Source organism: Chiloscyllium punctatum, chromosome 36, assembly GCF_047496795.1.
Source record: "Chiloscyllium punctatum isolate Juve2018m chromosome 36, sChiPun1.3, whole genome shotgun sequence".
Taxonomy (NCBI): domain Eukaryota; kingdom Metazoa; phylum Chordata; class Chondrichthyes; order Orectolobiformes; family Hemiscylliidae; genus Chiloscyllium; species Chiloscyllium punctatum.
Genome location: NC_092774.1, coordinates 30669013 through 30952922, shown reverse-complemented (window position 1 = coordinate 30952922; position 283910 = coordinate 30669013). Strand labels below are relative to the sequence as shown.

Genomic DNA, 283910 nt, shown 5'->3' with positions numbered 1-283910 from the left:
CTGTTATAAGCTGCACAGCTTTTTATTTGACTGTGATTCATCGGGTTATCTGAGCAAACTGTCCTGATTCCGCTGTTTGCACGATCATCTCCTACGCCCTTTCATAACTCATACCTTGAAATGTCTTCATGCTTTTTTTTTGGTGAGGTAGTTGGCAACTTTGCATCCTGGATGTATTCAGTGTTGGGTCCTTGGAAGTATGGTTGATCAGCAAGAGCACAAATGATGTTTGCAAATAATGCCTCATTGTGTCGCTTGGTGAACATGGAAAATCAAAGTTCATGAATGGCTCCGGCAGCGCCTTTTCAACGAAATTGTAGTGTCTGCCCTTATTACGAAATTTAACTGCTGACTGACCATTGGAAGTTGCTATGTTGCCCAACATTCACTCAAAATTGACGGATGATGAAGTTTATTGACATTATGTTGAATGTCTAGGAGGGTGTCATCGAACAGTATATCAATAGGTCAACTCAGGAAGAGGCCATTCTGGAACCTAGTTTTGGGAAATGAGCCCGGCCATGTGGTTGAAGTTTCAGCAGGGATTTATTTTGGGAATAGAGATCACAATTCCATAAGTTTTAGAATACTCTGGACAAAGTTAGAATGGTCCTAAAGGAAGATTGCTAAATTGGGCAAGGCCAATCTTACCAAAATTTACCGGGAGCTGGGAATTGTGGAGTGGTAGCAAATGCTTGAAGATAAATCCACAATTGGTTTGTGGGAGGCTTTTAAATAGAAGTTGATTCGAGTGCAGGAGAGACATGTTCCTGTGAAAATAAGGTATAGAAATGACAAGATTCGGGAACCTTGGACGACAGGTGAAATTGTGAGACTAGCTAAGAGGAAAAAGGAAGCATATATAAGGTCTCAGCGACTTGGGAAGCTTGGGAAGAATATTGGGAGTGTAAGACCAATCTGAAACAAAGAATTGAGAGGGCAAAAAGTGGTCATGAGATGCCTTTTACAAACAGGGTTAAAGAAAATCCCAAAGCCTTTTGTTCGTAAAAAATGACAAAAGGGAAACTGGAGAAAGGGTTGACACATTCAAGGACAAAGGAGGAAAGCTATGCGTGATGCCAGAAAAAAATGGGAGAGATTCTTACTTAGGCATTGGTGTTCACTGAGGTGAATGAAATGATGGATGTTGAGGTTAGGGATCGATGTGTGATTGCTCCAGGTCAAGTCAGCAGAAGGAGAGAGGAAGTGTTGGATATTCTAAAAGGCATTAAGATGGAGAAGTCCATAGGTCAGGTCAGGATTTATCACAAGTTACTGAGTGCAGTGAGAGAGGAAATAGCTGGGGCCTTAACAGATATATTTGCAGCATCCCTGAACACGGGTGAAGTCCTGTGGGACTGGAGAAGTACGAACGTTGCAACCTTGTTCAAGAAGGTTCAGCAGGGATTATCCAGGTAATTTTGGACTGGTGAGCTTGACGTCAGTAGTAAGGAAGCTGCTGCAGAAGATACTAAGGTAAAGGATCGATTCCTATTTGGAAGAAAATGAGCTTATCAGTGTACGCATCTAGGTTAAATTAGATTCTCTACAGTGTGGAAATAGGCCCTTTGGCCCAGCTCGTCCACGCCAACCCTACGAAGTGTTGCCCACTATTTCTTTCTGACTAATGCACCGAACACTGTGGGCAATTTAGAATGGCCAATTCACCTGACCTGTGGGAGGAAACCGGAGCACCCGGCCGAAACCCACGCAGGCACAGGGAGAATGTCCAAACTCCACACAGACAGTCGTCAGAGGCTAGAGCCCGACCTGGGACCCCGGATATATATATATATATATATCAATGTGACAATCCTTTCAATGCGGCTCAGTTCCATGAGAAACTCCACTTTTAATTGTGAACATGAGGAAAGAAGCAATCCTTTTCCAGGGTGCAAACTGCAAACGTGCCAAACTGAGGGAATACACAAGGAAAATACCTAAAAGAGAGATAGAAAGTATTTGAGCACCTTTGCAGAATCTGCTCCCTCTCTGGATTCACTCCAGTTGCTACAAGTAAACCTCGCTGTGGGTCAGGCAGCCCTGCATCGGGAAGCACTGGGATGGTCAACTCCGACCAGTTTACATAGAGAACACATCTCCACATTAAACAGCCTCGAGGCAAACTTCCCTTCCTTCCACTTAAAGTTCAAGACCCCTCAAAGCGAAATTCCCCAGGTAAGTTTGGAAGAATTCTTCTCGATGTTCACTTATTATTTCTATGAGCACTTTGTTTACGTTTGTACATTGCGAGTTTTGAACATTTTTGATTCTGAGTGAAATCATAGATGGAAAAACAGAATGTGGGTATTTAGACAGTTTATTTTTCAACATCGGCGATATGTCTGCACAACAGCATATGACACGACATCAGTGAACCTCTTCTGACGTCATTCCCAAACGTGCCTTCCACACGCCCGATGAAAAGCTGAATACTTCTCTGGAAAAGCTGCCGTGCAATGCAGGAGAATGGCACAACGGGTGTGTGTTGGGACCATAACCCAGCTGAGAAACCATTCTCTCTCGCCAGCACAGCATCTTTCTATCGCTCCGAAAACAGACCTTTGGAGCAAGTTCACAATCAAAGCTGTTCATAATCCCCGTATTAATGTAACTGACATCTCTCATTCCAAGGTTTTCAGCGAGAGAGAGAGAGAGAGAGAGACAGCAGAAGAGCGAATGGACTCTGCCCTCCCCCCACAACAACGTGCAAGTAGAAACAAAATGGTTTAATTATCCGACAGTGGAGATCGCCCAGTTCCTGGGAATGAGAATGACAGTGCACCGGGGACAGAATCACAAGCAAATGTTCTGGAAACTCTTTGTTGATTGCAATTCTTGAAGCAATGTGGAATGTGTTTCACACTGAGCAGGTTTCAGCTGGCTCAGAGTCTCCAAAGTGCATTGCTCTGTTTGCCGCCAATAGGAAAGATATAGGAGTGAATAACGATCTGTGTGGGAGGGTGAACAACTGTTAATGGAGACTGTTAGTGGCTAACAATAAGTAGTGTGTCATAGCAGACGAGGTGATAACAAGGGCTCGTATGTGTGTGGTAGGGGTCAAGGACATGGGGGAGTTCAGGCCCTAAAGTTATGGAACTCGATATTTAAGACCGGAGGGCTGTAGGGGCTCCAAATGGGAAATGAGCTGTTGGTCTTCCATCTGGAGCTGGAAAACTGCTGCAAACCTGAGACAGAGATGTTGGTCAGGGAACATGGTGATGTGTTAAAGTGGCAGGCATCCGAAAGGACTGGGCCTTTTTTGCGGACAGAGCCGAAATGTTGTGCAAAGATTCACCCAGTTTATGCTTCATGCTACATTGGGGAAACGACACTGTGCGAGCAGCGAATGCAGTCGACTAGGTTGTGGCAAAAGTGCAGGTAAAGTGCTGCTTCACCTGGCACGTATGTTTGAGCCCTTGGTTTTTCAAGAGGGGGCAGGTAAATGGGCAAGTGTTACACATTTGGCAGTTACAGGGGAAAGTGCCTTGGGACAATGGGAGATGGATGCCTTGCGACTGTTGGGACTATGGGAGATGATGAAAGTGAAGAAAGAGTGGACCCAAGGTGTAACACCTGCCCATTTACCTCTTCCGACATATAAATCCCTGAAGTTTGGAGAACGTTCTGTTCAATGATTCAGTACCATGTGACCCATGAACTCATTTGTATTCATGTTCCGGGGCCAGCATCATTATTGAGTAACAACAGCTGCAGGCCATCGCCGAGGGCTTGCCTTATGACTTCATGGTGCGGCCGGAAGCGCCAGGAACAGTTTAGGAAAGAGACCGCCCCGGTGATTCAGGCAGCCCTGCATCAGGAAGCATTGGCCAACCACTTTCAGTTAACGTGGGGAACACATCTCCACATTCAACAGCCTCTTTCTAATTTAAGATCAAGATCCTCCAAACCGAAATGATCCAGCTAAGTTTGGAAGCATTTCTTCCAGGTTTTCGCAAATTATTTCAATGAGGACGTTGTTAAAGTTTGAACGTTGAAAGTTTTGAAATTTTGTGATTCTGAGTGAAATTGCAGTTCCTGCACATCAGGCATTCAAACCTCTTCTCGGCTCCGGGCCAATCAGAAAGCTCGGGAACAGGTAAAACACTGAAAGGGTCGAAGGCGCTGTCCCCAGTGTCGGAGAGCTAGTTCCTAGTGACATGGATGTGCCTGCAGAGGGTGGGATCAGACTGTCCCTATGTCTCCACAATGTATGTCCCAGGCTTTATTATGGAAAAATAAAACTGATGGCGGGGCAAACTGAATTATGCATTAATTCAGTACCAGTTTCCTCGAAGAGATTGTGGAGGCCACCCAAATGCCTGTTGTTGTGGCGCATTTTGTCAGCACGCTTGGCTATTAACTGCAAGGTTGGTGTTTTGAAACCACCCAAGGTGATTTCACTCCTACCGCTTTCTTAGCTGCAAAGTAGCGTGTATTTAATTGGGTCAGGAAAATGTTTCCCAAACGGAAATCGTCTCCACTGAGGAAACACAAAGGGGTTTTTGAACTGATTCAATGTCCAACGTCAAGGACTGCGGATACTGAGAATCCGAGACAGAAAGAGAACCTGCTGGAGAAACTCAGCAGGTTTGGTAGGACCTGTGGGAGAAGGCAAAGTTCAGAAGAAGTTGTGAAATGTTGTCTCTTCTTCTCTTTCCACAGATGCTGCCTGACCTGCTGAGTTGCTCCTGCAATTTCAGTTTTTGTTTTAACTGAAAGTCCATATCTTCTTTCGGAATGAAACACCTAGACTCGCCATGTGCAAATATTTAACCCCATCGAAACCTGTGAAGTGTTTGGATTCAAACAAACTCAGCAGTGATTTATTCTTTCTAAGCTCCACAAGCAGAGAGACCTGGGAAACGAAGCTTTCAGTGTGGTTCTGTCTTGGTGGGCCGAATGGTGAAAGCGATGGACATGAAATCCATTGCGGTTTCCCCACGCAGGTGTGAACCCTGCCGACTACAGTTGAGAAGTGTCGTCAAAAAGAAAGAGAGACTGTTCCCCGGTTTCTTATATAAGATTCAAATCAGTGGAGTTGCGAAATATTTCATTCACATTGGTAACGATGAGAATCTGCAACCCCCTGTCTGTCAGGATGGAACAAGCAGACACCCGCAGAGCTTCTTTTGAGTCTATGAGCAAAGTGTTTGGATAAAAGACGAGAACAGTGAGGGGCTTGAAATCGTGATCGAAATGAAGCAGGCACCTGAGGACAAGGGCGTTTCCTTTGCCAGTGAAAGATACTGCTTCACAAAGTTGGGCCTGTGGAGGGGAATCAGTGACGGTGATTATCTTTGGTTGTTCACCTTGTGAATGTTCGCATTGCTGCGCATGTCCGTGTTAACGTCAGAGCTTGGTGGCGTTCGGTACTCTCAGGACCATGGGGGCAATGGATGACGCATCTGACTCCACCGACTTGTTTCAAATGCAGCTCACAGGTTCTTCACACATCCCAATTAATCTTTCTCATTGTCCTGAAACCGGCGTATGGGTACAATTCCTAATCCGCAGAATTAGAATCTTTTCACTGTCTCGTGTCAGTAAATGTCCCTGAGAACATCAGAGTCAAGTCACAGCGCTGTCGGAGGAGGGCAAGCTGAAAGACCCCACACACTGCTCACGGGCACGTTTCACTTTCCCAACACACCGCCCCAACCACTGCGGCTTTTGGGAGTGGAAAGGGAACAAACACCAAAACCCAGTCTCAGCTTTGTAAGTCTTCAGGAAATAAGAAAACTGTTCATCCCCTCGGGTCTTCCATCCTGGGCTGACAGCGTTGATTTTAAATGGCTGTCCAGTCAGTGCCGATTCGTTTTGGCTGAAAAAAATCTTCCTTATCTCTTCCAAGCATTTCTTGCCACAGAGACCTCTGTGACAGAGTTCATGTATATATTTCCTTGTATGGTATTTTGTAAATAACATTCGTTTGCTTGTTGTTTGTATCGGGTATTTCAGGTTCATTAGCCGCTGTTTAAGTGTGTTGGTAAATTTGTGGGCTATCATGCTGCTGAGGGGGTTGAGTTGTCTGGACATCATTTCACAGATGTCTTTCATTTAAAGTAATGTGGCTAGGGTTTCTGCAGACGTTGTGTCTGCTTGTGTCAGTTTGTTGATGTGAAATTGGCACACTTGGTTTATTGGGTAGGCAAAAGTGAGGAGTGCAGATGCTGGAAACCAGAGTTTAGATCAGTGGTGCTAGAAGAGCACACCAGGTCAGACAGCTTCCGAGGAGCAGGAAAATCGCCGTTTCGGGCTAAAGCAATTCATCAAGAATAGAGGCAGAACCCCTCCAGGGTGGAGAGATAAATTGGGCGTGGGGTGTGCTGGGCCGTAGGTAGCAAAAAGTACAATAGGCGAATGGGGGTGGGGATGAAGGTGACAGATCAGAGAGGAGGGTGGAGCGGAGAGGTGGGAAGGGAAATTGGCAGGTAGGCGAGGTCATGAGGACAGCGCTGAGCTGGAAGGTTGGAACTGAGGTGAGGTGGGGGGAGGGGAAATGAGGAAACTGATGAAGTACACATTGATGGCCTGGGGTTGAATTTACCCCAAGCGGAAGATGAGGCGTTCATCCTTCAGGCATCGGGTAGGGAGGGAGCGGCGATGGAGGAGGCCCAGGACCTGCATGTCCTCGGCAGAGTGGGAGGGGGTCTGAAATGTTGGACCGTAGGGCGATGGGATTGATTGGTGCTGGTGTCCTGGAGATGTTCCCTCAAGCGCTGTGACTTGACTCTGCGAGGAGTCTCCAGTCTCCCCAATGTCGAGGAGTCCGCATCGGGAGCAATGGATACAAGAAATGACATTTTTGGATACACAGGTGAACGCCTTCGACCGACCATGGCCCGGATTCGATTTCCGGGCAGGGAAGAAATTTTCAGTAGAGCTATCAAGCTGCGTCTGCCTCGCCCTGGTGATGTAGTGGATAGGATTCAGCGCTCTCACTACTGCGGCCCGGGTTCGATTCCCGGTCAGAGAAGCTATTTTCAGGGGGTTTATCGGCGACCCGTTCTTCTTAAATGCTCTGTCCAGTTTTTTTATTGATCTTCGTCGTTCCTGGGTGCTGCAGTGTGTTGTGGCTCGTTGAAATACAAACCTGATTCAGATTTGCTTTTATGTGTAGGGATGATTGCTTCTGTGGTTAAGTTCTTGGTTCGCGTGCGTTGTTTTCCTGAAGACGCTGTTTTCATTTAACATTGACTGTTCGCTCTACTGTGACATCTAGAAATGGCACTTTGTTGTTGTTCTGCTCTTTTGTGAATTTTATGCCAGTGAGGAGATTGTTGATGGTGTTGTAGGTTTCCTTTAATGTGTTTTATTTTCTGATGACAAAAGTGTCATCGCTGTAGCGGACACAAAGTTTGAGTTGGATTTTCGAAAGGGCTGTTTGTTCGAGTCTCTGCATTATTGCTTCTGCTAGGAATCCTGATACTGGTGGTTTCATGGGTGTTTCGTTGATTTGTTTGTAGGGTTTGTTACTGAATATGAAGTGGGTGGTAAGGCACAGTTCCACGAGGTTGACAGTGTTATCTTTGCTGATGAAGTTGGTGCTGTGTTTGTGTCTTTGGTTGTTCCAGTAGTGTCTTCAGTTTTCTTTGGCCATGTTGATGTTAATAGATTGAACAGGGCTGTTATGTAAAAGGACAGCAGTATTCCATCCTCTTCTATCTTAGTGTCTTTGGTGTTCAGGAATTGTTGGATGGAGGAAATGGAGAGGTGTGAATCTTCGACTTGATGTTCTAGTCTTCAGTGGAGGCCTTTGACGAGTCTGTATATTGGTGTACCACGTGGTGAGACTATGGGCCTGAGGGGGGCTCCTGGTTTGAATTGGAGGAGAACATCAACAAAGTGCCATTTCTAGATGTCACAGTAGAGCGAACAGTCAATGGGGAACTTCAAACTAGCGTCGACAGAAAAACAACACACACAAACCAAATACTTGACCACAGAAGCAATCATCCGAACATCCACAAACGAAGCTACAACAGGACATTATTTCAACGAGCCGCTACACAATGCAGCACAGAGAAACTACGAAGAGCACAAGAGAAATACGTATGTAGTGCATTTAAGGAGAACGGGTACCCAATAAATCCAGTCCGCTAATTTCTCATTGATGCTTTCAAGCTGACTCTCAAAAATTCAGTTTTTCCCTCCATTCTTTCCTGTTTGTTTTTTGTGGGTTTTGAAAGCTTTCCCAATCCTCTGACTGAGTGTTGGAGTTGGAAAATTATGTTCTGGCTGTACAGGACATTGGGAAGACCACTTTTGGAATACTGTATGTAATTCTGGTCTCCCTCCTATCAGAAGGATATTGTGAAATTTGAAAGTGTTCTGAAGCACCAATGGGTCCACAGAGGGGAAGAGGCCCTTCTGCTGCCCTGAGTGTGGGAAAGCCTTCAGTGATTCCTCTGCCCTGCTGATGCACCAGTTGGTCCACACCGTGGAAGGCTGTTCTCTGGCCCCAAGTGCGAGATGGCCTTCAGCAGTTCTTCCCACCTGCTGTGACACCAATGGGTCCACACTGAGGAGAGGCCGTTCTTCTGCCCCGAGTGCAAAGAGGGCTTTCTTCCGACCTGCTGGCCCACTCGTGGGTCCACATCGGGGAAATGTCATTCAGTTGCCCTAAGTGCAGGAAGGCCTTCAGCAGTTCCTCAGAGCTGCTGAGACACTAGTCCATCCACACTGGGGAGAAGCCGTTCTCCTGCCCCGAGTGTGGGAAGGGTTTTACCCACTCCTCCACACTGCTGAAGCACCAGCTGATCTACCGAGGGTGGTGGAGGCGGGAGGTGGTGGCGGAGGGGGGAGGCCGTTCTGCTGCCCTGAGTGCGCCCTGAATTCCTCCGCTCTGCTGAAGCACCAGTGTGTCCACTTTGGGGTGAGGCCCTTCAGCTCGCCCGAGTGTGAGAAGAGGTTCATATTTTCCTGCAACTTGCGGAAGCACCAGCGGGGGCACCAACGCTCCCAGCAATCAGAACCCACTGGCGACGCTGCCTTGGGTCACACCCCAGGACTGAACATCCTGCCAGTCCTGACAGTGGGTGCAGTGGGAGAGTCGGTGGGCTGTTTTTGTTTTCTGCTGCACTGCAATTGCCGGCCCTACACCCCACAATCACAACCCCATTGTGGCTCAGGGATTGCATTGCTGCCTCATGGCACCAAGAACCCAGGAATAATTCCACCCATCGGGGTCTGTGTGCAATTTATGGAGGGTAGGAAAATGGATCTGACTGGATTACTATTCAAAAGATCAGTGCAGATGTGTTGGGCTGAAGGACCTGTTTCCACATTGTAGGAGTTCAACCATCCTAAGAGCTTTGCTTTCCGTGGACACTGCTGCTCATTGAGCCCGGGACTGCACATTGCCAAAAGAAATGATCCAGAGAAACCTAAGACCGAAAGACCATCGGAGCAGAAATTAGGCCATTCGGCCTGGCGAGTCTACTCTGTCATTCGTTAGTGACAAAAGTAGTGCAGATGAGATTAGCTTCAGTGTGAAACAGGCCATTTGTCCCAACAAGTCCACACCGACCCTCGGAAGAGTAACCCATCCAAACACATTTCCCTCTGACTAATGTACCTACCTCGACGGGCAAGTAAGCATGGCAAATCCACAAGACCTGCACATCTTTGGTTTATGGAAGAAAACAGGATCAACCAGAGAAAACCCACGCAGACGCTAGTAGAAAGGGCAAACTCCTCACAGACTGCAATCAAACCTGGGCCCCCGGCACTATGACGCTGCAGTGGTAACCATTGAGCCAATACATACTGCATACCGAAGCAGGCATGCAGGAGGTTGGGAGAATACAGCAAACCAGGCAGCACCAGAATGTGGAGTAGTCAGGGTTTTGGATATTAACCCTCTTCAGGACTGAAACGTTGACTTCTCTGTGAGAAACGATTTACGGGAATGTTACTGGGGTTTGGAGGATTTGAGCTACAGGGAGAGGCTGAATAGGCTGGGACTGGTTTTCACTGGATCATCAGAAGCAGAGGAGTGACTTAATAGAGGTTACAAAGTCATGAGGGGCATGGACAGGGTAATAGAAAAGGTCTTTTCCCTGGGCTGGGGGAGTCCAGAACTAGAGGGCAGAGGTTTAGGGTAAGAGACAAATATATCAAATGGACAACTTCTTCATGCAGAGGGTGGTACATATATGAAATGAGCTGCCAGAGTCTATGGGTCAGGTGCTGTCAAATGGGACTAGATTAATTTGGGATATCAGGTCAGCATGGACAAGTTGGACTGAAGGGTCTGTTTCCATGCTGTACGTGTCTCTGACGACTGGTCCTAATGTTACTTTAAAATAGAGTCCAAGTAACTTTGAATAGTTCAATCTTGTTGAGCTCACCTCCTGAAAAGTTTCAGATGAATCCCTCTGAGAGATACTGTTTAAACATGCTGAGTTGGACAAAGTATCCCATCAAGTTCAACACAAACCCAGAGTTGAAAAAGTCAGAAGTCAGAACACCAAGGGGACCAAAACTGAGAGAGATCGAGGGTTGCGGGTTACTAGCTCCTAGAAAATGGATTAGTGGGTAGACAGGGTGGTGAAGAAGGCTTTTGGCATGCTTGCTTTCATTGGTCAAAGCATTGAGCACAGGATTTGTGACGTCTTGTTGCAGCTGTCACACATGCCACACAGCAACGATAGGCATGGCCCTGCCCCTCTCTGACTGGCTGTCCCTTTGAATATCTGGGGGAAGATTAGACCCATCTACCTGTGTTTGGCTCATATGTACTTATCCAAATAATTTTAAACATTGTAACATGACCTGCATCCACCACTTTCTCTGACAGTTCATTCCACACATGAACCACCTTCAATGTAATAAACGTTGCCCCCCTCCGTCCTTTTTAAATCTTCTCCCTCTCATCTTAAAAATATACTCCCAAACTTTGAACTCCCCTACACTTCAGGAAAAGACACTGGTTATTCACCTTATCTTTGTCCCTCATGACTTCATAAACCTCCATAACCTCCACCCTCAACCTCCTACACTCCAGTGAAAAAATGTCCCAGCCTTTGCCGTCTATAAATCATTCTGGCAAGATCATAGTTAAAAAAGGTGAGCTTTAAGAATTGACTGAAAGGGCAGTGAAGATTCAACCAGCTGACAGTGGATCTGAAATCACATGTAGATCAGATCAGATCAGGTTCGGACAGCAGGAAACCAGATATGTTTTTAAAACAAACCACAACAGTTTCATCATTAGACTCTTAATTCCAGATTTATATTGAATTCAGATTCCACCATCTGCCGTGGTAGGTTTTGAACCCAGGTCCGCAGAACATTACCTGGGTGAATAGTCTGGTGACAATAAATTCGGCCATCACCTCCCCTGGACACATCGGCGTATTGTGTTTAGAGGTAACAAAGGAGCAAGAGGTTTCAGCAGCTGCTAAGGTGTTTGATATTGCACAAGGGAACATCACCACTCTCAGGAATGGCACATAGTGAAGCCAGGACCCCGTTTCAGAGGTAAGGGCTAAGGAACCATAAGAAATAGGAAGAGGAAAATGCCATTCAACCCCTTGAGCATGCTCCTCCATTCAATAGGGTTGTGGCTGATCTGATATTCTCCACTTGCTCTTTCCTGCCCTTTTGCTGTAACTGTTCATACACCGGCTGACCACGAATCTATTGATCCTAGTTTTAAATGTGGCACGAAGGATGTCAACAAAGTTACTTGGATGGGGGAGGGGGGAGCTCAGGTCGAACTTGGGGACTAAAACAATGGCTTCATACTTCACAATATTTAACTAAGGGAATGTTTATAGTTTATAGCTAAAACTTCCTGAAGAAGGGCTCATGCCCGAAACGTCGATTCTTCTGCTCCTTGGATGCTGCCTGACCTGCTGCGCTTTTCCAGCAACACATGTTCAGCGCTGATCTCCAGAATCTTCAGTCCTCACTTTCTCCGAGATAATCCCATGGAGTCTCACAGAGTGACACAGATGTATAGCACGGAAACAGACCCTTCAGTCCAGCTCGTCCATGCAGCCCAGATATCCTAACCTAATCTAGTCCCATTTGCCAGCACTTGGCCCAAATCCCCATAAATATTTCCTATTCATATACACATCCAGATGCATTTTAAATGCTGTAAATATACAGGCTCCATCACTTCCTCCAGCAGCTCATGCCGTACATGCATCACCCTCTGCGTGAAAAGGTTGCCTCTTAAGTACATTCTATAGCTTTCCCCTCCCCTCCCTAAAACTATGCCCTCTAGTTCTGGACTCCCCAATCCCAGGGAAAAGAGCTTCTCTATTTACGCTATCCATATCCCTCATAATTTTATAAACCTCTATAAGGTCTCCCCTTAGCGTCCGACGCTCCAGATAAAACAGTCTTATTCAGCGTCGCCCTATAGCTCAACCCTCCAACCCTGGCAACACCCTTGCAAATCTTTTCTGCACCTTTTCTGGTTTCACAACATCTTTCCGATAGGAAGCAGACCAAAATTGCATGAAATATTTCAAACGTAGCCTGACCAATGTTCTGTACAGTGGCAACATGAGCTCCCAACATCTATCCTCGATGCTCTGACCAACAAAGGAAAGCACACCAAACGCCTTCTTTATTATCCAATCTGCCTGCGTCTCTACTTATAAGGAACTATCAACCTGAACTCCAAGGTCTCTTTGCTCAGCAACACGTCCAAGGAGCTTCCCATTAAGTGTAAAAGTCCTGCTCTGATTTGTTTTTCCAAACTGCAGCACCTCATATTTATCTATATTAACTTCCATCTGCCACTTCTCAGCCCATTGGTCCATCTGATCAAGGTCCCATTGTAATCTGAGGTAACCTTCTTTGCTGTCCACAACACGTCCAATTTTGGTGTCATCTACAAACTGACTAACTATACCTCCTCCGTTTACATGCAAATCATTTATATAAATGACAAAAACTAACGGACCCAGCATCGATCCTTGTGGCACACCATTGGTCACAGGACTTCAGTCTGAAAAGCAACCCTCCATCACCACCCTCTGTCTTCTGCCTTCTAGCCAGTTCTGAATCCAAATGGCGAGTTGTCCCTGCATGCCATGAGATTAAACCTTGCTCACCAGTCTCCCATGTGGAACCTTGATGAATGCCTTCCTGAAGTCCATATAACTCACGTCCATCGCTCTGCCCTCACCAATCCACTTTGTACTTCTTCAAAAAACTCAATCATGTTCGTGAGACATCATTTCCCAAGCATAAAGCCATTCTGACTATCCTGAATCAATTCTTGCCTTTCCAAATACATGTAAATCCTATCTCTCAGGATTCTCTCCAAAAACTTGCCCGTCATGGATGTCTGTCTCACTGGTCTATAGTTCTATGGCTTTTCCTTACCACATTTCTTAAATAGGGGCACCACATTAGTCACCCTCTAGCCTTCCGGCACCTCACCTGTGACTATTGATGACACAAATATCTCAGTGAGAGGCCCAGCAATCACTTCCCCAGTTTCCCACAGAGTTCTAGGGTACTCCTGATCAGGTCCTTGGGATTTATCCACTTCTATGCATTTCAAGATATCCAGCAATTTCTCATCTGTAATATGGACATTTTTTCAACATGTCACCAATTACATTCTCACATTCTATATCTTCCATGCCTTTCTCCACAGTAAACACTGATGCACAATACCCGTTGAATATCCAGCACCCCCTTGCCCCGCCCCACCCGATCTACTGCAGCTCCACACAAAGGCCGCCTTGCTGAACTTTGAGGGGCACTATTCTCTATCTTGTTATACTTTTGTCGTTAACGTGTTTATAAAAACCCTTTGGGTTATCCTTAACTCTGTTTGCCAAACCTATCTCATGTCCCATTTTAGCCCTCATGATTTCTCTCTTAAGTATGCTGTACTGTCTTTATTCTCTAAGGATTCACTCGATCTCTCTGTCGATACCTGACGTATGAATCCTTCGTTATCTTTACCAAAATCTCAATTTCTCTGGTCATCCAGCATGCCCTACACCTACCAGCCTTTCCTTTCACCCGAACAGGAATATACTGTGTGTGGACTCTTGTTATCTCATATTTAAAGGCTTCCCATTTTCCAGCAGACCTTTAACCTGCGAACATCTGCCCCAATCAGCTTTTGAAAGATCTTGCCTAATACCTGAGTCTTCCTCCAATTTATAACTTCAACTTTTAGATCTGATATATTATTTTCAATCACTATTCTATTGATAATAGAATTATGGTTGCTGGCCCTTAGGTTTTGCACCCTCGCCAGTATGTACATCTTCATTATGAATAAGAAAATTTCCATGTGCACACTTAAAAATTTCTCTATTTGGCGGATAAGTAAATGGGCAGAAGTTATAACTTGCGTCAAGTCTTCCTTCATTCCCATCAACACGAACCCCATTCCCACCCCAATAGTTCAACGGCACTTTACCTTGCAACTGCCGAATGTGTGACACTAGCCATATACCTGCTTCGTCCTCACTATCCAAGGGCCAAACTTACCTTCCAGGTGAAGCGGCACTTTACCTGCTCTTCCCACAACCCAATCTACAGCATTTGCTGCTCACAATGTGGCCTCATCTACAATGGGGAATACGAAACATAAACTGGGTAACTGCTGCACAGAACATCTACGTTCTGCCCGCAAAAAGACCCTGAGCTTCCAGTTGCCTGCCAATTCCACACCCCACCCTGTTCCCTGGCCAACATTAATGTCTAAGGTTTGCTGTAGTGTTCCAGTGAATCTCAGCACCAGCAGAACGAAGAATACCCAATATTTCACTTGGGGTCCATACATCCCTGCGATCCCAGTTTCGAATTCAATAATTCTAGGGTCTGACATCCATCGTATCCTGGTCCCTTCCACACGCACCAAGATTTGTTATCGCGCATTCTGTCATTGCACACTATGTGTTCTTAACCACGAACAGTCTCCATTCACCCTCCCACACGGACTGTTCAACTCCCTTTCCTGTCCAACAATTCTTCCTTCGCTTTGGGGTCTTTCCTGATCTGTCATTTACTGCATCTGCTTTCCTCCCACTATATCTGCTGCATTTCAACCAACGTTTTCCCAATCACCATCAGTTCTGTGGAAGGGTCACCGACAACTCCTGTTTTTTTTTTGTTTCTGATATTCAGCATCCACAGTTCTTTCACCTTTTCATTGAGGTAGAGTTGGAAATTGTTTCGCGAGACAGAATGAGAGGGGGGAGAGACAGAACAGACATGAACTATTGATCTCCGTTGTTCCTCATAATGTAAAATCATTGCAGTGCGATCACTTCCCTTAAGTATGAATAGAGGGGGCAAGGCATTCGAGAGCTGGTGGTGCAAAGGTAGCGTGTCAGACTGCCGATCACAAAGTGGCGTGTTTGAAGCCGATCAGGCTCACTGACATAACGGTTGGGGTAAATACGCGTCTCCCCCAGTTCATCACGGGGTTTAAACGCAGCCGTTTCTCTCTGGGCAGCCGCTTCGTTCAGTTGATGACAGTGCAGTGTGAATAACGTAATACCAATATTTTTACAACTTAATCCAGAGACTCAATTCTTTATGTTTCAATCTGTCAGGAGAGTGACAGTGAGTACAGATAGAAATGTTTCCCACCAACAGCAAATCCTTTCCTCTCACTGGACACTGTTAAAATTATCTTTATTCAACAGAAGAAACGGGAACTACAGTCTGACGGTCCCTCTCCACATTAACGGTGAGCCTGAATTTTATAAAAGGTGTCAGGAAAATCCAATGGCGGACACTGATTTGGTTCAATCGATTTTTTTGCCAAGTGTAATTCACCGAGAGGATGCTGCTGTGTGAAACAGCGTGGGGAATGAATGCAGGGCCTCCTGCGCATGGAGCACACCGCAACTGATGTGTTTCACCTTCACCAGTTTATTCCTATCTCGGAGAAGAGAAGTTTGATGATTCGGATCAGAGCAGCCCGACAGAGAACAGAAGAAGAGCACTAAGACCTTCACAAGCTTGTCACCACAGCTGGGTCATTGTGGCCCGTGTATCAGTATGGGATAGTAATCTGCATCTACTGTCTGGAAGCACAGCAAATTGGAGTGCTGGTGGGACTATCACACAGGAGAAAACGGCTTCGACCTATCAACTGGAGTGGCTCCCAATGCGCAACTCCGCTCACCTCAACTGAATAACTGTAAACAAACTACTCCGTGATTCAAAGGGATACTCGGTTTTGCATTGTGGCATGTACCTTCGAGAATGATGTCAAAACACCTTCATTGCTGTGATGGAGTATCCTGTTGGGCAGAATATACCCGTTGTCAAATTTCCTACGTTCTGTTGGTCCAACTCCGATTTCACTCAGAATCACAAAATGTGTGACAGCGCAGACTGAGGCCATGCAGCCCACCTTAGCTCTTCTGGCTCAACACAATATGTAAATAAGTGTCTCATTCTGTCGCCTTCTCCCTGTAAATCTGCACATTGTTACATTGAACATGCCCACCGAATTCCCTTTTGTGTCCATTGAATCTACCTCTTTGTCACTGTCAGACAGCCACTTACTCGCCCCACTCCCTGTGCGAAAACGGTCTTCCTAATGTCACTTTTACTTATTTTCCTGATGACTTTAAACCTCTACCAAATCATTCTTGATCCTTTCAGGCCTGGGAGCATTTTCACTGCATTATTTCCTCTGTCTAAAACCCTCATGACGTGGAAAACTTCAATCAGACCAGCTTTCAGCCCTCTGTTCACCAAAGAGAGCTGCCCCAAGCTTTCCAATCTCCCTTCATTGCTGACATTCCTCAGGACGGTACCATTCACGTTAACCTGTTCAGCGCCGTCTGCAATCACTTCACTTCCCCGCTTTCTGAAGTATCACTCTCAGAATTGACGTGGAGGATTCATTCAGACTCGGATTGCGTGGGTGAAAAATCTGCAATACTTGTTCTCACTTTGTACAAGTGATTCCCTTCGCCGTGTTCACTGCAATGGCAGCTCTGCACCGTCCCTAATTCAGGCAGTCCGATCTTATTTAACGAAGCGGCTTTATTGAGAAAAGTCGTTGGGCATTTTTGCTCAGGTCAATTTAAGGAATAATGGTTCGCCTGGAATTGGAACCCGGGAACTCTAACACGGCTGCATATGCACGAAGACCCAAAGCTAGAATCATACCCCACACTAACGAGCCACCAGCCATGGGTGCAGCCACCTCTTGAAGCAGCTGAGACTTGCTCAGTACGAAATTCATTGTACATTGCTCCCAGAAACACAAGCAGCGAAGAGTTTCAAGAACATCTGCTTCGCAATCTGTCTCCCTGCTCCCAGGACGCTGGTGTTTGTCCCGTACCCAGGGACCGGGCTCTCTCCACAGGTGGATAATTGAACCATTTCGTTTCTACTTACAAACTGCGTTGGTGGAAGGCAGAGCCCATTCACTCTTCTGCTCTCTCTCACTATTACGTGAGGCAGGTTAAGTCAGTTACGATCATGCGTAGGAAATGGGCAACTTTGAACTTGATCCAAAGGTCTTGTTAACGGAGAGACAGAAAGATGCTGTGCTGTCGGGACAGAGAGAAATGGACAGGAGACTCTTCCCTCAGGTAAATTGATATGAGTGCATTTTTGTGCAGCCTGCTTGGTGTTCAGAATTTGTCTTGACGCAGCAATCCTGCAGAAAGTCTTTTATTACACGGATGTTGGTTTCTTTACTGCAGGAAAGGGACTAAAACAGCAAATCACGAGTTTCAACTTCACCGGTTCATTGCCATCTGAGAGAAGAGGTTTCACACGAAATCAGGACACACCGGCAGAGAACAGGACAAGACAACTCAGAGCTCCACAAGGGTGCCAGCGCAACTGTGTAAATTTGACTTGTGTATCGATTTGATATATTGAGCTCAGATACCCGAAGTTTTAGGAAGCAAATGACATGGCAAGGAAAAGAACAATGCGCTCTTATAGAAATTTAGACACTCAGGTAGTCGTTTGAAAAGCAAGATGCTGAACAAAAGAAAGTCGCTCAACGAGACTCGAAACAATAGCAGAGAATGGCTTCGAGCTCCGGGTATGGGCCCAGCACGCTCCCGCTGCGCCACTCTGCTCCCATGCACAGGGTGTTGCTCAACAGGTCCCTTCAGGCTTTCGTCTGGCACGTGGCATGCACGTTCGAGACTGATGTCAAAGATCTCCACTGCTGTCGTCTTATATGGTGTTGCGCAGACGTATGGAGGCTGTGTAAATATAAACTTTTTCTAACTTCCCGCAGTCTCTTGTGATTTCACTCTGAATAGACGCCATGCGGCCCACCTTCGCTCTGCTGGGTCGACACAGTAAGTAAACGTGGGTCTCTATTCGTATCATTCTCTTGCCTTCTCCATGTAATTCTGCACGTTGTTACTTTAAACATGATCACCGAATTCCCGTTTGCGTCTAATGAATCTGCCTCTTTGTCAGTGTCAATTAGGGATTTACTCACTCCAACCACTCCCTGGACAAAAGCGTTCTTCCTCATGTCACATTTGGTTCTTTTCCTGATGACTTTAAAATTCTGCCGATTCTTTCAGGCGTGGGAGCATTTTGACGACATTACTTTCTCTGTCTAGGCTTCGCATGACTTGGAAAGCTTCATTCGGGCCAGATTTCCAACTTCTGTTCTCCGAAGGGAGCAGTCCCAAATTTCAAATCGACCCTCATCGCTGACATCCCTCAAACACCGCACCACTCACGTCAACCTATTCAACGCTATCTCCAATCATTTCACTTCCCTGCTTTCTGTCCCATTGGTACTCCAGGGAGCCCAACCTCGTTTAACGAAGGTGCTTTTTGAGAAACTTAAACGGGCACTTTAGCACAAGTCATGAAACGCGGGCTGGTCCAGGATTTGAGCCTCGAATCTCTCGTACGTCTGCGTCGAATGAAACCCAAAACGAGAATCATAGCCCGAAACCAACAAGCCTCACAGCAGTTACCTCTGCGGCCCCACTCTACCTCTTGAACCAGCTGAGTCTTGTTCAGAGTGAAATATCGTTGACATTGAACAGGCTGGGGCTGTTTTCTCTGGAGCGTCGGAGGCTGAGGGGTGACTTTATGGAGGTTTGCAAAATTAGCATTGATAGGATACGGGCTGAAAATGTGTTGCTAGAAAAGATTTACAAGGATGTTGCCAGGGTTGGAAGATTTGAGCTATCGGGAGAATCTGAATAAATTGGGGCTGTTATCCCGAGAACATCGGAGGCTATGGGGTGACCTGATTGTGGTTTATAAAATCATGAGGGGCATTGATAGGATAAACAGACAAGATCTTTTTCCTGAATTCAGGGAGTCTAGAACTAGATGGCATACATTAACGGTGAGAGGGGAAAGAAATAAAAGAGACTTAAGGGACAACGTTTTAATGCGGAGCATCGTGCAGGTGTGGAATTAACTGCTTGAGGAAGTCGTGGAGCCTTGTATAATTACGGCACTTAAAAGGCATCTGGATGGGTACATGGAAAGGAAGGGCTTCGGGGATATGGGCCAGGTGCTAGCAAATGGGACTAGACTGTTTAGGATAACTGGTCAACATGGATGAATTGGACTGAAGGGTCTCTTTCCATGTTGTCATTCGTGTGACTCTGTGGAATCCTCTACCCAAGGGAGCAGATGAGGCAGCTTCATTAATTATATTCAAGACACAGTTGGATGGGATATTGCATGGAGGGGAATTAAGAGTAAATGGAATAATGCAGGTAGTTGGAGCTGAGATGATGGATAGTTCAGCCATCATCTGAATGAATAGTGGAGCAGGCTCGACAGGCCAAATAGCCGACTCCTGCTTCTATTACGATGAAACGATAACTCTGCATTTCCCATGGCTAAACTATCTAACCTGCACATCCCTGGACATGATGGGCAATTCCAAACCAAGGCAGGTGAGCAATGTAGTAATGTGGAAAGTGCATGTCAGAGAACAAAAGAAAGGGACAAGGGGAATAAATGTACCACCAATCAAAGCTGGATTGTAATGATCACAAAAATTGAAACTAAAGACTGTGTCTGAATGTGTGCTGCACTGTAAGAAAAGTGAACGAATTGACCAAAGAAAATAAGTGTGATCTCAGACTCCTGACAGAGACGTGGTTTTAGGATGACAAGGATTGGATCCTGAATATTGAGGGTACGTGACATTCAAATCAAATGGGAAGTTCGGTAATGGTGGAAGGTTGGTGGAAGGTTGAAAATCAAAGCACTGATAACATGGTAGTTTGGTGTCAACTTGGATTTCAGGTCCTGATTTCTCTGTCCTCTGTTGGTCTCCCCGTTCCCACAGAGCTAGGTGTTGTCTGTTCTCAGTTCTGCTGGATTTCTATTGAAGCTTTGACACCCCCCGCCCACCACAACGCCAGCCCAACCGCACCACCCCTCGCCCCGGCCTTTTACACCTTACCGAACTGCCTTCAGCTGTCCAACACCCAATTCTAAATACTTGGAACTCTTGCACAATTAAATAATGAGAAGTTCAAATCCATTATGTCCAGATCACACTGCAAACACCACTCTCCAGCACCACTTCCATCTATCCTCATGCCAAATGTGTGAGGCTGAAGTAGCTGCTTGAAAGCTTGGTAAATGCTTTACCTCTCAGATGAGCGACCAGCTGCATGTCCACACTTTCATTGGGATCACCTCTTCAAATCTCAGGAATAATTTCTGACCCTGCCCCACCTCAGTTCATCTGCTTCTGAAAATTACACTATGCCTTTGTCACCTCTTGAGTTTGATTCTTCTGTCACACACCTGAAGGCCTGAAACATTCTACTCCCCATAAATCTGAGGTCACCCAAATCGCTAAACAAGAAACAAATAACTGTGGATGCTGGAAATCTGAAACAGAAACAAAAACAAAAATTGCTGGAGAACCTCAGTAGGTCTGGTAGCATCAATGGACAGACAGTACAGTCAACATTTCAGGTCCAGTGACCTCCTTTCGTTCCAGATCACGGCTGCTTCTCGCCTTCCTCACACCAAGTTCATTTCATCTATGATTGCTATGCTTGCTGACGCACTCAGGTTCCTGGTGATGCAGCAGATCCATTATAAAATGTTAATCTTTGCTCCTAGTCTTGTCCCTCGCTATCTCTATCATCTTCTCCAGATCTAAACCTCTGAACTCAAGGAGCTCAGGAAATGCCCAACATTCTCATTCAAACTGACATCGAACCCCAGTGTTTCCTGATGAAGGGCTTTTGCCCGAAACATCGATTCTCCTGCTCCTCGGATGCTGCCTGACCTGCTTGGCTTTTCCAGCACTACACTCGAGAATCCAACTCCAATAGTCTGAACTCAGAATAGCACAATTAGGTATAGCAAATAGATGCTAAAGACGTTCAGGTCCCATGTATGAGTAAGATTGAGGAGTGCAGCTTAACAGTCGCAGTAAACTACAAACACCAAAATTATCATGTGAATGAGACAGAGGTCAGAAAGACTCACCACATGACTCCAGTCAAACATTCAAACATTACTCGAGGAAAAGCTTGTAAATGCCCCCCGCCCATTAGGGCTGCACGGTGGCTTGGGCGGTGGTTCCCGCCTCGGGCAACTGTCTGTGTGGAGTTTGCACATTCTCCCCGTGTCTGCATGGGTTTTCTCCGGGTGCTCCGGTTTCCTCCCACAATCCAAAACTGTGCAGGTTAGGTGAATTGGCCATGCTAAATTGCCCACAGTGTTAGGTGGATTAGCCAGGGGTAAATGTAGGGGAATTGTTCTGTGTGGGTTGCTCTTCCGAGGGGTGGTGTTGGGCCGAATAGCCTGTTTCCACACTGTAGGTAATCTAATCTAATCTGTGAGACGAGTTTCTCGGAACCATCACTGTCAGTGTTGGATCGAAATTGACATCATTCTCCCTTCCGGCTTCCGGACCATCAGTGCGCATGTTCCCAACTCCAGCCCATGTGCCTGTAAGCGCGCACTGCGCGTGCTCGTGGGACTCCTGCATAAAGAATGGGGTGCGATCATATTCGCATGCCATATTGGGTAAAATATATGCCAAGGAAGACCGTGATTTTACATTAGAGAGAGATTATAGATTGGTCGCTGAACAAAGTTAAAAATTAATAAACATGGAAATTTTCTGAAAGGTAGCTAGATTCAAGGAGGGTTTAATAGACTGGAATCTAATCAAGAGATAGGGTTTGTTAAATGACAGAATAACACAATCAGAAGTGATCTACAGACGAAAATTTGATCGAGGGAATCAGGATGATTACATCCAGTATAACAGAAAACTGAGTGTGTAATACAGGCTATAATCTAATTGAGGGGTTCGGGATAGTTTGTATATAGAATAACATACTCGGGAATGAATTACAGACTGGAACCTAATCAAGAGCATCGTTGTGATTTATATAGAGAACAACGTACGCAGTAGTAAATTACATCCTGGAATCTAATCAAAGCACCTTGATGCCACACTGGGTCGAATGCAGCCTTGAGGTCAAGGGCTGTCAATCTCACCTCACCTCTAGGATTAAGCTTTTTTGTCCATGTTTTAACTAAAGGCTAGAATGAGGTCAGTACCTGAGGGAGCCTGGTGGTACCCAAACTGGTCACTCAGCAGCTCATAGCTGAGAGGATGTTATTCGATATGTTACATAGCTTTATCGATAATCGAGAGTATACTGATAGGACGATTAATCCTGAGTTGGATGTGTACTGCTACTTGTGCACAGGCAATCTGGCAAATTTCCAGATTGTTGGGTAGATGCCAATGTTGTAACTGCACTGACGAGCTGAGAAAACTGAATGCAGTTTGTATTATACTCGGAGCAAGTGAATGATCTCTCCCTTGTGTGAACTCATTGATGTCTCTGCAGAAGTGAATTCTTTTTCACACTCTCACCAGAATGAATGTGTTGATGTATCAGCAGGTTGTGGGACTATCTGAATCCCTTTGCAAACTCTGAGCAAGTAAATAATTTATCTCCAGTGTCAACTCGCTGATGTCGCAACAAGTTTGATGTCCGGCAAATTCCTTCCCACATACAGGGCACAGAAACAGCCTGTCCCCAGTGTGAACTCGTTGGTGTGCAGTGAGGTTGACTGACTGTGTGAAATACTTTCCACAGTAGGTTCAGCTAAACGGTATCTCCTCAGTGTGATAAGCAAATTTTTCTGGAAGCTGGAAGACACCGTGAATCCCTTTCCACATGTAGAGCAGGCAAAAGCTTATTTCCAGTGTGACTGTATCAATCAATTTCCAGCTAGACAGGGTAACTCCAAACTCTTCCCATAGTCTCTACATTTACATGGTTGCATCATGGTGTTGGAGTCTTCGTGTTCGTCCAGGACAAGTAATCAATGCAATGTTATGAAGTCGAAAGCATGTATTGTCAGTTTAAGATAGAGAGTGCATGAATATAAACCCGTCATTTTGAAAGTTAGTGGGAGAGCAACTGCTGATCTAATACCTTGCTCTCAGAGAAATTGAAACACTCTCCATCAAAGGTACCTGTTCACGTGAAACATAAAGTAAAAAGAAGAGCACCCAGGAAGATCAGCAGCTAGAAAGGTGAAAACATCAATGAAGAGGAGACTGTGTGGCCTTGAGATTAAGTTAATGTAACGTTTAATAAATATGTTATTAGAATAGCATATTAAGTCGTGTCGAGTTGGGGTCAGATAGTAAGTAGTTAAAGAAAGGGGTGTTGGATTTGTGAATAGGTTTTGATTAGCGTTCACTATTAGAGTTAGAAAAATATTTTCTTTAAATAGTGGAATTTAGGAATTCTGTCACTCACATTTTAACAGATTATGAGGCAAGATGAGTTTTTCTGGGCGGTCAGTTTAATTAACAGGGTTTGATATCCATGACGTAACAAAAAGTATTATTCTTACGCACACACAGATTTATGGATTATGATTCTTCTTTTCATATGTAAATCTTCACCCCAAAATCCTGTGAGGAAGTTTTACAGAAGTTATTCCTGTCAGTTCATGATGGAAATTCTGAATACATACTTCTGGTTTCCCTGAAACATTGTGTCCTCTTGTTGACCAAAGCTGGAAATTCCGATCTCAGGAGACAGTGTAACTGGTGTAGTTCTGCTTACCCTGTTTAATGTTCTGTGAGAGGGGTTCAAATCTTACCAGGCCAGATAGGGGTGTTCCGTTAAGTCATTAAAAATCTGGACTGTTAATTATTGTAAGATACCATTGGGGTCACCTTTCTCCGGTTAGACTTACATGTGACTCCATTGTGGTTGACTCCTCACCGTCCTCCAGTCAACGAGGGATGGACAATAAACACACGCCGGCTCAGAGATGAACACATATCTCTTTTATGCTTCATCTCTTGTGTGACTGACCGCATGTCCTGCCCAATAGAAAGTGGGGCAGCTCGTGACGACATTCTGGAATTGGCGGGACACCGAGCCAATCAGAGTGAACAAAAGGCAGCGATGAGTTGTTTATGGAGCGTGCGCAGTGCGGGTGTCTGAGCTGGTGGAGTTGAAAAGTGAGAGACAGAGCTGAAGGGAGGGACTGGATGTGTTTAGGAACAACCTGCTGGGAAGTGTTTGTATTCGAGTTAGTACTGAACTCTGGGAAATTCTTTTACACCGGGTTAGAGTGGAAGAATTTCCCCACAGCAATCTCAAACCAAGAGGAACGTTTGTCTCTCCTGCACTGAGAACGAGAGGCTTCGGAGCGGCTGGTTCTTGAAGGTCAGTGAGCTGCAATTCTCTCTCTCTGTCTCTCCCTCTCTCGAAAGAAACAAATATATGTATCTACAGGAGGACAGTATGTGTCTGAGAGCGGAGTTTATAGGTGATGCTTCTTCATACACTCTGATCTTGATCTTTTTGAAGTGAGGATCTGTCAGTTATTCCTGTGATGGAGATGGAGGAAACTGTCTGTCAGTATCCCACTGCTCTCACTATCTCTACTCTCATTGAGGGCTGAGTCTTGTGTAGGGCCAGAACACGCCCTTCACCTGAAGGGCATTTGTCAGCTAGTTGAGTTTTTCATGACAGTCCAGTAATGTTTCACGGTGAGTATTTGAGTTACTTTCACATAAATTGCTGGATTCAAAGAACTCCATGAGTTTGATTCCAGACTCGGGTGACTGCGTGGAGTTTGCACTTTCTTCATATGTCTGTGTGGTTTCCTCTCGGTGCTCCTGTTTCCTCCCATAATTCAACGATATATGGGTTAGGTGGGTTTGCCGTGCGAAATTGCCCATAATGTGCAGGGATGTGCAGGCTGGGTGGGTAAGCCATGGGGAATGCAGGAATATGGGGTGGGTCTGTGTGGGATGTTCTTCAGAGGATGGGTGTGTATTGAAACGGCCTGCTTCTACACTATAAGGTTTTTATGATTCTTAACTCCTTTTCGTATCTTAAACAGCACGATTTTTCAATCTCTATTTTTCCTGATTTGTTTGTTTTGCAGAGAATCACAGTCACATTTATCAGCGAGAATTCCAAGCAAATATCTTATCTGGATCCTAGAGTGAGTCATCTCATCAGGATTTGAAATCCATTGGATTGTCAATGTTTGTCTGTGGGAAAAGTTTGCAAACATCAGTGTACCCAGTGACAAATGGACAAGTCCTGCACCAGTTCCACAGATTGAATAGCATCCCACCGTTCACAGCAGGGAGAGATTCTATCGCCACAGTGGCTCAATCCCAGCCTCAGCCGACTCTATCTGTGGAGTTTGCACATTCTCCCTGGGTCTGCGTCAGCTCCATCTGGGTACTCCGGTTTCTTCTCCCAATTCAAAGATGGGCAGGTTAGGTGAATGGACCATGTAAAATTGCACATTGTTTTCAGAGATGTGTAGGTTAGGTGTATTGTCAAGGGTAAATGTTCAGTAATGGGGTAGGAGAATAGGTCTGGATATCTTTATCCCCAGAGGGTTGGTGTGGACTTGTGGACAGTAAGGATTCTTTCAGTCTATGAACCCTGTCCTGTGTCTGAGTGAGGAATCAGCTGATCATCCAATATGGAGAGACATGATCTACACCACAGACATCATGGAAATGTACAAACTATGGGAAGGGATACAAATGTCTATACATGCTGGAAATTCATTGATGCAGTCACACTGGAGATAAGTCATTCATCTACTGTTTGTGGGAAGGGATTCAAACAATCACCCGTCCTTGAGAAACAAGAATGCACTCAGTGGGGAGAGGTTATTCATCTGCCCTGAGTGTAACAAGGCATTCTCTGTTATCAGCCTCTAGGCACACCAACTGGTTCACACTGAGAGACCTTTCAAATGCTCACATTGAGAGAAAAGCTTTAAACACAGACATGAAATGCTGATACATGAGTCCGTTCACACTGGGGAGAGGGCATTCCCCTCTCTGTATGTGGGAAACGATTTGTCCATTCAAAAAAACCTTCTGAAACCCCAACGAATACACGCTGGTAAGAAGCTGTTACCTGCTGCTTTTCTGGGAAAGGATTTACTCAGTCATCCCACCTTCTGAGTTCACACCAGACTCAGGCAGCTGTGTGCTGCTGCTGCTGTTCTCAGTAAAATTCTGATGGATCTCCACTCCCTCTCCCCCGCCGCAGGAGGACCAGGAAACAGATGCAGTGGAATAGGGAAATGTGGCGCTTGTGATGTCACATGGTTAGGCCAGCAGAAGCCGGCATTGTGTTACTGTCCTTCTCAGAAAGAGAGAGAAACTCTGACTTTGAAAGAATGAATTATAAAAGTGATGAATCAAAGTTTGTCCCATTGCAGGCAGAACTGGGCACACACCAACACTCACAGGCACAAAATCAGATTCACAGACAGCTATAAAGAAACTTTCAGACACACGCTTCCGGGACAATGTGTGCCACTGCAGAGTTTGTCATTCATACACAGACAGACACACTCAAACTTCCCTCCGACATAATCTGTGTCCCATTGCTTGCAGAGATAGTCATATCAACACAGAAAAACAGACATTAACACAGAGATGGAAGTGCAATACGGTCAGACTGAGACACAGAATCACTGACTTGTACAAACATGTCCAGAGATATACTCAGACATTGTTGTGTTCAGCTGTGTGAAAATCCTTATTTCCTTGTGAAATAAATTTGAGTCCTTTGGGTGCAGAAGCCTGTGTTTTGTTGTCTAAATGAAAGTGTGTTGTGGCTGCTGGTGGTTTGAAACTGCAGCTTTGTCTCTGTGTGGATTTTAAGTCTGTAATCTGTGTGTGAGATGAGGAGGTGGGAGAAGGAGCAGAGGGGCAGACGGACAGATAGTTTGGACTAAACTATTGAGCTGCTGCTTTCTCTCACACCACCCCCGCTTCCTCTCAACTCACAACTTGTAATGCTCCATCCCTGGGGGAGGTATACTCTCGGTAGAAGAGCTGGGTTTCGGCACAGAAGGGTCTTTAAGTCATAGACCTGAAGGTATTTAAAGCAAGTCCAGTCAGCCATACTTCCGTTTGCCATGTGGATGGAGCAGGAGGTGAGTATCAAAGGATTTGTGTGTGTGTGGGTGTGTGTGTGAGTGTGTGTGTGTGTGTGTATGAGTGTGGGTACTGTTAGAGTCTCAGTGTCAGTTTTGATCGATTAACCACCGTCCATCACCCCCACACCGTTCCTGAACCAGCCAGACTGACGTAGATTCTAGGAGCAGGGCCTGTCTCTCATGGATGAGAGGGAGTGTATGAAACCACAGAGAAAGCTGGGACCCACTGGAATTGTATCCCTTCCTCAGTCTCTCTATGTTCTTCCTTAACTTGTGTTTTTCTGACTTTTCTCCCTTTTCTCGCTCACTCTGTGTCTCTCGTTCTTCTTGTCTTCCACTCCCATCCGTCTGTCCTATGGGTTCAGGACCATAATTGTTTGAAGTTTGCGTCACCTACTGACCCTGATCACTCCCTGTACGAAAACGTTCTTCCTAATGTCACTTTTACTTCTTTTCCTCGTGATTTTAAAACTCTGCTGAATCGTTGTCGATCCTTTCAGGCGTGGGAGCATTTGCACTACATTATTCCTGTGTCTAGACCCTCATGACTTGAAAAACGTCAATCAGGCCAGCTTTCAACCTACTGTTCTCCAAGGAGAACTGTCCCAACTTTCCAATCTACCTGCATTGCTGACAATCCTCAGACACGGCACCATTAACGTCAACCTGCTCAGCGCTGTCTGCAATCACTTCACTTCCCCGCTTCCTGAAATTTCTCGCTCACAATTGAGCAATAATGCAGCTGGAGGATTCATTCAGAGTCGGACTGCGCGGGCGAACGAGGTGCAATGCTTGTTTTCACTTTGAGCAAGTGTTTCTTTTTACCATGTTCGCTGTTATGGGAGCTCGGCCCCTCAGGCAGTCCGATCTCGTTGAATAAATGTGCTTTTTGAGAAAATTGCGCCGGCGTTTCTGCACAAGGCAACTTAAGAAATGAGAGCTCGTCCGGGATAGGAACCCGGGATCTCTCGCAAGTCTACCCAACTGAAAGCCCGAAGCGAGAATCATACCGCTAGACCAACGAGCCACAGGCCCCACCCGGGGTGCGCTGCCCTGACCCCGGACGCTCCAAGCGCCCTCCCCTGAAGCAGCTGAGACTTGCTCAATGTGAAATACGTTTGAGTTGCTCCAAGAATCGCAAGCAGCAAAGAGATTCCACAACATTTGCTTCTCATTCCGTCTCCCTGCGCCCAGGACGCTGCTATTTGTCCCGTTCCCAGTAACTGGACTCTCTCCACTGGCGGATAATTAACCCATTTTGTTTCTACTTGCAAACTGTTCTGGGGGAGGGCAGAGCCCCTTCGCTCTTCTGCTCTCTCGCAATCACTTGGGATGGGAGACGTCAGTTACACTAATGCGTCGGAAATTGGCAAGTTTTAACTACATTACAAAGGTCTGTAATCAAAGAGACAGAAAGATGCTGTGCTGGCGGGACAGAGAGAAATGGACACCGGAAACTGTTCCCTCAGGTAAATTCATATGAGTGTATTTGTGTGCAGCTTGCTTGGTGTTCAGAATTCCTCTTCACACAGCAATCCTGCAGAAAGACTTTTCTAACACGGGCGTCTGTTTCTTTGCTGCGAACGGGCAGCAGTGAACATCTGAGCCCCAACTGTCCCAGATGAAGTTGAAAATGAGCCATTGTTTCTCTCTCAGCCGCTCTGTCCCAGAGACAGGGAGAGGGACGGCATCAACGCGTGACGTCATTCCGCCGCAGGCTGAAGCCGTTCAGTCCATCATTTCCATGTGACTCTCTGTCACTTGTATCTCTCCGAGATGATTCCCAATCGGTGATATGTGTCCTCATCATGGGAACTGTGTCTGTGTGGTGATGCTGCTTTCGAAATGCTGATCGTCCTGTCATTCACGTCCGAACCGGAGTGGGGAATTATTGCAGGGAATGAATACGTCCGCAAATAATGTGACTTTGTGGTTCAGTGGTTAACACTGCTGTCTCATAACGGGACCTGAATTCGATCCTACCCGTGAGTGGTTTGTTTGTGTGGAGTTTGTTCAATCTCCCCGTGTCTGCGTGGGTTTCCTGCGGTGCTCCGGTTTCCTTCCGCAGTCAAAAGCTGTGCAGGTTAGGTGGACTGACCATTTTAAACTGCCCCATAGTGCCCAGAGGTCGGTAGGTGAGGCGCATCAGTCAGAAGTAAAAGTCTGGTCTGGGTGGGTGACTCTTCGGAGGGTTGATAAGGACTTGTTGAGCAGGAGGGCCTGTTTCCACACGGTAGGGATTCGAATTCGAATTGTTTCAACTTCACCAGCTCATTCCCATTTCAGAGAAGAGGTGTTAGGATTCAGTTCAGAGCAGACCGGCGGGTAACAACTCAAATCTCCACAAGCACTTTTCCTCAATTGTGTAAATTGGGCCCGTGTTTAGTGACATATTCAGCTCAGATGCTCTAAGATTTGGGAAGCAGAGGCAAAGGCAAGACACAGAACAGAGTCCCGTTACAAAGGGAAGCAATAGCAGACGACAGTTTCGATCGAGGGAAATGAACCCAGCACCCTCCCGCTGCGCCACTCTACTTTCCCACACGGAGTGTTTTCCATAGATCCCTTCAGCCTTTCGTCTGGCGTGTGGCAGGCACGTTCGAGCCTGATGTCCACGATCTCCACTGCTGTCGTGTAATATGCTGTTGCGCAGACGTATGGAGGCTGTGTAAATATAAACTGTCTTCTAACTTCCCACATTCTAGTGGTCGAACTGTGATTTAACGCTGAATCATAACACGCGTAGACGGAGGCCATGCGGCCCATCTTCGCTCTGCTGGTTCTACACCGTAAGTAAACGCGTGTCTCAATTCGTATCATTCTCTTCCCTTTTCCGTGTAAATCTGCGCATCTGAACATGACCACAAGTATTGCCCTCCTCAACAGAGAACAGGAGAAGACTACACAGACCTCCACGAGTGTGTCACCTCAACTGTGCACATTGGGCCAGTATATCAATGTGAAATATTTATGTTGAGTTTTTTGGGAAGCAGATGAGAAGGGGAGGTGCAGAACAGAGCGCCCTTCGACGGGTAAGCTGCTAAAGACGACATTACATAAATAGGAGAGACTAGGACATGGCGGATTTCAGGCCCTAAAGTCATGGAACTCGATATTGAAGACAGGGGGGCTGTAGGTCTTCAAGTGGAAAATGAGGCGTTGTTCTTCCATCTGGAGCTGAGCTTTGCATGTCTGAGACAGAGATGTTGGCCAGGGAACAGGGTGGCGTGTTAAAGTGGCGGGCAACCAGAAGCTCAGAGCCTTTTTTGCGGGCAGAATTGAGATGTTCTGCGAAACAGTCACCCGGTTATGCTACTTTGGGGAAACCACACTGTGAGCAGCGAATGCAGTAGACTAGGTTGTGGCAAATGTGCAGGTAAAGTGCTGCTTCACCTGGCGGGTATGTTCGGGCCCTTGGATATTCAGGAGGGAGCAGGTAAATGGGCAGGTGTTACACATTCGGCAGTTACAGGGGAAAGTATTTTGGGTCACTGGGAGGTGGGTGTGGGGTGTTGAGAGTGAAGGAAAAGTGGACCCGAGGTGTAAGCCCTGCACACTTACCTCCTCTCATATATAAATCCATGAAGTTGAATGAACATTCCATAGAATGGTTCAGTACCACGTGACTCATGAACTAATTCGTATTAATGTTCCGGGGCCAGCATCATTATTGTGTCACAGCAGCTGCAGGCCATCACCGGGGGCTTGCCCTATGACGTCACGGTACGTCTGGAAGCCCCAGGGATAGTTTATCAAAGAAACCTCCCGGTGGGTCAGGGCAACCCCGCATTGGGAAGCACTGGGATGGTGAACCACTATCAGTTTACATGGGGAACACATCTCCACGTTGTACAGCCTCGAGGCAAACTTCCCGCTCTTCCACTTAAATTCAAGAGCCCTCAGACCGAACTTCCCCAGCTACGTTTGGAAGAACGTTTTCCAGGTGTTCGCAAAGTATATCTATGAGCACTTTGTTAACGTTTGAATTTTGCGTGTGTTGAAATTTTGCGTTTTTGAGCGAAATCACAGTTCGATAAAACAGAATGTGGGAATTTAGACAGAGTTTATATTTGCGCGTCGGCGATATGTCTGCGGGTGCGTGATGGGAGCGTCACCCAGAAGGAAAACCATCTCTCCTGTTCACTCAATGTCCTCTTTAGCAGCTTTCCCGTATAACGGCGCACTGTTCTGCACCTCGCCTTCTCATCTGCTTCCCAAAACATTTTGACATAAATATTTCACATTGATATACTGGCCCAATGTGCACATTTGAGGTGACACACTCGTGGAGGTCTGCGTGGTCTTCTCCTGTTCTCTGTTGAGGAGGGCAATGCTTGTCACTGGACACTCAAGTGTCAGAGAAAAGTTTCGAAATAAAAAGGTTTAATTTTCTGCCAATAGAGAGGGCCCGGTTCCTGAAGACAGGACAAACTGAAGCAGGGAGACAGAATAAGAAGCAGATGTTCTGGAAATAGTTTGCTGGACCCCATTAAAAGCGTTCAGTTTAGAAGCCAAGGAAGAGCAGCGAAGAGATCGCCCCTGGGTGGGCTCGAACCACAAACTTTTTGGTTACGGGCCAAACGCGCTGACCAATTGCACCACAGAGACAGGCAACAGCGGGGTGGGGGCATCATCGCAGTGGGGAGGCTATTAGTGAATTCATAATTCAGCCTGCCCCGCCTAGAATTACAATTGTCGTCTATCAGTCTTAATTTTCAAAAATAAAGCCGGGGACAATCATTGTGGAGACACCAGGGACAGTCTGATCTCACTCTCTGCAGACATATCCATGTCACGAGGAACTAGCTTTCTTCCTCCGATGCTGTCGCCCTTCGAGCCTTTCAGTGTTTTGCCTGTTCCCGAGTTCTCTCATTGGCTCGCAGGGGAGAAGGGGTTTGAATTCCTGATGTGCAGGAACGACAATTCTTTCAATGTCTCTGACCAGTTCATGTCTCGAGAACAACAGAGTTAATCTCCCGGCCTCTTCAACAAGAGGACGGTGTCTGGACTGTCTCTGCTCAGTCGGACCGGTCATCTTTCATTCTCCTCTAAATCCGCTTCCCAAAGTGTTTCTAAAGGTTCACAAATCTGGAGACTGGGATTTCTGTTTTGCTTCATGAACAATTTTCCATTTCCTAACTGACAATATTTTGCCAAAATCTCTTCCAAATTGTACGCCTTGCTTAATTTCCACGGATGAGGAATTTCAATTTTGTGGAGACAGTCCCACGGTTGGGAATGTTCCTTTGGAACAAAGAATGTTAACTGGAGATTTCCTGGGCTGTTGGTAATGATGGGAGAAGAAGCGGTGGGAATGGGCAGATTAATGATCAGAAGAACCAATTGCCACTGACCAGAGCCAGTTACCAGAGGACAGGGATTGAAGTTCTTGAATGAAAAGCAGCACTTGTGCCTAATAAACACAGAGAATACGACAGAAAGCCAATAGGTCGAGCAGCATCTGTGGAACGGAAAACAGAGCTGACGTTGTGAGTCTGGTACGTTGTTTGTTCAGAACCCGAGTTTCCTGCATGGCAATCAATTCCCAGACATGAGAAAACGGGACTTTATTGAGACGGGTTTTGTGAAGTTTGAGCGATAATGCAACCAATAGGAAGTCATTTAAAATCGCCAGCGAAGAAAGCATAGCCAGCAGGTTAGCACCCTGGGCGGGGAGCCCCAAAGGATCTCTACGCCAACACCTTAAGTATTCGGCCACAACTACACGCTCAAAGTTGTGCTGTAAACTTTCTCATGGAATGGTTCTCACAGGAAAGGTGAGTATTGGGCTTTTCCTGTCCGCGCCATAGCCCCAACGTTTCCTGTTCCCCTGGATTTGATCAGGACAGAGGAGGCTGATGGGAGATCGAATTGAACTGTACACATTGATGAGAGATAGAGCGGGATCCATTCCCATGCGTAGAGAGATTAATAATCAGGGCCGAAAATAAGGAGCCACTTCAAGAAATGTGGGGTTCATTCAGCAAAGCTAATGGGAAAGTGCTCACAGAAAATTTTCATGAAAGTCTCTGGAGCGATTTGATGAGAAGCGTTGGTGATGTTAATACAATCGATAGGATGAACGTAGATTTGTAAATGTATTTGGTAACAGTCCTCGTTATAGCATCGCCCTCTTGTTTAATTGATTCGACCCTCCTCATCTCTATGTACAGGAATTGCTCCCCAGCCTATGTCGCAACTCTGTAACAAAATGCGTCAAAATTACTTAGTTAATCTTGAGTACCAGATCAAGTCACAATGCAGTGGTTCCATGAGCATTGAAAGTAACATAAAACGTACCATGGCAACGATTGCTCTGAGATAATTTGGGTGAGGAAGTTTCTTAATTTTTTTCCTCGAAATGAATCACATCTTACACATTTCAGTGTACTTTAATATGGGCTGGTATTTATTCCCATAGCACTTGACCGTTCTAATTCTGTGACTGAGCCATTTATTGGCTTCGATGCATGAGTAGAATCTGTCAATTTTCAAGTGCCACCGTTAAGCCACAACTACAAACTTGTCTCCCGTTCACTCTCAGCTTTCCCTCATAACCGAGCAACGGGGACAGGAAGAAAACGAACGGGACTAAAGCTCAGTTTGAATATGATTAGATTGCCAGTTGAAGAAAGAGCGAATGTTCCGCACAAAAAACAAAGTTTCACGTGAACATTGCACAATATGGATGTCAAACTCACGACCTCAGAATAAAAATCTTTTGTTCTACTACTGAGGTATTCGAACATATAGTCAGGGTGTGACCAGTTCTTTCATCAGGGCAAAATAACTTTTTAAAATTTACGAAAATAAATACATTTATCAGCAGAAGTCCACAGCTCCAATGCTTTCTGCTCAAAACTCAGGAAAATCATTAAGATTCCACTTCCTTTTTGCTTCTTTCTAAACGCTAACATCCAGTTTCTTCAGTTTCTCTTCTTGAATGTAAAGTTGTTTGCTTTTTTTTGCCTTTTTTTGAAAGCAAATTCGCTTCAATATCAACAAAACTGACAGGCAAACCTGACACACAAACAGCCACTCGCTGCCACATATCCCCAATTCTCACTTTCAGATTTGCAAAGGTCAATTAAATAAAGGAAGTAAGCAGTTGAGCACGTTTACAAAGTAGATGACTGACTTTTATGGGTGACTCGCTTGGGCCTTTGCCAATGCTGCTCGCAGGTTTCGTGATCAGGCTATAATCTCCCTCAGTTTTGCTGAGCCTGTGCTCGGTTCATTGGGAGATTAGGCCCGGGTTGCGGTCGACCCCGACTTAAGTTGCATTGTTGCTTTTCACTGGCAGCAGAAGATTGGAGATTATAGGACCAGAACATTACTGCTTTTCTGTTTTTTCTTGTGTCATTCCATCTGGGACTGAGGAAAGCGAATCATTATCGGGAAACCAAGAACATTACGTTTCTAAAGATTCAAATGCAGGAATTCAATCAGTTATCTGTTCTGTGACTGTGTTTGTCCGAATATTGGTATAAGATGCCTGGGTGTGCCTGTTTTCGATATTTCAAGAACAAATAACTGGAGAATATTTTCTTGCAGATTGTGTCCCCAATAACAGGCCGGAAATGTGCAACAAGGAAACGGTTAAGATTATAGGAACATAGGAATATGAGTAGGCCATTTAGCCCCTTAAGTGTGTTCCAACTTTCAAAGAAATCATGGCTGATCAGAGGCCTAACTCCATTTATCTGTCTTTGGCCCATGTCCCTTAATACCTTTCCTGAACAAAAAAAATGTTTCGGATTTAAAGCTGACAAATGATCCTGTACCCACTGCCGTTTATGTGGGATATTTCCAAACATCTGACAAACTCAATGTGTAGAAGTGCTTCTGAACATTTACCCTGAAAAGTCTGGACCTAATTCTATAATTTTGCTCCATTTCGACTTCCAACTATTTTAGTGACCAGCCGGACTTCCTGACTAAATGCACCAAAGAGTCTGAGATGTAAAAAAAACAGTAAGATCACGAAACCCGAGTGTTAGCGAATTCCAGCTTCAAAATACAATTACTGAAATAGCAATTGTCGTTTATCAGTGTGACTTTACCAAAATAAAGGCTGGGACATTCATTGTAAACAGTCTGACCACAGACACTGCAGACACACTCATGTCACAGAAACCACCCCTGTGTGGGGATACAAACAGAGTGGTATGGCAGCCTGTCTGCAAATTCGTTCGTTTCACTTGCATTGTCACTTTTGTCTCGCTTTAGAAACACGAAGTGACTGAGCGGAATATAGTCTTTCTCAGCCGTAATCATATGGTGCTTTAAAAGAACTATCACTGCTTTAAGTATTGATCGAGTAATTCGGGAACGTGGTTTAGAAGCCGATGGCTCTCACCGTGTTCAAACTTTACCAAATGTCTGCAGATATCATTAGCCAACATCGGGAAAAAGTGCTTTTAAACATACCTGAGGAATCTCGGGGTTTGATAGGCCTTGAACTTAAGTGGAAGGAATGGAAGTCCCGATCAGGGGCTGCCTGACCCTCTTTAAAAAACTGTCACCAGAAATTCCAGCCGCAACACGACGTCAGAGGACATGCCCAGTGATGGCCTGCAGCTATTGTGACGCAATAATGATGCTGGCCCCTGGAACATAAATGTGTATTCGGCATGGGTCACGTGGTACTGAATCCAAAAAAATAGTTTTCAGAACATCTGCTTCTCATTCTGTCTCCCAGGACCCGGGCGGGTCTCCACTGGCGGATAATTACGCCATTCTGTTTTTAAATTTGGCTCGAACACCCGAGTGGCCATGGACAAGCATTACCCTCCTCAACAAAGGGGACAGAGATCAGAAGAACACCACCCTGAACTCCACAACTGTGTAACATCAACTTTCTGCATTGGGCCAGTATATCATTGTGATGATATTTAGTTCACATCTTCAAATATTTGTTGGGGTAGCGGGTGAGGAGGGAAAGCTGCAAAAAATGCCACGCGGCAGCCTTTCCAGTCAAGTTTTCAGCTTTTCATCTGGTATGTGACATACACGTTCGAGATTGAAATCAAAAGAGCTTCACTACTCTCGTGAAATATGCTGTTGCGAAGATGTATCGCTGTTGTGCAAATATTAACGTTGTCTAAATTCCAACATTCTGCTTTTCGAACTGTGATTTCGCTCAGAATTACACACTTTCAAAAATCACCAAGTTCAAACGGAAACACAGTGCCCACAGAAAGAATTAGCCATCCCAATGCTTCCCGATGCAGGGCTGCCTGACCCTCAGGGATGTTTCTTTGATAAACTGTGTCCAAGCATTCCGGCCGCACGTCATCGGACATGCACGATGATGGCATGCAGGTATTGTGACGCAATAATGATGCAGGCCCCTGGAACATGAATATGAATTAGCCGTGGGTCACGTGGTAGTGAATCATTCAAACGAATGTTATTCCATGTCCAGGGATTTATTTGAGGGATGAGGTAAATGGGCAAGAGTTACACCTGGGGTTCACTCTTCCTTCACTCCCATCACCCGCCCATAGACCCATGTCACTTTGTCCTGCAACAGCCGAAATTGGAACACCTGCCCGTTTCCCCCACCCTCCTCAGTATTCAAGGGCCCGAACATACCTTCGACGTGAAGCAACAGTTTACCTGCACATTCTACAGCCAAGACTACAGCATTCGCTGCTCACAATGAGGTCTCGTCAACATTGGAGAAACTAAGCAGGTGACTGCTTCGCAGAACATCTAGGTTCTGCCCGCAAAAAGGCCCTGAGCTTCCAGTTGCCTGCCACTTCAGCAGACCACCCTGTTCCCTGTCCAGCATCTCTGTCTCAGGCTTGTTGCAGTGTTCCAGCAGAACAATTTTACACTTGGGGACACTACAGTCGTCCTCAATATTGAATTCAATAATTTTAGAGCCTGCACTTCCCCACATCTTAGCCCCCTACCACGCACATTAGGCCTTGTTGTCACGTAGTCTGCCAGTACACACGATCTATTCTTAGCACTTAACAGCTACCTTTAACAGCTATTCACCCTCCCAGACAGATCGCTCTCAACTCCTTTGTCTGTCCAACCATTCTTGTCTCACTTTGGGCTGTATCCCTATCTACCATTTACTCCGTCGCCTTCCTCCCACCCTCCCATCTGCATAGTAACCGACAATTTCCGAATCATCACCAGCTCTGTGGAAGGGTCACCGGATTCTTCTTCACAGAAGCTGCCAGACCTGCTGAGCTTTTCCAGCAACTGCTGTTTTTGTTTCTGATATACAGCATCCGCAGTTTTTATTCAGAAAGAGTTGCAAATTAGTTCGAGAGACAGAGTGAGAGAGTGAGTGAGACAGAACAGCCATGAACCGTTGGCCTCCGTTCTCAATCATAACGTAAAATCATTGCAGTACGATCACTTCCCTCAACCCTGCGTAGTCTGGGCTTGTGACGCAACGGGAGCGCGTCTACCTGCTGCCTACACGGTTGCGCGTTCAAATCACATCAGGCTCAGTGAGGCACAATTTCTGCTGCTTCAAATCAAGAAGTTAGATTTCACGCTGCTGGTGTCGAGGCTGTGTAAACATAACCTTTGACTAAATTGCCACCTTCTGTTGGTCCAACTGTCAGTTCACTCAGAATCACAGAATGTGTCACAGCCCACCTTTGCTCTGCTGCTTCTCCAAAATGAGCAATGTACCTTTATTCGTATCGTAATCTTGCCTTCTCCCTGTATATCTCTGCATTGTTACTTTGACCATGACCACCCCGAAATCCCTTTTGTGTCCATTGAATCTGCCTCTCTGTCACTATCAGGCAGCCTTTCCTGATTCCAACCACTCCCTTTGCGAAAACGTTCCACTTAATATCCGTTCTCCCCGTGTCTGCGTGGGTTTCCTCCCGGTGCTTCGGTTTCCTCCCACAGTCCAAACATGTGCAGGTCAGGTGAATTGGCCATGCTAAATTTCCTGTAGTGTTAGGTAAGGGGTAAATGTAGGGGTATGGGTGGGTTGCGCTTTGGCGGGTCAGTCTGGACTTGTTGGGCCGAAGGGCCTGTTTCCACGCTGTAATGTAATCCAATCTAATCTTAATATCACTTCTCCTACTCTTCCCAATGACTTTTAGTCTCTGCCTATTCACTTTCGATCCTTTCAGGCGTGAGAGCATTTTCACCAAAGCGGGAATCATACGCCTAGACCACCATACCATACACGGTGGGCCCTCTCACCTCCTGAAGCAGCTGGGACTTGCTCACTGTTGAATACATTCTACATTCCTCCAAGAATTGCATGCAGCGAGAGTTTCTACAACATCTGCTTCTCATTCTGTCTCCCAAGACCCGGGCTATCTCCATTGGTGGATAATTACACCATTCTGTTTCTGAATTGTTCTCTCACACCCGAGCGGACAGGTACAAGCATTATCCTCCACAACAAAGGGAACAGAGAATAGGAGAGCACCACATGAGTGTCACCTCAACTTCCTATGTTGGGCCAGTATATCAGTGTGAGATATTTAGTTCGCATCTTCAAAGGCAAGACACAGAACATAGCACCAGTGTAGGGGAACGCTGCTGAAGGAAACATCGAGAGGAGAGTCGAGGATGGCTTCGACCCATCGACTTCAAGATTAGATGTGAATTTCAGTGTTTGTTAATATTCCCAGATGCACTCCGATGTCCAGCGATACACGAATTCAAACAGCAAAGGTGGTAACTGTGCAGGTTCTCTCTCCCTCTCTCTGTCTCCTGCACTGTCCTCGCCATTTACTTCCTTCATCTGCTCTTCTCCCTTTTAAAACAGCTGTTGTTTTGTCTTTTTTTCCAAAGTTCCAAAACAATTCAACAGCATATAAAACAGGAATTGCTGCTTCTGGAATTCGAGGAAATCACCTCCAACACCTAAAATACCTCAAAAAAAGGAGCAGCTCTTACAGCCAGAAGGTTTTCCCATCCAATATCGTGGATTACCCAGAATCCGGATTCCCCATGGGAGGATGATTAGCAAGGTTAGATCTCATGGAATACAGGGAGAACTAGCCATTTGGATACAGAACTGGCTCAAAGGTAGAAGACAGAGGGTGGTGGTGGAGGGTTGTTTTTCAGACTGGAGGCCTGTGACCAGTGGATTGCCACAAGGATCAGTGCTGGGCCCTCTACTTTTTATCATTTACATAAATGATTTGGATGCGAGCATAAGAGTTGCAGTTAGTAAGGTTGCAGATGACACCAAAATTAGAGGTGCAGTGGACAGCGAATTGGGTTACCTCAGATTACAACAGGATCTGGACCAGATGGGCCAATGGGCTGAGAAGTGGCAGATGGAGTTTAATTCAGATAAATGCGCGGTGCTGCATTTTGGGAAAGCAAATCTTAGCAGGATTTATACACTTAATGGTAAGGTCCTAGGGAGTGTTGCTGAACAAAGAGACCTTGGAGTGCAGGTTCATAGCTCCTTGAAAGTGGAGTCACAGGTAGAAAGGATAGTGAAGAAGGCGTTTGGTATGCTTTCCTTTATTGGTCAGAGTACTGAGTACAGGAGTTGGGAGGTTATGTTGCGGTTGTACAGGACATTGGTTAGGCCACTGTTGGAATATTGCGTGCAATTCTGGTCTCCTTCCTATCGGAAAGATGTTGTGCAACTTGAAAGGGTTCAGAAAAGATTTGCAAGGATGTTGCCAGGGTTGGAGGATCTAAGCTATAGGGAGAAGCTGAACAGGCTGGGGCTGTTTTCCCTGGAGCGTCGGAGGCTGAGGGGTGACCTTATAGAGGTTTACAAAATTATCAGGGGCATAGATAGGATAAATAGACAAAGTCTTTTCCCTGGGGTCGGGGAGTCCAGAACTCGAGGGCATAGGTTTAGAGTGAGAGGGGAAGGACATAAAAGAGACCTAAGGGGCAACTTTTTCACGCAGGGGGTGGTGCGTGGATGGAATGAGCTGCCAGAGGATGTGGTGAAGGCTGGTACAATTGCAATATTTAAGAGGCATTTGGATGGGTATGTAAATAGGAAGGGTTTGGAGGGATTTGGGCCGGGTGCTGGCAGGTGGGACTAGATTGAGTTGGGATATCTGGTCGGCATGGACGGGTTGGACGGAGGGGTCTGTTTCCATGCTGTACATCGCTATGACTCTATGATTTCTGGGTTATGGGCCCAGCACGCTCCCTCTATGCCACTCTGCTATGCTGCATGGCAGTTTTCCCAGAGAAGTATTCAGCTTTTCATCTGGACTGTGGCATGCACGTTCGAGATTGATGTCAAAAGATCTTCACTGCTGTCGTGTAATATGCTGTTGCCCAGGCGTATCGACATTTTGCAAATTTAACTTTGTCTAAATTCCCACATTCTACTTTTCGAACTGTGATTTCGCTCAGAATCACACAATTTCAAAAATCACCATGTTCAAACGTAAACACAGTGCTCACAGAAAGAATTAGCCAACATCCGGAAGAAATTCTTCCAAACTTACCAGGGGAATTTCGGTTTGATGAGTTTCGAAATTTAAGTGGAAGGACAGGAAGTTTGTCTCGAGGTTGTTTAATGTGGAGATGTGTTCCCCCATGTAAACTGATAGTGGTTGACCATCCCATGTTTCCCGATGCAGGGCTGCCTGACCCACAGGGAGGTTTCTTTGATAAACTCTCCCGAAGACTTCCAGCCGCTTCATGACGTCATGGCACACGAGAGTGGGAAGGCAGAATTGCGGGAGATGGATCGGACCCGGTTGAAACGAAGTGCAGACTGGGTGACTGCTTCATAGAGCATCCATATTCTGTTCGCCAGAAAGATGTATTGTTATTCCCAATCGGTGATAACAAGTCGACAACAATTACATCAGGCAGCATTTGCTTTGCAATATCGTGCTCATAGACCTCACTTCCAGTTGAGCAAAGATCACTCAACTCCGGATCTCTTCATGGTCCTGGCACAAACATGGGGCAAACAGCTGAATTCCAGAGCTCTGAGCGATTATCCTCTACATTTACTTTCTATTTGACAAACTACTTTCTCAAGGAATCATAAACCTCGAGTCAATGGGCATCAGAAAATATTTTTATCTCTGCGATTGTGGGTATTTACAAATATCAAGCCTTCTGACCTGAGTAAATCATAACAAGGTGACTTTATTGAAGCTTGTACCACATATGTGTGGAAGAATTCCGTAACTCTCGCTTGGAGACGCTCTGCCATTTTGAGTGCAGACTGCATATTAGTGCACATTCTGTCTCAATAGTTACATGCAATATTGGTGTAAAATAAAGTTTTTGTTTAAAGTTTGTGAGAAGATTTGTAGCTCGGGTGCTCGTTGTTGGGGTTCTGTTCGCCGAGCTGGGAATGTCTGTTGCAGACGTTTCGTCCCCTGTCCAGGTGAGATCCTCAGTGCTTGGGAGCCTCCTGTGAAGCGCTTCAGTGATCTTTCCTCCGGCATTTGTAGTGGTTTGTATCTGCCACTTCCGGTTGTCAGTTCCAGCTGTCAGGTGCAGTGGTCGGTATATTGAGTGCCATGCCTCTAGGAATTCCCTGGCTGTTCTCTGTTTGGCTTGTCTGAAAATAGTAGTGTTGTCCCAGTCGAACTCATGTTGCTTGTCATCTCTGTATGTGGTTACTAGGGATAGCTGGTCACGTTGTTTCGTGGCTAGTTGGTGTTCATGGATACGGATCGCTAGCTGTCTTCCTGTTTGTCCTATGTTGTGATTTGTGCAGTCCTTTCATGGGAGTTTGTATATTTCTGAACTAACAGCCAGACTACTACGACCACCAGGACTCATAACAGCACACAAACCAACAGCCACTCTCAGACAACATCTCACCAGGACAAAAGACCCGATACCCAGCATGGGCAAAACCAACGTAGTGTACAAAATCCCATGCAAGGACTGCACAAAACACTACTTGGAACAACCAGGAAGACAGCTAACGATCCGCATCCATGAACACCAACTAGCCACGAAACGACACGACCAGCTATCCTTAGTAGCCACACACGCAGATGACAAGCAACATGAGTTCGACTGGGACAACACTACTATTATAGGACAAGCCAAAACAGAGAACAGCCAGGGAATTCCTAGATGCATGGCACTCATCCACAGATTCAATCAATAAGCACATCGACCTGGACCCAATGTACCGGCCACTGCAGCGGACAGATGGAACTGACAACCAGAAGCGGCAGAGACAAACCACTATAAATGCCGGAGGAAACAACACAGAAGCGCTTCACAGGAGGCTCCCAAGCACTGAGGATGTCACATAGACAGGGGACGAAACGTCTGCAAGTTCCCAGTTTGGCGAACAGACCACAACAAAGTTTTTGTTTGCAGGAACTGAGTGACATAAGCAGGTTGCTGTCAAATTTCGACAGGAATTACACTTCTGTTCAAGATTTACGGAAAGCTTTGTAGCTCGGTTGCCGATTGTCGTAGCTCGCCGAGCTGGGAAGTTGATTTGCAGGCGTTACATCCTCTGTCTACGTGAGATCTTCAGTACGTTGGAGCCACCTGTGAAGCGCTGCTGTACTGTGTCTTCTGGAATTTATTTGGTTCTGTTTCTGCTGCTTTTGTTTGACGGTTCTGGTTGTTCGTTGCAGTGATTGGCATATGTCAATGTGTTTATTGGTGGAGTCCGTGGGTGAGTGCCGTGTTTGTTGATTTCTCTGGCTGTCCTCTGTTTAGTTGTGCTATGACCATTGTCCTGTCCCCGTCGATTTTATCGTCCTTGTCATCTGCGTTTGTGTGGGTACCAGAGACAGTGTTTAATGGGTAGATGGTGTTCATGGTTACAGATTGCTCGTTGTCTGCCTGTTTGTCCTGTACTGTATAGTTTTCGTGTAGCCTTTGCATGGAATCTTGTAAACTATGTTGGTTTTCCGCATGATGTGGTTGGGTCTTTTGTTCTGGTGAGTTGTTGTCTGAGCGTGGCTGTTAATTTATGGGCTGTCATGAATCCGAGTGGTCGGAGATGTCTGGCTATTAGTTCTGTGAGGTTTATTATATAAGGTAAAGTGGTGAGTGTGTTGGGTCGTGGCAGATCCTCGTCCCGTTGTTTGTCTGCTCGGCACTTGTGGATGAACTTGCGTTGATATCCGTTCTTGGTGAAGCCTCTGTAAACGTGTTCTTCTTCCCTTTACAGGTCGGCAGTGCTGCAGTGTGTTGTCGCCCTTTTGAACAGCGTCCTAATGCAGCTTCTCTTGTCTGTGTTTTGGTATTGTAGTTCAGGGTCTGGTCTTGGGATGTGGCTTTTCTATAGACTTTTGTAGCACATCCCCCGTTCTGTGTCCTTTCTTCCATAAACCGTCAGCTTCCAATTTCTTGTCACTTCAACCTCCCACTGTGTGCCCATGACACTATTTCAGTCTCTGATCTGCTGCAGTACTCCCACAAGGCACAGCGCAACCTGGAAGAGCGAAACCTCATTTTCTACGGAGAGACCGTGCTGACTTCAGGACCCAACACCGAGTTCAATCATTTTAGAACCTGTCCACCTTCTTCCACGGTCTTTACCCGCCCACACATCCCATCAGTTCCGAAGACGGATCGTTGGGCTCAAAACATTATCTCTCCTTTCTCTCCACAGATGGACTAGACCATTTGAAAATGAACAAAATGAGCAGGGAGACAGAATGAGAAGCACTGTTCTGGAAACTCTTTTGCTGCTTGCAATTCTGAGAACAATGGCGAATGTATTTCACACTGAGCAAGTCTCAGCTGGTTCAGGAGGTGCTGGAGCCAGCGGCCTGTGGCTCGTTGGTCGAGGGGGATGATTCTTGCATTGGGTCTTCTACCGCGCAGTCTTGCGAGAGATCCCGGCTTTCTTAACTTGACTTGTGCAAAAATGCCCGATTAAACGTCTCAAAAAGCACCTTCGTTAAACGAGGCTGGGCTACGAATGGGACAGGAAACGGGGAAGTGAAATGATCGGAGATAACGTTGAACAGGTTGACGTGAGTGGTCCCGTGTTTGAGGACGGTCAGCAATGAAGGTAGTTTGGAAAATTGGGACAGCTCTCCTCGGAGAACAGAAGTTTGAAATCCGGCGTGGCAAGTTTTCCAAGTCCTGAGGGGACTAGAAATTGGAAATAATGTCGTGAAATTGTTCCCACGGCTGAAAGGATCAGGAACGATTCGGCAGCGTTTTAAAGTCACGAGGAAAAAGAAGTAAAAGTGACATTCGGAAGAACGTTTTCTTACAGGGAATGGTTAGGGTCAGTAAATCCCTGTCTGACTGTGACAAAAGGGCAGATTCAATGGACACACAATTAAATTCGATGGTCTTGTTCGACCAACAGAATGTTCATATCAACACAGCCTCCACACCTCTGGACAGCAGTATATTACATAAGCGCCGTGGAGATCTTTGATATGAGTCTGGAACGTGCATGCCAGACGCCTGTCGAAAAGCTGAAGGGTTCTGAGGAAAACACTGGGCACACCAAACGCAGAGTGGCGCAGCGAAAGCGTGTGGGCCCCACAACCCAGAGGCCCCTAGATTGATGCCATCGTTTGTTGCCATGGCTCAAACTCTCGTTGAGTAGCTTTCCTTTGCAGTGAGGCCCTGTTCAATATCTTGCCTTTGCATCTGCTCCCCAAAACTTCGAGTGTCTGAGTGACATGTATCATACTGATACACTCGCCAAATTCACGCAAGTGAAGTGACTCGCTTCTGGACGTCTGAGTGGTCTTCTCCTGCTCTCCGTCGAGTTCCTCTCAATTGAATCGGAAAACCACTTTTCTGAGATGTCAATGAGCTGATAAAGTTGAAACGCATTCCTTACGTTTTTGTCCATTCCCTGCAATAATTCACCACGCCGGTTCGGACGTGAGTGATAAGACGGTCGGCATGTCAGAAACCGCATTATGACTCAGACACATTCCCCCACGATTAGGACAGATCACCGATTGTGAATAACTTCAGAGAGAGGCAACTGACAGAGAATCGCCGTGGGTTGATGGGCTGAACGGCTTCTGTCTGCGCGAGAATGAGGCTACGTGTTTATGCCGTCCCACTGCCTGTCTCTGGGACAGACAGGCTGAGGGAGCAAAAATGGTTCAATTCTAACCGTCCCTTCCGTGTTGGACCGCCTGCTAGTCCCTCAGCTCAGGGCCGTGGGGATGACTCTCAGTGAGTGAAGGTTTCACACGGATTCTCTTCATCTGGGACACTTGGGGCTCAGATGTTAACTGCTGCGCGGTCGCAGCAAAGAAAGCGATGCCCACTTTGCAATAGACTTTCCGTAAGATTGCTGCGTGAAGACGATTTCTGAACACCATGCAGGCTGCACAACAATGTGAATTTACCTGTGCGAAGAGTCCTCGGTGTTCATTTCTCTCTGTCCTGCCAGCACAGCATCTTTCTGTCTCTCCGATAACAGACCTTTGGAGAAAGTTCACAATCAAAGTTGTTCATGTTCCCAGCATTAATGTAACTGACACCTCTCACCCCAAGAGTTTCAGAGAGAGAGAGAAAGAGGGAGAGAGAGCAGAAGAGCGAATGGACTCTTACCCTCCCCCAACCCTACATTCCCCCACCCCCCTCCCCCCAGAACAACGTGCAAGTAGAAATAAACTGGCTTAATTATCCGCCAGTGGAGATAGTCCAGTTCCTGGGGATGAGACAAACATCAGCCCCCCCGGGGACAGAATGACAAGCAGATGTTCTGGAAAGGCTTTGCTGCTTGCAATTCTTGCAGCAATGTGGAATGTACTTCACACTGAGCAAGTTTCAGCTGGCTCAGAGTCTCCAATGTTCATTGCTGTGTTTGCCGCCAGCTCAGAGAAAGAACAATATGAAGGACGTAGGAGTGAATAACGATCCTCGTGAGAGGGCGAATAACTGTTAATGGAGACTGTTAGTGGTTAACAATACGTCGTGTGTCATAGCAGACGAGGTGATAAACAGGAGTCTTTTGTGTGGTAGGGGTCAAGGACATGGGGGAGTTCAGGCCCTATAGTTATAGAACTCGATATTGAAGACCGGAGGGCTAGAAGGGCTCCAAGTGGAAAATGAGATGTTGTTCTTTCATCTGGAGCTAGAACACTGCTGCAAGCCTGAGACAGGGATGTTGGCCAGGGAACAGGGTGATGTGTTAAAGTGGCAGGCAACCGCAAAGTCAGGGCCTTGAGTTTCTGCGGGCAGAAGCGGGATGTTCTGCGAAGCAGTCACCCAGTTTATGCTTCATGCTACGTTGGGGAAACGACACTGTGAGCAGCGAATGCAGTGGAATGAAATAGCAGCAGGGAGACTGGATGAGAAGCAGCTGTTCAGGAAAGTCTTTGCCGCTTGCAATTCTGAGAGCAATCTCAAATGTATTTCATACTGAGCATGTTTCAGATCGCTCAAGAGGTGTGGGGCATTTCCAGCGCGCGCGCTTTCTGGCTCGTTGGTCTAGGCGTATGATTCTCGCTTAGGATCTGTTCCTGCGCTGGTTTGCGAGAGGTCCCGGGTTCAAATCCCGGACGAGCCCGTGTTTTTTAACTTGACTTGTGCAAAACTGCCTGATTAACTTTCTCCAAAAGCACCTTCGTGAGACGAGCGTGGGCTGCCTGGAGTACGAATGAGGCAGAAAACAGAGAAATGAAATGGTTGGAGATCGTGTTCAACAAGCTACTTGGATGCTGCCTGAACTGCTGTGCTCTTCCAGCACCACTAATCCAGAATCTGGTTTCCAGCATCTGCAGTCATTGTTTTTACCATAGTGCTCAACAGGTTGACGTGAGTGGTGCGGTGTTTGAGGAATGTCAGCAATCAAGGTAGATTGGAAAATTGGGACAGCTCTCCTCGGAGAACCGAACTTTTCCAAGTCATGAGGGACCTAGAAACAGGAAATAATGTTGTGAAAATGCTCCCACGCCTGAAAGGATCCATAACGATTCGGCAGAATTTTAAGTCACGAGGAAAAGAAGTAAAAGTGACATTAGGAAGAACGTTTTCGTACAGGGAGTGGTGAGGGTCAGTAAGTCCCTGTCTGACATTGACAAAGAGGAAGATTCAATGGACCCAAAAGGGAATTCGGTGGTCACGTTCAGATGTGCAGATTTCCGCTGAGAAGGCGAGAGAATGAAACGACTAGAGTCACACGTTTACTTAAGTGTAGAACCAGCAGAGCGAAGGTGGGCCGCAGAGCCTCCGTCTGCGCTGTGACACATGTTGTGATTCAGTGTGAAATCACAGTTCGACCGACAGAATGTGGGAATTTAGAAAAAAGTTTATATTTACACAGCCTCCATACGTCTGCGAAACAGCATATCACACGACAGCAGTGGAGGTCTTTGACATCAGGCTCGAAGGTGCCTGCCGCGTGCCAGACAAAAGCCTGAAGTGTTCTGTGCAACCAGCTACCCCAGCGGCAGCAGAGTGGCGCCGCGGGAGCGTGCTGGAGCCTCCTGTGAAGCGCTTCAGTGATCTTTCCTCCGGCATTTGTAGTGGTTTGTATCTGCCACTTCCGGTTGTCAGTTCCAGCTGTCAGGTGCAGTGGTCGGTATATTGAGTGCCATGCCTCTAGGAATTCCCTGGCTGTTCTCTGTTTGGCTTGTCTGAAAATAGTAGTGTTGTCCCAGTCGAACTCATGTTGCTTGTCATCTCTGTATGTGGTTACTAGGGATAGCTGGTCACGTTGTTTCGTGGCTAGTTGGTGTTCATGGATACGGATCGCTAGCTGTCTTCCTGTTTGTCCTATGTTGTGATTTGTGCAGTCCTTTCATGGGAGTTTGTATATTTCTGAACTAACAGCCAGACTACTACGACCACCAGGACTCATAACAGCACACAAACCAACAGCCACTCTCAGACAACATCTCACCAGGACAAAAGACCCGATACCCAGCATGGGCAAAACCAATGTAGTGGACAAAATCCCATGCAAGGACTGCACAAAACACTACTTGGAACAACCAGGAAGACAGCTAACGATCCGCATCCATGAACACCAACTAGCCACGAAACGACACGACCAGCTATCCTTAGTAGCCACACACGCAGATGACAAGCAACATGAGTTCGACTGGGACAACACTACTATTATAGGACAAGCCAAAACAGAGAACAGCCAGGGAATTCCTAGATGCATGGCACTCATCCACAGATTCAATCAATAAGCACATCGACCTGGACCCAATGTACCGGCCACTGCAGCGGACAGATGGAACTGACAACCAGAAGCGGCAGAGACAAACCACTATAAATGCCGGAGGAAACAACACAGAAGCGCTTCACAGGAGGCTCCCAAGCACTGAGGATGTCACATAGACAGGGGACGAAACGTCTGCAAGTTCCCAGTTTGGCGAACAGACCACAACAAAGTTTTTGTTTGCAGGAACTGAGTGACATAAGCAGGTTGCTGTCAAATTTCGACAGGAATTACACTTCTGTTCAAGATTTACGGAAAGCTTTGTAGCTCGGTTGCCGATTGTCGTAGCTCGCCGAGCTGGGAAGTTGATTTGCAGGCGTTACATCCTCTGTCTACGTGAGATCTTCAGTACGTTGGAGCCACCTGTGAAGCGCTGCTGTACTGTGTCTTCTGGAATTTATTTGGTTCTGTTTCTGCTGCTTTTGTTTGACGGTTCTGGTTGTTCGTTGCAGTGATTGGCATATGTCAATGTGTTTATTGGTGGAGTCCGTGGGTGAGTGCCGTGTTTGTTGATTTCTCTGGCTGTCCTCTGTTTAGTTGTGCTATGACCATTGTCCTGTCCCCGTCGATTTTATCGTCCTTGTCATCTGCGTTTGTGTGGGTACCAGAGACAGTGTTTAATGGGTAGATGGTGTTCATGGTTACAGATTGCTCGTTGTCTGCCTGTTTGTCCTGTACTGTATAGTTTTCGTGTAGCCTTTGCATGGAATCTTGTAAACTATGTTGGTTTTCCGCATGATGTGGTTGGGTCTTTTGTTCTGGTGAGTTGTTGTCTGAGCGTGGCTGTTAATTTATGGGCTGTCATGAATCCGAGTGGTCGGAGATGTCTGGCTATTAGTTCTGTGAGGTTTATTATATAAGGTAAAGTGGTGAGTGTGTTGGGTCGTGGCAGATCCTCGTCCCGTTGTTTGTCTGCTCGGCACTTGTGGATGAACTTGCGTTGATATCCGTTCTTGGTGAAGCCTCTGTAAACGTGTTCTTCTTCCCTTTACAGGTCGGCAGTGCTGCAGTGTGTTGTCGCCCTTTTGAACAGCGTCCTAATGCAGCTTCTCTTGTCTGTGTTTTGGTATTGTAGTTCAGGGTCTGGTCTTGGGATGTGGCTTTTCTATAGACTTTTGTAGCACATCCCCCGTTCTGTGTCCTTTCTTCCATAAACCGTCAGCTTCCAATTTCTTGTCACTTCAACCTCCCACTGTGTGCCCATGACACTATTTCAGTCTCTGATCTGCTGCAGTACTCCCACAAGGCACAGCGCAACCTGGAAGAGCGAAACCTCATTTTCTACGGAGAGACCGTGCTGCCTTCAGGACCCAACACCGAGTTCAATCATTTTAGAACCTGTCCACCTTCTTCCACGGTCTTTACCCGCCCACACATCCCATCAGTTCCGAAGACGGATCGTTGGGCTCAAAACATTATCTCTCCTTTCTCTCCACAGATGGACTAGACCATTTGAAAATGAACAAAATGAGCAGGGAGACAGAATGAGAAGCACTGTTCTGGAAACTCTTTTGCTGCTTGCAATTCTGAGAACAATGGCGAATGTATTTCACACTGAGCAAGTCTCAGCTGGTTCAGGAGGTGCTGGAGCCAGCGGCCTGTGGCTCGTTGGTCGAGGGGGATGATTCTTGCATTGGGTCTTCTACCGCGCAGTCTTGCGAGAGATCCCGGCTTTCTTAACTTGACTTGTGCAAAAATGCCCGATTAAACGTCTCAAAAAGCACCTTCGTTAAACGAGGCTGGGCTACGAATGGGACAGGAAACGGGGAAGTGAAATGATCGGAGATAACGTTGAACAGGTTGACGTGAGTGGTCCCGTGTTTGAGGACGGTCAGCAATGAAGGTAGTTTGGAAAATTGGGACAGCTCTCCTCGGAGAACAGAAGTTTGAAATCCGGCGTGGCAAGTTTTCCAAGTCCTGAGGGGACTAGAAATTGGAAATAATGTCGTGAAATTGTTCCCACGGCTGAAAGGATCAGGAACGATTCGGCAGCGTTTTAAAGTCACGAGGAAAAAGAAGTAAAAGTGACATTCGGAAGAACGTTTTCTTACAGGGAATGGTTAGGGTCAGTAAATCCCTGTCTGACTGTGACAAAAGGGCAGATTCAATGGACACACAATTAAATTCGATGGTCTTGTTCGACCAACAGAATGTTCATATCAACACAGCCTCCACACCTCTGGACAGCAGTATATTACATAAGCGCCGTGGAGATCTTTGATATGAGTCTGGAACGTGCATGCCAGACGCCTGTCGAAAAGCTGAAGGGTTCTGAGGAAAACACTGGGCACACCAAACGCAGAGTGGCGCAGCGAAAGCGTGTGGGCCCCACAACCCAGAGGCCCCTAGATTGATGCCATCGTTTGTTGCCATGGCTCAAACTCTCGTTGAGTAGCTTTCCTTTGCAGTGAGGCCCTGTTCAATATCTTGCCTTTGCATCTGCTCCCCAAAACTTCGAGTGTCTGAGTGACATGTATCATACTGATACACTCGCCAAATTCACGCAAGTGAAGTGACTCGCTTCTGGACGTCTGAGTGGTCTTCTCCTGCTCTCCGTCGAGTTCCTCTCAATTGAATCGGAAAACCACTTTTCTGAGATGTCAATGAGCTGATAAAGTTGAAACGCATTCCTTACGTTTTTGTCCATTCCCTGCAATAATTCACCACGCCGGTTCGGACGTGAGTGATAAGACAGTCGGCATGTCAGAAACCGCATTATGACTCAGACACATTCCCCCACGATTAGGACAGATCACCGATTGTGAATAACTTCAGAGAGAGGCAACTGACAGAGAATCGCCGTGGGTTGATGGGCTGAACGGCTTCTGTCTGCGCGAGAATGAGGCTACGTGTTTATGCCGTCCCACTGCCTGTCTCTGGGACAGACAGGCTGAGGGAGCAAAAATGGTTCAATTCTAACCGTCCCTTCCGTGTTGGACCGCCTGCTAGTCCCTCAGCTCAGGGCCGTGGGGATGACTCTCAGTGAGTGAAGGTTTCACACGGATTCTCTTCATCTGGGACACTTGGGGCTCAGATGTTAACTGCTGCGCGGTCGCAGCAAAGAAAGCGATGCCCACTTTGCAATAGACTTTCCGTAAGATTGCTGCGTGAAGACGATTTCTGAACACCATGCAGGCTGCACAACAATGTGAATTTACCTGTGCGAAGAGTCCTCGGTGTTCATTTCTCTCTGTCCTGCCAGCACAGCATCTTTCTGTCTCTCCGATAACAGACCTTTGGAGAAAGTTCACAATCAAAGTTGTTCATGTTCCCAGCATTAATGTAACTGACACCTCTCACCCCAAGAGTTTCAGAGAGAGAGAGAAAGAGGGAGAGAGAGCAGAAGAGCGAATGGACTCTTACCCTCCCCCAACCCTACATTCCCCCACCCCCCTCCCCCCAGAACAACGTGCAAGTAGAAATAAACTGGCTTAATTATCCGCCAGTGGAGATAGTCCAGTTCCTGGGGATGAGACAAACATCAGCCCCCCCGGGGACAGAATGACAAGCAGATGTTCTGGAAAGGCTTTGCTGCTTGCAATTCTTGCAGCAATGTGGAATGTACTTCACACTGAGCAAGTTTCAGCTGGCTCAGAGTCTCCAATGTTCATTGCTGTGTTTGCCGCCAGCTCAGAGAAAGAACAATATGAAGGACGTAGGAGTGAATAACGATCCTCGTGAGAGGGCGAATAACTGTTAATGGAGACTGTTAGTGGTTAACAATACGTCGTGTGTCATAGCAGACGAGGTGATAAACAGGAGTCTTTTGTGTGGTAGGGGTCAAGGACATGGGGGAGTTCAGGCCCTATAGTTATAGAACTCGATATTGAAGACCGGAGGGCTAGAAGGGCTCCAAGTGGAAAATGAGATGTTGTTCTTTCATCTGGAGCTAGAACACTGCTGCAAGCCTGAGACAGGGATGTTGGCCAGGGAACAGGGTGATGTGTTAAAGTGGCAGACAACCGCAAGGTCAGGGCCTTGAGTTTCTGCGGGCAGAAGCGGGATGTTCTGCGAAGCAGTCACCCAGTTTATGCTTCATGCTACGTTGGGGAAACGACACTGTGAGCAGCGAATGCAGTGGAATGAAATAGCAGCAGGGAGACTGGATGAGAAGCAGCTGTTCAGGAAAGTCTTTGCCGCTTGCAATTCTGAGAGCAATCTCAAATGTATTTCATACTGAGCATGTTTCAGATCGCTCAAGAGATGTGTGGCATTTCCAGCGCGCGCGCTTTCTGGCTCGTTGGTCTAGGCGTATGATTCTCGCTTAGGATCTGTTCCTGCGCTGGTTTGCGAGAGGTCCCGGGTTCAAATCCCGGACGAGCCCTGGTTTTTTAACTTGACTTGTGCAAAACTGCCTGATTAACTTTCTCCAAAAGCACCTTCGTGAGACGAGCGTGGGCTGCCTGGAGTACGAATGAGGCAGAAAACAGAGAAATGAAATGGTTGGAGATCGTGTTCAACAAGCTACTTGGATGCTGCCTGAACTGCTGTGCTCTTCCAGCACCACTAATCCAGAATCTGGTTTCCAGCATCTGCAGTCATTGTTTTTACCATAGTGCTCAACAGGTTGACGTGAGTGGTGCGGTGTTTGAGGAATGTCAGCAATCAAGGTAGATTGGAAAATTGGGACAGCTCTCCTCGGAGAACCGAACTTTTCCAAGTCATGAGGGACCTAGAAACAGGAAATAATATTGTGAAAATGCTCCCACGCCTGAAAGGATCCATAACGATTCGGCAGAATTTTAAGTCACGAGGAAAAGAAGTAAAAGTGACATTAGGAAGAACGTTTTCGTACAGGGAGTGGTGAGGGTCAATAAGTACCTGTCTGACATTGACAAAGAGGAAGATTCAATGGACCCAAAAGGGAATTCGGTGGTCACGTTCAGATGTGCAGATTTCCGCTGAGAAGGCGAGAGAATGAAACGACTAGAGTCACACGTTTGTTTAAGTGTAGAACCAGCAGAGCGAAGGTGGGCCGCATAGCCTCCGTCTGCGCTGTGACACATGTTGTGATTCAGTGTGAAATCACAGTTCGACCGACAGAATGTGGGAATTTAGAAAAAAGTTTATATTGACACAGCCTCCATACGTCTGCGAAACAGCATATCACACGACACCAGTGGAGGTCTTTGACATCAGGCTCGAAGGTGCCTGCCGCGTGCCAGACAAAAACCTGAAGTGTTAGATTAGATTACTTACAGTGTGGAAACAGGCCCTCCGACCCAACAAGCCCACACCGCCCCGCCGAAGCGCAACCCACCCATACCCGTCCATCTACATCTACCCCTTACCTAACACTACGGGCAATTTAGCATGGCCAATTCACCTGACCTGCACATCTTTGGACTGTGGGAGGAAACCGGAGCACTCGGAGGAATCCCACGCAAACACGGGGAGAACGTGCAAACTTCACACAGACAGTCGCCTGAGGCGGGAATTGAACCCGGGTCTCCGGCGCTGCGAGGCAGCAGTGCTAACCACTGTGCAACCAATTCCCCGAACGGCAGCAGAGTGGCGCAGCGGGAGCGTGCTGGGCCCATAACCCAGAAGTCGATGGATCGAAACCATCCTCTGCTATCGTTCACTGTCACCTTGATCTGCTTTCTTCAGCAAGCTGCCTTTGCATCTACTTGCCGATATGTTCATATCGATCCACTCCATTCAAACGGCATGGGTTTTAGAGGTCTCAGTGGTATTCTGTTCTTGGTCGGTTTCCTCTGAACTGAATCGCAAAACCGGTTCTCTACGATGCTAATGAGCTGTTAAAGTTGAAACTCAGACATCGTCCCCCACTTTTTGGACGGATACCACCGATTGTGAATAACCTCAGAGAGAGAGAGAGAGACAAGTGACAGACAGTCGCCGTGGAATCCATGGGCTGAATGGCTTCTGTCTGCGCGAGAATGATGCTACGTGTTGCTGAGGGAGCAAAAATGGTTCATTTTTAACCGTCCCTTCCGTGTTGGACTGCCTGCAGTCCCTCAGCTCAGGGCGGTGGGGATGACTCTCAGTGAGTGAAGGTTTCACACGGATTCTCTTCATCTGGGACACTTGGGGCTCAGATGTTAACTGCTGCGCGGTCGCAGCAAAGAAAGCGATGCCCGCTTTGCAATAGACTTTCTGTAAGATTGCTGCGTGAAGACGATTTCTGAACACCAAGCAGGCTGCACAACAATGTGAATTTACCTGGGCGAAGAGTCCTCGGTGTTCATTTCTCTCTGTCCTGCCAGCACAGCATCTTTCTGTCTCTCCGATAACAGACCTTTGGAGAAAGTTCACAATCAAAGTTGTTCATGTTCCCCGCATTAATGTAACTGACACCTCTCACCCCAAGAGTTTCAGAGAGAGAGAGAGAGAGAAAGAGGGAGAGAAAGCAGAAGAGCGAATGGACTCTTACCCTCCCCCAACCCTACATTCCCCCACCCCCCTCCCCCCAGAACAACGTGCAAGTAGAAATAAAATGGTTTAATTATCCGCCAGTGGAGATAGTCCAGTTCCTGGGGATGAGACAAACATCAGCCCCCCCGGGGACAGAATGACAAGCAGATGTTCTGGAAAGGCTTTGCTGCTTGCAATTCTTGCAGCAATGTGGAATGTACTTCACACTGAGCAAGTTTCAGCTGGCTCAGAGTCTCCAATGTTCATTGCTGTGTTTGCCGCCAGCTCAGAGAGAGAACAATAGGCAGGACGTAGGAGTGAATAACGATCCGCGTGAGAATGCGAATAACTGTTAATGGAGACTGTTAGTGGCTAACAATACGTCGTGTGTCATAGCAGACGAGGTGATAAACAGGAGTCTTTTGTGTGGTAGGGGTCAAGGACATGGGGGAGTTCAGGCCCTATAGTTATAGAACTCGATATTGAAGACCGGAGGGCTGTAAGGTCTCCAAGTGGAAAATGAGATGTTGTTCTTTCATCTGGAGCTCGAACACTGCTGCAAGCCTGAGACAGGGATGTTGGCCAGGGAACAGGGTGATGTGTTAAAGTGGCAGGCAACCGCAAGGTCAGGGCCTTGAGTTTCTGCGGGCAGAAGCGGGATGTTCTGCGAAGCAGTCACCCAGTTTATGCTTCATGCTACGTTGGGCAAACGACACTGTGAGCAGCGAATGCGGTGGAATGAAATAGCAGCAGGGAGACTGGATGAGAAGCAACTGTTCGGGAAAGTCTTTGCCGCTTGCAATTCTGAGAGCAATCTCAAATGTACTTCATACTGAGCATGTCTCAGGTCGCTCAAGAGGTCTGGGGCATTACTTACGCGCGTGCTTTCTGGCTCGTTGGTCTAGGCGTATGATTCTCGCTTAGGGTCTGTTACTGCGCTGATTTGCGAGAGGTCCCGGGTTCAAATCCCGGACGAGCCCGTGTTTTTTTTTTTAAACTTGACTTGTGCAAAACTGCCTGATTAACTTTCTCAAAAAGCACCTTCGTGAAACCAGCGTGGGCTGCCTGGAGTACGAATGAGGCAGAAAACAGAGAAATGAAATGGTTGGAGATCGTGTTCAACAAGCTACTTGGATGCTGCCTGAACTGCTGTGCTCTTCCAGCACCACTAATCCAGAATCTGGTTTCCAGCATCTGCAGTCATTGTTTTTACCATAGTGCTCAACAGGTTGACGTGAGTGGTGCGGTGTTTGAGGAATGTCAGCAATCAAGGTAGATTGGAAAATTGGGACAGCTCTCCTCGGAGAACCGAACTTTTCCAAGTCATGAGGGACCTAGAAACAGGAAATAATGTTGTGAAAATGCTCCCACGCCTGAAAGGATCCATAACGATTCGGCAGAATTTTAAGTCACGAGGAAAAGAAGTAAAAGTGACATTAGGAAGAACGTTTTCGTACAGGGAGTGGTGAGGGTCAGTAAGTCCCTGTCTGACATTGACAAAGAGGAAGATTCAATGGACCCAAAAGGGAATTCGGTGGTCACGTTCAGATGTGCAGATTTCCGCTGAGAAGGCGAGAGAATGAAACGACTAGAGTCACACGTTTACTTAAGTGTAGAACCAGCAGAGCGAAGGTGGGCCGCAGAACCTCCGTCTGCGCTGTGACACATGTTGTGATTCAGTGTGAAATCACAGTTCGACCGACAGAATGTGGGAATTTAGAAAAAAGTTTATATTTACACAGCCTCCATACGTCTGCGAAACAGCATATCACACGACAGTAGTGGAGGTCTTTGACATCAGGCTCGAAGGTGCCTGCCGCGTGCCAGACAAAAGCCTGAAGTGTTCTGTGCAACCAGCTACCCCAGCGGCAGCAGAGTGGCGCCGCGGGAGCGTGCTGGGCCCATAACCCAGAAGTCGATGGATCGAAACCATCCTCTGCTATCGTTCACTGTCACCTTGATCTGCTTTCTTCAGCAAGCTGCCTTTGCATCTACTTGCCGATATGTTCATATCGATCCACTCCATTCAAATGGCATGGGTTTGAGAGGTCTCAGTGGTATTCTGTTCTTGGTCGGTTTCCTCTGAACTGAATCGCAAAACCGGTTCTCTACGATGCTAATGAGCTGTTAAAGTTGAAACTCAGACATCGTCCCCCACTTTTTGGACGGATACCACCGATTGTGAATAACCTCAGAGAGAGAGAGAGAGACAAGTGACAGACAGTCGCCGTGGAATCCAGGGGCTGAATGGCTTCTGTCTGCGCGAGAATGATGCTACGTGTTGCTGAGGGAGCAAAAATGGTTCTTTTTAACCGTCCCTTCCGTGTTGGACTGCCTGCAGTCCCTCAGCTCAGGGCGGTGGGGATGACTCTCAGTGAGTGAAGGTTTCACACGGATTCTCTTCATCTGGGACACTTGGGGCTCAGATGTTAACTGCTGCGCGGTCGCAGCAAAGAAAGCGATGCCCGCTTTGCAATAGACTTTCTGTAAGATTGCTGCGTGAAGACGATTTCTGAACACCAAGCAGGCTGCACAACAATGTGAATTTACCTGGGCGAAGAGTCCTCGGTGTTCATTTCTCTCTGTCCTGCCAGCACAGCATCTTTCTGTCTCTCCGATAACAGACCTTTGGAGAAAGTTCACAATCAAAGTTGTTCATGTTCCCCGCATTAATGTAACTGACACCTCTCACCCCAAGAGTTTCAGAGAGAGAGAGAGAGAGAGAAAGAGGGAGAGAAAGCAGAAGAGCGAATGGACTCTTACCCTCCCCCAACCCTACATTCCCCCACCCCCCTCCCCCCAGAACAACGTGCAAGTAGAAATAAAATGGTTTAATTATCCGCCAGTGGAGATAGTCCAGTTCCTGGGGATGAGACAAACATCAGCCCCCCCGGGGACAGAATGACAAGCAGATGTTCTGGAAAGGCTTTGCTGCTTGCAATTCTTGCAGCAATGTGGAATGTACTTCACACTGAGCAAGTTTCAGCTGGCTCAGAGTCTCCAATGTTCATTGCTGTGTTTGCCGCCAGCTCAGAGAGAGAACAATAGGCAGGACGTAGGAGTGAATAACGATCCGCGTGAGAATGCGAATAACTGTTAATGGAGACTGTTAGTGGCTAACAATACGTCGTGTGTCATAGCAGACGAGGTGATAAACAGGAGTCTTTTGTGTGGTAGGGGTCAAGGACATGGGGGAGTTCAGGCCCTATAGTTATAGAACTCGATATTGAAGACCGGAGGGCTGTAAGGTCTCCAAGTGGAAAATGAGATGTTGTTCTTTCATCTGGAGCTCGAACACTGCTGCAAGCCTGAGACAGGGATGTTGGCCAGGGAACAGGGTGATGTGTTAAAGTGGCAGGCAACCGCAAGGTCAGGGCCTTGAGTTTCTGCGGGCAGAAGCGGGATGTTCTGCGAAGCAGTCACCCAGTTTATGCTTCATGCTACGTTGGGCAAACGACACTGTGAGCAGCGAATGCGGTGGAATGAAATAGCAGCAGGGAGACTGGATGAGAAGCAACTGTTCGGGAAAGTCTTTGCCGCTTGCAATTCTGAGAGCAATCTCAAATGTACTTCATACTGAGCATGTCTCAGGTCGCTCAAGAGGTCTGGGGCATTACTTACGCGCGTGCTTTCTGGCTCGTTGGTCTAGGCGTATGATTCTCGCTTAGGGTCTGTTCCTGCGCTGATTTGCGAGAGGTCCCGGGTTCAAATCCCGGACGAGCCCGTGTTTTTTTTTTAAACTTGACTTGTGCAAAACTGCCTGATTAACTTTCTCAAAAAGCACCTTCGTGAAACCAGCGTGGGCTGCCTGGAGTACGAATGAGGCAGAAAACAGAGAAATGAAATGGTTGGAGATCGTGTTCAACAAGCTACTTGGATGCTGCCTGAACTGCTGTGCTCTTCCAGCACCACTAATCCAGAATCTGGTTTCCAGCATCTGCAGTCATTGTTTTTACCATAGTGCTCAACCGGTTGACGTGAGTGGTGCGGTGTTTGAGGAATGTCAGCAATCAAGGTAGATTGGAAAATTGGGACAGCTCTCCTCGGAGAACCGAACTTTTCCAAGTCATGAGGGACCTAGAAACAGGAAATAATGTTGTGAAAATGCTCCCACGCCTGAAAGGATCCATAACGATTCGGCAGAATTTTAAGTCACGAGGAAAAGAAGTAAAAGTGACATTAGGAAGAACGTTTTCGTACAGGGAGTGGTGAGGGTCAGTAAGTCCCTGTCTGACATTGACAAAGAGGAAGATTCAATGGACCCAAAAGGGAATTCGGTGGTCACGTTCAGATGTGCAGATTTCCGCTGAGAAGGCGAGAGAATGAAACGACTAGAGTCACACGTTTACTTAAGTGTAGAACCAGCAGAGCGAAGGTGGGCCGCAGAGCCTCCGTCTGCGCTGTGACACATGTTGTGATTCAGTGTGAAATCACAGTTCGACCGACAGAATGTGGGAATTTAGAAAAAAGTTTATATTTACACAGCCTCCATACGTCTGCGAAACAGCATATCACACGACAGCAGTGGAGGTCTTTGACATCAGGCTCGAAGGTGCCTGCCGCGTGCCAGACAAAAGCCTGAAGTGTTCTGTGCAACCAGCTACCCCAGCGGCAGCAGAGTGGCGCCGCGGGAGCGTGCTGGGCCCATAACCCAGAAGTCGATGGATCGAAACCATCCTCTGCTATTGTTCACTGTCACCTTGATCTGCTTTCTTCAGCAAGCTGCCTTTGCATCTACTTGCCGATATGTTCATATCGATCCACTCCATTCAAACGGCATGGGTTTTAGAGGTCTCAGTGGTATTCTGTTCTTGGTCGGTTTCCTCTGAACTGAATCGCAAAACCGGTTCTCTACGATGCTAATGAGCTGTTAAAGTTGAAACTCAGACATCGTCCCCCACTTTTTGGACGGATACCACCGATTGTGAATAACCTCAGAGAGAGAGAGAGAGACAAGTGACAGACAGTCGCCGTGGAATCCAGGGGCTGAATGGCTTCTGTCTGCGCGAGAATGATGCTACGTGTTGCTGAGGGAGCAAAAATGGTTCATTTTTAACCGTCCCTTCCGTGTTGGACTGCCTGCAGTCCCTCAGCTCAGGGCGGTGGGGATGACTCTCAGTGAGTGAAGGTTTCACACGGATTCTCTTCATCTGGGACACTTGGGGCTCAGATGTTAACTGCTGCGCGGTCGCAGCAAAGAAAGCGATGCCCGCTTTGCAATAGACTTTCTGTAAGATTGCTGCGTGAAGACGATTTCTGAACACCAAGCAGGCTGCACAACAATGTGAATTTACCTGGGCGAAGAGTCCTCGGTGTTCATTTCTCTCTGTCCTGCCAGCACAGCATCTTTCTGTCTCTCCGATAACAGACCTTTGGAGAAAGTTCACAATCAAAGTTGTTCATGTTCCCCGCATTAATGTAACTGACACCTCTCACCCCAAGAGTTTCAGAGAGAGAGAGAGAGAGAAAGAGGGAGAGAAAGCAGAAGAGCGAATGGACTCTTACCCTCCCCCAACCCTACATTCCCCCACCCCCCTCCCCCCAGAACAACGTGCAAGTAGAAATAAAATGGTTTAATTATCCGCCAGTGGAGATAGTCCAGTTCCTGGGGATGAGACAAACATCAGCCCCCCCGGGGACAGAATGACAAGCAGATGTTCTGGAAAGGCTTTGCTGCTTGCAATTCTTGCAGCAATGTGGAATGTACTTCACACTGAGCAAGTTTCAGCTGGCTCAGAGTCTCCAATGTTCATTGCTGTGTTTGCCGCCAGCTCAGAGAGAGAACAATAGGCAGGACGTAGGAGTGAATAACGATCCGCGTGAGAATGCGAATAACTGTTAATGGAGACTGTTAGTGGCTAACAATACGTCGTGTGTCATAGCAGACGAGGTGATAAACAGGAGTCTTTTGTGTGGTAGGGGTCAAGGACATGGGGGAGTTCAGGCCCTATAGTTATAGAACTCGATATTGAAGACCGGAGGGCTGTAAGGTCTCCAAGTGGAAAATGAGATGTTGTTCTTTCATCTGGAGCTCGAACACTGCTGCAAGCCTGAGACAGGGATGTTGGCCAGGGAACAGGATGATGTGTTAAAGTGGCAGACAACCGCAAGGTCAGGGCCTTGAGTTTCTGCGGGCAGAAGCGGGATGTTCTGCGAAGCAGTCACCCAGTTTATGCTTCATGCTACGTTGGGCAAACGACACTGTGAGCAGCGAATGCGGTGGAATGAAATAGCAGCAGGGAGACTGGATGAGAAGCAGCTGTTCGGGAAAGTCTTTGCCGCTTGCAATTCTGAGAGCAATCTCAAATGTATTTCATACTGAGCATGTCTCAGGTCGCTCAAGAGGTCTGGGGCATTTCCTGCGCGCGTGCTTTCTGGCTCGTTGGTCTAGGCGTATGATTCTCGCTTAGGGTCTGTTACTGCGCTGATTTGCGAGAGGTCCCTGGTTCAAATCCTGGACGAGCCCGTGTTTTTTTTTAACTTGACTTGTGCAAAACTGCCTGATTAACTTTCTCAAAAAGCACCTTCGTGAAACCAGCGTGGGCTGCCTGGAGTACGAATGAGGCAGAAAACAGAGAAATGAAATGGTTGGAGATCGTGTTCAACAAGCTACTTGGATGCTGCCTGAACTGCTGTGCTCTTCCAGCACCACTAATCCAGAATCTGGTTTCCAGCATCTGCAGTCATTGTTTTTACCATAGTGCTCAACCGGTTGACGTGAGTGGTGCGGTGTTTGAGGAATGTCAGCAATCAAGGTAGATTGGAAAATTGGGACAGCTCTCCTCGGAGAACCGAACTTTTCCAAGTCATGAGGGACCTAGAAACAGGAAATAATGTTGTGAAAATGCTCCCACGCCTGAAAGGATCCATAACGATTCGGCAGAATTTTAAGTCACGAGGAAAAGAAGTAAAAGTGACATTAGGAAGAACGTTTTCGTACAGGGAGTGGTGAGGGTCAGTAAGTCCCTGTCTGACATTGACAAAGAGGAAGATTCAATGGACCCAAAAGGGAATTCGGTGGTCACGTTCAGATGTGCAGATTTCCGCTGAGAAGGCGAGAGAATGAAACGACTAGAGTCACACGTTTACTTAAGTGTAGAACCAGCAGAGCGAAGGTGGGCCGCAGAGCCTCCGTCTGCGCTGTGACACATGTTGTGATTCAGTGTGAAATCACAGTTCGACCGACAGAATGTGGGAATTTAGAAAAAAGTTTATATTTACACAGCCTCCATACGTCTGCGAAACAGCATATCACACGACAGCAGTGGAGGTCTTTGACATCAGGCTCGAAGGTGCCTGCCGCGTGCCAGACAAAAGCCTGAAGTGTTCTGTGCAACCAGCTACCCAAGCGGCAGCAGAGTGGCGCAGCGGGAGCGTGCTGGGCCCATAACCCAGAGGTCGATGGATCGAAACCATCCTCTGCTATCGTTCACTGTCACCTTGATCTGCTTTCTTTAGCAAGCTGCCTTTGCATCTACTTGCCGATATGTTCATATCGATCCACTCCATTCAAACGGCATGGGTTTTAGAGGTCTCAGTGGTATTCTGTTCTTGGTCGGTTTCCTCTGAACTGAATCGCAAAACCGGTTCTCTACGATGCTAATGAGCTGTTAAAGTTGAAACTCAGACATCGTCCCCCACTTTTTGGACGGATACCACCGATTGTGAATAACCTCAGAGAGAGAGAGAGAGACAAGTGACAGACAGTCGCCGTGGAATCCATGGGCTGAATGGCTTCTGTCTGCGCGAGAATGATGCTACGTGTTGCTGAGGGAGCAAAAATGGTTCATTTTTAACCGTCCCTTCCGTGTTGGACTGCCTGCAGTCCCTCAGCTCAGGGCGGTGGGGATGACTCTCAGTGAGTGAAGGTTTCACACGGATTCTCTTCATCTGGGACACTTGGGGCTCAGATGTTAACTGCTGCGCGGTCGCAGCAAAGAAAGCGATGCCCGCTTTGCAATAGACTTTCTGTAAGATTGCTGCGTGAAGACGATTTCTGAACACCAAGCAGGCTGCACAACAATGTGAATTTACCTGGGCGAAGAGTCCTCGGTGTTCATTTCTCTCTGTCCTGCCAGCACAGCATCTTTCTGTCTCTCCGATAACAGACCTTTGGAGAAAGTTCACAATCAAAGTTGTTCATGTTCCCCGCATTAATGTAACTGACACCTCTCACCCCAAGAGTTTCAGAGAGAGAGATAGAGAAAGAGGGAGAGAAAGCAGAAGAGCGAATGGACTCTTACCCTCCCCCAACCCTACATTCCCCCACCCCCCTCCCCCCAGAACAACGTGCAAGTAGAAATAAAATGGTTTAATTATCCGCCAGTGGAGATAGTCCAGTTCCTGGGGATGAGACAAACATCAGCCCCCCCGGGGACAGAATGACAAGCAGATGTTCTGGAAAGGCTTTGCTGCTTGCAATTCTTGCAGCAATGTGGAATGTACTTCACACTGAGCAAGTTTCAGCTGGCTCAGAGTCTCCAATGTTCATTGCTGTGTTTGCCGCCAGCTCAGAGAGAGAACAATAGGCAGGACGTAGGAGTGAATAACGATCCGCGTGAGAATGCGAATAACTGTTAATGGAGACTGTTAGTGGCTAACAATACGTCGTGTGTCATAGCAGACGAGGTGATAAACAGGAGTCTTTTGTGTGGTAGGGGTCAAGGACATGGGGGAGTTCAGGCCCTATAGTTATAGAACTCGATATTGAGGACCGGAGGGCTGTAAGGTCTCCAAGTGGAAAATGAGATGTTGTTCTTTCATCTGGAGCTCGAACACTGCTGCAAGCCTGAGACAGGGATGTTGGCCAGGGAACAGGGTGATGTGTTAAAGTGGCAGGCAACCGCAAGGTCAGGTCCTTGAGTTTCTGCGGGCAGAAACGGGATGTTCTGCGAAGCAGTCACCCAGTTTATGCTTCATGCTACATTGGGCAAACGACACTGTGAGCAGCGAATGCGGTGGAATGAAATAGCAGCAGGGAGACTGGATGAGAAGCAACTGTTCGGGAAAGTCTTTGCCGCTTGCAATTCTGAGAGCAATCTCAAATGTACTTCATACTGAGCATGTCTCAGGTCGCTCAAGAGGTCTGGGGCATTTCCTGCGCGCGTGCTTTCTGGCTCGTTGGTCTAGGCGTATGATTCTCGCTTAGGGTCTGTTACTGCGCTGATTTGCGAGAGGTCCCTGGTTCAAATCCCGGACGAGCCCGTGTTTTTTTTTAACTTGACTTTTGCAAAACTGCCTGATTAACTTTCTCAAAAAGCACCTTCGTGAAACCAGCGTGGGCTGCCTGGAGTACGAATGAGGCAGAAAACAGAGAAATGAAATGGTTGGAGATCGTGTTCAACAAGCTACTTGGATGCTGCCTGAACTGCTGTGCTCTTCCAGCACCACTAATCCAGAATCTGGTTTCCAGCATCTGCAGTCATTGTTTTTACCATAGTGCTCAACCGGTTGACGTGAGTGGTGCGGTGTTTGAGGAATGTCAGCAATCAAGGTAGATTGGAAAATTGGGACAGCTCTCCTCGGAGAACCGAACTTTTCCAAGTCATGAGGGACCTAGAAACAGGAAATAATGTTGTGAAAATGCTCCCACGCCTGAAAGGATCCATAACGATTCGGCAGAATTTTAAGTCACGAGGAAAAGAAGTAAAAGTGACATTAGGAAGAACGTTTTCGTACAGGGAGTGGTGAGGGTCAGTAAGTCCCTGTCTGACATTGACAAAGAGGAAGATTCAATGGACCCAAAAGGGAATTCGGTGGTCACGTTCAGATGTGCAGATTTCCGCTGAGAAGGCGAGAGAATGAAACGACTAGAGTCACACGTTTACTTAAGTGTAGAACCAGCAGAGCGAAGGTGGGCCGCAGAGCCTCCGTCTGCGCTGTGACACATGTTGTGATTCAGTGTGAAATCACAGTTCGACCGACAGAATGTGGGAATTTAGAAAAAAGTTTATATTTACACAGCCTCCATACGTCTGCGAAACAGCATATCACACGACAGCAGTGGAGGTCTTTGACACCAGGCTCGAAGGTGCCTTCAGCGTGCCAGACAAAAGCCTGAAGTGTTCTGTGCAACCAGCTCACCAAGCGGCAGCAGAGTGGCGCAGCGGGAGCGTGCTGGGCCCATAACCCAGAGGTCGATGGATCGAAACCATCCTCTGCTATCGTTCACTGTCACCTTGATCTGCTTTCTTCAGCAAGCTGCCTTTGCATCTACTTGCCGATATGTTCATATCGATCCACTCCATTCAAACGGCATGGGTTTTAGAGGTCTCAGTGGTATTCTGTTCTTGGTCGGTTTCCTCTGAACTGAATCGCAAAACCGGTTCTCTACGATGCTAATGAGCTGTTAAAGTTGAAACTCAGACATCGTCCCCCACTTTTTGGACGGATACCACCGATTGTGAATAACCTCAGAGAGAGAGAGAGAGACAAGTGACAGACAGTCGCCGTGGAATCCAGGGGCTGAATGGCTTCTGTCTGCGCGAGAATGATGCTACGTGTTGCTGAGGGAGCAAAAATGGTTCATTTTTAACCGTCCCTTCCGTGTTGGACTGCCTGCAGTCCCTCAGCTCAGGGCGGTGGGGATGACTCTCAGTGAGTGAAGGTTTCACTCGGATTCTCTTCATCTGGGACACTTGGGGCTCAGATGTTAACTGCTGCGCGGTCGCAGCAAAGAAAGCGATGCCCGCTTTGCAATAGACTTTCTGTAAGATTGCTGCGTGAAGACGATTTCTGAACACCAAGCAGGCTGCACAACAATGTGAATTTACCTGGGCGAAGAGTCCTCGGTGTTCATTTCTCTCTGTCCTGCCAGCACAGCATCTTTCTGTCTCTCCGATAACAGACCTTTGGAGAAAGTTCACAATCAAAGTTGTTCATGTTCCCCGCATTAATGTAACTGACACCTCTCACCCCAAGAGTTTCAGAGAGAGAGAGAGAGAGAAAGAGGGAGAGAAAGCAGAAGAGCGAATGGACTCTTACCCTCCCCCAACCCTACATTCCCCCACCCCCCTCCCCCCAGAACAACGTGCAAGTAGAAATAAAATGGTTTAATTATCCGCCAGTGGAGATAGTCCAGTTCCTGGGGATGAGACAAACATCAGCCCCCCCGGGGACAGAATGACAAGCAGATGTTCTGGAAAGGCTTTGCTGCTTGCAATTCTTGCAGCAATGTGGAATGTACTTCACACTGAGCAAGTTTCAGCTGGCTCAGAGTCTCCAATGTTCATTGCTGTGTTTGCCGCCAGCTCAGAGAGAGAACAATAGGCAGGACGTAGGAGTGAATAACGATCCGCGTGAGAATGCGAATAACTGTTAATGGAGACTGTTAGTGGCTAACAATACGTCGTGTGTCATAGCAGACGAGGTGATAAACAGGAGTCTTTTGTGTGGTAGGGGTCAAGGACATGGGGGAGTTCAGGCCCTATAGTTATAGAACTCGATATTGAAGACCGGAGGGCTGTAAGGTCTCCAAGTGGAAAATGAGATGTTGTTCTTTCATCTGGAGCTCGAACACTGCTGCAAGCCTGAGACAGGGATGTTGGCCAGGGAACAGGGTGATGTGTTAAAGTGGCAGGCAACCGCAAGGTCAGGGCCTTGAGTTTCTGCGGGCAGAAGCGGGATGTTCTGCGAAGCAGTCACCCAGTTTATGCTTCATGCTACGTTGGGCAAACGACACTGTGAGCAGCGAATGCGGTGGAATGAAATAGCAGCAGGGAGACTGGATGAGAAGCAGCTGTTCGGGAAAGTCTTTGCCGCTTGCAATTCTGAGAGCAATCTCAAATGTATTTCATACTGAGCATGTCTCAGGTCGCTCAAGAGGTCTGGGGCATTTCTTGCGCGCGTGCTTTCTGGCTCGTTGGTCTAGGCGTATGATTCTCGCTTAGGGTCTGTTACTGCGCTGATTTGCGAGAGGTCCCTGGTTCAAATCCCGGACGAGCCCGTGTTTTTTTTTAACTTGACTTGTGCAAAACTGCCTGATTAACTTTCTCAAAAAGCACCTTCGTGAAACCAGCGTGGGCTGCCTGGAGTACGAATGAGGCAGAAAACAGAGAAATGAAATGGTTGGAGATCGTGTTCAACAAGCTACTTGGATGCTGCCTGAACTGCTGTGCTCTTCCAGCACCACTAATCCAGAATCTGGTTTCCAGCATCTGCAGTCATTGTTTTTACCATAGTGCTCAACCGGTTGACGTGAGTGGTGCGGTGTTTGAGGAATGTCAGCAATCAAGGTAGATTGGAAAATTGGGACAGCTCTCCTCGGAGAACCGAACTTTTCCAAGTCATGAGGGACCTAGAAACAGGAAATAATGTTGTGAAAATGCTCCCACGCCTGAAAGGATCCATAACGATTCGGCAGAATTTTAAGTCACGAGGAAAAGAAGTAAAAGTGACATTAGGAAGAACGTTTTCGTACAGGGAGTGGTGAGGGTCAGTAAGTCCCTGTCTGACATTGACAAAGAGGAAGATTCAATGGACCCAAAAGGGAATTCGGTGGTCACGTTCAGATGTGCAGATTTCCGCTGAGAAGGCGAGAGAATGAAACGACTAGAGTCACACGTTTACTTAAGTGTAGAACCAGCAGAGCGAAGGTGGGCCGCAGAGCCTCCGTCTGCGCTGTGACACATGTTGTGATTCAGTGTGAAATCACAGTTCGACCGACAGAATGTGGGAATTTAGAAAAAAGTTTATATTTACACAGCCTCCATACGTCTGCGAAACAGCATATCACACGACAGCAGTGGAGGTCTTTGACATCAGGCTCGAAGGTGCCTTCAGCGTGCCAGACAAAAGCCTGAAGTGTTCTGTGCAACCAGCTCACCAAGCGGCAGCAGAGTGGCGCAGCGGGAGCGTGCTGGGCCCATAACCCAGAGGTCGATAGATCGAAACCATCCTCTGCTATCGTTCACTGTCACCTTGATCTGCTTTCTTCAGCAAGCTGCCTTTGCATCTACTTGCCGATATGTTCATATCGATCCACTCCATTCAAACGGCATGGGTTTTAGAGGTCTCAGTGGTATTCTGTTCTTGGTCGGTTTCCTCTGAACTGAATCGCAAAACCGGTTCTCTACGATGCTAATGAGCTGTTAAAGTTGAAACTCAGACATCGTCCCCCACTTTTTGGACGGATACCACCGATTGTGAATAACCTCAGAGAGAGAGAGAGAGACAGGTGACAGACAGTCGCCGTGGAATCCAGGGGCTGAATGGCTTCTGTCTGCGCGAGAATGATGCTACGTGTTGCTGAGGGAGCAAAAATGGTTCATTTTTAACCGTCCCTTCCGTGTTGGACTGCCTGCAGTCCCTCAGCTCAGGGCGGTGGGGATGACTCTCAGTGAGTGAAGGTTTCACTCGGATTCTCTTCATCTGGGACACTTGGGGCTCAGATGTTAACTGCTGCGCGGTCGCAGCAAAGAAAGCGATGCCCGCTTTGCAATAGACTTTCTGTAAGATTGCTGCGTGAAGACGATTTCTGAACACCAAGCAGGCTGCACAACAATGTGAATTTACCTGGGCGAAGAGTCCTCGGTGTTCATTTCTCTCTGTCCTGCCAGCACAGCATCTTTCTGTCTCTCCGATAACAGACCTTTGGAGAAAGTTCACAATCAAAGTTGTTCATGTTCCCCGCATTAATGTAACTGACACCTCTCACCCCAAGAGTTTCAGAGAGAGAGAGAGAGAGAAAGAGGGAGAGAAAGCAGAAGAGCGAATGGACTCTTACCCTCCCCCAACCCTACATTCCCCCACCCCCCTCCCCCCAGAACAACGTGCAAGTAGAAATAAAATGGTTTAATTATCCGCCAGTGGAGATAGTCCAGTTCCTGGGGATGAGACAAACATCAGCCCCCCCGGGGACAGAATGACAAGCAGATGTTCTGGAAAGGCTTTGCTGCTTGCAATTCTTGCAGCAATGTGGAATGTACTTCACACTGAGCAAGTTTCAGCTGGCTCAGAGTCTCCAATGTTCATTGCTGTGTTTGCCGCCAGCTCAGAGAGAGAACAATAGGCAGGACGTAGGAGTGAATAACGATCCGCGTGAGAATGCGAATAACTGTTAATGGAGACTGTTAGTGGCTAACAATACGTCGTGTGTCATAGCAGACGAGGTGATAAACAGGAGTCTTTTGTGTGGTAGGGGTCAAGGACATGGGGGAGTTCAGGCCCTATAGTTATAGAACTCGATATTGAAGACCGGAGGGCTGTAAGGTCTCCAAGTGGAAAATGAGATGTTGTTCTTTCATCTGGAGCTCGAACACTGCTGCAAGCCTGAGACAGGGATGTTGGCCAGGGAACAGGGTGATGTGTTAAAGTGGCAGGCAACCGCAAGGTCAGGGCCTTGAGTTTCTGCGGGCAGAAGCGGGATGTTCTGCGAAGCAGTCACCCAGTTTATGCTTCATGCTACGTTGGGCAAACGACACTGTGAGCAGCGAATGCGGTGGAATGAAATAGCAGCAGGGAGACTGGATGAGAAGCAGCTGTTCGGGAAAGTCTTTGCCGCTTGCAATTCTGAGAGCAATCTCAAATGTATTTCATACTGAGCATGTCTCAGGTCGCTCAAGAGGTCTGGGGCATTTCTTGCGCGCGTGCTTTCTGGCTCGTTGGTCTAGGCGTATGATTCTCGCTTAGGGTCTGTTACTGCGCTGATTTGCGAGAGGTCCCTGGTTCAAATCCCGGACGAGCCCGTGTTTTTTTTTAACTTGACTTGTGCAAAACTGCCTGATTAACTTTCTCAAAAAGCACCTTCGTGAAACCAGCGTGGGCTGCCTGGAGTACGAATGAGGCAGAAAACAGAGAAATGAAATGGTTGGAGATCGTGTTCAACAAGCTACTTGGATGCTGCCTGAACTGCTGTGCTCTTCCAGCACCACTAATCCAGAATCTGGTTTCCAGCATCTGCAGTCATTGTTTTTACCATAGTGCTCAACCGGTTGACGTGAGTGGTGCGGTGTTTGAGGAATGTCAGCAATCAAGGTAGATTGGAAAATTGGGACAGCTCTCCTCGGAGAACCGAACTTTTCCAAGTCATGAGGGACCTAGAAACAGGAAATAATGTTGTGAAAATGCTCCCACGCCTGAAAGGATCCATAACGATTCGGCAGAATTTTAAGTCACGAGGAAAAGAAGTAAAAGTGACATTAGGAAGAACGTTTTCGTACAGGGAGTGGTGAGGGTCAGTAAGTCCCTGTCTGACATTGACAAAGAGGAAGATTCAATGGACCCAAAAGGGAATTCGGTGGTCACGTTCAGATGTGCAGATTTCCGCTGAGAAGGCGAGAGAATGAAACGACTAGAGTCACACGTTTACTTAAGTGTAGAACCAGCAGAGCGAAGGTGGGCCGCAGAGCCTCCGTCTGCGCTGTGACACATGTTGTGATTCAGTGTGAAATCACAGTTCGACCGACAGAATGTGGGAATTTAGAAAAAAGTTTATATTTACACAGCCTCCATACGTCTGCGAAACAGCATATCACACGACAGCAGTGGAGGTCTTTGACATCAGGCTCGAAGGTGCCTTCAGCGTGCCAGACAAAAGCCTGAAGTGTTCTGTGCAACCAGCTCACCAAGCGGCAGCAGAGTGGCGCAGCGGGAGCGTGCTGGGCCCATAACCCAGAGGTCGATAGATCGAAACCATCCTCTGCTATCGTTCACTGTCACCTTGATCTGCTTTCTTCAGCAAGCTGCCTTTGCATCTACTTGCCGATATGTTCATATCGATCCACTCCATTCAAACGGCATGGGTTTTAGAGGTCTCAGTGGTATTCTGTTCTTGGTCGGTTTCCTCTGAACTGAATCGCAAAACCGGTTCTCTACGATGCTAATGAGCTGTTAAAGTTGAAACTCAGACATCGTCCCCCACTTTTTGGACGGATACCACCGATTGTGAATAACCTCAGAGAGAGAGAGAGAGACAAGTGACAGACAGTCGCCGTGGAATCCAGGGGCTGAATGGCTTCTGTCTGCGCGAGAATGATGCTACGTGTTGCTGAGGGAGCAAAAATGGTTCATTTTTAACCGTCCCTTCCGTGTTGGACTGCCTGCAGTCCCTCAGCTCAGGGCGGTGGGGATGACTCTCAGTGAGTGAAGGTTTCACTCGGATTCTCTTCATCTGGGACACTTGGGGCTCAGATGTTAACTGCTGCGCGGTCGCAGCAAAGAAAGCGATGCCCGCTTTGCAATAGACTTTCTGTAAGATTGCTGCGTGAAGACGATTTCTGAACACCAAGCAGGCTGCACAACAATGTGAATTTACCTGGGCGAAGAGTCCTCGGTGTTCATTTCTCTCTGTCCTGCCAGCACAGCATCTTTCTGTCTCTCCGATAACAGACCTTTGGAGAAAGTTCACAATCAAAGTTGTTCATGTTCCCCGCATTAATGTAACTGACACCTCTCACCCCAAGAGTTTCAGAGAGAGAGAGAGAGAGAAAGAGGGAGAGAAAGCAGAAGAGCGAATGGACTCTTACCCTCCCCCAACCCTACATTCCCCCACCCCCCTCCCCCCAGAACAACGTGCAAGTAGAAATAAAATGGTTTAATTATCCGCCAGTGGAGATAGTCCAGTTCCTGGGGATGAGACAAACATCAGCCCCCCCGGGGACAGAATGACAAGCAGATGTTCTGGAAAGGCTTTGCTGCTTGCAATTCTTGCAGCAATGTGGAATGTACTTCACACTGAGCAAGTTTCAGCTGGCTCAGAGTCTCCAATGTTCATTGCTGTGTTTGCCGCCAGCTCAGAGAGAGAACAATAGGCAGGACGTAGGAGTGAATAACGATCCGCGTGAGAATGCGAATAACTGTTAATGGAGACTGTTAGTGGCTAACAATACGTCGTGTGTCATAGCAGACGAGGTGATAAACAGGAGTCTTTTGTGTGGTAGGGGTCAAGGACATGGGGGAGTGGTAGGGGTCAAGGACATGGGGGAGTTCAGGCCCTATAGTTATAGAACTCGATATTGAAGACCGGAGGGCTGTAAGGTCTCCAAGTGGAAAATGAGATGTTGTTCTTTCATCTGGAGCTCGAACACTGCTGCAAGCCTGAGACAGGGATGTTGGCCAGGGAACAGGGTGATGTGTTAAAGTGGCAGGCAACCGCAAGGTCAGGGCCTTGAGTTTCTGCGGGCAGAAGCGGGATGTTCTGCGAAGCAGTCACCCAGTTTATGCTTCATGCTACGTTGGGCAAACGACACTGTGAGCAGCGAATGCGGTGGAATGAAATAGCAGCAGGGAGACTGGATGAGAAGCAGCTGTTCGGGAAAGTCTTTGCCGCTTGCAATTCTGAGAGCAATCTCAAATGTATTTCATACTGAGCATGTCTCAGGTCGCTCAAGAGGTCTGGGGCATTTCCTGCGCGCGTGCTTTCTGGCTCGTTGGTCTAGGCGTATGATTCTCGCTTAGGGTCTGTTACTGCGCTGATTTGCGAGAGGTCCCTGGTTCAAATCCCGGACGAGCCCGTGTTTTTTTTTTAACTTGACTTGTGCAAAACTGCCTGATTAACTTTCTCAAAAAGCACCTTCGTGAAACCAGCGTGGGCTGCCTGGAGTACGAATGAGGCAGAAAACAGAGAAATGAAATGGTTGGAGATCGTGTTCAACAAGCTACTTGGATGCTGCCTGAACTGCTGTGCTCTTCCAGCACCACTAATCCAGAATCTGGTTTCCAGCATCTGCAGTCATTGTTTTTACCATAGTGCTCAACAGGTTGATGTGAGTGGTGCGGTGTTTGAGGAATGTCAGCAATCAAGGTAGATTGGAAAATTGGGACAGCTCTCCTCGGAGAACCGAACTTTTCCAAGTCATGAGGGACCTAGAAACAGGAAATAATGTTGTGAAAATGCTCCCACGCCTGAAAGGATCCATAACGATTCGGCAGAATTTTAAGTCACGAGGAAAAGAAGTAAAAGTGACATTAGGAAGAACGTTTTCGTACAGGGAGTGGTGAGGGTCAGTAAGTCCCTGTCTGACATTGACAAAGAGGAAGATTCAATGGACCCAAAAGGGAATTCGGTGGTCACGTTCAGATGTGCAGATTTCCGCTGAGAAGGCGAGAGAATGAAACGACTAGAGTCACACGTTTACTTAAGTGTAGAACCAGCAGAGCGAAGGTGGGCCGCAGAGCCTCCGTCTGCGCTGTGACACATGTTGTGATTCAGTGTGAAATCACAGTTCGACCGACAGAATGTGGGAATTTAGAAAAAAGTTTATATTTACACAGCCTCCATACGTCTGCGAAACAGCATATCACACGACAGCAGTGGAGGTCTTTGACACCAGGCTCGAAGGTGCCTTCAGCGTGCCAGACAAAAGCCTGAAGTGTTCTGTGCAACCAGCTCACCAAGCGGCAGCAGAGTGGCGCAGCGGGAGCGTGCTGGGCCCATAACCCAGAGGTCGATGGATCGAAACCATCCTCTGCTATCGTTCACTGTCACCTTGATCTGCTTTCTTCAGCAAGCTGCCTTTGCATCTACTTGCCGATATGTTCATATCGATCCACTCCATTCAAACGGCATGGGTTTTAGAGGTCTCAGTGGTATTCTGTTCTTGGTCGGTTTCCTCTGAACTGAATCGCAAAACCGGTTCTCTACGATGCTAATGAGCTGTTAAAGTTGAAACTCAGACATCGTCCCCCACTTTTTGGACGGATACCACCGATTGTGAATAACCTCAGAGAGAGAGAGAGAGAGACAAGTGACAGACAGTCGCCGTGGAATCCAGGGGCTGAATGGCTTCTGTCTGCGCGAGAATGATGCTACGTGTTGCTGAGGGAGCAAAAATGGTTCATTTTTAACCGTCCCTTCCGTGTTGGACTGCCTGCAGTCCCTCAGCTCAGGGCGGTGGGGATGACTCTCAGTGAGTGAAGGTTTCACTCGGATTCTCTTCATCTGGGACACTTGGGGCTCAGATGTTAACTGCTGCGCGGTCGCAGCAAAGAAAGCGATGCCCGCTTTGCAATACACTTTCTGTAAGATTGCTGCGTGAAGACGATTTCTGAACACCAAGCAGGCTGCACAACAATGTGAATTTACCTGGGCGAAGAGTCCTCGGTGTTCATTTCTCTCTGTCCTGCCAGCACAGCATCTTTCTGTCTCTCCGATAACAGACCTTTGGAGAAAGTTCACAATCAAAGTTGTTCATGTTCCCCGCATTAATGTAACTGACACCTCTCACCCCAAGAGTTTCAGAGAGAGAGAGAGAGAGAAAGAGGGAGAGAAAGCAGAAGAGCGAATGGACTCTTACCCTCCCCCAACCCTACATTCCCCCACCCCCTCCCCCCAGAACAACGTGCAAGTAGAAATAAAATGGTTTAATTATCCGCCAGTGGAGATAGTCCAGTTCCTGGGGATGAGACAAACATCAGCCCCCCCGGGGACAGAATGACAAGCAGATGTTCTGGAAAGGCTTTGCTGCTTGCAATTCTTGCAGCAATGTGGAATGTACTTCACACTGAGCAAGTTTCAGCTGGCTCAGAGTCTCCAATGTTCATTGCTGTGTTTGCCGCCAGCTCAGAGAGAGAACAATAGGCAGGACGTAGGAGTGAATAACGATCCGCGTGAGAATGCGAATAACTGTTAATGGAGACTGTTAGTGGCTAACAATACGTCGTGTGTCATAGCAGACGAGGTGATAAACAGGAGTCTTTTGTGTGGTAGGGGTCAAGGACATGGGGGAGTTCAGGCCCTATAGTTATAGAACTCGATATTGAAGACCGGAGGGCTGTAAGGTCTCCAAGTGGAAAATGAGATGTTGTTCTTTCATCTGGAGCTCGAACACTGCTGCAAGCCTGAGACAGGGATGTTGGCCAGGGAACAGGGTGATGTGTTAAAGTGGCAGGCAACCGCAAGGTCAGGGCCTTTTTAGTGAAACTGACACCTCTCCCCCAAGGGATTCAGAGAGAGGGAAACAGCTGAACCGCAAAAGTGCTAGATCACTTTTCCACAAAAGCATCTTTGTTAAACGAGATCGGATTGCCAGAAGTAGGGGATGGGGCTGAGCTACCATTGCAGTGAACACTGCGAAGGGAAACATTTGTTCAAAGTTAGAACATGTTTTGCAGATTGTTCGCCCACACAATCCGAGTCTGAATGAATTCTCCAGCTGCGTTATTGCTAAAATCTGAGAGTGAAATTTCAGGAAGCGGGGAATTGAAGTGATTGGAGACAGCGCTGAACAGGTTGTCGTGAATTGTGCCGTGCATGAGGAATGTCAATAATGAATGCAGATTGGAAAGTTGGGACAGTTCTCCTTGGAGAACAGAAGTTTGAAATCTGGCCCAGTTGACGTTTTCCAAGGCATGAGGGATCTAGACAGAGAAAATATTACCATGAAAATGGTACCACGCCTGAAAGGATCGCTCCCAATTAGGCAGAGTCTTGAGCAAAGGAAGTAAAAATGACATTATGAAGAACGTTTTCGTGCAGAGAGTGGTTAGGGTCAGATTTACACAGTTGCGCTGGCACCCTTGGAGAGCTCTGAGTTGTCTTGTCCTCTTCTGTTGCTGTGTTCTGATCTCAAGTGTGAAACCTCTTCCCTCAGATGGTAATGAACTGGTGAAGTCGAAACACATGACTTGCTGTTTTTGTCCATTTCCTGCGGTAAAGAAACAGACGCCCTTGTAACAAAATACTTTCTGCAGGATTGCTGTGTCAAGGCAAATTCTGAACACCAAACAGGCTGCACAAGAAGGCACTCATATCAATTTACCTGAGGGAAGTCTCCGGTGCCCATTTCTGCCTGTCCCGATACCACATCACCTTGTCATTTCTCCGAGAACAGACCTTTGGAACAAGTTTAAAGTTGCCATTTGATGGATTCGTGTCAATGACGTCTCCTCCCCCAAGTGATAGGGAGAGAGAGCAGAAGAGCGAATGGGCTCTGCCTCCCACAAGCACAGCTTGTAAGTAGAAACAAAATGGTTCAATTATCCGCTAGTGGAGAGAGCCCGGTCCCTGGGGACGGGACAAACAGCAGTGTCCTGGGAGCAGGGAGACAGACTGAGAAGCAGATGTTCTTGATACTCGTTGCTGCTTGAAATTCTGGGAGTAATGTACAATATATTTCGTACTGAGCAAGTCTCAGCTGCTTCTGGAGCTGACTGCGCCCATGGCATGTGGCTCGTTGGTCTCAGGGTATGAACAGGTTGACGTGAATGGTGCCGTGCCTGAGAATTGTCAGTTCTGAAGGTAGATTGGAAAGTTGGGACAGATCTCCTTGGACCTATGGTTGTTGTGGAGGAGGATGATAAGACACAGAATATCGAATAAAATATTATAGTGTTAGCAACTTAAATGATATATTGAAGAAACCTAGATTGCTGTTGAGTCTTTCATCTTTTAAAACGGGTTGTAGATTTCGGTTCATTAATCTGTAAATCCCAGAACTTTTTCAAAATCACATTCTCCAGGTAATTTAAGGTTCTATAAACGGAGGTGACACCTCAGATCAGACAATGCATGAAAGCTGTGAGGGTAGGGTCTATCTGTATCCTAATCTTGAGTGAGACTGGTTCTATTTCCAAATATATAATCCTGCAAACGCAGATTCACTCCAAAGACTTCTATATGTGAGTGCATACATAAGAGAGAGCGTGTGTGTGCGTGTGCATGCTGGGTACAGTGTGTGTGTGTGTGTGTGTGTGTGTGTGTGTGTGTGTGTGTGTGTGTGTGTGTGTGTGTGTGTGTGTGTGTGTGAGATGGAGTATAATCATGTGAGATGGTGGATGCTTAGGTTTCAGTGTGGGAATGTATTACTGTGTGTCTGAGAGAGAGCATGTCTATCAGAGAGGGTCTGCACGAGCGTGTGAGTATGTAAGAGAGTGTGCTTGTGCGTGAGAGAGTGTATTGTGTTGCTGGGTCTCCTGTCGTGTGACGTGAACCCAGGGTCTCGGCTGAGGCCATCCTCATGTGTTCTAAACTTGGCTATCAGCCTCTGCTCGGCCACTAGATCAAAGAGGGCTGAGGCACGAGAAAGGACGGACGGGGGCACTGGTGGTGGTAGAGAAGGGAGAGAAATGGAGAGGGGACAGAGGTTGGGGAGTAGAGAATGACGGGTTCAGAAGGTTGGGGACGGAATCGGGGTGCACTGTGAAGAGGGGAGAAAGGGCGGGGGCAGTGGGTGGGGAGAAAACGGACAAGGGGCAGAATGGGAAGCGAGAGATAGCACAAATCCCACCTTCCCCAGGACTGGTGTCAGTGTCCCACAAACTGGAACCCACTCTTTCCACAGCAGATTTGGGGCAACCATTTCTCAATATAAGCATGGCTAAGGCATATCATCCCTGCAGGCCATTCACACCGACCTTCCCAACAGCATCCCACTTAGACTCACTCGATTAATCTACAGCCCTGCAGTTCCCCATGGCTATTTCCTGATGAAGGGTTTTGCCCGAAACGTCGACTCTCCTGCTCCTCGGATGCTGCCTGACCTGATGGGCTTTTCCAGCACCACACTCTCGACCCTGATCTCCAGCATCTGCAGTCCTCACTTTCGCCCTGTAAGGAGTGAATTTTCTATTCCTAGTCTTTTAAATCTTTTAAAATCGTTTCCCCTCACCCTAAACCTATACCCTGTAGTTTTGGAATACCTCTACCCCGGGGAAAAGACAGAAACGTTGAGCAGCCAGACAAAATGCAAAAGGAATAATATGTCAAGGCACAGGGAAAAAAAAACATTTCGTCAAAAAATTGCTTTGGTATTTTTCTCTCGTATTCGCATTTAGACACTTAAAATTTGTCATGATCTGGAGGTGCCTGTGTTGGACTGGGGTGTACGAAGTTAAAAACACACAACACCAGGTTACAGTCCAATAGGCTTGTTTGGAAGCACCAGCTTTCGGAGAGATGTTCCTTCATCAGGTGGTTGTGGAGTAAAAGATCATAAATTCTGTGCCTTACGATCTTATACACCACAACCACCTGATGAAGGAGCAGCGCTCTGAAAGCTAGTGCTTCCAAATAAGTCTGTTCGACTATAACCAGGTATTTTGTGATTTTTAACTTTAAAAGTTGTAACAAATTCCGGCACACTGAGCATGCTCCGCGGTGTCAGGAATCAATGTGCATGACCGCCAGTGTCAGCAAAGCATTGCGCATATTCCTTGGTGCCCGCAGAAACTGCGCGTCAGCTTCTTCCCATGGACCAATGAAGAACCTTGGAGGACCGGAAGGAGACTGGTCCTCCTGCCAATCAGAGCCGGCCATTGTCGAAATGTAGAGGTTGGACCGTGAGCTCTGAAGCTGCTGCCGCTCCTTTTTCTGTGAACTTCAGCCCAGACAGTCTGTTTCTCACCACTTTTACCATTTTTTGTTTCATTCTGGGGTTTAATTGTTAATTTGCAGCAACCGAAAAGAAAGAGTGAATCGAGGGAGGGGACAGACTCTGGAAAAGTTGATCCAGGTCTGTGTCTCACTTTGCAAACACATGGCAAATGCAGTGACACAATCTATAGCCTTTGATGTGTTTTAAAAAACGCAGAGAGGAGGCGAATTGTTTAGATGGTGATATGTTGAGATGTGGTGAAAGTGAGATGATGGAGATCAGAGTTCCAAAGTGTGGCGCTGGAAAAGCACAGCAGGTGAGGCAGCAACTGAGGAGGAGGAGAGTCAATGTTTTGGGCACGAGCCCTTCATCAGGAATGATATGTGGATGGACAAAGGGGTCTCAGCGTCCTTCTACACCAGTCACTGTCAGTTGTCAGACAGGAGCAGCAAGCAATCAGCAAGGCAAGTGGTATATTAGCAAGAGAAGTTGAGTTCAGAAGTGGGGATGTCTTCCTGCAGTTAGGTCAGTCATTGAATGTATTCAAGGCTGAGTCCATTTGACTTTGAAGAACAAAGAAGTGGATGGGTATTGGGGAAAGGTAAGAAAATGGTTTTAAGACCAGTATAGAACACTTACAGTCATACAGCACAGAAACAGACCATTAAGTCCAACTAGTCCATGCTGACTGTGTTCTGAAACTAAACTAGTCCCACCTGCCAGTGTTTGGCCCAGACTCTCTGAACCTTTCCTATTACAATTGCAACATTTAAGAGACATTTGGATGGGTATATGAATAGGAAGGGTTTGGAGGGATATGGGCCGGGTGCTGGCAGGTGGGACTAGATTGGGTTGGGATATCTGGTCAGCATGGACGGGTTGGACCGAAAGGGTCTGTTTCCATGCTGTACATCTCTATGACTCTATGTACTTATCCAAATGTCTTTTAAACACTGTAACTGTACCTGCATCCACCATCTCCTCTGGACATTGATACCACATGAGAACCATTCTCTGTCTTAAAATAAAAAGGTGCCCCTCATATCTTTTTCAAATATTTCTCCTCTCATCTTCAAAGTTTGCTCCCTAACCTTGAAACACCCATCCCGGGGAAAGAATACCTGCTGTTCACCTCATCGATACCCCTGAAGATTTTATAATCCGCTCTAAGGTCATCTCTCAACCTCCGATGCTACAGTGAAAAAAATCCCACCCTGTCCACCTAGATGCCGATATATTTATATCCAGTTATGAACTGTTCAATGCTAGTGCCGACTGGAAAGACCAAATGACCTATTCCTGCTCCCAATTTTCACACTATGTGTCCAGGACAACAAGAGACCATATGACATAGGTGCAGAAATTAGGCCATTCAGCCCATCAGATCTACTCCACCATTCAATCACAATTGATACGTTTCTCAACCCCATTTTGAAATTTTGATTTTGGAAAGGCAGATCAGGGCAGGATCTGCAAAGTTAATGGGGAGTGTTGTTGACCAAAGATACCTTGGAGTGCTGGTTCATAGTTTCTTGAAGGTGGAGTCGCAGGTAGACAGGATTGCGAAGGAGGTGTTTGATGTGCTTGCCTTTATAGGTCAGGGCATTTCAGTACAGATGTTGGGAGGTCATGTTGCCCCTGTACTGGACATTGATGAGGCTACTTTTGGAATACTGTGTTCAGTTCTGGTTACCCTGCTACAGGAAATGTGTTGTGAACCTTTGAAAGGGTTTGGCAAAGATTTACAAGGCTATCGCCAGAGTTGGAGGGTTTGAGCTATAGGGAGAGGCTTAATAGGCCGGGACTGTTTTCCCTGGAGCATTGGAGGCTGAGGGGTGACTTTATAGAAGTTCAAAAGGAGCATGGATAGGGTGAATAGCCAAGATCTTTTCCACATAGTAGGGAAGTCCAAAACTAGAGGGCAAAGATTTGAGGTGAAAGGGGAAAGATTTAAAAGGAACCTTATGGACAACTTTCTCACACAGAGAGTGATGCAAGCATGGAATGAGCTGCCAGAGGAAATGGTGGAGGCTGGTATAATTACAGCATTTTAAATGGCATCTGGTAACAGGGTGAATTTGAGAGCGATATAGGCTAAGTGCTGACAAATGGGACTATGTTACTTTGGGATATCTGGTCAGCACAGACAATTTGGACTGAAGGAAAGCAGAAGTAATGTTGTGAAGTTTGGAATTTCAGAGCAGCTTTCAAAGATGTTTTGTCCTTACTGGGAGCAGAAGCTACAATGAAATCTTTCATTTGAGAGACAGCAACTGAGTAAGTGAGGACATTCAGGATTTTGATGGAATGTGGGAATTTGTTGCAATGTGGGGTTGAAGTGTTTAAAGTAAAGTGTCCTGAGCGGGAAGCCGAGTGAAGGGTTAGGTGGGTTTGTGTTTTAAACTGCTCATTTCTTTCAGCCCCCAACAATGTACTTCCAATGCTGTGCATCAGAAGGAGCGGTGAATCAGTAACTGGTATCATCAGAAATTTTACGGTTTTCAGTACTGCAGGTATTGCATTGTTGTATCAGCATTGTAAAGGTCACTGGCAGCAGCGGGAGGTGTGGGATGTATTCACTGGAAGAGATGAAGCAGTTAGATAACACACATATGAGAGGGCAGAGTGGGACTTGTCTTTCAATTTGCAGAAGTTGGGAGGTTGTGGGAGCTGTGGTTCTGGGCAAACACAACTGCAGTAAATCATAGACGTCCTACAGTGTGGAAGGAGGCCATTCAACCCATCAAGTCCACACTGACCCATCGAACAGCATGCCACCCAGACCCACCTTATCTCGTCGTTTCTGCTGGTGGGTTAGACTAGGTAACAAGATTAGGGGTAGGTTTAAGGTGTAGGAGGAGGGACTACATTTCCTGCAGAGTGGTGAATCTATGGAATTCTTTGCCCAAGGAAGCAATAGAAGCAGGCATATTCAAGACACAGTTCGATGGGATTTTGGATGGTAGGTGAATTTAGGGTAGTCAGGATAATGCAGGTAAGAGGAGCTGAGATGATGGATAGATCAGCCATGACCTTAAAGAATGGCGGAGTAGGCTCGATGGGCCAAATGGCCTCTTTCTGCACTGCAGGGATTTTATGATTGCTTCATATGGTGTATATCTGATATTCACTGTTGTACACGCTGCATGGCTATGATTTTTTACCTTCTAATATAGTAATGGAATTACATCCTGTATTTCTTGTATTCATTTTTATTTAACAGGTCAGCAGGAAGTCTTTCAGCAACTTTACTGGCTTTCTTTCCTGAAGCAGCCTTGACATTTCATTTTCATATCCTTGATTCAGCTCCATTTCCAGCACCTTTGTAGGAAGATTGTTCCAGGTCATTGTCACCTAAATGAAGTTTTCCTCTTTATATACCTAATGCTACCTTGCTGAATGAGGGTTTTCAGGTTTCTGTGTCATGGATAATATATGATTAGCAGGTATCTGGCAATCTAAGGAATTGTCACCGATGTTATGTTCATTTGACTGTACTGACCGTGACTTATTTCGTGATTTCTTTTGCAGGAAGACATGGGGAAAGAAATCTAAAACCAAACGATACATCAGCTTCGGACAGAGCCACTTGATTCATTGGGACTTGAATATCAGCAGCCATTCCAGTCGAGAAGAAATGTTTGCTTTTGTCTGCTTGGACACTGGTGTGGCAGGAAGAATACTGATACACCCGAATGAGGGAGATTCAGTGCAGTGACTGTGAAAAGAACAGTACTTCACACCACTTACTCAGCTTGGAGGATCAAAGAGACCATTCACTTGCTCTCTGTGCGGGAAGGGCTTCACCCGCTCCTCCCACCTGTGAGACATCAGTGAGTTCACCGACCATCGCAGGGGGATTGAAGGAGCTTCGGCCGAGTGCCATTATTGACTGCATTAATAACCCAGTTCTGGGGACTCCCGGCTTTGAATCTCACCAAAGCAGATGGCGGATTTGGAGTTCAGTCAGAAATCTGGAGCTCAGAATCTCATTATGATACCATTTTCGGGGAACAAACTCCCCAATCTGATTCACTCATGATTTAGGGGAGGAAACTGCCGTTGTGGGAAAGGATTCTCTCAGTCGTCCCAGCTGCATCCTTTCCCTGGTCTGACCGATATGTCACTCCAGACCCACAGCAGTGTGGTTGACTCTTGACAGCCCCTCTGCAAGTGCGCGGGGAGAATCTTACTTACATACAGACTATGGGTTGCAATTGCTGAGTGAAGCAATACTTCCTCCAGGCTAAGGCTGCACCAAGGATCGAATTACAAAGGGACAACTCAGCTGACCAATAGTGAAAAAAGTGGGATGCAGGGAAGTGTGTGTGTGTGTGTGTGTGTGTGTGTTTTAAAAAAAAGCTACTTTTTGTGCACCTTTTTGCTGGGTGGATCTGAAGCTGCAACAAAGTTGGGTCCCAACAAAAGTTACCTGAACTTATCGTCAGACTCAGTCATTGAAGTCTATGAGATCCAACAGCTTTTTCTTTTAAAACTGCTCATTTCTTTAAATCTCCGGCGCGAGGTTTCCAATGTCTTCTCTCAGAAGGAGCAGTCAATGTGTAGCTCGTAGTATTAGAATCGTACATTTTTCAGGACTGATGGTTCATTGTTTCCTCAGCGTTGTAAAGTTTATTGGCAGCAGTGGGAGGGGTGGGTTATTTTCACTGGAAACAAAGTTAAAAATCCAGTTATAGTCCAACAGGTTTATTTGGAAGCACTAGCTTTCGGAGTGTTGCTCCTTCATCAGGTAGCTGTACAGCAGGATCATAAGACACAGAATTTGCAGCAAAATGAAATATTGAACAAATCTCGACTGCTGTTAAGTGTTTCATCTTTAGAATGGGTTGCAGGTTTCAGTTCATTAGTATGTAAATCCCAAAACTTCTTTTAAGTCACAGTCTCGAGATAACTTAAGGTTTTACAATGAGGTACCATCTCAGCCCAGACAATGCATGAAAGATGTGAGGTTAGAGTCTGTCTTGAGTCAGACTGGTTCTGTTCCCAAAGTAGGAATTTATAAAATATTACATGGATTGACTGTCTGCAGATTGTGCACTTTTCGAGAAAATAGAATGTATCTACAAATATAATTCTGCAAATGCAAATTAACCCCATGGTCTTATCTATGTGTGCATGCATGAGAGTGTGTGTGTGCATACACATGAGTCTGGCTGAGAGAGTGCGTGTTTGCGTGTGTGCATGCTTGGTAAAGTGAGAGTGTGCAGGAGTATAAGTCTTTGAGAGTATGGGTGAGTACGTGCATGCATCTGAGAGAGCGCGTATATCTGAGAGAGTGCCTGCGTGAGTATGTGAGAATGTATGGCTGTCTGTGAGAGACAGAGAGACAGAATGTGTACAGTGTAGTGGGGTCACCTGTAATGTAACATGAACCCAAGGTCCTGGTGGAGGCCATCCTCATGGGTTCCAAACTGGGCTATCAGTCTCTGCTCGGCCACTAGAAATGATTAAGCAGTTACACAATAGACACGGGAGGGGGCAGGGTGAGACTTGTCTTTCGATTTGCAAAAGGTGGAAGGCTCTGGATGATGTGATCTCGGGCAAACACAACTTGGAGGACCTTCGGCTCAGAGAGGTGGAGCTGGAAGCCAGGTTGCTGACACGCTGGGAGGGCAAGGCGGAAAGTTAATCAGATGCTTTTTATTCCGGGAGATGGTCTTTCCATCCGGACAGAGCCTTCTGATGGGATCAGTGGACAGGGTCAGGAAGGTGTGAGCCCGGGTCAGGCAGGTAAAGGGGATCTGAGAGAAGGCTGAAGGGGAGAGGAGCTAACTGTGGGGTGGTTGGAGTAAGAACAACGTTAGGGAGGGGGAGATAAGGGACAGAATAGTGACGGCGATTGCCTCCGTTCTCTGCAGTTGGCAGCAGAAGCACAGATGGCATCAGAATCTGATGCCAGGATTCAAGAACCGCTCTGCTCTGGGCTGGAGAAGTGGGAAAGGGAAGTGCAATGGGTGTGGTCCAACAATGTCAGCAGGACACAGCCTCTGCTGAGGGTGCATGAGAAGTTAAAAGCTGCAAAGACAAAGCAGAACCTCAAAGCGCTGGGTGGGATGGTGGCTCAGTGGTTCGCAATGCTGCTTAATAACACCAGGAGCCTGGGTTTGATTCCACCCTTGGGTGAGTGTCTGTGTGAAGTTTGGCATGTTCTCCCCCTTGTGTCTGTGTTGGTTACCTCTGGGTGTTCTGGCTTCCTCCCACAGTCCAAAGATCTGCACTTTAGGGTGGATCAGCTGTGCTAAAGTGTGCAGGTGAGCTTGCATCTTGGATGACCATGTTAGTTTCGGTTCCTTCATTTGTAAATCCCAGAACATTTTTAAACTTACATTCTCAAGATAGCTTTTAACAATAGGTGTCATCTCAGCTCAGATAATGGATTGAAGGTGAGACATTAAAGTCTGTCTGTGTCCCAATGTTAGGTCAGACTGATTCTATTTCCAAAGTGGGAGCTACAGAATTTTACATGGATTTATACAGTTTTTGAGTAATTCGGAATAAATGGACTTCTGCAAGGAAGTGTACAAACAACTGACCAGGAACACGAAAGGCAACTGCCAGCTGATCTGACCAAAGAGCACAACCGTGAACTGACAGCATTCATCAAGACTTCTGATCCAATCCTTCCAGAAGCTCACCATCCACGGACTAGTTGAATCCGTGGATGTGTCAGCACTCTACACCAGCATTCCTCATGATGATGGCATCACGGTAACAGCCTCAGTACTCAATACCAACAACTGCCAATCTCTGAGCACTGTCCTACAACTCATCCGCTTCATTTTCAACCACAACATTTTCACCTTTGGCAACCAGTTCTTCATCCAGACACATAGAACAGCCATGGGGACCAAATTTTCACCCCTGTATGCCAACAGTTTCACGCAGGGGTTCGAACAAGGCTTCTTTTCTGCACAGGACCTCCAACCAACACTATACACCAGATATATTGATGACATTTCTTCCTCTGGACCCATGGTGAGGAGTCACTGAAACAACGATACTGTGATATTAACAAGTTTCATCCCACCATCACACTCTCAACACTCTTTAGTATCTGTCTCATTTTTGAACACATGCAGCTCTATCAAGGATGGATATCTCAGCACTTCTCTGTACCGCAAACCCACGGATAACCTGACAGTGCTACACTTCTCTAGTGAAACATATTAAAACAGCCACCCCCTCTGGACAAGCCCTTCGCATACATAGGATCTGTTCAGGTGAGGAGGAACATGACAGACACTTGGAAGTACACAAGCATGCTCTCATAAGAACGGGATACAATGTTCAACTCATCAACTGCCAGTTCCAATGTCACAGCAAGAAACTGGAATGACTTCCTTTAGGAGAGAGACACGAGCTGCAACCAAAATGGTACCATTTGTTGCCCAGTACTTCTCAGGAGCCGAAACACAACGCCATGTTCTTCACAGCCTGCAACACATTATTGATGAGGATGAGCACCTCGCCAAGACCTTCCCCACGCCTCCACTTCTCGCCTTCAAACAACCGCCAAACTTTAAACAGATAATTGTTCTCAGAAAACTGCCTGGCCTTCAGGACAAGACGATACAACTCTGTTACGGCAGATGATGAAAGACGTATCAGAGTGTTGACACGATTACCACCATTACACGTGGGGACACCACCCACCATGAGTGTAGCAGATACTCATGTGACTCAGCCAACATTGTTTATCTCATACGCTGCAGGCAATGATGCCCTGAGTCTTGGTATATTGGTGAGACCCAGCAAAGGCAACAGCAACAGATGAATGGACACTACACAACAATCACCAGCCAGGAGTGTTCCCTCCCAGTCGGGGAACACGACAGCAGTCCGGGGCATTCAGCCTTGAACCTTCGGGTGACCATCCTTCAAGGTAGACTTCAGGATAGGCAACAACGGAAAATGGCTGGGCAGAGGTTGATAGCCAAGTTCAATACCCATGGAGATGGCCTCAACCAGGACCTTGTGTTCATGTCACACTACAGGTGACCCCACTATAATATATATTCACTCTCACACTCTCACACACTCACACACAAATACATGCTCCTCCAAACCAACACACTCACACACTCAAACACAAATACATGCTCCTCCAAACCAACACACTCACACAGACTCTCTCTTATACACATGCGCTCTCTCTCTCACATACACGCCCTCTCACAAACTTATACCCCATTACACACTCACTCTCTCTCTCCCTCACTCACTCACTTACTCACACACACATACACGCCCTCTCACAAACTTATACCCCATTACACACTCACTCTCTCTCTCCCTCACTCACTCACTTACTCACACACACATACACGCCCTCTCACAAACTTATACCCCATTACACACTCACTCTCTCTCTCCCTCACTCACTCACTTACTCACACACACATACACACCCTCTCACAGACTTATACCCCATTACACACTCTCTCTCTCTCTCTCTCTCACTCACTCACTTACTCACACACACATACACACCGTCTCACAGACTTATACCCCATTACACTCTGTCACACACACACGATCACTCGGTTTCTCCTGCACACACTCACAACATAAAAGTTTGTGGGTTGAATTTGTACTTGCAGAATCGCATTTTATTTTGCTCAAAAACTCATACACGTAAGATTCTGTAATACCACGATAGAAATAGAATCTGTCTGACCTAACATTGGGACACAGACAGACTTTAACTTAACACCTTCAATGCATTATCTGATTAAGATGACACCTATTGTTAAAAGCTATGTTGAGAACGTAACTTTTGAAAAGTTCTGGGATTGAAGGAATCAAAACTAACATGGTCGTTCTAAAAGATGGTAGAGGTCAGCTAAAGTTGTTTAATATTCCATTCCATGACACTGCAATCCTGTTACTATAAAGTCTGTGTGTTATGATTCTGCTCCACAACCAACCGATGAAGGAGCAGCGCTTTGAAAACTAGTGATTTCAAATAGACCTGTCGGGCGACAACGTGGCATTGTGTGATTTTTAACTTTGAAAATGTCATTCATGCCAACATGTTCATACTGCGCATGCTACTCGGTGTCAGCAACATACTGCGCATGTTCCACGGTGTCAGCAAAACAGTACGCATGCTCACACAACAAACGGAAACACTCTATGACCTTGCTTTGATGGACCAATGTGAAGCACTGGAGGACCGGATGGACACTGGTCCTTCTGCCAATCACCGCAAACCCAGCGTCTGGATGCGGAGGTAGGACCATGAATTTCTGAAGTTGCTGCTCTCTCTCTGAATGAAGATTGAGCTTCACCCCAGACTGCAACTTCCTTCCTCTGTCCAACATCTGTGAGTACACCACACTCTTTTCTCAACCCCTTTTCCATTCTGGGGTTGAGCTGTTGACGTGCAGGAACAGAAGGGAAACGGAGTGAATCCAGGGAGAGGACTGACTCTTGGAAAGTTAGTCCAGGTCTTTTTTCAATGGCAAATACAGGAGAATTGACATTTCAGGCTCGAGCCTTTCATCAACAATGATGTGTGGATGAACAAAAGGGCCTCTGCGTCCTTCTAATCCAGTCAGTGCAAACTGTCAGACAGGTGAAGCAAGTAGTGAGTAAGGGAAGTGGTATATTAGCAAAAGGAATTGAGTTCAGAAGTGGGGACGCCTTCCTGCAGTTTGGGCGTAATTGAATATATCCAAGGTTGAGTTCATCTGATTTTTGAACAACAAAGATGTGATGGTTATGGGGGAATGCAAGACCAATCCAGATCAGTTATAGAAACAGACCCTTCAGTCCAATTAGTCCATGCTGACTATGTTCTCAAACTAAACTGGACCCACCTGCCTGTGTTTAACCTATATCCCTCTGAACCTTTTATATTGGAGTCATCGAGATGTACAGCACAGAAACAGACCCTTCGGTCCAATTTGTCCATGCCTACCAGTTATCCTAATTTAGTCTATTTGCCAGCCCTGGACCCATATCCCTCGAACCCCTTCTATGATAGACCAATCCAAATGCCTTTTAAATTCTGTAATTATACCAGTCTCCACCACTTCCTCTGGCTGGTCATTTCATATATGCACTACTCTGTGTGAAAAGGGTCCCCTAAGAGCTCTTTTATGTTTTTCCCCAATTGCCCAAAACCTTTAGTTCTGCACTCCCCACCCCAGGGAGAAGACTTTGTCTATTTACCCTGTCCATGCCTCTCATGATTTTATAAACCTCTAAGGTCATCCCTCAGCCTCTGATGCTCCAGGGAAAACAGCCCCATCCTATTCAGCCTCTCCCGAGAGCTAATATTTTTCAAAACTGGCAACATGCTGGTAAATCTTTTCTGAACCCTTTCAAGTTTCACACCGTCCTTCTGATGCGCAGGAGACCAGAGTTGCATGTAATATTCCAAATGTGGCCTCACCAATGTCCTGTAAAGCTGCAACATCACCTACCTCCCAACTCCTTTCCTCAGTGCTGCAACCGATAAAGAAAAGCATACCAAATGGTGCCTTCACTATCCTATCTACCTAGGACTCTACCTTCAAGGAACGATGAACCTGCACTCCAAGGTCTCTTTGTTCAGCAACACTCCCCAGGACCTTACCATAAAGTGTATACGTCCTGCTTTGATTTGCTTTTCCAAAATCCAGCACTTCACACTTATTTAAATTAAACTTCATCATTCATATACTAATCCAAATGTCTTTTAAATGTTCTAACTGTATCTCCATCCACCCTGACCTGCTGTGCTTTTCCAGCACCACTCTAATCTAAACTCTGATTCCAGCATCTGCAGTCCTTGTTTTTACCTGTTACATCGGTATACTCATATCAACCTATGATCTGTTCAATGCTGGTGCAAGCTTGACAGGCGAAATGGCCTATTCCTGCTCCCAATTTGCACACTCCTAGTCCAGGACAGCAAGGGACCATAAAACACAGGAGCAGAAATTAGGCCTCTCAGCCCATCAGGCCTGCTCCACCATTAAGTTCTGGCTGATAAGTTTCTCAATCCCATTCTCCCACTTTCTCCCTGTAACCCTCGATCCCCTTGATACTCAAGAACCTATTTATCTCCATCTTAAATCTACTCAGTGACCTGGCCTCCACAGCCTTCTGTAGCAATGAATTCCACATATTCACCACTCACCGGCTGAAAATGTTTCACCTTATCTTTGTTCGAAAAGATATTTCGTTTACTCTGATGCTGTGCCCTCAGGTCCTAGACTCTCCGACCAATAGGAACATCTTCCCCATGTGCACTCTGTCCATCCCACTAAACTTTCTCATGCCTCGAGCTCTCTTTGATCGCTGTGTCAAGCTCATCTCAGAAGAGAGAGAGAGAGAATGGTTGGTGATGACACTGCCTGGGAGATAGGGGTGCACGAGAAATGGCTGATCTTTCAAATTGAGTATAGCTAAAATAATATATTCAGAAACAGCATTAAAGTTTGAACGCATGTTCAATTTTATATTAAGACAAAGCTGCAGCCATCTTTCTCAAACTTGCTTTGAACTATGTGCAGTTGAGGACAGGCTGTTCAGGGTGAATGAGGCTTTTGCCCGAAATGTCAATTTTCCCGAAATGTCAATTTTCCTGCTCCTTGGATGTTGCCTGACCTGTTGTGATTTTCTAGCACCACAGTCTTGACTCTAATCTTCAGCATCTGCAGTACTCACTTTTGCCTGTTAGGGGTGAATGGCTGATTCCTAGTCTTGAAAAATTGGTTCTGTTCGAAGGTGTAGAGGTGTATTCTACCTTCAAGAGAGTTGAAAAGTAAGCAGAACCACCTGACATAGCACCAAATGTTCTGAACAATGTAACAATTTAACATTTGGTCAAACAGCTCAGTAGCTGGGTTGCCTGGAGACAAAAATATACTCAATTTTGGCCAATTGATTTAAATCTTGCCCCAAAATACTGAATTCCAATCAAGTTTGAATTTAGTATTTTGCGAATATTGGTTAGCACTGCTGCCTCACACCACCATGGTCGATTCCAGTCTTGGGTGACTGTCTGTGTGGAGTTTGCACATTCTCCCTGTGTCTGCTTGGGTTTCCTCTTGGTGCTCCAGTTTCCTCCCACAGTCCAAAGATTTGCAGGTCAGGTGAATTGGCTATGCTATATTGCCCGTAGTGTTAGGTGCATTCGTCAGAGGGAAATGGGTCTGGGTGGGTTACTCTTCGGAGGGTTGGTGTGGACTGGTTGGGCCGAAGGGCCTGGTTCCGCACTATAGGGTATTTAGTCTAATCTAATATTAACACCAATGAAATGATTTGATGCTTTGGAGTACAAAATCAAAAAAAAAGTTGAACAGTTACAGGAGAACTTCCCAAAAGACCCACAAATTTAGGCTGCTAGTGAGAACTCTGAGAGGTACCTGTCCAGAGAAGGACTCTGCACAGAGAAAAAACATCGACACTGACCTGGAGAGCAAATCTACAGAGGAAGATACAAAGAGAAGATTGAACGGCTGGCTGGTTTTGAAGTTTGAATCTTTCGGTAAATCTTAATCAGGGGTTTTTATTGGACTGGTATCATACAGGGGAAGGTAGAAGATAGAAAGGAGTTGTAAATAGTTGTTAATTAATTATTCTCCGTTAGACTTTACTAAATAAAGTTGTTAATTTTTACTTTAAATAGTGACCTTTGGGAATAGTTTCTTGGTTCTTGAATTTTCCAGATTACTGCATGGATTAAACCTTCTCAATGTTGCTGGTTTAAATTAGGTGGGGGAGATTGCACCCAGAGTTTTAAAATTTGGGGGCTTTCGTCTGAGATTTGAACTGGTTTAGACAGATTTGAATAGATTTGGCGGTACGAAAAATCCCAGCAGATTTAAACACTTGCAAGTTAGTGTCCTAGATCATTAAATAAAACTTTAAATAGTGACTTTTCGAAACAGTTCCTTACCTCTTGAATTTTCACATTACCACATGGGGTACATCTTTTTTGGGTTTGAATTACTGGGGGGTGCAGTCCGTGTCATAACAGTTCTGACTATGTAGAAATAGAGTAGTGGAGCATGGAAAGAAACTGTTTGTTCCGTGCCAATTGGACATCCTAAATTAATCTAGGCCTGTTTGCCAGCTCTTGGCCCATATCCCTCCAAACCTTCCTGTTCATATAATAATCCAGATGCCTTTTGAATATTGGAATTGTACCAGCCTCCACCACTTCCTCTGGGAGCTCATTCAATCCACGTACCACCCGCTGCGTGAAATAGTTGCCTTTTAGGTCCCTTTTAATCCTTTTCCCTCTCACCCTAATATGAATCAATTGCTGCTTTTTCTGAACAGGCTCAGTGGCTGGTACTGCTGCCTTATAGCGCTAGGGACCCGGGTTTGATCTCAGTCTCTGGTAACTGTCTGAGTGGAGTTTGCACCTTCTCTGTGTGGGATTCCTTTGGGTGCTCCGGTTTCTTCCCACAATCCAAAGATGTGCAGGTTTGGAGAGGGCACATCTTGAGGGGAATTAACTTTCACACTTTTTTTCTACTCCTTAGGTCCCTTTTAAATCTTTCCCCTCTCACCTTCAACCTATGCCCTCCAGTTTGGGAGTCCCCTATCCTGAGGAAAAGATGAGTAGTCAAATAAAATGCAAAAGGAATAAAATGTCGAGTCGCAGGATAAATATAAAATGTCGCTCCAGCCTTTCTTGTCTCCGATTGTCATTTGGGCACAAAACCTGTCAGTAACACCAGCAACTTCACAGAGCGTCCTGCGCATGCTCCTCGGTGACAACACACACTGCGCATGTTCGCCGGTGTCAGCAAAACCTGTGCGTGCTTCTGGTTGTCGGCGAAAACTGCGCGTGATCTCCTTTTGTTGGACCAATAGGAAGCCCTGGAGGACCGGAAGGAGCGTGTAATCAGAGACGTCTCTATTGTCTCTGTCTCTCTCACAATCTCAATTTATGGAGGGGACAGATTCTGGAAAAGTTGGGCCAAGTCTGTGTCTCAGTTGGCAAACTCATGGAAAATGCAGTACCACGATGTGAAGTGATAGCATTCCCTGTTGGGGGGTAAGCAGCAGAAAGGAGATGCATTGTTTAAATGGTGATATATTAGGATGTGGAGAAAGTGAGGACTGCAAATGTTGGAGATCAAAGTCAAAAAGTGTGGTGCTCGAAAAGCACAGCAGATGAGGCAGCATCCGAGGAGCCGGAGAGTCCGCGTTACAGGTACGAGCCCTTCATCAGGAATGTGTATAAAGGGGCCTCAGCGTCCTTCCATACCAGTCAATGCCAGTTGTCACAGGTGCAGCAAGCAATGAGCAAAGCAGGTGTTATATAAGCAAGAGGAATTGAGTCCAGAAGTGGGGATGTCTTCCTGCAGTTATGGGATCATTGAATATATTCAAGGCTGAGTTCATCTGATTTTGGAACAACAAAGAATTGGATGTTTATGGGGGAAGGCAAGAAAATGGTTTTCAGACCATTGCAGAACAGTTACTGAGTCAAACAGCACAGAAACAGTCCCTTCAGTCCAACTACTCCATGCTATGTTCTCAAATTAATCTAATCCCACCTGCCAGTGTTTGGCCTATATCCCCCTGTCACAAAGCTGGTCCTTTTTTCTAAAAGCTGGTCCTTCTCAAGGATGCTGTGTCCTAAGTTTTTTTTCAGGGGGGTGGTAAAAAGACCCGGGCTCTGAAGCGACTGGTTTAGTACAGAGATGAAAAACGGCATTGGGAGGCATTTTTGGTTATATGTGAACAGATGAGACTTGAGGCCAAAGCTTTTACGTTTTCGCAGTGACCTGTACAATGAAAGGGGAGTGGTCAATCCTGAAAGCTGAAGTCTCGTTTGGGTGAGTTAAGCAGTGGTCTATGTGGAGAAAGGCAGCTAACATTGTCTCCTTCCGCCCTTCTAACTTCAACTGTAAGCCTCTGTTTCAGTTTTACTTTGTTTAAGGGATTTGTTTTCTTTTGGTACTGTTGTGTACCAGCATTGCGAAGAGTGTTAAGAGTTTCTCCACAGCTTGTACTGTACTTAATAAAGTTTGGTTGTTCACAGAAGTTGGCGTATTGCAGTGTAAGAAGGTCAAGCAAAAGAACTTAACAAAGGAACCTAAGGGATAAGTCTTTCATGCAGAAAGTGGCGTGTTGAAGGAAAGAGCTGTCAGAGGAAGTGGTGGGTGCTGGTACAATTATGACATTAACAGGCATCTGAATGGGTATACGATTAGGAAGGGTTTAGACGCTGTGGGCCAAATGCTGGCAAATCGGCCGAGATTAGGTTAGGTTATCTAGTTGGCACGGATGAATTAGACTAAAGGGTCTGTTTCTGTGCTACATATCTCTATCACTCTGGCTTGCCACTAACATTTGCCACATCTATATGTACAGTTTCTCTCTGGTGTCAGTGTCAATGCCTTGATATCTCACTCTTAACCGGACTGGCAGTGATGACTTTTGTAATCTTTTCTTACAGACTATCTAAAGACAGAAGTTTCAAAGTCAACAGATAAAGGGCTTATGTCCAAAATGTTGATTCTCCTGCTTCTCTGATGCTGCTTGCCGTGCTGCGCTTTTCCAGCGACGCAGTTTTTGACTGACTCTCCAGCGTCTCCAGTCCTCACTTTCACGTCAGTGTCTGACAGTTACTCAGTCCATCAGGACCGCAACAATTTTCAACTATGATTCTGTGAGAAGGAGCAAAGCTTTCTTTTTGGTTCCTGTTTGTGTACGGGGGCACTGGTTGAAAGACCCTACTGTTGCAGTGCACTGAGTGTGGAGCCTGAAACAACTCTACTGCCTGGAAAGAAGAATTCATGGCGGGGTTGTACACGTGTGTGTGCAGCTGAAGCTTCGGCCATGGAGAAACCCGAGGAAACACAACCTGTTGAGAAACCATGGAATTGTGGCGACTGCGGGAAGGACTTCTGTGTCCCATCTGTCCTGGCGGCTCATCAATGCAATCACACTGGGAAAAGGCCGTTCTCCTGCCCCGAGCGGGCAAAGGGCTTTACTTGCTCCTGTGTCCTGCTAGCCCACCAGCATATACACACTGGTGAGAGGACGTTTTACTGCTCCGTGTGCGGGAAAGGGTTCACTTGGGTGGACAACCTCCAGACCCACCAGCGATGTCACGCAGGGGAGAGGCTCTTCAGTTGCCATGAGTGCGGGAAAGCCTTCAGCGACTCCTCCAACCTGCTGACGCACTGGCGAGTCCACACGGGGGAGAGGCCCTTCAGCTGCCCTGAGTGGAGGAAGGCCTTCAGCAATTCCTCCATCCTGCTGGCCCATCAGTGGGTCCACACGGGGGAGAGGCCCTTCAGCTGCCCAGAGTGCGGGAAGGCCTTCAGCTGTTCCTCCTCCCTGCTGACCCACCGGCGAATCCACACGGGGGAGAGGCCCTTCAGCTGCCCAGAGTGTGGGAAGGCCTTCAGGAAATCATCCCACTTGCTGGCCCATCAGCAGATCCACACGGGGGAGAGGCCCTTCAGCTGCTCAGAGTGCAGGAAGGCCTTCAGCTATTCCTCCTCCCTGCTGACCCACCGGCGAATCCACACTGGGGAGAGGCCCTTCAGCTGCCCAGAGTGTGGGAAGGCCTTCAGGAAATCGTCCCACCTGCTGGCCCATCAGCGGGTCCACACGGGGGAGAGGCCCTTCAGCTGCCCAGAGTGCAGGAAGGCCTTCAGCTATTCCTCCTCCCTGCTGACCCACCGGCGAATCCACACAGGGGAGAGGCCCTTCAGCTGCCAGAGTGCGGGAAGGCCTTCAGCTATTCCTCCTCCCTGCTGACCCACCGGTGAATCCACACTGGGGAGAGGCCCTTCAGCTGCCCAGAGTGTGGGAAGGCCTTCAGGAAATCGTCCCACCTGCTGGCCCATCAGCGGGTCCACACGGGGGAGAGGCCCTTCAGCTGCCCAGAGTGTGGGAAGGCCTTCAGCAATTCCTCCAACCTGCTGGCCCATCAGCGGGTCCACACGGGGGAGAGGCCCTTCAGCTGCCCCAAGTGCGGGAAGGTCTTCAGCAGTACCTCCACCCTACTGAGACACCAGCGGGTCCACACGGGGGAGAGGCCTTTTGCCTGCTCTGAGTGTTGTAAGGCCTTCAGCAATTCCTCTGACCTGTTGTCCCACCGGCAGGTCCACACCAGGGAAAGGCTATTCAGCTGCCCCGAGTGTGGGAAGGGGTTCACCCGCTCCTCCAACCTGCTGGCCCACCAATGGGTTCACACCGGGGAGAAGCCGTTTGCCTGCCCCGACTGCGGGCGGAGGTTCACATTGTTCTGCAACTTGCGGAGGCACCAGTAGGGGCACCAGTGCATCCAACAATCCGATTCCACCAGTGACACTGCTGTGGGTCACCCCCAAGGCTGAAGCTCCTGCCCATTCTGACAGTGGGTGCAGTGAACTTTTTTTTGTTTTGTGCTGGACTCGCACCACCCTCTTTCCCCCCCCCCCCCCCAACAAGCCCACCTACATGGCTCAGGGGTGGCATGGTGACTCCGTGGTTAGTACCACTGCCTCACGATGCTGACCTGGGTTCAATTCCACACTCGGGGTGACAGTCTGTGTGTAGCTTTCACGATGCCCCCACCCCCCCACCCCGCCCCAGCACGTCTGTATGGGTTTCCTCTGAGTGCTCTGGTTTCCTTCCCATGGTCTAAAGGTGTGCAGGTTAGGATGGATTGGCCCATCTAAATTGTCCCATAGTGTTCAGGGATGTGTAGGTGTGGTGCATTACAGGGGTAAATGTAGAGGAATAGGGATAAGGGAATGGGTCTGGCTGGGTTACTCTGCGGAGGGCCAGTGTGGACTTGTTGGGCCAAAGGGCCTGTTTCCATACTGTAGGGAATCTATTCTTTGAAAAAAATTCCTCCAAGCAATATTGATAAAATATGCCGAGTTGGACAAAGTATCCCATCAAGTTTGAGACAAACCCAGAGTTGAAGAAGTCACATGACACCATGTTACAGTGCAACAAGTTTATTTGAAATCACAAGCTTTAGGAGCATTGCTCTTTCATGAGTGCTGCTCCTTCATCACTTCATCTGGCGCCGTGTGACTTCTGACCTTATCCTCCCCAATTCAACACCAGCACCTCTGCATCAGAGTTGACGAATGAGATTGGATTTTATTCGGCCTGATTTAGTGAGATGTTCATTTGGAAACTCAAAACTGTCGGACCGACAGAGATGCGAATCATAGAGTCCCACAGCAGGAGACAGGCCCTTCGGCCCAACATGGTCCACGCCGAACAAACTGTCCATCAACACTAAGCCCATTTCCCTGCACTTGGCCCATTTCCTTCCATACCTTTCCTATCCACGTATTTGTCCAAATGCCTTTTTAAATGTTGTTAATCGACCCACCTCAACCACTTCCGCTGGAATTTCATTCGATATGTGTACCACCCTCTGCGTAAAAAGAAACATTGCCCCTCACATTCCCTTTTATTCTTTTTCCTCGAACCTTAAACTGATGCCCTCTAGCCCTCACTTCCCCAACCCTGGAGTAAAAGTCTGAGTGCATTCATCCTCTCACGATCTCTTCACTTCTCTCAGGGCCTCTCTCAGTCTCTAATGCTCTAAATAAAAATATCTTAGCTTGTCCAACCTCTCCCTTTTACATAGACCTTTGAATCCTGGTAACATCCTTGTGTATGTCTTCAGCACTCTTCCAAGTTTAATAACATATTTGTTATAGACACTGCCCTGTCGACCTATTTTGTTGGAAATATAGGACCTAATCCAAACTGGATAATCTGGCTGATGGGGCAGGAAACCACTTCCTTTCTTGAGAGACAAGTCTCCTGGAGAGAACTGGCCGGCTGACTGATCTACTGACCCTCACAGTACCCCACTGCCCTCAGTTATCTGGAGGGAGTCCACACATTTGCCTAAGGTGGTGCTTGAAACCTTTATCATTTTTGGGATGGATCCCCATTCATTCCGTGCTATGGAGTCATGCAGCCTGGAAACAGACCCTTCAGACCAACCAGTCCATGATCCCCAACTAAACTAGTGCCACCCATCTGCTCCTGGCCTGTATCCAGTTTGTTAATAGTTTTGTTCAACGTGAGAGTTGGACAAATAAATAGCTGATTGTTGATTGTAAAGTGTTGGGGATTTATTCTTATCACTAGAGACGTTTACACCACTTTTAATGCTAATTTTACAGATTATTAGGTGACACAGTCCTCTGGGTGTTTCTGTTTGAGAAAGGTGGTGCTGTCAGCCTTCGCTTTATAAGAGTATTGACGTGATGTCCTGCTGAATGCAATGGAGTCAACATGAATCCCAGCCTCTCTCTGTGGTTGTGGGTGAATTGCCTTAATTTGGCTCTTAACTCAGAAACTGCACACAATTAACTGCTGAAACAATGATTTACACTTTATTGTATGTAGCAACCAAAAATAAAACTCCTCAAGTAACCAAGTTCAACCTCACAATTTGGCTATCACCCAATTGATGGCAGAATTTAACTGAGTTTCCACCAAAAGTATCTGTCTCTGGAAGTGTCCAGGGATTCAATGCAGCATTCTTCTTCCAAGTACTGCTGCCACATCATTCTGAGGTTGAATTCTGGTGGAGATTCCTCGCTTTCAAATCTGTGATGTGATGCTTCTTTAGATTCTAACACCACCTCCCCACACTTCTGGAGATGTCCGGTCTGTCTCTTACCTTCTTATCCTCGAGGTTTAGTGGTTTGCTTGGTACAGCCTTTCCTGCAAAAAAACCCCTTTACATCAGAGCCTTCCTTCCACAGACAAACGTAATTGTCCTTTTGTCATGAGCTTATTAAACACTTAGCTCATCTGTCCCAGGAAACAACTTGTTGTTTTGCGTCCTTCTTCCCAGGGATGGTTAACTAGCAGAAATTAGGCCATTCAGCCCATTGAGTCTGCTCCACTATTCAATCATGGCTGATATGTTTCTCAACCCAATTCTCCCCGTAACCCTTGATACTTTAGAATGATTGAGTCTACTCCACCATTCAATGGGCTGAATGGCCTAATTTCTGCCTCTGAGGTCTTCTGATGTAGCAGTTTCTCAGTGGCCGTTTTGTTTCTTGGTCCAGAAAGAGTTCCTGCTGACTCAGGGAATTTGGAAAGTTCTGCAGTTTAAAGGACTACACCACATTCCCATCTGCCTCCGCCTGAGATACTGGCAATTCCCAAGATCCTTGGTATCCCTGAAAACAATCAAGGTGTCTGGAAATCTCTGCTGCTACTCTGGAACAGAAGGATTATGGGGAGAAAATTCAGAAATCTGATGTGCAAAGAGACTATGGAGTTCTACTCCAGGATTCTCTCAAGGTAAACTTGCAGGTTGAGTCAGTGGTTAGGAAGGTAAATATTTTGATCAGACTTGAATATAAAAGCAGGGATGTACTTCTGAGGCTCTGAGAGGCTCCGGTCAGGCCACAATTGGAGTACTGGATGTAGATTTGGGCCCCATATCTCAGGAAGAATGTACTGGCCCTGGAACATGTTCAGACGTGGTTCACAAGAATGGTCCAGGAATGAAGACTTTAACATATGAAGAACATTAGAGGACTCTAGGTTTATACTTCATGGAGTTCAGAAGAATGAGAGGGGATCTAATGGAAACCTACAGAATAATGAATGGCGTGGATGTTGGGAAGATGTTTCCATTCGGAGGAGAGACTAGAACCTGAGGGCTCAGCCTTCGCGTCAAGGGAAGACCCTTTAGAACAGAGGCAAGAGAAACTTCTTAAGCCAGAGTGTGGTGAATCTATGGAATTCACCGCCACAGAAGGCTGCGGAGGCCGAGTTACTGAGTATATTTAAAACTGAGATAGATCGGTTCTTGAGTATCAAAGGGTTCAAGGGTTACGAGGAGAATGGGGTTAAGAAACGTATCAGCCGTGATTGAATGGCGAAGCAGACACAATGGGCTGAATGGCCTAATTTCTGCTCCTATGGTCTTATGATACGCTGATGTGTGGAGGGGTGAGGAGGGGGGATAAAAGGGATGAAGAGAGAAAGGCAGTTAAGGTGAAGCTCGATAGAGACGAAGGAAATATAAGAATTGTATGATAAATGGCAGAACACATAGGAGCACTGGCATACAGAGGGAAATGGGCATATAGATCCGTGGAAGTGGTAATGCAGGTAGGCACGGTGGTCAAGAAAGTACACAGCATGCTTCCTTCAGTGTAAGAGTTACATTACAGCTGTTTATTCTGCACACCTGCGTTCGATTTTAGTGTCAGGCAACTATCTGTGTGGAGTTGGCAGATTGTCCCTGCACCCCACCTCCCGTGTCTGTGTGGGCTTCCTCCGGGTGCTCCGGCTTCCTCCTACAATCCAAACTTGTATAGGTTAGGATTAGCAAAGCTAAATTACCCATAGCATCCAGGGAGAGGCAGGTTAAGTTGGATCGTCTGTGTGTAAATTGCCCCAATGTTCAGGGATGTGAAAGTTCGGTGCATTAGTCAGGAGTAAATGTCGATAATGGGGGTAAGAAAACGGGGCACCATGTGTTAATCTTTAGAGGGCCAGTGTTGACTTGTTGGGCTGAATGGTCTGTTTCCACGCTGGAGGGATTCTGTGATAGTCAGAGGTGTTTTTTTCCCTCCAAAGTGGAAAAGTCAACTAAAAGAGGTTCAAGGTGAGAGGGGGACTGTTTGGGGTAGAAGTCGTGGGGGTGGGGAATTTACACAGAGGGATGGTGGGTTTCTGGAACGCACTGCCAGTGCAGGTAGTGGAAGCAGGCACCTTAACAACGTTTAAGATGTATCTTGATAGACGCATGAACGGGAGGTGAACAGAGGAACAGAAACCACACATGGGCAATAAATAGCAGATCTAAGTAAGGATTAAGAATTAGCACATGCTTAGAGGTGGTGCCTAAACTAAATAAGAAGGGCCTGTGATTGTGTTGTATTGTATTGATACAGCTTTCCCCCACTATTTGAAAGTAGAGTGTTCCTTTCATAAGCCGAAATGGCCTAAAGCGAAGAAGCAATTACCATGAATTAATTTATATTATGCCTTTCTTTGTAAAAGCGACAATCCTCTTCAGATTTCTTTTGGTTTGTGACAACAGGTATTAATGTAGGTCTTTTGTAAAAGTGAAGTCGTGTAAAGTGAACTTTCGAACAGTGGGGGATACCTTTATGCTGATGGAGGGGAGATGGGGAAGCAATGAAGAGGGGTGGATGGAGGCTCCGGTGGAGAATAAACACAGAGACCAATTGAGCAGCTTGGCCTGGCCCTGTGCTGGAGACTCAATGGGACAGAGACAAATGTATCTATTTCAGGTATACCTGCAGAATGCTCCATCCAGGATAAAAAAAATGTCCTTCATCTGCTTCAGCATACAGGGCAGATGAGCAGTTTCTCCCCGGTGTGGACCAAGAGGTGATGCGACTGAGTGGAGCCTTTCCTGTGCTGAATGCAGGTGAATGGCCGCTGCCCGGTGTGCAAATGCTGATGAATATCGCGCAGGCGGGGAAGGGAAACCGTTCCTACACTCCCTGCATTTTCATGATTTCTCCAAGGTGCAGGTGTCCTCATATTTCTCCAGGTTCAACAATCAGTTGAAACTCGCTCACACTTACAGCATATGCGTGGTGTTACTGGTGAACCCTCTGATCATTGGAGGACTCTCTCATTCAGTCTGTAAAGCATGTTCCAGTCACGACTCTGGTGTGTGGGTATGTGAGACTCTGAGTTTCCAGTCACACTGACGTTTAAAACCTAACAAAGCAGGCAGACCTTCTCCCCTTTGTTTACAAGGCCATCAATATCCAAGTCCTGGTGAATCAAGCAACTGTCAGACTTGTTTGGTCTGAGATTTCTGCCTCTAAATTCTTCTCTTGCAATCTCTTTCCACAGGAATATTACAAAGGTCATCGCTGTCAGTCCACAATAGAAAATCAGAACACACAATTCCAGTTTCTGTGGAACATTCTTTCCTCTCTTAATACCCAAGATCTTTGTGCTGATCTATATATAAATGTATACAGCAGGGTAATGTGGTGGATTGCATACTCCATGAAGAGTTCACTCAAGTTGCTGAATGAACATCTATCATGCGGTATTGACGTTCTTACTGAAGATATACAATATTCTGCAGTACAATATTATGAGCCCAGAAACACTGCACATCATGCTTTTAGAGCCATAAACATTCCATCAAATATGTAACATATACCCCAGACTTATCTGTCTTATATTAACGCACGGTTGTCTTACATTTCCAGAAGACTCAGATTTAAGTTTTAAGTGTGACTTTTTGTAAAAGAAGCCGTCTTTTGGACTCCTTCCATGCTATACTGACTCTATTACTGGAAATACATCCATACTACACCAGGATTCATGGATCAACGACGTGAGGCTTATCTTTACTCTCTTATAATTTTCTGTTGCATAAATGTTTCGACGAATGCCAACGCTTTTCACCAGTCACAGAGTCAGAGACATAAAGCACAGAAACAGATCCTTCAATCTAACTTGTCCATGCTGACCAGATATCCAAAATTAGTCTAGTTCCATTTGCCATCACTTGGTCCATATCCCTCTAAACCCTTCCTTTTCATATACCCATCCAGATGCCTCCACCACTTCCTCTGGCAGCTCATTCCATACACACACAACCCTCTGCAAAAAAAGGTTGACTGCAAGGTCCCTTTTAAATTTTTCCCCGTTCGCCCTAAACCTATGCCCTCTAGTTCTGCACTCCCCCTATCCCAGGGAAAAGACCTTGTCTACTCACCCCGTCAACACTCCTCACGTTTTTATAAACCTCTTTAAAAAACACACACTCAGCCTGCGATGCTCGAGGGAAAACAGCCCCATCTTATTCAGCCTCTCCTTGTAGTTCAAACCCTCCTACCCTGGCAACAGCCTTGTGACTCTTCTCTGAATCCTTTCAAGTTTCACAGCATCCTGCCTATAGGCGGGAGACCAGAATTGCACACAATATTTCAGAAGAAGCCGACTGAAACTGACTTTTGCAGAGTCTGCTCCCTGCTTGGATTCATAATCTCTGCCTCCCGTTGCTGCAAGTGAACAGTGCTTCCCCCCTTCTCTCTCCCTCCCAGGATAAGGAATGGAAAGGTGGAGACATTGCTTCATTCCCAGATTTTGCCCAGAAGAGCCCCCCCCCCACCCACTCCACAATTGTCTGAATGCACAAGTTGGACCATGAGCTTCTGAAGCTACTGCTGCTCCTCTCTCTCTCTGAATGAAGATTGAGCTTCACCCCAGACTGCAACTTCCTTTCTCTGTCCAAGCATCTGTGAGCACAGCACAGCACATTTTTGCTGAAGTAAGGCATCTTTCCAGAATATTACAATTAAAGGAGTGTCTTCCCCCTGATATTCAAAGGGATGGTAAGTCAGAGAAGGACCACGCCTTGTGTTGTGTGGCATGTGTGACAGTTGCAACAGGACGTCCCAACTCCTATGCTCAATTCAAAGTTTCAGAAGATTTGTAGCTCTGGTGCTCGTTGTGATTGTGTTTGCTGAGCTGGGAATTTTTGTTGCAGATGTTTCATCCCCTGTCCACGTGATATCCTCAGTGCTTGGGAGCCTCTTGTGAAGTGCTTCTGTGATGTTTCCTCCGGCATTTATAGTGGTTTGTCTCTGCCGCTTCCCTTTGTCAGTTCCAACTGCAGTGGCCGGTATATTGGGTCCAGGTCAATGTGTTTGTTGATAGAATCTGTGGATGAGTGCCATGCCAGAGAACAGCCAGGGAATTCCGAGAGGCATGGCCTCTAGGCATTATTCCAGTACCACATTTTTCAACTCTGGATCTGGGACAAGGTGTGTGGTGTGGGTGAAGGGGAGGGGAAATAAGGAAACTGGTGAAATCTACATTGATCCTATGTAGTTTGTGGGTCCCAAGGCAGAAGACGAGGTGTTCTTCCTACAAGTGTCAGGTAGCTAGAGCTTGAAGGGGGAGGCAGCAGAGCACTTGCATGTCCTTGACGGATTGGGAGGTGGAGTTAAAGCGTTCAGCCACAAGGCGGTGGAGTTGTTTAGTTTTGGCGTCCCAGAGCTGTTCCCTGAAATGTTCTGCAAGTTGGCGTCCAGTCTCCCCAATGTGGCAGAGACCACATCGAGATCAATGGACGTATAAATAAATCTTATAAACAAATTGTACAAATCTTAGCCTGCCAGTTATTTTCTTCAATTAAGTTAAAGAAAATTTTAATTAAATTGGGTGACTACATGAAACGGTTAGTTGGTCAGACTCAAGTCATCATCCTTTAATGAAACAATGCCATTAATATCAGCAAACTGCTTTTCTTTGTTAGAACCGCAAGTTCTTGATTTATTTTCACAACTTACTGATATTCACATCTGCACATTCAATGTCAAACTCTGACATCAGAAATAACATGACACCATTAATTTTTTCTTACAATAATCCAACAAATAAATTAATAACACAGTCAATACCAAGTCTCATTAACATGAAATTATATTTGACCAAAAGAATGTAAAATCAAGATGTGAGATAACAAATGGGGGAAGGGCAGAATGCAAGAAATGCAGCATCACAGAAGGTGCTCCTCCAGGGAGTGTATTTTACCAACTACAACTGCTAAATATAAACAAACACTCTGACATGATCCTCCGGTTTTAATGTAAACCATAGCCCCATACAGTAGGTACCATTTAAATAAGTTAATAGATACAAGCCTTGAGCAAATCCAGCCTCCAGCCGGACCCCCCGCTTCTTGGAGCTCGGACCTTCCTCCAGCTCCAGGGGGTTGTTGAGCTCCTGGGCTCTGGCCGCCGCCGAAGAAGCCGCGGGCGCCGGCTCTCTCTCCTCCACCGCCGACATTTTTAATTTGTTTTCTCGTTCACCCGGTAACCGTCACCTCCCCCTTCCCGGGCCCCGGAAATTATACAAAAATAAACAATAAACCCCACCGGGGACTGTCTCCTTTTCTTCACAACTTTTGTTTGAAAAGTTCCGGCTTTAATTTGAAATGTATTTTAAAGGTATTTTCTGAGGTAAACGATGCCTGTCTGCCCCCCTCCCTCCGTCAGAAACCGCCCGCTGAGTCGATGAGAAAACCGCAGCCTCGCGCCGCCATCTTTGTTTTTCTTCTTCTTTCCGTCTCCTCCTTCTGTGACGCGCGTCATCCACGCTCCCTCCAATCAGAACACACCTTACTCCACCTGACCAATGGCGACCGGCGCTGGTTGTTACTGACAGAGTTTGTGTCCAATTGCCAATTTGGGATAAAAAAGGCGGGAGCAACAATTCTTTTCCCCTGTGACTGCACATCTCATTCCTTTTGCCTGTCTCTTCCGCAGGGGAGGGGGAATCCCAAACGAGAGGACACAGGTTTAGGGTGAGAGGGGAAAAATTTAAAAGGAACTCAAGAATTTTTTTAAAAGTGTGAAAGTTAATTCGCCTCAAGAAAAGCCCCCTCTTACGACCTGAACAAAATAGATTGTTCACAGCCTATTACTCACTAAACAAGAAGGATGTTGTGAAACTTAATTTCTGAACTCTTTTATTTATAAGAATGTTGCTAGGGTTGGAGGGTTTGAGCTACAGGGAGAGGCTGAATTGGCTGGGGCTATTTTCCCTGGAGCATTGGAGGCTGAGGGGTGACCTGATGGAGGTTTATAAGATCTTGACAGGTCTGGATATGAGAAAAAGATAAGGTGTTCCCTGGGGCGGGGGAGTCCAGTACAAGAGGGCATTAGTCTCTGGGTGAAAGGGGAAAGATTTAAAACGGCCCCAAAGGGCAAATTTTTCACATGTAGGTTGGTGTGTGAACTGAATGAGCTGCCAGGAAAAATGGTGGAGGCTGGTACAAATACAACATTTAAAAGGCATCTGGATAGGTACATGAATAGGAAGTTTTAGAGGGATATGGACAAAGTGCTGGCAAATGGATTAATTTAGGCTATCTGGTCGGCGCATACCGAAGGATTGTTTTTTGTGCTCTACAACTCAATGGTTCTATTTCCACAGAGCCAGAACCAATTTCAAAAGGCTAGGAATAGGCCATTCGCCCCTTACAAACTGTCCTCAACTGTGGCCTCACTGAGCATATTTCAATTCTTAGTGCTATGTAATGAGCCAGACTTTATTAAAAATCTTCAAGCAAATGAACACTTAGGAGGCAGCGATTATAATATGGTAGAGATCAGAGTGCAGTTTGAAAGAGAGAAGGCAAAATTGATGTTATGGTGTTACAGTTAAATAAAGGGCAATAAGAGAGGAACTGACAAAAAATGACTGGAAGCAGAGCCTAGTAGGGAAGACAGTAGAGCAACAATGGCAGGAATTTCTGGGTGTAATTGAGGACACAGTACAGAGGTTCTTCCCCCCCAAAAAGAAAGAGTATCGGGCGGGGGGGGGGGGGGTGTGGAGGGGGGAAAGAAGACTGCCATAGCTGACAAAGGAAGTCAGGAAATGTATCAATGAAAAAGAGATCCTATAAAGTGGCCAGACCACTGGGAAATCAGAAGCTTGGGAAGACTACAAAAACAAACAGAAGATAACAAAGAGAAAAATAAGGAAGGAGAGGATCAAATATGAAGGTAAGCAGACCAGTAATGTTAGAAATGATAGTAAAAGTATTTTGCAATACATAAGAAACAAACGAAAGGCAAAAGTAGAAATTGGGCTGCTCCAAATTGATGCAGGAAGGTTAGTGATGGGAGATAAGAAAATAGCTGAAGAACTTAATAAATACTTTGTGTCAGTTTTCACAGTGGAAGACATGAGTAATATCCTAACAATTAAGGAGAGTTAAGAGGCAGAGATAAGTATGGTAGCCATTACAAAAAAGAAAGTGCTAGAAAAGCTAATAGGTCTAAAAATTGAGAAATCTCCTGGCCCTGATGGCTACAGCCTAGCGTTCTGAGGGAGGTGGTTGAAGAATTAGCAGAGATGTTGGTTGTAATCTTTCAAAAATCACTGGAGTCAGGGAAAGTCCCAGATGATTGGAAAATCACTGTTGTAAGTCCTTTGTTCAAGAAAGGATCATGACAAAAGCTGGAAAATTATACACTGATTAGCCTAATCTCAATTGTAGATAAAATTCTAAAATCTATCGTTAAGGATGAGATTTCTAAATTCTTGGAAGTGCATGATTGGATTAAAATAAGTCAGCATGGATTTAGTAAGGGGAGGTCGTACCTGACAATCTTAAGAGTTAACAAGTAGGTTAGACTTGGAAAACCCAGAGGATGTTATCTGCCTAGATTTCCAAAAGGCCTTTGATAAGGTGCCTCATAGGAGGCTGCGGAGTAAAGTGAGGATCCATAGTATTCGAGTTGAGCTACTGGCATGGATTGAGGATAGGCTGGCTGAGAGAAGGCAGAGAGTTGGGATAAAAAGGTTCTTTTTCGGAATGGCAGCTGGTGACAAGTGGTGTCCCGCAGGGCTCAGTGTTGGGGCAGCAGCTGTTCACTTTATATATTAATGATCTGGATAAAGGGACTGGGGGCATTCCCACAAAGTTCGCTGATGATACAAAGTTAGGCAGACAGGCAGGTAGTTCTGAGGAGGTGGGGAGGCTGCAGAAAGATTTGGACAGTTTAGGAGTGTGGTCCAGGAAATGGAGAAAGTGAGGACTGCAGATGCTGGAGATCAGAGCTGAAAATGTGTTGCTGGGAAAGCGCAGCAGGTCAGGCAGCATGAAAGGAGCAGGAGAATCGACGTTTCGGGCATAAGCCTTCCTAAAGAAGGGCTTATGCCCGAAACGTCGATTCTCTTGCTCCTTTGATGCTGCCTGACCTGCTGCGCTTTTCCAGCAACACACTTTCAGCTCTGGTCCAGGAAATGGCTGATGAAATTCAATGTAAGCAAATGTGAGGTCTTGCACTTCGGAAAAAATAATACAGCATGGACTATTTTCGAAACAGTGAGAAAATTCATAAAGCCAAAGTACAAAGGGATCTGGGATTGCTAGTCCAGGACTCTCTAAAGGTTGACTTGCAGGTTGAGTCCGTGCTTAAGAAAGCAAATATAATGTTGTCATTTATTTCAAGAATTGGAATGTAAAAGCAGCAATGTGCTACTGAGACTTTATAAAGCTCTAGTTAGGCTCCATTTAGAATACTGTGTCCAATTTTGGGCCCCACACCTCAGTAAGGACATAGTGGCACTGGAGCATGTCCAGCGGAGATTCACACGATGATCGCTGGGATCATAGGCCTAACAGACGATGAACAGCTGAGGATCCTGGAATTATATTCATTAGAATTTAGAAGGTTGAGGGCAGATCTAACAGAAACTTACAAGATAGTGCATGGCTTAAAAAGCGTGGATGCTGGTAAGTTTTTTTCCATTAGGCAGGGAGACTTGGATCCATGGGCACAACCTGATAATTAGAGGGGGTCACTTTAGAATGCAAATGAGGAGACATTTCTTCAGCCAGAGAGTGGTGGGCCTGTGGAATTCATTGTCATGGAGCGTAGCGGAGACCAGGACATTAAATGTCTTCAAGGTAGAGATTGATAAATTCTTGGTATCGCAAGGAATCTTGGTATCTCTATGGGGAGAGTATGGTAAGTGGAGTTGAAATGCCCGTCAGCCATGATTAAATGGCAGAGTGGACTTATGACCTTACTTCCACTCCTGTGTCTTATGGTCTTAAGGAAGAGCTCTTTGCTATTCACTTTACCTCCATTTCTAATGATTTTATAGATCTTAGTAAAGTCTCCCCTCAACCCCCGACACTCCAATGAAGACCGTCTCAACCTTTCCTGAAAACTCAAACCCTCCAGTCCTGGCAACATCCTGGTAAATCTTTATGGAACCCTCTCTAATAGTATTCTTCCTATTACAGAGCCACCAAAACTGTACTCAGTACCTAGAAAGTGGCCTCACCAACATCCTGTACAACCTCAACGTGACGTCTCAACTTCTACACTCAATGGGGTGGACAGTGAAGGCAATGGTGTGAAATGCCTTCTTTACGACCTGTCTACCAGTGATGCAACTTTCAAAGAACTATATACCTGAACCCCTAACTCCCCACCCCACCCGCCGCCACCGCCAAAGTGTCTCTGTTCTATAACACGACCCAGGGACCTACCATTAACTGTACATAGCAATGCTGAAAATTCCTGCATTCTTCACCTGAAGCCCACTGAAGACGTTACCCAGTAGGTAATGAAACGTCTGGAAATGAACCTTGCAGCTCAGCAAGCAAACGTACATCCAAAACCTCAACCTGAGCTACAAATCTTCTCAAAACTCACGATGTCCAGCCCTTCATGTTTAGCAAAATGCAACCTCTCACTTTTATTCATACGTCTCTCATAGACACACACACACACACACACACGCCCCACAACACACTCACAGGCTTAAACTCCATCACACTCAGTTCACTCTTTCGCACTCACTCAAACAAACTCACACACACAAACTCTCTCTCTCACACACACACGCACACACACACAAAACTCTATGGAGTGAATTTGTATTGGCCGAATTATATTTGCAGATACTTTGTATTTTGCTCAAAAAGCACACAATCTGCAGGCAGTCAATCCATGCAATATTTTATAAATTCCTACTTTGGAAATAGAACCAGTCTGATTCAAGATTGGAATACTGACAGACTCGAACCTCACATCTTTAATGCATTGTCTGAGCTGAGATGTCACTTTTTCTTTATAAAACATTAAGTCATCTCAAGAACGTGACTTTAAAGATGTTCAGGGATTTACATATTAACCAAAACCTGCAACCCATTCGAAACGATGAAAGACAGAACAACAATCTCAGTTTGTTCAATATATCCTTTCAGTCGCATGACACTGTCATCTTTTGCTATACAATCGGTGTATTATTCCCTGGCCAACAGCTACCCGATGAAGGAGCAGCACTCTGAAAGCTAGGGCTTCCAAACAAACCTGTTGGATTATAACCTGGTGTGTGATTTTTAACTTTATCTACCCCAGTCCAACGCCGGCACCTCCACACCGTTTCCAGTGAACCCAGCCCACATCTCCCGCTGCTGCCAGTAAACTATACAATGCTGATGAAACGGTGCAGTACCTGCACTTCTGAAAAATGTACAACTTCTAACGATACTAGCTACTCATTCACTGCTCCATCTGATACATGACATTGGAAACTTAGTGCAGGAGGCTGAAATGAAATGAGCAGCTTTAAAACAAAAACATCTTGGAGCTCAAAGCCTTCAATGAGAGTCTGAGCCCGGTGATAAGTTCAGGTAACCTTTATTGTGACCCAACGTTGTTACAGTTACAGATCTCCCGCCTCCCCCCAGCAAAAAGGTGTAGAAAAAGTAGCTGCTTTTTAAGCGGCTTAAGGTCAAGGAGTGCACCCCCACCCCACACCACCTCACCTTCTTTACTATGGTCAGCACCGAGTTGTCAGTTTGTAATTGGATCCTTGGTACAGCCTTAACTGTAGGAGGTATTGCCTCACTCAGCAATTTCAACCCATACCCTGTAAACAATTAAGTCTTTCCCCACTCAATGACCGATGGCAGCGGTGGGCAATGAAGAGTCAACCATGCTGTTGTGGGTCTGGAGTTATGTGTAGGCCAGACCGGGTAAAGGATGCAGCTGGGACGACCGTGTGAATCCTTCCCCACATTAGCAGTTTCTTTCCCTGAAAAGGGATGTGAGTGAATCAGATGGGTGATGTCCCCCAAACAATCATTTCTTCATTAGGTTCTGAACTCCAGATTTCTGACCGAAATCCAATTCCACCATCTGCCACGGCGGGATTCAAACCTGGCAGTCCCTGGAACTGGGTTGATAGTCCAGTCAATAAGGCAATTGGCTATCCCTCCTTTAATCCCCCTGCGATGGCACATGAACTCGCTGGTGTCTCCTCAGATGGGAAGCGCGGGTAAAGCCCTTCTCACACAGAGCAGGTGAACTGCCTCTCCCCAGTGTGCACCTGCCGGTGGGCCAGCAGGATGGAGGAATTGCTGAAGGCCTTCCCACACTCAGTGCAGAAGAATGGCCTCTCTCCCGTGTGCCCCTGCCTGTGGGCCAGCAGGGTGGAGGCCTGGGTAAAGCCCTTCCCACACTCGGGGCAGCTGAAGGGCCTCTCCCCTGTGTGGACCCACTGGTGCCTCACCAGGTCAGAGGAATTGCTGAAGGCCTTCCCGCATTCGGGGCAGCTGAAGGGCCTCTCCCTGGTGTGGACCCGCTGGTGCCTCACCAGGTCGGAGGAATTGCTGAAGCCCTTTCCGCACTCGGGGCAGATGAATGGCCTCTCCCCGGTGTGACTGCGCTGATGTGTCTCCAGGATAGAAGGGACACGGAAGCCTTTTCCGCAGTCGCCACACTTCCACGGTTTCTGCACGGGGCGGGATCCATTGGGTTTCTCCATGGCCAAAGCTTCAGCTGCACACAAACGCATGTACAGCCCCTCCCTGCCTTGAATTCCTCTGTCCAGGCCGTATAACTGCTTCAGGTTCCACAATCAGTGCACTCCAACAGTAGGGTCTCTCATCCAGTCCCATTGATGCTGAAGACGTGCTCCAACAGGAACCAAAAGGCTTTGCTCCTTCTCACAGAATCACAGTCAAAAATTGTTGCAGTCCTGAGGGATTGAGTGACCGTCGGACATTGACGTCGAAGTGAGGACTGCAGAAGCTGGAGAGTCAGAGTTGAACAGTGTGGCGCTGGAAAAGTACAACAGGTCTGGCAGCATCCGAGGAGCAGGAAAGTTGATGTTTCAGGCATCAGCCCTTCATCTGTTGATTTTGAAACTTCCGTCTTCAGATCATCAAATGCTTTGTAAAAAGAGATTACAAAAGTCATGACTGTCAGTGCAAGGTAGAAATTCAGAACAAGCAATTCTACTTTCTGCAGAACATTATTTTCTTTTGTTATTCCACACTGAATATGGAAAGCACCATCCCACTCTCTCTCTCTCCCCCTCTGTTCTCACACCACTCTAATTAATTCTCCTGAAGATGTTGATTCAGGATCTGACAGGGGCAGAACAGCAAAAACTTCAAGACTGACACCTCTCTGAATTTTGGATAACTCCACTGCTGAGAGTGAGCAGGTCTGATTGTGGGAAGCTCACAAAATAGTGTCAGTTCAGGGTGAACCTGCAATGCAAGTTCTTGAGGAACAACCAGACATGAAGTGGTTAACATCCCTGGAAAGGAGAGAGCAAATGAGATATCAAAGGCATTAACACCGACACCAGGGAGAAACTGAACATACAGATGTGGCAAGCCAGAGTCAGAGATATACAGCATGGAAACAGTCCAACTCGTCGATGCCAACCAGTTATTCTAAATTAATCTAGACCCATTTGCCATCATTTGGCCGATATCCCTCTAAACCCTTCCATTTTATGTTTCCATCCAGATGCCTTTCAAATGTCATAATTGTACAAACATCCACCATTTCCTCTGGCAGCTCATTCCTTACACACACCACTCTCTAAATGAAAGAGTGAATTTAGCACAGTGAATCCATCTTATCCATAGTGCCCAGGGGTGTGTAGGTTAAGTTAGCACGGCCAATCCATGCAAACTGCTCATCCCTGGGCATTGTGCGTAAGTTAGCACAGCCAATCCACCCTAACCTGCACATCCCTCGACGATATGGGTAACTGAACACTGCCAATCCACCTGAACACATCCAAAACAGAACACTATGGGTCATTTAACATGGCGAATCCACCCCAACATGGACAAAGTTACATATAACACAATAAAAGGTGACAGTCCAACAAGTTTATTTCGAAGCAACGGCTTTCGGAGTGCTGCGTCTTATTCAGTTGGTTGTGGAGTACAAGATCATAAGACACAGAATTCATGAAAAAACATTACAGTGTCCTGCCGCTGAAATTATATCCTGAACAAACCTGGATTGTTAAGTCTTTCATCTTTTAGAATGAGTTGCAGGTATCAATAATATGCAAGTCCCAGAACTTCCTGTCAGGCTCCTTCTCGAGATAACTTAAGGTTTTATAAGAAAAGGTGACATCTCAGGTCAGATAATGCATGAAAGGAGTGAGGTCAGAGTCTGTCTGTATCCCAATCTTGAGTTAGCCCGCTTCGATTTGCAAAGTGAAATTTACAAAATATTACTTTTATTGGCTGCCTGCATTGACTGCCAGCACATTATAACCCTAAATGCACACAGTCATAGATGGACAGCATGGAAACAGACCCTTCAGTCCAACTCATCCATGACGACCAGATATCCCAACCCAATCAAGTCCCACTTGCCAGCAACTTGCCCATATCCCTCCAAACTCTTCCTATTCATATGCCCATTCAGACTAGCCTCCACCATTTCCTCTGGCGGCTCATCCCATGCACATACCACCCCCGAGTGAAGAAGTTGCCACTCAGGTCCCTTTCACACTAAACCCATGCCCTCTCGTTCTGGACTCCTCCACCCCAGGGGAAAGACTTTGTCCATTTATCCTATCCAAGCCCCTCATGATTTTATAAATATCTGTAAGATCACCCCTTAGCCTCTGACGCTCCAGGGAAAACAGCCCTAGCCTATTTAACCTCTCCCTATAGCTCAAATCTTCCAATCCTAGCAACATCCTTGTAAATCTTTTCTCAACCCTTTCAAGTTTCACAACATCTTTCCGATAGGAAGGAGACCAGAATTGCATGTAATATTCCAACAGTGGCCTAACCAATGTCCTGTGCAGCCGCAACATGACCTCCCAATTCCCGTACTCAATACTCTGACTATTAAAGGAAAGCAGACCAAATGCCTTCTTCACTATCCTATTCTTCACTACCTGCGACTCCACTTTCAAGGAGCTATGAAATTGCACTCCAAGACCTCTTTGTTCAGCAATATTTTCTAGGACCTTACCATTAAGTGTATAACTGCTGCTAAGATGAGCTTTCCCAAAATGCAGCGCCTCACATTTATCTGAATTAAACTCCATCTGCCACTTCTCAGCCCATTGGCCCATCTGATCAAGATCTTGTTGTAATCTGAGGTAACCCCCTTCGCTGTCCACTACACCTCCAATTTTAGTGTCATCAACAAACTTATAGCTATACCTCTTATGCTCACATCCAAATCATTTATATAAATGATGAAATGTACAGATCCTTGTGGCATCCACTGGTCACAGGCCTCCTGTCTGAAAAAAACAACCCTCCATCACCACCTTCTACCTTTGAGTCAGTTCTGTATCCAAATGGCAAGTTCTCCCTGTATTCCACGTGATCTAACCTTGCTCACCAGTCTCCCATGGGGAACCCTGTTGAACACCTTACTGAAGTCCATATCGATCACATCTATTCTCTGCCCTCATCAGTTCCCTTCATTAGTTCTTCAAAAAAATTCATTCAAGTTTGTGAGACATGATTTCCCACACGTAAAGCCATGTTGACTATCCCTAAACAGTCCTATCCTTTCCAATACATGTACATATTGTCCCTCAGTTGGATTTCCTCCAACAACACTGACGTCTGGCTCACTGGTCTATAGTTCTGTAGCTTGTCTTTACCACCTTTCTTTAACAGTGGCACAACATTGTTCAACCTCCAGTCTTCCGGCACCTCACTATCAATGATACAAATATCTCACCAAGAGGCCCAACAATAAGTTCTCTAGATTCCCACAGAGTTCTAGGGTACACTTGATCAGGTCCTGGGGATTTATCCACTTTTATTCATTTCAAGGCATCCAGAACTTGCTCGTCTGTAATATGGACATTTTTCAAGATGTTACCATCTATTTCCCTACATTCTATATCTCCCATGTCCTTTTCCACAGTAATCTCTGATGCAAAATACCCGTTTAGTATCTCCCCCATCTCCAGCGGTTCCACATAAAGGCTACCTTACTGATCTTTGAAGGGCCCTATTCTCTCCCTACTTATTCTTTTGTCCTTAATGTATTTGTAAAAACCCTTTGGATTCTCCTTAACTCTAGTTGCCAAAGCTATCTCATGTCCCCTGTTTTCCCCTCCTGATTTCTCTCTTAAGTATACTCCTACTGCCTTTATACTGTCAGGCTTCACTCGATCTATCCTGTCTCTCCCTGACATATGCTTCTTCCATTTTCTGAACCAAACCCTCAATGTCTCCAGTAATCCAGTATTCCCTATATCTACCAGCCTTTCCTTCCTTTCACCCAAACAAGAATATACTTTCTCTGGACTCTAGTTATCACAGTTCTGAAGACTTCCCATTTTCCAGCCGTCCCTTTACCTGAAAACATTGGTGCACAATCAGCTTTTGAAAGTTCTTGCCTAATACCGTCAAATTTGTCCTTCCTCCAATTTAGAATTTTTGTGCAAAATAGAATGTATCTGCAAATGTAATGCTGCAAATTCAAATTCATCCCCATGGAGAGTGTGGTTCTATGTGTGTAATAGAGAAACCCTGTTTCCATGCTGTATATCTATATGTCTATTTGATAACAGATGCTTTATTTCTGTTGGTGCAAGTATGTTTGTAAATCATAGCTGGATATTAATAGTTAGATGTAAGGGAGAGAGAATTCCTCAGGTAGAGCACTATCAGAATCCTGGGAGACCCCTACTTCAGATTTACTTGGACTGGTTGACAGTCTGGGAAAAATATGGATTGGGTCTCAATTGAATAAATGTTTTATTTTTCCCGAACGTGTAAAAAGGGGTGTTAAAGCTTCAGCAGAAATCCAGCAGAGCTGAGAACAGACCAACATCTTACTCTATGGGAACAGGGAGATCAACAGAGGACAGAGAAATCCGGACCTGAAATCCAAGCTGACACCAGACTACCCTGTGATCAGTGCTTTGATGTGCAGCACCAACCCTCTACGTTTAGTGAGCGTCCCATTTGACTACCCCCTCGATATTCAGGATCCAGTCCTTGCCATCCTGAAGCCATGTCCCTGTAAGGAGTCTCAGATCATAACTATTCTCTTCAATGTGTTCAGTCAATTCATTCACTTCTGTTACAATGCAGCTCACATTCAGTTTTCAGTTTCAGTTTCTGTGATCTTCTGAATCCAGTTTTGATTGCTGGTATATTTACTCTCCTTCTCCCTTTCTATCATTCTCTGATGTTCATTTCCACATCACGACATTGCTCACCAGCCTTGATTTGGATTGGCCAGGCTAAATTGCCCAGTGTCCAGGGATGTGCAAGTTAGTTGGGTTAGCCATGGGAAATGCAGGGTTATAGGTTCATAGTAAGAGAAGCAGGAGTGAGCCATTTGGCCCGTCCTGCCTGCTCTGCCATTCATTAAGATTATGGCTGATCTATCCATCATCTCAGCTCCTCCTGCCTGCAGTGTCCCAACTATCCTTAATTCCGCAATTATGCAGAAACGCATCTAATTTTGTCTTGAATATAATTAACGAAGCTGCCTTCTCTGCTTCCTTGGGCAGAGACTTCCACAGTTTCACTACTCTCCAGAAAAAGCAGTTCCTCCTCGTCTTTGTCCTCAATCTACTTCCCCTAATCTTGGGGCCTAGTCTCATCTACCAGCAGAAATGACTGGATAGGGTAGGGTTTCATCCCCACAGTGCAATGAATTCCCACTTTCCACCAAATCCCAGATGTACTCACTCACTCAGTTGCTGTCTCACAAATGAAAGATTTCATTGTAACTTCTTCTGCTCTGAGTAAGGGCAAAACATTTTTGAAAGCTGCTCTGAAAGTCCAGTCTTCACAACAACACTTTTGCTTTCACTGAAGATGACTAAAGGCATACAGCATAGAAACAGAACCTTTGGCCCAACTCATCCATGCCAACTATATATCACAAACTAATCTAGTCCCGTTTGCCAGCCTTTGACTCATCCCTCTAAACCCTTCCTATTCAAGTACCCATCCAGTGGCTTTTAAATGTTGTCATTGTACCAGCCTCCCCACTTCCTCTGGCAGTTCGTTCCATACACGTTCCACCCTCTGTCTGAAAATATGTTGCCCCTCAGGTCCCTTTCCCTCCTCACCTTAAACTTCTGCTCCTTTAGTTCTGGACTCCCCTACCATGGAGAAAAGACCTTGGGTATTCACCCTATCCATGCCCCTTATAAACCTCTTTAAAAGGTGACCACTCAGCCTCTGATGCTCCAAAGAAAATATCTCCCTGGCCTATTCAGCCTCTTCCCGCAGCTCAAACCCTCCAAATCTGGCATCAGCCTTCTAAATATTTTCTGACCCCTCTCAAAGTTTCATAACATCTTTCCTACATCACAGAGACCAGAGTTGAATGCAGTATTCCAAAAGTGGCCTAACCAATGTCCTTTTGCAGTTGCAAAATGACCTCCCAGTTCCTTTACTAAATACTCTGACCAATAAAGGAAAGCATACCAAACACCTTGTTCACTATACTGTCTATGTAAGACTCCACCTTCAAGGAACTATGAACCGGCACTCCAAGGTCTCTTTGTTCTGCGACACTCCCCTTAACTGTGTCAGTCCTGCCTGGATTGCTGGACCAAAATGCAACACCTCACATTTCTCTGAATTAAACCCCATCTGCCACTCCTTGACCCATCCGATCAATTCTAATTTATGCTAAACTCTCTTTCCTCTCGTATTCCCTAGAAGGTGAAAATCTCTGTCACACATACTCTCCCTCCATTCTCACTTTGCTGAACCTAATCCCTGCTGTACCTCATCCTGAAGGGTCTGTTTCATACTGATTAACAGGCCCACACTCAGGGGGATCTAATGGAAGCATACAGAATACTGACTGGCCTGGACAGAGTAGACTTTCAGAGGATGTTTCCATTGGTAGGAGAGACTAGGACCTGAGGGCACAGCCTTCGAGTAAAGGGAGGGCGTTTTAGAATGCAGATAAGGAGATACTTCTTCAGTGAAAGAGTGGTGAATCTATGGAATTCATTTCTACAGAAGGTTATAGAAGCCAGGTCACTGAGGATATTTAAGACTGAGCTAGATAGGTTCCTGAGTATCATGAGGATGAAGAGTTCCAGGGAGAGCCCGGGAGAATGGGGTTGAGAAACGTATCAGCCACGATTGAATGGTATGAACAGACCTGATGGGCTGAATGGCCTAATTTCTGCTCCTATGTCTTATGGTCTCTTGCTGTCCTGGCCACAGTGAGAGAATTGGGAGCAGAAATTGGCCATTTGGTCTTTCGCACCTGTTCAAGCATTGAACAGATCATAACTGAATATGGATCCAGTTACATCGAAGTGAATAGGCTGGAACGTTTTCACTGGAACATAGGAGGTCGAGAGGTGACCTTATTGAGGTTTATAAAATCACGAGGGGCATAGATGAGGACAATATCAGCTGTTGTTTCAAGAATAGGGAGCAATCTTTTTAAGGTGAGAGGAGAACATTTTTAAAAAGACACAAGGAGCACATATTTCGTTTAAGAGAGTGGAGTGTGCGTCAAATGAATGTCCAGAGGAAGTAGTGAATGCAGCTACAGTAACAACATTTAAAATAAATTTGAATAAGTGCACGAATGGAAAAGTTTCAGAAGGATATGGGCCAAACATTGGCAGGTGGGACTAGTTTAGTTTGTGAATATAGTCAGCATGGACTAGTTGGACTGAAGGGTCTGTTTCTGTGCAGTATGTCTCTGTATTTATTCTATACTGGTCTTAAAACCATTTTCTTGCCTTCCCCCAAAACCATCCATTTCTTTGTTCATCAAAGTCAAATGAACTCAGCCTTGAATACATTTAATGACCAGCCTAACTGCAGAAAGACATCCACACTTCTGAACTCAATTCCTCTTGCTAATATATCACTTGCTTTACTCATTGCTTGCTGCACCTGTCTGACAACTGGCAGTAACTGGTTTCGAAGGACGCTGAGACCCCTTTGTCCATCCACACATCTTTCCTGATGAAGAGTTCGTGCCCTAAACGTCGACTCTTCTCCTCAGTTGCTGCCTTACCTGCTGTGGTTTGCCAGCGCCACACTTTTCAACTCTGATCTCCAGCATCACACTTTCACCACAACTCAACATATCACTACATAAACAATGCACCTCCTTTCTGCTTTTTTTATTACATACATCAAAGGTTATACCTTCACATTGTGGCACTGCGTTTGCAAAGTGAGACACAGACCTGGATCAACTTTTCCAGAGTCTGTCCCCTCTCTCGATTCACTCTTTCCTTTCAGTTACTACAAATCAATAATTGAACCCCAGAATAAAAAGAAAATGGAAAACATGGTGACAAAAACACTATTATACTCACAAATTTTAGACAGAGGAAGGAATTTATAGTCTGGGGTGAGGTTTAATCTTCATTCAGTGACAAAAGATCAGCATCAGCGGCTTCAGAGCTCACGGTCCAACTTCCGCATTTCGACAACGGCCGATTCTGATTGGCAGGAGGACCAGACTCCTTCGGATCCTGCAAGGTTCTCCATTGGTCTATGGAAAGAAGCTCGTGCGCCTTTTCTGCGGACACCCAGGAGGATGCGCAGTACTTTGCTGACACCGGCGGACATGCGCATGCTTACTGACACCGCGGAGCATGCTCAGTATGTCACGATGCTGGTGTTCCTGACAAATTTTAAAGTTAAATTCACAAAACACCTGGTTATAGTCCAACAGGCTTATTTGGAAGCACGGGTTTTTGGAGCGCTGCCCCTTCATCAGGTGGTTGTGGAGAATAACATGGTAACACAGAATTTATGACCTTCTGATCTTATACTCCACAACCGCCTGATGAAGGAGCAGCGCTCCGAAAGCTAAGTGTTTCTGAACAAGCCGATTGGACTGTAACCTGGTGTTGTGTGACTTTTAACTTTGTACACCCCAATCCAACACGGGCACCTCCAGATCATGACAAATTTTAAGTGTCCAAATGCGAATACGAGAGAAAAATGCCAACGCCATTTTTTTTTGCCGAAATGTTTTTTTCCCCTGTGCCTTCACGTTTTGTTACTTTTGCATTTTGTCTGGCTTCTCAACGTTCCTGCCTTTACCTCAGGGTAGAGGTATTCCAAAACTAGAGGGTATAGGTTTAGGTTGAAGAGGAAAGATTTGAAGAGATTCAAAAGACTCGGCATAGAACATTCACCCCCTACAGGGCGAAAGTGACGACTGCAGATGCTGGAGATTAGGGTCGAGAGTGTGGTGCTGGAAAAGCACAGCAGGTCAGGCAGCGTGAGAGGAGCAGGAGAATCGACGTTTCCGGCAAAACCCTCCATCAGGAAATAGCTATGTGAAATTGCAGAGCTGTAGCATAATCGAGTGGGTCTGGATGGGATGCTGTTGGGAAGGTCGGTGTGAATGGCCTGTCGGGATGATATGATTTCACTGCCTTAGCCACGTGTATATTGAGAAATGATTGCCCCAAGTCTGCTGTGGGAGGAGTGGGTTCGTTCGTGGGACATTGATACCAGTTCTGGAGAAGGTAGGCTTGTGCTGTCTCTCTCTTCACACTCAGCCGCCCCGTTCATTTTCTCCCCGCCCACTGCCCCCTGCCCATTCCCTCTCCTCACATTGCACTCCCATTCTCTCCCCATAACCCTCTGAACCCCAGTACTTCTCTATCCCCCAACCTCTGCCCCCTCTCCATTTCTCTCCCTTCTCCACCTCCACCAGCGCCCCTCCCCGTCCTTTCTGGTGCCTCAGCCCTCTTTGATCGCTGTATCATGCCCTTTTAAGGTGGTGACGATTCTACCTGGCAAACAGGGTGTGCGAGGAATGACTAATTTCAAAATTGAGAAAAGCTAAAATCATATATTCAGAAACGTTGTTAAAGTCTGGAAGAATGTTCTTTTTAAAAACAAAAGCTGTAGAAATCTTTCTGAAACTTGCATTGATATATGCACAGTTAGGCCACAACCAAGGACAGGCTGTAAGATTGAATGAGTGAATAAAAGACAAGTCCTACCTCGCCCCTGAGGAGAAAGTGAGAACTGCAGTTGCTGGAGATCAGAGTCGAGAGTGTGGTGTTGAAAAAGCACAGCAGGCCAGGCAGCATCCAAGGAGCAGGAGAATCTACGTTTCAGACATAAGCCCTTCACCTTCCCCTCTCCAGTGTGTGTTGTGAAACTGCTGAACTGCTTAATCATTTCTAGTGGCCGAGCAGAGGCTGATAACAAGTTTGGAACACACGAGAATGACCTCAGCTGAGACCTTGGATTCATGTCTCACGACAGGAGACCCAGCTACAGAATGCACACACACACACGCACACTCTCTCAAGTACTCACACAGTCGTGCGGACCCTCTCTGATAGACAGGCTCTCTCTCAGACAAACATGGATACACCCCTCACACTCACATCCATGCCACACGCCAGATGAAAAGCTGAATACTTCTCTGGAAAAACTGCCGAACAATGCAGGAGAGTGGCACAACGGGTGTGTTTTGGGACCGTAACCCAAAAGAGAAACCATTCTCTCCTATTCATTCAAAGATGTCTTTAGTAGCTTTCCCGGATAACGGCGCTCTGTTCTGAACCTCGCCTTCACATCCGCTTCCCAAAAAAGCTTTGACATAAATATTTCACAATGATATCCTGGCCCAATGTGCACAGTTGAGGTGACAAGCTCTGAGGGGTCTCCTGTTCTTTGTATCCTATGTTGAGGAGGGCAATGCTTGTCACTGGTCACTCTGGTGTCAGAGAAAACTGTAGAAAGAAAAGGCTTTAATTTGGTTGACCGTGAGGGGTCTATACCTGAGCAGAGTGGCGCAGCGGGAGCGTTCTGGGCCCATAACCCAGAGGTCGATGGATCGTAAACCATTCTCTGCTGTTGTTTAGTGCCTCCTTGAGCGACTTTCCGTTGTGATGGCACTGTGCTCAGCATTTTGCCTTTCAAACAATATCCTGAGTGTTTCAGTGCCCCGTACCGATACTGTCGCGATGTGTGTGTGAGGGGTCAAGGACATGGGGGATTTCAGTCCCTCTAAAGTCATGGAACTCGATCTTGAAGACCGGAGGGCTGTAGGGTTTTGAAGTGGAATATGAGGCATTGTTCTTCCATCTGGAGCTGAGCTTTGCTGGAACACTGCTGTAAGCCTGAGACAGAGATGTTGGCCAGGGAACATGGTGGCGTGTTAAAGTGGCAGGAAAGCAGAAGCTCAGGGCCTTTTTTTGCGGGCAGAACCGAGATGTTCTGCGAAGCAGTCATCCAGTTTGTACTTGGTGCTCCGTTGGGGAAACGACACTGTGAGCAGCGAATGCAGTAGACGAGGTTGCGGCAAATGTGCAGGTAAAGTGATGCTTCACCTGAAAGGTATGTTCGAGCCTGGAAGGATATTCAGGAGGGAGCAGGTAAATTGTGCTTCTGAGTGAAATCACAGTTCGTAAAAACAGAATTTGGCAATTTAGACAGAGTTAATATTTGTTCGTCGGCGATATGTCTGCCGGTGCGCGATGGGAGCATAACCCAGAAGGGAAACCATCTTCCCTATTCACTCAATGTCGAGGTTAGCAGCTTTCCCGTATAACGGCGCACTGTTGTGCACCTCGCCGTATCATCTGCTTCCCAAAAATCTTCGATGTAAATATTTCACATTGATACACAGGCCCAGTATGCAGAGTTGAGATGACACACCCGTGGAGGTCTGCGGGGTCTTCTCCTGTTCTCTGTGCCCTATGTTGAGGAGGGCAATACTTGTCACTGGTCACTCCGGTGTCAGAGAAAAGTTGAGAAAGAAAACGGTTTAATTTTCTGCCAGTAGAGAGGGCCCGGTTCCTGGGGACGGGCAAACGGCAGCAGAGAGACAGAATGAGAAGCAGCTGTTCATACAGTCATAGAGATGTACAGCATGGAAACAGACCCTTCGGTCCAACCCGTCCATGCCGACCAGATATCCCACCCCAATCTAATCCCAGCTGCCAGCACCCGGCCCATATACCTCCAAACCCTTCCTATTCATATATCCATCCAAACGCCTCTTAAATGTTGCAATTGTACCAATCTCCGCCACTTTCTCTGGCAGCCCATTCCATATACGCACCACCCCCTGTGTGAAAAGGTTGCCCCTTAGGTCTCTTTTATATCTTTCCCCTCTCACCCTAAACCCTAAAGCCCTCTAGTTCTTGACTCCCCGACCCCAGGGAAAAGACTTTGCCTACTTATCCTATCCATGCCCCTCATAATTTTGTAAACCTCCATAAAGTCACCCTCCAACCTCCGACGTTCCAGAGAAAACAGCCCCAGCCTGTTCAATGTCAACTGGAATTTTACTCTGAGCAAGACTCAGCTGGTTCAAGCGGTAGGGCGGGGGCAGGGACGCCAGCACGCCGACCGTGTGGCTCGTTGGTCTAGGGGTATGATTCTCGCTTTGGGTCTTTGTCGACGCAGACGTGCGAGAGGTCCCGGGTTCAAATCCCGGACGAGCCCGAGTTTCGTGAATCGCGTGAAAGTGCTTGTTTAATTTTCTCATAAAGCACCTTCGTAAAACGGGGTTGGGCTCCCTGGAGGACCAATGGGACAGAAAGCAGCGAAGTGAAATGATTGGAGATAGCGTTGAATACGTTGACGTGAGTGGTGCAGTGTTTGAGGGATGTCAGCGATGAGGGTCGATTGGAAATTTGGGACAGCTCTCTTCGGAGTACGGAAGTTTGAATACTGGCCTGATTGAAACTTTTCAAGTCATGCGAAGTCTAGACAGAGAAAGTAATGTAGTCAAAATGTTCCCACGCCTGAAAGGATCGGCAACGATTCGGCAGAGTTTTAAAGGCATGAGTAAAAGAACCGAAAGTGACATTAGGAAGAACGCTTTCGTACAGGGAGTATTTGGGGTCAGTAAATCCCTAACTGACACTGACAAAGAGGCAGATTCATTAGACGCAAACGGGAATTCGGTGATCATGTTTAAAGTAACAATGTGCAGAATTACATGGAGAAGGCAAGAGAATGATACGAATAGAGACCCACGTTTACTTACTGTGTCGACCCAGCAGAGCGAAGGTGGGCCGCATGGCGTCTATTCAGAGTGAAATCACAAGAGAATGTGGGAAGTTAGAAAAAGTTTATATTTACACAGCCTCCATACGTCTGCGCAACGCCAGAGAAGACGACAGCCGTGAGGATCTTTGACATCAGTCTCGAACGTGCATGCCACGCGCCAGACGAAAGGCTGAAGGGACCTGTGGAGCGTCACGCTGTGCGTGCGAGCAGAGTGGCGCAGCGGGAGCGTGCTGGGCCCATAACCCCGAGGTCGGTGGGTCGAAACCATCCTCTGCTATTGTTCAGTGCCTCCTTGAGCGACTTGCCTTTGCGATGGTACTCTGTTTGTTTAGCACCTTGCCTTTCAAACCGTTCAAGTAAGGTGCTTTTGGAGGTCTGAGTGGTCTTCTCCTGTTCTTCGTCGCTTTCCTATGAACTGAATCGCAAAACCACTTCTCTGAGATGCCAATGAACTGATAACATTGAAACCTTGTGGTTTCGTGCCTTCCCTGCAGTAGTTCGCCAAGTCCGTTCCGACGTGAATGACAAGACGATCCGCATGTCAGAAACCGCATCCCGGGGACAGAATGACAAGCAGATGTTCTGGAAACTCTTTGCTGCTTGCAATTCTTGGAGCAAAGTGGAATGTATTTCACACTGAGCAAGTTTCAGCTGGCTCAGAGTCTCCAGTGTACGCTGCTCTCTTTCCCGCCAGCTCAGAGAGAGAACAATAGGAGGGACAAAGGAGTGAATAACGATCCTGTGGGAGGGTGAATAACTGTTAATGGAGACCGTTAGTGGCTAACAATAAGTAGTGTGTCGTAGCAGACTATGTGATAACAAGGGCTCGTATGTGTGTGGTAGGGGTCAAGGACATGGGGGATTTCAGGCCCTAAAGTCATGGAACTCGATCTTGAAGACCGGAGGGCTGTAGGGTTTTGAAGTGGAATATGAGGCGGTGTTCTTCCGTCTGGAGCTGAGCTTTGCTGGAACACTGCTGCAAGCCTGAGACAGAGATGTTGGCCAGGGAACATGGTGGCGTGTTAAAGTGGCAGGAAAGCAGAAGCTCAGGGCCTTTTTTTGCGGGCAGAACCGAGATGTTCTGCGAAGCAGTCATCCAGTTTATACTTGGTGCTCCGTTGGGGAAACGACACTGTGAGCAGCGAATGCAGTAGACTCGGTTGCGGCAAATGTGCAGGTAAAGTGCTGCTTCACCTGGAAGGTATGTTCGAGCCTGGAAGGATATTTTGGAGGGAGCAGGTAAATTGTGCTTCTGAGTGAAATCACAGTTCGGAAAAACAGAATTTGGCAATTTAGACAGAGTTAATATTTGTTCGTCGGCGATATGTCTGCCGGTGCGCGATGGGAGCATAACCCAGAAGGGAAACCATCTTCCCTATTCACTCAATGTCGAGGTTAGCAGCTTTCCCGTATAACGGCGCACTGTTGTGCACCTCGCCGTATCATCTGCTTCCCAAAAATCTTCGACGTAAATATTTCACATTGATACACAGGCCCAGTATGCAGAGTTGAGATGACACACCCGTGGAGGTCTGCGGGGTCTTCTCCTGTTCTCTGTGCCCTATGTTGAGGAGGGCAATACTTGTCACTGGTCACTCCGGTGTCAGAGAAAAGTTGAGAAAGAAAACGGTTTAATTTTCTGCCAGTAGAGAGGGCCCGGTTCCTGGGGACGGGCAAACGGCAGCAGAGAGACAGAATGAGAAGCAGCTGTTCATACAGTCATAGAGATGTACAGCATGGAAACAGACCCTTCGGTCCAACCCGTCCATGCCGACCAGATATCCCACCCCAATCTAATCCCAGCTGCCAGCACCCGGCCCATATACCTCCAAACCCTTCCTATTCATATATCCATCCAAACGCCTCTTAAATGTTGCAATTGTACCAATCTCCGCCACTTTCTCTGGCAGCCCATTCCATATACGCACCACCCCCTGTGTGAAAAGGTTGCCCCTTAGGTCTCTTTTATATCTTTCCCCTCTCACCCTAAACCCTAAAGCCCTCTAGTTCTTGACTCCCCGACCCCAGGGAAAAGACTTTGCCTACTTATCCTATCCATGCCCCTCATAATTTTGTAAACCTCCATAAAGTCACCCTCCAACCTCCGACGTTCCAGAGAAAACAGCCCCAGCCTGTTCAATGTCAACTGGAATTTTACTCTGAGCAAGACTCAGCTGGTTCAAGCGGTAGGGCGGGGGCAGGGACGCCGGCACGCCGACCGTGTGGCTCGTTGGTCTAGGGGTATGATTCTCGCTTTGGGTCTTTGTCGACGCAGACGTGCGAGAGGTCCCGGGTTCAAATCCCGGACGAGCCCGAGTTTCGTGAATCGCGTGAAAGTGCTTGTTTAATTTTCTCATAAAGCACCTTCGTAAAACGGGGTTGGGCTCCCTGGAGGACCAATGGGACAGAAAGCAGCGAAGTGAAATGATTGGAGAAAGCGTTGAATAAGTTGACGTGAGTGGTGCAGTGTTTGAGGGATGTCAGCGATGAGGGTCGATTGGAAATTTGGGACAGCTCTCTTCGGAGTACGGAAGTTTGAATACTGGCCTGATTGAAACTTTTCAAGTCATGCGAAGTCTAGACAGAGAAAGTAATGCAGTCAAAATGTTCCCACGCCTGAAAGGATCGGCAACGATTCGGCAGAGTTTTAAAGGCATGAGTAAAAGAACCGAAAGTGACATTAGGAAGAACGCTTTCGTACAGGGAGTATTTGGGGTCAGTAAATCCCTAACTGACACTGACAAAGAGGCAGATTCATTAGACGCAAACGGGAATTCGGTGATCATGTTTAAAGTAACAATGTGCAGAATTACATGGAGAAGGCAAGAGAATGATACGAATAGAGACCCACGTTTACTTACTGTGTCGACCCAGCAGAGCGAAGGTGGGCCGCATGGCGTCTATTCAGAGTGAAATCACAAGAGAATGTGGGAAGTTAGAAAAAGTTTATATTTACACAGCCTCCATACGTCTGCGCAACGCCAGAGAAGACGACAGCCGTGAGGATCTTTGACATCAGTCTCGAACGTGCATGCCACGCGCCAGACGAAAGGCTGAAGGGACCTGTGGAGCGTCACGCTGTGCGTGCGAGCAGAGTGGCGCAGCGGGAGCGTGCTGGGCCCATAACCCCGAGGTCGGTGGGTCGAAACCATCCTCTGCTATTGTTCAGTGCCTCCTTGAGCGACTTGCCTTTGCGATGGTACTCTGTTTGTTTAGCACCTTGCCTTTCAAACCGTTCAAGTAAGGTGCTTTTGGAGGTCTGAGTGGTCTTCTCCTGTTCTTCGTCGCTTTCCTATGAACTGAATCGCAAAACCACTTCTCTGAGATGCCAATGAACTGATAACATTGAAACCTTGTGGTTTCGTGCCTTCCCTGCAGTAGTTCGCCAAGTCCGTTCCGACGTGAATGACAAGACGATCCGCATGTCAGAAACCGCATCCCGGGGACAGAATGACAAGCAGATGTTCTGGAAACTCTTTGCTGCTTGCAATTCTTGGAGCAAAGTGGAATGTATTTCACACTGAGCAAGTTTCAGCTGGCTCAGAGTCTCCAGTGTACGCTGCTCTCTTTCCCGCCAGCTCAGAGAGAGAACAATAGGAGGGACAAAGGAGTGAATAACGATCCGTGTGGGAGGGTGAATAACTGTTAATGGAGACCGTTAGTGGCTAACAATAAGTAGTGTGTCGTAGCAGACTATGTGATAACAAGGGCTCGTATGTGTGTGGTAGGGGTCAAGGACATGGGGGATTTCAGGCCCTAAAGTCATGGAACTCGATCTTGAAGACCGGAGGGCTGTAGGGTTTTGAAGTGGAATATGAGGCGGTGTTCTTCCGTCTGGAGCTGAGCTTTGCTGGAACACTGCTGCAAGCCTGAGACAGAGATGTTGGCCAGGGAACATGGTGGCGTGTTAAAGTGGCAGGAAAGCAGAAGCTCAGGGCCTTTTTTTGCGGGCAGAACCGAGATGTTCTGCGAAGCAGTCATCCAGTTTATACTTGGTGCTCCGTTGGGGAAACGACACTGTGAGCAGCGAATGCAGTAGACTCGGTTGCGGCAAATGTGCAGGTAAAGTGCTGCTTCACCTGGAAGGTATGTTCGAGCCTGGAAGGATATTTTGGAGGGAGCAGGTAAATTGTGCTTCTGAGTGAAATCACAGTTCGGAAAAACAGAATTTGGCAATTTAGACAGAGTTAATATTTGTTCGTCGGCGATATGTCTGCCGGTGCGCGATGGGAGCATAACCCAGAAGGGAAACCATCTTCCCTATTCACTCAATGTCGAGGTTAGCAGCTTTCCCGTATAACGGCGCACTGTTGTGCACCTCGCCGTATCATCTGCTTCCCAAAAATCTTCGACGTAAATATTTCACATTGATACACAGGCCCAGTATGCAGAGTTGAGATGACACACCCGTGGAGGTCTGCGGGGTCTTCTCCTGTTCTCTGTGCCCTATGTTGAGGAGGGCAATACTTGTCACTGGTCACTCCGGTGTCAGAGAAAAGTTGAGAAAGAAAACGGTTTAATTTTCTGCCAGTAGAGAGGGCCCGGTTCCTGGGGACGGGCAAACGGCAGCAGAGAGACAGAATGAGAAGCAGCTGTTCATACAGTCATAGAGATGTACAGCATGGAAACAGACCCTTCGGTCCAACCCGTCCATGCCGACCAGATATCCCACCCCAATCTAATCCCAGCTGCCAGCACCCGGCCCATATACCTCCAAACCCTTCCTATTCATATATCCATCCAAACGCCTCTTAAATGTTGCAATTGTACCAATCTCCGCCACTTTCTCTGGCAGCCCATTCCATATACGCACCACCCCCTGTGTGAAAAGGTTGCCCCTTAGGTCTCTTTTATATCTTTCCACTCACACCCTAAACCCTAAAGCCCTCTAGTTCTTGACTCCCCGACCCCAGGGAAAAGACTTTGCCTACTTATCCTATCCATGCCCCTCATAATTTTGTAAACCTCCATAAAGTCACCCTCCAACCTCCGACGTTCCAGAGAAAACAGCCCCAGCCTGTTCAATGTCAACTGGAACTTTACTCTGAGCAAGACTCAGCTGGTTCAAGCGGTAGGGCGGGGACAGGGGCGGGGGCAGGGACGCCGGCACGCCGACCGTGTGGCTCGTTGGTCTAGGGGTATGATTCTCGCTTTGGGTCTTTGTCGACGCAGACGTGCGAGAGGTCCCGGGTTCAAATCCCGGACGAGCCCGAGTTTCGTGAATCGCGTGAAAGTGCTTGTTTAATTTTCTCAAAAAGCACCTTCGTAAAACGGGGTTGGGCTCCCTGGAGGACCAATGGGACAGAAAGCAGCGAAGTGAAATGATTGGAGATAGCGTTGAATAAGTTGACGTGAGTGGTGCAGTGTTTGAGGGATGTCAGCGATGAGGGTCGATTGGAAATTTGGGACAGCTCTCTTCGGAGTACGGAAGTTTGAATACTGGCCTGATTGAAACTTTTCAAGTCATGCGAAGTCTAGACAGAGAAAGTAATGTAGTCAAAATGTTCCCACGCCTGAAAGGATCGGCAACGATTCGGCAGAGTTTTAAAGGCATGAGTAAAAGAACCGAAAGTGACATTAGGAAGAATGCTTTCGTACAGGGAGTGGTTGGGGTCAGTAAATCCCTAACTGACACTGACAAAGAGGCAGATTCATTAGACGCAAACGGGAATTCGGTGATCATGTTTAAAGTAACAATGTGCAGAATTACATGGAGAAGGCAAGAGAATGATACGAATAGAGACCCACGTTTACTTACTGTGTCGACCCAGCAGAGCGAAGGTGGGCCGCATGGCGTCTATTCAGAGTGAAATCACAAGAGAATGTGGGAAGTTAGAAAAAGTTTATATTTACACAGCCTCCATACGTCTGCGCAACGCCAGAGAAGACGACAGCAGTGAGGACCTTTGACATCAGTCTCGAACGTGCATGCCACGCGCCAGACGAAAGGCTGAAGGGACCTGTGGAGCGTCACGCTGCGCGTCCGAGCCGAGTGGCGCAGCGGGAGCGTGCTGGGCCCATAACCCAGAGGTCGGTGGGTCGAAACCATCCTCTGCTATTGTTCAGTGCCTCCTTGAGCGACTTGCCTTTGCGATGGTACTCTGTTTGTTTAGCACCTTGCCTTTCAAACCGTTCAAGTAAGGTGCTTTTGGAGGTCTGAGTGGTCTTCTCCTGTTCTTCGTCGCTTTCCTATGAACTGAATCGCAAAACCACTTCTCTGAGATGCCAATGAACTGATAACATTGAAACGCATACCTTGTGGTTTCGTGCCTTCCCTGCAGTAGTTCGCCAAGTCCGTTCCGACGTGAATGACAAGACGATCCGCATGTCAGAAACCGCATCCCGGGGACAGAATGACAAGCAGATGTTCTGGAAACTCTTTGCTGCTTGCAATTCTTGGAGCAAAGTGGAATGTATTTCACACTGAGCAAGTTTCAGCTGGCTCAGAGTCTCCAGTGTACGCTGCTCTCTTTCCCGCCAGCTCAGAGAGAGAACAATAGGAGGGACAAAGGAGTGAATAACGATCCGTGTGGGAGGGTGAATAACTGTTAATGGAGACCGTTAGTGGCTAACAATAAGTAGTGTGTCGTAGCAGACTATGTGATAACAAGGGCTCGTATGTGTGTGGTAGGGGGTCAAGGACATGGGGGATTTCAGGCCCTAAAGTCATGGAACTCGATCTTGAAGACCGGAGGGCTGTAGGGTTTTGAAGTGGAATATGAGGCGGTGTTCTTCCGTCTGGAGCTGAGCTTTGCTGGAACACTGCTGCAAGCCTGAGACAGAGATGTTGGCCAGGGAACATGGTGGCGTGTTAAAGTGGCAGGAAAGCAGAAGCTCAGATCCTTTTTTTGCGGGCAGAACCGAGATGTTCTGCGAAGCAGTCATCCAGTTTGTACTTGGTGCTCCATTGGGGAAACGACACTGTGAGCAGCGAATGCAGTAGACTAGGTTGCGGCAAATGTGCAGGTAAAGTGCTGCTTCACCTGGAAGGTATGTTCGAGCCTGGAAGGATATTTTGGAGGGAGCAGGTAAATTGTGCTTCTGAGTGAAATCACAGTTCGGAAAAACAGAATTTGGCAATTTAGACAGAGTTAATATTTGTTCGTCGGCGATATGTCTGCCGGTGCGCGATGGGAGCATAACCCAGAAGGGAAACCATCTTCCCTATTCACTCAATGTCGAGGTTAGCAGCTTTCCCGTATAACGGCGCACTGTTGTGCACCTCGCCGTATCATCTGCTTCCCAAAAATCTTCGACGTAAATATTTCACATTGATACACAGGCCCAGTATGCAGAGTTGAGATGACACACCCGTGGAGGTCTGCGGGGTCTTCTCCTGTTCTCTGTGCCCTATGTTGAGGAGGGCAATACTTGTCACTGGTCACTCCGGTGTCAGAGAAAAGTTGAGAAAGAAAACGGTTTAATTTTCTGCCAGTAGAGAGGGCCCGGTTCCTGGGGACGGGCAAACGGCAGCAGAGAGACAGAATGAGAAGCAGCTGTTCATACAGTCATAGAGATGTACAGCATGGAAACAGACCCTTCGGTCCAACCCGTCCATGCCGACCAGATATCCCACCCCAATCTAATCCCAGCTGCCAGCACCCGGCCCATATACCTCCAAACCCTTCCTATTCATATATCCATCCAAACGCCTCTTAAATGTTGCAATTGTACCAATCTCCGCCACTTTCTCTGGCAGCCCATTCCATATACGCACCACCCCCTGCGTGAAAAGGTTGCCCCTTAGGTCTCTTTTATATCTTTCCCCTCTCACCCTAAACCCTAAAGCCCTCTAGTTCTTGACTCCCCGACCCCAGGGAAAAGACTTTGCCTACTTATACTATCCATGCCCGTCATAATTTTGTAAACCTCCATAAAGTCAACCTCCAACCTCCGACGTTCCAGAGAAAACAGCCCCAGCCTGTTCAATGTCAACTGGAACTTTACTCTGAGCAAGACTCAGCTGGTTCAAGCGGTAGGGCGGGGACAGGGACGCCGGCACGCCCACCGTGTGGCTCGTTGGTCTAGGGGTCTGATTCTCGCTTTGGGTCTTTGTCGACGCAGACGTGCGAGAGGTCCCGGGTTCAAATCCCGGACGAGCCCGAGTTTCGTGAATCGCGTGAAAGTGCTTGTTTAATTTTCTCAAAAAGCACCTTCGTAAAACGGGGTTGGGCTCCCTGGAGGACCAATGGGACAGAAAGCAGCGAAGTGAAATGATTGGAGATAGCGTTGAATAAGTTGACGTGAGTGGTGCAGTGTTTGAGGGATGTCAGCGATGAGGGTCGATTGGAAATTTGGGACAGCTCTCTTCGGAGTACGGAAGTTTGAATACTGGCCTGATTGAAACTTTTCAAGTCATGCGAAGTCTAGACAGAGAAAGTAATGTAGTCAAAATGTTCCCACGCCTGAAAGGATCGGCAACGATTCGGCAGAGTTTTAAAGGCATGAGTAAAAGAACCGAAAGTGACATTAGGAAGAATGCTTTCGTACAGGGAGTGGTTGGGGTCAGTAAATCCCTAACTGACACTGACAAAGAGGCAGATTCATTAGACGCAAACGGGAATTCGGTGATCATGTTTAAAGTAACAATGTGCAGAATTACATGGAGAAGGCAAGAGAATGATACGAATAGAGACCCACGTTTACTTACTGTGTCGACCCAGAAGAGCGAAGGTGGGCCGCATGGCGTCTATTCAGAGTGAAATCACAAGAGAATGTGGGAAGTTAGAAAAAGTTTATATTTACACAGCCTCCATACGTCTGCGCAACGCCAGAGAAGACGACAGCAGTGAGGACCTTTGACATCAGTCTCGAACGTGCATGCCACGCGCCAGACGAAAGGCTGAAGGGACCTGTGGAGCGTCACGCTGCGCGTCCGAGCCGAGTGGCGCAGCGGGAGCGTGCTGGGCCCATAACCCAGAGGTCGGTGGGGCCAAACCATCCTCTGCTATTGTTCAGTGCCTCCTTGAGCGACTTGCCTTTGCGATGGTACTCTGTTTGTTTAGCACCTTGCCTTTCAAACCGTTCAAGTAAGGTGCTTTTGGAGGTCTGAGTGGTCTTCTCCTGTTCTTCGTCGCTTTCCTATGAACTGAATCGCAAAACCACTTCTCTGAGATGCCAATGAACTGATAACATTGAAACGCATACCTTGTGGTTTCGTGCCTTCCCTGCAGTAGTTCGCCAAGTCCGTTCCGACGTGAATGACAAGACGATCCGCATGTCAGAAACCGCATCCCGGGGACAGAATGACAAGCAGATGTTCTGGAAACTCTTTGCTGCTTGCAATTCTTGGAGCAAAGTGGAATGTATTTCACACTGAGCAAGTTTCAGCTGGCTCAGAGTCTCCAGTGTACGCTGCTCTCTTTCCCGCCAGCTCAGAGAGAGAACAATAGGAGGGACAAAGGAGTGAATAACGATCCGTGTGGGGGGGTGAATAACTGTTAATGGAGACCGTTAGTGGCTAACAGTAAGTCGTAGCAGACTATGTGATAACAAGGGCTCGTATGTGTGTGGTAGGGGGTCAAGGACATGGGGGATTTCAGGCCCTAAAGTCATGGAGCTCGATCTTGAAGACCGGAGGGCTGTAGGGTTTTGAAGTGGAATATGAGGCGGTGTTCTTCCGTCTGGAGCTGAGCTTTGCTGGAACACTGCTGCAAGCCTGAGACAGAGATGTTGGCCAGGGAACATGGTGGCGTGTTAAAGTGGCAGGAAAGCAGAAGCTCAGATCCTTTTTTTGCGGGCAGAACCGAGATGTTCTGCGAAGCAGTCATCCAGTTTGTACTTGGTGCTCCATTGGGGAAACGACACTGTGAGCAGCGAATGCAGTAGACTAGGTTGCGGCAAATGTGCAGGTAAAGTGCTGCTTCACCTGGAAGGTATGTTCGAGCCTGGAAGGATATTTTGGAGGGAGCAGGTAAATTGTGCTTCTGAGTGAAATCACAGTTCGGAAAAACAGAATTTGGCAATTTAGACAGAGTTAATATTTGTTCGTCGGCGATATGTCTGCCGGTGCGCGATGGGAGCATAACCCAGAAGGGAAACCATCTTCCCTATTCACTCAATGTCGAGGTTAGCAGCTTTCCCGTATAACGGCGCACTGTTGTGCACCTCGCCGTATCATCTGCTTCCCAAAAATCTTCGACGTAAATATTTCACATTGATACACAGGCCCAGTATGCAGAGTTGAGATGACACACCCGTGGAGGTCTGCGGGGTCTTCTCCTGTTCTCTGTGCCCTATGTTGAGGAGGGCAATACTTGTCACTGGTCACTCCGGTGTCAGAGAAAAGTTGAGAAAGAAAACGGTTTAATTTTCTGCCAGTAGAGAGGGCCCGGTTCCTGGGGACGGGCAAACGGCAGCAGAGAGACAGAATGAGAAGCAGCTGTTCATACAGTCATAGAGATGTACAGCATGGAAACAGACCCTTCGGTCCAACCCGTCCATGCCGACCAGATATCCCACCCCAATCTAATCCCAGCTGCCAGCACCCGGCCCATATACCTCCAAACCCTTCCTATTCATATATCCATCCAAACGCCTCTTAAATGTTGCAATTGTACCAATCTCCGCCACTTTCTCTGGCAGCCCATTCCATATACGCACCACCCCCTGCGTGAAAAGGTTGCCCCTTAGCTCTCTTTTATATCTTTCCCCTCTCACCCTAAACCCTAAAGCCCTCTAGTTCTTGACTCCCCGACCCCAGGGAAAAGACTTTGCCTACTTATACTATCCATGCCCCTCATAATTTTGTAAACCTCCATAAAGTCACCCTCCAACCTCCGACGTTCCAGAGAAAACAGCCCCAGCCTGTTCAATGTCAACTGGAACTTTACTCTGAGCAAGACTCAGCTGGTTCAAGCGGTAGGGCGGGGGCAGGGACGCCGGCACGCCGACCGTGTGGCTCGTTGGTCTAGGGGTATGATTCCCGCTTTGGGTCTTTGTCGACGCAGACGTGCGAGAGGTCCCGGGTTCAAATCCCGGACGAGCCCGAGTTTCGTGAATCGCGTGAAAGTGCTTGTTTAATTTTCTCAAAAAGCACCTTCGTAAAACGGGGTTGGGCTCCCTGGAGGACCAATGGGACAGAAAGCAGCGAAGTGAAATGATTGGAGATAGCGTTGAATAAGTTGACGTGAGTGGTGCAGTGTTTGAGGGATGTCAGCGATGAGGGTCGATTGGAAATTTGGGACAGCTCTCTTCGGAGTACGGAAGTTTGAATACTGGCCTGATTGAAACTTTTCAAGTCATGCGAAGTCTAGACAGAGAAAGTAATGTAGTCAAAATGTTCCCACGCCTGAAAGGATCGGCAACGATTCGGCAGAGTTTTAAAGGCATGAGTAAAAGAACCGAAAGTGACATTAGGAAGAATGCTTTCCTACAGGGAGTGGTTGGGGTCAGTAAATCCCTAACTGACACTGACAAAGAGGCAGATTCATTAGACGCAAACGGGAATTCGGTGATCATGTTTAAAGTAACAATGTGCAGAATTACATGGAGAAGGCAAGAGAATGATACGAATAGAGACCCACGTTTACTTACTGTGTCGACCCAGCAGAGCGAAGGTGGGCCGCATGGCGTCTATTCAGAGTGAAATCACAAGAGAATGTGGGAAGTTAGAAAAAGTTTATATTTACACAGCCTCCATACGTCTGCGCAACGCCAGAGAAGACGACAGCAGTGAGGACCTTTGACATCAGTCTCGAACGTGCATGCCACGCGCCAGACGAAAGGCTGAAGGGACCTGTGGAGCGTCACGCTGCGCGTCCGAGCCGAGTGGCGCAGCGGGAGCGTGCTGGGCCCATAACCCAGAGGTCGGTGGGTCGAAACCATCCTCTGCTATTGTTCAGTGCCTCCTTGAGCGACTTGCCTTTGCGATGGTACTCTGTTTGTTTAGCACCTTGCCTTTCAAACCGTTCAAGTAAGGTGCTTTTGGAGGTCTGAGTGGTCTTCTCCTGTTCTTCGTCGCTTTCCTATGAACTGAATCGCAAAACCACTTCTCTGAGATGCCAATGAACTGATAACATTGAAACGCATACCTTGTGGTTTCGTGCCTTCCCTGCAGTAGTTCGCCAAGTCCGTTCCGACGTGAATGACAAGACGATCCGCATGTCAGAAACCGCATCCCGGGGACAGAATGACAAGCAGATGTTCTGGAAACTCTTTGCTGCTTGCAATTCTTGGAGCAAAGTGGAATGTATTTCACACTGAGCAAGTTTCAGCTGGCTCAGAGTCTCCAGTGTACGCTGCTCTCTTTCCCGCCAGCTCAGAGAGAGAACAATAGGAGGGACAAAGGAGTGAATAACGATCCGTGTGGGAGGGTGAATAACTGTTAATGGAGACCGTTAGTGGCTAACAATAAGTAGTGTGTCGTAGCAGACTATGTGATAACAAGGGCTCGTATGTGTGTGGTAGGGGGTCAAGGACATGGGGGATTTCAGGCCCTAAAGTCATGGAGCTCGATCTTGAAGACCGGAGGGCTGTAGGGTTTTGAAGTGGAATATGAGGCGGTGTTCTTCCGTCTGGAGCTGAGCTTTGCTGGAACACTGCTGCAAGCCTGAGACAGAGATGTTGGCCAGGGAACATGGTGGCGTGTTAAAGTGGCAGGAAAGCAGAAGCTCAGATCCTTTTTTTGCGGGCAGAACCGAGATGTTCTGCGAAGCAGTCATCCAGTTTGTACTTGGTGCTCCATTGGGGAAACGACACTGTGAGCAGCGAATGCAGTAGACTAGGTTGCGGCAAATGTGCAGGTAAAGTGCTGCTTCACCTGGAAGGTATGTTCGAGCCTGGAAGGATATTTTGGAGGGAGCAGGTAAATTGTGCTTCTGAGTGAAATCACAGTTCGGAAAAACAGAATTTGGCAATTTAGACAGAGTTAATATTTGTTCGTCGGCGATATGTCTGCCGGTGCGCGATGGGAGCATAACCCAGAAGGGAAACCATCTTCCCTATTCACTCAATGTCGAGGTTAGCAGCTTTCCCGTATAACGGCGCACTGTTGTGCACCTCGCCGTATCATCTGCTTCCCAAAAATCTTCGACGTAAATATTTCACATTGATACACAGGCCCAGTATGCAGAGTTGAGATGACACACCCGTGGAGGTCTGCGGGGTCTTCTCCTGTTCTCTGTGCCCTATGTTGAGGAGGGCAATACTTGTCACTGGTCACTCCGGTGTCAGAGAAAAGTTGAGAAAGAAAACGGTTTAATTTTCTGCCAGTAGAGAGGGCCCGGTTCCTGGGGACGGGCAAACGGCAGCAGAGAGACAGAATGAGAAGCAGCTGTTCATACAGTCATAGAGATGTACAGCATGGAAACAGACCCTTCGGTCCAACCCGTCCATGCCGACCAGATATCCCACCCCAATCTAATCCCAGCTGCCAGCACCCGGCCCATATACCTCCAAACCCTTCCTATTCATATATCCATCCAAACGCCTCTTAAATGTTGCAATTGTACCAATCTCCGCCACTTTCTCTGGCAGCCCATTCCATATACGCACCACCCCCTGCGTGAAAAGGTTGCCCCTTAGGTCTCTTTTATATCTTTCCCCTCTCACCCTAAACCCTAAAGCCCTCTAGTTCTTGACTCCCCGACCCCAGGGAAAAGACTTTGCCTACTTATCCTATCCATGCCCCTCATAATTTTGTAAACCTCCATAAAGTCACCCTCCAACCTCCGACGTTCCAGAGAAAACAGCCCCAGCCTGTTCAATGTCAACTGGAACTTTACTCTGAGCAAGACTCAGCTGGTTCAAGCGGTAGGGCGGGGGCAGGGACGCCGGCACGCCGACCGTGTGGCTCGTTGGTCTAGGGGTATGATTCCCGCTTTGGGTCTTTGTCGACGCAGACGTGCGAGAGGTCCCGGGTTCAAATCCCGGACGAGCCCGAGTTTCGTGAATCGCGTGAAAGTGCTTGTTTAATTTTCTCAAAAAGCACCTTCGTAAAACGGGGTTGGGCTCCCTGGAGGACCAATGGGACAGAAAGCAGCGAAGTGAAATGATTGGAGATAGCGTTGAATAAGTTGACGTGAGTGGTGCAGTGTTTGAGGGATGTCAGCGATGAGGGTCGATTGGAAATTTGGGACAGCTCTCTTCGGAGTACGGAAGTTTGAATACTGGCCTGATTGAAACTTTTCAAGTCATGCGAAGTCTAGACAGAGAAAGTAATGTAGTCAAAATGTTCCCACGCCTGAAAGGATCGGCAACGATTCGGCAGAGTTTTAAAGGCATGAGTAAAAGAACCGAAAGTGACATTAGGAAGAATGCTTTCGTACAGGGAGTGGTTGGGGTCAGTAAATCCCTAACTGACACTGACAAAGAGGCAGATTCATTAGACGCAAACGGGAATTCGGTGATCATGTTTAAAGTAACAATGTGCAGAATTACATGGAGAAGGCAAGAGAATGATACGAATAGAGACCCACGTTTACTTACTGTGTCGACCCAGCAGAGCGAAGGTGGGCCGCATGGCGTCTATTCAGAGTGAAATCACAAGAGAATGTGGGAAGTTAGAAAAAGTTTATATTTACACAGCCTCCATACGTCTGCGCAACGCCAGAGAAGACGACAGCAGTGAGGACCTTTGACATCAGTCTCGAACGTGCATGCCACGCGCCAGACGAAAGGCTGAAGGGACCTGTGGAGCGTCACGCTGCGCGTCCGAGCCGAGTGGCGCAGCGGGACCGTGCTGGACCCATAACCCAGAGGTCGGTGGGTCGAAACCATCCTCTGCTATTGTTCAGTGCCTCCTTGAGCGACTTGCCTTTGCGATAGTACTCTGTTTGTTTAGCACCTTGCCTTTCAAACCGTTCAAGTAAGGTGCTTTTGGAGGTCTGAGTGGTCTTCTCCTGTTCTTCGTCGCTTTCCTATGAACTGAATCGCAAAACCACTTCTCTGAGATGCCAATGAACTGATAACATTGAAACGCATACCTTGTGGTTTCGTGCCTTCCCTGCAGTAGTTCGCCAAGTCCGTTCCGACGTGAATGACAAGACGATCCGCATGTCAGAAACCGCATCCCGGGGACAGAATGACAAGCAGATGTTCTGGAAACTCTTTGCTGCTTGCAATTCTTGGAGCAAAGTGGAATGTATTTCACACTGAGCAAGTTTCAGCTGGCTCAGAGTCTCCAGTGTACGCTGCTCTCTTTCCCGCCAGCTCAGAGAGAGAACAATAGGAGGGACAAAGGAGTGAATAACGATCCGTGTGGGAGGGTGAATAACTGTTAATGGAGACCGTTAGTGGCTAACAATAAGTAGTGTGTCGTAGCAGACTATGTGATAACAAGGGCTCGTATGTGTGTGGTAGGGGGTCAAGGACATGGGGGATTTCAGGCCCTAAAGTCATGGAGCTCGATCTTGAAGACCGGAGGGCTGTAGGGTTTTGAAGTGGAATATGAGGCGGTGTTCTTCCGTCTGGAGCTGAGCTTTGCTGGAACACTGCTGCAAGCCTGAGACAGAGATGTTGGCCAGGGAACATGGTGGCGTGTTAAAGTGGCAGGAAAGCAGAAGCTCAGATCCTTTTTTTGCGGGCAGAACCGAGATGTTCTGCGAAGCAGTCATCCAGTTTGTACTTGGTGCTCCATTGGGGAAACGACACTGTGAGCAGCGAATGCAGTAGACTAGGTTGCGGCAAATGTGCAGGTAAAGTGCTGCTTCACCTGGAAGGTATGTTCGAGCCTGGAAGGATATTCAGGAGGGAGCAGGTAAATTGTGCTTCTGAGTGAAATCACAGTTCGGAAAAACAGAATTTGGCAATTTAGACAGAGTTAATATTTGTTCGTCGGCGATATGTCTGCCGGTGCGCGATGGGAGCATAACCCAGAAGGGAAACCATCTTCCCTATTCACTCAATGTCGAGGTTAGCAGCTTTCCCGTATAACGGCGCACTGTTGTGCACCTCGCCGTATCATCTGCTTCCCAAAAATCTTCGATGTAAATATTTCACATTGATACACAGGCCCAGTATGCAGAGTTGAGATGACACACCCGTGGAGGTCTGCGGGGTCTTCTCCTGTTCTCTGTGCCCTATGTTGAGGAGGGCAATACTTGTCACTGGTCACTCCGGTGTCAGAGAAAAGTTGAGAAAGAAAACGGTTTAATTTTCTGCCAGTAGAGAGGGCCCGGTTCCTGGGGACGGGCAAACGGCAGCAGAGAGACAGAATGAGAAGCAGCTGTTCATACAGTCATAGAGATGTACAGCATGGAAACAGACCCTTCGGTCCAACCCGTCCATGCCGACCAGATATCCCACCCCAATCTAATCCCAGCTGCCAGCACCCGGCCCATATACCTCCAAACCCTTCCTATTCATATATCCATCCAAACGCCTCTTAAATGTTGCAATTGTACCAATCTCCGCCACTTTCTCTGGCAGCCCATTCCATATACGCACCACCCCCTGCGTGAAAAGGTTGCCCCTTAGGTCTCTTTTATATCTTTCCCCTCTCACCCTAAACCCTAAAGCCCTCTAGTTCTTGACTCCCCGACCCCAGGGAAAAGACTTTGCCTACTTATACTATCCATGCCCCTCATAATTTTGTAAACCTCCATAAAGTCACCCTCCAACCTCCGACGTTCCAGAGAAAACAGCCCCAGCCTGTTCAATGTCAACTGGAACTTTACTCTGAGCAAGACTCAGCTGGTTCAAGCGGTAGGGCGGGGGCAGGGGCGGGGGCAGGGGCGGGGGCAGGGACGGCGGCACGCCGACCGTGTGGCTCGTTGGTCTAGGGGTATGATTCTCGCTTTGGGTCTTTGTCGACGCAAACGTGCGAGAGGTCCCGGGTTCAAATCCCGAACGAGCCCGAGTTTCGTGAATCGCGTGAAAGTGCTTGTTTAATTTTCTCAAAAAGCACCTTCGTAAAACGGGGTTGGGCTCCCTGGAGGACCAATGGGACAGAAAGCAGCGAAGTGAAATGATTGGAGATAGCGTTGAATAAGTTGACGTGAGTGGTGCAGTGTTTGAGGGATGTCAGCGATGAGGGTCGATTGGAAATTTGGGACAGCTCTCTTCGGAGTACGGAAGTTTGAATACTGGCCTGATTGAAACTTTTCAAGTCATGCGAAGTCTAGACAGAGAAAGTAATGTAGTCAAAATGTTCCCACGCCTGAAAGGATCGGCAACGATTCGGCAGAGTTTTAAAGGCATGAGTAAAAGAACCGAAAGTGACATTAGGAAGAATGCTTTCGTACAGGGAGTGGTTGGGGTCAGTAAATCCCTAACTGACACTGACAAAGAGGCAGATTCATTAGACGCAAACGGGAATTCGGTGATCATGTTTAAAGTAACAATGTGCAGAATTACATGGAGAAGGCAAGAGAATGATACGAATAGAGACCCACGTTTACTTACTGTGTCGACCCAGCAGAGCGAAGGTGGGCCGCATGGCGTCTATTCAGAGTGAAATCACAACAGAATGTGGGAAGTTAGAAAAAGTTTATATTTACACAGCCTCCATACGTCTGCGCAACGCCAGAGAAGACGACAGCAGTGAGGACCTTTGACATCAGTCTCGAACGTGCATGCCACGCGCCAGACGAAAGGCTGAAGGGACCTGTGGAGCGTCACGCTGCGCGTCCGAGCCGAGTGGCGCAGCGGGAGCGTGCTGGACCCATAACCCAGAGGTCGGTGGGTCGAAACCATCCTCTGCTATTGTTCAGTGCCTCCTTGAGCGACTTGCCTTTGCGATGGTACTCTGTTTGTTTAGCACCTTGCCTTTCAAACCGTTCAAGTAAGGTGCTTTTGGAGGTCTGAGTGGTCTTCTCCTGTTCTTCGTCGCTTTCCTATGAACTGAATCGCAAAACCACTTCTCTGAGATGCCAATGAACTGATAACATTGAAACGCATACCTTGTGGTTTCGTGCCTTCCCTGCAGTAGTTCGCCAAGTCCGTTCCGACGTGAATGACAAGACGATCCGCATGTCAGAAACCGCATCCCGGGGACAGAATGACAAGCAGATGTTCTGGAAACTCTTTGCTGCTTGCAATTCTTGGAGCAAAGTGGAATGTATTTCACACTGAGCAAGTTTCAGCTGGCTCAGAGTCTCCAGTGTACGCTGCTCTCTTTCCCGCCAGCTCAGAGAGAGAACAATAGGAGGGACAAAGGAGTGAATAACGATCCGTGTGGGAGGGTGAATAACTGTTAATGGAGACCGTTAGTGGCTAACAATAAGTAGTGTGTCGTAGCAGACTATGTGATAACAAGGGCTCGTATGTGTGTGGTAGGGTGTCAAGGACATGGGGGATTTCAGGCCCTAAAGTCATGGAGCTCGATCTTGAAGACCGGAGGGCTGTAGGGTTTTGAAGTGGAATATGAGGCGGTGTTCTTCCGTCTGGAGCTGAGCTTTGCTGGAACACTGCTGCAAGCCTGAGACAGAGATGTTGGCCAGGGAACATGGTGGCGTGTTAAAGTGGCAGGAAAGCAGAAGCTCAGATCCTTTTTTTGCGGGCAGAACCGAGATGTTCTGCGAAGCAGTCATCCAGTTTGTACTTGGTGCTCCATTGGGGAAACGACACTGTGAGCAGCGAATGCAGTAGACTAGGTTGCGGCAAATGTGCAGGTAAAGTGCTGCTTCACCTGGAAGGTATGTTCGAGCCTGGAAGGATATTTTGGAGGGAGCAGGTAAATTGTGCTTCTGAGTGAAATCACAGTTCGGAAAAACAGAATTTGGCAATTTAGACAGAGTTAATATTTGTTCGTCGGCGATATGTCTGCCGGTGCGCGATGGGAGCATAACCCAGAAGGGAAACCATCTTCCCTATTCACTCAATGTCGAGGTTAGCAGCTTTCCCGTATAACGGCGCACTGTTGTGCACCTCGCCGTATCATCTGCTTCCCAAAAATCTTCGACGTAAATATTTCACATTGATACACAGGCCCAGTATGCAGAGTTGAGATGACACACCCGTGGAGGTCTGCGGGGTCTTCTCCTGTTCTCTGTGCCCTATGTTGAGGAGGGCAATACTTGTCACTGGTCACTCCGGTGTCAGAGAAAAGTTGAGAAAGAAAACGGTTTAATTTTCTGCCAGTAGAGAGGGCCCGGTTCCTGGGGACGGGCAAACGGCAGCAGAGAGACAGAATGAGAAGCAGCTGTTCATACAGTCATAGAGATGTACAGCATGGAAACAGACCCTTCGGTCCAACCCGTCCATGCCGACCAGATATCCCACCCCAATCTAATCCCAGCTGCCAGCACCCGGCCCATATACCTCCAAACCCTTCCTATTCATATATCCATCCAAACGCCTCTTAAATGTTGCAATTGTACCAATCTCCGCCACTTTCTCTGGCAGCCCATTCCATATACGCACCACCCCCTGCGTGAAAAGGTTGCCCCTTAGGTCTCTTTTATATCTTTCCCCTCTCACCCTAAACCCTAAAGCCCTCTAGTTCTTGACTCCCCGACCCCAGGGAAAAGACTTTGCCTACTTATACTATCCATGCCCCTCATAATTTTGTAAACCTCCATAAAGTCACCCTCCAACCTCCGACGTTCCAGAGAAAACAGCCCCAGCCTGTTCAATGTCAACTGGAACTTTACTCTGAGCAAGACTCAGCTGGTTCAAGCGGTAGGGCGGGGGCAGGGACGCCGGCACGCCGACCGTGTGGCTCGTTGTTCTAGGGGTATGATTCTCGCTTTGGGTCTTTGTCGACGCAGACGTGCGAGAGGTCCCGGGTTCAAATCCCGGACGAGCCCGAGTTTCGTGAATCGCGTGAAAGTGCTTGTTTAATTTTCTCAAAAAGCACCTTCGTAAAACGGGGTTGGGCTCCCTGGAGGACCAATGGGACAGAAAGCAGCGAAGTGAAATGATTGGAGATAGCGTTGAACAAGTTGACGTGAGTGGTGCAGTGTTTGAGGGATGTCAGCGATGAGGGTCGATTGGAAATTTGGGACAGCTCTCTTCGGAGTACGGAAGTTTGAATACTGGCCTGATTGAAACTTTTCAAGTCATGCGAAGTCTAGACAGAGAAAGTAATGTAGTCAAAATGTTCCCACGCCTGAAAGGATCGGCAACGATTCGGCAGAGTTTTAAAGGCATGAGTAAAAGAACCGAAAGTGACATTAGGAAGAACGCTTTCGTACAGGGAGTGGTTGGGGTCAGTAAATCCCTAACTGACACTGACAAAGAGGCAGATTCATTAGACGCAAACGGGAATTCGGTGATCATGTTTAAAGTAACAATGTGCAGAATTACATGGAGAAGGCAAGAGAATGATACGAATAGAGACCCACGTTTACTTACTGTGTCGACCCAGCAGAGCGAAGGTGGGCCGCATGGCGTCTATTCAGAGTGAAATCACAAGAGAATGTGGGAAGTTAGAAAAAGTTTATATTTACACAGCCTCCATACGTCTGCGCAACGCCAGAGAAGACGACAGCAGTGAGGACCTTTGACATCAGTCTCGAACGTGCATGCCACGCGCCAGACGAAAGGCTGAAGGGACCTGTGGAGCGTCACGCTGCGCGTCCGAGCCGAGTGGCGCAGCGGGACCGTGCTGGGCCCATAACCCAGAGATCGGTGGGTCGAAACCATCCTCTGCTGTTGTTCAGTGCCTCCTTGAGCGACTTGCCTTTGCGATGGTACTCTGTTTGTTTAGCACCTTGCCTTTCAAACCGTTCAAGTAAGGTGCTTTTGGAGGTCTGAGTGGTCTTCTCCTGTTCTTCGTCGCTTTCCTGTGAACTGAGTCGCAAAACCACTTCTCTGAGATGCCAATGAACTGATAACATTGAAACGCATACCTTGTGGTTTCGTGCCTTCCCTGCAGTAGTTCGCCAAGTCCGTTCCGACGTGAATGACAAGACGATCCGCATGTCAGAAACCGCATCCCGGGGACAGAATGACAAGCAGATGTTCTGGAAACTCTTTGCTGCTTGCAATTCTTGGAGCAAAGTGGAATGTATTTCACACTGAGCAAGTTTCAGCTGGCTCAGAGTCTCCAGTGTACGCTGCTCTCTTTCCCGCCAGCTCAGAGAGAGAACAATAGGAGGGACAAAGGAGTGAATAACGATCCGTGTGGGAGGGTGAATAACTGTTAATGGAGACCGTTAGTGGCTAACAATAAGTAGTGTGTCGTAGCAGACTATGTGATAACAAGGGCTCGTATGTGTGTGGTAGGGTGTCAAGGACATGGGGGATTTCAGGCCCTAAAGTCATGGAGCTCGATCTTGAAGACCGGAGGGCTGTAGGGTTTTGAAGTGGAATATGAGGCGGTGTTCTTCCGTCTGGAGCTGAGCTTTGCTGGAACACTGCTGCAAGCCTGAGACAGAGATGTTGGCCAGGGAACATGGTGGCGTGTTAAAGTGGCAGGAAAGCAGAAGCTCAGATCCTTTTTTTGCGGGCAGAACCGAGATGTTCTGCGAAGCAGTCATCCAGTTTGTACTTGGTGCTCCATTGGGGAAACGACACTGTGAGCAGCGAATGCAGTAGACTAGGTTGCGGCAAATGTGCAGGTAAAGTGCTGCTTCACCTGGAAGGTATGTTCGAGCCTGGAAGGATATTTTGGAGGGAGCAGGTAAATTGTGCTTCTGAGTGAAATCACAGTTCGGAAAAACAGAATTTGGCAATTTAGACAGAGTTAATATTTGTTCGTCGGCGATATGTCTGCCGGTGCGCGATGGGAGCATAACCCAGAAGGGAAACCATCTTCCCTATTCACTCAATGTCGAGGTTAGCAGCTTTCCCGTATAACGGCGCACTGTTGTGCACCTCGCCGTATCATCTGCTTCCCAAAAATCTTCGACGTAAATATTTCACATTGATACACAGGCCCAGTATGCAGAGTTGAGATGACACACCCGTGGAGGTCTGCGGGGTCTTCTCCTGTTCTCTGTGCCCTATGTTGAGGAGGGCAATACTTGTCACTGGTCACTCCGGTGTCAGAGAAAAGTTGAGAAAGAAAACGGTTTAATTTTCTGCCAGTAGAGAGGGCCCGGTTCCTGGGGACGGGCAAACGGCAGCAGAGAGACAGAATGAGAAGCAGCTGTTCATACAGTCATAGAGATGTACAGCATGGAAACAGACCCTTCGGTCCAACCCGTCCATGCCGACCAGATATCCCACCCCAATCTAATCCCAGCTGCCAGCACCCGGCCCATATACCTCCAAACCCTTCCTATTCATATATCCATCCAAACGCCTCTTAAATGTTGCAATTGTACCAATCTCCGCCACTTTCTCTGGCAGCCCATTCCATATACGCACCACCCCCTGCGTGAAAAGGTTGCCCCTTAGGTCTCTTTTATATCTTTCCCCTCTCACCCTAAACCCTAAAGCCCTCTAGTTCTTGACTCCCCGACCCCAGGGAAAAGACTTTGCCTACTTATACTATCCATGCCCCTCATAATTTTGTAAACCTCCATAAAGTCACCCTCCAACCTCCGACGTTCCAGAGAAAACAGCCCCAGCCTGTTCAATGTCAACTGGAACTTTACTCTGAGCAAGACTCAGCTGGTTCAAGCGGTAGGGCGGGGGCAGGGACGCCGGCACGCCGACCGTGTGGCTCGTTGTTCTAGGGGTATGATTCTCGCTTTGGGTCTTTGTCGACGCAGACGTGCGAGAGGTCCCGGGTTCAAATCCCGGACGAGCCCGAGTTTCGTGAATCGCGTGAAAGTGCTTGTTTAATTTTCTCAAAAAGCACCTTCGTAAAACGGGGTTGGGCTCCCTGGAGGACCAATGGGACAGAAAGCAGCGAAGTGAAATGATTGGAGATAGCGTTGAACAAGTTGACGTGAGTGGTGCAGTGTTTGAGGGATGTCAGCGATGAGGGTCGATTGGAAATTTGGGACAGCTCTCTTCGGAGTACGGAAGTTTGAATACTGGCCTGATTGAAACTTTTCAAGTCATGCGAAGTCTAGACAGAGAAAGTAATGTAGTCAAAATGTTCCCACGCCTGAAAGGATCGGCAACGATTCGGCAGAGTTTTAAAGGCATGAGTAAAAGAACCGAAAGTGACATTAGGAAGAACGCTTTCGTACAGGGAGTGGTTGGGGTCAGTAAATCCCTAACTGACACTGACAAAGAGGCAGATTCATTAGACGCAAACGGGAATTCGGTGATCATGTTTAAAGTAACAATGTGCAGAATTACATGGAGAAGGCAAGAGAATGATACGAATAGAGACCCACGTTTACTTACTGTGTCGACCCAGCAGAGCGAAGGTGGGCCGCATGGCGTCTATTCAGAGTGAAATCACAAGAGAATGTGGGAAGTTAGAAAAAGTTTATATTTACACAGCCTCCATACGTCTGCGCAACGCCAGAGAAGACGACAGCAGTGAGGACCTTTGACATCAGTCTCGAACGTGCATGCCACGCGCCAGACGAAAGGCTGAAGGGACCTGTGGAGCGTCACGCTGCGCGTCCGAGCCGAGTGGCGCAGCGGGACCGTGCTGGGCCCATAACCCAGAGATCGGTGGGTCGAAACCATCCTCTGCTGTTGTTCAGTGCCTCCTTGAGCGACTTGCCTTTGCGATGGTACTCTGTTTGTTTAGCACCTTGCCTTTCAAACCGTTCAAGTAAGGTGCTTTTGGAGGTCTGAGTGGTCTTCTCCTGTTCTTCGTCGCTTTCCTGTGAACTGAGTCGCAAAACCACTTCTCTGAGATGCCAATGAACTGATAACATTGAAACGCATACCTTGTGGTTTCGTGCCTTCCCTGCAGTAGTTCGCCAAGTCCGTTCCGACGTGAATGACAAGACGATCCGCATGTCAGAAACCGCATCCCGGGGACAGAATGACAAGCAGATGTTCTGGAAACTCTTTGCTGCTTGCAATTCTTGGAGCAAAGTGGAATGTATTTCACACTGAGCAAGTTTCAGCTGGCTCAGAGTCTCCAGTGTACGCTGCTCTCTTTCCCGCCAGCTCAGAGAGAGAACAATAGGAGGGACAAAGGAGTGAATAACGATCCGTGTGGGAGGGTGAATAACTGTTAATGGAGACCGTTAGTGGCTAACAATAAGTAGTGTGTCGTAGCAGACTATGTGATAACAAGGGCTCGTATGTGTGTGGTAGGGGGTCAAGGACATGGGGGATTTCAGGCCCTAAAGTCATGGAACTCGATCTTGAAGACCGGAGGGCTGTAGGGTTTTGAAGTGGAATATGAGGCGGTGTTCTTCCGTCTGGAGCTGAGCTTTGCTGGAACACTGCTGCAAGCCTGAGACAGAGATGTTGGCCAGGGAACATGGTGGCGTGTTAAAGTGGCAGGAAAGCAGAAGCTCAGATCCTTTTTTTGCGGGCAGAACCGAGATGTTCTGCGAAGCAGTCATCCAGTTTGTACTTGGTGCTCCATTGGGGAAACGACACAGTGAGCAGCGAATGCAGTAGACTAGGTTGCGGCAAATGTGCAGGTAAAGTGCTGCTTCACCTGGAAGGTATGTTCGAGCCTGGAAGGATATTTTGGAGGGAGCAGGTAAATTGTGCTTCTGAGTGAAATCACAGTTCGGAAAAACAGAATTTGGCAATTTAGACAGAGTTAATATTTGTTCGTCGGCGATATGTCTGCCGGTGCGCGATGGGAGCATAACCCAGAAGGGAAACCATCTTCCCTATTCACTCAATGTCGAGGTTAGCAGCTTTCCCGTATAAAGGCGCACTGTTGTGCACCTCGCCGTATCATCTGCTTCCCAAAAATCTTCGACGTAAATATTTCACATTGATACACAGGCCCAGTATGCAGAGTTGAGATGACACACCCGTGGAGGTCTGCGGGGTCTTCTCCTGTTCTCTGTGCCCTATGTTGAGGAGGGCAATACTTGTCACTGGTCACTCCGGTGTCAGAGAAAAGTTGAGAAAGAAAACGGTTTAATTTTCTGCCAGTAGAGAGGGCCCGGTTCCTGGGGACGGGCAAACGGCAGCAGAGAGACAGAATGAGAAGCAGCTGTTCATACAGTCATAGAGATGTACAGCATGGAAACAGACCCTTCGGTCCAACCCGTCCATGCCGACCAGATATCCCACCCCAATCTAATCCCAGCTGCCAGCACCCGGCCCATATACCTCCAAACCCTTCCTATTCATATATCCATCCAAACGCCTCTTAAATGTTGCAATTGTACCAATCTCCGCCACTTTCTCTGGCAGCCCATTCCATATACGCACCACCCCCTGCGTGAAAAGGTTGCCCCTTAGGTCTCTTTTATATCTTTCCCCTCTCACCCTAAACCCTAAAGCCCTCTAGTTCTTGACTCCCCGACCCCAGGGAAAAGACTTTGCCTACTTATCCTATCCATGCCCCTCATAATTTTGTAAACCTCCATAAAGTCACCCTCCAACCTCCGACGTTCCAGAGAAAACAGCCCCAGCCTGTTCAATGTCAACTGGAACTTTACTCTGAGCAAGACTCAGCTGGTTCAAGCGGTAGGGCGGGGGCAGGGACGCCGGCACGCCGACCGTGTGGCTCGTTGGTCTAGGGGTATGATTCTCGCTTTGGGTCTTTGTCGACGCAGACGTGCGAGAGGTCCCGGGTTCAAATCCCGGACGAGCCCGAGTTTCGTGAATCGCGTGAAAGTGCTTGTTTAATTTTCTCAAAAAGCACCTTCGTAAAACGGGGTTGGGCTCCCTGGAGGACCAATGGGACAGAAAGCAGCGAAGTGAAATGATTGGAGATAGCGTTGAATAAGTTGACGTGAGTGGTGCAGTGTTTGAGGGATGTCAGCGATGAGGGTCGATTGGAAATTTGGGACAGCTCTCTTCGGAGTACGGAAGTTTGAATACTGGCCTGATTGAAACTTTTCAAGTCATGCGAAGTCTAGACAGAGAAAGTAATGTAGTCAAAATGTTCCCACGCCTGAAAGGATCGGCAACGATTCGGCAGAGTTTTAAAGGCATGAGTAAAAGAACCGAAAGTGACATTAGGAAGAACGCTTTCGTACAGGGAGTGGTTGGGGTCAGTAAATCCCTAACTGACACTGACAAAGAGGCAGATTCATTAGACGCAAACGGGAATTCGGTGATCATGTTTAAAGTAACAATGTGCAGAATTACATGGAGAAGGCAAGAGAATGATACGAATAGAGACCCACGTTTACTTACTGTGTCGACCCAGCAGAGCGAAGGTGGGCCGCATGGCGTCTATTCAGAGTGAAATCACAAGAGAATGTGGGAAGTTAGAAAAAGTTTATATTTACACAGCCTCCATACGTCTGCGCAACGCCAGAGGAGACGACAGCCGTGAGGATCTTTGACATCAGTCTCGAACGTGCATGCCACGCGCCAGACGAAAGGCTGAAGGGACCTGTGGAGCGACACGCTGCGCGTGCGAGCGGAGTGGCGCAGCGGGAGCGTGCTGGGCCCATAACCCAGAGGTCGGTGGGTCGAAACCATCCTCTGCTATTGTTCAGTGCCTCCTTGAGCGACTTGCCTTTGCGATGGTACTCTGTTTGTTTAGCACCTTGCCTTTCAAACCGTTCAAGTAAGGTGCTTTTGGAGGTCTGAGTGGTCTTCTCCTGTTCTTCGTCGTTTTCCTATGAACTGAATCGCAAAACCACTTCTCTGAGATGCCAATGAACTGATAACATTGAAACGCATACCTTGTGGTTTCGTGCCTTCCCTGCAGTAGTTCGCCAAGTCCGTTCCGACGTGAATGACAAGACGATCCGCATGTCAGAAACCGCATCCCGGGGACAGAATGACAAGCAGATGTTCTGGAAACTCTTTGCTGCTTGCAATTCTTGGAGCAAAGTGGAATGTATTTCACACTGAGCAAGTTTCAGCTGGCTCAGAGTCTCCAGTGTACGCTGCTCTCTTTCCCGCCAGCTCAGAGAGAGAACAATAGGAGGGACAAAGGAGTGAATAACGATCCGTGTGGGAGGGTGAATAACTGTTAATGGAGACCGTTAGTGGCTAACAATAAGTAGTGTGTCGTAGCAGACTATGTGATAACAAGGGCTCGTATGTGTGTGGTAGGGGGTCAAGGACATGGGGGATTTCAGGCCCTAAAGTCATGGAACTCGATCTTGAAGACCGGAGGGCTGTAGGGTTTTGAAGTGGAATATGAGGCGGTGTTCTTCCGTCTGGAGCTGAGCTTTGCTGGAACACTGCTGCAAGCCTGAGACAGAGATGTTGGCCAGGGAACATGGTGGCGTGTTAAAGTGGCAGGAAAGCAGAAGCTCAGGGCCTTTTTTTGCGGGCAGAACCGAGATGTTCTGCGAAGCAGTCATCCAGTTTATGCTTGGTGCTCCGTTGGGGAAACGACACTGTGAGCAGCGAATGCAGTAGACTAGGTTGCGGCAAATGTGCAGGTAAAGTGCTGCTTCACCTGGAATGTATGTTCGAGCCTGGAAGGATATTTTGGAGGGAGCAGGTAAATTGTGCTTCTGAGTGAAATCACAGTTCGGAAAAACAGAATTTGGCAATTTAGACAGAGTTAATATTTGTTCGTCGGCGATATGTCTGCCGGTGCGCGATGGGAGCATAACCCAGAAGGGAAACCATCTTCCCTATTCACTCAATGTCGAGGTTAGCAGCTTTCCCGTATAACGGCGCACTGTTGTGCACCTCGCCGTATCATCTGCTTCCCAAAAATCTTCGACGTAAATATTTCACATTGATACACAGGCCCAGTATGCAGAGTTGAGATGACACACCCGTGGAGGTCTGCGGGGTCTTCTCCTGTTCTCTGTGCCCTATGTTGAGGAGGGCAATACTTGTCACTGGTCACTCCGGTGTCAGAGAAAAGTTGAGAAAGAAAACGGTTTAATTTTCTGCCAGTAGAGAGGGCCCGGTTCCTGGGGACGGGCAAACGGCAGCAGAGAGACAGAATGAGAAGCAGCTGTTCATACAGTCATAGAGATGTACAGCATGGAAACAGACCCTTCGGTCCAACCCGTCCATGCCGACCAGATATCCCACCCCAATCTAATCCCAGCTGCCAGCACCCGGCCCATATACCTCCAAACCCTTCCTATTCATATATCCATCCAAACGCCTCTTAAATGTTGCAATTGTACCAATCTCCGCCACTTTCTCTGGCAGCCCATTCCATATACGCACCACCCCCTGCGTGAAAAGGTTGCCCCTTAGGTCTCTTTTATATCTTTCCCCTCTCACCCTAAACCCTAAAGCCCTCTAGTTCTTGACTCCCCGACCCCAGGGAAAAGACTTTGCCTACTTATACTATCCATGCCCCTCATAATTTTGTAAACCTCCATAAAGTCACCCTCCAACCTCCGACGTTCCAGAGAAAACAGCCCCAGCCTGTTCAATGTCAACTGGAACTTTACTCTGAGCAAGACTCAGCTGGTTCCAGCGGTAGGGCGGGGGCAGGGACGCCGGCACGCCGACCGTGTGGCTCGTTGGTCTAGGGGTATGTTTCTCGCTTTGGGTCTTTGTCGACGCAGGCGTGCGAGAGGTCCCGGGTTCAAATCCCGGACGAGCCCGAGTTTCGTGAATCGCGTGAAAGTGCTTGTTTAATTTTCTCAAAAAGCACCTTCGTAAAACGGGGTTGGGCTCCCTGGAGGACCAATGGGACAGAAAGCAGCGAAGTGAAATGATTGGAGATAGCGTTGAATAAGTTGACGTGAGTGGTGCAGTGTTTGAGGGATGTCAGCGATGAGGGTCGATTGGAAATTTGGGACAGCTCTCTTCGGAGTACGGAAGTTTGAATACTGGCCTCATTGAAACTTTTCAAGTCATGCGAAGTCTAGACAGAGAAAGTAATGTAGTCAAAATGTTCCCACGCCTGAAAGGATCGGCAACGATTCGGCAGAGTTTTAAAGGCATGAGGAAAAGAACCGAAAGTGACATTAGGAAGAATGCTTTCGTACAGGGAGTGGTTGGGGTCAGTAAATCCCTAACTGACACTGACAAAGAGGCAGATTCATTAGACGCAAACGGGAATTCGGTGATCATGTTTAAAGTAACAATGTGCAGAATTACATGGAGAAGGCAAGAGAATGATACGAATAGAGACCCACGTTTACTTACTGTGTCGACCCAGCAGAGCGAAGGTGGGCCGCATGGCGTCTATTCAGAGTGAAATCACAAGAGAATGTGGGAAGTTAGAAAAAGTTTATATTTACACAGCCTCCATACGTCTGCGCAACGCCAGAGAAGACGACAGCAGTGAGGACCTTTGACATCAGTCTCGAACGTGCATGCCACGCGCCAGACGAAAGGCTGAAGGGACCTGTGGAGCGTCTCGCTGCGCGTCCGAGCCGAGTGGCGCAGCGGGACCGTGCTGGGCCCATAACCCAGAGATCGGTGGGTCGAAACCATCTTCTGCTGTTGTTCAGTGCCTCTTTGAGCGACTTGCCTTTGCGATGGTACTCTGTTTGTTTAGCACCTTGCCTTTCAAACCGTTCAAGTAAGGTGCTTTTGGAGGTCTGAGTGGTCTTCTCCTGTTCTTCGTCGTTTTCCTATGAACTGAATCGCAAAACCACTTCTCTGAGATGCCAATGAACTGATAACATTGAAACGCATACCTTGTGGTTTCGTGCCTTCCCTGCAATAGTTCGCCAAGTCCGTTCCGACGTGAATGACAAGACGATCCGCATGTCAGAAACCGCATCCCGGGGACAGAATGACAAGCAGATGTTCTGGAAACTCTTTGCTGCTTGCAATTCTTGGAGCAAAGTGGAATGTATTTCACACTGAGCAAGTTTCAGCTGGCTCAGAGTCTCCAGTGTACGCTGCTCTCTTTCCCGCCAGCTCAGAGAGAGAACAATAGGAGGGACAAAGGAGTGAATAACGATCCGTGTGGGAGGGTGAATAACTGTTAATGGAGACCGTTAGTGGCTAACAATAAGTAGTGTGTCGTAGCAGACTATGTGATAACAAGGGCTCGTATGTGTGTGGTAGGGGGTCAAGGACATGGGGGATTTCAGGCCCTAAAGTCATGGAACTCGATCTTGAAGACCGGAGGGCTGTAGGGTTTTGAAGTGGAATATGAGGCGGTGTTCTTCCGTCTGGAGCTGAGCTTTGCTGGAACACTGCTGCAAGCCTGAGACAGAGATGTTGGCCAGGGAACATGGTGGCGTGTTAAAGTGGCAGGAAAGCAGAAGCTCAGGGCCTTTTTTTGCGGGCAGAACCGAGATGTTCTGCGAAGCAGTCATCCAGTTTATACTTGGTGCTCCGTTGGGGAAACGACACTGTGAGCAGCGAATGCAGTAGACTAGGTTGCGGCAAATGTGCAGGTAAAGTGCTGCTTCACCTGGAATGTATGTTCGAGCCTGGAAGGATATTTTGGAGGGAGCAGGTAAATTGTGCTTCTGAGTGAAATCACAGTTCGGAAAAACAGAATTTGGCAATTTAGACAGAGTTAATATTTGTTCGTCGGCGATATGTCTGCCGGTGCGCGATGGGAGCATAACCCAGAAGGGAAACCATCTTCCCTATTCACTCAATGTCGAGGTTAGCAGCTTTCCCGTATAACGGCGCACTGTTGTGCACCTCGCCGTATCATCTGCTTCCCAAAAATCTTCGACGTAAATATTTCACATTGATACACAGGCCCAGTATGCAGAGTTGAGATGACACACCCGTGGAGGTCTGCGGGGTCTTCTCCTGTTCTCTGTGCCCTATGTTGAGGAGGGCAATACTTGTCACTGGTCACTCCGGTGTCAGAGAAAAGTTGAGAAAGAAAACGGTTTAATTTTCTGCCAGTAGAGAGGGCCCGGTTCCTGGGGACGGGCAAACGGCAGCAGAGAGACAGAATGAGAAGCAGCTGTTCATACAGTCATAGAGATGTACAGCATGGAAACAGACCCTTCGGTCCAACCCGTCCATGCCGACCAGATATCCCACCCCAATCTAATCCCAGCTGCCAGCACCCGGCCCATATACCTCCAAACCCTTCCTATTCATATATCCATCCAAACGCCTCTTAAATGTTGCAATTGTACCAATCTCCGTCACTTTCTCTGGCAGCCCATTCCATATACGCACCACCCCCTGCGTGAAAAGGTTGCCCCTTAGGTCTCTTTTATATCTTTCCCCTCTCACCCTAAACCCTAAAGCCCTCTAGTTCTTGACTCCCCGACCCCAGGGAAAAGACTTTGCCTACTTATACTATCCATGCCCCTCATAATTTTGTAAACCTCCATAAAGTCACCCTCCAACCTCCGACGTTCCAGAGAAAACAGCCCCAGCCTGTTCAATGTCAACTGGAACTTTACTCTGAGCAAGACTCAGCTGGTTCCAGCGGTAGGGCGGGGGCAGGGACGCCGGCACGCCGACCGTGTGGCTCGTTGGTCTAGGGGTATGATTCTCGCTTTGGGTCTTTGTCGACGCAGGCGTGCGAGAGGTCCCGGGTTCAAATCCCGGACGAGCCCGAGTTTCGTGAATCGCGTGAAAGTGCTTGTTTAATTTTCTCAAAAAGCACCTTCGTAAAACTGGGTTGGGCTCCCTGGAGGACCAATGGGACAGAAAGCAGCGAAGTGAAATGATTGGAGATAGCGTTGAATAAGTTGACGTGAGTGGTGCAGTGTTTGAGGGATGTCAGCGATGAGGGTCGATTGGAAATTTGGGACAGCTCTCTTCGGAGTACGGAAGTTTGAATACTGGCCTAATTGAAACTTTTCAAGTCATGCGAAGTCTAGACAGAGAAAGTAATGTAGTCAAAATGTTCCCACACCTGAAAGGATCGGCAACGATTCGGCAGAGTTTTAAAGGCATGAGGAAAAGAACCGAAAGTGACATTAGGAAGAATGCTTTCGTACAGGGAGTGGTTGGGGTCAGTAAATCCCTAACTGACACTGACAAAGAGGCAGATTCATTAGACGCAAACGGGAATTCGGTGATCATGTTTAAAGTAACAATGTGCAGAATTACATGGAGAAGGCAAGAGAATGATACGAATAGAGACCCACGTTTACTTACTGTGTCGACCCAGCAGAGCGAAGGTGGGCCGCATGGCGTCTATTCAGAGTGAAATCACAAGAGAATGTGGGAAGTTAGAAAAAGTTTATATTTACACAGCCTCCATACGTCTGCGCAACGCCAGAGAAGACGACAGCAGTGAGGACCTTTGACATCAGTCTCGAACGTGCATGCCACGCGCCAGACGAAAGGCTGAAGGGACCTGTGGAGCGTCACGCCGCGCGTCCGAGCCGAGTTGCGCAGCGGGAGCGTGCTGGGCCCATAACCCAGAGGTCGGTGGGTCGAAACCATCCTCTGCTATTGTTCAGTGCCTCCTTGAGCGACTTGCCTTTGCGATGGTACTCAGTTTGTTTAGCACCTTGCCTTTCAAACCGTTCAAGTAAGGTGCTTTTGGAGGTCTGAGTGGTCTTCTCCTGTTCTTCGTCGCTTTCCTATGAACTGAATCGCAAAACCACTTCTCTGAGATGCCAATGAACTGATAACATTGAAACGCATACCTTGTGGTTTCGTGCCTTCCCTGCAGTAGTTCGCCAAGTCCGTTCCGACGTGAATGACAAGACGATCCGCATGTCAGAAACCGCATCCCGGGGACAGAATGACAAGCAGATGTTCTGGAAACTCTTTGCTGCTTGCAATTCTTGGAGCAAAGTGGAATGTATTTCACACTGAGCAAGTTTCAGCTGGCTCAGAGTCTCCAGTGTACGCTGCTCTCTTTCCCGCCAGCTCAGAGAGAGAACAATAGGAGGGACAAAGGAGTGAATAACGATCCGTGTGGGAGTGTGAATAACTGTTAATGGAGACCGTTAGTGGCTAACAATAAGTAGTGTGTCGTAGCAGACTATGTGATAACAAGGGCTCGTATGTGTGTGGTAGGGGTCAAGGACATGGGGGATTTCAGGCCCTAAAGTCATGGAACTCGATCTTGAAGACCGGAGGGCTGTAGGGTTTTGAAGTGGAATATGAGGCGGTGTTCTTCCGTCTGGAACTGAGCTTTGCTGGAACACTGCTGCAAGCCTGAGACAGAGATGTTGGCCAGGGAACATGGTGGCGTGTTAAAGTGGCAGGAAAGCAGAAGCTCAGGGCCTTTTTTTGCGGGCAGAACCGAGATGTTCTGCGAAGCAGTCATCCAGTTTATACTTGGTGCTCCGTTGGGGAAACGACACTGTGAGCAGCGAATGCAGTAGACTCGGTTGCGGCAAATGTGCAGGTAAAGTGCTGCTTCACCTGGAAGGTATGTTCGAGCCTGGAAGGATATTTTGGAGGGAGCAGGTAAATTGTGCTTCTGAGTGAAATCACAGTTCGGAAAAACAGAATTTGGCAATTTAGACAGAGTTAATATTTGTTCGTCGGCGATATGTCTGCCGGTGCGCGATGGGAGCATAACCCAGAAGGGAAACCATCTTCCCTCTTCACTCAATGTCGAGGTTAGCAGCTTTCCCGTATAAAGGCGCACTGTTGTGCACCTCGCCGTATCATCTGCTTCCCAAAAATCTTCGACGTAAATATTTCACATTGATACACAGGCCCAGTATGCAGAGTTGAGATGACACACCCGTGGAGGTCTGCGGGGTCTTCTCCTGTTCTCTGTGCCCTATGTTGAGGAGGGCAATACTTGTCACTGGTCACTCCGGTGTCAGAGAAAAGTTGAGAAAGAAAACGGTTTAATTTTCTGCCAGTAGAGAGGGCCCGGTTCCTGGGGACGGGCAAACGGCAGCAGAGAGACAGAATGAGAAGCAGCTGTTCATACAGTCATAGAGATGTACAGCATGGAAACAGACCCTTCGGTCCAACCCGTCCATGCCGACCAGATATCCCACCCCAATCTAATCCCAGCTGCCAGCACCCGGCCCATATACCTCCAAACCCTTCCTATTCATATATCCATCCAAACGCCTCTTAAATGTTGCAATTGTACCAATCTCCGCCACTTTCTCTGGCAGCCCATTCCATATACGCACCACCCCCTGCGTGAAAAGGTTGCCCCTTAGGTCTCTTTTATATCTTTCCCCTCTCACCCTAAACCCTAAAGCCCTCTAGTTCTTGACTCCCCGACCCCAGGGAAAAGACTTTGCCTACTTATACTATCCATGCCCCTCATAATTTTGTAAACCTCCATAAAGTCACCCTCCAACCTCCGACGTTCCAGAGAAAACAGCCCCAGCCTGTTCAATGTCAACTGGAACTTTACTCTGAGCAAGACTCAGCTGGTTCAAGCGGTAGGGCGGGGGCAGGGACGCCGGCACGCCGACCGTGTGGCTCGTTGGTCTAGGGGTATGATTCTCGCTTTGGGTCTTTGTCGACGCAGACGTGCGAGAGGTCCCGGGTACAAATCCCGGACGAGCCCGAGTTTCGTGAATCGCGTGAAAGTGCTTGTTTAATTTTCTCAAAAAGCACCTTCGTAAAACGGGGTTGGGCTCCCTGGAGGACCAATGGGACAGAAAGCAGCGAAGTGAAATGATTGGAGATAGCGTTGAATAAGTTGACGTGAGAGGTGCAGTGTTTGAGGGATGTCAGCGATGAGGGTCGATTGAAAATTTGGGACAGCTCTCTTCGGAGTACGGAAGTTTGAATACTGGCCTGATTGAAACTTTTCAAGTCATGCGAAGTCTAGACAGAGAAAGTAATGTAGTCAAAATGTTCCCAAGCCTGAAAGGATCGGCAACGATTCGGCAGAGTTTTAAAGGCATGAGTAAAAGAACCGAAAGTGACATTAGGAAGAACGCTTTCGTACAGGGAGTGGTTGGGGTCAGTAAATCCCTAACTGACACTGACAAAGAGGCAGATTCATTAGACGCAAACGGGAATTCGGTGATCATGTTTAAAGTAACAATGTGCAGAATTACATGGAGAAGGCAAGAGAATGATACGAATAGAGACCCACGTTTACTTACTGTGTCGACCCAGCAGAGCGAAGGTGGGCCGCATGGCGTCTATTCAGAGTGAAATCACAAGAGAATGTGGGAAGTTAGAAAAAGTTTATATTTACACAGCCTCCATACGTCTGCGCAACGCCAGAGAAGACGACAGCAGTGAGGACCTTTGACATCAGTCTCGAACGTGCATGCCACGCGCCAGACGAAAGGCTGAAGGGACCTGTGGAGCGTCACGCTGTGCGTCCGAGCCGAGTGGCGCAGCGGGAGCGTGCTGGGCCCATAACCCAGAGGTCGGTGAGTCGAAACCATCCTCTGCTATTGTTCAGTGCCTCCTTGAGCGACTTGCCTTTGCGATAGTACTCTGTTTGTTTAGCACCTTGCCTTTCAAACCGTTCAAGTAAGGTGCTTTTGGAGGTCTGAGTGGTCTTCTCCTGTTCTTCGTCGCTTTCCTATGAACTGAATCGCAAAACCACTTCTCTGAGATGCCAATGAACTGATAACATTGAAACGCATACCTTGTGGTTTCGTGCCTTCCCTGCAGTAGTTCGCCAAGTCCGTTCCGACGTGAATGACAAGACGATCCGCATGTCAGAAACCGCATCCCGGGGACAGAATGACAAGCAGATGTTCTGGAAACTCTTTGCTGCTTGCAATTCTTGGAGCAAAGTGGAATGTATTTCACACTGAGCAAGTTTCAGCTGGCTCAGAGTCTCCAGTGTACGCTGCTCTCTTTCCCGCCAGCTCAGAGAGAGAACAATAGGAGGGACAAAGGAGTGAATAACGATCCGTGTGGGAGGGTGAATAACTGTTAATGGAGACCGTTAGTGGCTAACAATAAGTAGTGTGTCGTAGCAGACTATGTGATAACAAGGGCTCGTATGTGTGTGGTAGGGGGTCAAGGACATGGGGGATTTCAGGCCCTAAAGTCATGGAACTCGATCTTGAAGACCGGAGGGCTGTAGGGTTTTGAAGTGGAATATGAGGCGGTGTTCTTCTGTCTGGAGCTGAGCTTTGCTGGAACACTGCTGCAAGCCTGAGACAGAGATGTTGGCCAGGGAACATGGTGGCGTGTTAAAGTGGCAGGAAAGCAGAAGCTCAGATCCTTTTTTTGCGGGCAGAACCGAGATGTTCTGCGAAGCAGTCATCCAGTTTGTACTTGGTGCTCCATTGGGGAAACGACACTGTGAGCAGCGAATGCCGTAGACTAGGTTGCGGCAAATGTGCAGGTAAAGTGCTGCTTCACCTGGAATGTATGTTCGAGCCTGGAAGGATATTTTGGAGGGAGCAGGTAAATTGTGCTTCTGAGTGAAATCACAGTTCGGAAAAACAGAATTTGGCAATTTAGACAGAGTTAATATTTGTTCGTCGGCGATATGTCTGCCGGTGCGCGATGGGAGCATAACCCAGAAGGGAAACCATCTTCCCTATTCACTCAATGTCGAGGTTAGCAGCTTTCCCGTATAACGGCGCACTGTTGTGCACCTCGCCGTATCATCTGCTTCCCAAAAATCTTCGACGTAAATATTTCACATTGATACACAGGCCCAGTATGCAGAGTTGAGATGACACACCCGTGGAGGTCTGCGGGGTCTTCTCCTGTTCTCTGTGCCCTATGTTGAGGAGGGCAATATTTGTCACTGGTCACTCCGGTGTCAGAGAAAAGTTGAGAAAGAAAACGGTTTACTTTTCTGCCAGTAGAGAGGGCCCGGTTCCTGGGGACGGGCAAACGGCAGCAGAGAGACAGAATGAGAAGCAGCTGTTCATACAGTCATAGAGATGTACAGCATGGAAACAGACCCTTCGGTCCAACCCGTCCATGCCGACCAGATATCCCACCCCAATCTAATCCCAGCTGCCAGCACCCGGCCCATATACCTCCAAACCCTTCCTATTCATATATCCATCCAAACGCCTCTTAAATGTTGCAATTGTACCAATCTCCGCCACTTTCTCTGGCAGCCCATTCCATATACGCACCACCCCCTGCGTGAAAAGGTTGCCCCTTAGGTCTCTTTTATATCTTTCCCCTCTCACCCTAAACCCTAAAGCCCTCTAGTTCTTGACTCCCCGACCCCAGGGAAAAGACTTTGCCTACTTATCCTATCCATGCCCCTCATAATTTTGTAAACCTCCATAAAGTCACCCTCCAACCTCCGACGTTCCAGAGAAAACAGCCCCAGCCTGTTCAATGTCAACTGGAACTTTACTCTGAGCAAGACTCAGCTGGTTCAAGCGGTAGGGCGGGGGCAGGGACGCCGGCACGCCGACCGTGTGGCTCGTTGGTCTAGGGGTATGATTCTTGCTTTGGGTCTTTGTCGACGCAGGCGTGCGAGAGGTCCCGGGTTCAAATCCCGGACGAGCCCGAGTTTCGTGAATCGCGTGAAAGTGCTTGTTTAATTTTCTCAAAAAGCACCTTCGTAAAACTGGGTTGGGCTCCCTGGAGGACCAATGGGACAGAAAGCAGCGAAGTGAAATGATTGGAGATAGCGTTGAATAAGTTGACGTGAGTGGTGCAGTGTTTGAGGGATGTCAGCGATGAGGGTCGATTGGAAATTTGGGACAGCTCTCTTCGGAGTACGGAAGTTTGAATACTGGCCTGATTGAAACTTTTCAAGTCATGCGAAGTCTAGACAGAGAAAGTAATGTAGTCAAAATGTTCCCACGCCTGAAAGGATCGGCAACGATTCGGCAGAGTTTTAAAGGCATGAGTAAAAGAACCGAAAGTGACATTAGGAAGAATGCTTTCGTACAGGGAGTGGTTGGGGTCAGTAAATCCCTAACTGACACTGACCTTTAGAAACACTTTGGGAAGCGGATTTAGAGGAGAATGAAAGATGACCGGTCCGATTGAGCAGAGACAGTCCAGACACCGTCCCCTTGTTGAAGAGGCCGGGAGGTTGACTCTGATGTTCTCGGCACATGAACTGATCTGAGACATTGAAAGATTTGTCGTTCCTGCACATCAGGAATTCAAACCCCTTCTCCCCTGCGAGCCAATGAGAGAACTCGAGAACAGGCAAAACACTGAAAGGCTGGAAGGGCGACGGCCCCGGAGTAAGAAAGCTAGTTCCTCGTGACATGGATGTGTCTGCAGACTGTCCCCGGTATCTCCACAAGAGATCTCCCAGGCTTGATTATGGAAAAGTAAAACAGATAGACGACAATTGTAATTCTAGGCGGGGAGGCTGATTTATAAAATCATTAAGCGATGGTGCAGCCCGTGCTTGTGACTGTCTCTGTGGCGCAATTCGTCAGCGCGTTCGGCCCTTAACCGAAAGGTTGGTGGTTCGAGCCCACCCAGGGGCGGTGTGTTCGCTGCCTTTCTTTGACTTCGAAGGTGTGCGCTTTTAATGGGGTCAGGAAAATGTTCCCCAAACGGAAATCTTCTCCACCAAGGGGTTTCTGAATTGAATTAATGCCTAACGGAAGGGACTGCGTCTGCCGAGAAGACCAGACCAAAAGAGAAACTCGGCAGGTTTGACAGTACCTGTCGGAGAAAACAGAATTTTGAAATGTTGCCTCTGATTCTCTTTCCACAGATGTTGCCGGACCTGCTGAGTTCCTCCTGCAATTTCTAACTGAAAGTTCATTTCATCTTTTGGGGTGAAACACCTAAATATCTGCAAACATCATGTGCAGATATTTAACCCTTTCGAATCACTGTGAAGTGATTGGATTCAAAAACTCTGCGATGATTCACTCTTTCTCAGCTCCACAGGCAGAATGACCTGGGAAGTCAAGCTGTCAGTGTGGTTCTGTATTCGTGGGCCGAGTGGTTAATGCGATGGACTTGAAATCCATTGCGGTTTCCCCACGCAGGTGTGAACCCTTCCCAGTACAAAATGAGAAATGTCGTCGAAAAGAAAGGGAGCTTGCTCCCCGGCTTCTTCTTTAAGATTCAAATAAGTGGAGGGCGAAAAATATTTCACTCAAATTGGGACTGGTGGGAATCTGCAACCCACTGCCTGTTCAGGTGGAACAAGCCGATACCCGCAGAGCTTCTTTTGAGGCTATGAGCAAAGTGTTTGGAAATGAGACTAGAACAGTGAGGGGCTTGAAATCGTGATCGAAATGAAGCAGGCACCTGAGGACAAGGGTGTTTCCTTTGCCAGTGAAAGATACTGCTTCACAAAGTTGAGCCTGTGGAGGGGAGTCAGTGACGGTGATTATCTTTGGTTGTTCACATTGTGAATGTTCCCATTGCTGCGCATGTCAGTGTTAACGTCAGAACTCTGCAGCATGGTGGCGTGAGATACGCACAGGACCGGGGCGCAATGGATGATGCATCTGACTCCACCTACCTGTTTGAAATGCAGCTCACAGCTTGTTCACACACCCCAATTAATCTTTCTCATTGTCCTGAAGCCGGCATACGGTTTGAATTCCCGATCTGCGGGAATGAGAATCCTTTCACTGTCTCGCGTCAGTAAATGTCCCTGAAAACATCTGAGGGACAACTCACAGCGCAGTCAGATGAGGGGAAGCTGAAATAGCCCCACATTCTGCTCACGGGCACATTTTATTCTCCCCAACTCAACGCCTCAACCACTGCGGCTCCTGGGAGTGGAAAAGAAACAATCACCAAAACCCCGTCTAAGCTCTGTGAATCTTCAGAAAATCAGCAAACGTTCATCCCTTCGGATTTTCTATCCTGGGCTGAGAGGGATGGGTTTTGTCACTCTTGTAGGACATTGCAAGTGGATGTTTTGCAAAAAAAGCACCACAATGCAATCTGATTAATCAGGACCTGGATGTTTTCGGTCTTTGAATGTCAGTGTTGTGCTCCAGAACTTTGCTGTTCACAGTTTATAATACTTATCTTCCCAGTCCCCTGTATCACTTGTCGAAAATGTTTAATTTGTGTCTTGTAATCCTTTCACTGTCTGCTAATGAGGATAGCGTTTCTGTGTTTTACCTAAATTATCTTGGCCTTGCATACCTCAAGCCTCAAGCTAATTTCACGAGAAACCTTCTCCAGTTCAAAAGCCAACTGTTAATGATGGCTCTGTTCCTTGTCACGTGTCCAATTTCAGATCGATGTTGTTAATGTCCCTTATACTCCTTCAGATCCAGGTTTCGCTCACAGGGCTAGAACAGAACTGTCACCAAATACATTTACCAATCTACGTTCATCCTATCGATTGTATTAGCATCATCAACACTTCTCATCAAAGTAACTCGAGAGACTTTCATCACAATTTTCTGTGAACAGTTCTACATTAGCTTTGCTGAATGAACCCCACATTTCTTGAAGTGGCTCCTTATTTTCGGCCCTGATTATTAATCTCTCTACGCATGGGAATGGATCCTTCCCAACCGCTCCATCTCTCATCAATGTGTTTCGTTCAATTCGATCTCCCATCAGCCTCCTCTGTCCTGATCAAATCCAGGGGAACAGGAAACGTTGGGACTATGGCGCGGACAGGACAATCCCAATACTCACCATTCCTGTTAGAAATATTCCATGAGAAAGTTTAGACCACAACTTTGGGCGTGTAGTTGTGGCCGAACACTTAAGGTGTTGGCGTAGAGATCCTTTGGGGCTCCCCCGCCCAGGGTGGTAACCTGCTGGCTATGCTTTCTTCGCTGGCGATTTTAAATGACTTCTTGTTGGTTGCATTATCGCTCAAACTTCACAAAACCCGTCTCAATAAAGACCCGTTTTCTCATGTCTGGGAATTGATTGCCATGCAGGAAACTCGGGTTCTGAACAAACAACGTCCCAGACTCACAACGTCAGCTCTGTTTCCCTTTCCACAGATGCTGCTCGACCCGTTGGCTTTCTGCAGTATTCTCTGTGTTTATTAGGCACAAGTGCTGCTTTTCATTCAAGAACTTCAATCCCTGTCCTCAGGTAACTGACTCTGGTCAGTGGCAATTGGTTCTTCTGATCATTAAACTGCCCATTCCCACCGCTTCTTCTCCCATCATGACCAACAGCCCCAGGAAATCTCCAGTTATCCTTCTTTGCTCCAAAGCGAACATTCTCCACCTTGGGAATGTCTCCCCAAAATGGAAATTCCTCATCCCTAGACATGAGGCAAGACGTACAATTGGAAGAGATTTTGGCAAAATATTGTCAGTTAGGAAATGGAAAAATGTTCAAATGTTCATGAAGCAAAACAGAAATCCCAGTCTCCAGCTTTGTGAACCTTTAGAAACACTTTGGGAAGCGGATTTAGAGGAGAATGAAAGATGACCTGTCCGATTGAGCAGAAACAGTCCAGACACCGTCCCTTTGTTGAAGAGGCCGGGAGGTTGATTCTGATGTTCTCGGCACATGAACTGATCTGAGACATTGAAAGAATTGTCCTTCCTGCACATCAGGAATTCAAACCCCTTCTCCCCTGCGAGCCAAGGAGAGAACTCGGGAACAGGCAAAACGCTGAAAGGCTGGAAGGGCGCCGGCCCCGGAGTAAGAAAGCTAGTTCCTCGTGACATGGATGTGTCTGCAGACTGTCCCCGGTATCTCCACAAGAGATCTCCCAGGCTTGATTATGGAAAAGTAAAACTGATAGACGACAATTGTAATTCCTGGCGGGTAGGCTGAATTATAAAATCATTAAGCGATGGTGCAGCCCGTGTCTTCGAATGTCTCTGTGGCGCAATTCGTCAGCGCGTTCGGCTGTTAACCGAACGGTTGGTGCTTCTAGCCCACCCAGGGGCGGTGTGTTTGATGCTCTTCTTTGGCTTCGAAGGTGTGCGCTTTTAATGGGGTCAGGAAAATGTTCCCCAAATGGAAATCTTCTCCACAGAGGGTTTTCGGAATTGAATTAATGTCTAACGTAAGGGACATATTTCTTGAAGTGGCTCCTTATTTTCGGCCCTGATTATTAATCTCTCTACGCATGGGAATGGATCCTTCCCACCCGCTGTATCTCTCATCAATGTGTGTAGTTCAATTCGATCTCATCTCTCCACAATGAATGTCCCAGGCTTTATTATGGAAAAGTAAGACTTATAGACGACCAATGTAATTCTCGGCGGTGAGGCTGAATTATGAATTCACTGATAGCCTCCCCTAAGCGATGGTGCAGCCGGCGCAGTCACATTTCTCTATCGCACCGTTGGGCTGTGCGTTCAGCAGTTTACCGGGAGGTTGGTGATTCAACCCCGCACAGGGGTGGTGTATTTGCTGCTCTCCCTCCAACTGCGAAGTTGTCTGCTTTTCATGGGGTCAGGCAAACAATTTCCAGAATAGGTGCTTCTCATTCTGTTTCGCTGCTGTCGTTTGTCCCGTGTCCAGGAACCGGGCCCTCTCCAATGGCAGAAAATTTAACCTTTTTGTTTCGAAACTTTTCTCTGACACCTGAGTGACCAGTGACAAGCATTGCCCTCCTCAACATAGGGTACAGAGAACAGGAGAAGACCCCGCAGACCTCCACGAGTGTGTCATCTCAAATGTGCATATTGGGCCAGTATATCAATGTGAAATATTTATGTTGAGTGTTTTGGGAAGGAAATGAGAAGGCGAGGTGCAGAACAGTGCGCCCTTAGACGGGAAGGCTGCAAAAGATAACATTACGTGAATCGGAGAGAACAGGACATGGCGGATTTCAGGCCCTGAACCCATAGGACAGACGGATGGGAGTGGAAGACAAGAAGAAAGAGAGACACAGAGTGAGCGAGAAAAGGGTGAAGTGTCAGAAAAACAGAAGTTAAGGAAAAACATAGAGAGACTGAGGAAGGGATACAATTCCAGTGGGTCCCAGCTTTCTCTGTGGTTTCATACACTCCCTCTCATCCATGAGAGACAAGCTCTGCTCCTAGAATCTACGTCAGTCTGGATGGTTCAGGGACGGTGTTTAGCACACTTGCTTTCATTTTTCACACCGTTGAGTGTTGGAGTTGGGACGTCATGTTGAGGTTGTACAGGATGTTGATGAGGCCACTTTTAGTTTCTGTTCATTAATATGTAAATCCCAGAACTACTTTTAAGTCACATTCTCCAGATAACTTCAGGTTTTATAAAAAGAGGTGACATCTCAGCTCAGTCAATGCATTAAAGGTGTGAGGTTTGAGACTGTCTGCATCCCAATCTTGAGTTAGACTGGTTGTATTTTCAAAGTAGGGATTTATAAAATATGACATGGCTTGACTGCCTGCAGATTGCGCACTTTTTGAGGAAAACTGAATGTATCTGCAAATATAATTCTGAAAATCCGAATTCACCCCATAGACTTGTGTGTGCATAAGAGAGTGTGTGTTGGTATGCTTGGTAAAGTGTCATAATTTGGAGATGCCGGTGTTGGACTGGGGTGTACAAGGTTAAAAATCACACAACACCAGGTTATAGTCCAATAGGTTTAATTGAAAGCACTAACTTTTGGAGCGCTGTTCCATCATCAGGTGGTTGTGGAGAACACAATTGTAAGGCACAGAATTTATAGCAAAAATTTACAGTGTGATGTAACTGAAATTGTACGTAGAAAAATACCTTGATTGTTTGTTGAGTCTTTCATCTGTTCATAAACCATGATATTTTCACTTCTTTGATATGTAAATAGAGTCATAGAGATGTACAGCATGGAAACAGACCCTTCGGTCCAACCTGTCCATGCCGACCAGATATCCCAACCCAATCCACTCCCACCTGCCAGCACCCTGCCCATATCCTTCCAAACCCTTCCTATTCATATACCCATCCAAATGCCTCTTAAATGTTCTCAGGTTAACTGTAACAATTGGTGTTAGCTAACATCAATTGTTACAGTTAACCTGAAAATGTAACTTATGTAAATTTTAATAAGTTTTGCGATTTACATATGAGAAAAGTGAAACTATCATGGTATTCGAACAGATGAAAGAGTCAACAAACAATCAAGGTATTTTTCAATGTATAATTTCAGCTTCATCACACTGTAAACTTTTGTTATAAATTCTGCGTCTTATAATTGTGTCCTCCACAACCACCTGATTAAGGAGCGGTGCTCCGAACGCTAATGCTTCCAATAAAACCTGTTGGACTATAACCTGGTGTTGTGTGATTTTTAACTTGGTAAAGTGTAAGTGTGATGGAGTGTAAGGCTGTGAAAGGCTGTATTTGTGTGTGTACCTGAGAGAGACCGTGTGGATAAAAGCGAGGGGTTGCATTTTGGTAAAACAAACAAGGACAAGACTTGTACAGTAAATGGTAGGGCCCTGGGTCTTGTTGGAGAACAGAGAGACCTGTTTTTTTTTGGGGGGGGGGGTGGAGGGGAAGTTTCAGGTACATAGTTCTTTGAAAGTTTCATCACCGGTAGACAGGGTGGTTAAGGTGGTGTTTAGCACACTTGCTTTCATTTTTCACACCATTGAGTGTTGGAGTTGGGACGTCATGTTGAGGTTGTACAGGATGTTGATGAGGCCACTTTTAGTGTACTGAGTACAGTCCTGGTCGCCCTGTTATAGGAAGAATACTATTGGAGAGGGTGTGGAAAAGCTTTCCCAGGATGTTGCCAGGACTGAAGGGTTCAGGTTATAAGGAGGGGCTTGGACCTTTTTCACTGGAGCGTAGGAGGTTGAGGGTGACCTTGTAGAAATTTACAAAATCATGAAGGTTGTCGGTAAAGTGATTAGCAACTGTCTGTTCGTTTAGTGAAGGAGAATTAAAAACTAGGGGACTTTTTTTTTTAAGGTGAGAGGAGAGAGATTTTAAAAGGAACCTGAGGGATAACGTTTTTACACAGATGTTAGTTTGTGAGTGAACGAACTTCCAGAAGTGATAGACGCAGGTATAGTTACAACATTTAAAAAAACATTTGGATGGTGTAATGAAGGTGTAGGTGTATAGTGTACCTTTTGACAGAGAGGAAACGAGCAAGGACTGACTGAAAGCACAAAGCGTGCTGAATAATTTAAAAATGTAACGTTTGGTTGAAACAAATAGCTGGAGTTGTGTTGCCATGGAACAAAAAACAAATTCCAATTTGGCCAATCAGTTTAAAGTATGCTCCTGATACCAAAATCCTATCGAATTTGAATTTTACAGTTTGGAATGACACCAAACCAATGAAATGATCTGATGTTTTGGGGTATAAAACCAGACATTTTGAACAATTAGAGGGGAAACAGCAAAGACAACCAAGCAAGCACCAACAGAAGGCCAGCTGGATATCTCCCTTGAAGAGGCAGGTTCTTCCATTTCTATCATTGGGTGACCCAAATGAGACATTTTCACTGATCACTGCACAATGATCTTCCTGCTGGATTTTTTTCAGGGGGCACAGTTTCTGGTGAGAGAAATCCTGTATCCTGGGAAGGTGGGTAAATAAGAAAAACTGCTGGTAATAGCATTTTAACTGTGGAACCGCCAGCTCTTGTGGGAGGAGTGCAATCCTCAAAAACATTTTGGAGGAATACTGTTTTACTGTGAGACTGAAAACAGTTTTCCCACTGAACGTTAAACAGATACTGAGAATGTAAAACGTTATAAAGTGTGTTCCTGGGAAATGGAGGAGAATTGAACTTGCCAACATGAACCAAACTTTGCAGAGAAAGGAAATTTCCTGGGACGGAAGAGGTTGATAGCAGTCAATAATTGTCAGATTATTTGATGAAGATAACAGCTCATATGAGGTGATTACTGGGGATCCCAGAAGATTCATATAGAACTTTAAAAATCTTTAATTAGGTTTGAAACATTGTTTTGTGTTTTGATTGATAAGGTTTATCTAAAGGAAGAAATCTGCTAACTTTAAAAAAATCAAGGTTAAGGAGGGACAGATTGATTGTATGATTGAGGACAGATAAAAAGACATTTATTGACAGTGAGGTGGGAGTAGAGCTCAAAGTGATACAATTCTAAAATTTCCCTCTGTGAATGAATGGAAAACTGCTTAAAGATTGGCTCCTGGTCTTATACTTCACCAATTTAGATTGCTGGTTTGACAACTCTTGTAATCATAGAATCCCTACAGTGTGGGAGAAGGAGATTTGGCTCATCGAGTCCGCACTGACTCTCCGAAAAGCATCCCACCCAGACCCACCCCATACACATCTCTGCACACTGTGGGGCAATTTAGCACGGACTATCCACCCTAATCTGCCCATCTTTGCGACCATCGCCGGAAACTGGAGCACTGAAAGGAGGGCAAAGGAATGTGCAAATCCCACACAGACAGTCGCCAGACGGTGGGATCGAATCCGGGCCCTTGCAGTATGAGGCAGGAGCGCTAACCACTGAGCCAGCGAAATGGCTGATCTGTAAAACATTGAGAATAGCTAAAATGATGTATTTAGAAACATCAATAAAGTCTGACAGCATATTCAATTGCTTTAAAAAAAACTGTAGACATCTTTCTGAAACTTGCAGTTAAGCCACAGTTGAGAACAGGCTGTGAGGGAGGAATGACCTATTCCTAGTCTTGTGAAATTGGTTCAGAATATGTAGAAATAGAGTCATAGAATTGCAGAGCACAGAAACAAACCTTTTGGTCCACGCCGACCATATATCCTAAATTCATCTGGTGATCTGTTTGCCAGTATTTGGCTCATATCTCTCTCAACCCTTCCTATTCATATAGAGGCCTTTCCAGAACCCATCCAGAAGGCTTTTACATGTTGTAAATGTACCAGCCTTGACACACGGCCTCTGGCAGCTCATTCCATACACGTACTACGCTCTGCGTGAATATTTATCCCTTTTGTCCCTTTTAAATCTTTCCCCTCTCACCCTAAGCCGATGCCCCTCTTGTTTTGTACTTCCTCTAACCTGGGGAAAAGACAGACAAAATTGAGCAGCCAGACAAAATTCAAAAACAATAAAATGTTGAGTCTCGGGAAAACAAATTTGTGGCACCAGTCTTTTTTTCTCTCCTATTAGCATTTAGACTGAAAATATGTCATTTACACCACCTTCACAAGACAGACTACGCATGCTTCTCGGTGTCAGCAAGCACTGCGCATGTACACCGGTGTCAGCAAAATAGTGCGCATGCTCCTACCTGACAGCGGAAACAGTACGCGACGTTCTTTTGATGGACCAATAGAAAGCGCCAGAAGACCGGAAGGAGTGTGGTCTTCCTGCCATTGAGAACGCCCCTATTCTCTGAATGCGGACATTAGACCATGAATTTGTGAAGCTGTAGTTGCTGTTCTCTCTCTGAATGAAGATTGAGCTTCACCTCAGACTGCAACTTTCCTCTGTCCAACATCTGTGAGTACAACACACTCTTTTCTCACCCCCCTTTTCCATTTTATTTTTTCATTCTGGAGTTCAGTTTAGAAGGAGTTTGAACAGTTCGTCATCTTTATCAATACCTTTCACCCCGACCTCAAATTCACCTGGACCATCTCCCTTTCCAGGGAAAAAAAATTTAGATTAGATTACTTACAGTGTGGAAACAGGCCCTTCGGCCCAACAAGTCCACACCGCCCCGCCAAAGCGTAACCCACCCATACCCCTAAATCTACATCTACATCTACCCCTTACCTAACACTACGGGCAATTTAGCCGGCACATCGTTGGATTGTGGGAGGAAACCGGAGCACCCAGAGAAAACCCACGCAGACACGGGGAGAATGTGCAAACTCCACACAGTCGCCTGAGGCGGGAATTGAACCCGGGTCTCCGGCGCTGTGAGGCAGCAGTGCTAACCACTGTGCCACCGTGCCAGTTCTTGACTTGCAGCAAAGTTGGTTCAGGTCTGTGTCTTAATTGGCAAACACATGGCAAATGCAGTTACACAGTATGAAGTTATAGTCTTTCCTGTGAAATAAAAACAGAAAGGAGACGCATTGTTTAAATGGTGTTATATTGGGATGTGGAACAAATGAGAACTGCAGACGCTAGAGATCAGAGTCAAAATATGTGGCGCTGGAAAAGCACAACAGATCAGGCAGCATCCGTGGTGCAGGGCAGTCAATGTTTTGGGCAAAAACCATTCATCAGGAATGATGTGTGGACGTACAAAGGTGCTTCAGCTACCTTCTACTCAGGCTTTCTATCCCAGTCAATGCCAGTTGTCAGACAAGTGCAGCAAGCAATGAGCAAGGCAAGTGGTGTATTAGCAAGAGGAATTGAGTTCAGAAGTGGGGATGTCTTCCTGCAGTTAGGGGGTCATTGAATATATTCAAAGCTGAGCTTATCTGACTTTTGAATGTTCAAAGTAGTTATGGGGGAAGGCAAGGAAATGTTTTTTTAAATATTTTATTAGAAACTTTTTCAAATCTTTTATAAAACATCTATAGACAAAAAAGAACAATACCAAAATACAGAAAGAGAGAGGCAGTACAACAATGTCATATCATGATACTACTAATAATGAACTAACTACTATTCTACCAGAACAACTGTACCTACTTAGCTTAAACTAAACTACAATCAAATTTTAAAAATATTAAATTAAACTGAATTCAAATTAAATTACATCACATTATTTTATTCTATTTCACTTACTACAGCTCCACTGAGGGTCTCGTCCCTGGAAGCTCCAGTTATTGTACCCATATTCTTTTCCCCCAGCCTCCCTTCCCAGGGCCCCACTCGTGCCCAAACTGATTCCCATGGCATACCACGGCCCTAATCAATATTGCTAATAAGTCTGCACCCATATCATTTAGAAAGGATTGCCACGTCTTGTAAAACTGCCCTGTTCTGTGGTGCACCATATTCATGTGGTAGTCTTGGGGGAATGCTCCATCACTAGCTGACGCCACCCCGTAAGACTTGGGGTTTTTTCCAATGTCTATTTCATTAAAATGTTCTTCCTTGCATTGTGGGTAAGAATGTTACACAGTCTCTTCACATGTTTCCCCAGGAGAGGGCAAATTTGCTAACCCCAGAAGAAGAAATGCCAGATCCACTTTAACTTCAATCCCGAGAATGTCCTTCGGGTCCCTTACTATAGCACTCCAGTAAGTCTGGATCTTAAAACATGACCAATAGCAGTGTGTGAGAGTGCGTATAATAATTTTACATTTGGGACAACCTGGTGATATGCTTCTCTTGAACTTAGCTAGCCTCTCTGGCGCCATATGAGCCCTGTGTAAAATCTTCAATTTCATGGCCTGTGTTTTGTTACGTATTGAAATATTCCTTACATTTTCCCATATTTCTTTTCCATACTTCCAGTGAAGTATCATCTGAGTTCCTGATTCCACGTCCTACAGGTTCCCTCCACGTCCCCGAAGGCACGTCCCTTTTGTAAATAATACAAAGTACTGACTAAAAGAACACCAGCACACTGGAGTACTTTTTCTCCACGTCTGACCTGTAAAGCTGAGCTGGACCATTGTCTTTTTCTGCATATAACCCTTATCTGAAAGTACCGGAATAGGAACAATCCATATTTCTGACTTAGCTGGCTAAATGACATCAAGACCTCCCCCTTGAATAAATCTCCCAGACAGGAGATTCCCTTATTCTCCAATGACCGAAAGCCGGAGTCCATTGCCCCAGGTTTAAATCCTTGGGATCGCACCAATGGGGTAAACAGTGAGGTCTTAAGCCAATTGCCCTCATCTTGCCTCATTATCCTCCAGGTTTTCACCGTATTTAAAATGATTGGACTCTTACACTGCTCGGTCATGGATTTCATCTTATCCATAAATAATTAGGGAACAACGCAACTGCGAGGCCTCAACATCAAGCCAAATTGACCCTGAATAACCCCAATGCCCCGCCACCCAGATATGGGAACAAAGTGCACATTTGATGTCTCTTCAAGTCCAGAAGGTTCACCCCACTCCCTCACCCTGCGAGAGCTGCAATTTGGTAAACTTAATTCGGGTGTGCCTGCGACACCAAATAAAAGAACCGAGCCAACCGTTGAGACTCCGTAATACTCATCTGGGTAGCAACAACGGGAGCATTCTCAAGGGGTACAACAGGCTATTCGGCCTAACCATGATAACGGTAATCTCTTCCACTGCTGCAAATCCTGCTTTATCCTCTGCAGTCATTGTACATAGTTAGCTTTATACAGCTGGTAGAAGGCAGGAGTAATAAAAATTCTCAAATACAAAAATCCTTTTGACAACCGTCTAAACAGGAACTGCATTCCATCCTTCAGATCAGACACCTCCACTAATCCCCCCACCGGCATGGCTCCCGATTTTGTAAAGTTGATCCTGTAGCCCGAAAAACAGCCAAATAAATTAATTGTTTGAATCAATCGAGAAAATGACTCCTGTATCGTCATAGGCCCATTCAACAGGGAAACCTGTTCCGCCTTTATACTGGGGAGGGGCAGATTCTCCAAATTCAAACAATCTTTGTTTGGCAAAGGAGACCCTTTTTTGCCACCTGTCGAGAGCAACCCTGAGAGCTGCAGCTTGACCAGTGAAGTCCTAGTATAATACACTTCCTCAGCATCTCTTGTTGCTCCTCTCTCTGCTTCCTTCTAGTTGTTTAATATGAAATAACTAGGCCTCATAAATATGCCTCAGTGGCCTCCCACAGTATTGCCGGATTACTGTCCTTACCAGAGTTGATATCCCAGAAGACCCTGAACTTTCTTCTGATGTACTCAACGAATTTGCCATTCCTTAACAGGAATGGGTCTGTGCACCAGTGCCGTGCATCCATTCCACAACCCTTGATTTTACCATCTAAATACACTGGCACGTGGTCTGAGACAGCTATATTCCCAATTTTACAAGCCAGTGTTCTATCCAAAATATCTGATGGCATAAAAACATGTCAACTCGCGTGTGGCACTTGTGTTGGTTGGAATACAAAGTGAAGTCTCTTCCATTCAGGTGGAGGTGACCCCACACATCCACTAACCCCAACTCCTCACACTGGGGCAGCACGGTGGCTCAGTGGCTAGTTCTGCTGCCTCACAGCACCAGGGACCAAGGTCCGATTCCGGCCTTGGACGACTGTGTGTGGAGTTTGCACATTCTTCCCATCTCTGCGTGGGTTTCCTGCGGGTGCTCTGGTTTCCTGACACAGTCCAATGATGTACAGGTAAGGTGAATTGGCCATGCTAAATTGCCCATGGTGTTAGGTGCATTAGTCAGAGGGAAATGGGTCTGGGTGGATTACTCTTCAGAGGGTCAGTGTGGACTTGTTTGGCCGAAGGGCCCATTTCCACACTGTAGGGAAACTAATCAAACTAATCATGTCCACCTACTGCTTAGATCGTGCAGTCATACATGCCAGGCCCCTTGTCACCCTGTCTACCTCAGGATCTATGAGGAGATTAAAATCCCCTCCTATAATCGTGCTGTGCACCCCAAGACTCATTAATTTAGCAACTCCATCAGTTAGAAATGTAAGAGGGTACACGTTGGGGGGGTGGGGAGGAGATACACATTCAGGACGCCATACTCTTCTCCATGTAGTTGAGCTTTAAGAATGACGAACTGTCCAAGTTCGTCCTTAATTTTCTCAACTACCTGGAAAGGAAGGTTCCTTCTTATCAGTGTAGCCACTCCTCTACTCTTAGAGCTAAAGGAGAAGAATACCCTATCATAACTCCCCCACAACCCCACCCCACCTTGCCCACAGCTAACATCCTGGATCCTTCCAACTGAGGCCGTGCCCTAACCGCAAGCAATTCACAGATGAAAAAAAACACATTATTTACATTCTGAGAGTTAAAAATGGATGCCCATTTCCGCCCACCGCCACACACACACACCCCTTCTCCATACATCTTAACCACAGATATAGCCACCCCCAAACCACAACCAAAAGGTCAGCAGTTCAAACAAAAGTCCTCACATAATGCACAACTGACCAATATACTAAATAATTCCGGTTTTACATCAAGGCAGTACGGAGAAGCCGATAACCACAAAAAAAATTGAGAGAGAGAAAAGAAAAGAAGGGGCAGAAAGAACTGTACCATTGTCTGTATCGATGGCCCCATCCCGACCTGAGTCCTTGAATTCAGAGAATTCACAAAGTCCTTAGCCTTTTCTGCTGAATCAAAATGATATACCGTCCCCCCATGAGCAAAATGCAACACGGCCAGGGACCTCAAGGAACATTGAATGTTCAGATCCCTTAATTTTCTCTTAACTTCATCAAAAGCCCTTTCTCTTCTTAATTCTGGCTCCAGAGAAGTCCTGAAAAGATATTATTCTTGAGCCTTTAATGCACAAAGCCTGTGGATCTCTTCCCAGTCTTCTTGCTGTTTCAGTCACTAACTGTTTTTCTTTATAATGCAGGAGTCACACAAGGACCGTGCGGGGGCGTGGGTCCTGACCTGCACATTGCAATCCAGTGGGCCCGCTCCAAACTCAACAGGCTCGACTCCAACTCCAGCCCCAAGAACTTCAGGAACCACTTCTCCAGGATTCCAATGAGGTCTTCGCCTTCCTCATGTTCCGGAAGACCCACGAGCTGTAAGCTTTTTCTCCTTTTGTTTTCCAGGTCGTCCACTTGCTCCTGAAGGACCCGAACCTGGTTTTCCAGCGTTTGGATCCTTCCTCCTGAGACCTCCACCATGGTCCTCTCCTCCGCTGCCTATTCTCTTCGGTCCAACATTTGAATTTCCTGCTCATGCTTTTCCAGCGTGGCAGATAGTGGTTCCACCGCTGCTTCAATCTTTTCTCAGAGTTTGCTAAACTCCGAGAGTAACTACTGCTGCCCCATTAAATCCAAAGGGACTGCCCTGGGAGTTTGAGCAATGGCTCCAGGCACCCCCGATGCAGTAGGGGAGTGCCCTGCCTGCTGCACTCCTTTTGGCCCCTTTCCTTCATTTGCTTTCATCCTGGTCTTAAAGCTGTCAAACCACAATTTTAGCAGCTCCAGATGTTCACTAAGCGTCCACATTGCCATAGGATATGGCACAGAGCCCAACACAGCAGACCTCTCAGACCACGGCCATCTTGGATCTCCAAGAAATTGGTTTTCACACCCCACCAGAGAACAGCTACAGGATCATACAGCACAGAAACAGACCCTTCAGTCCAACTAGTCCATGCTATGTTCTCAAATTAAACTGGTCCATTTGCCAGTGATTGGCCCATATCCCTCCGAACCCTTCCTATTAATGTACTTATCAAAATGTCTTTTAAACATTGTTACTGTACCTGCATCCACTACTTCCTCTGGACATTGATTCCACACACAAACCACTTTCTTAAAAAAAAGGTTCTCCTCATATCTTATTAAAATCTTTCTCCTCTCACCTTCAAAATTTGCTCCCTCATCTTGAAACCCCCACCCTAGGGAAAGGATACCTGCTGGTCACCTCATCTATACCCCTCAAGATCTTATAATCCTCTATAAAGTCACCTCTCAACCTCCTACACTCCAGTGAAAAACATCTCAAACTATCCACCCAGATGTAAGTATATTCCTATCCAGTTATGATCTGTTCAGTGCTGGTGCAGGCTCGAAAAACCAAATGGTCCAACCCTGCTCCCAATTCTGTCACACTGTGTGAGACCATAAGACATGAGAACAGAAATTACACCATTCAACGCATCGAGTCTGCTCCACCATTCAATCATGGCTGATAAATTTCTCAAACTCATTCCCCTGCTTTCTCCCCATTACCTTCGATTCCCTTGATACTCAAGAAGATATCTCTCTCAGTCTTAAATATACTCGGTGACCTGGCCTCTTGTGGCAATGAATTTTATAGATTCAGCACTCTCTGGCTGAAGACATTTCTTCTTATCTCCACTCTGAAAAGTCTTCCCCTTACTCGAAGGCTGTGCCCTCAAGTTCTAGTCTCTCCTACCAATGGAGACATCTTGTCAATGTCCACTCTGTCCTGGCTGTTCAGTATTCTGTCTGTTTCAATTAGATCCCCCCCGCCCTGAGTGTGGGCCTCTTAATCAGCATGGACCAGATCCTTCAGGATGAGGTACAGAGGAATTAGTTTCAGCAAAGTGAGAGTCTGAGGGATGGAGATTTTCAGCTTTCTGGGAATGAGAGAGGAAAGAAAGTTTGACATAAATTAGAATTGATTAGGTAGGCTGATGGGCCAAGGAGTGGCAGATGGAGTTTAATTTAGATGAGTATGAGATTTATCGCTTTGGTAAGGCAAATCAGGGCAGGACTTATACACCCAATTCTAAGGTCCTGGGGAGTGAAGCAGAACAAAAAGACCTTGGAGAGCAGGTTCATAGTTCCTTGAAAGTGGAGTCGCAAGTGGATCAATAGACAAGAGATGCAGGAGTAGGCCATTCAGCCCTTCGACCTGCACCGCCATTCAATATGATCATGGCTGATCATTCCCAATCAGTATCCTGTTCCAGCCTTATCTCCATAACCCTTGACTCCACTATCTGTAAGAGCTCTATCCAATTCTTTCTTAAATGAATCCAGAGACTGGGCCTCCACTGCCCTCTGGGGCAGAGCATTCCACACAGCCACCACTCTCTGGGTGAAGTAGTTTCTCCTCATCTCTGTCCTAAATGGTCTACCCCATATTTTTAAGTTGTGTCCTCTGGTTCGGCACTCCCCCATCAGCGGAAATATGTTTCCTCCTGCCAGAGTGTCCAATCCTTTCATAATCCTATACGTTTCAATCAGATCCCCTCTCAGTCTTCTAAACTCAAGGGTATACAAGCCCAGTCGCTTCAGTCTTTCCGTGTAAGGCAATCCTGCCATTCCAGGAATTGACCTCGTGAACCTACGCTGCACTCCCTCAATAGCCAGAATGTCTTTCCTCAAATTTGGAGACCAGAACTGTACACAGTACTCCAGGTGTGGTCTCACCAGGGCCTGGACAGCTGCAGAAGCAACTCTTTGCTTCTATACTCAATCCCTCTTGTTATGAAGGCCAGCATGCTATTAGCCTTCTTCATGACCTGCTGTACCTGCATGCTTGCCTTCATTGACTGGTGGACAAGAACACCCAGATCTCTCTGTATTGCCCCTTTACCTAATTTGATACCATTGAGGTAGTAATCTGCCTTCCTGTTCTTGCCACCAAAGTGGATAACCATACATTTATCCACATTAAACTGCATCTGCCATGCATCTGCCCACTCACCCAACTTGTCCAGGTCACCCTGTAATCTCCTAACATCCTCATCACATTTCACCCTACCACCCAGCTTTGTATCATCAGCAAATTTGCTAATGTTATTGCTGATACCATCTTCTATATCATTTACATATATTGTAAAAAGCTGCGGTCCCAGCATGGATCCCTGCGGTACCCCACTGGTCACTGCCTGCCATTCCGAAATGGAGCCGTTAATCACTACCCTTTGTTTCCTATTAGCCAACCAATTCTCTATCCAATCTAGTACTTTGCCCCCAATACCGTATCAGATAATGAAGGAGCTGTTTGGTATGCTTTCCTCCATTGGTCAGTACATTGAGTTAGACCATGTTTTGGAATACCACACATAATTCTGATCTCCCTGCTGCAGGAAAGATGTTTTGATACTTGAAAGAGTTCAGAAAGAATTTACAAGGCTGTTGCCAGAGTTGGAAGGTTTGAGCTCCAGGGAAAGGCTGAATAGACTGGGTCTATTTTCCCTGGAGTGTTGGAGGCTGAGGGGTGACGTTATAGAAGTTCATAAGGGGGATGGATATGATGCATAACCAAGATCTTTTCCCAAGGATATGTGAGTCCAAAAGTATAGGGCAGAGGTTTGAGATGAGCGGGGGAAGATTTAAAAATAATCTGAGGGGAAACTTCCTCACAAAGATGGTGATATCTCTGTGGAATGAGCTGCCAAAGGAAGTGATGGAGGCTAGTACAATTACAACATATTAAAAGGCATCTGGATGGGTTCATAAATAGGAAGGGTTTTGAGGGATATGGGCCAAATGCGACTGGATTAATTTAGGATATCTGGTCGGCACCATTGATTGGGCCGAAGGGTCTGTTTCTGTGCTATATGACTCTAATCGTCTTCAGTGAAAGTAGAAGTGTGGTTGTGAAGACTAGACTTCCAGAGTAGTTTTCAAAGATGTTTTGCCCTGACTGGGAGCAGAAGTTACAATGAAATATTTCATTTGTGAGACAGCAACTGAGTGAGGGAGCACATCTGGGATTCTGGTGGAAAGTGGGAATTCATTGCACTGTGGGGATGAAGTGCTTTCAGGTTTACTGGCAGTAAGGACAGTGTGCTGAGTGGAGAACCTAGTGAAGGGTTAGGTGGGTTTTTGTTTTAAACTGCTCATTTCATTCAGCCTTCAACATTGTATTTCCAACGCTGTCCATTGGTGGGAGCGGTGAATCAGTAACTGGTATCGTTAGAAGCCTTACGATTTTCAGTACTGCAGGTATTGCATTGTTTCATCAGCATTGTAAAGGTTACAGGCAGCAGTGGGAGGTGTGGGCTGGATTCACGAGAAATGATTAAGCAGTTACAGAACACACATCCGAGAGGGCAGGGGGGGACTTGTCTTTCCATTTGCAGAAAGTCGGAGGTTCTGGGAGCTGTCATCTAGAGTGCACACCACCTTGGTAAATCATTGAAGCCCTACAGTGTGGAATCAGGCCATTCAGCCCATAAAGGCAATGCTGATCCCTCTGAAGAGCATGCCACATAGACCCAGCCCAACTATCCTGTCCTGTCGTTTCTGCTGGTGAATTAGACTAGGATGAGGGGACATGGCCTTAAGATGAGGGAGAGTAGATTTAGGACAGAGATGAGGAAGAACTGTTTTTCCTGGAATGTGGTGAATCTATGGAATTCTCTGCCCAAGGAAGCAGTAGCAGCAGCTTTAAGTATATTCAGGATACAGTTGGCTGGGTTATTGCATTGTTGGGAATTAAAGAGTAGTTGGGACAATGCAGATAGGAGGAGCTGAGATGATGACCTTAATGAATGGCAGAGCAGGCTGGATGGGCCAAATTGCCTACTCCTGCTTCCATTACTGTGAAACTATAACTGCATTTCCCATGGCTAACCCACCTAACCTGCACATCCCTGGGCACAATGGGCAATTTAGCATGGCCAATCCAAATCAAGGCCGGTGAGCAGTGTGGTGATGTGGAAAATGAACGTTAGGGACAAGGAGGATAAATGTACCAACAATCAAAGCTGGATTCAAAAGATCACGAAAAATAAAAGTAAAAGCTGAATGTGTGCTGATTAGTTAGAATTGACAGTGGGGCAGTCTGTAATGTCTGCAAAAACAGCAAGTAAGTTAAAGCTTTATCAGTATTTCCTTTTACAGAGTTTGCATTTCAGAACCAGAATTGGCTACTCAAAAGCATCAAAAAGTCTCAAAATGCAATTAAATTCGATCCATACCAGCTAAGCACTAAGAGTTAATTTTCTACTGGATTCAACAGCCTCAGCACTAAAATGGTGTCTCTCTCTAGTGTCCTTTTTAACTCTCAGGGTTTTGTAACAGCAAAGATTTATTTTCTCTGTGACTGCCCTGCTTGCAAGGGGTATAAGAATCCATTATAATTGACAGCAACTGACCGTTAATTACAAAGTTTTTGATAGTACCGGGTTTCGTTTCAGGGTCAGAATCAAACACTGTCATTAATTTCACAATAGAACGGTAGTGAATGTTATCACTTGGTGTCCTGTTCATACAGATTCACCGATGTTAAGGCAAACGTTCTTAATTGTCTTAGAGCATCCTGTTATCACTTGGTCAGCCCAGGTGTCCCTATCTTTTACATTCTTTAAGATGCCCCCCTTTTCTGAGCCTTGTTGTCTGTCTATTTTCTAGTGTAATAAATGTGTTCTATAATTCAGCATTACATTTAGTCTAAATGTTTAAAGACCAGTTTTAAGGCTATAGACCTTCTCAGTGACAATGATGACTTTTGTAATCTCTTTTTACAGAGTATTTGATCTGAAAACTGAAGTTTAAAAATCAACAGATGAAGGGCTTCTGCCCAAAACGCCGACTCTCCTGCTCCTCAGATGCTGCCTGACCTGGTGTGCTTTTCCACACTTTTTGACTCTGACTCTCTAGTGTCTGCTGTCCTCAATTTCAAGTCAATGTTTGACAGTCATTCAGTCCATTGGGACTGGAACGAGTTTTGACTAAGATTCTTGGTCCCTGTTTCAGTACGTTTTCAGCATCAGTGGGACTGAATGAGAGACCCTACTGTTACAGCGTACTGAGTGTGGAACCTAAAACAGTTATCCAGCCTGTAAAGAGGAATTCACGGCAGGGAGGGACTGTACACGTGTTTGTGTGCCGCTGAAGCTTCAGCCATGGAGAAACCCGAGGAATCCCGCCCCGTGGAGAAACCTTGGAAGTGTGGCGACTGTGGGAAAGGCTTCCATGTCCCGTCTGTCCTGGAGGCTCATCAGCGCAGTCACACTGGGGTCAGGCCATTCTCCTGCCCAGAGTGCGGGAAGGGGTTCAGCAATTCCTCTGCCCTAATGAAGCACCAGCGGGTCCACACCGGGGAGAGGCCATTCGCCTGCCCAGAGTGTGGGAAGGGGTTCAGCAGTTCCTCCGCCTTGCTGACCCACCGGCGGGTCCACACAGGGGAGAAGCCTTTCAGTTGCCCTGAGTGTGGGAAGGCCTTCACCCAGGCCTTTTCCCTGCTGAGGCACCAGAGTGTCCACACAGGGGAGAGGCCATTCTCCTGCCCAGAGTGTGGGAAGGGGTTCAGCGATTCCTCCGCCTTGCTGACCCACCAGCGGGTCCACACAGGGGAGAAGCCTTTCAGCTGCCCTGTGTGGGGGAAGGCCTTCACCCATGCCTCCAACCTGCTGACCCACCGGTGGGTCCATAGCAGGGACAGGCCATTCAGTTGCCCCGAGTGTGGGAAGGCCTTCAGCAATTTCTCCCACGTGCTGATCCACCGACGGGTCCACACCGGGGAGAGGCCATTCACTTGTCCTGAGTGCGGAAAGGCCTTCAGCAATTCCTCTGACTTACTGAAGCACCAGCGGGTTCACACTGGGGAGAGGCCCTTCAGCTGCCCTGAGTGCGGGAAGGCCTTCACCCAGGCCTGCAACTTGCAGAGACACCAGCGCTCCCAACAATCGGATTCTGCCGGTGAGGCTGCTGTGGGTCACCCCCAGGACTGAACCTCCTGCCCAGTCTGACAGTAGGAGAGTTGGTGGGCTTGTTTTGTTTTCTGCTGGACTGCACCCACTCCCACGGTGGCTCAGTGGTGAGTAGCATTGCCTCACAGTGCCAGGGACCCGGCTTTGATTCCACTGTTGGGGCAACTATCTGTGTGGAGTTTGCACATTCTCCTTCTGTGCCTGCGTGGGTTTTCTCTGGGTGTTCAGGTTTCCTCCCACAGTCCAAAGGTGTGCAGGTAGGGTGGATTGGCGAAGCTAAATTGTCCTAGTGTTCAGGGATGTGTAGGTGTGGTGCATTAGTTAGGGGAAATGTCGAGTCATAGGGTAGGGAAATGGGTCTGGGTGGGTTACTCTTCAGAGGGTCAGTTTGAACTTGTTGGGCTGAAGGACCTGTGTCCACACTTTAGGGATTCTGTGATTCTATGAACTTTGATCTATTGGGCGCTACTGCTCGTTGAGCCCAGTACTGCACCTTCCCACTGAAACAATCTGCACAAACCAAAGCCTGTGAGACCATCAAAGCAGAAGTTAGGCCATTCAGCCGATCGAGTCTGCTCTGCCATTCGTTAGAGACAAAAACAAACTGCAAATGCTGGAATCCAAAGTAGACAAACAGGAGGCTGGGAGAACACAGCAAGCCAAGCAGCACCAGCAGTGAAGTCAGTGTTTCAGGTATTAATCCAAATCATTGAATTCTCGACCAGAAATGATTTCCCAGGATGTTGCTGAGAGTTTGGGCTACAGGGAGAGGTTGAATAGACTGGGGCTGTTTTCCCTGGAGTGTCAGAGGTTGAGGGGTGACCTTATATGGGTTTATAAAATCATGAGGAGTATGGATAGAGCAAATAACAAGGTCATTTCCCTGGAGGTTGGGCAGTCCAGAACCAGAGGGTTTATGGTGAGAGGGGAAAGATTTAAATGGGACATAAAGGGCAACCTTTTCATACAGAGGGTGACACATGGATGGAATGAGCTGCCAGAAGATGTGGTGGAGGCTGGTACAATGACAGCCTTTAAATAGCATCTGGATGGGGACATGAATAGGAATGGTTGAGAGGGATATAGGCCAAGTGCTCGAAACTGACCCTTTGGTCCAACCCATTCATGCTGACCAGATATCCTAAATTAATCTAGTCCCATTTGCCAGCACCCCTCGAAACTCTTCCTGTTCATACACCCATCCAGGTGCCTTTTGATTAGATTCCCTACAGCGTGGAAACAGGCCCTTTGGCCCAACAAGTCCTCACTGACCCTCCGAAGAGTAACCCACACTAACACGACAGGCAACTTAGCATGGTCCTCAAGGGACAAGTTTTCACACAGAGGGTGGTGCATGTACAGAATGAGCTGCCAGGGGAAGTAGTGGAGGCTGGTACAATGACAACATTTAAAAAGCATCTGGATGGGTATATGAGCTAAATGCTGACAAATGGGAGTAGATTAAATGTTGGATGTCTGGTCAGTATGGACGAGTTGTACCGAAGGGTCTGTTTCAGTGCTGTACATCTCTATGACTAGGCCTCTCGGGTTCACACACAAAGAATCTGTCAGTAACGTTGGGTTTCAGTGTTCGTTGAAGCAATGTGGTATCTTTTAGAGACTTCAAGTCAAAAGAGATGCACAACAGGGAAACAGACCCTTCAGTCCAACTCGTCCATGCTGACTGCATATCCCAAATTAATCTCATCCCATTTGCCAGCACTAGTCCGTATCCCTCTAAACTCTTCCTATTCATGTTCCAATCCAGATGCCTTTTAAATGTTGAAATTGTACCAGCCTCCACCACTTCCTCTGGCAGCTCATTACATACATACACCACTCTCTCCGTGAAAAGGTCTCCCCTCAGGTCCCTTTTAAATCTTTTCCCCCTCATCCTAAACCTCTAGTTTTGGATTCCCCATCCTGGGGAAAAGATTTTGACTATTTACCCGATCTGTGCCCCTCATAATTTTATTAATATCTACCAGGTCACTCCTCAGCCTCTGATGTTCCAGGGAAAAATACCTGCAACTTATTCAATCTCTCCCTGTAACTCAAACCCTCCAACCTCCGAACCATCCATTTAAATCTTTTCTGAACCCTTTCAAGTTTCACTACATCCTTCCTAGAGACACAATTTGCAGGTGTTCAGTGTTATGGACCAGGCCAGATCCCCTCAAAACATTCTAGGAAGGTAGCCCAGACCCTAACCTTTTTTAGTTGTTTTAGGCAGAGGTATCTCAGGAGTGATGTTGCTGGTCAAATCACTTGGCTTCCAGGAAAACAATTTATTTACACACCGCCGAATGAAACCTTTGTGACCACTCCATTGACCTGTGTTGCCACCTTCAGGGTCCAATCGCCTGAACACCCAGATCTCTAACTCCCCCTCGAGAGAGCCAAGAATCCTCAGTTCTATTGAGGGGGGGAAATTGGATGTCAGTCATCTCTGTATTAGAGAATGTATCATTTAAATAAAACTGAGAAGGGCATTCCTGACAGAAGATTCAACAGAAGGTGGCACAGAATATTCCAAGAGACACGTAACCTGGCTGTAATCTGAGAGACTAAATTCTATTTTTTGTTATGAGAGGGAATCATATTTATTGGATCAGCATATCACGAGAATCTTGTTTTATTCCGGAACAGTCAGTAGTTAGAAGGGATTTATTCGGTTTGTTAATAGTTTAGTTTATCTGTTCACGGTTACTGTTGGATAAATAAATGGATTTTTGTTGAGTGTCAGGGATTTATTTTTGAACATTAGAGCAGGTTACACCACTTTTCACATTAATTTGACAGATTATAGGATGATGCGCTTCTCTTTGGGTGTTTCGGTTTGAGATCTCTGGTGGGGTGGGAGTTGGTGTCAGCTTTCCCTTTCTAACAGTATTGACGTGATGTTATGCTGAATGCAGTGGAGTCAATATTAATCCCAGCCTCTTGCTCTGGTTGTGGGTGAATCGCCTTAATTTGGTCACTGACTCAGAAACAACACACAGAACCAACTGCTGAAACAATCATTCACACTTCATTGCACGTAGCAACCAAAACTAAAAACCCTCAAGTCAGCAAGTTCAGTCTCACGGCTGCCACCCTCCCCCCACCCGGCTATCACCTGATTGCTGGCAGAATTTAACCAAGTTTCCATCGACAGTGCCCATTTCTGGAAGGGTCAAGGGGTTTGACGCAATATTGTTCTTCCAATACTGCTACTGCATCGTTCTGGAGTGAGAACGTAGAACAATACAGCACAGTTCAGACCCTTCAACCCTCGATGTTGTATCAGCCTTTTATCCAACTTGAAGATGAGACTAGCCTGCACACCCCTCAATTTACTGCCATCCATGTGCTTGTTCAGCAGTCGCTTAAATGTCCTTAAATGTATCTGACTCTCATTCCAACCCTGGAAGTGCATTCCATGCACTCACCATTCAGAGTAAAAAACCTACCTCTGACATCTCCCCTAAACCTTCTTCAAATTACCTTAAAATTATGCCCTGTCATTTCTGACCTGGGGAAAAAGTCTCTAGCTATTTGTTCTATCTATGCCTCTCAACATATAGTACACCTCTATAAAGTCACCTCTCATCCTTCTTCGCTCCAATGAGAAAGGCCCTCGCTCCCCCAACCTAAGACATCCCCTCCATTCCAGGCAGCATCGAGGTAAATCTCCTCTGTCCCCTCTCTCAGCTTACACAGCTTCCTGTTGTGGGTCTGTTCGCCGAGCTGGGAATTTGTGTTGCAGACATTTCGTCCCCTGTCTAGGTAACATCCTCAGTGCTTGGCAGCCTCCTGTGAAGCGCTTCTGTGATGTTTCCTCTGGCACTTTCCCACATCTTTCCTAAAATTAGGTGACTAAAAGTGAACACAATATTCCAAGTGTGATCTAACCAGTACTCCATACAGCTGCAGCATAACCTTGCAGCTCTTAAGCTCAAACTCCCTGCTAATGAAAGCCAACACAGCGTACACCTTCGTAACAACCTTCTCAACATGGGTGGCAACTTTGAGCGATCTATGGACTTGGACTCCAAGATCCCTCTGTTCCACCACATGGTCAAGAATCCTGCCTTTAACTCCATAGGTTGAACAAACAGAGGAGTTTGGTGAAATGAGAATCATTAGATAAATGCTATTGAGCGAACTGATGGTGCTATGGGCTGGCAAACCTCTGGGTATAGGTGGATTTCATCATAGAATTTTAAAAGTGGCTAATGAGTTCATATTTGAATTAATGTTAATTTTCCAAGATTTATTAGATTCAGGCAAGTTTTCCTCAGACTGGAGAGTAACATATTTAATACTTCTGTTCTCGAAGGGAAAGATACATCATGGAAAATGTGGTCCCTTGAGTCTATGGCAATTAAACATGTGTTTTTGAATCAATTAAGGAGATTATAACCACCATGTCAAAAAGCTCATGGTAATTGAAAAGAATCAGCATGCTAATATGAAAACGAAATGTTGTTTCACCAATTTATTCATAGAATTCCGAGAGGGTGGAAAGAGACCATTTGGCCGATCAAGTCCTGCACCAACCCTCAAGTGCATCCCACCCAGATCCAGACTGCCACCCTACTCCCGGAATCCTGCATTTAGCATGGCTAACTCACCTAGCTTGTACATCCAAGGACATTATGCAATCCAGCATAGCTACTCCACCCAACCTACACATCTTTGGACTGTGGAGCCCCCAGTGGAAACTCACAAAGACATAGACAGAACAAGCAAACTCCAGATCGTCGACTCAAGGCTGAAATCAAGTAGGTGTCTCTGGCCGTGAGAGGGAGCCACTGTGCCACCATGCTGTCCTCAAGGAATTATTTAAAAGAGTATGTAAATTGGAGCCTGTGGATATACTGAACTTGAATATCCTAAAGGTGTTTGACATGTTTTCACAAAAAGCATATTGCACAGAGGAGCTCATGGTGTAAAGTATAGTTATAGAACATCAACTGACTGGCAGAAAACAGAATATGCAAAAATGGTTCTTTTGTCAAATTGTCTGTATATGACAATGTATGGTGGGGTTCCAACAGGCATCTCTGCTGGCTCCTCAACTTTCTACAATGACTTACAGGAGGGGATCAAAGGTATGTGGTTACATTTGCAGGCAACACAAAGATAGATGGAGATGTACATTGTGGGGATGACATATCAATTGTGCAGATTGATAGATTGGTTAAATAAATAAGCCAAACTCTTGCAAGTGGTGTACAACATGGTAAAATGCAATTTGTTACCTACTTGGAGAACAACTGCATAATTCTGAGATGCAGAGGGATCCGGGGGCCTTGCAAATAAGTCACAAGTTAGAATGCAAGCACAGCAAGTGATTAGAAAGGCCAATGACATAAATGTTAGGCGATTATGCCTCAGTTACAGAGCAATGGTGGGACTACATCTTGAACACGTGCTCAGTTTTGATATCCTTAACTAAGGAAGAATGAAAATGCATTAAAAGGCAATTCACAGAAGTTAAACTAGATTGACACCCACAATGAACATGGATTAGTGGTGCTGGAAGAGCACAGCAGTTCAGGCAGCATCCAACGAGCAGCGAAATCGACGTTTCGGGCAAAAGCCCTTCATCAGGAATAAAGGCAGTGAGCCTGAAGCATGGAGAGATAAGCTAGATGAGGGTGGGGGTGGGGAGAGAGTAGCATAGAGTACAATGGGTGAGTGGGGGAGGAGATGAAGGTGATAGGTCAAGGAGGAGAGGGTGGAGTGGATAGGTGGAAAAGAAGATAGGCAGGTCGGATAAGTCCGGACAAGTCAAGGAGACAGTAACTGAGCTGGAAGTTTGGAGCTAGGATGAGGTGGGGGAAGGGGAAATGAGGAAGCTGTTGAAGTCCACATTGATGCCCTGGGGTTGAAGTGTTCCGAGGCAGAAGATGAGGCGTTCTTCCTCCAGGCGTCTGGTGGTGAGGGAGCGGCGGTGAAGGAGGCCCAGGACCTCCATGTCCTCGGCAGAGTGGGAGGGGGAGTTGAAATGTTGGGCCACGGGGCGGTTTGGTTGATTGGTGCGGGTGTCTCGGAGATGTTCCCTAAAGCGCTCTGCTAGGAGGCGCCCAGTCTCCCCAATGTAGAGGAGACCACATCGGGAGCAACGGATACAATAAATGATATTGGTGGATGTGCAGGTGAAACTTTGATGGATGTGGAAGGCTCCTTTAGGGCCTTGGATAGAGGTGAGGGAAGAGGTGTGGGCACAGGTTTTACAGTTCCTGCGGTGACAGGGGAAAGTGCTAGAATGGGAGGGTGTGTCGTAGGGGGGGTGTGGACCTGACCAGGTAGTCACGGAGGGAACGGTCTTTACGGAAGGCGTAAAGGGGTGGGGAGGGAAATATATCCCTGGTGGTGGGGTCTTTTTGGAGGTGGCAGAAATGTCGGTGGATGATTTGGTTGATGCGAAGGTTTGTAGGGTGGAAGGTGAGCACCAGGGGCGTTCTGTCCTTGTTACGGTTGGAGGGGTGGGGTCTGAGGGCGGAGGTGCGGGATGTGGACGAGATGCGTTGGAGGGCATCTTTAACCACGTGGGAAGGGAAATTGCGGTCTCTAAAGAAGGAGGCCATCTGGTGTGTCCTATGGTGGAACTGGTCCTCCTGGGAGCAGATACGGCGGAGGCGGAGAAATTGGGAATACGGGATGGCATTTTTGCAAGAGATAGGGTGGGAAGAGGTGTAATCCAGGTAGCTATGGGAGTCAGTGGGTTTGTAAAAATTGTCAGTGTCAAGTCGGTTGTCACTAATGGAGATGGAGAGGTCCAGGAAGGGGAGCGAGGTGTCAGAGATGGTCCAGGTAAATTTAAGGTCAGGGTGGAATGTGTTGGTGAAGTTGATGAATTGCTCAACCTCCTCGCGGGAGCACGAGGTGGCGCCAATGCAGTCATTCAATATAGCGGAGGAAGAGGTGGGGAGTGATGCCGGTGTAATTACGGAAGATCAACTGTTCTACATAGCCAACAAAGAGACAGGCATAGCTGGGGCCCATACGTGTGCCCATGGCTACGCCTTTGGTCTGGAGGAAGTGGGAGGATTCAAAGGAGAAATTGTTAAGGGTGAGGACCAGTTCGGCCAAACGAATGAGAGTGTCGGTGGAAGGGTACTGTTGGGGACGTCTGGAGAGGAAAAAACGGAGGGCTTGGAGGCCCTGGTCATGGCGAATGGAGGTGGAGAGGGATTGGATATCCATGGTGAAGATAAGGCGTTGGGGGCCGGGGAAACGGAAGTCTTGGAGGAGGTGGAGGGCGTGGGTGGTGTCTCAAACGTATGTGGGGAGTTCCTGGACTAGGGGGGATAGGACAGTGTCAAGGTAGGTAGAGATGAGTTCAGTGGGGCAGGAGCATGCTGAGACAATGGGTCGGCCAGGGTGGTCAGGCTTGTGGATCTTGGGAAGGAGGTAGAACCGGGCAGTGCGGGGTTCCCGGACGACGAGGTTGGAAGCTTTGGGTGGGAGATCTCCTGAGGTGATGAGGTTCTGTATGGTCTGGGAGATGATGGTTCAGTGATGGGGGGTGGGGTCATGGTCAAGGGAGCAGGAGGAAGAGGTGTCCTCGAGTTGGCGTTTGGCTTCAGCGGTGTAGAGGTCAGTGCGCCAGACTACCACTGCGCCCCCTTTATCCGCTGGCTTGATGGTGAGGTTGGGATTGGAGTAGAGGGATTGGAGGGCTGCGCGTTGTGAGGGTGAGGGGTTGGAGTGGGGGAAGGGGGAACGACAGGTTGAGGCGGTTAATGTCCCGGCGGCAGTTGGAAATGAAGAGGTCGAGGGCAGGTAATAGGCCAGTGCGGGGTGTCCAGGTGGATGCAGTGTGTTGGAGGTGGGCGAAGGGGTCCTCGGAAGGTGGGCAGGAGTCCTGATTGTGAAAGTAAGCTCGGAGGCGGAGGCAACGGAAGAATTGTTCGATGTCACGTCGTGTATTAAATTCATTGATGCGTGGACGGAGGGGGATGAAGCTGACTCCTTTGCTGAGGACTGATCGTTCGTCCTCAGTGAGTGGGAGGTCTGGAGGGATGGTGAAAACTTGGCAGGGCCGGGAGCTGGGATCTGGTGTGGGTGTGGAGCTGGGAGTGGGGTCGGAGCCAGTACCTGGAGTGGGTGTGATGGTGGGGGGAATGGGGGTGGAGGCATGAGCTGGGGTAATGTTGCCCTCGGGGTTCTGGGGTGTGGGGATAGTGACAGTGGGGTCTGTGGGGGGCGTGTCAGCAGAATGCAGGTGAGTGGCGCTGGTGGGGGCGGAAGTGGTGGTGATCATGGCAGTAGGGGAAGTCACTGAGCGTGTGGCATCAGCGATGATGTGAGGGCCGGAAGTGGCTGTGGGAGTGGCTTTTGCCCGAAACGTCGATTTCGCTGCTCGTTGGATGCTGCCTGAACTGCTGTGCTCTTCCAGCACCACTAATCCAGTATTTGGTTTTCAGCATCTGCAGTCATTGTTTTTACCCACAATGAACAGACTGTCTAATGGAAAATCATCAGACAGACAGGTCTGACTTTCAACAAGAGTTTGGAATAGCAAAGGGTGATTTGATTGAAGTTTCTATGAGCCTGAATGGTCTTCAAAAGATGGATGTTGAAGGATGTTTACTTATTGTTGTGAACGAACAATTAGATCACCCATTTATAGAGTCTTAGAGATGTACAACATAGAAACAGACCCTTCGGTCCAACCCGTCCATGCTGACCAGATATCCCAACCCAATCTAGTCCCACCTGCCAGTACCCGGCCCATACCCCTCCAAACCCTTCCTATTCATATACCCATCCAAATACCTCAAATGTTGCAATTGTACCAGCCTCCACCACTTCCTCTGGCAGCACATTCCATACACATACCAACCTCTGCGTTAAAAGGTTACCCTTAAGGTCTCTTTTATATCTTTCCCCTCTCACCCTAAACCTATGCCCTCTAGTTCTGGACTCTCCAACTCCAAGGAAAAGACTTTGCCTCTTTATCCTATTCATGCCCTCAATTTTGTAAACCTCGATAAGGTCACCCCTTAGCCTCCAATGCTCCAGCAGCTCAAATCCTCCAACCAATGGCAACATTCTTGTAAATAGTTTCTGAACCCTTTCAAGTTTCACAACATCTTTCCAAAAGGAAGGAGACCAGAATTGCACGCAATATTCCAACAGTGGGCTAACCAATGTCCAATACAGCCGCAACATGTCCTCTCAACTCATGTACTCAAACTCTGACCAATAAAGGAAAGCATACCAAATGCCTTCTTCACTATCCCATCTACCTGCAACTCCACTTTCAAGGAGCTATGAACCTGCACTCCAAGGTCTCTTTGTTCAGCAACACTCCCGAGGACCTTACCAATAAGTGCATAAGTCCTGCTAAGATTGGCTTTCCCAAAATGCAGCACCTCGCATTTATCGTAATTAAACTCCATCTGCCACTTCTCAGCCCATTGGCCCATCTGGTCAAGATCCTGTTGTAATCTGAGGTTAACTCTCTTCTCTGTCCACTACCCCTCCAATTTTGGTGTCATCTGCAAACTTACTAAGTGTACCTCTTATGCTCGCATCAAAATCATTTTGGTAGATGACAAAAAGTAGAGGGCCCAGCACCGATTCTTGTGGCATTCCACTGGTCACAGCCTCCAGTCTGGAACACAACCCTCCACCACCACCCTCTGTCTTCTACCTTTGAGCCAGTTCTGTATCCAAGTGGCTAGTTCTCCCTATATTCCGTGAAATCTAACCTTACTAATCAATCTCCCATGGGGAATCTTGTCGAACGCCTTACTGAAGTCCATATAGATCACATCTACTGCTCTGCACTCATCAATCCTCTTTGTTACTTCTTCAAAAAATGCAATCATTTGTGACAAAGAAGGAGAGAAATTCTTTGGAAGGTTGTGCAGCTTTGGAATACTTTGCGACAGAAGATAGTGAAGCCAGGAGCATTGAATATTTCTACGGCAGAAGTAGATTAATTCCTTTGCCTAAGAAGAATCTAAGGATATGGGGATGGATGCGAATGTGCAATGTATAACACAAAGTAATCAGCCATTATCTTCTTGGAGTGGAGCAGCTTAATGAGCCGAATGGCTTACTTCAGCTCCTAATTTGGACATTCATATATTCTGCTAGCTATAATGACCTGAGTTTGACTAGTATATATTTCCAATAAGCCCATGTTGATTCTGCTCAGTCCTATCATTAATTTTTAACTGTCCTGTTGTTGTACCTTTTATTACAGAACCCTGTGCTCTCTTCCTTCTTTCTAAAACAGTGGGATGACATGTGCCACTTTCCAATTACCACTTTCCAGTGAACTAGCGTTAACCACCAAGCCCAGGGAATTTAGCTACTTTAAATCCTATTCAATTCTCTGATGCATTTTTGTTTCATACATATTAATATCCGTCAGTTCTTCATTTATACTAGCCCCGACATTCGCCATAATTTCTGGGAGCTATTAGTATTTTCCACTGAATGACATTTCCATCACTGAACCTCTTACCAGCAACATCCTGTGATTTAAACCTGTGACCTCCTGATTCAGAGAGAAGGCTGATCCCTACTAGCAGCTGGTTTGGGTGTATGACTGTCACCAACACTGTGGCAGTTTGGGAAATCCATTCTTGTTGGGCCAGTAAATACTCAATTCACGCTGCTCAGTATCAAAGGAGTTGACAGTCAGTAATTTGATTTATCTGATACAGGTGAGATGTTTCCTGCCTCTGTGCCAAAATCAAAGATCATGTCCAAAGAATCTGTCCCTAGTGGAGGTTTACTACTAACGATTGGAGTCCAAGACCTTTGTCCTTGGTTACGGATAGCTTATTGCTCGAGAGGTTGGGTCAAGGGGACACCTATCCAGTTCTTGGTCAACTATCAACTATCCAGGGGCAGAGGGGCATCAACTTGTGCAGAAAGGAGCAGGAAGAAGATAAACAGCATTCATGGGTTAAACGAATGAGTGGAAAAAATGTTTAATGTCACCCAATACGACAAAATCAGAACCATTTACTTTTCACCCAAGAAAGACTGATTGGAGAACTGCTAAATTATTAGAAACTAAGCACTATAAAAGGGGGAAAAAAAGACTTTGGAGACCAAGTACACAAATCATCAAAAGTAGCAGACAGGTACAAAAACCAATTGAAAAATACAAATAGAGGCCTCTATTACAAAGGAGATGAAATACATGGGGTTGAAAGTTATGTTTCAGTTCAAAGCATCATAGAATTCTAACATCACAGACAGACACCATTGGCCTGTCATGTCTGATAATTGAATTCTGGTGGAGTTTCCTCGCTTTCAAATTTATGGTGTTAAATTCTAACACCACCTCTGCACACTTCTGGAGACCTCGAGTTTACAGAATCACACCACATTCCTCTCTACCTCCTCCAGGAATAACTATTTCTCCTGAGATACTGCCAGTTCCTCAGATTACTTGGTATCCCCGAATACAATCCGCATGTCAGGAAATCTCTGGTGCTGCCCCAACACCAACAGTCACCTTTGGAACTGTAGAAAATGCAGAAATCTAAGGTGCAAAGAGACTTGGATGTTCTAGTCCAGGATTCTCTCAAGGTAAACTTACAGGTTGAGACAGTAGTTAGGAAGGCAAATGCAATGATGACATTTAATTTGACAGGACTTGAAGGTAAAAGTAGGGATGTCGTTGAGGCTTTGTAACACTCTGGTCAGGCCATATTTGGAGTATTGTGCGTAGTTTTAGGCCCAAATCTCAGTAAGGATGTACTGGCCTAGGCGTGTGTTCAGAGGAGGTTCACGAGAATGGTCCCAGGAATGAACATTTGAACAAATAAGGAATGTTTGAGGACTCTGGGTCTATATTCAATGGAATTTAGAACGATGATGGGAGATCTAATTCAAACCGACAGAATTCTGAACAGACTGGATGTTGGGAAGATGTTTCCTTTGGTAGGAAAGGCTAGGAGCCGAGGGCACAGCCTTAGACCAAAGGGACGACCCTTTAGAATGGAGGTAAAGAGAAACTTCTTCAGCTAGATTGGTGAATATATAGAATTCACTGCCACCGAAGACTGTGGAGGCCAGGTCATTGAGTACATTTAAGCTGTGAAAGATAGTTTCTTGAGTATGAAAGGGATCAAGGGTTACTGGAAGAATGGGGTTAAGAAACTTATCAGCCATGACTGAATCGCAGAGCAGTCACAATGGGCTGAATGGCCTAATTTCAGCTCCTATGGTCTTATGATACACTGATGTGTGGAGGGGTGAGGAACGGGGAGAAAGAGATGAAGAGAGGAATACAATTAACTGGGAAGCTGGATACAGATAAGGGAGAAAGGAAGAGAAGGAAATACAAGAAGTGTACATTAAATTAGAGAACGCATAGGAGATCTGGTATACAGAGGGATCTGGGCATATAGATCCCTGAAAGTGGCAAAGCAGGCAGGCACGTGGTCAAGAAGGCATACAACACGCTTGGCTAGAGTGTAAGAGTTAGCGAGTTATGTTACAGCTATTTATTCCGGCCACATTCATAACATTACGTGCAGTTCTGGCCAGCATGCTAGCGGAAGGACATGGATGCTCTGGGAGAGGGTGCAGAGAAGGTTCACTCGGACGTTGCCTCTCATGAAAGCAAAAATCCTCTTTGGATTTCTTTTGATTAGTGCAAACAGGTACTAATGTGGGTCTTTTGTAAAAGCAAAGTGGCATAAAGCAAACGTGCGATAAGTGGGGGATACCAGTTTGCTGATGAGGGATGGGAAGGGGCGATGAAGAGGGGTGGGTGGAGGCTCAGGCAGAGCGAAAACACTGATAGAGGCCAATTGAGCCGACCAGCCTAGCCCTGTGCTGGAGACTCAATGGGACAGAGACAAATGTATCTATTTCAGATCTACCTGCAGGGGTTGGACAAACATTACGCTCCATCCAGGGTAAAAATGTCCTCCATCTGCTCCTGCAGATCAATTCCGTCGGGAAGGTGCTGTCAGACAGCACTGGAAGTAAAGTGGGTGGGAGAGCAGCAAGTCCGACAGAAAGGATCCTCTTGCCCCTCCCACTTCACCCACTAAACAGGGTTCAAGGTGTGACTCAGCGGCAATAACGGCAGAATATACTTGCATTGGAGTGTGTCCAGCAGAGATTCACACGATCGATCCCTGGAATGGTACGTCTAACACACGATGAATGGCTGATGATCCTGGGATTGTATTCATTAGTGTTCGGAAGGTTGAGGAGAGATTTAATAGAAACTTACAAGATTATGCTTGGTTTAGAAAGGGTGGATACTGGGAAGTTGTTTCCATTTGGCGGAGGAGACGAGGATCCAGGGACACAGCCTGATAATTAGAGGGGGTCAATTCAGAACAGAAATGAGGAGACATTTCTTCAGCCAGAGAGTGTGGGCCTGTGGAGTTCATTGCCAGGGAGCGCAGTGGAGGCCAGGACGTTAAATGTCTTCAAGGCAGAGATTGATAAATTCTTGATTAAGGAATTAAGGGCTATGGGGAGAGTGTGGGTAAGTGGAGCTGAAATGTCCATCAGCCATGATTAAATGACAGAATGGACTCAATGGGCTGAATGGCCTTACTTCCACTTCTATGTCTTATGGTCGTAATTCATTGATGTTGACTAGATATTCTAAATTAATCTAGTCCCAAATGCCAGCACATGGCCCATACCCCTCTGAACCCTTTCTATTCAGAAACCATCCAGATGCCATTCACATATTGTAATTGTACCAGCCTCCACCATTTCCTCTGGCAGCTCATTCTTTACGCTCACTACCCTCTGAGTTAAAAAGTTGCCCTTAGGTTTCTTTTAATCTTTGCTCATCCACCTCACCCTAAAGCTATTACACTTTAGTTCTGGACACCCCCAAACCCAGGGGACAATATCTTGTCTATTTACCCAATCCATGCCTTTCATGATTTTATAAATGTTTACAAAGGCCTTTGTCACACTCAGGAAAACAGCCCAAAACAATTCAGCTCAAACCCTCCAACACTGGCAGCATCCTTGTAAATCTTTTCTGAACCCTTTCAAGTTTCATAACGTCCTCGTTTCACAGCGAGAGCAAAAGTGGCCTAACCAATGTCCTGTACAGCCACAACATAACCTCCCAACTCCGATACTCAGAGGATTGGGAAAGTTGTATTTTGTGGGTTTTGAAAACTGGGAAAGAATGGAAGTATAACCTGAACTTTTGAGGGTCAGTTTGGAAGCATCAACACCTCGGGGGGGGGGGGGGGGGGCAGAAAGAAGAGGTGAGGGAAGGAAATCAAATGTGCTGCAGCCAACACGGAGCAAGAACAGAGGATGGAAAACTGTTGCAGCCAGCTTGAAGCTGCAATGTGGATCATTGCACGTGCTGTACTTGAACCTGATGCATTTATTTGTGGGAATCAGATGCATTTTAAAAATAAAAATAAAGTATCTCCCCCTCCCCAATTACTATCATCCGTCCCTCCTCACCCGGGTAATTAAGACATATACCTGAGTTGGCAGAGTAGATTCCCTCCTTGGATTCACTCCAGTTGCTACAAGTGAATAGATTACCCCCTACCCCTCTCCCTCCCAGGATGAGTTGCCCGGGGGCAGGGGGGGGGTTCACATTGAAACTGATACGACCACTTCCGCGTTGTGATGTCAAATATGGGGCAGGGAGCGGGGACAGGCCGACAGCAGAACTCTGCAGCAGATGGAAGGAGAGCAGTTTGCAAAAATCCCTTCCCTTCAAAGAATCCTCACAGTGTGGAAGCAGGCCACTCGGCCCAACAAGTCCAAACCAACGTTCTGAATGGTAATTCACCCATATCACTCCCCTTATTGCCCTGCATTTATCCCAGAGTAATACACTGAACTTACACATCCCTGGACACTATGGAGGGAATTTAGCATGGCCAATCCACGCTTGAGGATCTGGATCCCAGGCGGGACCCCTCCGTCTCGAGATCGGTCAAAGAACAAACGGAATGCGGACTGTACAAAGCAAGGTTATCAGTTTAATAAAACAAGGCACTCTGACGCAATTCTGTCCAGCAACACAGAAGTTAAAGCTTCTGAGCTCCGTGGCGAAATTGCAGAATTACTTTCGAAAAGTACACATCATTTACATGTTTTTTAAGAGACAGCACAGCCTTAAAAGACCAATCAAATGTAATAAGGTGACATGATTGACAGCAGGTTAGTCCAATATTTCCTAGGAAACAGATTGTTTTACTCTCAAAATCATCCCGTGCTTGCTAGTTCAAGGTTAGTTCGAACACCAAATTCATATGATTCATATTATTAAACTCCATTGTTTTCTTTTCCCCAAAGCTAACCAACTCAGCAAAGCAGAAATTCAAGTTCACAGGATCAAATCATAACCTGAAGCCATTTTATATTGAAAAGCCATTCTGTGTGGACTTGCCATTGCCAACATTGGTGCACAAGAAGGGACAGTTTACCTGTGCGATCCTGAGCAACCAGAGACTGTGCACCAACTATGCCAGGAAGATGTCCTCGTCTGCTGAGGGACTGAACATAACCAAGAATAACTATTGCAGTGGTCAGAGATTGAACAGTTCATTTACAGAACAAGTCTAAATGGTCTTTACCCTGGAAAGGTGTTGTGTGCCAGTTTGATACCAGTTGTGCTATGAGCTACCACGGTAAGCCTTGCCCCATCCAAATAGGTGACACCACAAAAGAGAAGATCGGGAAATGTTATCTTTCGATTACAATTTGTTTCTTCAAAGTCACAATAGAATATTTGGCAGAGATGAAGTGGTCTGTTATGTGTTGACTTCAGCAAAAGACTCTTTGACCCCTACTGGCACCAATGTCTTCCCAATTATGGGATGGGTGGAACTGTTCTGGGACAATAACTGCATCTCTTACCAAAAGACCTATTTATTGAACAGCCTCAAGGAAGTCAGAAAGACAGGCATGCCTCTTAATGGCAAGGTCCCTCCCTTACCTATACTAAACCTGGTTATTATTTTGAATAAAGTAAGTACTCCTCGTGCTGTAACTGTAGGAATATAGTCTCCCCTGAGTTTTGCAGAGAATGGAAGAATCCAAAAGCTCTACAAAACAGTAATATCACTCTTTGGGATATGCAGCTCTCAGTGACTTTTTTCTGTAGAAGGATTTTCAGGAGTTATTAGCCATCAAAACCGTAATTATATCGTTTGTGGTCTCAACCTTTTGGGTAATGAGACAACTGCTGCTTTATTGAGATCAGGATTTAAAATTTGAATTTAGACTGTTGTTAGGAGCAACAGGTGTATGTAGGTTTGTATTAACCACAAAATGGCATTTCAATTGTAAATAATATTTTAAAATAAAGAAAAACAAAATGGCTTCAGGTAATGATTTGACATTGAACTTGAATTGCTGCTTTGCTGAGTTGGTTGGATTTAGAAATAAAAGAGAACAATAGAGTTTGCATAATATGAATCATAAGTAATTTGGTATTCGAACTAATCTTGAACTAGCAAGCGTGGGATGATTTTGCGCTTCAAACAATCGGTTTCCCGGGAAATATCATTGGACTAACCTGCTGTCAATCATGTCACCTTGTTACATTTTATTGGTCTTTTCTTGTAATTCAGGCTGCGCTGTCGCAAAAATAAATAATGCGTAATTTTCAAACGTAATTGTGTAATTTTGCCACGGAACACAGAAGCTTTTAACCTGTGTTGCTGGACAAATCTGTGCAGGCTGCCTTATGTCATTAAGCTGATAACCTTGCTTTAAATAGACTGTACTCCTGGTGATTCTTTTGACCGATCTCGGATCGAGAGAGCCGATTGAGGGGGTCCAGACCTTCACCCTAACCTGCAGAACCCCGAACACTATGGATAAACTTACCTCGGCCAATCCACTCTAACCTGAACAACTCTGGACACTGGGGGTAAATTAGCATGGTCAACATACACTAACAAGAACATCCTTGGGCATTATCAGTAATTTAGCATGGCTGAACCCCCCCTAACCTGCACATCGCTGGACAGTCTGGGGAATTAAGCTCGGCAAAGGCCGAGGTTACCACGAGGTTGGAATTCTCTCCCAGAAATGACAGTTGATGGTGCCCTCACCAAGATGGCCGCCCGCGCTCCCCGCCCCAAGACAACATGCGCCTGACCCTCACAAAGATGGCGGCCGGTTGCCCGGGCAACCCGAGAGCGCCCTCGCCGGTTAAGTAAACACTGGGGCCTGTGGGGCTTCTATTGGAGGCCTCAGTCCTCCCCCTAGGAGTTTATAAACTCCCCAGTCTCCCTCCTCCCGCGGTTCCCAATCCTACCCTGTCTCACTGTCTCCTCTCCCCGGGGGCAGGAGCCAGGTCTTGCCGCTCGGGCCTGGCGACCTCCCCGGGATGTTTCTGAAACCTGGTCCTGTTCTGAAGGAGGATCACCGGACCCGAAATGATTTATCTCGGCACGAGCTGCCGGACCTGCTCGGCTTTTCCAGCGGTTCTTATTACTTCAGCCACCGGCACCATTCTGCCCCGACACTGAGTAACACTGCCTCAGTCCTGCTGCAGGACCTGCACTGCACATGCGCCAACTCACAAGGGGCGGGGCCCAGGTATGTGACGTCTCCTGGGTTGAGGGGGCGTGGTTGGGGAGGCCACCAAACAATCGGTGACAATGGGGGCGGGGCCCAGGTATGTGACGTCTCCTGGGTTGAGGGGGCGTGGTTGGGGAGGCCACCAAACAATCGGTAACAATGGGGGCGGGGCGATCGTTTTGCCGGCCCCCAGCCTCCAGAAAGGTGCGATTTCAAAAAGTTTCAACGTCGTGTTTTTTTTAACTTTTCAGCCTGTTGTGAAATGTTATTCTGGACCTCTGGAAGGGTCAAACATTAGGAAAGTTTCAAACATAAACAAAGGGACAGTAAAAAATATAAATAAAAATAGGTAAGTTAACTTCCAAAAGAGACCTCGCACTAAATATCAAAAAGGACAGCAAAAGCTTCTGTTGGTATGCTCATGGGAACAGAGTCGCTGAGCTAAGTGTGGTACCTTGGAAGATGAAAACTGTGAGTTCATGGGGGAACATTGAAGTGGCAGAGATGATCTCAGTTTTTATGTTGGCAGACAACAGAACTATTCCTATTAGAATTGGCAAGTCAGAGGCTATAGAAAGGGTAGAACTGAAACAATCAACGTTGAGAGGGTAAAGGTACACAGGAAACTATTTGGATTGAGGACAGACAGGTCCACTGATGCTGATGGCCTACACCCTGGGTCCTGAAGGAAGTGGCAGCAGAGATAGTGAACTCATTAGTTATAATATTCCAAAAATCTGTGAACATGGGAAAGATTCACTGCGTTTATTTAAGACTGATATATATATATGTTCCTGATTGTCAAGGGGATCAAAGGTTACGGGAAGAAAGCTGGAGAATGGAGTTGAGAAACATCTCAGCCACGATTGAATGGTGGAGCAGACTCGATGGACTGAATGACCTAATTTCTGCTCCTGTGTCATATGATCTTATGGTTCCATTGGATTGGAAAAATGCTAATGTAACGTCTGTATTCAGAATGGGAGGGAGGCCATATGTGGGAAATTGCAGACCAGTTCGTTGAACATTTGTTATAGAGTCATAGAGATGTGCAGCACGGAAACAGTCCAACTTGACCATGCCAAAGGATATCCTAACCTAATGTGGTCCCATTTGCCAGCACTTGACTCATATCCATCTAAACCCTTCCTATTCTTCTACCCATCCAAATGTCTTTTAAATGTTGCAATTGTACCAGCCTCCACCACTTCCTCTGGCAGCTCAAGCACACCCTCTGCATGAAAAAGTTGCCCCTTAGGTCCCTTTTACGTCTTTCCCCTCTCACCCTAAATCTAAGCCAACTCGTTCTGGACTCCCCCACCCCATCGAAAAGACCTTGTCTGTTTATCCTATCCATGTATCTCATCGTTTTATAAACCTCGATAAGGTCACCCCTCACCCTCCGAACCTCCAGGGAAAACAGCCCCTGCCTATTAAGCCTCTCCCAAATGCTCCAACTCTGGAAACATCAGTGTAAGTCTTTTCTGAACCTTTTCAAGGGACAAGGCAGGAAAATGGGGGTGATGAGCAGTCTGGATCGAATGGCGCAGCAGACTTGATGGGCTGAATGGCCTAATTCTGCTCCTATATTTGTGAACTTTTGAACTCTGGAGCAGGCAGGACTTGAACCCGATCCAGGGTTAGGGTCACTACCTTTGTGCGACAAGACATCCAGAAAAATATCAAATCCTCCCCATCGGGGAATTGCACCCCCAGTCTCCTGAGTCACAGATGGGGATACTAACCACTACACTACCGAGGATGCTGGACAGTTGCAAGATGATGGGGATAGGGGTGGAGAATAGGTGGGTGTTTCAGGAACTATTATAGACATGAAAGTGTGAATGGCATCTTTATGTACTGTGTAAAAACAAGGACTGCAGATGCTGGAAACCAGAATCTAGATTAGAGTGGTGTTGGAAAAGCACAGCAGGCCAGCAGCATCCGAGGAGCAGGACTAAGCCAGCCAATGATCTGACCTGTGCCACACAAGCACAGTCCCCCTGGAGTGTTACCAGAGGTGTGTTCAGGCTGTAGGAAGAGATCCAATTCCCGGATTGACCTGGAATGTAATCCCCACAGGCACACAGGGAGCGGTGATCCACTTGCTCCACATGCGGGAAGGGATTCACTGAGTCATTCAAACCCAAACACATCATTGACTTCCTACTGGACAGAAAGGATTAAACTTCTCAGCAACAACCGCTTTAAAAAAAATTCCATTTTTATAGTCGTAGCAAGAATCATAGTTTTCCAAACTGTGGGCCAATACGAGTGATGTCGAGAGACCAGGTTTGGAATGCATGGCTGCCCAGGTAACAATGGTTGATGTGGGGCTCACAGTGATGACTGAGGGGCCGTCCCTTTAGATGCTCGGTTGTTTCTGTGTTGTTGATGAGGCTTGGCCTCATGGACTGATCTCTGAAGTCAGATTTAAAAGAAGCTTTGAAAATTATGAGAAAAATCATACCCAGAAAAGACAGTGAAAAACTGTTCACCATGGTAAGAGCATTGAGAATAAGAATGCAGATTTCAAATCCATTACAAGGAAGAAAATGTGATGTGAGAAAGAAATTTCACACAGTGAGTAAATAGATCTGGAAGATATTGCATGGAACAGTGGTTGAAGCAGATTCAGGTAAGAGGATTGGAAAATTATTTGTTGACAAGCAATTTACCATTTTCCAAGGAAACGTCAGGAAAATGGCACAACATCAGAAAGCTCATTTAGAGAGCTGCATGGACACGATTGGCTGAATGGCCTGCTTCTGTGATTTAGTAATTCAGTGGTTCATAATTGCTTATCAGGTCTTCGTCAGTTGTGAACGTCAAGCTAACATCTGCTATTTTGTATGGTCAGTCAGATCGATGTTTTATAACTGCAGGGATTGGGACTAGGACCCCAGGTATTCACAGTATGTGTCAATGATTTAGATGAGGGAACTAATTGGAATATGTCACAAATTGCAGATGACACGAAGCTGGGTGGAAGGGTGAGCTGTGAGGAGGATACAATGTTATTTGGACAGTCTGAGTGAGTGGGCAAATGCATGTCAGATGCAGTTAGTGTGGATAAACGTGAGGTTATCCACTTTTCTAGCAAAAATAGAAGAGGAAATTATTTGAATAACTGTAACCTAGGAGATGAGAAGGTTCACCAAGAACTAATCCAAGATGGAGGACTGGAAAATTTGTGGCTGTAAGAGCTGCTCCTTTTTTGAGGTATTTTCAGTGTTGGAGGCGATTTCCTTGAATTCCAGGAGCAGCAATTAATGTTTTATATGCTGATGCATTGTTTTGGAACTTTAGAGTAAAAAAAATCAAGACAACAGCAATTTCAAAATGGAGAAAGACAGCCAAAGGCAGCAAGCACATGGTCTGTAAGGGAGAGAGAGAGAGAAAGAAACGTATACTACTAACGGATACAGCAGTGAATCTGCATAGTTACTGCCTTTGCTGTTTGAAATCATGTATCTCTGGACATCTTGAAAAAATTAACAAACATCAAAATTAACAGCTGATCTTGGAGGAACATGTGGAGGAGAGCTCACAGCACAGGAACAGATTACTGCATAGTTTTTAACGTGTAACCTTGCCGTAAGTCTGCAGTAGTGAATAGAGTGAGTTCTTTCTTGATTATATGTTTTGAGATTTTATAAGTTCACCAGCGAGTCCACAACAGGGAATGGCTAATCACCTGCTCCAAGCACAGGAAGGGATTCATCAATTCTTCCAGCCTGCAGACGCACTAGCGGGTCCACACCAGGCACAGCATGCTCACCTGCTCTCAGTGCATAAAGGGCATCACCTCCTCCTCCCACCTGCGGAGGCACCAGTGAGTTCATGTGCCATCACAGGGTGATTGAAGGAACAAGGGCCGAGTGCCATTATCGACTGGACTATCAACCCAGTTCTGGGGACTCCTCGGGACTCCTGGGTTTGAATCCCGCCAGAACAGATGGCGGAATTGGAATTCAGTCAGAAATCTGGAGTTCAGAATCTAATGATGAAATCATTTTCTGGGGAAAGAAAACCCTCTGATTCACTCATGTTAGAGTCTGTCTGCAACCCAATCTTGAGTCAGATTGGTTCTGTTTCCAAAGTAGGGATTTATTACATGTCACATGAATTGACTGCCTGAAGATTGTGTGCTTTTTGAGCAAAATATAATGTTTCTGCAAATAAAATTCTGCAATTGCAATTTCACCCCATAAACTGATGTGTGTGCATGCATGAGAGCATGTGTGTTTGTGCATAAGAGCATGTGTTTGCATTCGACCATGCTTGGTAACGTGTGTGAGTAATGGGGTACAAGCCAGTGTGAGTGGAGTCACTTGTAATGTGACATGAAACCAAGGTCCCTGTTGAGGCCATCCTCATGTGTTCCGTACTCGGAAATCAGTTATACAACACACATTGGAGAGGGCAGGGTGGGGCTTGTCTTTCAATTTGCAGAAGGTGGGAGGCTCTGGATGCTGTGATCCAGGGCAAACACATATTTGTTCAGAGAGATGGAGCTGGAAGCCAGGCTGCAGACATGTTGAGGGGAAAGCGGGAAAGTTAACCAGATACTTTATTCTGGGAGATGGTCATTCCCTTCTGGAGAGATCCTTTTGTTTGCATCAGTGGACAGGGTCAGGAGGGTGTAAGTGCAGGTCTGGCAGGTAAAGGGGATCTGAGAGAGGGCTGCAGGTGGGAGGAGCTGACTGGTTGGGCAGTGGGAGTAAAAACAACATTGGGGAGGGGGAGGTGGTGGTAAGGGACAGAACAGTGACACAGATGGTCTCCGTTCTCTGCAGTTGTCAGCAGGAGCACAGATGGCATTGGTGTCTGTTTTGTGCCAGGATTCAGGAACCGATGTGCTCAGGGCTGGAGAAGTGGGAAAGGGAGGTTGCGGTGGGTGTGGTCCAACAATGTTAGGAGGAGAGAGCCTTTGCTGAGGGCACATGAGAAGTTAGAAACTACTAGGACAAAGCAGAACATCAAATCTCTGGGCAGAACGGTGGCTCAGTGGTTCGTACGATTGCCTCACAATGTCAGGGACCTGGATTCGGTCCCCCAGTTGAGGAGCTGTCTGTGTGGACTTTAACACGTTCTCACCCTTCTGTCTGTGTGAGTTAACTCTGGGTGCTCCAGTTTCTTCTCACAGTCTAAATATCTGCAGTTCAGGGTGGATCGGCCGCGATAAAGTGTCCACATATGCGCAACTGAGGGTCGGTTAACCATGGGGAACTGCAGGAAAAATGGGTGGGTCTGGATGGGATACTGTTTGGAAAGTCAGTCTGAATTTTATGGGCCAAATGGCCTGTTGGGATTGTATGATTCTACTGCATTAGCCAAACATCTATTGAGAAATGATTGCCTCATGAGACACTGACACCAGTCCTGAGGAAGGTGGGATTTGTGCTGTCAGTCCCCCAACCATTTGGTCCCCATCCACTCTCTCTCCTCACACTCTGTACCCACTCTGTGCTCAGTCTTCTTCTCTCTCTTCCCCTCATTTTCTGCACCCCACCCTCTGTCCCCTGTCATTTTCTCTCTCTCTCTCTACTCCCACTCCCCTTCCATTCTCCCTCCCTTCTACCATTCCCCCCCCCCCCCCCTTCTACAATTCCCCCATGCTTTCTCGTGCTCTCTTTGATTGCTGTATCTCTTTCTCAGGAAAGAGAGAGAATCGATAGTGATGACTCTACCTGGAAGACAGGGGTGCGCAAGAAATGGCTGATCTTTAAAATTAAGAACAGCTAAAATGATAGATTCAGAAACATTGTTAACATGTAAAAGCATATTAATTTATTTTTTTAAAAGCTGCAGTCATGTTTCTGAAACTTGCATTGAAATAGACGCATAGAGTCATACAGCACAGAAACAGATCCTTCAGACCAACTCGCCCATCCCCTCCAGATATCCTAAATTGATCTAGTGACCCATTTGACAGCATTTCGCCCATATCTCTCTCACACCTTCCTATTCAGATACCCATCCTGACCCCGATGCCTTTCAAATGTTGTAATTGTAGCAGCCTCCACCACTTCCTCTGGGCAGCTCATTCCATACACACACCACACTCTCCATGAAAGTTACCCCTTAGGACCGTTTTAAATCTTTCCCCTCTCACCCTTAACCTTTGCCGTCTAGTTTTGGACTTCCTCTACCCTGGGGAAAAGACATACAAAACCGGACGAAATTCAAAACGAATAAAATGTCGAGCCACAGGGAAAAATAAAATTGTGGCTGCAGCTTTTTTTCTCCTATTGACATTTGTCAGTAACGCCAGCACCTCCACAGAGCGTACTGCGCATGCTTCTCGGTGTCAGCAACAACTGCGCATGTACTGCGGTGTCAGCAAAAGCACTGAGCATGCTCGTCGCTGTCCGCGGAAACGGCTCTTGACTTTTTTCTGAAGGACCAATGGCGACATCCGGAGGACCGGAAGGAGCCTGGTCCTCCTGCCATTCAGAGCCGCCTCTGTCTATACGCGGAAGTTGAGCCATGAGTTACTGAAGCTGCTGTTGTTTCTCTCCCTCTTTGAATGAAGGTCGAGCTTCACCCCAGACTGCAACTCTGTCCAACATCTGTGGGTACGGCACTGTCTTTTCTCACCTACCTTTTAATTTCTTTTTCGTTCTGGGATTCAGTTGCTGACTTGCACGAACTGAAGGGAAAGGGAGTGTGTTAGAAACGAAAATCGCTTCGTAATAATCGCTCTAGACAAATTCAGGAAAACAAAGTTTTATTAGCAAGTCTGCAGAGTTGGGCACGCTGAGGCTTACAAAGTTTCTCATTATATACAGCACAAGTCCCTCCCCTCCTTGGCTCTAACGAGCCATGAGGTTCACATTCTTAAACCGTCATTATTCTCCAACTTGCACCCTTATCACAAAGTCTGCAACAAATATCTCCAATGTTCCCAGAGTTGTTGTCTTTCTCACCCTGTAGTCTTATCAGTCAAAGACTTATTCTTCTCTGTCTGTGCTAGCGGTCTTATCAATCTGTAGCAGATGTCTCTCGAGTCGTTTCCCTGTCCTGCAGTCTTTATCAGTCAAGGACTCATCCTTCCCTGCCTGTGTTTATGGTTTCATCAATCAAGGGCCTGTTTGTTTTTACTCTGCTTACAAATTGTCAGCATTATTTAAACTATTCTACTTTTGAGTATACAAAATGTTTTTTAAAAAAAGCAAAAGTCTAATGTTTTTAGAAAAGAAGTCACTCTGCTCACAAATTGTCAGCATTATTCACAATTTAAACTATTCTACTTTTGAGTATACAAAATGTTTTAGAAAAGAAGCAAAAGTTTTGTCTTTTATTATAGATCAGTCTGTGGTCTAGGCACATCTTAAAGTTTGAACCGAAATTACCTCTCACAATTCCACCCTTTTCTCTTTTTAAGATGTGCCTGATCAAGATAAGCCCCCCCCCCCCCTCCTTAAGGGCCCGGGAAAGCTTTGGTCTTTCGCAGCAACATCACCTTAAGTTCCCGTGTCCCATGTTGTGGAACCACCACTGCCTGGAGTCGGGAAATATTTTTCTGAATTAAAAACTGAATCCAGGGGGTTAGGCAGGGTAATACGAGAAGAAGAATCACACCCCCACCAACCACCAGCAACGCCATGCGCCACCAACTACCACCCAGGAGACCATCCCACCATCCGATGCCACTAAGAGGACGCCAAGATTGTACTGGCACATGGGCCAATTTCCGAATTTCATCGGAAATTTCCAAAACCGCTTTACCATTATCGTCAATTTCTAGACAGCAGTTAGTCAGGTTAAACTTCCCGCACACGCCCCCCTCCGAGGCCAAGAGATAATCCAAGGCAAGTCGGTTTTGATATATAGCAGCCCTCATCTGATCCTGCTGCTTAGCCAGCAACTCCAGGGCCAGGGCAGTCCGGTTAGTAATAACCTCTACGACTGCTTGGAGCCTGATAATTCGATTTAACATATAGATAGGAGTACGGTATCCCCATGATCTGTCCTGTGCCCACGTAGCTGGCCCGTAGTATGCAATTATCCGGGCCGGTGGCCACTCATCCCCCCAATCACCGACTTGGATATCCCTTGGCGACCTACGGAGGGAGTCAAAGAGTTTAATTCCCAAATCGTCGCCTTCCTTCCGGGGTAATAGGAAGAACGCAGGTCGTATTAGACCCAGGAAGCATACCCCAGCCCATCCCATGGGCAGTTTGGAGTATGCCTGATTACCGCATATCCAAAATAGGCCATCTGGAGCAGGCCCTCCCTGCCTCACAACGTCATCCCACAGCTCCTTTACCCCAGGGACGCCCTCATAAGGACTAGGACCACTGCAATTCCAGTGATCAGCCCCCAGCTCGTCAGAGGAGGAATCAGTACGTAATGGAACGCAATTTCCATGATCTCGGTTTGCAATGTACCAAGTAATATCCTCAGGCCACCATACTCGCGTGGTCGCATCCAATACATTCTGACAGGGACTAATCCCTACCTCCACGGTCCCCTTGCCTTCAATACAGAACTGGCCCTCAGGGCTGTTCGTCAGTCTCCACCCCTGGCTTTTCCTTTCGTTGACATGAGTCCAAGTGGTTTGCAGCAATTCCCATATGTCTAAGCTTTGACCAGTCCACGGCCATTGTTCCGACATATGCGGCCCCCCACAAACCCAGCAATTGCTAACATTTAAAACAGTGGCTATTCTAGAGGTGAGATCAATAAACAGGTTTTGTGTAACATCAGGGAGTTCAATCTTTTCTTCTACCTCTTCGTATACACATGGCACTTTAGAGAGCACGACCGTTCCCTGACGGTCTTGCTCTTTCCCCAACCCCCGATCAGTGTTCTGTATCTTGGTCTCCTTGACTCTGTCAACCTGCTCCCTGAGCAACACGGAGGATAGGCCCCACCTCCCAGTTTTGCTAATACACACCCAGCGGTCATTTATAGGGCATCCACGGATTTTGCCACCGTATCCTTTTTTATACACCTGATAATAGGGTCTTCCACCCTCCCAACATTCATGGCGTGCACTCACATCGTAACACCAATCGTCCACATGGGAGTGAGACACAAATGATCCCGAGTAGATTCGAATCCCGAGCCTTACCGTAGTCCGACATTTGTCACATCTCCCCTCGCCCTCCCCCACATACAGGAGTAAACTGATCAATATCCCCACCAATACAGTCCAAGTAGAGTTCATTATTGCTGTCTTTTCAGTTTTACCACCAACGGCTTGTCCCCTTGCTCCCATGTCCAAGTGCTTTCTCCTTCTGGTGGAACAGGCCCCTTTATCCTTGATGCGTGGACCCACCCTTTTTCTTTTGTCCGAACAGCTGCTTCAGTTGTTAACAGAACCAGGAACGGTCCTTCCCACCGCGGCTGGAGCTTTTCGGCCTTCCAGGTTTTAACAAGTACCCAATCTCCGGGCTCCACCTTATGCAAGAGGAAGTCGAGCGGCGGAGTCTGAGCCAGGAGACCCTTCCTCCGGAGTTCTGCAAAAGAACGGGATAAGGCCAGTAAATAGTTTCTGACAAATACATCTCCCCCTTGTAAAGTGGGACATCCATCAACCTTACTCCAATATGGTAATCCGAACAGCATTTCATAGGGGGAAACCCCGACATCCCGGCGAGGTGCCGTACGTATCCTCAATAGGGCAATGGGCAGGTACTTCGGCCAAGGTAACTTAGTTTCTAACACCAGCTTAGTCAATTGGGTCTTGAGCGTGCCATTCATTCTCTCAACCCGACCCGAACTCTGAGGATGCCAGGGTGCATGGAATTTCCATTGGATACCCAGGGCAGTACAGATCAAATGGTGTAGCTTAGAAATAAAATGCGTCCCGCAGTCGGAGTCGATAGATTCCATTATGCCATATCTCGGGATTATGTTCTCTAACAATAGTCGGGCCACGGTTGGTGCATTGGCTTTGGCGGTTGGGAAAGCCTCTACCCAGTGAGTGAAATGGTCTACTATTACTAGCAGATATTTCCATCTCTGTACTGGGGGTAATTCTGTAAAGTCGACTTGGATCCTCTGAAATGGCCTAATTGCGAGGGGCTGACCACCGGCTGGCATAGAACGCATGGCTTTCTGGTTAATACGCCGGCAAGTGGGGCATCCGACTACCTCTTGTTAGGCTAATGTGTATATTCCCCTGCATACATAGTCTCTCAGGATCGTGTCACACATGGCTTGCACCCCCCAGTGGGTCTGATGGTGTAATCGGTGCAGAATACCCCGGGTGATCTGTTTGTTCAGTACTTGTCTCCCATCAGGAACCGTCCACTTCCCGTTAGTTTCTAGCCGGGCACCCAATTGATCCATTTCATCAATCTCCCCCTGGGTGAAGATGGGTTGTTTAGCGAGCCCTTCCCTCAACGGTATTAACGTTAACAATTGAACGGATTTTTCGACCGCTGCCCGCTTGGCTTCCTCATCTGCCAGCCGGTTTCCCACCGCTTCCGGTGTCGACCCCTTCTGGTGGCCGGGTACATGGACTACTGCGAGTTCCGTAGGTAACGCCAGGGCCTCCAACGTTAGGCTGATCATTTGTTCGTGAGCTAATTCTTTTCCCCGGGAAGTTATCAATCCTCGCTCTTTCCAGATTTTCCCGAAAGTATGAACGATTCCGTCTGCATACTTTGAGTCAGTATATATGGTCCCCACTTTCCCTTCCAACAGCTTCAGGGCCCTCTGGAGGGCGTACAACTCACAGGATTGGGCTGACCACTTCCCGGGCAGTCGTCCGGACTCGATCGTCCGTTTCGTTGCACCATCTACGACAGCATAGCCACTGTACCGGACCCCACTGATGCACCGGGAGGACCCGTCGATGTACAGTTCCTGTCCTTCACCCAGCGGGGCCTCTTGCAGGTCCTCTCGGCTCTTGGTCTGCAAGTCTACAAATTCCACACAATCATGCTCCTGTTCTCCATCTGCAGGACGTCCGTACAGAAACTGGGCTGGGTTGCAACTGAGATCTTTTGCAAAATTGAGATCGTCCCCGGTCATCAAAATCGTCTCATACTTCAGGATGCGAGAGTCTGTTAACCAGCGGTGAGCCTTTTGAGCCAGTATGGTACTAACCAAATGTGGGGAGTATACTGTGATTCTTCCTCCAAAGGTAAGTTTCCGTGCCTCTTCTACTAACATTGCCGTAGCTGCCACTGCCTGTATACAGGTCGGCCATCCACATGACACAGGGTCTAACATTTTTGACAAAAATGCAACCGGCTGACGTTTCTCTGCCCGCAGCTGGGTAAGCACACCCTGGGCAATTCCGCCGGCGCTATTGACATATAACTGGAACGGTTCCTTCAGGGTGGGTAAAGCCAATACCGGAGCTCGGATCAGTTTACTTTTAATAATATTACATCGCTGCTCCTCCTCATCTGACCAGTCCACCTTTTGTCCTTCTTGTCCCAGTTTGTCGTACAAAATTTTACTAGAGTGGTGTAACTTTCAATCCATATCCGGCAATACCCTACTAGCCCCAGGAATTGTCTGATTTCCTTCTTCGTCCTGGGTATTGGCATACCCGTAATCCCTGATATTCGTTCTGGCGTGGTACGGCGATGCCCCTTACTGACTTGATGGCCCAGATATCTTACTTCTTGCTCCACAAACTGGAGTTTTGTCCTGGAGACGCGTAGGCCCTGTTTCCCCAGGAAGTTCAGCAGGGCAACGGTGTCTGCTCGTACCTCCTCTTCTCTTGGTCCTGAGAGTAAGAGATCATCGACATATTGGAGCAATTGATTCTCCGCGTTACACCGAAATCCTCCTAAGATCTACTCCAGTATTTGTCCAAACAAGTTGGGTGACTCCGTGAATCCCTGCGGCAAGACCGTCCATCTTAACTGTCGCTTTCGTCCTGTGAAGGGATTCTCCCATTCAAATGCAAAAAGGTTCCGACTTTCTTCGTCAAGGGGGCAACTCCAGAAGGCATCCTTCAGATCTATTACGCTGAACCATTCATGTTCAGGGGGACTTTTACTCATTAACGTGTAGGGATTGGGTACCACCGGGTATCTAGCCTGGACTACTTCATTCAACCCCCGCAAGTCTTGCACCAGCCTATACGTCCCATCCGGCTTCCTCACAGGGAGTATTGGAGTATTGAAAGGGGACATACATTCCTCCAGTAGTCCATCTGTGATTAATCTTTCTATCACAGGTTGTAACCCCTCCCGTCCTTCCATCGCAATCGGGTACTGTTTCCTTCTTACCGGGCCTCTTCCTGGTAACATGGTGATTTGGAGAGGTTTGATGTTTAGACCCCCTCTGTTCCCCTCTCGGTACCATACTTCCGGGTCTATTTGTTGATCATCTTCTTCGGTGAGGGCAAACAACCTTACCACCATTTCCCCGTTACTTGGTACCGTTCCGATCCCTAGTTTGACCTGCAAGTCTCTTCCTAACAAATTAAACCAATTAAACCCCGCCGATGGCAGTAGAAGGAGGTCTCGTTTAGTAGTTCTGTTTTCATACCCAATTTCCACGTCCTCCACTACTGGGACTTGCAATGTCTTTCCTCCAATGCCAGATACCCCCATAACTGTTCCTCCTGCTCGGGCGCCGGGGGGTATTTGGATTATACTTGATCTTTCGGCTCCCGAGTCTACCATAAATGTGATCTCCGACCCTTGGGGCCCTACTTTCAAGTTTACCAGGGGTTCCTGTCGATAGTCCTTTTGCCCCAAGGGTAGGAACCCCCGACCCCCCCTAATCTTCCTCCATCAGGGCGTACGACCGCACTTCCCGCTTGTAGCGGGGGCACTCTCGCTTAAAATGTCCCTCTTCATTACAGTAGTAACATCTGAGTATCCTCCTCGTTTCCCTGTCGCGGCCTCGAGTTCCTCCACCCTTCCTTTGTTCCGGCCACAGTCCTCTTTTCCTCTGCTCTTGCCACGACTCTCCCCTTTCCTGTTCCTGCCACGGCTCTCCCTTTTCCCTCCTTCCAGCTGTCACTTGTTGCACCGTCTGCATCATTATCTTTGTCGCCTTCTTTTGCTTCTCATCGTCCCTTCTCACAAACACCTTTTGCGCCTCCCGTAGTAGTTCACTTAGAGGTTTACTATCCCAATCATCCATTTTCTCTAACTTCTTTCGTATGTCCGGCCAGGCTTTTGATACAAACTCGACCCGTATGAGTTGTTGCCCCACGTCCGTCTCAGGGTCCACCCCAGCGAACTGCTGCAAGTTCTTCCTAATCCTGTCTAGGAAGTCCGTAGGGGTTTCCTCCGGGTTTTGATGATTCCCAAAGGCCTTGGTAAAATTGTGCCCCTTCGGGGCTGCCTGCCTTATTCCTTTTATCCAATATTCCCGCATGTCTCTCATGTTGCGCCGTCCTTCCTCCGTTTTCTTATCCCACTTGGGGTCGGTGAGGGGAAACTTCTGCTCCCCTCCTGCTCCTCCCTCTCTCTCCCAGACCAACAGCGCAGCTTGTCGTATCATCTGTCGCTCCTGGCTAGAGAACAATATTCCCATGATGGAATACATCTCATCCCACGTGTAAGTATTCGGCCCCAGGAACTGATCTAATTGTTCAGCCAGGCCCATGGGGTCCTCCAGTAGACCCTTCATCTCCCTCTTGTAATTCCGTACTTCAGTACTCGTTAAGGGAACGTTCACATATCCCATCCCTCCTTCCTCGCCCCCCATGGGCACTCCCCGGAGTGGAATCATTCTTGCAATCGGGGCAGAGTTTTGTCTGCGACTCTTTTCAGCTTGAGATCTAGTCTGTACTCCTGAGGCTCCTGGTGGTTCCTCCCCGTCTTCTTCCCCTTCCCCTGAATCGTCGTCACCCGAAGGATCATTCTGTGGGGCAGACGGGGTCACGTAGGGCGGCGGTAAGTGATCTAATGGTTCCCATTCTTTCTGCTCTTCCGAGTCTTCAGTAGTGGCCTTCATTTTGCAAGATATTGTGACCGGTAGCCAACAAAGAGCGTAATCACTTTCTTCCTGAATAACATTAGGTTTTGAATTGACATATAAAATCAGAGCTTGCCGGACCCAGTCTTCGTCAGTGCCGAATCTAGGCCACCACACTGAGTCTCCCTGAATAGGGTTCTGGGACCACGTTTGACGGTATTTCACCATCTTTTTTCTAGATTTTCCTTTTCTCCTACCCTGATCCCAATTACTTAACATTCTTCCTAACGGACTATCGTCAGGTACCCCGGGGTATTTTTCATTGTCTACGTTCAAGCCTACCTTTCCCTTATTCGCCTTGGATCCGTTATTTCCCATTGCCGAGGACTTTGTAAAATCGGAGAATCTTGTATTATCCCGTGATAATCTATCACCAGTTAGCCAATTCCCGGACCTTCAGTCCCGTGATCGCCCAGGTCCCTTTGCAGGCACCCCCGGTCTTTGGATTCCTGTGTCCTACGTCTCTGTGAAACAGATCACAGGCACCCTGTAGGTCCACGTTCCTCCGCAAACACGGTCTCTGCAAAATCTCCCACAGACGAGCCCCGGTCTCTAGATTCCTGAGTCCCACGCCTCTGTAGAAAAATCTACAGGCACTCCGCAGGTCCCCAGTCCTCCGGAAACACGGTCCCCGCAAGTTTTTTCTTACCTGGGTTCGGTGCACCGAAATTACTCGATCATTAACCGTCCCCACTGCCTCGGCCACACCCCTCCTTTGTTTTCCTGAGCCTTCCCGATATCACTCGCTCAAGCCGCGCGGAGCGACAAGCAAGGAATCAGGGACTGCCGAACTCGGCAGGGTGCTCCTTCTCCGATGTCCTTCCTCAGCTCCCCTCGCGGCCGGAGTGTTGATCGGACAAGCCCCCAAGTTTGTTAGAAACGAAAATCGCTTCTTAATAATCGCTCTAGACAAATTCAGGAAAACAAAGTTTTATTAGCAAGTCTGCAGAGTTGGGCACCCTTCTGAGAAAAAGGCACCCTGAGGCTTACAAAGTTTCTCATTATATACAGCACAAGTCCCTCCCCTCTTTGGCTCTAAAGAGTCACGAGGTTCACATTCTAAACCATCAGTATTTTTCCATTCTGCACCCATGTCACAAAGTCTGCAGCAGATGTCTCCCGAGTTGTTTTTCTACCCTGTATTCTTATCAGTCAAGGACTTATTCTTCTCTGTCAGAGTTAGTGGTCTCATCAATCAAGGACTTGTTTTTTTTTTACTCTGCTCACAAAATGTCAGCATTTGCACAATTTAAATTATCCCACTTTTGAGTGTACAAAATGTTCTTACAAAAGAAGCATGTCTTGTCCTTTATTATAGAGAAGCATGTTTTACCCCACCCCTATGGCTCTATTCCCCTTAGTCTTCAGGGTCATGCACATCTTAATTGTTTGAACCGAAATCGCCTCTCACAGGTAACCCACCCACATCCATTCCCCTACCACCACTGCTCTACACTTAACCCTTAGTAATGCACCTTACCTATACATCATGCATAATTTCACATGGCCAGCACAGCCAATCCACTCCAACCCTGCACAAAAGTCAAAAATCACACATCACCAGATTGTAGTCCCACAGGCTTTTTTGGAAGCGCTGACTTCTGGAGTGCTGCTTCTTCATCTGGTGGTTGTGGTGTATAAGATCATAAGGCACAGAATTTATAGCAAAACATTTCAGCATCCTGCCACTGAAATGGTATATTGAACAAACCTGGATTGTTAAGTCTTTCACAGTTTTGAATGGTTTGCAGGTATCATTACAATGTAAACCCCAGAACTTCTTGTATGCCACCTTCGAGATAACAAGGTTTTATAGCAAAAGGTGACATCTCAGCTCAGACAATGCATTATAGGTGTGAGGTCAGAGTTTGCCTGTAACTCAATCTTGAGTCAGACTGGTTCTATTTCCAAAGTGAAATTCACAAAATATTACATTGATTGACTGCCTGCAGATTGTGCATTTTTTAAGCAAAATTGACTGTATCTGCAAATATACACACACACACACACACACACACACACACACACACACACAGTTTGTTGGGTGAATTTGTACTTGCAAAATTACATCTTTCTTTGCTCAGAAACTGCATGAATCAATGTAAGATTCCATAAATCAATTTTTTAGATTAAAATCAGTCTAGCCATTGTGGCACAGACAGTCTCACACAGGGGGGCTCACACCATCAATACATTATGTAGGCTAACACAACAGCAATTGGTAAAGTTCACTTGGGAACGTAACTTTTTTTAAAAAAAGTTTTGTGATTTACATATGAAAGAACTGAAATCAACATGGCCATTCTAACAGATGAAACACTTAAACAATCCAGGTCTTTTTCAATATATAATTTCAGTTACATCACACTGTAAACTGTTGCTATAAATTCTGTGCCTTACAATCTTATTCTCCACAAGCACCTGATGAAGGAGCTGCACTTTGAAAGCAAGGGCTTTCAATTAAACCTGTTGGACTATAACTGGTGTTGTGAGATTTTTAATTCTGCAAATACACATTCACTCCCATGGATTTGTGTGTGCATATGTCCCTGAGAGAGAGGAAAAGTCTACATCAGTGCTGTATGTCTCTAAGTCTATTTGATAACAGATGCTTTATTTCTGTTGATGTAAATATTGTAGTAAATCTTCGCTGGGTACTAACAGATATAAGGGAGAGAGAATTCCTCAGGTAGGGCACCATAAGAATCCTGGGAGACCCCTATTTCTAGTTTATTTCCTAATTAACAAACATTAACCACAAGCACCTATTTATTTCTAATTTTGTTTCATTTTTCTTGTTTTCTTCCCTGCGATGATGTAGGAGAATTGTTAGATTTGGGTCAGACATTTTGTTACATATTGAAAACCTGGAAACTATTTTGTGCCTGCAACCATTTTGTGGCCTTCTTAGTGCCTGCTTGCTAAGGGCTTCATGTTTCCCAGGTTAAGATTGTGTTTCCCAGGCTCAGCGGAGATGGTTGGTCTTGCAGCTGTACTGCTCCCTGATAAACAAATTCTTTCCTTGCATGGGACTTTTATTTCCATCCTCCACATATGGCAAGTCAGGCAGGAGATACCATGATCCTGCCAGGTCACCGGCCGATATCGTTTCAGAGATGAAATATAGAGGGTGGTTGCTGCTTTTGGTGTGTCCAAAATAAAAAGGAGAGCTGACCAGAGACGAAAATGCTGTTAAAAATGCTGATACAATTCTCGCTACTCAGCCACAAGATACGAGTGTGAGTACTCAACAGGCTCCTGGTGTCCTCACGTAATGCTGCTGAGAGCACTTACGCTTTACAAAATTAGTAATAAAGAATTTGCTTGGCCCAGGGTTATGACAAGGGAAACCCTACTTGATAAGTCCTGGACCCACACGGAGGTGCGAGGCTGCGTCAAAAGGCCCCTGATCCGTTTGAGTGTCCAACATTCGTTTTAATTGGGGAGTAGAAATCTGCAGTAAGTGTAATTGCTCGCTTCAGGATGTCTAGACTTGAATGAATTTGACAAACACGATACATTGGGAAACTATTAAAGACTCCATTGTAATTCCCCTGGGTTGTGGACTAACGCAGAGACATGAACAACTTGCCTTGAAAACAGTGTTTGATTTGAAAATGGAATGGCTGCATTTAGAGGTATTTAGAGGTTGCACACTTGGTTAAGCAGCTTAGTGTCACAACCAGGATCTATGAGGCTCAACTCCCTAACTTGGACTGTTCTGGAATGTGAGTGCCTCATTATCCTTGTAAGGAAGGAATAAACAAAAACTGACAAACTGAGATATGAAGAAAGTTGGAAAATGTTACAGAGAGAGACGCACGCACGCAGGCAGGCAGATGGGGGGGGTCAGAGAGGCAGGCAGACAGTGAGAGAGAGGGGCGCAGGCAGGCACAGAGAGAGAGAGAGAGGTGCAGGCAGGCAGAGAGAGACAGACAGACGGGGAGAGACTGACTCAGCGCCGACACCCTGCAGTTTGCAGAAAGATTAACACTTTGTAATCTGGTTTGAATGCACATTTGCCTGGGTATGGTGCTGAAATCACAGGGGAAGCCGCTGAAAAGCACAAACTATGGCCTCAAATAGGGTACTCCCTCCGCACCCAAACCAAATTGTGGGTGACCCCTGATGGACTGGTTTGTGTTCATTCTTTGCTGCTGCCTATTTCAGTTGATTATGTACATTACTGTACACAGTTGAGCAAGAAGGGAATGATTAATACTCTGTTACAAACCTGTTGGCACCCAGATTTTCAGAAAGCAGCTAGGAAATGAGCTGAAGTGTGTTTAATTTGTAAATTTTAATTTGATCATTCAGCCTTTCACTGCACTCTTTCTTATCTTTCTTTCATGAACTATGTTTGATTGGGCCTGATAACGTTGAGTAAATGGGAATTACAATTGAATACTCTTCTTTATACACAGAAGGTCAACCACTCTGGCTGCTGGATATGTGCCCATATCCCCATCTGTCCTGAACTTGCACCAAGTGAGCCCTTACGGAAATTGACCGACTTGCAGCTTTCTTTTCCCCCTGCCTTTGGAACTGCTCGACTGAAAATCAAAGTCACCCCACAGACAATCCTGTGCTTGGCTCCGTTCACTGTTGTGGCCCTCCTCGCCAGCGATCTCCCAGATGCTGAGATTTCCCCTTCCTGATGAAACCCCGATGATGATTCCCAATCCCTGGAGCCTTCTGCCCCTGTCCTTACTGAACCAGAGGACTATTTGTCCGATCTCCAACCATCACCCCTTGGCAATCCCGCTGGCTCTGGGTATAATCCCCTTTTGCTGACATCCTCAATCTCCTCTTTTTAATAAAAGAAGGAGGGAATATGGGAGAATTTGACCAAAGTTGACACAAAACTCTGTGGAAGTTATTTTGTCACAAAGCTATGTTTGCAGTAAAATGTAGCCTGCTAACGTAATGCCCTGGCTAAGGAATTCTGTTTTGATCGCCTGACCTTGCAGCTGCAGGCTGTCTCTGCTCCTCAGGCCATTAGACTGTGCTGCTTCATAGAATGATGGATTGGTTCTCTTTGTCCCTTATCGGTAATTCGAGCCTAGCTGGACCTGCAGTAAAAGATAACATTCAGATTTGTAGACATTAAGAAATGTAGGTCTGGACAAGGTCTGTGAACCTTACGACTGCCCCTCAGTTGCATAATTAATGGAGAGTGGGCTTGTGTTTTACCATAAAACTTGTAACATTCTGTATTTCATTGGAATACGTTGGACTTTGTTTTAAACAAAAAAGGCTTCCCCATGGGAATGAATAAAGCTAGTTAATTGCTCAAGGTCTCCTCTCCTGACTACTTTGTTTTAAATGATTTGCCACACGAGTTACTTTGCCCCAACAGCACTAACAGTTACATCTAAGGGAGACAGAATTCCTCATATCGGGGACATCAGAATCCCAGGAGACCACTATTTCTGGTTTACTTCCTTATGAACAAACATGAAGCATGAGCACCAATTGCACATTTGTTTCTAATTTTGTTTCATGTTTCTCGTTTGATTCCCTGCTATGACTAAACTCTGTGTCTGGATGGTTGACAGGCTGGGAGATCGTGGGTTGGGTCTCAATTGAGAATGTTTTATTGTTCTGGAAGGTGTAAAAGGCAGAGGTCAAAGCTTCAGCAGAAATCCAGCAGAGCTGAGAACGGACGAACATCTTACTCTTTGGGAACAGGGAGATCAACAGAGGACAGAGAAATCCGGACCTGAAATCTGAGCTGACACCAGACTACCCTGTGATCAGTGCTTTGATTAGCAGGGCCAACCCTCTACCTTTACCTCGCTTCACATTTGACTACCCCTCGATATTCAGGATCCAATCTTTGTCATCCTGAAGCCGTGTCTCTGTAAGGACTCTCAGATCATAATTATTTTCTTCAATGCGGACAGATAATTCATTCACATTTGTTACAATACATTCAGACACACCCTTTTTAATTTCAACTTTTGTATCTTTAGAATCCAATCTTGAGTTCTGGTACATTTAATCTCCTTGTTCCTTTCTATCATACTCTGATGTTCATTTTCCACATTGCTCACTGATCTTGATTTGGATTGGCCATGCTAAGTTGCCCAGAGTGTCCAAGGATGTGCAGGTTAGGTGGGTTAGCCATGGGAAATGCAGGGTTATAGTAACAGAAGCAGGAGTAGGCCATTTTTTTTTACCCATCCTGCCTGCTCTGCCATTCATTAAGATCATGGTTGATCTATCCATCATCTCAGCTGCACCTCCCTGCATTGTACCAACTATCCTTCATTCCCCTACCATGCAAAAACCCATTCAACAGTGTCCTAAATATACTTCATGAAGCTGCCTCTACTGCTTCCTTTGGCAAAGAATTCCATGGATTCACTACTCACCGGGAAAAGGAGCTCCTCTCCACCTTCATACTGAATGCTGCCTTCTCTATCCTGCCTACCTGAGACTCCACTTTCAAGGAACTATGAACCTGCACTGCAAGGGCTCTTTGTTATGCAATACTCCACTTAACTGTGTCAGTCTCGCCAGCATTACTTGACAAAAATGCACCTCAATTTCTCTAAATTAAACTCCATCTGCCACTCCTCAGACCACTGGCCCATCTGATCAATTCTAATTTAAAGCAAATCTCTTTCCTCTCTTATTCTCTAGAAGCTGAAAATCTCCATCCCACATTCTCACTTTGCTGAACCTAATCCCTGCTGTACCTCATCCTGAAGGGTCTGGTTCATGCTGATTAACAGGCCCACACTCAGGGAGGATCTAATTGAAACATACAGAATACTGAATGGCCTGTACAGAGTGGATGTTGGGAAGATGTTTCCATTGAGAGGAGAGACTAGGACTCGAGGCCCAGCCTTAAAGTGAAGGGACCCCCTTTCAGAATGGAGATAATGAGAAACCCACAGAAGGCAGTGCAGGTCAGGTCACTGAGGATATTTAAGACTGAGATAGATAGGTCCGAGTAGAAAGGGGGATCAAGAGTTACGGGGAGCAAGTGGGAGAATGGGATTGAGAAACCTAGCAGCCATGACTGAATGGCGGATCAAATTCCTCTCCATCTAAACCCATAACACTATGGCAGTCCCAGTCTATGTTTGGAAAGTTCAAATCCCCAGCCATAACCACCCTATTATTCTTACAGATAGCGGAGATCACCTTACAAGTTTGTTTCTCAATTTCCCTCCGACTATTAGGAGGTCTATAATACAATCTCAGCTATCTGTAAGAATAATAGGGTGGTTATGGTCGGGGATTTTAACTTTCGAAACATAAACTGGGACTGCCATAGTGTTAAGAGTTTAGATGGAGAGGAATTTGTTAAGTGTGTACAAGACAATTTTCTGATTCAGTATGTGGATGTACCTACTAGAGAAAGTGCAAAACTTGACCTACTCTTGGGAAATAAGGCAGGGCAGCTGACTGAGGTGTCAGTGGGGGAGCATTTTGGGGGAGTGACCATAATTCTATTAGATTTAAAGTAGTGATGGAAAAGGATAGACCAGATCTAAATTGGGGAAAGGCCAATTTTGACGGTATTAGACAAGAACTTTCAAAAGCTAATTGGGGCAGATGTTCACAGGTAAAGGGACGGCTGGAAAATGGGAAGCCTTCAGAAATGAGATAACAAGAATCCAGAGAAAGTATATTCCTGTTTGGGTGAAAGGAAAGGCTGGTAGGAATAGGGAATGCTGGATGACTACAGAAATTGAGGTGAAAATGTGTTGCTGGAAAAGCGCAGCAGGTCAGGCAGCATCCAAGGAGCAGGAGAATCGACGTTTCAGGCATGAGCCCTTCTTCAGGAATGAAGAAATTGAGGGTATGGTTAAGAAAAAGAAGGAAGCATATGTAAGGTATAGACAGGATAGATTCAGTGAATCCTTAGAGGAGTATAAAGGCAGTAGGAGTATACATTAAGAGGGAAATCAAGAGGGCAAAACGGGGACATGAGATAGCTTTGGCAAATAGAATTATGGAGAATCCCAAGGGTTTTCACAAATATATTAAGGACAAAAGGGTAACTAAGGAAATAATAGGGCCCCTCAAAGATTAGCAAGGCGGTCTGTGTGTGGAGCTGCAGAAAATGGGGGAGATGCTAAATAAGTATTTTGCATCAGTATTTACTGTGGAAAAGGATATGGAAGATATACAGTGTAGGGAAATAGATGATGACACCCTTGCAAAATATGTCCAGATTACAGAAGAGGAAGTGCTGGATGTCTTGAAATGCATAGAAGTGGATAAATTCCCAGGACCTGATCAGGTGTACCCTAGAACTCTGTGGGAAGCGAGAGAAGTGATTGCTGGGCCTCTTGCTGAGATATTTGAATCATCGATAGTCACAGGTGAGGTGCCGGAAGACTGGAGGTTGGCTAATATGGTGCCACTGTTTAAGAAGGGTGGTAAGGACAAGCCAGGGAACTATAGAGCTGTGAGCCTGACGTCGGTGGTGGGCAAGTTGTTGGAGGGAATCCTGAGGGACAGGATGTACATGTATTTGGAAAGGAAAGGACTGATTTGGAATAGTCAACATGGCTTTGTGCGTGGGAAATCATGTCTCACAAACTTGATTGAGTTTTTTGAAGAAGTAACAAAGAGAATTGATGAGGGCAGAGCAGTAGATGTGATCTATATGGACTTCAGTAAGGGGTTTGACAAAGTTCCCCATGAGAGGCTGATTCACAAGGTTAGATCTCATGAAATACAGGGGGAACTAGCCATTTGGATACAAAACTGGCTCAAAGGTCGAAGACAGAGGGTGGTGGTGGAGGGTTGTTTTTCAGACTGGAGGCCTGTGACCAGTGGAGTGCCACAAGGATCGGTGCGGGGTCCTCTACTTTTTGTCATTTACATAAATGATTTGGATGCGAGCATAAGAGGTACAGTTAGTAAGTTTGCAGTTGACACCAAAATTGGAGGAGGTGTAGTGGACAGCGAAGAAGGTTACCTCAGATTACAACAGGATCGTGACCGGATTGGCCAATGGGCTGAGAAGTGGCAGATGGAATTTAATTCAGATAAATGCGGTACTGCATTTTGGGAAAGCAAATCTTAGCAGGACTTATACACTGAATGGTAAGGTGCTAGGGAGTGTTGCTGAACTAAGAGACCTTGGAGTGCAGGTTCATAGCTCCTTGACAGTAGAGTCGCAGGTAGATAGGATAGTGAAGAAGGTGTTTGGTATGCTTTCCTTTATTGGCCAGAGTATTGAGTACAGGAGTTGGGAGGTCATATTGCAGCTGTACAGGACATTGGTTAGGCCACTGTTGGAGTATTGCGTGCAGTTCTGGTCTCCTTCCTATTGGAAGGATGTTGTGAAACTTGAAAGGGTTCAGAAAAGATTCCAAAGGATGTTGCCAGGGTTGGAGGATTAGAGCTATAGGGAGAGGCTGAACAGGCTGGGGCTACTTTCCCTGAAGTGTCGGAGGCTGAGGGGTGACCTTATAGAGGTTTACAAAATTATGAGGGGCATGGATAGGGTAAATAGACAAAGTCTTTTCCCTGGGGTCGGGGAGTCCAGAACTAGAGGGCACAGATTTAGGATGAGCGGGGGAAAAATATAAAAGAGACCTAAGGGGCAACTTTTTCACCCAGAGGGTGGTACGTGTCTGGAATGAGCTGCCAGAGGAAGTGGTAAAGGCTGGTACAATTGCAACATTTAAGAGGCATTTGGATGGGTATATAAACAGGAAGGGTTTGGAGGGATATGGGCCGGGTGCTGGCAGATGGGACTAGATTGGGTGAGGATATCTGTTCGGCATGGAAGGGTTGGACTGAAGGGTCTGTTTCCATGCTGTACATCTCTATGACTCGATGACAGTCAATGGGATGAATGGCCTAATTTCTGCTCCTATGTCCTATCTCTTGCTGTCCTGGACTCAGTGAGAGTGGGAACAGGAGAAGGTCATTGGTCTTTTGAGCTTGCACCAGCATTGAACAGATCATAACGGGATATTAATCTACCAACACCTCAGTGGATAGGCTGGGACTTTTTTCACTGGAGCACAGGAGGTTGAGAGGTGACCTTACAGAGGTGTATAAAATCATGAGGGACATCGAGGAGGTGACCACCGGGTATCCTTTCCCTAAAGGGGGGGTAACAAGATTATGCAGCAAATTTGAAGGAGAGGGGAGAAAGATTTTAAAAAGGCATGAGGGGCTCCTTTACTTTTTACACAGAGAATAGTTGATGTGTGGAATGACTATCCAGGGGAAGTGATGGATGCAGGTCCAGTAACAACATTTAAAAGACATTTGGATAAGTACATGAATAGGAAAGGTTCAGAGGGATATGGGCCAAACACAGGCAGGTGGGACTAGTTTAGTTTGTGAATATAGTCAGCATGGATTAGTTGGACTGAAGGGTCTGTTTCTGTGCTGTCTGATACTATAAATGTTCTTTCCTGGTCTTAAAATCATTTTCTTGCCTTCCCCCGTAACCATCTACTTCTTTGCTGTTCAAAACCCAGATGAACTCAGCCTTGAATATATTCAACAACCCCCTAACTGCAGAAAGGCATCCCCACTTCTGAACTCAATTCCTCTTGCTAATATACCACTTGTTTTGCTGATTGCTTGCTGCACCTGTCTGACAACTGGCATTGACTGGTGTAGAAAGGATGCTTAGGTCCATCTATACATCCACACATCATTCCTGAAGAAGGACCCGTGCCCAAAATGTTGACTCTTCTGCTCCTTGGATGCTGCCTAAGCTACTGTGTTTTTCCAGTACCACACTTTTTGACTCTGATCTCCATTATCTGCAATTCTCACTTTCTCCACATCCCAATACATCACCATTTAAGTAATACACCTCCTTTCTGCTTTTTTTTCACAACAAAGGCTAAATCTTCACATGGTGGTACTGCATTTGCCACGTGTTTGCAAATTGTGGTCTTCAGTCCATTGGGGAGACCAAGTGTAAACTTGGATAATGATAATAAACAATAGATAATAGGTGCAGGAGTAGGCCATTCTGCCCTTTGAGCCTGCACCACCATTCATTATGATCATAGCTGATCATCCTCAATCAGTATCCTGTTCCTGCCTTATTTCCATAACCCTTGATTCCACTATCCTTGAGAGCGCTATCCAACTCTTTCTTAAACGAATCCAGAGACTGGGCCTCCACTGCCTTCTGGGGCAGAGCATTCCACACACCCACCACTCTCTGGGTGAAGAAGTTTCTGCTCATCTCTGTCCTAAATGGCCTACCCCTTATTTTTAAGCTGTGTCCTCTGTTTTGGGACTCACCCATCAGTGGAAACATGTTTCCTTCCTCCAGAGTGTCCAATCCTTTAATAATCTTATATGTCTCAATCAGATCCCCTCTCAGTCTTCTAAATTCAAGGGTACACAAGCCCAGTTGCTCCAATCTTTCAACATAAGATAGTCCCGCCATTCCAGGAATTGACCTCGTGAACCTACGCTGCATTCCCTCAATAGCCAGAATGTCTTTCCTCAAATTTGGAGACCAGAACTGCACACAATATTCCACATGCGGTCTCACCAGGGCCCTGTACAGCTGCAGAAGAACCTCTTTGCTTCTATACTCAATCCCTCTTGTTATGAAGGCCAGGATGCTATTAGCTTTCTTCACTACCTGCTGTACCTGCATGCTTGCCTTCATTGACTGGTGTACAAGAACACCCAGATCTCTTTGTACTGCCCCTTTACCTAACTTGACTCTATTTAGGTAGTAATCTGCCTTCCTGTTCTTGCCACCAAAGTGGATAACCATACATTTATCCACATTAAACTGCATCTGCCATACATCTGTCCACTCACCTAACCTGTCCAGGTCACCCTGTAATCTCCTAACATCCTCATCACATTTCACCCTGCCAACAAGCTTTGTATCATCAGCAAATTTGCTAATGTTACTATTAATGCTATCTTCTATATCATTAATATATATTGTAAAAAGCTGCGGTCCCAGCACTGATCCCTGCGGTACCCCACTGGTCACCGCCTGCCATTCTGAAAGGGAGCTGTTTATCACTACTCTTTGTTTCCTGTCAGCCAACCAATTTTCAATCCAAGTCAGTACTTTGCCCCCAATACCATGTGTCCTAATTTTGCTCACTAACCTCCTATGTGGGACTTTATCAAAGGCTTTCTGAAAGTCCAAGTACACTACATCCACTGGATCTCCCTTGCCCATCTTCAGAGTTACAGCTTCAAAAAATTTTGGATTCGCTGAGCGTGGCAGCTGGATCGGCAGAGGCCGAACAGACCTCCCCGTCACCACCCATTTTAATTCCCCCTCCCACTCTCTTTCTGACATGACCATCTTTGGCCTCTTCCATTGTCACAATGAACCAAACCGCAAATTGGAGGAACAACACCTCATCCTCCACCTACGCAGTTTACAGCTCGGAGGACTCAACATTGATATCTCCACTTTCAAATAACCTCCCTTCCCATTCCCGACTCTCTTCTTAGCCTGGACCGTTCATTTCCACTGGTCCATGCCACCAACTAAGTCATACCCTCAGCCTGTCTTCACATATCCCCACTTCACCACCCTGCCCCCAGCACTCCCTTTCTCTGCATCTCCCCCTACACCTGCCCCCAGTCCTGAAGAAGGGTTACACCCGAAATGTCGACTTCTCCACCTCCTGATGCTGCCTGGCTGGTGTGTTCTTCAAGTCTCCTGCCTGGCCATTTTGCTAATTGAGACACAGACCTGCACCAACGTTTCCAGAGTCTGTCCCCTCCCGGATTCATTCCCTTTCCTATCAATTGCTGCAAGTCAATAATTGAATCCCAAAATGGAAAAGAGAGTGCTGTACTCACAGATCTTAGACAGAGGAAGGAATTTGCCGTCTGGATGAAGCTCAATCTTTACTCAGAGAGAGGAACAGGAGTAGAAACTTCAAAAGCTCATGGACCAACGTCCACATTCAGACAATGGGGTGGCTCTGATTGGCAGGAGGACCAGACTCCTTCCGGTCCTCCAGGTTTCTCTATTGGTTAATCAAGAAAAGGTTGCGCGCCTTTTTTTGCGGACAGCGATGAGCATGCCCAGTATTTTGCTGACACTAGTGGGCATGCACACAGCTTTGCTGACACCGGCAAACATGCGCAGTATGCTCTACGTGGATGGTGTTACTGGCAAATTTTAAGAGTCCAAATGCAGAAAGAAAATAAAAAGGACAGAGCCACAATTTTTTGCCCCGTGGTTCGACATGTTATTGCTTTTTCATTTTGTCTCGTTGCTCAACGTTTGTATGTCTTTTCCCCTTGTTGAGAGAGAGTGTCCTAGTGAGCTGACTGTGGGAAGGAGCTGTAACCAGTTACACAGACTGAAGAGCCCTTACACTCTTCGCAGCAGGAGGTAACTGTATGTACTTCCTGAGTGTGATCACAGTTTCAATTGTTAATCGGAAACCGAGAGACAAAAGGACACCAGAACTGCGAAGAAGTTGTGGAAAAGTGGAGACGAGGGATTCCATTCCCTGCCGGTACTGGAGATTCATCAGCTCAGTCGCAGTGGGGAGAGGCCGTTCTTCAAAACATTATTACAACATTATTTCCCATTGACAAAAACATATTCACGCTGCCTGATTACCTTGAACTTATAAGAGTGCCCTGTCATAAAATCTTTAATAATAGCTTTGAACATTTTCCCTATGACACAGTTTCCTGTTCTCGGTCTCCCTTTTTGTAGAAAGGAGTTTTCCAATCTAAAGAAACCTGCCCTGAAACTAATGTGGTTTGGAAAATTAAAACCAATGCATTAACTATTTCGCTAGCCAGTTTTTCTTTGAGTGTCGGATGAAATCCTTCGGATACCTGGGACTTGTCAACCCGTAGTTCCAACAGTTTACTCAGTTCTACTTCCCTGGTAATTGTAATTTTCTTCAGTTCCTCCCTCCCTTTCAATTCCTGATTTACAGGTAATACCAGGGTGTTTCTTGTATCCTCTCTAGTAAAGACATTCAAGCTCTTTTCAATTCATCTGTCGTCTCTTTATCCTGTTATTGAGTCCCCAGACTCATTTTCTACAGAACCAACACTTATTTTGTGGGCAAATCTTTCCTCTCCAGAAAGTCTTGGTACTGAACACGATAAAATTCACTTTGAAATATTGTTCATTCAAACTTTACCAAGCACACCCTACAGATTTAAAATCCCACAGTGACACCCAGTTTTGTTATGATTGATTCTGAAGAGAAATTTGAATACCAGTGATTAACTGGAAGAACTGTACACTAAGTTTTCACATTTTTAAACAAAAAAATTACCAATTAATTGGAATAACTTAGCAGAATAGCATGTTTGGCCTTAAATTGTAAATCTAGTTTTCTTTCATGTGACGGAGCAGGTCCACACCAGGGAGAGGCTGTTCACCTGCTCCGTGTGCGGGAAGGGATTCATTGATTGGTCTTCCCGGCGGAGACACCAGCCTGTCCACACTGGGGAAGAGACCGTTCACCTGCCCCGAGTGCGGGAAGGGATTCAGTCAGTCATCCCATCTGTTCAGACAACAATCCAGTCACACCGAGTAGAGAACGTTTGGAAGCTTTGTGGGTGTGACTTCTATTAGTTTTCAAGAGGACATACATTCCTTGGTGAATTGAACACCTATTTAAGACACACTTACTGATTTGGAACAAGCAGTAGGGTTGGGAGGTGCATACGCATCATGTTTATCTCTGTGAAGAAGTTTACTCTGTGTAAAGATTGGCTCCGCTTTCTCCCTTTCCATGAGGCTGTGAGGACGATAACATGGTGAGAGATGTTAGAACATAGAACATAGAACATAGAACAATACAGCACAGAACAGGCCCTTCGGCCCACGATGTTGTGCCGAACTTCTATCCTACATTAAGCACCCATCCATGTACCTATCAAATTGCCGCTTAAAGGTCGCCAATGATTCTGACTCTACCACTCCCACGGGCAGCGCATTCCATGCCCCCACCACTCTCTGGGTAAAGAACCCACCCCTGACATCTCCCCTATACCTTCCACCCTTCACCTTAAATTTATGTCCCCTTGCAACATTCTGTTGTACCCGGGGGAAAAGTTTCTGACTGTCTACTCTATCTATTCCCCTGATCATCTTATAAACCTCTATCAAGTCACCCCTCATCCTTCGCCGTTCCAACGAGAAAAGGCCGAGAACTCTCAACCTATCCTCGTACGACCTATTCTCCATTCCAGGCAACATCCTGGTAAATCTTCTCTGCACCCTCTCCAAAGCTTCCACATCTTTCCTAAAGTGAGGCGACCAGAACTGCACACAGTACTCCAAATGTGGCCTAACCAAAGTCCTGTACAGCTGCAACATCACTTCACAACTCTTGAATTCAATCCCTCTGCTAATGAACGATAATACACCATAGGCCTTCTTACAAACTCTATCCACTTGAGTGGCAACTTTCAAAGATCTATGTACATAGACCCCAAGATCCCTCTGTTCCTCCAACTGACTAAGAACCCTACCATTAACCCTGTATTCCGCATTCTTATTTGTTCTTCCAAAATGGACAACCTCACACTTGGCAGGGTTGAACTCCATCTGCCACTCCTCAGCCCAGCTCTGCATCATATCTAAGTCCCTTTGCAAATGACAAATGCCCTCCTCACTGTCCACAACTCCACCTATGTTCGTATCATCTGCAAATTTACTGACCCACCCTTCGACTCCCTCATCCAAGTCATTAATAAAAATTACAAACAGCAGAGGACCCAGAACTGATCCCTGCGGAACTCCACTTGTAACTGGGCTCCAGGCTGAATATTTACCATCTACCACCACTCTCTGACTTCGACCGGTTAGCCAGTTTTCTATCCAATTGGCCAAATTTCCCTCTATCGCATGCCTCCTGACTTTCCGCATAAGCCTACCGTGGGGAACCTTATCAAATGCCTTACTAAAATCCATGTACACTACATCCACTGCTCTACCCTCATCCACATGCTTGGTCAATTCCTCGAAGAATTCAATAAGACTTGTAAGGCAAGACCTACCCTTCACAAATCCGTGCTGGCTGTCCCTAATCAAGCAGTGTCTTTCCAGATACTCATAAATCCTATCCCTCAGTACCCTTTCCATTACTTTGCCTACCACAGAAGTAAGACTAACTGGCCTGTAATTCCCGGGGTTATCCCTATTCCCTTTTTTGAACAGGGGCACAACATTCACTACTCTCCAGTCCCCTAGTACCACCCCTGTTGACAGTGAAGACAAGAAGATCATTGCCAACGGTACTGCAATTTCCTCTCTTGCTTCCCACATAATCCTAGGATATATCCCGTCAGGCCCGGGGGACTTGTCTATCCTCAAGTTGTTCAAAATGTCCAACACATCTTCCTTCCTAACAAGTATCTCTTCTCGCTTACCAGTCTGTTTCACACTCTCCTCTTCAACAATACAGTCCCTCTCGTTCGTAAATACTGAAGAGAAGTACTTGTTCAAGACCTCTCCTATCTCTTCCGACTCAATACACAATCTCCCACTACTGTCCTTGATCGGACCTACCCTCGTTCTCGTCATTCTCAGGTTTCTCACATACGCATAAAATGCCTTGGGGTTATCCTTGATCCTATCCGCCAAGGATTTTTCATGCCCTCTCTTAGCTCTCCTAATCCCTTTCTTCAGGTCCCTTCTGGCTATCCTGTATCCCTCCACTGCTCTGTCTGAACCTTGTTTCCTCAACCTTATGTAGGCCTCCTTCTTCCTCTTTACTAGACATTCAACCTCCCTCGTCAACCAAGGCTCCCTCACACGACCATTTCTTTCCTGCCTGATAGGTACATACATATCAAGGACACGTCATATCTGCTCCTTGAAAAAGTTCCACATTTCCACCACATCCTTCCCTGACAGCCTATGCTCCCAACTTATGCTCCTCAAATCCTGTCTTACAGGATTGTAATTTCCGTTCCCCCAATTGTAAAATCTACCTTGTTGTGCGCACCTATCTCTCTCCATAACCAAGGTGAAAGTCACAGAATTGTGGTCACCATCACCAAAATGTTCACCCACTAACAAGCCCATCACCTGTCCCGGTTCATTACCGAGTACCAAATCCAATATGGCCTCCCCTCTGGTTGGACAATCTACATACTGAGTTAGAAAAGCTTCCTGGACACACTGCACAAACACCGCCCCATCCAATCTACTTGATCTAAAGAGCTTCCAATCAATATTTGGGAAGTTGAAGTCGCTCATGACTACGACCCTGTGGCTTCTGCACCTTTCCAAAACCTGTTTCCCAATCTGTTTCTCCACATCTCTGCTGCTATTTGGGGGCCTATAGTAAACACCCAACAAGGTGACTGCACCTTTCCTATTTCTGACTTCAGCCCATACTACCTCCAGAGGCAGATCCCCCTCAAACTTCCTTTCTGCAGCCGTTATACCATTTCTAATTAGCAACGCCACCCCCCCCCCTCCTTTTTTACCACCCTCCCTAATCTTACTGAAACATCTGTAACCAGGAACCTCCAACAGCCATTCCTGTCCCTCATCTATCCAAGTTTCCATGATGGCCACAACATCGTAGTCCCAGGTACCGATCCACGCCTTAAGTTCACCCACCTTATTTCTGATACTCCTTGCGTTGAAGTATACGCACTTGAGCCCATCTCTGTGTCCGCAAGTATTCCCTGTCAGTGCTACCTTCTCCACAGCCTCCCTACAGTCTTGGACATCCTGACACACAGCTAGCTTACTTGCTGGACTACAAGTGCGGATCCCATCCCCCTGCCAAATTAGTTTAAACCCCACCCCCCCCCGAAGAGTGCTAGCAAACCTACCCCCCAGGATATTGGTGCCCTTCTGGTTCAGGTGTAACCCGTCCTGTTTGTACAGGTCCCACCTTCCCCAGAATGCAGTCCAATTGTCCAAATACCTGAAGCCCTCCCTCCTACACCATCCTTGCAGCCACGTGTTCAACTGCACTCTCTCCCTATTTCTTGCCTCACTGTCACGTGGCACCGGCAACAACCCAGAGATGACGACTCTGTCTGTCCTAGCTTTTAGCTTCCAACCTAACTCCCTGAGCTCTTGAATGACCTCCCCACCCCTTTTCCTACCAATGTCGTTGGTGCCAATGTGTTCCACAACTTCTGGCTGCACACCCTCCCCCTTAAGGATTCTGAAGACATGGTCCAAGACGTCTCGGACCCTGGCACCCAGGAGGCAACAAACCATCCGAGAGTCTCGCCCATGTCCACAGAACCGCCTGTCCGTCCCTCTAACTAGAGAGTCTCCTATAACTAGCGCTCTCCTCCTCTCCCCCTTTCCCTTCTGAGTCTCAGAGCCACAGACCCCTTCACTGCAGCTTACACCTGCAAGGCTGTCCAATGTTGTATTATAAAGTGGTCTCTTTACTAACCCACTCACAACGCTTTCTATTTACTCATTCATAAGTCTTTTCTAACCTGTTCACAAGTGCCCTATATCTAATAATACTGCATTCCCGTTTGATTCATTCATAACTCCTTCCTATAATGCGGCTTCATTCATTCATAAAACCGCGGTTTTGTAGTCTATTTATAAAATAGACTAAATTAAAACACCTTTCAAGTCATTTCTGCTTTTTCACACCTTCAACCCTTAACAGCTCTTGTTACAAGCAGTGTTTAGGCTTATTTCTACATCAAAAGTTAACTCTGAACGCAGTAATGTATTCAGAACAATACCATCCCATGTCATCTTGTCTCCATGAAAAATTATGATATTAATCAGTCCTTACCAACCACCTCTCGGGACCTGCACAGATACAGAGCATCAAACAGTTTCCTCAACTCGCAGCCACTGTCCCTTTAAGAAACTGACTATCTGGACTGCACTTCTGTGAAATTGCAGGAATAAATGAAACTCACGCTGGCAAATACTAAAGAAATTTCATGACCCAGCTGCAGTAAGCAGTTTAATATCCTTTATTCTTTTATTCAGTGCAGGTACAATGTCCAACTTATTTAGAGCATGCAGGCCTAGGGTTTTTACTAGGTAAAAACAATGACTGCAGATGCTGAAAACCAAATACTGGATTAGTGGTGCTGGAAGAGCACAGCAGTTCAGGCAGCATCCAACGAGCAGCGAAATCAACGTTTCGGACAAAAGCCCTTCATCAGGAATAAAGGCAGTGAGCCTGAAGCGTGGAGAGATAAGCTAGAGTTTCTGCGGGCTTAAGCGGGATGTTCTGCGAAGCAGTCACCCAGTTTATGCTTCATGCTACGTTGGGGAAACGACACTGTGAGCAGCGAATGCAGTGGAATGAAATAGCAGCAGGGAGACTGGATGAGAAGCAGCTGTTCGGGAAAGTCTTTGCCGCTTGCAATTCTGAGAGCAATCTCAAATGTATTTCATACTGAGCATGTCTCAGGTCGCTCAAGAGGTCTGGGGCATTACCTGCGTGAGTGCTTTCTGGCTCGTTGGTCTAGGCGTATGATTCGCGCTTAGGGTCTGTTACGGTGCTGATTTGCGAGAGGTCCCGGGTTCAAATCCCGGACGAGCCCGTGCTTTCTTTTAACTTGACTTGTGCAAAACTGCCTGATTGACTTTCTCAAAAAGCACCTTCGTGAAACCAGCGTGGGCTGCCTGGAGTACGAATGAGGCAGAAAACAGAGAAATGAAATGGTTGGAGATCGTGTTCAACAAGCTACTTGGATGCTGCCTGAACTGCTGTGCTCTTCCAGCACCACTAATCCACAATCTGGTTTCCAGCATCTGCAGTCATTGTTTTTACCATACTGCTCAACAGGTTGACGTGAGTGGTGCGGTGTTTGAGGAATGTCAGCAATCAAGGTAGATTGGAAAATTGGGACAGCTCTCCTCGGAGAACCGAACTTTTCCAAGTCATGAGGGACCTAGAAACAGGAAATAATGTTGTGAAAATGCTCCCACGCCTGAAAGGATCCATAACGATTCGGCAGAATTTTAGAGTCACGAGGAAAAGAAGTAAAAGTGACATTAGGAAGAACGTTTTCGTACAGGGAGTGGTGAGGGTCAGTAAGTCCCTGTCTGACATTGACAAAGAGGAAGATTCAATGGACCCAAAAGGGAATTCGGTGGTCACGTTCAGATGTGCAGATTTCCGCTGAGAAGGCGAGAGAATGAAACGACTAGAGTCACACGTTTACTTAAGTGTAGAACCAGCAGAGCGAAGGTGGGCCGCAGAGCCTCCGTCTGCGCTGTGACACATGTTGTGATTCAGTGTGAAATCACAGTTCGACCGACAGAATGTAGGCATTTAGAAAAAAGTTTATATTGACACAGCCTCCATACGTCTGCGAAACAGCATATCACACGACAGCAGTGGAGGTCTTTGACATCAGGCTCGAAGGTGCCTGCCGCGTGCCAGACAAAAACCTGAAGTGTTCTGTGCAACCAGCTCCCCAAGTGGCAGCAGAGTGGCGCAGCGGGAGCGTGCTGGGCCCATAACCCAGAGGTCGATGGATCGAAACCATCCTCTGCTATCGTTTACTGTCACCTTGATCTGCTTTCTTTAGCAAGCTGCCTTTGCATCTATTTGCCGATGTTCAAACGGCGTGGGTTTTAGAGGTCTCAGTGGTGTTCTGTTCTTGGTCGGTTTCCTCTGAACTGAATCGCAAAACCGGTTCTCTGCGATGCTAATGAGCTGGTAGCGGTTTCGGCCATTCCCTGCAGTAATTCGCCACCCTGGTTCAGACGTCAATGACAAGCATTTCAGAAACCGCATCACGACTCAGACATCGTCCCCCACTATTCGGACGGATACCACCGATTGTGAAGAACCTCAGAGAGACAGAGTAGGACAAGTTCAAAGTTGCAATTTGATGGATTCGTGTCAATGACGTCTCCTACCCCAAGTGATAGGGAGAGAGAACAGAAGAGTGAATGGGCTCTGCCTTCCACCAGCACAGCTTGCAAGTAGAAACAAAATGGTTTAATTATCCGCGAGTGGAGAGACCCCGGTCCCTGGGGACGGGACAAACAGCAGTGTCCTGGGAGCAGGAGACAGACTGAGAAGCAGATGTTCTTGAAACTCGTTGCTGCTTTAAATTCTGGGAGTAATGTACAATGTATTTCGTACTGAGCAAGTCTCAGCTGCTTCTGGAGCTGGCTGCGCCCATGGCATGTGGCTCGTTGGTCTCAGGGTATGAACAGGTTGACGTGAATGGTGCCGCGCCTGAGGAGTGTCAGTTCTGAAGGTAGATTGGAAAGTTGGGACAGATCTCCTTGAACCTATGGTTTCTGTGGAGGAGGAGGATAAGACCCAGAATATCGAATAAAATATTATAGTGTGAGCAACATAAATGATATATTGAAGAATCCGAGATTGCTGTTGAGGTTTTCATCTTTTAAAACGGGTTGTAGATTTCGGTTCATTAATCTGTAAATCCCAGAACTTTTTAAAAGTCACATTCTTCAGGTAATTTAAGGTTCTATAAAAGGAGGTGACACCTCAGGTCAGACAATGCATGAAAGCTGTGAGGGGAGGGTCTATCTGTATCCTAATCTTGAGTGAGACTGGTTCTATTTCCAAATATATAATCCTGCAAACACAGATTCACCCCAAAGACTTCTATATGTGAGTGCATGCATGAGAGAGAGCGTGTGTGCGCGTGTGCATGCTGGGTACAGTGTCTGTGTGTGTGTGTGTGTGAGATGGAGTATAAGCATGTGAGATGGTGCATGCGTAGGTTTGAGTGTGGGGATGTATTACTGTGTGTCTGAGAGAGAGCATGTCTATCAGAGAGGGTCTGCACGAGCGTGTGAGTATGTAAGAGAGTGTGCTTGTGTGTGAGAGAGTGTATTGTGTCGCTGGGTCTCCTGTAGTGTGACGTGAACCCAGGGTCTCGGCCGAGGCCATCGTCATGTGTTCTAAACTTGGCTATCAGCCTCTGCTCGGCCACTAGATCAAAGAGGGCTGAGGCACAAGAAAGGACGGGCGGGGGCAATGGTGCTGGTAGAGAAGGGAGAGAAATGGAGAGGGGACAGAGGTTGGGGAGTAGAGAATGACTGGGGTTCAGAGGGTTGGGGAGAGAATTGGGGTGCAGTGTGAAGAGGGGAGAAAGGGCGGGGGCAGTGGGTGGGGAGAAAATGGACAAGGGGCAGAATGGGAAGTGAAAGACAGCACAAATCCCACCTTCCCCAGGACTGGTGTCAGTGTCCCACGAACTGGAACCCACTCTTTCCACAGCAGATTTGGAGCAACCATTTCTCAATATAAGCATGGCTAAGGCATATCATCCCTACAGGCCATTCACACCGACCTTCCCAACAGCATCCCACTTAGACTCACTCGATTACGCTACAGCCCTGCAGTTCCCCATGGCTATTTCCTGATGAAGGGTTTTGCCCAAAACGTCGATTCTCCTGCTCCTCAGATGCTGCCTGACCTGCTGTGCTTTTCCAGCACCACACTCTCGACCCTAATCTCCAGCTTCTACAGTCCTCACTTTCACCCTGTAAGGAGTGAATGTTATATGCCTAGTCTTTTAAATCTTTTAAAATCTTTTCCCCTCGCCCTAAACCTATACCCTGTAGTTTTCGAATACCTCTACCCTGGGAAAAAGACAGAAACGTTGAGCAGCCAGACAAAATGCAAAAGGAATAACATGTCAAGGCACAGGTGAAAAAACATTTCGACAAAAAATTGCTTTGATATTTTTCTCTCGTATTCGCATTTGGACACTTAAAATTTGTCGTGATCTGGAGGTGCCCGTGTTGGACTGGGGTGTACGAAGTTAAATATCACACAACATCAGGTTACAGTCCAATCGGCTTGTTTAGAAGCACTTAGCTTTCGGAGCGCCGCTCCTTCATCAGGCGGTTGTGGAGGATAAGATCATAAATTCTGTGTCTTACGATCTTATACACCACAACCACCTGATGAAGGAGCAGCGCTCTGAAAGCTAGTGCTTCCAAATAAGTCTGTTGGACTATAACCATGTGTTTTGTGATTTTTAACTTTAAAATTTGTTACAAATCCCTGCACACTGAGCATGCTCCGCGGTGTCAGCAATCAATGCGCATGACCGCCCGTGTCAGCAAAGCACTGCGCATATTCCATGGTGCCCGCAGAAACTGCGCATCGGCTCCTTTCCATGGACCAATGAAGAACCTTGGAGGACCGGAAGGAGACAGGTCCTCCTGCCAATCAGAGCCGGCCATTCTCGAAATGTGCAGTTTGGACCGTGCAGTCTGAAGCTGCTGCTGCTCCTTTCTCTGTGAACTTCACCCCAGACTGTAACTTCCTTCCTCTGTCTCACTTTTGTGAATACAACAGTCTGTTTCTCACCATTTTTCCATGTTTTGTTTCATTCTGGGGTTCAATTGTTAACTTGCAGCAACTGAAAGGAAAGAGTGAATCGAGGGAGGGGACAGACTCTGGAAAAGTTGATCCAGGTCTGTGTCTCAATTTGCAAACACATGGCAAATGTAGTGACACAATCTATAGCCTTTGATGTTTAAAAAAACGCAGAGAGGAGGCGCATTGTTTAAATGGTGATATGTTGAGATGTGGTGAAAGTGAGATGATGGAGATCAGAGTTCCAAAGTGTGGCGCTGGAAAAGCACAGCAGGTTAGGCAGCAACTGAGGAGGAGGAGAGTCAATGTTTTGGGCACGAGCCCTTCATCAGGAATGATGTGTGGATAAACGAAGGGATCTCAGCGTCCTTCTACACCAGTCACTGCCAGTTGTCAGACAGGAGCAGCAAGCAATCAGCAAGGCAAGTGATATATTAGCAAGAGAAGTTGAGTTCAGAAGTGGGGATGTCTTCCTGCAGTTAGGTCAGTCATTGAATGTATTCAAGGCTGAGTTCATTTGACTTTGAAGAACAAAGAAGTGGATGGGTATTGGGGAAGGTAAGAAAATGGTTTTAAGACCAGTATAGAACAGTTACAGTCATACAGCATAGAAACAGACCATTAAGTCCAACTAGTCCATGCTGACTGTGTTCTGAAACTAAACTAGTCCCACCTGCCAGTGTTTGGCCCAGACTCTCTGAACCTTTCCTATTAAAATTGCAACATTTAAGAGACATTTGGATGGGTATATGAATAGGAAGGGTTTGGAGGGATATGGGCCGGGTGCTGGCAGGTGGGACTAGATTGGGTTGGGATATCTGGTCAGCATGGACGGGTTGGACTGAAGGGTCTGTTTCCATGCTGTACATCTCTAGGACTCTGTGTACGTATCCAAATGTCTTTTAAACACTGTAACTGTACCTGCATCCACCACCTCCTCTGGACATTGATACCACATGAGAACCATTCTCTGTCTTAAAATAAAAAGGTGCCCCTCATGTCGTTTTAAAATATTTCTCCTCTCATCTTCAAAGTTTGCTCCCGAACCTTGAAACACCCATCCCGGGGAAAGAATACCTGCTGTTCACCTCATCGATACCCCTGATAATTTTATAATCCTCTCTAAGGTCATCTCTCAACCTTCGATGCTACAGTGAAAAAAATCCCACCCTATCCACCTAGATGCCGGTATATTTATATCCAGTTATGAACTGTTCAATGCTGGTGCCGACTGGAATGACCAAATGACCTATTCCTGCTCCAAATTCTCACACTCTGTGTCCAGGACAGCAAGAGACCATATGACATAGGTGCAGAAATTAGGCAATTCTGCCCTTCAGATCTACTCCACCATTCAATCACAACTGATACGTTTCTCAACCTCAGTTTGAAATTTTGATTTTGGAAAGGCAGATCAGGGCAGGATCTTTAAAGTTAATGGGGAGTGTTGTTGACCAAAGATACCTTGGAGTGCTGGTTCATAGTTTCTTGAGTCGCAGGTAGACAGGATTGCGAAGGAGGTGTTTGATGTGCTTGCCTTTATAGGTCTGTGCATTTCAGTACAGATGTTGGGAGGTCATGTTGCCCATGTACTGGACATTGATTAGACCACTTTTGGAATACTGTGTTCAGTTCTGGTTACCCTGCTACAGGAAAAGTGTTGTGAACCTTTGAAAGGGTTTGGCAAAGATTTACAAGGCTATTGCCAGAGTTGGAGCGTTTGAGCTCTCGAGAGAGGCTGAATAGGCCGGGGCTGTTTTCCCTGGAGCATTGGAGGCTGTGGGGTGACCTTATAGAAGTTCATAAGGAGCATGGATAGGGTGAATAGCCAAAAACATTTCCACATAGTAGGGAAGTCCAAAACTAGAGGGCACAGATTTGAGGTGAGAGGGGAAAGATTTAAAAGGAACCTTATGGACAACTTTCTCACACAGACTGATGCAAGCGTGGAATGAGCTGTCAGAGGAAGTGTTGGAAGCTGGTATAATTACAGCATTTTAAATGGCATCTGGTAACAGGGTGAATTGAGAGGGATATAGGCTACGTGCTGACAAATGGAACTATGTTAATTTGGGATATCTGGTCAGCACAGACAATTTGGACTGAAGGAAAGTAGAAGTATTGTTGTGAAGACTGGAATTTCAGAGCAGCTTTCAAAGATATTTTGTCCTTACTGGGAGCAGAAGCTACAATGAAATCTTTCATTTGAGAGACAGCAACTGAGTAAGTGAGGACATCCAGGATTTTGATGGAATGTGGGAATTTGTTGCCATGTGGGGTTGAAGTGTTTTAAGTAAAGTGTCCTGAGCGGGAAGCCTAGTGAAGGGTTAGGTGGGTTTTTGCTTTAAACTGCTCATTTCTTTCAGCCCCCTAACAATGTATTTCCAATGCTGTGCATCAGAAGGAGCGGTGAATCAGTTACTGGTATCATCAGAAGTCTTACAATTTTCTGTACTGCAGGTATTGCATTGTTGTATCAGCATTGTAAAGGTCACTGGCAGCAGCGGGAGGTGTGGGCTCTATTCACTGGAAGCGATGAAGCAGTTAGATAACACACATATGAGCGGGCAGAGTGGGACTTGTCTTTCAATTTGCATAAGTTGGGAGGTTCTGGGAGCTGTGGTTCTGGGAAAACACAACTGCAGTAAATCATAGAAGCCCTACAGTGTGGAAGGAGGCCATTCAACCCATCAAGTTCACACTGACCCATCGAACAGCATGCCACTCAGACTCACCCTATCTCGTTGTTTCTGCTGGTGGGTTAGACTAAGTAACAAGATTAGGGGTAGGTTTTAGGAAGAGGAGGATGGACTACGTTTCCTGGAGAGTGGTGAATCTGTGGAAGTCTTTGCCCAAGGAAGCAATAGAAGCAGGCATATTCAAGACAATCGATGGGATTTTGGATGGTAGGTGAATTTAGGTTAGTCAGGATAATGCAGGTAAGAGGAGCTGAGATGATGGATAGATCAGCCATGATCTTAAAGAATGGCGGAGTAGGCTCGATGGGCCAAATGGCCTCTTTCTGCACTGCAGGGATTTATGATTGCTTCATATGGTGTATATCTGATATTCGCTGTTGTTCACGCTGCATGGCTATGATTTTTCACCTTCTAACATAGTAATGGAATTACATCCTGTATTTCTTGTATTCATTTTTATTGAACAGGTCGGCAGGAAGTCTTTCGGCAACTTTACTGGCTTTCTTTCCTGAAGCAGCCTTGACATTTCATTCTCATATCCTTGATTCAGCTCCATTTCAAGCACCTTTGTAGGAAGGTTGTTCCAGGTCATTGTCACCTAAATGAAGTTTTCCTCTTTATATACCTAATGCTACCTTGCTGAATGAGGGTTTTCAGGTTTCTGTGTCATGGATAATATATGATCAGCAGGTATCTGGCAATCTAAAGAATTGTCACCGACGTTATGTTCATTTGACTGTACTTACCGTGACTTATTTCGTGATTTCTTTTGCAGGAAGACATGGGGAAAGAAATCTGAAACCAAAAGATACATCAACTTCTGACAGAGCCACTTGATTCATTGGGACTTGAATATCAGCAGCCATTCCAGTCGAGAAGAAATGTTTGCTTTTGTCTGCTTGGACACTGGTGTGGCAGGAAGAATACTGATACACCCAACTGAGGGAGATTCAGTGCGGTGACTGTGAAAAGTACAGTACTTCACACCACTTACTCAGCTTGGAGGATCAAAGAGACCGTTCACTTGCTCTCTGTGCGGGAAGGGCTTCACCCGCTCCTCCCACCTGCAGAGACATCAGTGAGTTCACCTACCATCGCAGGGGGATTGAAGGAGCTTCGGCCGAGTGCCATTATCGACTGCATTAATAACCCAGTTCTGGGGATTCCCGGGTTTGAATCTCACCACAGCAGATGGCGGATCTCCAAGCAACACTATACACCAGATATATTGATGACATTTCTTCCTCTGGACCCATGGTGAGGAGTCACTGAAACAACGATACTGTGATATTAACAGGTTTCATCCCACCATCACACTCGCCACACTCTTTAGTATCTGTCTCACTTTTGAACACATGCAGCTCTATCAAGGATGGATATCTCAGCACTTCTCTGTACCGCAATCCCACGGATAACCTGACAGTGCTACACTTCTCTAGTGAAACATATTAAAACAGCCACCCCCTCTGGACAAGCCCTTCGCATACATAGGATCTGTTCAGGTGAGGAGGAACATGGCAGACACTTGGAAGTACACAAGCATGCTCTCATAAGAACGGGGTACAATGTTCAACTCATCAACTACCAGTTCCAATGTGTCACAGCAAGAAATTGGAATGACTTCCTTTAGGAGACAGACACGAGCTGCAACCAAAATGGTACCATTTGTTGTCCAGTACTTCTCAGGAGCCGAAATACTACGCCATGTTCTTCACAGCCTGCAACACATTATTGATGAGGATGAGCACCTCGCCAAGACCTTCCCCACGCCTCCACTTCTCGCCTTCAAACAACCGCCAAACTTTAAACAGATAATTGTTCTCAGAAAACTGCCTGGCCTTCAGGACAAGACGAAACAACTCTGTCACGGCAGATGATGAAAGACGTATCAGAGTGTTGACACGGTTACCACCATTACACGTGGGGACACCACCCACCATGAGTGTAGCAGGTACTCATGTGACTCAGCCAACATTGTTTTATCTCATACGCTGCAGGCAATGATGCCCTGAGTCTTGGTATATTGGCGAGACCGAGCAGAGGCTACAGCAACAGATGAATGGACACTGCACAACAATCACCAGCCAGGAGTGTTCCCTCCCAGTCGGGGAACACGACTGCGGTCCGGGACATTCAGCCTTGGACCTTCGGATGACCATCCTTCAAGGTAGACTTCAGGATAGGCAACAACGGAAAGTGGCTGGGCAGAGGCTGATAGCCAAGTTCAATACCCATGGAGATGGCCTCAACCAGGACCTTGTGTTCATGTCACACTACAGGTGACCCCAGTATGCTATACATTCTCTCTCTCTCTCTGTCTGTCTGTCTGTCTCTCTCTCTCTCTCTCTCTCTCTCACACACACACACAAGCATGCATTCACACAAATACGTGCTCCTCCAAACCAACACACTCACACAGACTCTCTCTCATACACATGCGCTCTCTCAAATGCGCTCTCTCTCACACACACCCTCTCACAGACTTATACCCCATTACACTCTCTCACACACACATGATCACTCGGTTTCTCCTGCACACACTCACACATAAAAGTTGGGTTGAATTTGTACTTGCAGAATCGCATTTTATTTTGCTCAAAAACTCAGACACGTAAGATTCTGTAATACCACGATAGAAATAGAATCCGTCTGACCTAACATTGGGACACAGACAGACTTTCACTTAACACCTTCAATGCATTATCTGATTGAGATGACACCTATTGTTAAAAGCTATTTTGAGAACGTAACTTTTGAAAAGTTCTGGAATTTACATGTGAAGGAATCAAAACTAACATGGTCATTCTAAAAGATGGTAGAGGTCAGCTAAAGTTGTTTAATATTCCATTCCATGACACTGCAATCCTGTTGCTATAAAGTCTGTGTGTTATGATTCTGCTCCACAACCAACCGATGAAGAAGCAGCGCTTCGAAAAATAGTGATTCCAAATAAATCTGTCGGGCCACAACGTGGCATTGTGTGATTGTTAACTTTGAAAATCTGTCAGTAATGCCAACATTTCCATACTGCGCATGCTTCTCGGTGTCAGCAATGCACTGCGCATGTGCCACGGTGTCAGCAAAACATTACGCATGCTCACGCAACAAGCGGAAACACTACATGTCCTTGTTTTGATGGACCAATGAGAAGCTCTGGAGGACCGGATGGAGACTGGTCCTCCTGCCAATCACAGCAAACCCATCGTTTGGATGCGGAAGTAGGACCATCAACTTCTGAAATTGCTGCTGCTGCTCCTCTCTTTGAATGAAGATTGAGCTTTACCCCAGACTGCAACTTCCTTCCTCTGTCCAACATCTGTGAGTACAACACACTCTTTTCTCAACCCCTTTTCTATTCTGGGGTTGAGTTGTTGACTTGCAGGAACTGAAGGGAAACGGAGTGAATCCAGGGAGAGGACAGACTCTTGGAAAGTTAGTCCAGGTATTTTTTCAATGGCAAATACAGGAGAATTGACATTTCAGGCTCGAGCCTTTCATTAGTAATGATGTGTGGATGAACAAAGGGGCCTCTGCGTCCTTCTAATCCAGTCAGTGCAAGTTGTCAGACTAGTGAAGCAAGTAGTGAGTAAAGCAAGTGGTATATTAGCAAGAGGAATTGAGTTCAGAAGTGGGGACGCCTTCCTGCAGTTTGGGCGTAACTGAATATATCCAAGGTTGAGTTCATCTGATTTTTGAACAACAAGATGTGATGGTTATGGGGGAAGGCAAGACCAATACAGATCAGTTATAGAAACAGACCCTTCACCCCAACTAGTCCATGCTGACTATGTTCTCAAACTAAACTGGACCCACCTGCCTGTGTTTAACCTATATCCCTCTGAACCGTTTATATTGGACTCCTACAGATGTACAACATAGAAACATACCCTTTGGTCCAATTTGTCCATGCCTACCAGTTATCCTAATTTAGTGTATTTGCCAGCCCTGGGCCCATATCCCTCGAACCCCTTCTATTATAGACCAATCCAAATGCCTTTTAAATTCTGTAATTATACCAGTCTCCACCACTTCCTCTGGCTGGTCATTTCATACATGCACTACTCTGTGTGAAAAGGGTCCCCTTACATCTCTTTTATGTCTCTCCCAGTTCGCCCAAAACCTTTAGTTCTGCACTCCCTCACCCCAGGAGAAGACTTTGTCTATTTACCCTATCCATGCCTCTCATGATTTTATAAACCTCTAAGGTCATCCCTCAGCCTCCGACACTACAGGGAAAACAGCCCCAGCCTATTCAGCCTTTCCCGAGAGCTAATTTTTATCAAATCTGGCAACATGCTGGTAAATCTTTTCTGAACCCTTTCAAGTTTCACACTCTCCTTCTGATGGGAAGGAGAACAGAGTTGCACGCAATATTCCAAATGTGGCCTCACCAATGTCCTGTAGAGCTGCAACATCACCTACCTCCCAACTCCTTTACTCAGTGCTGTAACCGATAAAGGAAAGCATACCAAATGCTGCCTTCACTATCCTATCTACCTGGGACTCTACCTTCAAGGAACGATGAACCTGCACTCCAAGGTCTCTTTGTTCAGCAACACTCCCCAGGACCTTACCATAAAGTGTATATGTCCTGCTTTGATTTGTTTTTCCAAAATCCAGCACTTCACACTTATTTAAATTAAACTTCATCATTCATGTACTAATCCAAATGTCTTTTAAATGTTCTAACTGTATCTGTATCCACCCCTTTGTCTGAAAATTCATTCCACACGCAATCCACTCTCGGTGGGGGGGGGAATGGCGACCGTCATGTCCTTTCAAAATCTTTCTCCTCTCTCTCAAAATTTGCTCTGTAGTCTTGAACCCCCAGCCTAGAGAAAGGATTTTAGCCGTTCACCTCATCTATACCCCTCACGATTTTATAATCCTCCTCTGCTCTAGTGGAACAATTTCCAGCTTATTAACCTGAATGTAGGTATATTCATGGCAGGTGAGGCAGCATCCGAGGAGCTGCCTGACCTGCTGTGCTTTTCCAGCACCACACTAATCTAGACTCTGGTTTCCAGCATCTGCAGTCCTTGTTTTTACCTTTTACGTCGGTATACTCATATCTACTTATGATCTGTTCAATGCTGGTGCAAGCTCGACAGGCTCAATGGCCTATTCCTGCTCCCAATTTGCACACTCCTAGTCCAGGACAGCAAGAGACCATAAAACACAGGAGCAGAAGTTAGGCCTCTCAGCCCATCAGGGCTGCTCCACTATTAAGTTCTGGCTGATAAGTTTCTCAATCCCATTCTCCCACTTTCTCCCTGTAACCCTCGATTCCTTTGATACTCAAGAACCTATCTATCTCCATGTTAAATCTACTCAGTGACCTGGCCTCCACAGCCTTCTGTAGCAATGAATTCCACATATTCACCACTCACCAGCTGAAAATGTTTCACCTTATCTTTGTTCTAAAAGATATTCCTTTTACTCTGATGCTGTGCCCTCGGGTCCTAGACTCTCCTACCAATAGGAACATCTTCCCCATGTACACTCTGTCCAGGCCATTCAGAATTCTGTCTGTTTGAATTAGATCTCACCCCTCCCCGAGTGTGGGCCTGTTAATCAGCATGAACCACACCCTTCAGGATGAGTTACAGCAGGAATTAGGTTCAGCAAAGTCACAATGGAGGAAGTGTGTGTGGGATGGAGATTCTCAGCTTTTAGGGGATGAGAGAGAGGAAACAAAGTTCAATATAAATTAGAATTGATCGGATGGGCTGATGGGCCAAGGAGTGGCAAAATGAGTTTAATTTAGATAAATGTGAGGTGTTACATTTTGTAAGGCAAATCAGGGCACGACTTACATAGTTAATGAGAAGTGATGCTAAACAAAGTGTCCTTGCAGGTTCATAATTCCTTGAAAGTGGAATTGCAGGGAGACAGGATTGTGAAGAAGGCATTTGGTACGCTTTCCTTTATTGGTCAGAGCATTGAGTACAGGGGTTGGGAGGTCATGTTAGGCCACTTCTGGAAAACTGTGCAATTCCAGTTGCCCTCCTCTGGAAGAACGTTGTGAAACTTAAAAGGGTTCAGAAAAGATTTACAAAGATGTAGGCAGAGTTGGAGGGTTTGAGCGATAGGAAGATGATGAATACGCCAGGGATAATTTCCCTGGAGCATTGGAGGCTGATGGGTGACCTTACAGAACTTGATAAGGGGTATAGATAGGTTTTATAGCCAAAATCTTTTCCCCATGTTAGGCGACTCCAAACCTAGAGTGCATAGGTTTCACGTGAAAGGAGAAAGATTTAAAACGGACCTGAGGGGCAACTTTTTCACACAGAGGATAGTGCATGTTTGGAATGAGCTGCTAGAGGAAGTGGTGGAGGCTACTACAATTGCAACATTTAAAAGGCATCTGGATGGGGATGTGAATAAGAAGGATTGAGAGAGATACAGGCCAAATGCTGGCAAATGGGATTAAATGAGTTTAGGATATCTGGTCGGCATGGATGAGTTGGACCGAAGAATGTGTTTCTGTGCTGTATGAATTTAATCATCTTGCGTGAAAGCAGAAGTGTTGTTGTGAAGATTGGACTTTCAGAGCAGCTTTCAAAGATGTTTTGCCTTTACTGGAAGCAGAAGAAGTGACGATGAAATATTTCATTGGTGAGACAGCAACTGAGTACGTAAATACGTCTAGGAGTTTGGTGGAAAGTGGGAATTCATTGCACTGTGGGGGTGAAGTGCTTTAAGGCTTCCCAGCAGTAAGGACAGTGTGCTGATTGTGGTGCCCAGTGAAGGGTTAGGTGGATTTTTGAGTTAAACTGCTCATTTCTGCCAGCCTCCAACATTGTATTTCCAATGCTGTCCATCAGAAGGAGCTGTGTATAACTGGTATTGTTAGAAGCCTTTGGGGTTTCATCCCTGCAGGAATGGCATTGTTTCATCAGCATTGTAAAGGTGACTGGCAGCAGAGGGAGGTGTGGGCTGTGTTTACTAGAAACAATTAAGCATTTAGATAACATACATACGAGAGGGCAGGGTGGGATTTGTCTTTCGATTTGCAGAAGGTGGGAGATTCTGGGAGCTGTGATCTGAGGCAAACACAACTGCGGTAAATCATAGAAGCCCTACAGTGTGGAAGCAGGCTATTCAGTCCATCAAGTCCATTCTGACCCCTCCGAAGAGCATCCTGCTCATACACCCCTCCCGCCCCCACCCCTTAGGGAATCAAGGGTTCGGGGTAATGCAAGAAGAGCTGAGATGATGGATAGTTCAGTCACGATCTTAATAAATGGTTGCCATAAGGCACAAACTAATTCAAATTCGGCCAATCAGTTTAAATTTTGCCCCAAAATACCAAAGTCCAATCAAGTTTGAATTAAGTAATTTAAAAAATTAACACCAATAAAATGATCTGATGTTTTGGACTATAAAACCAGGCATTTTTGTGAGTTTTAATATTCTTTGTGTTGGACATAAAGAGTAAAGTTGTTAATTTTTACTTTAAATATTTACCTCTGGGATAGTTCTTTGCCTCTCAAACTTTTACATATTACTGCATGGGGTGAATCACTTCTGTGTTGATGGTTTAATTTAGCAGAGGGGGTTACCCCGTGTCGTAACAGTGCTGCAACATAACAAAAGTGAATTAATTGACTGTACACATTGAAGAGAATGATTTTGATCTGGGACTCCTTACAGAGACATGGCTTCAGGATGACAAGGATTGGATCCTAAATATTGAGGGGAGATGTGGCATTCAAGTCGAATGGGAAGCTAGGTAAAGGTAGAGGGTTGACACTGCTCATCAAAGCACTGATCACAGGGTCGTCTGGTGTCAGCTCGGATTTCAGGTCCTGGTTTCTTTGTCCTCTATTGATCTCCCTGTTCCCACACAGTTGTTGTCCGTTCTCAGCTCTGCTTCATTTCTGCTGAAGCTTTAACCTCCTTTGACACCTTCCAGGACAATAAATCATTCAGTCAATCAAAGTCCAACCCACAATCTCCCAGCCTGTCAACCATCCAGACACAGAGTATCATACCAGAAAATATAACAAAAAAGATGAAAAGTTAGAATTAAATAGGTGCTTGTGTCTTTTCATTGGCAAGTAAACTAGAAATAGGGGTCTGCCAAGAATCTTATAGTGCCCTAATTGAAGAATTGTCTCTCCCTGACATCTAAGTATTAGTACCCAGCTATGATTTATAACAATATTTACATCAACAGAAATAAAGCATTTTGCTCACATTTTGCTCGAAAAATGCACAATCTGCAGGCAGAAAAGACATGGAATATTTTATAAATTCTACTTTGGAAATAGAACCAGTCTGACTCAAAAACTGGGATACAGACAGACTCTGGCCTCACACCTTTAATGCATTGTCTGAGCTGAGTTGTCATCTTTTCTTATAAAACCTTGTTATCTCGAGTAGGTGTCTTATAAGAAGTTCTGGGATTTACATATTAATGATACCAGCGACTCTTTCTAAAAGATGAAAGACTTTACAATCCAGGTTTCTTCAATGTATCATTTCAGTGGCATGACTCTGTAATGTTTTGCTGTAAACTCAGTGTCTTATGATCTTATACTCCACAACCACCTGATGAAGGAGCAGCGCTCCGAAAGCTAGTGCTTCCAAATAAACCTGTTGGACTGGCGTCATGTGATTTTTATCTTTGCCCAGGTTAGGGTGGATTGGCCCTGCTAAATTACCCATAGTGCTCAGGGTTTTGCAGGTGTGGGAGAATTGTTAGAAGCGATTTGATTCCACCTTCGCGTGACTGTGTGAACTTTGGCATGTTCTCCCTCTTCTGTCAGCATGGGTTACCTCTGGGTGCTCCGGTTTCCTCCCACAGTCAAAGGATCTGCAGTTTCAGATGGATCGGCTGTGCTAAAGTGTCCAGGGATGTGCAGGTTAGAGTGGGTTAGCCATGGGGAACTGCAGGACTGTAGGGTAAGTGGATGAGTCTGGGTGGGATGCCGTGTGGAAGGTCGGTGTGCCAATCGGATATCCTAAATTAATCTAGGCCCATTTGCCAGCTCTTGGCCCATATCCCTCCAAACCTTCCTGTTCATATACCAATCCAGATGCCTTTTGAATATTGTAATTGTACCAGCCTCCACCACTTCCTCTCGGAGCTCATTCAATCCACGCAGCACCCGCTGCGTGAAATAGTTGCCCTTTAGGTCCCTTTTAATCCTTTCCCCCCTCACCCTAATATAAATCAATTGCTGCTTTTCCTGAACAGGCTCAGTGGCTGGCACTGCTGCCTTATAGCGCTAGGGACCCGGGTTTGATCTCAGTCTCTAGTAACTGTCTGAGTGGAGTTTGCACCTTCTCTGCGTGGGATTCCTTTGGATGCTCCGGTTTCTTCCCACAATCCAAAGATGTGCAGGTTTGGAGAGGGCACTTCTTGAGGGGAATTAACTTTCACACTTCTTTTCTACTCCTTAGGTCCCTTTTAAATCTTTCCCCTCTCACCTTCAACCTATGCCCTCCAGTTTGGGAGTCCCCTATCCTGAGGAAAAGATGAGTAGTCAAATAAAATGCAAAAGGAATAAAATGTCGAGTCGCAGGATATATATAAAATGTCGCTCCAGCCTTTCTTGTCTCCAATTGTCATTTGGGCACAAAACCTGTGAGTAACACCAGCAACTTCACAGAGCGTCTTGCGCATGCTCCTCGGTGACAACACACACTGCGCATGTTCGCCGGTGTCAGCAAAACCTGTGCGTGCTCCTGGTTGTCGGTGAAAACTGCGCGTGATCTCCTTTTGTTGGGCCAATAGGAAGCCCTGGAGGACCGGAAGGAGCGTGTAATCAGAGACGTCTCTATTGTCTCTGTCTCTCTCACAATCTCAATTTATGGAGGGGACAGATTCTGGAAAAGTTGGGCCAAGTCTGTGTCTCAGTTGGCAAACTCATGGAAAATGCAGTACCACGATGTGAAGTGATAGCATTCCCTGTTGGGGGGTAAACAGCAGAAAGGAGATGCATTGTTTAAATGGTGATATATTGGGATGTGGAGAAAGTGAGGACTGCAAATGTTGGAGATCAGAGTCAAAAAGTGTGGTGCTCGAAAAGCACAGCAGATGAGGCAGCATCCGAGGAGCCGGAGAGTCCGCGTTACAGGTGCGAGCCCTTCATCAGGAATGTGTATAAAGGGGCCTCAGCGTCCTTCCATACCAGTCAATGCCAGTTGTCATATGTGCAGCAAGCAATGAGCAAAGCAGGTGTTATATAAGCAAGAGGAATTGAGTCCAGAAGTGGGGATGTCTTCCTGCAGTTATGGGATCATTGAATATATTCAAGGCTGAGTTCATCTGATTTTGGACCAACAAAGAATTGAATGTTTATGGGGAAGGCAAGAAAATGGTTTTCAGACCATTGCAGACCAGTTACTGAGTCAAACAGCACAGAAACAGTCTCTTCAGTCCAACTACTCCATGCTATGTTCTCAAATTAATCTAATCCCACCTGCCAGTGTTTGGCCTATATCCCTCTGTCACAAAGCTGGTCCTTTTACTAAAAGCTGGTCCTTCTTCTCAAGGTTGCTGTGTCCTTGGTTTTTTTTCAGAGGGGTGGTAAAAAGACCCGGGCTCTGAGCGACTGGTTTAGTACAGAGATGAAAAACGGTATTGGGAGGCATTTTTGGTTCTATGTGAACAGATGAGACTTGAGGCCAAAGCTTTTATGTTTTAGAAGTGACCTGGACAATGAAAGGGGAGTGGTCAGTCCTGAAAGCTGAAGTCTCGTTTGGGTGAGTTAAGCAGTGGTCTATGTGGAGAAAAGCTGCTAACACTGTCTCCTTCTGCCCTTCTAACTTCAACTGTAAGTCTCTGTTTCAGTTTTACTTTGTTTAAGGGGTTTTTTTTTGGTACTGTTGTGTACCAGCATTGCGAAGAGTATTAAGAGTTTCTCCACAGCTTGTACTGTACTTAATAAAGTTTGGTTGTTCACAGAAGTTGGCGTATTGCAGTGTAAGAAGCTCAAGCAAAAGAACTGAACAAAGGAACCTAAGGGATGAGTCTTTCATGCAGAAAGTGGCGTGTTTAAGGAAAGAGCTGTCAGAGGAAGTGGTGGGTGCTGGTACAATTATGACATTAAAAGGCATCTGGATGGGTATACGATTAGGAAGGGTTTAGACGCTGTGGGCCAAATACTGGCAAATCGGCCGAGATGAGGTTAGGTTATCTAGTTGGCACAGATGAATTAGACTAAAGGGTCTGTTTCTGTGCCTAATATCTCTATCACTCTGGCTTGCCACTAACATTTGCCACATCTATATGTACAGTTTCTCTCTGGTGTCAGTGTCAATGCCTTGATATCTCACTCTTAATCGGACTGGCAGTGATGACTTTTGTAATCTTTTCTTACAGACTATCTGAAGACAGAAGTTTCAAAGTCAGCAGATAAAGGGCTTATGTCCAAAATGTTGATTCTCCTGCTTCTCTGATGCTGCTTGCCGTGCTGCGCTTTTCCAGCGATGCAGTTTTTGGCTCTGACTCTCCAGCGTCTCCAGTCCTCCCTTTCACATCAGTGTCTGACAGTTACTCAGTCCATCAAGACCGCAACAATTTTCAACTATGATTCTGTGAGAAGGAGCAAAGCTTTCTTTTTGGTTCCTGTTTGAGTACGGGGGCACTGGTTGAAAGACCCAATTGTTGCAGCGCACTGAGTGTGGAGCCTGAAACAACTCTACTGCCTGGAAAGAAGAATTCATGGCGGGGTTGTACACGTGTGTGTGCAGCTGAAGCTTCGGCCATGGAGAAACCCGAGGAAACACAACCTGTTGAGAAACCATGGAAGTGTGGCGACTGTGGGAAGGGCTTCCGTGTCCCATCTGTCCTGGCGGCTCATCAGTGCAATCACACTGGGAAGAGGCCGTTCTCCAGCCCCAAGCGGGCAAAGGGCTTTACCTGCTCTTGTGTCCTGCTGGCCCACCAGCATATACACACTGGTGAGAGGACGTCTTACTGTTCCATGTGCGGGAAAGGGTTCACTTGGGTGGACAACCTCCAGACCCACCAGCAATTCCACACAGGGGAGAGGCTCTTCAGTTGCCACGAGTGCGGGAAAGCCTTCAGCAATTCCTCCGACCTGCTGAAGCACCGGCGGGTCCACACGGGGGAAGAGGCCATTCAGCTGCCCCGAATGCGGGAAGGCCTTCAGCGACTCCTCCAACCTGTTGAGGCACCGGCGGGTCCACACGGGGGAGAGGCCCTTCAGCTGCCCAGAGTGTGGGAAGGCCTTCAGCAATTCCTCCAACCTGCTGGCCCATCAGCAGGTCCACACGGGGGAGAGGCCCTTCAGCTGCCCAGAGTGTGGGAAGACCTTCAGTAAATCCTCCAACCTGCTGGCCCATCAGCGGGTCCACACGGGGGAGAGGCCCTTCAGCTGCCCAGAGTGCGGGAAGGCCTTCAGCAATTCCTCTGACCTGTTGTCCCACCGGCGGGTCCACACCAGGGAAAGGCCATTCAGCTGCCCCGAGTGTGGGAAGGGGTTCACCCGCTCCTCCAAACTGCTGGCCCACCAATGGGTCCACACCGGTGAGAAGCCGTTTGCCTGCCCCGACTGCGGGCGGAGGTTCACATTGTCCTGCAACTTGCAGAGGCACCAGCGGGGGCACCAGTGCATCCAACAATCAGATTCCACCAGTGACGCAGCAGTGGGTCACCCACAGGGCTGAACCTCCTGCCCATTCTGACAGTGGGTGTAGTGGTTTTTTTTTTGTTTTGTGCTGGACTCACCATCTCCCCCCCCCCCCGCAAGCCCACCTATGTGGCTCAGGGGTGGCATGGTGACGCAGTGGTTAGTACCACTGCCTCACGATGCTGACCTGGGTTCAAATCCACACTCGGGATGACAGTCTGTGTGTAGCTTTCACGATGCCCCCCCCCACATCTGTATGGGTTACCTCTGAGTGCTCCGGTTTCCTTCCCCAGTCTAAAGGTGTGCAGGTTAGTTTGGATTGGCCCATCTAAATTGTCCCATAGTGTTCAGGGATGTGTAGGTGTGGTGCATTAGTTGGGGTAAATGTAGAGGAATAGGGATAAGGGAATGGGTCTGGCTGGGTTACTCTGCGAGGGCCAGTGTGAACTTTTTGGGCCAAAGGAACTGTTTCCATCCTGTAGGGAATCTAATCTTAAAAAAAGATTTCCTTCAAGCGATACTGATAAAATATGCCAAGTTGGACAAAGTATCCCATCAAGTTTGAGACAAACCCAGGGTTGAAGAAGTTGGAAGTCACATGACACCATGTTACAGTGCAACAAGTTTATTTGAAATCACAAGCTTTAGGAGCATTGCTCTTTCATGAGTGCTGCTCCTTCATCACTTCATCTGGTGCCGTGTGACTTCTGACCTTGTCCACCCCAATTCAACACCAGCACCTCTGCATCAGAGTTGACGAATGAGATTGGATTTTATTCGGCCTGATTTAGTGAGATGTTAATTTGGAAACTCAAAACTGTCGGACCGACAAAGAGATGCGAATCATAGAGTCCCACAGCAGGAGACAGGCCCTTCGGCCCAACATGGTCCACGCCGAACAAACTGTCCATCAACACTAAGCCCATTTCCCTGCACTTGGCCCATTTCCTTCCATACCTTTCCTATCCACGTATTTGTCCAAATGCCTTTTAAATGTTGTTAATGTACCCACCTCAACCACTTCCGCTGGCATCTTATTCCATATGTCTACCACCGTCTGCATAAATAAAGTTGCCCCTCACATTCCCTTTTATTCTTTTTCCTCGAACCTTAAACTGATGCCCTCTAGCCCTCACATCCCCAACCCTGGGGTAAAAGTCTGAGTGCATTCACCCTCTCACGATCTCTTCACTTCTCTAAGGGCCTCTCTCAGTCTCTAATGCTCTAAATAAAAATATCTTAGCTTGTCCAACCTCTCCCTTTTACACAGACCCTTGAGATCTGGCAACATCCTTGTATTTGTCTTCAGCACTCTTCCAAGTTTAATAACATTGTTGTTATAGACACTGCCCTGTCTACATATTTTGTTGGAGAAAGAGGACCAAATATTATCCAAATTGGATAATCTGGCTGATGGGACAGGAAACCTTTCTTGAGACAAGTCTCCTGGAGAGAACTGGCTGACTGATCTACTGACCCTCACAGTGCCCCACTGCCCTCAGGTATCTGGAGGGAGTCCACACATTTGCCTAAGGTGGTGCTTGAAACCTTTATCATCTTTGGGATGGATCCCCATTCATTCCGTGCTATGGAGTCATGCAGCCTGGAAACAGACCCTTCAGACCAACCAGTCCATGATCCCCAACTAAACTCGTGCCACCCATCTGCTCCTGGCCTGTATCCAGTTTGTTAATAGTTTTGTTCATTTGTTCACTGTGAGAGTTGGATAAATAAATTGCTGATTGTTGATTTTAAAGTGTTGGGGATTTATTCTTATCAATAGAGCAGGTCACACCACTTTTCATGCTAATTTTACAGATTATTGGGCGACACGCTCCTCTGGGTGTTTCTGTTTGAGAAAGGTGGTGCTGTCAGCCTTCGCTTTATAAGAGTATTGACGTGATGTACTGCTGAATGCAATGGAGTCAACATGAATCCCAGCCTCTCACTGTGGTTGTGGGTGAATCGCCTTAATTTGGCTCTGAACTCAGAAACTGCACACAATTAACTGCTGAAACAATGATTTACACTTTATTGTATGTAACAACAAAAATAAAACTCAAGTAACCAAGTTCAACCTCACTCACAACTTGGCTATCTCCCAATTGATGGCTGAATTTAACTGAGTTTCCACCAACAGTTTATGTCTCTGGAAGTGTTCATGGATTCAATGCAGCATTCTTCTTCCAAGTACTGCTGCTACATCATTCTGAGGTTGAATTCTGGTGGAGATTCCTCACTTTCAAATCTGTGATGTGATGTTTCTTTCGATTCTAACACCACCTCCCCACACTTCTGGAGATCTCTGGTCTGTAGCTAACCTTCTTATCCTCGGTTTTGTGGTTTGTTTGACACAGCCTTTCCTGCAAAAAAACCTTTTACGTCAGGGCCTTCCTTCCACAGACAAACTTAATTGTCCTTTTGTCATGAGGTTATTAAACGCTTAGCTCATCTGTCCCAGGAAACAGTTTGTTGTTTTGCGTCCTTCTTCCCAGGGATGGTTAACGAGCAGAAATTAGGCCATTCAGTCTGCCCCACTATTCAATCATTGGTGATACGTTCCTCAACCCAATTCTCCCCATAACCCTTGATACTTAAGAATGATTAAGTCAGCTCCACCATTCAATGAGCTGAATGGCCTAATTTCTGCCTCTGAGGTCTTCTGATGTCGCAGTGTCTCAGTGGCCCTTTTGTTTCTTGGTCCAGAAAGAGTTCCTGCTGACTCACGGAGTTTGGAAAGTTCTGCAGTTTAAAGGACCACACCACATTCCCCTCTGCCTCCTCCTGCGATAGTGGCAATTCCCAAGATCCCTTGGTATCCCTGAAAACAATCGAGGTGTCTGGAAATCTCTGCTGCTACTCTGGAACAGAAGGATTATTGGGAGAAAATTCAGAAATCTGATGTGCAAAGAGACTATGGAGTTCTACTCCAGGATTCTCTCAAGGCAAACTTGCAGGTTGAGTCAGTGGTTAGGAAGGCAAATCCAATGAAGGTATTTATTTTGATCAGACTTGAATATAAAAGCAGGGATGTACTTCTGAGGCTCTAAGTCTCCGGTCAGGCCACAATTGGAGTACTGTATGTAGATTTGGGCCCCATATCTCAGGAAGGATGTACTGGCCCTGGAACGTGTTCAGAGGTGGTTCAAAAGAATGGTTCAGGAATGAAAAATTTAACATAAGAACATTAGAGGACTCTAGGTTTAGACTTCATGAGGTTCAGAAGGATGGGGGGTGGGGTGGGATCTAATTGAAACCTACAGAATAATGAACGGTGTAGATGTTGGGAAGATGTTTCCAGTGGTAGGACAGACTAGAACCTGAGGGCTCAGCTTTCCTGTCAAGGGAAGACCCTTTAGAACAGAGGGGAGAGAAACTTCTTCAGCCAGAGTATGGTGAATCTATGGAATACACTGCCACAGAAAGCTGCGGAGGCCAAGTTACTGAGTATATTTAAGACTGAGATAGCTCGGCTCTTGAGTATCAAGGATTACGGGGAGAATGGGGTTGAGAAACGTATCAGCCATGATTGAATGGCGAAGCAGACTCAATGGGCTGAATGGCTTAATTTCTGCTCCTATGGTCTTATGGTATGCTGATGTGTGGAGGGGTGAGGAGGGGAGGAAAGAGATGGAGAGAAAGACAGTTAAGGTGAAGCTCGATAGAGATGCAGGAAATATAAGAATTGTATGAGAAATGGCAGAACACATAGGAGCACTGGCATACAGAGGGGTCTGGGCATATAGATCCGTGGAAGTGGTAATGCAGGTGGGCACGGTGGTCAAGAAGGCACACAGCACGCTTCCTTGAGTGTAAGAGTTACATTACAGCTGTTTATTCTGGCCACATTCGGAATATAGTGTGCAGTTCTGGTCACTGTGCTACTGGACGGATGTGGGTGCTCTGGCTGAGGATACAGACAAGGTTCACCAGGACATTGCCTCGTCTGGAGGGCTCTCGTTATGAGCAGAGGAGGCATAAACCTGGATTGTTTTCTTTGGAAAATCAGAGGCTGAAAAGAGACCTCGACAAAATGATGAGAGACACAGATTGGCTGGACAGGGGTGGCAGGGTAGCTCAGCGGTTCGCACTGACACCTCATAGTGCCAGTGACCTGCGTTCCATTTTAGTGTCAGGCAACTAGCTGTGTGGAGTTGGCACATTATCCCTGCACCCCCCACCTCCCGTGTCTGCGTAGGCTTCCTCTGGCTGCTCCGGCTTCCTCCTACAATCCAAACATGTATCAGTTAGGGTGGATTAGCGATGCTAAATTACCCATGGTGTCCAGGGAGAGGCAGGTTAAGTTGGATTGTCTGTGTGTAAATTGCCCCATTGTTCAGGGATGTGTAAGTTCGGTGCATTAGTCAGGAGTAAATGTAGATAATAGGGGTAAGGGAACGGGTCTCCATGCGTTAATCTTTAGAGGGCCGGTGTTGACTTGTTGGGATGAATGGTCTGTTTCCACGCTGGAGGGATTCTGTGATAGTCAGAGGCGTTTTTTTTCCTCTCCAAAGTGGAAAGGTCAACTAAAAGAGGGCACAGGTTCAAAGTGAGCAGGGGACTGTTTGGGGGAAGAGGTGGTGGGGGTGGGGAATCACACAGAAGGGTGGTGGGGGTTCCTGGAACGCACTGCCAGTGCAGGTAGTGGAAGCAGGCACCTTAACAATGTTTAAGGTGTATCTTGATAGACACATGAACGGGAGGTGAACAGAGGAACAGAAACCACACATGGGCAATAAATAGCAGGTCTAAGTAAGGATTAAGAATTATCACAGGCTTGAGGGTGTGTGTGTGCCGAAACCAAGTGAGACAGGCCTGAGACTGTGCTGTATTGTATTGATACAGCTTTCCCCCACTATTTGAAAGTCGAGTGTTCCTTTCATAAGCCGAAATGGCCTAAATCGAAGAAGCAATTACCATGAGTTAATTTGTATTATGCCTTTCTTTGTAAAAACGACAATCCTCTTCAGATTTCTTTCGGTTTGTGGGAGCAGGTATTAATGTAGGTCTTTTGTAAAAGTGAAGTAGTGGAAAGCGAACTTTGGAAAAGTGAGGGATACCTTTATGCTGATGGAGGGGAGATGGGGGGCAATGAAGAGGGGTGGATGGAGGCTCAGGTGGAGAATAAACACAGAGACCAATTGAGCAGCTTGGCCTGGTTCTGTGCTGGAGACTCAATGGGATAGAGACAAATGTATCTATTTCAGGTATACCTGCAGAATGCTCCATCCAGGATAAAAAATGTCCTTCATCTGCTTCAGCATACAGGGCAGATGAGCAGTTTCTCCCCGGTGTGGACCAAGAGGTGATGCGACTGAGTGAAGCCTTTCCCGTGCTGAATGCAGGTGAATGGCCGCTGCCCGGTGTGCAAATGCTGATGAATATCGCGCAGGCGGGGAAGGAAAACCGTTCCTACATTTTCATGATTTCTCCATGGTGCAGGTGTCCTCATATTTCTCCAGGTTCAACAAGTCAGTTGAAACTCGCTCACTCTTACAGCATGTGTGTGGTGTTACTGGTGAACCCGCTGAAAACTGGAGGACTCTCATTCAGTCTGTAAAGCATGTTCCAGTCACTACTCTGGTGTGTGGGTATGTGAGACTCTGAGTTTCCAGTCACACTGACGTCTAAAACCTAACAAAGCAGGCAGACCTTCTCCCCTTTGTTTTCAAGGCCATCAATATCCAAGTCCTGGTGAATCAATCGACTGTCAGACTTTGATGTGATGTTTGGTCTGAGATTTCTGCCTCCAAATTCTTCTCTTGTAATATTCCTGTGGAAAGAGATTGCAAAGGTCATCGCTGTCAGTCCACAATAGAAAATCAAAACACACAATTCTAGTTTCTGTGGAACATTCTTTCCTCTCTTAATACCCAAGATCTTTGTGCTGATGTATATGTAAATGTATACAGCAGGGTAATGTGGTGGATTGCATACTCCATGAAGAGGTCACTCAAGTTGCTAAATTGACATCTATCATGCGGTATTGACGTTCTTACTGAAGATATACAATATTCTGCAGTACAATATTATGAGCTCAGAAACAACTGCAAATCAGGCTTTTAGAGCCATAAACATTCCCTCAAATTTGCAGAGTGTGCTCCCTGCTTGGATTCATACTCTCTGCCTCCCGTTGCTGCAAGTGAACAGTGCTTCCCCCATTCTCTCTCCCTCCCAGGAGAAGGAATGGAAAGGGGGAGACATTGCTTCACTCCCAGATTTTGCCCAGAAGAGCCCCCCATTGTCTGAATGCACAAGTTGGACAATGAACTTCTGAAGCTACTGCTGCTCCTGTCTCTCTCTGAATGAAGATTGAGCTTCACCCCAGACTGCGATTCCCTTTCTCTGTCCAAACATATTTGAGCACAGCACATTTTTATTGAAGTAAGGCATCTTTCCTGAATGTTACAATTAAAGGGGTGTATTTCCCCTCATATTCAAAGGGATGGTAAGTCAGAGAAGGACCATGCCTTCTCGGGTGCTCGTTGTTGTGGTTCTGTTCGCCGAGCTGGGAATTTGTGTTGGAGACGTTTCATCCCATGTCTAGGTGATTTCCTCAGTGCTTGGGAGCCTCCAGTGAAGTGCTTCTGTGATCTTTCCTCCGGTATTTGTAGTGGTTTGTCTCTGCCGCTTCCGGTTGTCAGTTCCAACTGTCCACTGCAGTGGCCGGTATATTGTGTCCAGGTCAATGTGTTTGTTGATAGAATCTGTGGATGAGTGCCATGCCAGAGAACAGCCAGGGAATTCCTAGAGGTATGGCCTCTCGGCATTTTTCCAGATTTTTCAACTCTGAATCTGGGACAAGGTGTGTGGTGTGGGGGTGGATGGGAGGGGAAATAAAAATACTGGTGAAATCTATATTGATCCTATGTAGTTAGTGGGTCCCAAGGCAGAAGACGAGGTGTTCTTCCTACAAGCGCCAGGTAGCCAGTGCTTGGAGGGGGAGGCAGCAGAGTACTTGCATGTACTTGACGGATTGTGAGGGGGAGTTAAAGCGTTCAGCCACAAGGCGGTGGGGTTGTTTAGTTTTTGCGTCCCAGAGCTGTTTCTGAAATGTTCTGCAAGTTGGCGCCCAGTCTCCCCAAGGTGGCAGAGACCACATCGAGAGCAATGGACATATAAATTAATCTTATAAACAAATTGTACAAATCTTAGCCTGCCAGAGTTATTTTCTTTAATTAAGTTAAAGAAAATTTTAATTAAATTGGGTGACTACATGAAACGGTTTGTTCGTCAGACTCAAGTCATCATTCTCAAATGAGACAATGCCATTAATATCAGTGAACTGCTTTTTTGTTAGAACCACAAGTTCTTGATTTAGTTTCACAATTTACTGATATTCACATCTGCACATTCAATGTCAAACTGACATCAGAAATGACATGACACCATTATTTTTTTCTTACAATAATCCAACAAACAAATTAATACACATTCAATACCAAGTCTCATTAATATGAAATTAAATTTGACCATAAAATAATGCAAAATTCAAGATGTGAGATAACAAATGGGGGAAGGGCAGAAGGTAAGAAATGCAGCATCGTAGAAGGTGCTCCTCCAGGGAGTGTATTTTACCAACTACAACTGCTAAATATAAACAAACACTCTGACATGATCCTCCGGTTTTAATGTAAACCATAGCCCCATACAGTAGGTACCATTTAAATAAGTTAATAGATACAAGCCTTGAGCAAATCCAGCCTCCAGCCGGACCCCCCGCTTCTTGGAGCTCGGACCTTCCTCCAGCTCCGGGGGGTTGTTGAGCTCCTGGGCTCCGGCCGCCGCCGAAGAAGCCGCGGGCGCCGGCTCTCTCTCCTCCACCGCCGACATTTTTAATTTGTTTTCTCGTTCACCCGGTAACCGTCACCTCCCCCTTCCCGGGCCCCGGAAATTGTTTGAAAAGTTCCGTCTTTATTTTGAAATGTATTTTAAAGGTATTTTCTGAGGTAAACGATGCCTGTCTGCCCCCCTCCCTCCGTCAGAAACCGCCCGCTGAGTCGATGAGAAAACCGCAGCCTCGCGCCGCCATCTTTGTTTTTCTTCTTCATTCCGTCTCCTCCTTCTGTGACGCGCGTCATCCGCGCCCCCTCCAATCAGAACGCACCGTACTCTACCTGACCAATGGCGGCCGGCGTTGCAGTCAAAAAGGAAGCCACAACCCGGAATGTCGCTCTCCGATTCGTCCGCATCGACCGCAGCCTTTGGGATTGGTGGAGAGGTTCGCAGGCCCTTCACTGTCCCCGCCCCTTTACTCCAATGGGCTCGAGGTGTTCAGGAGGAAGGTGTTCTCACTCATTCATTCAACAGGAGATGGACTCAATTTACTGTAATGGGCTGTGGGGGTACAGTGGTCATGTCTCATGTTGAGGAGGAAGGTGTTTCCTCTCATTCAACAGAAGAGGACCTATTTACTACAGAGGGTTTTTTTGGCGATGCAGCTGTAGTCTCCCATAGAGCCCTGAGGCTCAGGTTTAAATCCCACTGCTCCAGTCTGTGTAATAACATACTCAATTTTTTTCAGTCATAAGTCACACAACTATAGTCCAACACGTCTATTTGAAATCGCACGCGTTTGGAGTGTAACCTCTTCATCAGGTGAAGACATGGAAAACAAAACGGGCAGGAAAGAGAATTCAGATAAATGACCAGCCATGGATGGTGATGAAAGACAGAGCATCTCAACAGTCAATTACCTATTCCCATTCCTATTTCTGATCTTCTTCATACATGACAAGTTGCATATTTTCCAATCATTAATTTTATTTCCATGGTTTAAAAATGAATATTTAAGAACGGTCAGTTTATTTTTTCTCACTTGAGCACATTGTGACCCACAACTATTTAGATACCACTGTTAATATCATCGCCACTCTCATGAGATATCAGAGGAACAATTCATAAACAAAATTTGACACTGAGTCACTCGAGTAGACACTTGAACAGAGAAAGCGCCCGACAGATATTGGGAACCTAAAGGTTATTGAAATGAAATATTAAGAGCAGGCGATCACCCCCAATAAGGGAACTCACCTGACTGACCTAATTATAATCACCACAGTATCCAGTGCTACTCTTCACCGAAAACGGATTACTTTCCTTTTCAGTTTCTTTTGAATGCCATAATTGAATCTGACTCCAACACTCTCTCTCGCAGACCATTCCAAAGGTCGAAGATTTTCAATCATTAATGAAACATGTTCTGGATCTCTCCCAAAACACAATTCATATGGATCTTGCTTCAAATCATTTGCAGTAAATTCTTCACATGGACAGATTTGCAGCTTAGAGCATTTGTTTAAATTTTATATCATATTGAGGTGGCACAGTGCTTGGCATTGCTACCTCACAGCACTAGGGACCCAGGTTCAATTCCAGCCTCAGGTGAGTGTCTGTGTGGAGTTTGCATGTTCTCCCTCTCTGCATGGGTTTCCTTCCACAGTCCAAAGAGGTGCAGGTTAGGTGGATTGACCATGCAAAATTGCTCTGTGATGTGTCGGTTATGTGGATTAGTCATACTAAATGCAGGAGAATGGGGTGATCCTGGGTGGGATAGTCCTTGGTGTGTCAGTGCAGGCTCAATGGGACAAATGGCCTCTTTCTGCACTGTCGAGATTTTATATATATCTGTCTGATTTCTTGCACATGCTACTTTCTCAAAGGGACATTTTCCTGTCATGTTCAGTACTGCAGTCTCTATATTTTCATACATACCTCGAAATTAGGTTTGAATGAAATCCCCCCATTTCACTGTATTTTAGGTACCATTCCCCCCCCCCCCTTCCATTCCTTATTCGTTTTTCCATTACCTGTGTTATGATCCCCTCCTCTTTATATATATTATTGTAGACAGGCTAAATCTAGTTACCATGTCCCTAAAATATGAGATGAAAAATGATCGCATACTTTTGAGTCCATTACTACAGCTTGTTAAGGTCTCTTGCCAAAGAGAACTCTCAATCCTGCATCCTTCGGTACGATTATATTAGGATATCTGGTCAGCATGGATGAGTTGGATTAAATGGTTTGTTTCTGTCCTGTGCATCTCTATGACGATGACTATCGAAAAAGGGCCAGGAGCAGGCTGGTGGGACTAGTTTAGTTGGGGCTCATGTACTGAACGGTCTGTTTCCAGGCTGTATGACTACACAGCCTCAAATGAATGGGGATCAATCCCAAAGAGATATTAAAGGTCTCGAGCACCACCTTAGGCACATGTGTGGACCCCTTCCAGATAACTGAGAGCAGTGGGGCACTGTGAAGTTCAGTACATCAGTTGGCCAGCAAGTTCTCTCCGGGAGACTTGTCTCGAGAAAGGAAGCGGTTTCCTGTCCCATCAACTGGACTGTGGATTAGTTTGGAGCAGGTCCGATATCTCTGACAACATCAGTGGACAGAGTCGAAAGTGTGGTGCTGGAAAAACACAGCAGGTCAGGCAGCATCCAAGGAGGAGGAGAATTGACGTTTAGGGCATAAACCCTTCATCATCAATGAGGCTTGTGGGCCGGGAGGGCTGAGAGATAAATGGAAGGGGGGGGTGGTGTTGGGGAGAAGGTTGCTGAGAATGCGATAAGCAGATGAAGATGATTGGTTGGAAAGGAGGGTGGGACGGATAGATGGGAAAGGTGATAGACAGGTCAGGAGGGCGAGTGGAGGCTTGGGGCTGTGATAAGGTGAGGGGGGAAGAGGAGGAGGATACATGAGGAAACTTTTGAATTCCACATTGATCCCATGTGGTTGCAGGGTCCCAAGGTGGAATAAGAGGTGTTCTTCCTCCAGGCGTCAGGTGGTAAGGGTTTGGCGATGGAGACAGCCCAGGACCTCAATGATCTTGATGGAATGGGAGGGGGAGTTGAAGTGTTCAGCCACAGGGCGGTGGGGTTTGTGGGTGTCCCAGAGTGGTTCTCTGAAACAATCCACAAGTTGGCATCCTGTCTCTCCGACGGAGAGAAGACCACATTGGATGGAATGGATACAGTGGATGACACTGGTGGAGGTCGCGGTAAATTTCTGTCAGATGTGGAAGGATCCTTTGGGCCCTTGGATGGAGGTGAGAGGAGTGGTATGGACACATGTTTTACACTTCCTGTGGTGGCGGGGAAGGGGCCAGGAGTGGGGTGTGGGCTGGTTGTGGGCGCATGGACCTGACGAGGGAGTCGCAAAGGAAATGGCCTCTCTGGAATGCTGGTAGGGGTGGTGGGGTCCATTCCTGTCGCATTTGTATCCTGGAACATTAAGCTGCCAGTCCTGCCCATCCCTGAGCCACGTTTCTGTAATTGCTATGATATCATATCCCATCTTCCTAATCATGCCCTGAGTTCAACTGCCTTCCCTGTTAGTCCTCTTGCAATGAAGTAAATGCAGTTTAATTTGTTAGTCCTTCCTTGCTCTCTGCTTTGTCTCTTCCTGATCTGACTGTTTGACTCACTCCCTTTCCCAACTGTACCAGTCTCAGATTGATCTCTTTCCTCACTATTTCCCTGGGTACCTCCCCACGCACCCACCTTGCTAGTTTAATTCCTCCCGAGCAGCTCTTGCAAATTTCCCAGCCAGTATATTAGCACTCTTCCAATACTCAGGTGCAATCTATCCTTCTTGTACAGGTCATATCTACCCCAGAAGAAATTCCAATGATCCAAAAATGTGAACCCTTCTCCCATGCACCAACTCCTTAGCCATGCATTCATCTGATCTATCCTCTCTATTCCAACTCTCACTAGCTCGTAGTACTGGCAGTAATCCAGATTTTCCAAGATTCGAGGACCTTTTTTTTTACAAACAATTCGTGCCTGACTTTCCACACTTTCCCTTCAGAACCGCATCCTTTTCCCTTCCTATGTCAGTGGTTCCAATGTGTACAATGACCTCCAACCGGTCCCTCTCCCTTTTGAGAACATTCTGCACCCTCTCGGAGACATCCTTGATCCTGGCACCAGGGAGGCGACACACCATTCTGATTTTTCGCTGCTAACCACAGAAGCGTCAGTTTGTACCTCTGACTAGAGAGCCCCTTATCACAATTGATCACTTGGAACCCGACGTACCCCTCATTGCATGAGAGCATGTCTCGAGACCAGAAACTTGGCTGTTCGTGCTACATTCCCCGAGAGACCATCACCCCCTACATTTTCCAAAACAGCAGACTTGTTTGAAATGGGGACAGCCACAGAAGACTCCTGCACTACCTGCCTACCTTTCCTGGAGTTAACCCATCTCTCTGATTATAGCTGCGGCTTTTCTCCCTGCCTATCATTACCAAACCATCATACCCCCAGGTCTTGTAAATTCCTCATTACCTCGAACTGTCGCTGCAACTTATCCACGCGATCCAATAGGATTTGCAAGCAAACACATTTACTGCAGACATAATCACCAGTAACATGGATACTCTCCCTAATCTCCCACATCTGACAGGAAGAGCATATCACTCTCATAAAGGCCACCTTTGCTCCTTCACAATCAACAGACCCAGAAAATAGCACCGTCTTTTTGCTCTAAAAAAGTGCTCTGGGCTAACACAGTACTTGTGGTTTATATTTTTAATATTTAATCAAGAGACAGATGTCAGTAAAACATATAATCAAGAAAGAATCCACTCCATTCACGACTGCAGACACAGCTAAGTTACACGTTAAAGACTATACACTTCTCTGTTCCTGTTCTGTGAGCTCCCCCACACAGGTTCCTCCATGGTCAGCTGTGAATTTTGCTGTTCATTAACCTTTCCCAGATGCACTGCAATGTCCAGTAACTGTGCAGATTCATTGCAATGTAAATTTCTTTTTCTCTCTCCCTCATTTTGGACTCCTATCCATGCCCCTTATAAACCTCTATAAGGTCATCTCTCAGCCTCCTACGCTCCAGGGAAAACAGCCGCAGTCTTTTCAGCCTCGCCCTATAACTCAAACCCTCCAACTCTGGCAACAGCCTTGTAAATCATTTCCAAACTCTTTTAAAGTTTCACAACATCTTTCTAACATAGGAGACCAGAACTGAATGCAGTATTCCAAAAGTGGCCTAACTAATGTCATGTACAGCCATAACATAACTCCCAACTCCTGTACTCAATGCTCTGATCAATAAAGGCAAGCGCCACCAAACGCTTTCTTCACTACCGTGTCTACCTGTGACTGCACTTTCACAGAACTACAAATCTGCACTCCATGGTCTCTTGATGCAGGAATACTCTCCATGGCCTTACCATTAAGTGTGTAAATCCTGCCTCGATGTGCCTTTCCAAGATGCAACACCTCACATTTATCTAAATGAAACTTTATCTGCCACTCCTCGACCCATCAGCCCATCCATTCAATTCTAATTTAGATTGAACTTTCTTTCCTCTCTTATTTCCTAGATGCTGAACATCTCCATCCCCACTTTCTCCCTCCATTCTCACTTTGCTGAACCTAATCCATGCTGTACCTCATCCTGAAGGGTCTGGTTTACGCTGATTTACAGCCCACGCTAGGGGGATCTAATTGAATCATACAGAATACTGATTCGCCTGGACAGGGTGGATGCTGGGGAGATGTTTCCATTGGTAGGAGAGACTGGGTCCGAAGGGCACAGCCTTAGAGTAAAGGGAAGACCTTTTAGAACGCAGATAAAGGGGAAACCTTTGTAGCCAGAGAGTGCGAAACCTATGGAATTCATTGCCACAGAGACTGTGTTGGGCAAGTCACTGAGTATATTCAAGACAGAGATAAATAGGTTCTTGTGTATCAAGGATATTGAGGGTTGCGGGGAGAAAGCAAGAGAATGGGGTTGAGAAACTTGTCAGCCATGATTGAATGGTGGAGCAGACCTGATTGGCTGAATGGCCTAATTTCTGCTCCTTGGTCTTATGGTCTCTTGTTGTCCTGGACATAGTGAGAGAGAACTGGGAGCAGGAGTAGGCCATTTGGTCTTTCAAGCCTGCACCAACATTGAACTGGATATGAATATACCTACATCTTGGTGGATAGGCTGGGACCTTTTTCACTGGAGCATAGGAGGTTGAGAGGTGATCTTATCAAGCTTTATAAAGTCATGAGGGGTATAGATGAGGTGAATGATGGGTCTCCTTTCCTTAGAGTGGGGGCTTCAAGGTTAGGGAGCAAATTTTGAAGGTGAGTGGAGAAAGATTTTAAAAAGACAGGAGGGACACCTTTGTTTTCCCATAGAGAATGGTCCGTATGTGGAATGAATGTCCAGAGGAAGCGGGGATGCAGGTACAGTTACAACGTTGAAAAGACATTTGGATAAGGACATGAATGGGAAAGGTTTGGAGGTGTTATGGACTACGCCAGACCACTCAAAACATTCTTAAGCAGGCAGCGCAGACCATAACTTTGCTATTTGTTTCAGTAAGTGCACAGTGAAAATTACCCAAAGTTAGCTAGGTTGACTACCAGGATTTAAAACAGATAAATGTATTCACAAGAATACCGAATGAAACACAAAGAACAGAATATAGAATACTCACAGAACTCAGTCGATCTAAACTAGACTTAATTATGTTGTTCCTTTCTCCACACAGTCCACTGCTGAACTCACTCAAACAAGGCCTCAGCTTTCACAACAGATCACTTGTCTTTCATTATGCTGGTCACTTCGAAAACATAAAAGCTTGGGCCTAAAGTCTCATCTGTTGACATGTAAACAAAAAAGCCAACCGATACCCTTTTCATTTCTGTAAAAAAACCATCCATTTTGGAGTCTGGGGCCGTTTTACCACCACTCTGAAAAAAAACCAAGGACACGGTATCCTTGAGAAGAAGGACCAGCTTTTAGAAAAAGGACCAGCTTCATGACAGAGGGATATGGGCCAAACACTGGCAGATGGGATTAGTTTAGTTTGCGAACATTGCATGGACTAGTTGGACTGAAGGTTCTATTTCTGTGCTGTATGATTCTGTAATGGTCTCAAAACCATTTTCTTGCCTTCCCCATAACCATCCACTTCTTTGTTGTTCAAAAGTCAGATGACCACCCCACCCCAATTGCAGGAAGTCAACCCCATTTTTGAACTCAATTCCTATTGCCTTGCTGACTGCTTGCTGCACCTGTCTGACAATTGGTGCAGAAGGACGCTGAGGACCCTTTGTACATCCACACATCACTCCTGATGAAGGGCTCGTGCCCAAAACATCGACTCTCCTGCTCCTCGGATGCTGCCTGACCTGCTATGCTTTTCAAGCACCACACTTGACTCTGATCTCCAGCATCTGCAGTCCTCACTTTCTCCACATACCAATATATTATCATTTAAACCATGCACCTCCTTTCTACTTTTTTTTAAAGCAATAGGCTTTAACTTTACATTGTGGTACTGCATTTGTTGTGCGTTTGCCAATTGAGACACAGACGTGGACCAACTTTTCCAAAGTCTGTCCCCTCCCTGGATTCACTCCCTTTCTTTTTCGTGCAAGTCAGCAACTGAATCCCAGAACGAAAAAGAAATGAAAAAGTGGGTGAGAAAAGACAGTGCCGTACCCACAGATGTTGGAGAGAGTTGCAGTCTGGGGTGAAGCTCAATCTTCATTCAAAGAGAGAGACAACCGCATCTTGAGAAACTCACGACCCAACTTCCGCATTCAGACAAAGAGGCGGCTCTGAATGGCAGGAGGACCAGGCTCCTTCCGGTCCTCCGGGTCTCACCATTGGTCCTTCAGAAGGAAGTCAAGAGCCGTTTACGCGGACAGCGACGAGCATGCTCAGTGCTTTTGCTGACACCGCAGTACATGCGCAGTTGTTGCTGACACCGCAGTACATGCGCAGTTGTCGCGGACACCGAGAAGCATGCGCAGTACGCTCTGTGGGGGTGCTGGCGTTACTGACAGATTTTAAGTGTCCAAATGTCAAAAGGAGAAAAAAAAGCTGCAGCCACAATTTTATTTTTCCCTGTGGCTCGACATTTTATTCCTTTTGAATTTCGTCCGGCTTTGTATGTCTACCCCAGGGTAGAGGAAGTCCAAAACTAGACGGCATAGGTTTAGGGTGAGAGGGGAAAGATTTAAAACGGTCCTAAGGGGTAACTTTCATGTAGAGTGTGGTGTGTGTATGGAATGAGCTGCCCAGAGGAAGTGGTGGAGGCTGGTACAATTACAACATTTGAAAGGCATCAGGGTCAGGATGGGTATCTGAATAGGAAGGTGTGAGAGAGATATGGGCGAAATGCTGTCAAATGGGTCACTGGATCAATTTAGGAGATCTGGAGGGGATGGGCGAGTTGGACTGAAGGATCTGTTTCTGTGCTGTATGACTCTATGCGTCTATTTTAATGCAAATTTCAGAAACATGACTGCAGCTTTTTAAAAAATAAATTAATATGCTTTTAGATGTTAACAATGTTTCTGAATATATCATTTTAGCTGTTCTTAATTTTAAAGATCAGCCATTTCTTGCGCACCCCTGTCTTCCAGGTAGAGTCATCACTATCGATTCTCTCTCTTTCCTGAGAAAGTGATACTGCAATCAAAGAGGGAATGAGAAAGTATGGAATGATAGAAGGGAGGGAGAATGGACAGGGGAGTGGGGGTAGAGAGAGAGAGAGAGAAAATGACAAGGGACAAAGGGTGGGGTGCAGAAAATGAGGGGAAGAGAGAGAAGAAGACTGAGCACAGAGTGGGTACAGACTGTGAGGAGAGAGAGTGGACGAGGACCAAAAGTTTGGGAGACTGACAGTACAAATCCCACCTTCGTCAGGACTGGTGTCAGTGTCTCATGGATTGGAACGCACTCCACCCACAGCAGACCTGAGGCAATTGTTTCTCAATAGATGCTTGGCTAATGCAGTAGAATCATATAATCCCGCAAGGCCATTTGGCCCATAAAGTTCAGACTGACCTTCCAAACAGTATCCCATCCAGACCCACCCATTTTTCCTGCAGTTCCCCATGGTTAACCAACCCTCAGTTGCACATATGTGGACACTTTAGCACGGCCGATCCACCCTGAACTGCACCCAGAGTTAACTCACGCAGACAGAAGGGTGAGAACGTGTTAAAGTCCACACAGACAGCTGCTCAAGAGTGGGACTGAACCCAGGTCCTTGACATTGTGAGTCAGTGGTACAAACCACTGAGCCACCGTGCCGCCCAGAGCTTTGATGTTCTCCTTTGTCCTAGTAGTTTCTAACTTCTCATGTGCCCTCAGCAGAGGCTCTCTCCTCCTGACATTGTTGGACCACATCCACTGCAACCTTCTCCAGCCCTGAGCACATCGGTTCCTAAATCCTGGCACCAAACAGACACCAATGCCATCTGTGCTCCTGCTGACAACTGCAGAGAACGGAGACCATCCCTGTTACTGTTCTGTCCCTTACCACCACCTCCCCCTCCCCAATGTTGTTTTTACTCCCACTGCCCAACCAGTTAGCTCCTACCACCTGCAGCCCTCTCTCAGATCACCTTTACCTGCCAGACCTGCATTTACACCCTCCTGACCCTGTCCACTGATGTAAACAAAAGGCTCTCTCCAGAAGGGAATGACCGTCTCCCAGAATAAAGTGTCTGGTTAACTTTCCCACTTTACCCTCAACATGTCTGCAGCCTGGCTTCCAGCTCCATCTCTCTGAACGAATGTCCTCCAGGATGTGTTTGCCCTTGGTCACAGCATCCAGAGCCTCCCACCTTCTGCAAATTGAAAGACAGGCCCCACCCTGCCCTCTCCAATGTGTGTTGTATAACTGATAGCCAAGTACGGAACCCATGAGGATGGCCTCAACAGGGACCTTGGTTTCATGTCACACTACAAGTGACCCCACTCACACAGACTTGTACCCCATTACTCCCATACGTTACCAAGCATGGTCGAATGCAAACACATGCTCTTATGCACAAAAACACATGCTCTCATGCATGCACACACATCAGGTTATGGGGTGAAATTGTAATTGCAGAATTTTATTTGCAGGTACATTATATTTTGCTCAAAAAGCACACAATCTTCAGGCAGTCAATCCATGTGTCATGTTATAAATCCCTACTTTGGAAACAGAACCAATCTGACTCAAGGTTGGGTTGCAGACAGACTCTAACATGAGTGAATCACAGGGTTTTCTTTCCCCAGAAAATGATTTCATCATTAGATTCTAAACTCCAGATTTCTGACTGAATTCCAATTCCGCCATCTGCTGTGGTGGGATTTAAACCCAGGAGTCCCGAGGAGTCCCCAGAACTGGGTTGATAGTCCAGTCGATAATGGCACTCGGCCCTTGTTCCTTCAATCACCCTGTGATGGCACATGAACTCACTGGTGCCTCCGCAGGTGGGAGGAGGGGTTGATGCCCTTCCCGCACTGAGAGCAGGTGAGCATGCTGTGCCTGGTGTGGACCCGCTAGTGCGTCTGCAGGCTGGAAGAATTGAATCCCTTCCTGTGCCTGGAGCAGGTGATTAGCCATTCCCTATTGTGGACTCGCTGGTGAACTTCTAAAATCTCAAAACATATAGTCAAGAAAGAACCCACTCTATTCACTGCTGCAGACTTACGGGAAGGTTACACGTTAAAAACTCTGCAGTAATCTGTTCCTGTGCTGTGAGCTCTCCTGCACATGTTCCTCCAAGATCAGCTGTGAATTTTGGTGTTTGTTAATTTTTCCAAGATGTCCAGAGATACATGATTTCAAACAGCAAAGGCAGGAACTATGCAGATTCACTGCTGTATCCATTAGTAGTATACGTTTCTTTCTCTCTCTCTCTCTCTCTCTCTCTCTCCCTTACAGACCATGTGCTTGCTGCCTTTGGCTGTCTTTCTCCATTTTGAAATTGCTGTTGTCTTGATTTTTTTACTCTAAAGTTCCAAAACAATGCATCAGCATATAAAACATTAATTGCTGCTCCTGGAATTCAAGGAAATCGCCTCCAACACTGAAAACACCTCAACAAAGGAGCAGCTCTTACAGCCACAAATTTTCCGGTCCTCCATCTTGGATTAGTTCTTCGTGAACCTTCCCATCTCCCAGGTTACAGTTATTCAAATAATTTGCTTTTCTATTTTTGCTAGAAAAGTGGATAACCTCATGTTTATCCACACTAACTGCATCTGACAAACATTTGCCCACTCACTCAGACTGTCCAAATAACATTGTATCCTCCTCACAGCTCACCCTTCCACCCAGCTTCGTGTCATCTGCAATTTGTGACATATTCCAATTAGTTCCCTCATCTAAATCATTGACACATACTGTGAATACCTGGGGTCCTAGTCCCAATCCCTTCAGTTATAAAACATCGATCTGTCTGACCATACAAAATAGCAGATGTTCGCTTGATATTCACAACTGACGAAGACCTGATAAGCAATTATGAACCACTGAATTACTAAATCACAGAAGCAGGCCATTCAGCCCATCGTGTCCATGCAGCTCTCTAAATGAGCTTTCTGACGTTGTGCCATTTTCCTGACGTTTCCTTGGAAACCGGTACAATGCTTGTCATCAAATAATTTTCCAATGCTCTTAACTGATTCTGCTTCAACAACTGCTCCATGCGATGTCTTCCAGATCTATTTACTCACTGTGTGAAATTTCTTTCTCACATTACATTTTCTTCCTTGTAATGGAGTTGAAATCTGCAATCTTATTCTCAATGCTGTTACCATGGTGAACAGTTTTTCACTGTCTTTTCTGGGTATGATTTTTCTCATAATTTTCAAAACTTATTTTGAATCTGACTTCAGAGATCAGTCCATGAGGCGAAGCCTCATCAACAACACAGAAACAACCGAGCATCTGAAGGCCCCTCAGTCATCACTGTGAGCCCCATAGCAACCATTGTTACCAGGGCGGCCATGCATTCCAAACCTGGTCTCTCAACATCACTAGTATTGTCCCACAGTTTGAGAAACTGTGATTCTCGCTACGACTATAAAAATGAAATTTTTTTAAAAGCGGTTGTTGCTGAGAAGTTTAATCCTTTCTGTCCAGTAGGAAGTCAATGATGTGTTTGAATTTGAATGACTCAGTGATTCCCTTCCCACATGTGGAGCAAGTGGATCACCGCTCCCTGTGTGCCTGTGGGGATTACATTCCAGGTCAAACCGGGAATTGGATCTCTTCCTACAGCCTGAACATACCTCTGGTCACACTCCAGGGGGACTGTGGCTTGTGTGGCACAGGTCAGATCATTGGCTAGCTTAGTCCTGCTCCTCGGATGCTGCTGGCCTGCTGTGCCTTTCCAACACCACTCTAATCTAGATTCTGGTTTCCAGCATCTGCAGTCCTTGTTTTTACACAGTACATAAAGATGCCATTCACACTTTCATGTCTATAATAGTTCCTGAAACATCCACCTATTCTCCACCCCTATCCCCATCATCTTGCAACTGTCCAGCATCCTCGGTAGTGTAGTGGTTAGTATCCCCATCTGTGACTCAGGAGACTGGGGGTGCAATTCCCCGATGGGGAGGATTTGATATTTTTCTGGATGTCATGTCGCACAGAGGTAGCGACCCTAACCCTGAATCGGGTTCAAGTCCTGCCTGCTCCAGAGTTCAAAAGTTCACAAATATAGGAGCAGAATTAGGCCATTCAGCCCATCAAGTCTGCCGCGTCATTCGATCAAGACTGCTCATCACCCCCATTTTCCTGCCTTGTCCCTTGAAAGGGTTCAGAAAAGATTTACACTGATGTTTCCAGAGTTGGAGCATTTGGGAGAGGCTTAATAGGCAGGAGCTGTTTTCCCTGGAGGTTCAGAGGGTGAGGGGTGACCTTATGGAGGTTTATAAAACAATGAGAGGCATGGATAGGATAAACAGACAAGGTCTTTTCGATGGGGTGGGGGAGTCCAGAACTAGTCGGCATAGATTTAGGGTGAGAGGGGAAAGATGTAAAAGGGACCTGAGGGGCAACTTTTTCATGTAGAGGGTGTGCTTGTATGGAATGAGCTGCCAGAGGAAGTGGTGGAAGCTGGTACAATTACAGCATTTAACAGGCATCTAGATGGGTAGATGAATAGGAAGGGTTTAGATGGATATGAGTCAAGTGCTGGCAAATGGGACTAGATTAGGTTAGGATATCTTTTGACATGGTCAAGTTGGACTGAAGAGTCTGTTTCCGTGCTGCACATCTCTATGACTCTATAACAAATGTTCAACGAACTGGTCTGCAATTTCCCACATATGGCCTCCCTCCCATTCTGAATACAGACGTTACATTAACATTTTTCCAATCCAATGGAACCATAAGATCATACGACACAGGAGCAGAAATTAGGCCATTCAGTCCATCGAGTCTGCTCCACCATTCAATCATGGCTGAGATGTTTCTCAACTCCATTCTCCAGCTTTCTTCTCGTAAGCTTTGATCCTCTTGACAATCAGGAACATACATATATATATATATATATATATATATATCTCAGTCTTAAATAAACGCAATGAATCTTTCCCATGTTAGGAGGTTTTTGGAATATTGTAACTAATGAGTTCACTATCTCCGCTGCCACTTCCTTCGGGACCCAGGATGTAGGCCATCAGCACCAGTCGACTTGTCTGTCCTCAGTCCAAATAGTTTGCTGTGTACCTTTACCCTCTCAACATTGATTGTTTAAGTTCTACCCTTTCTATCGCCTCTGACTTGCCAATTCTAATAGGAATAGTTCTGTTGTCTGCCAACATAAAAACTGAGATCATCTCTGCCACTTCAATGTTCCTCCACGAACTCACAGTTTTCATCTTCCAAGGTACCACACTGAGCTCAGCGACTCTGTTCCCATTAGCATACCAACAGAAGCTTTTGCTGTCCTTTTTGATATTTTAGAAACAAAATCAATAAAATTTAGACAAGACCACCAAAGCTGGAAACAAAACAATTTATTACAAACTTGCAAGTAAGGGCTTCAATTGCATAAGCAAATGAGCAAATTAGAACTCAGGTTAGTGTACAGTTATACCCTTTGAGCTGAGTGAGGTGATCTCTCCAGACTCCTACTTACCCAATGTCTCTCATTGTACCAGACCACTGCCCAGCTACGCTCCACCCTTATTACTTCCTCCTTCCCCAGGTTGGCAACCTTCCTGTCTGTAAGTGCTAACACATATATTTATTTTGTCGACAGTACATCTAGATCTGGTTTAACATTTTGTATCAATTCTGCTGGTACATTCCATCCTCGGACATTTCATTAATGTGTATCATTTTGTGTAGCTCAAGCATTTCGGTTATCTCAGCTTTTTGCTGAAAGCATAATTTTACAAAAAGAACTTTTTGTTATAGTAATTACACACCAAAGTTAGTATTTAATTAATCACAATTATACACTGAAAAATCCCTAAATACCTGCAGGGTGAATAGTTCTCTTGCTGTACCCCTTTTCTGTATGCTTTTTCTATATCTGCAAAAACAATACTTTTCCCCATTTCTAACAATTCCCCCATTTCTTTTCTTAACCATTTGTTGTTTTTGCAATCTTATTTTCTGCCCTCTTTTCACCCTGTGGTGTCGAGGTTCACAATCTAGTCATTTCTGTCCTTCTAAGTTTGTCTTTTTTTAAACTCTGGGAGTAATCTGTTACTCTCTCTTTCTTGCACTTGTGCTATTGTCATGACCATTATTGGTTGTTGTCCTCCCAAAGACATTACCAGCTCAGTCATTATCAATTTTAACACATTAAACCCTATCAGTAAACCTACAATTATTAGTAGCACATAAATGCCTAAATTCACTAACCATTTTCCCCACCTGGTCAATCTCCAGTTACCCCATTCCCATCCCCATCCTTCATCTTTTCGGAGTTCATCTCCAATTTGTCTTATATTGTTTATCTTTTTCTTTATTATTTCTGCCTTATCTTCCACTATGGAAGAGGTGTCTGGGATGAAGGTGCAGCATTCTTTACTAATCAGAGCACAAGTCTCCCCTTTTTCGGCCAAAAGATAGTCTAAAGCCATTTGATTTTGTAAAGCTGTTAGTCTTGTGGCAATCATTTCAGTGGTTATGGCCGATATTTGGGATTGAGTTTCCCCCATTGTGCTGGCGGTACCATTAATTAAATTTTCAAGGGCAGCCGCCAGTTTCTGTATTTCCACCCTTGCCCTTGTAGTGCCGTAGCTTGGGAGCAGTGTCCACACTAGACAGTCTTCATCAGAGACCTCTCGGGTCTTACGTCTTATTCCCCCTCCTTTCTCAGTTTGGGCTCATGCTTTTCTATTCGGAGGTGAGGGACCAAATAAGCGAGGGAACAGCAGCCACTCCAACCTTTCTGGTTTTGAGGAAGTGTTTATCACACAAACATATTTTTCCCCGGGAATAAATGAATAGGCCTTCGGACCACATACCCAATATGTTCTGTTTAATATTCGGGGAGTGGTCGTGGCAGTGTGGTGTGGACACAAGATGATTTTCCTAGTTGGAAAGGTGCAGCATCATTCTGATGACAGAAACAGGTGGTATTCACTGCTCCTTTTGGTGGGGAAATTCTAAGACTATCAATAGTGCCCTGATTTTTTGGAGCTGGCCTTGGGAACCATCCCGCAAAGCTATATTTGCTTCTTTCAAATCTCCACTTTGTATTATTTGAACCCACATCAAATTGTTGTACATCGTACACTTCTTTTTTAGTGAATGGTATTACCGAGGTGGGGTTCCAGATTCGCCATGGTGTGGGACCTCTGCACAGACCCAACAGTCAGCAAGTCCCTTTTGTTCAGCATAATTTTGGCATAGTGAAGTAAAGTGATTTTTCCCATCTCCTTGAATAGTTAGTGCTACTAACGTTACAATACTATACTAATACCCGCCCATCTCTAACCCCTGTCTACAGTCCTGCCTATCTGTCTTAATCTTTTAGGTGCCAGGGAGAGGTGAGTCCACACAGCCCTTACAATCAATAACAATATGTATATCAGCAAATGTTCAAAGAGTCTTTTGTCTCAGTTCATTCTTTCTTTTTCAGCTTAACTTTCAGAGGGTTGTCTGTAGGATGAGCATGCCACTCCGCCAATGGGGCGTTCAGAGGACCTTTAACATGAGTGTGATGACTCCACCCTTTCTCAGCAGTCTGAATAGCTGTCTCAGTAGTCAGGAGGGTTAGGAATGGTCCCTCCCAGCTCGGGTGCAGTTTGGTATCTTTCCAGGTCTGGATCAGGACCCAATCACCCGGTTGTATTCGATGTACTGCAAACTCGAGTGGCAGTGTCTGTACCAACAGGCCTTTATTCCTAAGAATAGACAAAGAAGCGCCGAGCGCCACAATATAGTTTCTAAAAAACTTATTGAACTCTGACCAGCCGTTAGGCAGTCTTTCAGCCTTGAGAATGCTTCCCTCTATCCTGTCTACTACAGTATATTCATTGCGCTTTTTAGCCTCAATCATCCGGGAGGACCCGTCGATAAACAACCGAGCCCTCGCATGCAACGGTACGTCTCTTAAGTTCATCCGCACTTTAGTATGATATTCTGTAATATCAAAGCAGTCATGTTCTGGATTGCCAGGGGCCACCCCATTCTCTCCACCACAGAAATGCAGCTGCATTCATGCAACTGTCTGTGACTAACACAAGGTCATCCTGTTCTATTAAGATTGTCTCATATTTCAAGATCCTAGAGTCTGTGAGCCATTGTCCTGCATTCTGATTTAAGAATTCTTTTGCCTTTTATTCCAGAAACCTTGAGACCTTTGTTAGTTAATTTAACACTGCGAGGTCTAAAGCTTAGGGATGATCGTGCTGCTCCCGTATCCACTAAAAATACTATTTCCTCTCCTTCAGATCCCACACTTTAAATTTATCAAGGGTTCCCTGTGGGTCACAGGAGGAGGGAACCCCTGACTCCCCTAATCTTCATCAAAAATCAATGATACCGCTTCTCTTTGTCGTCCTAACCTTGGACATTGTCTTTTAAAATGTCCTGTTTTTCTGCAGTACTAACATCCTGCCAGTTGCTTCCTTCCCCTACCATCTGCTCTCTATCTCTGTTCTCTAATATTAACTTTCTCGTCGTAATTTCTTCAACTGCTGCAACCATTATTTTAGATTTTTGTTTTTGTTTCTCCACTTCCCTTCTCACACACACTTTCTGTGCCTCATATAACAGATCTTCTATCTGTTTTTCACTCCAGCCTTCTAATTTCTGTAATTTCTTTTGTATGTCTGGCCATGATTTAGTCACAAATTGGACCTTTAAAAGTCCCTGAGCTACCGGATCATTGGGATTAATTCCCGAATATTTTCTACTGGCTTCTTTTAATCTCTGTAAAAAGGCTGACGGGGCTTCCTCCTTTTCCTGTCTTACTTCAAAGGCTTAAACAAGTTCTGAGATTTAGGTGCTGCTTCTTTAATACCCAAATTTCTCGAAAGTCCCTCATTTTTCCTCTATCGTGTCAATTTGTTTTTGGCTGGTATCACTGCCTCACCCACCGGATGTCTCGCTTTTCCATTCCCTCAGAGCAGCTCTTCTAATCATGCCCCTTTCTTCTCCTGACCGTACCTGATGTGGGCTGCTGACTGCGAAGGCTCCCCTAAAAGTAAATTTCCGAATCTCCTCTACCAACAAGGCTGTTGCTGCCACTGCCTGCACACACTCTGGCCAGTAATGTAGCTTTCCATTCTTTAATTAACAATGAATTAATGCAGTCATGTTTTAAATTAAGCATGAATAAATATGACAGGTCACTGAGAATGTATGAAGGAATCCTGCCAATTAATATTGATTCAGGCTAACACAATTGAATTATTATAAATATTAATTGTCAATTATATATTTTTGCTCAAGCACATTCATTTTTAAGAACCTCAACAGATTCCATAGCACCTTTTGCAGTTAATTAAATCCCCAATTTGGTGGCAATATCCCGTCATGAGCGCAAAACTGATTCTTCGTGCCCCTCATCACAAAACTGTTGCCATAATCCAATTAACTTGTTTTTCGTTCCCACTCCCTTGGGCTTAAAATTTAAGGATGACCTTGATGCCCCCGTATCGACTCGGAAAACTACATCCTCTTTGTAAGGTCCCACCTTTAAATTTATCAAGGGTTCCTGGTGGGTCCCCGGGGGCAGGAACTCCTGACACCCCTATTTTTCATCAAGGTTCATAAACAACACTGCCTTTACTTCCTTTTTCGGATCTGGACACTCTCTCTTAAAGTGACCTGTCTTTCCACAGTAATAACATCCCGCCTGTGGGGATTTCCACTTTGATCCTTGTTCCTGTCTACCAGACCCCTTAACATCTCCTCCCCAATACTTTCTCCTCCCTTTATTTTCAACATGCTGCCCGCCACCATTCCGGTTTCCTTCTCCTTTTAGTTTTGTCCTTTTCTTTATTACCTCATTAACCGTGGCTTATCATTATTTTTGCCTTCTGTTTCTGCTTCTCATGTTCCGTTGCCAGATCAATTGCTGAGCCGATTTAACCAACTGAACAGCTTTCGGGCCACCTCATGGTCATTCCTCATCACCCAATGTTTTGTTTAGACCTTGATTCTTTTAAAGAAATATTGCAATATTTCTTGCTCCCTGTAATCTCAAATACAATTTATCAATTGATGCTTGCTTTTCATTAAAGCCTGTTCCTAACTATACATTTTAGAATCTTACTTGTAAATATATATTTATATATTATAAATTCATTTATTCAGTGTTTAATATTCAAAATGCACACAGTTCCCAACTCTGAAATCCACCACAATCACCCGGTTCCAGTCCCCTGATTCAAATCCAAAACTAGTCCTCCCAAGTAGCCCTGACCAGTCGTTGCTCAATTACAATGCTATAGGTCGTGAAATAGCCAGAGCTGCCTTAAAAGGATTTGTCTATTCAAGTTAAAACTTCAACTGTCCTCCATAAATCGCTTTTATGTAAGGATAAAAGAGATTAGTTAGAAACTGACAGTAAGGCAGTCAAGACCTGTAAAAAGAACATTTTATTTCATCATCTTGCAAAATCCTTAACCTTAAAAGAACTAATGTTAAAATTTCCATAATAGAAATCAGATTCAAAACAGTCCCGGATCTTAAGCTTCAGGGAACATTCAAACACCACCAAACAAATGTGCATTCACACTGAATCACAAAGGGTTAAACTTTCTACGAGCTGAACAGCTCTTCTCTATCTCTCTCTCTCTCTCTGTCTCACACACACACAGCATGTCTCACAGACACTTTGAGTTTCCCGCAATGACTCCTCTAGCTTTTGAATATTTTTCTGGGCGTCTGGCCATAAGTTAGTTGCAAAGTGCACCTTCAATAGCCCTTCAGCTACTAGCCGTTCAGACATGAAGCATAATCTAATTCCTCCTGACTGTAAGCCTGTTTTTCATTGACATTTTATCTTTTTTTTATCCTTTCCTCGTGTCTGAGGATTGTACTTCCAATCTCTTAATATTTTTCCTAAAGGACTGTCCGTTGGGATGTGGTCCTTGGACGTCCCTCTCATGCCCTCTTCTAAACTTAAATCACTATTTTTATTCCCCATTTCTATGATCGGCCGTTTCTTTATATAATTTAGTTAACCTTACTGAGGTCTAGTGTCACCTTCTTCCACACCCACTTCAGTGTCCTGACCTTCGCGTGGGGGATTACCCCTCTTAACAACCAGTCTAAGGCTGGGTGATCGAATCAGGTAGACACCTTACTCATCAGATTAATCTTAGCCAATTAAACACTTTAATTTAAGAGCTGCCAATGACCCGTACTTCTCGTACGTCCCGTACTTCTTGCACGTCCCCGACCACCAAGCCAATACTTGAAGGTCCCTTTTCTTACCTTGGTCTGTGCACATGCGTTACCTGGTTGAATTCGCGCGCCCTTATCCCACGGCAATACCCCGGATATATCCACCTGGCAACCGTGATAACTGCTACCTACCCTGGTTGATCGGGTTCGTCTCACCCAGTCGCCCAGAACCCCGGTTCCCCGGATATATCCAACTGGCACCGGATACGTGGACACATCCACCTGGCAGCAAATACCGCTGCCGGTCTCCCAGATATATCCACCTGGCAACCGTGATAACTGCTACCTACCCTGGTTGATCGGGTTCGCCTCACCCAGTCACCCAGAACCACGGTTCCCCGGATATATCCAACTGGCACCGGATACGTGGACACATCCACCTGGCAGCAAATACCGCTGCCGGTCTCCCGGATGTATCCACCTGGCAGCAACTACCGCTACCAACCCTGGTCGACCAGAACCCCGGTTCCCCAGATCCCCGGATATATCATACTGGCAGCAACTACAGCCACCTGGATACATCCACCTTGCAACAGTATCAACAGCTACCCATCCTGGCTGACTGGATTAGACTATTCCAGTCACCAGCATCCCGGTTCCCCGGATATATCTGAATGGCAGCAAATACTGCTGCCTACCCCGGTCACACGGATAAATCTTTTAAGACCTTTCTTACCCGGAACTTGTGCACAAGAGTCACCTGACCGAACCCGCCACGTCTGCCCGTCTTGTTTCCAGGGTCTCCCAGCCCAGATCACACTCGCCCAAAGCCGCCTCGGCAACAAGGGGAAACTAGAGATCGCCGAAATCAGCGAGGTGCTCCTTCTCCATTTCTCAAAGAATGCCGAGCGACCGGAGCTTGGGATCCCGGACAAGCCCCCAAATCTGTTAGAAACAAAATTCAATAAAATTTAGACGAGACCACCAAAACTGGAAACAAGACAATTTATTACGAACTTGCAAGAAAGGGCTTCAATTGCATAAGCAAATGAGCAAATTAGAACTTAGGTTAGTGTACAGTTATACCCTTTGAGCTGAGTGAGGTCATCTCTCCAGACTCCCAATTATCCAATCTCTCTTACTATTTCGCCTCTACCCATCTATGCTCCACGCCCATTGCCCCTTTCTTTCCAAGTTGGCAATTTCCCCCTTGCACGTGCTGTCATAAGGCTAAACTCTTATCTCGATGTTCCCCTTTGTAACTTCTTTCATTATCCATAGGTACATTCCATTCTTGTACATACATCTTAACAATGTATCTTTTTCATGCTTCGCTTATATGTTTCAGTAATCTTAGCTTTTTTGGTGAAACTGTTGTTTTAAACATTACAGTAAAAGGAATTATTTTCTTTAATAAATCTACATTAAAGTTAGTACTTAATTATCCATAATTATGCACTGAAAAGTAGAGATACTCTTCCCTAAATACCTGCAGAGTTAATAGTTCTCTTGCTGTACCCCTTTTCTGTATGCTTTTTCTATATCTGCAAAACTAACACTTTTCCCCATTTCCAACAAGGTGAAGGTGGATTCGCTAAACTCCACCATGTTCCTTCTCTCCAGCTGAAACCATAAGACATAGGAGTGGAAGTAAGGCCACTCGGCCAAACCAATTTGAACCTTCAATACTTTAATAGTCCATTCTGGTTCTGGAGACTCTTCATATTGATGGATCCATTCCAAATAAACATTGGGAAGAATTAAGCCACTGTTTCCAGTCTCTGCACCAATCTTCATTCCTGAGCTACAGCCTCCATCTCTCTCCCTTGTCACTCACTGAGATTCAGTCAGGCTGTTCGCAACTAGCTGCATTTGATGCTGAGAGGAGCTTCTGATCTGTGCTAGCACGAAGACACCTGTATCCACCTCTGACATTTCATTCGAGCCTGTCCCATTCTCAAAGTAGCTGTTGCTGAAACCCTCTTTGGTCCCTTCCTCACCTCCAGGCTCGACTACTTCAATGCTGTACTCAATCATTTTACACTTTCTACCCTCTGTAAACGTAAAATCTACCTTAGCTATTTTTATTCCTTTCTTAATATCCTTTTGTTTATATCTGAAAGTTTCCCAAAGTTTCAGCCTTCCAGAGGTTAGAATAACATTTCTGAACAGGCTGAAAAGTTTAAAAGCTGATGACATGATCGCCCCGCCCCTATTGTCTCCGATTGGTCGGAGGACTCCACAGCCAATGATGACATCAAAGCAGGGACCCCGCCCTTTGGCGCATGTGCAGTGAAGGTCCCGCGGCCGGACAATGACAGTGTTACTGAGTGTGGGAGAGGAATGGTGCCGGCGGCTGAAGGAACAAGAACAGGAGCCGCTGGAAAAGCTGAGCAGGTCCGGCAGCTCGTGTCGGGAGAAATGTGAGGACGGGTTTCGGGTCCCGGTGATCCTCCTTCAGAACAGGACCAGGTTTCAGAAACATCCCGGGGAGGTCGCCAGGCCCGAGCGCCAAGACCTGGCTCCTGCCCCCGGGGAGAGGAGACAGTGAGACAGGGTAGGATTGGGAACCGCGGGAGGAGGGAGACTGGGGAGTTTATAAACTCCTAGGGGGAGGACTGAGGCCTCGGAAAACGAACCCACCGGCCCAGTGTTTACTTCATTGGGAAGGGACCTTTTGCGTTGCCCGGCAACCGGCCGCCATCTTTGTGAGGGTCAGGCGCATGTTGTCTTGGGGCGGAGCGCGCGGGCGGCCATCTTGGTGAGGGCACCATCAACTGTCATTTCTGGGAGAGAATTCCAACCTCGTGGCAGCCTTTGTGTCATTCTAGATGTAAGTTTGCTCGCTGATCTAGAAGGTTCATTTTCAGATGTTTCGACACCATACCAGATAACATCATCAGTAAGCCTCTGCTGAAGCATTGGTGTTATGTCCTGCTTTCTATTTCTGTGTTTTGGTTTCTTAGGGTGATATCATTTCCGATTCTTTTCCCCAGAGGATGGTAGATGGGGTCCATAATCGATATGTTTATTGATGGAGTTCTGGTTGGGATGCCATGCTTTGCGCAATGCTTGTGTATATTGGTTTGGTTTGCCCTAGGATGGGTGTGTTGTCCCAGTCAAAGTAGTGGTCTCCTTCATCTGTAAGTAGAGATATTAGTGATAGTGGGTCATGTCTTTTTGTAGCTCGTTAATGTTCATGTATCCTGGTGGCTAGTTTTCTGCCTGTTTGTCTGACGTAATCTTTGTTGCATTCTTTGCATGGTATTTTGTAAATGGCTTTCGTTTTGGTGGTTGTTTGTGTGTGTTTTTTTTAAGTTCATTCACTGCTGCTAAGTGTGTTGGTAGGTTTTTGGGCTACCATGTTGCCAAGAGATCGGAGTAGTGTGGAAGTCATTTCAGATATGCCTTTGTTGATAGATTACTTACAGAGTGGAAACAGGCCCTTCGGCCCAACAAGTCCACACCAACCCACCGAAGCACAACCCACCCAGACCCATTCCCCTAAATTTACCCCTGCCCCTAACGCTACAGGCAATTTAGCATGGCTATTCAACTAACCTGCACATTTTTGGACTGTGGGAGGAAACCAGACTCCATACAGTCAGTAGCCTGAGGCAGGAATTGAACCAGGGTCTCTGGTGCTGTGAGGCAGCAGTGCTAACCACTGTGCTACCGTGCTGCCCACAAACATGGCTAGGATTTTCTGGGCACATCATGTCTGGTTGTTTGGGTTTGTTGTTGAGAAATAAGTGGATTGGTTAATTGAGTATGTGTCTCAAATGTGCTGTGTAGGTATTTCTCTTCTACTGTTTGTAGTTCCTCCGTGCTGAGGTGTGTGGTGGCTTATTGAAATAATGTCCGAATGCAGCTTCATTTGCGGATGTTGTGATAATTGCATCTGTAGTTAAGTATTTGGTCCATGTGTGTTGTTTTCCTGTAGATGCTAGTTTGGTTCCGGTGCTGTCCGATGACTCCTCAGGTCCAGCTACACATTTGCAATGGCTGGCGTGTATCCATGTGGTTCTTTCAGTGATCTTAACAGCTGTCTGTGTTGTAAGGAGCACTTGAAATGGCCCCAGCCATCTCTTTGCCTTCCAACTTTTCTTCCTGAATTCTTTCATCACTATCCAGTATCCAGGTTCTAGATCGTACAGCTTCCCTTCTGCTGGTTGGGGTAGTGCTGCTTTCACTTGATTCTGTATTTGAGACAAAAGTGCAGAGAGTTTTATACAGTAACATAACATCTCATCCTCACAGTGGCCTGTTATCTGTCTTACCTTAGGTCTTGGGCCAATTCCTGTGTTGGGTGGTCGACCAAACGAAATCTCAAATGGGCTAAGATTAGCTCTTCCTCTCCTCCTAGATCTCATATACACTAGCACAATTGGAAGTGTCTTTGTCCATGTCACTCCTAGTTCCTCACAGCATTTTGTCAATTTATTTTTTAGGGTAGCATTTTCTCTTTTCACTGCCCCACTGCTTGCTGGGTGGTAGGCAAAGTGTTGTCTCATGTTTATTCCCGAATAATCACTGACCTGCTGTAAAGTATTATTGACAAATGGTGTCCCATTGTCACTCCTAAGCCTTTCAGGGATGCCCCATCTTGGAATTATCACAGTTAGCAAAGCTTCGGCTCCTGCACTGGCATCCTGTTTAGACGTGGGGAACACTTCCACCCACTTGGAAAATATATCAACTATTACCAGACATACCTTTTCCCTTTGGGCATTAGTTTAATAAAATCAATCTGTAAATGTTCAAAGGGTTGGGGGTGTGCTGCCTGACTGATCTGTATTCCCCTCCCTACATTATTAGTGGCACAGTTAAACATCGTTCACAATATCTCTGAGAGTAATGAGTAAATCCCTTAATGTACCAGTGTGCCGAAATACTGTCATACATCCCCCCCTTTTGACACATGGTC

General features: G+C 46.6%; 1 protein-coding gene, 3 long non-coding RNA genes and 15 other non-coding genes across 19 annotated transcripts; 17 read left to right on the top strand and 2 right to left on the bottom strand.

Annotated features, from left to right (window-relative positions):
* The first annotated feature begins 62233 nt into the window (after positions 1-62233).
* On the top strand, positions 62234-62305 carry trnam-cau (transfer RNA methionine (anticodon CAU)). Its single transcript has one exon. It is a non-coding gene; the product is annotated as a tRNA-Met (tRNA).
* Positions 62306-64971: 2666 nt separating this feature from the next.
* On the top strand, positions 64972-65043 carry trnam-cau (transfer RNA methionine (anticodon CAU)). The gene has a single exon. It is a non-coding gene; the product is annotated as a tRNA-Met (tRNA).
* Positions 65044-73218: 8175 nt separating this feature from the next.
* On the top strand, positions 73219-73290 carry trnam-cau (transfer RNA methionine (anticodon CAU)). The gene has a single exon. It is a non-coding gene; the product is annotated as a tRNA-Met (tRNA).
* An 18684-nt stretch (positions 73291-91974) lies between these two features.
* Positions 91975-184144, top strand: LOC140460055 (uncharacterized). Its single transcript, XM_072554462.1, has 6 exons — positions 91975-92311; positions 93563-94837; positions 94921-95386; positions 114735-114907; positions 118264-118495; positions 180540-184144. Exons 2-6 carry the CDS (start codon positions 93946-93948, stop codon positions 181423-181425), a joined length of 2649 nt encoding a protein of 882 aa, XP_072410563.1. The 5' UTR covers positions 91975-92311; positions 93563-93945; the 3' UTR covers positions 181426-184144.
* LOC140460963 (uncharacterized) lies at positions 97451-103821 on the bottom strand. Its single transcript, XR_011954425.1, has 2 exons — positions 103758-103821; positions 97451-97806 (listed from the first exon to the last, which is right to left on the bottom strand). It is a non-coding gene; the product is annotated as an uncharacterized lncRNA (long non-coding RNA).
* On the top strand, positions 122228-122317 carry trnap-ugg (transfer RNA proline (anticodon UGG)). Its single transcript is given in 2 exon segments — positions 122228-122263; positions 122282-122317. It is a non-coding gene; the product is annotated as a tRNA-Pro (tRNA).
* Positions 125112-125201, top strand: trnap-ugg (transfer RNA proline (anticodon UGG)). Its single transcript is given in 2 exon segments — positions 125112-125147; positions 125166-125201. It is a non-coding gene; the product is annotated as a tRNA-Pro (tRNA).
* On the top strand, positions 128009-128098 carry trnap-ugg (transfer RNA proline (anticodon UGG)). Its single transcript is given in 2 exon segments — positions 128009-128044; positions 128063-128098. It is a non-coding gene; the product is annotated as a tRNA-Pro (tRNA).
* Positions 130901-130990, top strand: trnap-ugg (transfer RNA proline (anticodon UGG)). Its single transcript is given in 2 exon segments — positions 130901-130936; positions 130955-130990. It is a non-coding gene; the product is annotated as a tRNA-Pro (tRNA).
* On the top strand, positions 133786-133875 carry trnap-ugg (transfer RNA proline (anticodon UGG)). The gene is given in 2 exon segments: positions 133786-133821; positions 133840-133875. It is a non-coding gene; the product is annotated as a tRNA-Pro (tRNA).
* On the top strand, positions 136678-136767 carry trnap-ugg (transfer RNA proline (anticodon UGG)). The gene is given in 2 exon segments: positions 136678-136713; positions 136732-136767. It is a non-coding gene; the product is annotated as a tRNA-Pro (tRNA).
* trnap-ugg (transfer RNA proline (anticodon UGG)) lies at positions 139594-139683 on the top strand. Its single transcript is given in 2 exon segments — positions 139594-139629; positions 139648-139683. It is a non-coding gene; the product is annotated as a tRNA-Pro (tRNA).
* trnap-ugg (transfer RNA proline (anticodon UGG)) lies at positions 148270-148359 on the top strand. Its single transcript is given in 2 exon segments — positions 148270-148305; positions 148324-148359. It is a non-coding gene; the product is annotated as a tRNA-Pro (tRNA).
* trnap-ugg (transfer RNA proline (anticodon UGG)) lies at positions 154054-154143 on the top strand. Its single transcript is given in 2 exon segments — positions 154054-154089; positions 154108-154143. It is a non-coding gene; the product is annotated as a tRNA-Pro (tRNA).
* Positions 159837-159926, top strand: trnap-ugg (transfer RNA proline (anticodon UGG)). Its single transcript is given in 2 exon segments — positions 159837-159872; positions 159891-159926. It is a non-coding gene; the product is annotated as a tRNA-Pro (tRNA).
* On the top strand, positions 160796-160869 carry trnak-cuu (transfer RNA lysine (anticodon CUU)). Its single transcript has one exon. It is a non-coding gene; the product is annotated as a tRNA-Lys (tRNA).
* A 49049-nt stretch (positions 184145-233193) lies between the features above and the next one.
* trnam-cau (transfer RNA methionine (anticodon CAU)) lies at positions 233194-233265 on the top strand. Its single transcript has one exon. It is a non-coding gene; the product is annotated as a tRNA-Met (tRNA).
* A 15295-nt stretch (positions 233266-248560) lies between these two features.
* On the top strand, positions 248561-253638 carry LOC140460959 (uncharacterized). The gene is made up of 3 exons (XR_011954422.1): positions 248561-248871; positions 250119-250699; positions 253210-253638. It is a non-coding gene; the product is annotated as an uncharacterized lncRNA (long non-coding RNA).
* Positions 253401-259500, bottom strand: LOC140460951 (uncharacterized). Its single transcript, XR_011954412.1, has 2 exons — positions 259080-259500; positions 253401-257164 (listed from the first exon to the last, which is right to left on the bottom strand). It is a non-coding gene; the product is annotated as an uncharacterized lncRNA (long non-coding RNA).
* Positions 259501-283910: the final 24410 nt, after the last annotated feature.

What these genes read in the sequence shown, in the direction of transcription:
- LOC140460055 (XM_072554462.1), top strand. Translation starts at nt 93,946, where the DNA reads ATGGAGAAACCCGAGGAAACACAACCTGTTGAGAAACCATGGAATTGT. An exon ending in TGCAACTTGCGGAGGCACCA is followed by an intron (nt 95,387 to 114,734) that starts GTAGGGGCACCA and finishes CTATGGGAACAG; the next exon opens with GGAGATCAACAGAGGACAGA. An exon ending in CATCCTGAAGCCATGTCCCT is followed by an intron (nt 114,908 to 118,263) that starts GTAAGGAGTCTC and finishes ATCTTCATTCAG; the next exon opens with TGACAAAAGATCAGCATCAG.